Genomic DNA, 248367 nt, shown 5'->3' with positions numbered 1-248367 from the left:
GACGTCTAATCGACAGTCATCCAATTGGACTGCACACACCCGCTCGAAAGCGTGGGAAAACGCAACAGTCGTCTGGCAAGGTTATGGCGTCTGTATTTTGGGATGCGCATGGAATAATTTTCATTGACTACCTTGAAAAAGGAAGGACCATCAATAGCGACTATTACATAGCGTTATTGGACCGTTTGAAGGACGAAATAGCCAAAAAACGGCCGCATTTAAAAAAAGCGCTGCTTCACCAAGACAATGCATGAATTGGTCTTCAAATTATTTCCTCATCCACCGTATTCTCCAGATCTGGCCCCCAGCGACTATTTCCTGTTCACAGATCTCACAAGAATGCTCGCTGAGAAGAAATTTTCGTCGAATGAAGAGGTGATCTACAAAACCGAGGCCTATTTTGAAGTAAAGGACAAATCCTACTACAAAAATGGTATCGAAAAGTTGTAGGGTCGCTATAATCAGTGTATCACCCATGAAGGAAATTATGTTGAATAAGAAAAAAACTAATTTTGCCAAAAAAATGTGTTTTACTATGGTAGACTAGGGACATTTCAATTGACCTGTTACACCAGAGGTTAAGATAGGGATGATGACTCCTCCTAGATATATACCGATATAGATTTAAGTAAAAAATTGTAGGTTAGCCGGCAAGTATCAGTGACAATGTAATAAATGCCTAAAAAAATTATAATCTATAGTTGTTCCGCGAAAACGTCAACGCAAAACAAACTCAAACCGCGGCCTACTTTGTATCGTCACATTCAATCTTCCTCCTCCCGTTTTTTCCGTCTCCTCCTTCGGCGTTTCGGATGTCAAACGGATCGGATCGACCCGGTGCCGGGCTGCTCGCGCGCCCGTCGATATTTCATTCTGAAAGGGGCCCGGCGAATGACGCAAACATGACGTCATTGCCGCTGCTCCTGCTAACCGGAGGACGAACTGGGTCGGGCAGGGTGCGTTGGCCCGGTTGCCGCGATCGCCGCCCGAAGATCCGCCGAACTCATTCTGGCTTTTCGGGCGAATGACGCTGCAAAGTATCGGGAGGGAGGCTGGGGACGGTCCCCGGACACCATTCATGATTAGATTCCTGTCCTGAAGAAGACCGCGGCGACGAGGATGCTCCGGATCAAAAAATGGTCAAGGTTTTCGAGACAACACACTCAATATAGGTGTTCGGCAATATATTAAAATCATTCATGTATAGCTAGGACTGTGGTTCAATTCTTCCCTCATTTGTACTTAAATTAGTTAACTGTCTTTCTTCATCAATGCTCGATCCAACCTAAAAACTGAAAAGGGTAATATTGGAAATTAAAAACAAAACGTAGAAGCTGAAAATTCGATGATTGTATTAGTCGCGCCGAAAGACCTTACCAAAGTTATTAAAACTGACATTAACCACAGGAAATCACCAGGCTACGGTTAAATAACAGGAGAATTACTGCAAAAACTACCAAGAAAGTGAATTATAAAACTCATCAACTTGATCAATAGAGCATTTAGATTAAAACGTCCCAGGGATTTAGAAGATGGCGGAAATAATGATCCCAAAATCTGGGAAGTCACCAAACGAAATAAAAGCCTTTAGACCTATATCGCTGCTGCCACTAATATCTAAGGTTTTTGAAAACTCCTGTTGAAAAGAATAAAACCGATAATAGAGAGAAAAACCTAATACCAACACACCAGTTTGGGTTTATTAAGCATTCAACAATTGACCAGGTCCACAGAATAACAGTAAATATGTATGTTCAGCTATATTCTTAGATGTAGCACAAAACTTCGATAAGGTTTGGCATGAAGGTCTTGTTCATAAAATACAGAAAATGTTACCAAAACAGCACACCGAACAACTAAAATCGTACATTACAACCAAAATGTTTAGAGTCAAACAAGAAGAAGCTTACTCTACAATAAAAGAAGCTAAAGCAGGTGTACCACAAGGAGATGTACTGGGACCAATACTTTATCTATTCTACACTTGTGATATACCACAAATGGAGAATATTACGATGGCTACATTTGCTGATGATAGTGTGATTATAGCTGTAGGAGACAATAGAGAAGAAGCCTCACGAAAATTACAACATGCAAGTGACAATATAAATAATTGAACAAAAAATTGGAAAAAAAATTAATGAAAGTAAATCTGTGCATGTGCAGTTTACTAAATATCTCGGAATGAATCTTGATGCAAAACTTCGCTGGAAGGAACAAGGAAAAGAAAAGAACTGGTATTGAAATATAGGAAAATGTACTGGCTAATTGGAAGAAAATCACAATTATCAGTACATAATAAATTGCTGTTATATAAGCAAATGCTGAAACCTATATGGACATACGGAGTTTAATTATGGGGATGTTCTGCAAAGAGTAACATAAATAAAATACAAATTATTAAGAACAAAGTCCTGAGAGGTATTGTGGGCGCACCCAAATACTATAGGACTGATTACTTACATCAAGACCTTCAGATACCCACAGTCAGTCAAGAAATCAAAAGAATTGCAAGGGGACATGAGGAAAGACTCCATTCTTATGAGAATATTGAAGTATTGCAGCTTTTGGATGCCACCAGAAAGGGACACAGACTCAAAAGAATCAAACCATCTGATCTTATGTAGTGTTGTATTGTGAGGTGCATATAATAAAAATACAGCAGTGACATATATATACATTATTTCACTGAAATAGGGCCGATGGGCTCTCCTAGTTAATATATATGTATATATTAAGACAAATTAAAAGTTAGTCGGAAACGACTAGTAATAATGTAATAATTAAATAATACAAAAAAAGCTCCATCCAAAAGCATCAGTTACAATTGATCAGTTGCATTAGAGCTTTGAGCTCATAGTCCACTAATCTATTGGTTCAAAACTATCATATCTTACCAAACACTTTCTATTTTATGAATGCATTATACACACAGAAATTTTCTAAGAACAAGAAGTCGTTGGTTGAAAAGATAAACATAGCTTCTCATTCAAAGCTCGATCAAAAAGCACCAGTTACAGCTGATCAGTCACATCAAGCTTTGACTTCATAGTCGTCAAATCTATTAGTTCAAAATTATCATATACTGTTAAGTAAGTTAAATATTGTCAAGAACTAAATACATCACAACAATAAATAAATTAAGAACACACAATATAAGACCAATAATGCAAGGAGCAATAGGAATATCATTGACATATATTAAAAACACTGTAAATATTAATCTTATTAATCATATTAATAAAAAAAAGAAGAAATAATTAAGAAGAAATTCTAATATGGACTAGGAATTAGCGGAGAACGATGTAATCTGATATAGTAAGTAAAATAAAGTAGAGAATAAAATATAATGAAATAATGAATAATAATAAAAACAACAAAATGAAAAATCGTTACCTACAAGAGAGGCCAAAATAAATCTGATTTATTGAAGACGGTAACCGTAGAGGTCAATCAATAAGTAAAAGGAATAACAGATCTAGACAGATCTAGAAAAAATATCTAGACAAATTCTTTAAAGAAGTGTTAAACTATCATAAAAGTAATAATTAATTCTCCTATTAATTATATTTATTTAGTAAGTATTTGGTAAAAGCCAAGAGATTAAATAAAAAAGAGAAATTCATAAGAAAAACAACTATATATTAATTACATCAATATGACATTACAAATTAATATTAGGAATCTAAAGCTATAACTGAAATGCACACAAAAATATTATTCTAAATAAGAATTAATTATAATTATAGTTCGTATTAAATTTTTGTTGCTATAAATATAGCTCTAAAAACTACGAAAAGGACCAGACCAAAGAGCATCGTAAGAGAATCTGCAAATAATATAGTAAGGAAATACTGCAGAAGCAAGGAAAAACGTCAGTTAAGGCAACATAACTGAACAAACCTAAAAAAATGGTCGGAATTTGAACATGGAACAGGAGAAAACAGACACCAAATATAGTAGGACTATTCCTCAAAGGAGGTTTTGACTTTATTAAATAACCAGAGACCCAGCTGTGTGGAAAAACAAGTGAAAAACTTAAACAGAAAAAAACAGAATATTAAAATAATATTTCTTGTTGACAGTTTGTTCTAAAGAAAGAAAGGAAATAACAAAATACCTCAATACTGAATCAGTGAAAGAAGGAATAGATAGAACAACTTATTTGGTGGGGACACTTATAGCGTATGGATGATACAAAACAGATAAAGAGAGTCTACTAAGCAAGGACGAAAAGGACCAGACCAAAGAGCATCGTAAGAGAATCTGCAAATAATATAGTAAGGAAATACTGCAGAAGCAAGGAAAAACGTCAGTTAAGGCAACATAACTGAATAAAACTAAAAAAATGGTCGGAATTTGAACATGGAACAGGAGAGAACATGGAAAACAGACATCAAATATAGAAGGACTACTCCTCAGAGTAAGTTTTGACTTTATTAAATAACCAGAGGCCAAGCTGTGTGGAAAAACAAGTGAAAAATTTAAACAGAAAAAAACAGAATATTAAAATAATATTTCTTGTTGACAGTTTGTTCTAAAGAAAGAAAGGAATAGATAGAACAACTTATTTGGTGGGGACACTTATAGCGTATGGATGATACAAAACAGATAAAGAGAGTCTACTAAGCAAGGACGAAAAGGACCAGACCAAAGAGCATCGTAAGAGAATCTGCAAATAATATAGTAAGGAAATACTGCAGAAGCAAGGAAAAACGTCAGTTAAGGCAGCATAACTGAACAAAACTAAAAAAATGGTCGGAATTTGAACATGGAACAGGAGAAACAGACACCAAATATAGAAGTAGGACTACTCCTCAGAGTAGGTTTTGACTTTATTAAATAACCAGAGACCCAGCTGTGTGGAAAAACAAGTGAAAAACTTAAACAGAAAAAAACAGAATATTAAAATAATATTTCTTGTTGACAGTTTGTTCTAAAGAAAGAAAGGAATAGATAGAACAACTTATTTGGTGGGGACACTTATAGCGTATGGATGATACAAAACAGATAAAGAGAGTCTACTAAGCAAGGACGAAAAGGACCAGACCAAAGAGCATCGTAAGAGAATCTGCAAATAATATAGTAAGAAAATACTGCAAAAGCAAGGAAAAACGTCAGTTAAGGCAACATAACTGAACAAAACTAAAAAAATGGTCGGAATTTGAACATGGAACAGGAGAGAACATGGAAAACAGACACCAAATATAGAAGGACTACTCCTCAGAGTAAGTTTTGACTTTATTAAATAACCAGAGGCCAAGCTGTGTGGAAAAAACAAGTGAAAAACTTAAAAAAAAAGAGGGAATATTAAAATAATATTGCTTGTTGACAGTTTGTTCTAAAGAAAGAAAGGAATAGATAGAACAACTTATTTGGTGGGGACACTTATAGCGTATGGATGATACAAAACAGATAAAGAGAGTCTACTAAGCAAGGACGAAAAGGACCAGACCAAAGAGCATCGTAAGAGAACCTGCAAATATTACAGTAAGAAAATACTGCAGAAGAAAGGAAAAACGTCAGTTAAGGCAATATAACTGAACAAAGACCAAAAAATGGTCCGGGTATGACCATTAAACAAAAGAAACAGACACCAAATATAGTAGGATTATTCCTCGGAGTAGGATTTTGACTTTATTAAATAGCCAGAGGCCCAGATGTGTGGAAAAATAAGTGAATAACAACTCACATATTTTTAGATTTTTTGCTTTTCTATCAATAAGATAATTTAGTTAATAATAATTATTATTATTATATACATTTATATAATATATACATAGATGAATATACCTGAACCGAAATTTTTTATACAAAAATTTAATTTGAACTTAGACAACCTGTACGTAAAACGAAAAAAAAAACAGTGGCTTCAACTCATAGAGCGGATCCAATTGAATTGCAATTTCGGGCAACAATTCTCACCGAGCGAGGTCGTAGAACTTTCAACTCTATCCCCACCGCTGACCCAATTTCCCGTTGACACATTTTGCAACAAGTATTGACGCACCGTCCTACCCCCCAGGCGCCGAATGACGTCATTAGAGTAGTTTCCTCTTACCCCACGCCGCCTCGCAAAAAATCTCGTCCCCCCCCGCCGGCTCCTGGAATATACCCATTAATGCATGCTCCAAGCACCGGATACAGTAATATATTTTAATTATATATCTGATATGATGGCCCTTTTATTGAATGAGATATTTTAATGAAATTATAAACTAAAATTTTAAAAAAGTATTTCTAAAACCATTTTAATAAAAGTGTACAACTAGGTCCAATGTTATAATATTAAATATATTTTACCCAAACCACCCATAACTTCATATGAATATGATCCAACTTTAGCTAAATTAAATGTAAAAAACTTAATTTTTCAAATGAGGGAAATCCAAATTCAAACAATCTGAATTTATAATGAATATAACAATAGTATATCTGAATCTTAGAAAACCTGAATTTACAATGAATATATCTATCCAATATCTGAAACTTAGAAACCTAATTCATAATTTTAATGTATATGAGAGACCTTTTAATGAACGCGATATTTTAATAATATTAAGATGCATTAAGATTTCAAATGTACAACTATGCTCAATCTGCAATATATATGTCGGATTATTTTATCAACTCATGAACTCTATAACGTATAACCAATAATACTCTTGCATCGTTATCTTTAACTTTTTAATGAGAACAATCAATAAATAGTTATAAATACATCTAAATTTTGCAAATCTTATAAAATTTAAATCCTTTGCTAAATTAAATGTATATTGTCATTAATTTGATGTTTAAATATATATATATATATATATATATATATATATATATACACAATATAGGATTAGAGTACATCTATCATAATTTCATAATATATGATACCCATTTACTAAAATATTTCATATAAAAGAGAACTTTACTATTAGAGAAAATGAATGAAAATTTTCAAATTAATTTATTAATACTGTTTAGATGTACTTGCATCAATACACTAGCAAGTCAAGTTAATAATAATCACATGCATATTTAATTTATAATTTAAATTTGTTTAATTAACTCATTGTTTGCCTATGCTTCGGATTATTTTCTTTAATTTAAACTAAATAAAGTAATCAATGCTATTTTATGACATCTTCAAACATTTTTATTACATTAATATAAATACTTTAAGTTACTATCTACATTAGCTTTTTATTCTGAAACTTTATTCAGGCAAATTGGTATAACTTCGTACTGATACATACAAACTGATACTTCGAATAAAATACATTCGCAGTATCGTTTATCATTAGTTACTACTTTCTTTCATCTCTCCAGCTATATTTATGTTCTGCAGTAAAAATGTTTTGCGTCTTTTGACGGATTCTATTGAGTTGTTGATAAATATAGCCACTTAATAAATGTATTTTCCAAATGGGCAGAAATCACTCCTGTCTAATTAGGCGAAAAGATTGTGAAATTTTTTGTACTAACAATATATGGAGATTTATAAAAGAAAAGTACTAGTTTCTTTTTATATGTTAAAGTATACTTTTTACAAACAAGGATTTTTCTGGACTGTACCAACTGTTTAACGTGGACTCCGAACCACGGTCCTCGGCATTAAGCCTACCGAGTGGCGAGTGACCAACTTAGAAATTATCCCTGTAGACATCCGGTCTTACCCAGCCTGGTTACTGGCGTGACTGGGATCAGTTTCCTTGTCGAATTTTGCACTCTTGTCTAGGACAATCATAAATATTAAACAATCACAAACATAAATTGATGACCATGTCCCAGCAGGGACTCGCGACTATCGCCTTTACCACCAACTTTACGCCAAACAAGCCCGCAAAAAATTCATTAGTATTCATAAAAATACTTCTTTCATAATTAAATATTTTGAAGTTGTGAACAATGTGTGTAGCAGCAGAGCCTCTATGCAACCAAAAAAGTTATTTGAAATTATATATTTCTCAAAAAGAGTCAAAAAAAAGAAGAATTTACAGCATATTAAAAGATCAATAATGATTTATACAGTAAAGTCATTTACAAAGCAAAATGAATAATAAGTAAATGTACTAAAAATAGAATAATAATAATAATAATGATACTAAGAATAAATATGAATAGGTGAGAGATGAGAAAAAAACATAAATATATATTGTAAGAAAATGAAACAAGAGAAATTAAAATTAGCATGATGTATATTGAAGGTGACTAGAGAGGTCCAAATACAATAGCAAAGAAAAGAACGAATACACATAAGAAAACAAAAAATTGGCGAAAGAAAACATAATTTATTGGAAATTGAAATAAGAAATGGTGAAATAGCGAAACTAGAAAGTGTAGAGTAAAATAGAAATTGTCAATGAGCAAAATGAAAATAAGGCATGGGCTAATTCTCTACAGAGGTTCTATAATGCCTCTCTTAAGATCACTTCATTTAGATCTTAATCATTAATTTAATTGTTTAATATCATTTTACAGTAGTTCTTTCGTATGTACATATTATATTATGATTAAAATAAATTCACCTTGTTCATAATTTCACAGCACGTGAAAATATTTTCTTTAATTTTTTAAATATTAATTGGTCATTTTATGTCATGGGTTTTATTTTAAATATTAAAATGCATTAATGAAAATTGGTAATTCATGACATAAATATATATCATAATGTTATGACACACCAAACACGATTTTATAGCTTTACTGCTTCGAAAGCTGCATTACAGCACTTGATTGCTATATAGGTTAAACAAATCGCCGAATTCCATGGATCATCAGACATTTCTCTCAAAACTGCGTAATCTTATAGCTTTTTCACATTTATTTACACACACACACAGTCCTAACGTGCACGTCGTTCTAAAAATAGTCGCTTTGCCGGACTATCAAATCGTCCCTGACACCCCTTCCCCGGCGCTATCCCCATCCTATATAGAGGGGTATCGCATCCAGCCTCTCCCCCTTCCCGTCGCCGACTAACACCCCCCTTGCCGCCGCCATCCTTCCAGAGGGCAGTTACCTGCAAACATTATGAATCTGTAAAGCACGTGAGAATTTAACAATCAATGTGATGACGTCATTCGTCGCCGACCAATCGGCGCGCTCCTCCATTCAGTTTAACCGACTAGCCTTGTTTGAGATTCATCTCGACAGTCGGGCGAAGTAACTTCGGTTCAGTTCTGTGTCGTGAATTGCAGCTGCAACTGCTCGACCAGCAGCACATCAACGTCCTGTTCTGATGGATAGGTCAGTAATTGCATCCGGGATGGGTCATGGGTCATCATCGGGGTGTCCATCAATGGGTAAGTGTGGGGTTTAAGGATAGGGTTTAGGTTCTGGGAGGTTATAACGCGCTGGTTCCGGTCCTAAAGTGTTTTTCTGTGGCCCGTGGCGCTTAATGTTTATATTTTACCGATGATACTGACCTGCACCAACTCAGTTCGTGTTAAGGTTCATGGTACATGCGCTCGGAAATATTGTGTAGGTGTACCATCTGTGTTTTGAAGTAGAGAAACACGTTTCGTCTGGCACCTGATAAACAATACAAAGGAAAATAAACTAAAACTGAGAAATACTTCTGAAAATATATCAATAAAAATTTACAGTCCCATGAAACTTAAAACTCATAAAGATCCTAATAATATTTAGTATACTTTAATCAGATCTCTCGAAATTCCACCATAAATTTAGATAATTAAATGTGAAAAAGTTAATATTTTTATTTAAATTTTATCTGAAGCCTAGAAACATAATTCATAATTTTATGGTGTATGATGGGCCTTTTGTTTAATAAGATGTTATCAAATTTATAAATTTCGTAATAATCTTTAAGATATTGCTGAAATATTTCAGTACAAAAGTATGTTCCAAAATACATTAAATGTATAAAATAACAATATAAGCAATATAACTTCTCATAGTTTAATAGCTTAAATGGTTAACTTTCTACTAAATCAAATATTCTATGTATAACTAATAATAGTTATGCTTCTGCTAACTTTAGCTTTTAGCCAATTGACAATTATCAATAAATAGTGATAATTACACCTAAATTTTACTATTATTATTAATATTCTCAAAATACTGAATTATTTTCTATCTTAAATGTTTTTCTTGTAAAATTTATGCTTAAAATTATTATGTAAAAATATAACTTTACGTATTAACTATATTTAATAACAAATCAGAGAAAATAGATTTATTAAAGTTCACCAATTTATTCAGACTACACTTACAATTGGATTTTATAACTGCCATTTTGCCAATACTTCTATTTTGTTTTCGTTGCTACTTTATATATCTTAAAACATTTTACCATATTAATATTAGTACTTTAATATGCAACCACTTAAATTATCTTGATATTAAAATGTTAAATTAACGAAGAATTTAATAACAATCATATGTTTAAGAATATTTATATTTTAAATATTTTATTAGTTCGTATAATATTTAACAAAAATGTTTTCCCAATATTTTCTAATACAGGTTAGAGTTTGCTTTATGAATAAAATAGAATTATAGTCTATTCAATAAAACAATCAATTTACGTCATCAAAATTCTCTGACGTCAGCACGTCGCAGTGTTGTCATATCAAATTGGACTTTTGGTTTACAACATTTGTAGGTTTATAACCTCTAATTATTATCACTAACATTTTCAGAAATGCAGGTCATTATCAACTAGGAAAAATCAGTTCCGAATTTAAAACGACAATTTTATAAACTGTATATGACAGTATCATTGACGTCATCTATGTCATGCATTGGCTATTCTATTGGAAAGTCTACAGCTAATTCATCTTGGATTAATGAAATATTATTTCTCATAATAATTTTTTATAATAATAATAAAAGATTATTTTGGTTGTTTATAGAAATTTTGATCGTGTAATTGTGATTAAATTATAAATTATCATTGAAAATTTTTTTTCGTCTCATAATAAAACAAGATACAATTGTCAAGTTGTTTTAGGAATATGATTAATACTTTTTATGTAAAATAGGTTTATAAAAATTGCTTCTTCGTCATAACTTGAGGGTCTACGGATCATCCGTTTTAGAATCCGTTTTGTCGTTCGCATTTCGGCGCCCCAACGCCAAAGACAGTCCGGAAAATGTCTATACGCAATGCTGCTTTTCGGGCCCACCGTCTAGATATCTAGGTCACGGATGACGTCATCGACTCGCGCAGGGTCCCTCAGTAACCCACATAGCGCTGCTAAAAATAGAGCGGCCATGATCTAATAATAGAGGCTGGCGGATGGGAGGGCCGTTAGCCTCGCGCAAGTTTCTTATTCATAGTTGTTCCTTGCCGTTCACGTCCGAACGCAAGAGTCGGCAGTACAATCGACGGATTATGCGATTAAGGAATTGAATAAGCGTGATCTCGTCCTTCATTAATTAAATAACAAATATTATTAATAAATATGACTGGTCCTTAGTAAACGTTGTCCAAGTTCAACTATGACTTGAGGGGGCGTTCTTGTCTAGAATATTTTTTTATATCTCCGAAAATAATTTAAAGTTTGAAAAATAGTTATAGGGCATGTTCTTAAAGGATTAAGTTTTAAATATATAAAAGAACAATCGATATTTTCAAATTTTTGGACTAAAACACACCCTTGATTCAGATGCGCGGAAGCTATACCGCGTCAGTAAAACACGTATATCTCCAAAAATCATTGATATTTTGAAAAATATTCTTGAGTGTCTATTTTTAAGGGAATAAATAGGTGTAAGACCGTATATTTCGGTTCATTTTTATGTTTATCCAACTAAGAATAAGTTATATTATTTATATATTGAGAACATATTTTATAAGTATTTCAGAGATTATAAATACATTTTCAAAAGTCAAATCACACAATGAAGATATCGGCTGTAGCGTGTTATGAGTCTTCATCCAGGTAGGTGATTTGTGTACATTCTGGAGGTCACAATTTTCATCTGAAACAAATTTTTCAAAAATTTATATAAACGTTTCTTCTATGTGAACTAACGTTAATATTTACAAAACGAAAATTAATATTTTTATACATATATTTTAAAGTCTCCTTTTTACCAACCAGGGTTTATCTGGAATGGACCTACTGTTTAAGGTGGGCTCCGAATCACGGTCATCGGCATCAAGCCTACCGACTGACCAACTTAAAAATCATCCCAGTAAATATCCGGTCCTACCTAGCCTGGTTACTGGCGTGATTGAGCTCATTCTCCTTGTCGGATTTCGCTTCTTTTCGCAAATCTTGCTTAAGAACAGTCACACATGTTAAACAATCACATACATGAATTTACGACCATGCCCCAGGATGATTCGAACTTTTTTGTGGAATGTGAAAATCAAGTTTGATTTTTAACATTTTTTTTACATTTATATATAATTAAAAAATAGTAAAAATATTTTTCTTAAATTTCTAGTTCACAGAGAAAATATAGACATAAAGAAGATATGTGTAAAAATTCTTAACGATTAGTTAAAAACTGGAGATAAAATGTACACAAATTCGAAAAACATATTTTCGAGAAAAACGCATTTGAAAGCTAGAGTAGAAGTAGAGATAAGTTTACAGCAGTAATTAATTAATTTACACAACTTACTAATTAATCAACTATCCCAGCACCATATTGCAGTCCTTCATCAGTTTATATGTGTCATTTTCGGCTTGCAGTTGTTCTTTTCGAACTTTTTGAGCTTCTTTTTTTCCCAGAAAGCTGAGTCGATTTTGTCGGATTATGCGGAATCAAGTTCTTGAATATAATTAAAGCTTCTGTCTGGAAACAGTCGCCAAACTGTTAAATTCTCTAAACATCTCTTGAGTAAATCATTTCTCGATAAATCTCCATTTTATTCATTTCAACTTTTTCCTTCTTTCTTTTTTTTCTCTTCTTTATTTTCTTTTTCCTCTTTCACTTTTTCTTCATCCTTTTCTTTATTTTCGTTACAGTTAGTTGACTGCCGATTTGTATACTGATTTTCGGTGAAACGATATTTTGCGAATTCTAGTACTATGGCTTGAACCACGATGCTCGTTTTTCGGATACGAAGACATTTTTTGTGTAAACACACGCTATGAAAGTTAAGATAGAATGAATTTTAAAATGTGAATGTCCTTGCTGGTAAACAAAAAAAAGGTAATTTTTATTATCCTGTTTGATTCAGAAGAATTCAGAAAAATTTTATTGAAAGTCATCCACAATGGTGGTAAAAATTTTATTTTTGATATGGGTAATTTAAAAAGGATTTGGATTCAGCTAACAAAAAACCTAAAGGGTTCAAAGATAGGAATGGCGACGAAGAAAATAAAGAGATCGTAGAAATTAAACAAAATAAAAAAGTGACATTTTTCTGCACAAATTTTTTTCTTGTTATATAAAGATTTTCGACGTTTTAGTAGTCAGATTTTTTTTTATTTAAATAATTTTTTTTGTTTAATTAATATTTTAGTACTTTTAAGTCATTACAAATGTATTCTAATAACAAAACTCTATATTAATCAAGGTAAAACTTAATATGATTCATCAACTATCCTTATTTAAATTAATATAAGATTGAAGTAGAACAACTTGACATTTTGGTTATATTATATTTTTATGCCCTGGATATTTGCCCAAAATTCAAATAGGTATATAATATACCAGTGCATTTAATGACCAACGATTTTAATAACTATCTTTGGGTTGAAGCCAAAATGTAAAGCTCTGCATTATATTTTAGAAATAAACCCACTTTTATCTATAAAATATTGTTATTGTTACTAATTATTAAAATGGCTATAACAGACACATGTTATAACTATTATTAGTAACTACTATATTATTATTCACGGGAAACAAACAATCATTGATGAAATTAAAGCTATTCCATGCACAATGCTGCCGAATTTTTATTATTATATATTTTTAAATTGTAAAACCATATATTGTGATGTGTGATAAATAATATCAAACAAAATAATTTCATGTATCTATTCTTTTAAAAAACCCAATATATCAAATGTATACGTTTAATACCAAGAGTTAAAATTATTTTTATTTTATTTCCTCCACCATATTGTCGCTACAGATATATTCCGATATATAAGAGTTAAAATTATTTTTATTGAAGTTCCTCCACCATATTGTCGCTACGGATATATTCCAAGCGCATGTAAAAAACATATGTGATAGACATAACGACTATATAAATTACTTGTTAGAAACTACACTTTTAACTTAAATGGCACTTCGTATAAGAATGTCTCATAAAATACCTTCACCATTTCATCATTAATCTTAATATATGAATCAGATAAATATGAATTAATCTTAATATATATATATATATATATATATATATATATATATATATATATATATATATATATATATATACTGACATTGAATGTTACTTATACAGTTAATAGGAGTATCCATTCGTTTTAGACACAGAAAAAAGGGCTAAATATAATTAATCTCATTTGAGGATTATAGAGCACGGTTCAGGTTACCAGTAGCCCCAGCGGCGTGCGGACCATACCAACGAGGGAGCAGCGCCCAGATTGTTCAGAAACGACTCACCTGGGTCAGAAACTGTATTTTTTATCACTAGTTTCTGCCCATGATGGGTTCGTTTCTTTATAATCCATCGACATCTGGAAGAATGCATCACGGCGGAGTAGTATATCGATGGAAAATCAATTATTAATGTTCAGAATATGACGTTAGCAGCAAAATTGTGTTACAAAATTGTTTCTAGGTACATCAGCGGGGAAGGTGAAGTACTTAACATCGTATGGGGTGCAGATATCTGCGCTTAAGATAAGATTGTGCGTTCCTTACGATGTCGAGCATACACCTTGGTCGACCATTGACGACATACGCCACTGGGCGGTTCTACCGCATGGCTTCGCGGTAATTCGGTACGTGTAAAGTTAGCTGCTATTTGTGAGGTTTCTGAAAAAAACGGAAGGAAGATAAGGCCGCTCATGTTTCTTCCGGAAAGGGAACGTTGGTACTGAACTGTCGGTAACATACGGTCCCTGATATGTAAATGATTATTAGGAATGTAAAATATATTGTATTGTGTATTGTTAAAATTGAAATCCTTAAAAATCAGATTAATTGTAAATATGGCAACACATTAAATATTAATGTCATAATATTTTTAAGTTTATATTTTCTTGTTTCAGCAGCGTTTCAAAATGTTGTCCTACTCTCCGTCTAGTAGAGTTACTGAGCCCCAATATTTGCAATATTTAAACAATATAAGACTTATTTTTTGAAAATAATAGATTTTTTTAAAAATATTTAATAAGATCAAGAATGTGTTTGATATATAACATTAATTAAGATAACAAATGTTTGTATATTAAAATATATTAAAAGCTGTCTTAAGAACTAACACCTAACCTTCCTTAAATAGCATTTAATTAAATCGAATTTTCGTTAAGTATCAATAATCAAAAAAGTATTGATAGGCATACATTGCGAAACCACTGAACATTATAACTAAGTATCATAAACAAGTTTATTTTCAGAACTTCAAATATAAGTATACATGATCTTTTTTTACTTTTATGTTATAAACATAAGTATGTATATTAAAGTAATAAGTTATTTTGTACATACGTCATTTAAATTTGTGACACCAAAAGGTCGCAATGTTGCCGCAACAACTCTGAGTTTTGGTTCAATTTGGCATTGACATACATGTTATCAAATATATTTTTTTTGTATATTTTAAAGTTTCAATTTACTAACTAGGGGTTTATCTGGACTGGACCTACAGCTTAACGTCGGCTCCAAACGACGGTCCTCAGTATTAAGCCTACCGGCTGGTGAGAAACCAACTTAGAAATCATCCCAAAAGATATCCGGTCTTACCCAGCCTGGTTACTAGCGTGACTGGGATCATTTTCCGTGTCGGATTTTGCACTCTTGTCTCGGACAAACACAAATATTAAACAATATAAAACATAAATTTACGAACATGCCCCAGTAGGATTCGAAACCGCGACTATCGCAACTGTAGGTGGACCGTCCTGTCGTCTTTACCACTGCGTCACCAAGCCGGCATAATTTATTCTGCTAATTTTTTTTATTAACATTATAGTATATCTAAAAACTACAATTAGTTAGACGGCCACAATAGTTTATGGGTTAGAGTTATAACCTCTTAACACTATTGCTTTCAAAAATGTTTGCAGCATTGTGTCTCTTTTTAACTAGAATAAAATGAGAAGGAAAATATTTTCTGAATATAAAACGAATTTACAAATTGCGACAGGCAATACATTAAATATCTTGATGACGTATGTATAAAAAAAATTGAAAAAACTATAGATAACAATATGTTACGTCTCATCTATTTTTGTTGTTATACGGATTTTACTATTATGGGTACAAATTAATTTATCCTATCAAATTGCTGGTGACTACCTTTCCCATCTTTCTAGTAACTTGCGCAAAGTATATCGGAAGGATGCTGTACCTTTTGGGGTAGCCACGAACCCAACCAATGTTCAATCAGAACGATCATTGTCTAACAAATAAGGCAAATAATGTAGTAAATAGATTTTTTCAAAATATATTCATCGAATTTTAGTTGCAAAATTAGTTTATAGTATTTTTACTTAACTAAAGGCAGTCCTGCAAGTCCTGCATTCGAAATATAACATACAAGATACAGTACTTTAACTATATTTATTTTCGATAGAAAATACAAATTACAAAATACAGTCAGATGTTAGGTTATGTAAGTAGAATACAGCTAATGTAGCCCTGTCTGTCTGTTAATCAGCAGAGGAAGAATTCTCTTTCATAAACACTAGATTTTTCATCAATTTTTCATTATCAGACGAGCACAGCCATTGAACAGCATTGAATAAAACCTGCTAAAGAAAATAACCTTTCTACAGCGCTTAATGATCCTGCCTTGTGTTATATTATAGGAACACATTTTTTATATTTGGATAGCGTTCAGGGATGGTAAAATTTCTGCTTTTATGGTTTAAGAAGGTCCCTGTTTACAAAAACAATAAAATCATTATCTCCTTTACTAGTATTGCTACTACTGTTTACTCTCAAGCATTATTTCATGTTTTCTGTAATTTGCCTCTAAGGCAAGAACTGCAAGATTTTAAATTATTTGCCTTTCATCTATTGTGGTGCTTACTGGCAGCCAACGCATTTTGTAAGTAGGGCTAGGGCAATATGACTCTATTTATTTCAGGCGACAGTTTAAAAAATATATTAAATCATCTTACTAAGCTCTCTTTTATGTATAGTGAAATAATAGTAAAATGCCTCAAATTGTAATCCTGAAATCGATGGAATTGGTTTTTACAGACAATAAAGTAGGCAGAAGTTTGCCATAGTAACAGTTGTTGTCCTAACTACTAAAACAATCATAATAATTAACTTAACTAATACAGAAAAGTTTCTTAAAAATAGCCGTTTAAAAATTAAAATGACAACTGACAAGATACTTGACAATTTGACGTACAGTACAGGTGCAGTGTTGCCAATTTTATAGATTGACATATTTAGTGGCCATTTTGCTTACGAAAGCTATCCAGTGTTATTTCTTTGCAGAAGTAACCCATTAATAAGATTGCTAAATGTATCTATGTTGAAGTTGTAAAGTATTTACACTAATTACAAACTACCCTAGCATTGGGTATTTGAAATACCAATTACAAATTACATTTTTGAAGAAGTAATTGTACTTTAATTACAAATATTTCAAGTTGTGCCTAACTCTTTGTAGGAGAACATGTCCTTCAGTAAAATTGAGTAACCATGAACTTCCGCAAGCAGACAACGTTAAATATCTGGGAATGCATTTCGATCGACGTTTGACATGGAAAAACAAATAGTGACAAAACGCAAACAGCTTGGGGTTAAACTAAACCAATTATCATTAGTTAAGAAGGTTTTCCTGTATAAGTCAATACTTCAATACATCAATAATCGTCGATGCCCCATGTTACGTCTCCAACAAACTGATTCAGCGCGATATCCCCTTAGAACCCATAACGAGTGTGATTCGGAGTGTTAGTGTCAAGTACTCCGAAAGACCATTAGTGTATCCCAAAGCATTCGCCAAACAGTTAAATGTGCACGATGACAGTGTAGTGTAAAGGCTCAAACGCAACTGATTAATAGACACATAGAGTGAAATTTAATAATCTCTAGAATAAGCTAGAATAGTTTTTAGAATAAGTTAAGATAGACTTTAAAATAAGTTAGAATAGTATCTACAATAAGATTTAGATTATAAGTTGTACAGTAGATCACTTACTGAAGTGCTAATCTTCTACATGCCAGGATAGTTATATTATATAAGTGAAATTATATAATAATACTTATTGCCCACGGGCAGATTGTTGACGTTCTAGGAGATTAATAAAAAAAATTACAGCGGTCTCCTGTAGTTACTCATGGCCAATTATTTCACATACTCCAACATTTACTCACTCAAAATTCCAATAAAATAAGAAAAAATGTAATTCCCACAGTAAATAGTGAATATTTAGAGGTTATGTCGGTATGTTGCGACAACCTATTTGTACAGAAACAAGAACCCCAGATTTTGAAACAATATTTAACTAATTATGAATTTCTTGGCAAATTAAAAAGTTTTAAAAAATCATTTGGCAACACTAAAAGTTTTGTTTATTTTTTATTGTAGAAGGGTTTTTAACTATTCGCTTTTAACTAACCAGAATAAATAACTATGTTTTTTCATTATTTCATTATAATTTAATTAAATTCATCCAATGTATAATAATTTATTTATTAATAATTCAGATCAATACATGGTACATAGTTTTGTCAATATTGGAACATTGTTGGTGTTAACTAAAATTACCAGAAAAAAAACTGAAGCAGAGTTGAATTGTTGCTATAGAAGTTCCATACATATCCAAGAAAACCAACAAATATCGAATAATATATAGATAACAGCCTACTAGAAAAAACCGCTCCCAAATTATATTAAATATAAATATATCATCTTAATGAATGATTTTACAGTAACCTAAAGAACTATGTTTTTTGATTACTTCATTATAATTTAATTAAATTCATCTAATGTATAATTATTTATTTATTAATAATTCAGATCAATACATGGGACATAGTTTAGTCAATATTGGAACATTGTTGGTGTTGACTAAAATTACCAGAAAAAAAACTGAAGCAGAATTGAATTATTGCTATAGAAGTTCCATACATATCCAAGAAAACCAACAAATATCGAATAATATATAGATAACAGCCTACTAGAAAAAACCGCTCACAAATTATATCAAATATAGATATATCATCTTAATGAATGATTTCACAGTAACCTAAAGAACTATGTTTTTTCATTACTTCATTATAATTTAATTAAATTCATCTAATGTGTAATTATTTATTTATTATTAATTCGGATCAATACATGGGACATAGTTTAGTCAATATTGGAACATTGTTGGTGTTAACTAAAATTACCAGAAAAAAAAACTGAAGCAGAGTTGAATTATTGCTATAGAAGTTCCATACATATCCAAGAAAACTAACAAATATCGATTAATATATAGATAACAGCCTACTAGAAAAAATCGCTCACAAATTATATCAAATATAAATATATCATCTTAATGAATGATTTTACAGTAAACCTAACCTCATAACAACTATAGCAAGTATTACCACTCTTAATAAAAAATTCCCTAATCAATATTAATGCCCATAATTCTCCCTATTGATTCAAAAGAGTTCTAAATTAATAATTAGCATCTGTTACTTATAAGAAAAACCTCAAATTTCGATGATTTTCTGTGTTACGAATTATTTCTTTTTAAATTTCGCACCCTTTCACTTACGTAACGGCATAATTTTTAGAAAATTATGTTGGTTATAATTTGATTAAAACAAAACAGTTGTCAATAAATACAAGGTGAATGCAATATTGGCTTTAGTATCATAAACCGGATAAGGGTGGGGGTATTACTTATATAGGGGATGAAACCTGATAAAAACATTAGTTATATTTCCGTCACGCTGTAAGTAGATGTGTTAAAGTCACAGTCTCGTGTCGTGAAACAACAAAATGGTAAATATTTTTTATTGTTTTTCATTGGCATTCGACAATTTTTATTTGTCGATTGTTTTAATATTCCATATTTTAATTGTATCAATAACAACTATTTGTGGTCAATAGAAGAACTTTTGATAGATCATAGCAAGCGATAAGGTAGCTGTCAAAATTTGATTCCTTAATTTAAATTTATTTCAATATTAACACTTTACATAGTGACATTGAACAAATCAATAAAATCGAATATTTTAAATAATGAATAATTGACACATAATCTATAAAGATAAGTTGCGAATAGAAGTGTTTTTTCATTAAAGCAAAAACTATCCTATAGCACTATAGTAATATGTAAGAAAAAACCTTGTATAATTTACAAACATAAATAACAAAAACCAAAGTTATAATAAATAAAGAAAATAAATAAACACCTAAGAAATTGAAACATTTGTCACTGTCACTGTCACTCTCAATATATTTAACACTTTTTAACATGAGTTAGTAAATAATTATGTAGTATATGTCAATAAATTATTAAAATATTTTTTTAAAACATCGACATATATTGTAATTCTGTGGTATTAAAACGTTTGTCACTGTCACTGTCAAAAACATCTAACGTCAACGTAATTTTGCATTAAAATATTCTGAATACAGTTTTGGGACAATTTACAGACGCGCTTATTTCATAACCTCAACGTTTTTGTTGACAAACCCATAGAGTAATACATACCCTATGGACAAACCTTAGACATTATTTCATATGAAAAATGTATGTAAAATATAAATTAATACTTTACTGTACGGTATGGTAAATTTAAGTTATCAATTAAAATAGATCGAACAAAACACGCTGTCGATTAAAATCAACCTGCTAGGATGAACTTCAACAAAAAGTTAAACAACTTAAATATTTTATACATCAGATAAATCGATACGACTCTTACCTATTACAGATGACCCACAAATTGAATTTTTGCCATAATTATAACGTCGGCTCGGCTGAATGGGGACGGGCAGATGTTTTACTCTCTTTAAATATTTAAAATAACCGGTGGTCGATCTATTTCTTCTTATATAATATTTATGCGACGTAAAGGATCGGTTCTCGATATTCAAAAAACTTTTTTCTATGCCGTGACGAACGCTCGTGTCATTGCATTGGATTTTGACATTCGGAGGGTGTAATTTTCAGACGTTAATATTACTTCGGAAATATTAATAATTATTTCCCAATACAACGAGGGTTCCGAAAAGTTTTTTCCTAGATGGTAATTTCATAAATCGTTGTTTACCTAAATATTAATTCATTTTCGATAAATACGATATTTGAACTTGTAACAATTTATTATAAATATTTTCAAATGATGTTTTTTAAATTTCTTCTATACTATTCGTAATATGCAGCCGGAAATACTTCAAAATTTAAAAGGAAAGAATTTCAAGTACATTTGTTTCAAATAAAAATAAAACAGTAAAATATCAACTGGTAACTTTAAATTTTTTTAAGAATAGAATTTCTCATTTTGGTTGATAATCGTTGGTGCTTATGCAACTTACAATATATTTGCATTCCTTATTCAAATTTATTATGTTAAAATAGAAAATAAATTACATAAAGGATGTACTAAGTTTTTCATTTTTCTCAGATCCCTAATGCAGAATTTTTTTTTACTTTTGGCCTATTTTGAACACAATTCATAACAGTTTTTAATAATTAGTAATTTACATAATTTGATAAATTCGCATCAAAATAGAATATACACTATATAATTTTAATTTTTTGAAATTAGTATTTAATAAATAAACCCTTAAGGATATTAATATATTATTTTCTTTGCCCTCTCAAACTTAACTGTGAGCTTTTGTGTAAGATGAGTGGAGAAATATAATTGCCAATATATGTAATATGGAAAATAAATTTCCTTTCATATTTTTCATAAGTGTTTATTATTTAATTCTAATCTTGATATTTTGTATTAAAGTAATCACTGTATTCACATTCTTGAATTATTTTATGATTTAAAAACATCGTATTTCCCAAAATATTTAATTTTGATCACACGTTTATTTAGTACATGTAGATAAGAGTCTATTAAATAATGTTTTATATATCTATAAGATTTGATAAAAAGAAAAGGAATTCCCCATACATCTTGAGAAGTAAATTTACTTGCGTTCTAAGTATTGATAATAAAATTGGAGGTATCTTGTTAAACAAACGTCTTGTTAACTTACTACTTTAATAGTATCGATGAAAACTTAGTGAATATAGCATTAAACAAACTAATTCCATCTAGGTATCTTTTAGTTCTGGTTGAGTACTAAGAGGAAGCATATTAGGAATAAAGTTAGAAATCAACATACCACACATCAATGCATATTAAATCTGTTTTAGACTAATCAGCAGACAAACCTTCAGAAATTTGAAACCCACTACAGCTGCTGGACGCTGCACAAGAGAGATTTCGAAAACTCTTGTGCGTGTGACAGCGGCTATTGTGGGAATTCTTATACGTCGATATAGAATACGTGACAACAAAATAAAACTCCAACCATAATTTCAAATAATTATTATTCTATAAAACACATAGGAAAAATAGAGGTAATTTATATTTTAGAGTAGAAACAGGAAATCGCACATTAATTATGGAATATATCACGGCTTTAATATTCAAGATAATTGTGAAAAGAGCGTCAAATGTTGCCAATCTTCGTTATGATAGTTCGATGGCCGAACTCGTCCTCAAACAGCAGCTTACACAGCACCGCCTTCAGTCTTATTCTGGCTGGGTCGAACTTGTCGTCGATCTGGAGACTCGCTCTGAGGAAAGGGACTGCATGTTCATAAGCATTCTAAGAGAAAATAATATGTACATCCGTTCCTGCTAAAACGACGAACAGACTTACCACTTTAATATAAATATCACCAACCCTAAAATGATTCCAGACGGCGTTGGAGTTCACGCTTAATGCCAGATTAGCGACATCCAACGCGTCTTTATGTAGACCTAAGCTATCAAAATAATATTTACATTATTATCTCATTAAATCAGTGTTTACAGCCTACTAGTACCAACTGTTCCAAATGTAGTATGAATACACACTCCAAGAAGATTGTTTACATAGTAATAAAATATAAAATACATAGTAGAGTGTAATAGTATATGTTGACCACAGGGAAATTACAAATATAATAACAGTACCAATATAATACAATACTAAGAAAAATTCTGGCAATTTTTGACAAAAAAAAAAAACAACCGTAATCATGCCCTAGCCTCCACATTCGCCAGACATAGAACGTGTGACCGCGCTGGTAACAGTGTAAGTGAAACAACATATAGATAAATAAATAAAATTATCTTTATCAAGCCTATAAATTAATTTTAAACAATTCTCAACAGATGATGTCACTAAGGCATCGGGTAGACTTGTAACCAACTTCATATTGATGCCTTACTTTTCAGTATCATTTGGTCGAAATGTGAACAAAAAATGCTTTCAGTTGTTAAAAATGTATGAATTTGATGAAATTGAAAGAAAAAGCTCCATCGATTTCAACATGTAACATGTATTTTTGACGTTTTAAAAATGATTTTAGCGCTGCAAACAAAGAGCATTCTGGGGAGTCAGAAAATTTTGAAGACGCGCATTTGAAGGCATAACTCGATGAGATCATCAATGGGAGTCGCTATCTAGATACAACAATGTTATTCTTCCTCACAATAACGCCCGACCATATGTTGCAAAACCGATGGACCTGTCTGAGTAGCTCTTCGCTTCTTATGAAGTTTTGCAAAAAAACGATTACCTCAAAAGATACACCGTTGTTTCGAGATGAAATTCGTAAATTACCTGTAAAATGGGAGAAGTCGCGGCTATCGACTGACAATATATTGAATAAAATACATTAAAACTAATAATTAAAAAAAAAACTAAAACTTATTTATAGGTACATCTAAAAAAAATGTAGTAAGAAAATAACGTAATAAGTAAAAACCAAGATCCAGACGGTTGCATGAAATAAACCATGATTTGTTGATGGTATTAAAAGTAGGAGGCCATGGAGAAATGTATAACTAATTAAGTGTGATAATACTAATTAAGTATAATATAACTAATTAAGTGTGATAGTTTTTAGATATAATATAATATAAAAATGAATTATGAATTATATTGATAACGTATGTATGAGTTGATGACGTATGTACAAAATAACTTTGAATAGACTATAGGTAAAATATTTGTATGAAAAATACAGCTTAAAGTTCACGTGAAACCTTTGGATAGTATCATCAAAGAAATGATATTACAAAGAAAAAAGGTTGAATATTTCAGAGAATAAGTACTATTTAACACAGACTATTTCATGTGAACCTTACAAACAGTACTTTATATAAAAAATTATTGCTTTTTGATAGTAACCTCACTTACTTCCATAACAAGTGACTCAGAAAGGACACAGGTATATCTAACTGAGAAAGAGGAACCTTGGTGATGGCACCTCTTAAACACACTATAGCCTGCTCCGTATTCCCATAAATAATCCAGTAAATCGCCGAAGCTGTTAATAATTCCCAGTTGGTCTCATCCTGCAATCAACACGTTAACGACAACTAACGCAAGAAGTAAAAAGATCTCACCACCGATAAAGCTTTGGCGATCTTAATACCCAACTCCCTAACGGTCAGCTTCTGATTGCCACTGATTAGTTGCAACAGCTCAGTCAACTCCTTATCCGGTACATCCGCCAACTTTAAATCCAGTACCTTCAAAGTGAGTTCATTTAAACCATATGGCATGTAGGGATTGAGAACTTGCATACATAAAGGCTTGAAATCCTTCGGGTTATCGATTACTTGGTTCTTTATAAACGGACTGATGCTAAAAAGGTACGGAGATATATCCATAGGTCTTATTTGGGGATGGTATTAATTAAACTCACTCCAAAGTGTTATCTTTCAATGAACTCCACAACTGGGAATACTGGAAGGGTGTTAGTAAATTAGAATATTGGCACACTTTGGTGGAGAGCTTGTAACTACCATATTTATCAACAATATGCAGTCTTTGTTCCTCAGTTGGACTCTCACTCACATCTAGTGATACTAAAATGTATTCAGGTTACTTTTCAAACTCTGAATGATGCTCAAATAATTAATGCAGGAGATATGGTCACGAAAATTATGAGAACAATGCAGCGAGACTTCAGTCTTTGTAAAAATAGGTAAGCAGAACTTTTGAATAAGTACTACGTAAATCTTTAGAAAGAACTTTTATAGAGGCGGTATTACGGAGGAAAATATTTCAGTAAGTACTACCTAATACAGGCTCTACTTCACATGAACCCTATCAACAGTCAATAGAAATAGTGAGCGAGGCATCAAACATTTTGTAAAATATGAGTAAACAAAGTGGAAAATGAGTAGGTTAACAAAGGTATTCGCAATATAATAAACAAATCTTGCCACATATTAAAAATGATTAGAAAGTTTCAAATAACTATTCTGTTTATCACATTTTAACTCAAGTTCAAGATAAATCCCAATATTTTAATACCTCAATTTTAATACTTGGTGAACTATGAATGGTTGCGGTTATGATCTGAAAGTCAACACATACTACCACAGCCACTATGTCACAAAAAGCGCAGTAATTTCAAAAAGTTGACAACTTCACGAAGTCCAAAATTAGCACACGAAAACATTAAAGTGGTTACTCACATCATAGGTGTAAACTGAACTACAGCAGAAATACAAACACCAGTCAAAGAAGAAATAAAAACCAGAAGAAGGTGCCAATATACTACAGCTATCTTATCACTTTGGAGTACAATCGACAGGATCAAGGACATAGATCCTTCCTATAAGAGGCAGCAGTACGTCATGGTTCAGTAATTATTAGCTGAATATATTCTCAATTAAGGTTCGACGAATCATGCCCATAATTAATTATAACTTAAAATCCAAAAATATCAAAACAGTTACCTCAAAAGAATTAATCAAGAAAATAGGACTAAACAAATAACAATAGAAGCGGAGAAATGTTAAAATAACTGTCTAGAAAAGTAATAATAAAGCTTCTTTTGAGACTAAAATGTGGAATCTTCGCAGTGAAGAAAGGCTGAAGTGATTAAGATGCCAAACCCTGGTACATATTTTTCTATTAACAATTGTCTCAAAACCTTCTGAAAAAAAATTAATAAACAACCAAATAAAACTTAACAACCCAATTTTGGAATATCCATTCTGGATTAAGACTTGAAAATTGGTCCATATAAAACAGGTCTATAGAATAACAGGTATGATGCCTTTTCTTTAGAAAAAATAAACTCTGAAGTTTTTCTAGATGCCTTTTGCCGCAAGCTTTGGGCAAAGTTTAGCACATACAGCTTGATAGATAAACTAACTAAAATTTTTAATTAATTAAAAGGTACTATAAAGGTTAAGGTCTGTTTACTATAAAAAAAAACAGAATTAATATTCTGCATTAAAATAAACGTAAGCAGAAGCTCTTCGTCACAGACAGCGTCTTCCATCTGCTCTATGCTACTGGCATACCTAAACTGGAGAGAATTATTAATAGCTACCTTTGCTGATGAGAGAGCACTTTTAACAGCGGATAAGAACCAAAAAGTAGCGGCAAGAAGCACCTTCATCAGGGATAAAATAATAACCTGGACCAAACAATGACGAATAAAACTAGATGGGCTCCAAACTATAAACTTCACCAACAAAATAAAAATTCGCCAGGTAACAGGAAACGAGTCTACATCACCATGAAAACAAAGAAGTTCTTCAGCTACCAGATGGATATGATAGCATCTAGAGATTGAAGCGATTCACGTGATAGCGACCTGGTAAAAATGATGTAATTGGGAAAACTGAATTACAATTTATCATTAGATGAACCATAGCATGGTTGTTCATGGTTGATCTAAAACCAGTTTTAATACTGAACCGAGTATAAAATATATACAATGTACACGCAGCCAATATTTCTTCTTGCACTACAATAATATTCTTTGAAAATAAGAACCACTTTTGAAAGTGATTCGAATCAAGTAACAATAAAAAACAGTTTTGTAATATATGCATACACTTTAAGTGATATAAAAAATTTTAATTAAATAGGAATCCACCAACCACAGAACTTTTTATCTACTCATAATAAACTTCTACATTTAATTTTTATTGGAGCGTCGACTCGATTTCACCTTCCATTATTAACTAGCTTTAAATTGGACTAATCAAAATAATCGGCGAGTCTACAATAAAATACATGTTACAGCTGTGAATGCCACATAATTTGATAGAAGTGATATGATCATAGTAAATACTTTGTTAGAAATAATGTTATGTAGATACTTACTGATATGAGGAAGAATGAAAAGTTAATGAGGGCGAGGAAGAGATGAGAATATTGTACAATGCTTGTATTTTATTGATAAACAAAAGGGAAAGAAGAGAGGCAGGTAAGTAAACGAAAAAGATAATAAAACTATTACCATAAAAATTTCCGACGTTTGAATACTCTTTTAGTGGATGTTCCGCCCCTAGAGACAAACCCATACGGACGCGATGACGTATATGCGGATAATGAAACACGTCCATTGTAGTCTGAAAATTCTCCAGCTTGGACCTTAGCTCTGCAATTAGATCGGAACTTTCCGCGGCCATCAAGGACGCCATGATTTGATGCCCTGCCAGCATAAACTCTATTAACGCAAACTCCTTAACCCTAACTAAATTCCAAAACACCTAAATTGGTAGATTCGAGTTTATCTAGGGACGCGTCCCGTTCTCCCTCCTTCCCCGCGTTCTCAAAACTCGTTTGGTCTTTCTTCTTGCACTGGAAGGTCTGGCCCGTCTCGCAGGTCAAGTCGTCCGGGTTGCAGTTCAGGTTCTCGATCGGTTGGTCGTCCGCGTACAGGGACAATTTCGGATCCGGCATCTGTTTCAGCACCCAGGCTTTGCTCGGTACCACACCGATCTTGATCCTGCACGCCCAGATTTTCAGCAGTTTCTCTGCCAGGCCGTCGTAGAATTCGGGCTCGACTCTGAGAGCGTTCTTCATGTAGTACATTGAGAGCAGAGAATTGTTGTTCTCGTAATGTAATAGAGCCAGTAGGAAATTAGTACTGGGTTCGATGTAATTTATCTTGAATGCTAAAGTGGCGTATTTCAGGGCTTGTTCCTGAAACAAAATACTATAATTAATGGAGGATGAGGTAAAAAAGCGACTGAAAAAGTTATCCGCGCTTTTTCTTTTAATTTCAACGAGACTCAATTTATAACACATGGCGTGAAAAGTCCCGGACCTAACACATAGAGGGTGCTAATTTTATGGCATTCACCGCTTTTTCAATTAGTACTAACCTTAAAAAGAAAGCTGTTAAAATTTCATGATATTCTAATCATACATTTCTGAGTTATTGTGCTGAGAGTGACACTATATATATTTCGAAAAGGAACGAGATAATGGATGCCCCCTTTTGCCTATAATTTCCGTTAGAGAGGTGATATTAAATAATATCCCTACTATCCTATGATACTAAATAATATCCCCTAAATAAGTCCCTACAATTTTATTGAAAATGTATTTTAGCGGGTTGCTACCGCGCTAAGTATTAGTGTGGATAATGTGAATAACATCGCTTATAAAATGAAGAAATAATACGTTATATTCACCCAAGAAAACCCGTCTACATACAAAGTGGGTGACGAATTTTTACCATCTTGATATTGGCTCTATTCGAGACCAAATATACGAAATGTATAAGGACAGTAAGTATATAAACTATTTTATCGATATAAACATAATTTAATAAAATTATTTTATAGAAAATTGGCTGTCTGGAAAATATACATAAGAGTTAGGGACATGCAGCTTTTTGATGGATGTAAGACATACTTTCATACACTCTTACAAAAAATATTAAGAACCACATTGGGTCAACTGGACGTACTGAAATTGTACAGAATAAGAATAAATTATGAAAGAAGAGAAATATAACTAGATATAATACAAAATAAAATAAATAAAAGTGGCGCCGGCTTCGTGGCGCAGTAGTTAAGGTTCGAATCTTTGTGGGGTATGAACGTACTTCATGTTTGTGATTATAATTGTAAATGTCTTTATAAGCAACAGTGGAAAATCCAAAAAAGAATAACCATCCCAGTCACGCCAGTAATCAAGCTGGGTAAGACCGGATCTCTTCTGGGATATTCTCCTAGTTGGTCACTGGCCGGTAGGTCGGCTTAATGCCAGAGACCGCGGTTCGAAGCCCACATTAAACCGTAAGTCCCTCCCAGATAAATCCTTGTAAAAGGAGACTTGAGTGTGGAAAACAAAAAGTAGAACAGGTTAACTAGTTTAAATACATTAATAAAAATAAATAGTTTCTTAGTTTAAAGAAATTATGAAATAGAAGAGATATATAAGTTAAGTAGGTATATTAAAAAGAAAATAATTATAAGTGGCCAGAGATAAATTGCACATATAATATATTTAAAATGCGAAAAAATCAAGATCGAGATAAGGATAAGAAAGGATGAAATAAGGTAGAAAGTTGAAGACATTAAGAACCAAAAAAAAAACAAATTACCTAGAAAGCGTCTTTAAAATGGTGATATTTCTCCATGGGGTGTTAGAGAAAATAGAAAGGGTGATGTTTTTGTCCATCATTTGCTCCTCATTCTAGTTTTCTACTTCCTTCGCGCTCTATTTCTACTCTCTTAGTACCTAATCCATAGCCATTATATAATTTTAATTTCAGCTCCATAACGCTGCTTCCTTCATTATACATTTATATACATTCGAAGTTTAAGAAGTTTTGTAAATTGTTCTCCACTACTTTCTCCGATTTTTCAACTAGTGTATGAATCCTGCAGTAAAAAGCTGGTCATCTATTGAAACTGCGAGGGAACTGCTGTACCAGGCCGTATGCCATTGGGTAAAACAAGTAACACAAGGGGTCACATCTGAAGAATATGTAGAGTGGAGGTTTCAATATATATATTTTTCTTATGTTGCAAAATCACTTGTTCGAGCTTCTGTTTCTACCATACCCATTTATTTTCATTGCGCCAGTTAAACTTACCAATAGCAATAGCAACCTCTAATAATGGTTTCGTTCAGATTAATTTTCTAATCGTACACCCTCGGCCATTTGCTACATACTCCGCTTCAGCGGTGGGAGGGAGGATAGGAGGATTCAGTTTTTTGGAGAATATGAGGTTAAATGTTGAAAAAAAGGATGTTTTCATTGGTTTTAAAGATAAACTTTTAAATAGTGTTGATCATTATTGAATAAAAGTTATTTCGAAGAAACTTTAAATACTTTAAGCGTTTAAATGTTAAAAACGTAGATTACTTTTTCAGCGACCTAATACTAAGAAATCTTACTTTAAATCCTAGTTGATACATCACCGAACTCAAAGAGGTAAGAACCACATCGGTTTGGTCCTTGGGAGCCATCTGGAATGCCATATCCAAACAATCGAGAGTCCTTCTAACATTTCCTCTAACACGCCAGTACAAACTGGCCAAAGTAGCCAAAATCCATTTGGGTGCTGTTTTCTGAAAAATCAAAACCAAGTAATGATATTTTAAAGTTGTCGGAACATTGAGTGCTAACTTTGGCCATTGCACTAATAATCCTTTGTCCGATTTCATGCTCATCGGCCTTCCCGTCATTCACATATTTCAGCAATTCCTTCTTGAGATAATCGCTCTTCTCGAATTCAATGTCCAAGATATTCTTGTCGCTCGCAGGGACGAATTTCTCTCCGCTGACATCTTGTCCCTCGCAAATCGGAGGATACCACGGAAGATCGTGCTGGGAACCCTCAGGTAAGTCGAGGAAATCCGACAGTGACTGCTTTAATCTGAAGATGAGATAGTTAGAAAGGCGTCTAATTAATCAGAGGTATTACTGACTGGTATCCTTTGTTCTCTGGCGCTAAAAACACGGGTAAGTTAAAATTTTCGTTCTCATCCAAAGGCAAATTCCATTTTAAACAATCTTCTTTTTTAGGCCACCCGGTGACGTCGAAATATTGATTGTCTGAAATAAAGGACCGTTTGATTCTCATAAGAATCTAGTAGCCACAATTAAAAAAGTACCGTCACTTGTTTTTTTATGCCTTAAATAAAATTAAAGTAGTAACATTTGAATACCTTTAGTAGACATTGTGATTGGAAATTTAGGAAACACCGCGTCATTTTTCTCGGCATCGAACCCATCGATATTGTGAAGATTTAACCGGCCCTTCAGGTTTAACTTATGCTTTTCGTTCTCGACCATCTGATACAGACTTTGCAAGTTCAAGCTTCCCAAGTCCGGCGACTGGTCGTCGAAATCACATGATATGATCGGTTTTCCGCCATTCGGTTTTTTCACGTTGCATCTCTGCACTTTCTTGGGAGTGTCCAGAACCAGCGGTTGCATGGTGTCGTAATATAAATCAAACGAAGTCGCGTGCTCCCACATCAGGCGCTCTTGCAGACGAAGCCACTGTTGTTGCATGCTGTGGTAGTCATGTAAATCAGACAAAATGCTTTGGAGATCGCTGCAACATCTTTATTTATATACACACGTCGTATAAGAACCGGTACTCTTACTTATGAAATGAGATGAGGGCCCGTTCTAATTTGTGATGGCACAACACGGCATGTCTATTATTTGTAGCTTCCTTGTGATTCGGTTCAAACTCCAAAACTATTTCATAAAATTCTACAGACTTGTTGAAGTCCATCAGTGCCGCATGTATATTACCCATGGCAAGATAGTGATTATATTCCTTTGGTGCTAACTGAATGGCGCTATTCAATATCTGAATAGCTTCTTTGGAGTGGCGTGACTGATGCAAAATGCCAGCCAAATTATGTAACGGAATATCTTGAAAGTTCCTACAAGTCAAAACAACCCTTAGTACCGTCATCATGATCTCCACTAGTTCGGTGTTGTGTTGTACTTACCCTGTGACAAATTGAATTGCCAGCTTTAAACAGTCTATTGCTCTGTCACCCTCTCCTTTAATTCTCCAATAGAATGAAGCTAAATTATAATGAACCCAAGATGTAGAATTTTCACGTAAAGCGGATACTATATAATTTCCAAAATGATCCAGGGACTTCACCGGTACAAAAGACTTCTTCAATGCCTCCTCGGGTTTAATAACTATATTTGTTTTGTTAACTAAAGTTTCAAATTTTTTTATGTCTGTAAAGTTCATACACAGTGGCAAAACACTCTTTGTACAATTATCAGTATCGATATCTGGGGCTGAATTATCTTCTTCAGGGATTGTTATCGAAATACCTCTCTCTGATCCATTAGTTGCTATATTGTTATACAAATCCAAATCTGAAAACCATGTATCAGCAGCAAGGCAGTCAGCATCCTCTGAAGTAACTTTAAGTCCGATGTTTGAATTCTCCTTAATGTCGATTAACTTTTTCTGGATGGTCAATCTCCGGTTATTCATTTCCTCGTAGAGATTAGTTATGTCATTATGTCGAGTTTCTTGATCCAATAAAGCCAAAAGGTCATAAGGTTTTCTCAGATCAAATGGAGATTCAAGCTGTAACAAAAATTGAATGTGATTATTATGATTATTACAGTAATTATAGTGTGTAGGTATAAAATATTTATTATAATATGCAATTTTACATTATATATATAAATGATTTCTGAGTATTTTTTATTTGTATACAAAATTATAACCTAAAAGAAAGCGAATAAATATTGTTTTTCTTACGTAAGCCTCTATTTTTCCAGTTTGAGTGACGATCCAGTGATTAACAGCGGTTAGACGCGCAAAACCATTGAAGAGAATATAAAAAAATATTACAATTTGCATTATTTACGACATAAAATATCTCACAACATCGGAACAACTTGTCATAACTTGGGATATAAATCAATATTAGTAAACAATTTTTTAGTCGATAGGCAACCCAATATAAATTTCAACCCTTTGAATACTTTTAAGGGTTGTTTTTTTTATTTACAGTTAAACTAAAATGTTGAAAACTTTTTGAGTAATACAAGTAAAATATTGTAGCTTAATGAATAATATGATTGCTTTATGGATAACTGTTCTGTTTGTATTGTTAATATTTCTAAAGCAAGATGAGTGACATCAGACGTGGGCCAAAATAAATTCTCATGCTGCGGTGAGAATGCCCGGATTCGGAAATTCATACTACCCTCATATTTCCTTTTCGATGTTTTTGATAAAATCGGGTGTTCATTGTTTGTCTTACCCCTATATGACTATTTTAAAAGTCACAAAGGAATTGTAATGATTTTAGTGAACTTTCGAAATAATTTTTCTGCAATATGAGAGAGACTATCTTTATATAATGTATTTTATTTATACTAATTTGTTCATATTACATAGTATTAGTGAGAAATGAACAAGATAACCTTTTAAGTGGTCGCTGTCAAGAATATTTTAATTTATCAATTATTATTTGGTCTTATTTTGTGTTATAATGTAATGCAAATGAAGTGAAAGCATAACAAATATTTAATATTTAAAGGCCACTTTTGAACTTAAGTTATATGTGATGTGACCCATGTTAAATAAGTGTTGGGTCAAAATTATTGTAAAGATTTAACTAGTTATTGCCCTATTAATAGTCTATTTTAATAACCGTAGAAGCGTAGAAAATAATTTAAGTTACCCTTATGCCAGGTGGTAGGTTCCTGTAGTACCAATCGCGCACGCGCGCGCTTATTAACCGTCTTATAAAATCAACTGTCACCCTTAAACTCTACTCAGTATTCCTCTGTGTGTCGAGTGAAACGTGTAGAATAGTCATGGATCTATCGTGCGCCGAAACGTCAAACAAATGCATACGAGCCATCAGAGATAGGGCTATTTTTAACGACGAGAGGGTGATGAACAACCTGTTGAACGATGAAGTTTTTTACATTCCGAATTGTGATTACTTCGCCGAGGTACAGAACGATATTCAGCCTTTCATGCGGAAGGTTGTCACTACTTGGATGCTCGAGGTAAGTCCACATTCCACAGGTTACTTTGACAGAAACGACGGTTAAGGTTTTTGAACATTTAACAAGTGAAAACTTCGATTGTTTCTCATTTGTTGTTATTGTTAGGTGGTGGTGTATGTACGGACATAGTTTTCGCTAATATTGTCATGTCGACAACCTTTTCCTTTTGTTATTATCCAACGAAATAACACAATGTTGTTGTGTGTCGTCGTTTGTCAACAGTTAAAGTAGGTCTCGTTAAAATATTATCTCTTCCCTGAGCTTTTTGTATTTTAATGGCGTTGATGGACCGCTATCGGAGCACCCCCCCGGCCTACTATTTATTTTCTTCGTTTTCGGCTTTTTGTCTGTTTACTCGACGATTCTCAAAAGTGATCTTTTTTAAAGCACCGCCGACAAGTTAAACATTGTGACAATCTTGGGCAGGCTTCCGGCCATATGATATTTCATTCATAATTTTTCGATGTACGAGGGAGGCCCGAGAAGTACCGATTTGTGCTTTCGTGTATTTTACGGTGGTTATGGTGGATTGATTTATTTCAGTCTTTTGTGATTATTATTGAACCGAATCATAGTGTTTTTATTTTTATTAAAGGTCTGCGAAGAACAAGTGTGCGAGGAACAGATACTACCACTAGCCGTAAATTTCATGGATCGCTTCTTGTGTGCGTGTAGAATAAAACGGCAGCATCTGCAACTTTTGGGGGCTACTTGTCTACTGATAGCATCCAAACTGCGAAGTACGAATTACCTTCCCATCGACTTGTTATGTGCCTACACAGATTACAGTGTTACCTACGAATTAGTTGCGGTAAGTACTCGTTTTCCGTAGACATCGCAGAATCTACCTGTTGCCTTTAACTGTCGCGGCTATCGCCAACAATCGAATTGTTTTGATCTATTTATAGTCTTTGACATATCTACTTAAGATAACCCGATACAAAAACGGTCAGCTTGTTGTAAAAATAACCACGCTTCATACCCAAATCACCGATATGTTAGGACCTTGGTATTTTGACGATTTTCGGGCAATTAATGCGTGAAGTTGTGTTACGAGTGCGGTTGAAACACGCGTTTCGGGATGCAGTTGATGGTTTTGTTTTAAAATGGACATGTTAATTGCTCCAAATTTCTGGACTTCAATTGAATTTAGGTTTATTGGTGTATTCTTACATTCTAGAACATCAGTTTAATAGAAAATAACGCCGAGAATGGTGATCTATTATCTTAACAGGCGACATCCCTCGAGCCTCCTCGCTCTTGATCGGAGGGGATGATGGTGGTTCGAAGTCGTCCATTGGAAATCCGGTGATATCATCGCCTTCTTCGGATCGTGAAGTCTATTAAGGTCACGTTAATTGAGGATATGGTGGTTTTGTGAGAACACGAAGGAACCAAAATGTAGATAAAGGGCGTTTCCTGCTTACTGGTGGGGGTGTATCATCGAACAGGATTATTTATTTTATTTTATGTGTCATTTCAGATTACATCAGAAATTAATTTCTTTCATGTGTCAGACCTCAGATGTCTGATAATATTGGGGTTTAAGTTTTACCTTATTTTCGTAGCTGTCTTTCACTCATAACTGACAGTGATAGTATTTACATAAAGAAAACGTTTATCTTTGAATGTTGTTTTAAATTATACATCATCGCCAACTTTGTTCTAAGGAATTTTAGATAAAATTTATTGTGTAGGGTGTTTTAGACCAATTATTCTTAGTAGTCGTTTTGTGTTAACATTTCTGATCAGTAGTCACTGTAAAACGATTAAGATTAAGGTCACAAACTTACCAAATATTGATTGAAAATAATTTAAATTAAAAATTCTATTGCGTCAAAGCTACCACCACGTACTTCGTCACCACCATTGAAATCAGTGGATGCAAATTTCAAACTATTACCCCGATAGATAACTGATGACCGTCATTGTATCGCCGTGATTCTCTATTATGTAATGACACAAATGGTTGGTAACTATAGTTGAGATCATGCCGCAGGTGTGGCCGTTGTTTCTTTTCCTTCTAGTCTACCGTATCGGTAAAAATTCCCACACTTTCGGGATCGAAGCTGCTTTTATATTCGGCGTTGTGACAGCTTCGGGAAGTGTATTGTGCCCTGAACTGAAAAAGTTCTTGCCAATGGTTTTCGCTCAAAGTTGAATAATCTCTTTTTTTGCGATGAATTTTACGGTTCATCGATCTCTGGGAGTTGAATTTAGGAAAAATTACTGGCCGACTCTAACTATGGTGCTCCCTCTCGTTATGAGCTCGTTGGATTCATTTGTTTTGTTTGGCTCTCAAGTTTATTTTAATTTTTATTTTGTGAAGTCTCGTTGGACTTAATGAATTTTGGATTAATTTAATTAATATCGCTTTTTTACCTGACGGATGTAGTGGCGATTTGTGCTCTATAAGGCAAAAAGTTATCATTAAATATTACCGTATAATAATAGATACTTAATTTCAAGTTTGGTTTAAGTTTTTCGTTTTTCGAGCTCGTTGGACAACGAGTTTTTTTAATCATCTGAATGTTAATTTTCGCTGGCTGATTGCAGTCGTGGTCTATGTTTTGCATAATGAAAAGCGTCATCGCCATTCACTTTTAACAAATGCCCGCCGTTTTGTTTTATTTTTAATAATCCCGAATTGCCGGTTACATTCTTGTTGTTTTTTAGTTGAGCTCGTTGGTCCGAGAATTATATCATTTTGTCCTTCTATGTTCGGAATGGGAGCATTGAAATTAACATTAACATACAGGTATCGATGCTATTAGCTTTGTGGATTTACCCAGTCTTCTGTGTATAAATATTAACGATATTTGTTACCAGTTTCAAGGATTTTCGTTTTGTTTTACGAACTCGTTGAACAGATAACTATTGGTTCGTTAAAACTGCTTGTTTTGAAGTTTTCTATACCCGGTATTCGGCGCATAAAAGCTTGATATTTGATTATTTATCTAATATGTGCAGTTGCAGTAAAAAATATTGTATTGCATGAACTCCTTGGTTCAGAAATTACACTTAAATTATTTTTTTCATGTTATATGCAGTTTGGAATCCCGAGATTGGTATAGATACTTTGCTGTTGATTAGTTAGAAATGTTACGCAGTAAAATTTTTTTGTGTTAACATAAGCTCGTTAAACACAAATCTAGAGTTCGTATTGTGTAATTTTTAAAATCGTGAGTATTAACGTTTTACGGAATCGTTCGTTGTTTTGTTGTATCGAAAGACGCAACGGACCTTGTTGGCCCCATTATATCCCGTCGAAATAGTTTTTTCTTGGGGGTTCGTCGTTCCCATCGACCCAAAATGAGAAAACTGGTACGTTAGCGACCTGATCAATTTCTTTCGTTCCCTATTGTGTCCTCGCTGTTCCGGTTTCTTGTAATGGGACCTTTCCTTCGGCCACCCTCTCCCTATACCGGTAAGGATGGGAAAAAAACGGTTAGGGGATGATTTCGGGGGGTTCATAGAGGTGAGCAGTAAAGGGCCCGTTAGGGAATCGGATTCTATTTTTCTCACACCGGATTTTTTCGATGGCGAGGGTCTGTTGCATCAACAATGCACATGCTAATAATGTTTTACTTTTCCTTTTCGTCGAACCCGAAAAAACGGAGAAAATGTCCAGTCGACGGCGGAAATGCTTCCTCTGTCGTCCAAGACAATACTTCCGTGTAATTGCCGCCAGTTATCTTTAACAGGTCACATCCTGTGACCCTTGCGAGTTTCTGGGACCGGTCACTGCTCGAGATTCGTCAATTTTCGGAGACCAAATCGCCGTTAAAATGCAAATCCGCCAGAGTTTTTGATATCGGTCGTTGGTTATCGGAACGACGCCGACCCGAGGGCGTGTGAACCAGTGAACCGTTTCGGGAAACCAGAAATTTGAATTCGGATAGTTCGGGAAATAACAAAAGCGAGTTAAAAAAGGCAGGTAGGCCGCCGAGGTTTTGACGTAGGTAGCTGTTCAAACAGTCGATTCCCAGTGACGAGCAAGACCCAGACTTTTCGATGTTGGGTATTAACACATTTTACTGGTGTAAACAGTGGGTACCCTGATGGGTGGCGTCTGTTCCAAGGGTTGTTTTGAAACGATGGCATAAATATCATTAATAATAAGTGGGCTAGTAAGTGGGAACTGTGCTCAGTAAATACCCAGGCTTGTAAAACAAAATTACTGCCATGTTTTGGTTTTAAAATGCCTGTGTTCATCGCAATAAAATGAGGTCATCCATTACAAGATGTGTTCTGTTTTTTGTTCACTCTAAAAACACTTATTGAAATCATTTTCTACAACTTTTTCTTCCCATTTCTCAGGTAATATGGCGATGTTTTGTTAGACCGATGTTTGGTTTGACCTCGATCATTTTTCGCATTGTTTGAACATTTAGAGATCTTTTGAAATACTATATATACTGAATAATCAAAGGGCGGAGAATATACTGGGTGCTGCAGAACTCTTGCAACATATGACCGTGATCTATTGCATGTAGCTGATTTTAAACTGTTATATTTTCAAAAAAGTAACTGAATCCCATTAGAAAAAGGCTTTTCTGTTATTTAAAAACACCTAAATGTTTATTTCTAGGCAGATTAGATGCACAACAATGAGAACGACTCTATTGAATGAGCCCTTGTTTATAACTAACAGTTTCTTTTTGAGGAATTTATATTTGGATGTCCACCATATCCAATGTTTATAAATTATACACTTAAATTATGTTTTTGTTACCGTGTGTTATATGTGTTGAAATATGATGTTGTTATAAATTATATCATATCAGGATATTATAAATGATAAAAATAAGGTATAAATACAGTAATATTTCAAATGAGACCAAAGAAGAAGAAAAAACAAGCTATAATCTTTTCTTTTCTCAACATTAGCTCAGAGAGCCTATAAAACATAAAATATGGCATACCAATGAACAAAAGATAAGCTATTCAACACCGAAATATCAGTACCATCCTCTCTTTGTCCCATATCTCGATTCCATATTAAAATGTGTAAATCAAAACTACATAGTAGAAGAGCTCAAGCAAGTCCAGGTTGGTTAGCTTTGTTTTTGAGGGAAAGTATTGCAAACCACAGCTGTTAACTAAAGTATCCCTTTAAACAAAAATCTAACGTGATTTTGTTCTTGAACTGTAACACATTAATGCAATAATTAAAATCCTATTGTTAGTATTGTTATTTATTTTTGGCGAACTGAAGTAGATAGAGATGAAAAAAAAAATTTTCCTGATAAAACTTTTATAGCCAACGAAAATTGTTCATTTTCATAGATCAAAAATTATTAGAACAATTATTAGGTATGAACTCTGATCATTCAAAATACTACTGTTATAATGTTGTTTATTTTTGCCGAACTGAAGTAGATAGAGATAAAAAAAATTTCCTGATAAAACTTTTATAGCCAACTAAAATTGTTCATTTTCATAGATCAAAAATTATTAGAACAATTATTAGGTATGAACTCTGATCATTCAAAATCCTACTGTTATAATGTTGTTTATTTTTGCCGAACTGAAGTAGATAGAGATAAAAAAAAATTTCCTGATAAAACTTTTATAGCCAACTAAAATTGTTCATTTTCATAGATCAAAAATTATTAGAACAATTATTAGGTATGAACTCTGATCATTCAAAATCCTACTGTTATAATGTTGTTTATTTTTGCCGAACTGAAGTAGATAGAGATAAAAAAAATTTCCTGATAAAACTTTTATAGCCAACTAAAATTGTTCATTTTCATAGATCAAAAATTATTAGAACAATTATTAGGTATGAACTCTGATCATTCAAAATCCTACTGTTATAATGTTGTTTATTTTTGCCGAACTGAAGTAGATAGAGATGAAAAAAAATTTCCTGATAAAACTTTTATAGCCAACTAAAATTGTTCATTTTCATAGATCAAAAATTATTAGAACAATTATTAGGTATGAACTCTGATCATTCTAAATCCTACTGTTATAATGTTGTTTATTTTTGCCGAACTGAAGTAGATAGAGATAAAAAAAAATTTCCTGATAAAACTTTTATAGCCAACTAAAATTGTTCATTTTCATAGATCAAAAATTATTAGAACAATTATTAGGTATGAACTCTGATCATTCTAAATCCTACTGCTAATAATGTTATTTATTTTTGCCGAACTGAAGCAGATAAAGAGATGAACAATGATTAGGTATGACCTACGATTATTTCTTCATTTTTAAAAAAGTATTTTTTTCTGAAAAAAACTTGTGAAAGCCTTCAATGAGGAAGGAACCCCGTCGACGGTACCCGCGCTAATTTTCCTAATCGACCGTTGTAACTATAAAACGTGCTAACTAACCGAATGACACTTCGGCATTCCGACCGAACGACGTCCGCTCTACGAACTCGGCCTATTAAGAAGAAGATTCCTCAACCTAACCCCGCTACGAATTAAGTCGTCGCCGACGTTCTTCGGCCCTTTTGCGGCACCCGACTAACCTCAAAATGGTTAGTTATTACCTTATAAAACGTGCGCGGCGACAGGAGGCAGGGACGGAGATGTTGTATCGACGAGCCGTCGATGGAGGAGAGGAGAATTTTCCGTTGATTCCGACCGGTTTTTGTCTATTTAACGTATTTCGTGTTTCCGGAATTATTTCGCTCGTCGAATTTCAGCGGAACGACCGAGAGGCTTACGGGAATCGTTATTGCATCGCATAGTTCCAACTTGTCGGTTGCCGGTGAACCCAGTTCGTCATTTCGTCTTACCAGGCTCGCGAATAAAGTTTAATTATTTCGTAATTGCTCCGGTAGGCGTATGTTTACGACTGCCTTGCATTCTATGCGTTTACGGTGCATTATCTCATTTACTACAAATGTTTCCGAGTTTATCGTTGGGAACATTTTCATAGATCAAAGTTTATTAGAACAATTATTTGGCTGAAAAAAATTGGTTATATTAACATATTTTCCATCATTTTCGACAATTATTTCCTGATAATAACAACTTTGATCATGTTTTCACTCAAAACAAGTATTAATTGTAAAAAGTTGGTCATATAAACATATTTTGCATTATTTCCTACAACATTTTTGTGATAATAACAATTATTAAGACATATCCTGGGAAAATTCAGGTATATCAAAAGGTCATCAGCATATTTTTCTGTATACACTGAATAAGTCAGTAATACTAAAGGATCTGATCAATAAATATCGCTGATTAAGATACCGACCAACAAGTTTCTGCTTTCATTCGTATGCTCAATTAAAAAATTACCATCAAAATACCAATTAGCCTTAGTTTTATAATTTTCATATTATTTTTCAGTTTGGTGGAAATTCGTTTTTCGGTATTGACACCCTTGTCAACTTTCAAAATACAAATAATATAGCTGTTTGAAGACCATAAATAATGGTTAGAAAACGTTACGTCAATATGCCGTGGGATTGATTGATTAACCAATAAAAATTGGGTGCCTTTGAAGAAGACTGTCATATTCAGTTATATTGTGAGAACGGCAGAAAGATATAAAACAATCAATCGTATTTACTGTGCTGTATTAGTAAGATCCTACAAAACGTGTATAGTAGACTCTTTGATCCGTAAAAACAGGATACTCATTAATAAAAAGAGACATTGTAATACCCGAATCTTCGATTTCCTATTCATTCAACCTTACCCACACTTGGACAGTTTACCAGTTTCTACTCTGCCCCAAGTTTGAGCTGAAAGTAGAAGATGAAGTTAGTGTAGTAGAGAATCATAATTGAGATCTTAATTTGCACATGGGAATGTGGAACTTCCATGGTCAAGGGCTAGAAAGAGGCCAAAATAATATTCGATACCTTGTAGATCCAACCACCTAATGAGTGTTATTTTTCGACAATTTAAAATGTAAATGTCATTAAAAAAGAAAACAATTGTACTTGTATACTTATATTGAGTTTCTAGAGAATATACCAATATAAGTAATATCTAATATATAATTTCACAAGTTAAAAGTGAAAAAGAACATAATTTCTCAAAGTTGATAATAAAAGAAAAGTTATGCGTGTTAAAACCGAGTAATTTTTCTTAATTTTTCCTACTACTGAACTGATAATAGGGCAATACTTACTACCTGAAAAAATAGTTAAAAAGTGTAGTTTAACAGACCAGATATTATAAAAACCAAATGTATAAAATTACTATTAAAGAAAACGAAATAATTTTTCAAAAATATGATAAAACAACTCAAACTGCTTCGCAGAAGAGTTATTATAAAAACCAGATGTGTAGATCCACTATTCCTTACTTAACAATAGGAAAGGTCTTACTACAAACAGAAGTCCTGGATTTATTGTTAAAAAAACGCGGTATTTTGTTAGTTTTGACATATAATGCAGATGGTCCAACTTGATAAATGGTTTAAGAAATTATCATAAAGTTGAAGATGTCCTTTCCCTGTTAACTGCGATGTTGATAAATCTTCTTATAACATAGTATGTCACCTTTAATAAAATTGATGGTTAGAATCATTATTAAGAATGCTTAATTCGTTCAATTAATTTTTTTGTTTTATTGTGCTCATTACTAAAAATGTTTACTCATTAATAGTTAGGTTTTACCTCTTAGTCAAAGATTAAAAAATTATAGTTTTTTTCATCATGAACATTCCTACATTTTAACAGTAATGTTTATATCATCAAACATTCCAAATACATTGAAAGTGCTTTATATTTATGTGACAGTTTACGGTCATATTGGTAATTCCTCCTGAATTATGATGTTTACTTCATTTTTATTTTTTCTAATAGTTTTTGAATCTTGAAGTGGCTCCGAAGTACATGGTCTATTCAAAGTTATTTTGTACATACGTCATAAAGATGTTTAATGTATTGCCTGTCCCAATTTGTAAATTCGTTTTAGAATCGGACAATATTTTCCTTCTTATTTTATTCTAGTTAAACAGAAACAGAAACACGTAAACGAATGAGCCTGTCAAAGTCGTCCGGTTGTCAGACGTATGCAAAATTCTTGAAAGCAATAGTGATAGGAGGTTATAACTCTAACCTTTAAACTATCGTGGCTGTATAACTGTAGTTTTTAGATGTACTATAATGTTAAAATAAGTTATATTTAATAACATTTTTGATAAATTATTTTATTTAGGTTAGAATTTTGTTCTATGTCAAATCCAAACTAAACCAAAACTCGGAGTTGATGCGGCAACATTGCGACGTTTTGACGTCACAAATTTAGATGACGTATGTACAAAATAACTTTGAATAGGCTACAATTTATATAAAATGCTTTTCGGTACTATACTTTTTCGAGAATAACGAGGTCATATTGATTGCTTACCTGCTTACATTTTAATAATTTTATTTACCTCACTGTTTGCCAGGTACCTGGCCATAATGTCAGGTACGCCAACCTCCTGGTATTGACGCTGTGGGGCCGATGAATGTAAACGTAATTGAATGGCGAGGATGCCGATTGATGAGTACCTGGGTCTGAACAAGGAAAATCTATTTTATTTTTCAATAGGAATTGATATATTCATATTTTTACCCAAATTTTTCAGGTTACTAAACTTTAATGGTTAATGGTTAATTAAAAATATGGATTTTTTTTTAAATATTTAACGGTTTTTACTATTGACTGTTTCAGTCGTGTACTTTCAGTTACTATTTTCAAACCTACTAGTATCATTTGACTTATCCGCGACCTTGCAAATAACGCCGAATACATACTTACATAGATGTATATGTCATAACAAATCAATTGAAAAGTCCCCGTCCTACCATAGTAAAACACATTTTTTTGGCAAAATTAGTTTTTTTTTCAACATAATTCCCTTCAAGGGTGATACACTGATTATAACGACCCTCCAACTTTTCAATACCATTCTTGTAGTACGATTTGTCCTTTGCTTCAAAATAGGCCTCAGTTTCGGCGATCATTTCTTCATTCGACGAACATTTCCCAGTGAGCATTCTTTGGAAATCTGAGGACAGGAAATAGTCGCTGGGGGCCAGATTTGGAGAATACGGTGGATGAGGAAACAATTCGAAGCCCAATTCATGGATTTTGCCATCATTTTCACTGACTTGTGATACGGTGCATTGTCTGCATATATATATATATATACAATCTGCCCATGGGCAATAAGTATTATTATATGATTTCTGTTATGTAATATAACCATCCTGACATGTAGTAGAACACTTCAGTAAGTGATCTGCTGTACAGCTTATAATCTAAATCTTATTCCAGATACTATTCTAACTTATTTTAAAGTCTATACTAACTTATTTTAAAGACTGTTCTAACTTCTTCTGGATTTTATTAAATCTCACTCGGTGTGTATTAATCAGTTCGTATGGTAGTTTACGTTTGAGCCTATGCACTATACTGTCATCGATCACATTTAACTGTTTGGAGAGTGCATTGGGATGCACTAATAGTCTTTCAGAGTACTTCGAATCACACTCGTTATGGGTTCTAAGGGGAGATTAGTTTGTTGGACACGTAATATGAGGTATCGATGATGACTCGCATCACTTTATTTTGGAACCTCTGGAGGATATCTATGTTAGATTTGCTAGTAGTACCCCACAGTACCATAAGTAAAAAGGGGTCTAAGTATTGATTTATACAGCAAAACCTTGTTATCTAATGATAATTTAGATTTACGCCGCATCAGCCAATACATTTCGTTTAGTTTAAACCTAAGCTGTTTGCGTTTTGTCACAATATGTTTTTTTTTTCATGTTAAACGTCGATAAAACTGCATTCCCAGATATTTAACCTTGTCTGCTTGCGGACGTTCATGATTATTCAATTTTGTAGAGTATGATGGGTAGATTTTGTCTCATTTGCTTTAATCTAGATATTTAAATTAGGTACGAAAAAAGGTGAAAAAAAAATTCGAAATATTACAAGCTGATGAAAGCAACCTTTCTACTAATCCGAATCCAGAAAAAGGTTTTTGTTAAATTACGGCTCTTTGAAAAAACGATACATTTTTTATCGGTCTTTTTAAAAATATTTCTGAATTTTTTAAAAATGACAATTCAAATTTTGATCTGTCTTTCTACGATAGAAGAATGTATAGAGGAGGCTCGCGCCTTATTTCAAGAAAATCGGTTCTATGGAACTTGAGATGCCATATCAACCGTCTCGAAAAAAGTATTTTCGAGAAAAACGCGTATAATTTAAACGCGCTATAATTTTATTTATATATACAGGGTGGACATACAAGAAGGAACATTTGCTTCTATAAAAATGAACCCATATATAGGACCGATACGGTTTAACTATAACGTTTCTGCTGTTGAAAATGACAGATATCCAGTCATCCTCATTAATTATACATTACCCGAAAAATATCGTTACGTAACCATTGATACGGTCTCAGACCAACTCCCGAACCATCTGTTGCGTCCAAGTTCGGCGTCTTGGCGCCCAAAAGAAAACGAACTCGCCACCTTTCCGTTGTTTCCCCCGGATGATCGCCCCACGGAAAGTCACCCGACCTGAACCAAGGGTTGTGCGAGGCAAAAAATCAATTGGCCCCTTCCTTACGCGGAAGTGTCTCTAACGACCGGGCTCAATACGCTTTTTTCTTCAGTTTCAGATACTCCTATTGTTAATAGTTATATAGGCCGTATGGTTGAATAATAATACGGTGGTTGAGGATGCGGAGAAATGCTACTACATTTCGATATCCTGGTGATGTTTAGTGACCATAGGCAAGAAAGTTCTTCATTTTATTTATGTATGATGTTCTCATTTTTAATAGGCGTCTACTTTGGGAAGTAAAATTAGTTTAAAATAATTCATAACAATGCCATTATAAATAGTGGAATTGACAGCTGAAAATAATTCGAAATAAAATCACACTTGTATCAATATATACTTTGTTGCTCAAATGTATTAATATACATCTTTTCTTCACTAAATAATTTAAAATAATATAAATCAAGACTAACTGAGCCATTGAAAAGAGTAATAAAAAAGAGAACAACAGAGTTGACGTCAAATATCATATATTTTATTATTAAAGTAACAGCATCAACTCAATTTATCGTCTCGGTTTCGTTATAGTTTGTTTATTTCTTCGATTACCAATAAAATATAGCGTCCTGTTACTTTTTTATAGCGTTGGGAACTATCGACTGAAAACAATCGAAACAGTCGCGAACTAGCGACTAAAAATGGTAAGCACTATTTTCAGTCAAACGCACGGTTCGACTGTTTTTTTTGGATTCGTGATGTCAGACGAAGATGTACGAATCCTTTCCTGTATAAATTAGGAGGTAGGAAAGGACGGAGATAATTGCTTGGAGTAGTTAATTTTATATGTTATTAAATTTTCCAACGGTAGTATATGCGAGACCGAGATGTACATATTCCTTCACGTACTAACTTTAAAAGAGAAAAGGAAAAAATAATTATTGGATAGTATTAGCATGCAATTAATAATTTCATTTTAAACGAAGTAGAGTTACATTTATATTTGAATGTTCTGTGGATCTGTAAGAAGGAATGGAATTTTTCTATGAAATGGAATAATTCCCCATAAATATTTTATCGTAATTTAATTTAATTAAATAATATACTATAATAAATATAGAAAATACAATAGAGCTTGAACAAAACCTAAAAACTAAGGATGTACATTAACATATACTAACATATACCTAATCATAGAAAAAAACGAATCAATGACATAACTAAAATGATCGCACAATAACCACTAGAGCTTTTTTAAATAAAGTAAATGTTTTATTTATTATTGGGGAAATATTTTAAAGATAAATCGAGGGAGTAATCGAAATATTACCTATTATTGCCATAAAAACAGTTAAAGGTATTTTACTATTTATCATTCCCAATTTTAATCTTTTTGTATAATTACATTAATAATCTTGAAAAATATCGTTCTAATATGCTGCTATATTAATATACAATATATTATTTACAAGCAAACTACCAATAAAATCATAAAACTCTATATATTACATATACACCTATGTAAGCTTAAATTGTATACTATTTGTCAAGGTCGCGGCTAGGACGGCAGAGCTGGAACGTTAAAAATCAATCGAATGGAACTAGTAAAACCGAAAATAGTAACTAAGATTATACGACTGAAACGATAGTAAATAATAACAAAATCAGTCGGACCGAAAATAGTGACTGAAATAGTCGATAGTTCCCAACGCTACTTTTTTATGAATTTCATGAAATTTGCACGATTACATATAGGAAATTAATAAGTAGGTGAAAATATAAACCTAGTAATAAACATAATCATAACCAGTCATATTCAACGTCTTGTTCACTTCCTTACGGTCTGATGTTTAATAGGCAATTCATCATAAATCGTTACAAAACATTGGATTCAGCCTTCATTGGTTCTCGTGCCAATCTAGACCATATATTTTGGCGTTTAATATTAATATACATTCAGGCGATTATCGAATTTTGGCCACGTAAACCGATTTTCCTCTTCTAGACACGAGCAGAATTTGCGAATGGTTAACAAAGCTTGATAGTCAAGGTTTCTTTTGGTCAATGATGCCGAATAAAATTAAATATCCTTGCAAGCTGACCAATATCTCGACTTATTTCTCAACTTTGTAAGACTGAAAATGTGTAGATAACAGGTAAATTGAAAAGTCTCTGGCCTGACACATTGATAGCGCTACTAGAATTAAATCCATATGTTTTTTAGTTAGCCCTAACCCTCAAAAGATGCGTGTATAAATTTGATAGCTGTCGGATCATTAGTGTGAATTAAGCATTTTGAGTGAAGCAACTTTTGTTATTGTGAAAAAAACCGGATAAAAAGGAATTTCGCGTGTTGATAAAATTTCTTTTTGAAAATATTGCTTTTTGAAAGGAAAACATACAGTTGAAGCAAAAACTTGGCTATTTGCCGAGTTTCCGGACACTGTCCCAGGAAAATCAACCATCAAGGATTGGTTTACTAAGTTTAGACGTGGTGACATGAGCACCGAAGACGGTGAACGCTGTGCACCAAAAGAGGTTGTTAAAAGAGGTTCAAAAGAGGTTGTTAAAAGAGGTTGCCCAAAAGAGGTTGTTACCGATGAAAACATTAAAAAAATCCACAAAATGATTTTGAATGACCGTAAATTGAAATTGAATCAAATAGCAGATACCCTAAAGATATCAACTAAACCTGTACATCATATCATTCACGAATATTTGGGTATGACGACTTTGTGCAAAGTGGGTGCCGCGCGAGCTCACTTTTGACCAAAAAGAACGACGAGTTTATGATTCGGAGCAATGTTTGAAGATGATCAAGCGTAATAAACCCGAGTTTTTGCGTCGATATGTGACAATGAATGATACATGGCTCCATCATTTCATTCCGAAGTCCAATCGACAATCATCCGAGTGGACTGCACACGATGAACCCGCCCCAAAGCGTGGGAAAAGGCAACAGTCGGCTGGCAAGGTTATGGCGTCTGTATTTTGGGATGCTTATGGAATAATTTTCAATGACTACCTTGAAAAAGGAAGGACCATCAACAGCGACTATTATATAGCGTTATTTGATCATTTGAAGGATGAAATCACCGAAAAACGGCCGCATTTGAAGAAAAAGAAAGTGCTGTTTCACCAAGACAATTCACAGTGTCACAAGTCAATGAAAACGATGGCGAAAATCCATGAATTGGGCTTCGAATTGCTTCCTCATCCACCGTATTCCCCAGCGACTATTTCCTGTTCTCAGATCTCAAAAGAATGCTCGCTGGGAAGAAATATTTGTCGAATGAAGAGGTGATATAATCAGTGTATCACACTCGAAGGGAATTATGTTGAAAAAAAAACTAATTTTGCCAAAAAAGTGTGGTTTACTATGGTAGGCCGGGGATTTTTCAATTTACCTGTTAGATTAAGCCAAAAACATTATACCAGACCACTGTATTTGAACCAATATAGCAACCTGTATACAAAAGGTACATTAAGTGTATTTTTGTATTTGTGTATGCGTGTACGGTGACATATTGACATAGTGCTCATCGTTTTACTTTGAAACTTTTCTAGTATTAGATTAACTGTTAATAAAAGAAAAATCGTTTATGATGAAATATGACACCTAATATCGAACTTAACGCCTTTCCCTGGTAAATACTTACGGAACCATTATAGGGGATCAGTTTCACACCACTTCATCTAGAAAAAAACGTATTTATTTTAATTTGTGGTCTCACTCATAATTGCTGAGAGAATACTATGTGACAGTGTATTTTTGTTGACATCACGCTGCCTCGACTTGGGAACCGTGTTTCATTTGTTTTGATATAATAATGAAAATTAATATTAATTGTTGGGGGCAGTTCGTATGTTTATTCTTTGTACTTGAATGTACGTCCATTATTCTTAAATTAATGAAATATCTCCTTCTTAGACATATTTTCGTAGTAAATCATTTTCTTTTATTTTTTTGTAGTTTAACAGTATAAATCGATGTGTCACATGTTTTATTAACAAAATTTGTTCTTGTATATTCTTAGTTTTTAGTGTTAACATGGGAGTTGAGACTTTCCTCTATCCTCAATAAATTATTATTCCTCAATAAAGGTTATTAAATATGTTAATATTATATGTTATAACAGAATACTGTTTCGTCTTCATTTATAGATTATGTTTTGTCCAATTTATTTTTTCCAATGTCCTTTCTTCTGCCAGTCATTTTTTTTTTCATCTTACAGTATTACTAGTTTTACTAGAAGTTTATTTAATATATTTTTATTTATGAATTAACTCAAAATTGAGTGATATTTATTGAGGGTATATTGGGAGTGATTCTAACCTCACACCTTCTGATTGATTCTTTCTTGTTTTCGGTTATATTTTCATGTTTAAACCCAAATTTCAGTCATACTGTGGTACAATTGATTTATAAAAGCCGTTTGAAAATCATATTAATATTTATTTTCATTTTTAAGAAATTAGTGTCTTAGATACGAAAGAAGATACTTACTTCTTAAAATATCAACTACGCTCGAATAAAAAGCCATAATTTCTCAATAAAAATAATTAAATATGATAATATTATGTGTTATAACAGAATACTGTTTCGTCTTCATTTATAGATTACTGAGGTTATTATATCCCCTATTATAGTTTGTCGGAAATATTTTTTCCAATGTCCTTTCTTCTGCCAGTCATTCTTTTTTTTTTTCATCTTATACTTTTGCTATAAGAAAGTTTTTTGAATATATTTGTATTTATGAATGAATAACTCAAAATTGAGTAAGAAACATATGTTTTCTCGATTTCACAATTCTACTAAAATGTCTGATAACTTAATTCGAATAAACTGTAATGAAGTTCGTGTGACAAATGCTTATGCCTTACGGTTGTCTATCGAAATAAATCCGCTACTGTAAGGGATAAACGTTGTAAATTTACTGGCATAATCTTAATGGGTTTTAAAACAGTTGATCCCTAATAAATTAAACAAATTACGTCTCCACAGGAGGGACCTGGTGGTTTCTAGTTGCCTCAAGTACGTGCTTGAGAACTCACCACCACGTAAACACCAGTTCGCGGCCAATTCACCCCGGTGTCGTTAGGATTCGCGAAGGACTGGGACTAGTCCACCCAGCGGTGGGATTTTGTTATTTCATTCTTCGATTTCCCCATTAATATGCTAATTTCTATTTTCGCCATAGCGGCGGTTTCTATTATTTTACTACGATTCCTAGCCGTCTCGTTACTAGTAGCTTTTTTCCTATTGTCCCGTTCCCCGCCATAACAAACAGTCACTTTATGAATATGTAATTTGCTACAGTTATTTTCGAGCACCGCTCTCTCGAAAAGGGTCAATTAATTTTTGGGGTAAGTTACGCTCTCGCCTCAGGGGGTCAGGGAATGAGGTCCGGGTTTGTCGTCTGGTCGAGTCTAATTTTAATTGAAATAAATATCCTTAAATTATTTCGGTTGAGTTCTTAATATCTCTATTTTTTCTGGGAGTTGGGGTGAAGGTGGTTGAGGCCTTGAAATAAAAAAAATGAATCATTAGGTGTGTTACTGTTGAAAATAAAATTGGTTCTTTGGTACTACCATATCATGAAAGATCATGTACTCAGTTTGATGCGGATTCTAAAAGAGATAGGTTTTTCTGGGATCATTGAAATTGGTCTAAGAAAATACCAAGAGAGTTTGCATGAACATAAAAATGTTGAAGTACTTCAATTGCTGGACAACGATGGACTTATATGGAGGTACAAGAGACGTTCCTTTGAATTAGTATAGTCCAGCTATGTGTGAAGACTTGTGAAGACCATATTTTAAACCTATGTGCTAATTAACACTAATTAAGTTTGGGTCTGGAATCTTAGATCTGCCAAGAACAATATAAGGAAAAATTACAGATAATGAATAACTAATAGTAATTAATATGTATGCAAGGGATTTTGACTCTGAAGAAAAATACATCGGAAAACAAAAGTATTGATATATAGGCTCAAAAACATCAATATTATCTAAACATTTTAAAATGTGGAGATATTTTAATAAACCTGGTATAATTAAGTACCGGATACGCACTACATTTTTGGTATTTAATTCTACTGATTTATTATAAATATCGAAAAGTGTTACTCAACAAAACTATATAGCCAAAAAAGTTCTTAATTTTTTTTCCCAAAAATCCAACATTGTTTAAATTAAAACAAAAAACTAAAGTTAAAACAGTTTTCAAAAACTTATTTATTATTTATAACCTAGAAGTACTGATTTATTGTGAATAGAGGCAAAACTAAAATAGTAAATACCTCGAAAGGAATATGCCAGACAGTTTTTTTAATACAAAGGAAGCCGCGTTTAATAAGCTATCGTTTGTTTTGTCTATTGGATGATTATCTCCAGTGAATGAAGGCAGTCTGAAAATATAGAAAGAAATATGGATTGCACTAATTCACTACCACATATAAATATTTATTGTAGATATATTGGGAGTATTTTACTGTAATTTAAGACCTTCTGATTGATTGTTTCTTGTTTTCGGTTATAGTTTTATGCTGAAAGTCATATTTCATATACATTTTCTTTTAAAAAGCCATAAATGTAAGAAATACTTTTATTTTTTGGTAAATAATGTTTAGCAAAACATTATATTGGTCACTATCTTGATAATATAGGTAATTACAACGGCGATTACAATAACGTTCGGCTATCAATTACGTCAACAAGATACTCTTCGAAACTATATAATTTCTAGTCAAGGCGCCGACCGTTATATCCAAAAGTGTACATCTCAGCATTCCCGTCGCCCGGTCCCGATACCACGCCCGCCGCGATTAAACGAATGAGTAATCGCGTGCCCTTTACGTAATTCCCCAACAATACCGTTCTATATTTTCTTACATAAAATGAATGTAAATTGGATTTGCTTTGAATAACTTCATATATTCATCGCAATTCACTTGGCAGAAGATTGGACAAGAATTATTCCTGGGGTCTCATAAGCGTTTGTCTATTAACATAAATGTTAATAGTCGGAGTCGGAAGTATTCAGTCGCATCCTCGATATTAAATCTTTGGGGCTAGGGATGTCGAAAAAATATCGATATTATTTTGAACCGATATTTTTTAATATTATTTCCAAAAAGGGTACATTGCAGTAACCCTTTTAATATATAATAATAGTATATATTGCAAAAGAATATTGATATTTTTTAAAATATCGACATATTTAAATATAAATATCAATATTTGGTGGTGGTGGCCGACACCCCTCTCCATCTGACCTATACTGTCTGTATCACAACAATTCAAGAAACAGTACTTAGAACATTTGCTGACGACATATCTATTATGACACTAGACATTTCTCAGCTTGGACCTATGGAAAGATCCACAGGTGGACTAATTATTGGAAAAATAAAGCTTCATAGCTCGAAATCTGCCCGTGCCAATTTTATGTTGCTATGAAAAGACCTAATCACTTGAAGTATATCCGGTTTCTCAAGCAGAATCAGCGAAATACCTGGATGTCCATTTAGATTAAATTAAGATATGTTACTAGTGGCTTAAGCTTTCAGTCTAATTTAATTTTGATGTCCATTTAGATTATGTGTCACACAAAAACTAGGACTTGAAGTCCACTTTTCTGAAGTTCACATCCTTCTGCTGAAGTCTGATTTTATGTTGGGACTAAAAGGTTTTCAAATCGTTGTAAAATATTAGAGATGTTATAACATACAAGTATTTTCCTATCTTTGAAGAGTTTTTTGGCGTTTACCAAATGTCCAGAAACCTGACGGAGCTAAATCTTGCGAATAGGACGTTTACGGAACGATATCTGTGTACTTTTTGGTTCGTTTTCTCGATGTTATCAGAAATCTTACGTATTTCGCCTGGTGTAGATACTCGCAAAACATTTTACATATGAAAAGGTCCCGTTCGCTTGTTTTAGCGAATGACAATGTTGTTAATCAAGTTGGCGAGGCGATACCGATTCGCGACGCGGTTCGGCTAGACAGGGTTAGAGCGGATCAGACCGCAACCTTTGCCCTTCTGCATTCCCATAGACGAGACGCATTGTATTCGGGGGCCCTTATTTGTGCGATACCCTTTTCTTAACGGCGTCGCGACAGTGGCGTATATCAGTCTGAAATAAAACCGTGCCGATGAATCATTTAATAGCCCGTTAAATGGCTCGTTTAGCGAATTGAATGATGTAAGAACTCATGGCGAAAATAGGGCATTTAAACGTTAAATTCCCACCACTTAAACCGAGTTTATTTTTGCGAAATTACACTAGAAGATAATTAAATGTAAGTCGAGTATTTCGGTTTCAAGTTTAAGTCAACATTCTATCGATATCAGCATCCAAACAGAAATGAAAATTCCACGAGATATCAGTTGTTATGATACTAGTTTGTTCTATGTTTGCGGATCAAATATATTCCACACCATTTTAATATTTCAACTTCTACAAGAACATAACCGAAGTGTCATTGTTAAATTTAATATTTTTTTAAATTAACTACATCTTGCATTAGATATGCTTGGTATAATCTTAACTTACAAATTACTTATTATTATTATTTCAGGCTTCAGGGCAAAATCTTGGATAACTTCGTAAATGCATTTGATTTCGAGGTCATCGTACAGTTCTTCGTTGGTTATGAAGCATCGGTAATTAATTATGGAACTTCGTTTTTTTAGTGTAAAGTTTTAGTGCAAAAGTTTGTTCATGTTTTATCTCCAGATTGGTAAAACAATAATTTAAATTATTATTGTAATATTTTGGACAACATCCAGCTTATTTTTCAGATTTAACTATCTTTGATCTCCCTTAGTATTTCGAACTAGCGATATAACGAATAATTTTGATAATAATTGGCAAATATAGGCATATTTTATGACGTCGAAGAGAAAATTTGAATAAAACATCCAATTCTTCTGATTCTTATTATAAAACTTTTATGCTTTTATCATAACCTAACATAGTCTTTCAATTGTATTCATTACTAGCGACCCGCCCCGGCTTCGCACGGGTGCAATGCTGATACTAAATTAAATACACTACCGAAAAAATATGAACGTTGTATATAAAAACATAGCGGCCCGCTCCGACTTTGCACGGGCATAAAATATATATGCCTATGTCACTCAATGAAAACATGATTAAAATCGATCCAGTATTTTTGGTTCATTCATTACTGCCCTTGGCCTGCACGCATTAAATTTGGAGTAAAACAATTCCTCTTCCACTATACTTACTATGACGATTTCCTGCTATCTTTGGAATATCTAAATTCATACAATTTTTATTACATTACACATTTTTAAACGCAAATTTTAAAGTTGTAATATCTCCGAAAATATTTGTTTAATTTACATGCTGTAAGGAACCATATTGATCTATATTAATTGCACACTGTATTTAAGGTACTTAATTCGATAAGGATTAATGCCGTATTGCTTAAAATAGCTTCGTAAATAAGCCATTTTCTCACGTAAAAAGTAAACAATAAAAATGGTTAATGTGGGTTATCCCTAAAAGATAAACATATACCATCGCGGACTTTTTTGTAGACCTTTTTATGGTGTACAATACTGTAGTACATTAATTTGACCTAACTCGTAGGGTTAGGCTGCGTTTTTGCTAATTGCTAAATAAGCCTAAAAAATAGGTTAATTTACGACATCACGTTAGAAACCTCTAAAATTAGCAATGTTGCCTTAGTATATTATGCATGTATTATACATATAAACCTTCCTCTTGAATCACTCTATCTATTGAAAAAAACCGCATCAAAATCCGTTGCGTAGTTTTAAAGATTTAAGCGCACATAGGGATATAGGGACAGGACTTTGTTTTATACTATGTAGTGATAATCAACAATATCAGAGTAATTTTTTAATATGTCCCGTGTATATTAGAAACTCAAAGCAAAATATATGTAATATTTTACATAAATTAACATATAAAAACATATTATTTTCTTTATGTAAATCCTTTATTTTTAACCTGACATAATGACTTTCCTTAAATTTAACATAGAAAGGTTTATAACATCTAGAATCTTTCATAACGTTTTAAAAGAAGAAAAATGTAGAAGTGGAATTATAGCCTAGTGTCTGTGTGACATATAATCATAATCATTACATTTTTATTGTATTAAGCCATAAATATCCCAGAATCATATGTTCAGGGAAATTTTACTGAAAATTAAAGTAAATTAACGTTACTAATTTTGAAAAACTGTTGAGTCATATATAAGTATAAGTAATGCAAATATCTACTGTTATTTCTAACAACAACTTAAGGTTTTCGTTAAATAAGATCGTCAATGACACGTGATTATAATATTGTATTCTAGGGTATAAGTTATTTAACCGTATTCTAATCTAGAAACATGCATTTTAAGAATTTTACAATATTTTTATTATCCATTTTGTACTAGATATTTATTTTTTAAAAATGGCGGACCCACACTGGACGGTTGCAATTGTCCTAGTTAATTGAAATAAAAAATAAAAGAACATTCTTAATCTAGACCAGTGCTATCTACTAAAGTAAAATAAACAATTTTTTTCATTACATTACGGCCGCTCGAAAAATGTATTTTCTACTTTTTGCACCAATATCTTTCGTCAGATAAAAACAGTATTTTTCTCAAATTCATAAATTTTTTTTTGTTCACTTAATTTTCGTTGTATATGACACGCCACTGGATGTTTATTCCCGGTTTTCCTTATCCTATTATTCTATTAGTATCGGGTTCGAGTTAACCGGGATAGGTTTCTCATTCCGCTACATAAATATGGTGGTGACCATCGAATTTGTCACGGATAGGGTTAGAACAGACGTCGCGGTAATTAGAAATGCGGTGGCCGGTGCGTTTTTTTTTTTTTCATTTCGTGGCGGTCGTAGGGATTCTGTCCGATGAAGCCACCACAAGTATCGATAATGATCAAATTGCATGAGCGTATTGGACATTCCCATGCAGGTTTTCGGGTAATTTGTCGTTTAATTGCCGGACGGCCGTGTTGAAAATGGTTGTCGACTATCGATGGGGTTATGATGGATGTCACATGGTCACTTTTCACATGTGATGCGCTGTTCTTGTCTGCTAAATACATGTAGGGTTATCGATAGGTACTGGTCACTATTGACGTATAATATACCTTCATTTTTTTTTGTGTAATTTATGAGATCATTAGTCATTTTTGTAAGTTCTTTCGGAAAAATACGACTCCAGTGATTGGCAATAACCTCCTCCTGCTGTGGATTAGTCTCATGAATCCACACTGGTTCAAACGCTTGCGAGTAGAAATATCCGCCATGGAGAAAAATGTCGATAAAGTAATATTTAAAAAAATATCGATATTTCTTTTTAACCATATCGACATTTCTTTGTAACAACCCTAATTTCTAAGGCAGGAGCTTAAATTATAAAAAATATCTACATTTATTGTACTCTATACTCTTACCTGCGAGACGTCCAGGAATATTATTATATGTCCCACAAAAACTAGAATGTTAGTCCATTGTTCTGAAATCCACATTCATCTGTCGAAGTTTGACTTTATGTTGGTTCCAAAATGTTCTTAAATCGTTTTAAAATATTACACATGTTATATAAAAATGTACATAACCCTTTCTGTGTTAATTTTAAAGAAATTTATCATTTTAGGTTAAAAATAAAGGATTTATAAAGAAATAACATACACAAGTATTTCCCTATCTTTGAAGCGGTTTTTTAGTTACAGTTAAATCAGGCCAATAGGGCTTTTACTTAAAATCTTATTTATTTTCTTTGGTTCAAATATTCTCAAAACATTTTATTTATATCAATCATAACATTATCTTTATTTTTTCGGCATAATTACCTGCGAGATGTCCAGGAATATTGCAGGGTAGTATTTCTTTTCCCCAAGAACTTATGCTTTAGACATATCTTAGAACTTATATAAAGTGTATACCTTTAGTGTAAACTTTAGATTAAGTTGTTATAATTGAGGAATACATCTTGATGTATTTTCTCGCACTCGTCTTGCTTGTGAATTAATCCAACTACAAATGAAATGTAGTAATAAATCATTTTATAAGATTGTACTAATCGTATCTAATGTATATTATATTAAAGATGTTATCAAAAAAAAATATTCCAAAGTGCAAAAAATATAGTTGCAAGCCAGTGAGGCAAAGCCAAAACATGGTTCTGTCTTCGATTAATTTTAAATTCTCTAAACTTAACGCCTATAATGACCAAAACCTTGGAAAGAAAAATATTTTTTCGCAGAATAACGATGATTAATAAAATATTTCTCTGTTTTTTGACTCTACAGTTACCCTTCGAGACACTCTAAGAAACTATCATACGTTCACATCAACTATATCATCTTTAGTCTTTATGTTCCAGTTCATCTCCGTCACTAAGCATCACTTTCGTTCACTGATCTGATTTGTCCTTCAAACTTCTGCATCAATTTTCACTTATCTAGTTTCTTAGAGTCTCTCTAAGGGTACTTGTTGACGTAGTTGGTAGACGAATGTTATTGTAATCACCGTTGTAATTACCTATATTATCAAGATAATGACCAGTATAATGTTTTGTTGAACATTTATATTTTATTTACTAAGAAATAAAAGTATTTCTTACAAAAGAGGATCTACCATGCCAAACTTAAGCGCATAATGCCATGGGTTAGACCTCATCGACACATTGGCGAGATATAGGCCATAAAATCTTATGACTGTACATATGGTGAGACCAGCAAGATGTATTGTATGACGAGCAGCTAAAACCGAATGAAACTATTCTTCCATATGACCACCGCCGTCGACTGAACAAAAACAAACAAAAAAAAACGACGGATTGTTACAAAAAAGGATCAGCGGTACCGAGTGATAACCTAATATATCAATACGGTAAATAGGCGACGGATTTTAACGGCTAACTATAGTGAATTGCATAAATTCCTTGTCCATCTCGACGACCTGGTCTAGAATAGCAAGCGACCCGTCGTTCTTCGTTCCCCCTTTTTTCGGCGAAGGAAAGCGAATCCGATAATGCGTACGTAACAGATATACTCTACTCCGCAAATAATAACATTCACACGAATCTTTGGCCGGTGACATCATTCGTTTAACGTTGCTGCGTATCTCGAGGAAACAAAAGCCGACCGTTTCTTGAATGGAGCCGGCGAAATCTCATTAACCTCATATGAGATCGGCGGGGATTTCTCGGAAACGCGACGACATATCGACATACTAGCACCAGCACCAGCACGAACCTTGGAAATACGTCGACGAAGGCCTTCTACAGGGTATAGACAAAATAACATGAACGCCACGCGATATATGTCTATCCAATAAAACAGTGAACTCACGTTAGCTAAATTTTGACTTTAACTCTAATCTAAAACAAAACTGTTATAAAATATAATTTATTTTAACATTATAGTACATCTAATGCATATATTATCGATGGACTTAAAGTACAATTAATTAAATATCCACAATAGTTTGTTGGTTAGAGTTGTGGTACTATATTTATATAACTCATATCCAAAACACCTATGGGATCTCCTGGAGACCTAAGTAATATATTTATTACTTTCATTTGAGAGCATAGTTGCCTTTTTATTTTTTGCTGTGTTTTCTTGTCAAGTTGTCCTAATATCACTGTGTTTCTTCTGTTACCACTTGTGTACATTTTTCTTCATAAAAGTAGAAACACATACTGCATTCTCCCTAAAGCATTTACCATGTCTGTAAAACAGTTAATAATCATTCTTTCCGCATGCATTTTAACCTAATGCTCAGGTATATTCTAAACAATTACACGTCAAATATATTACATTCCTATCAATGCACATACATATTTCACATTCTGTAATACGATTTTCCACTGATATACTATAGTTTCCACTTTCATCACCCTTTTTTGGTGACAGTTGCCGAGCATTGAACCATAATCCTACATTCAGAAAGTCTTATTTAGGCGTTGTCACTGTTTAAGCTACTATGCAAGTCATTGACTTAGCTGTTAATTTCCAATCTAACGCTAGTTCACAATTCCACCATTTTTCAATTTCTTCTGTGTGTCTGATGGTGTTATTGTAAACAATCCACTTTCCACAAATCTTTGCACATATCCGAACAGTTCTTACCTGTATATCTTTCAGGACCTGCATGTCCATTGTAGTAATTCTTTACCCCATTTCATAAAAATTCGATTTGATTGAATATTCAGTGATATGGAGGAAGATGTTACACTCTTGCCATATTTTTCAGTCACCTGATCTACTGTGTAACTTTTTTCAGGCTCATTCTTAAAAATAAATTACATAAAACACAATTAAATAATTCATTTATATTTATCAAGTAACAATTTGAAATACGTCACTCTTTAACATGGTATCTTCAAAATGTATTTTATATTTTGCAAACCATTTATTAATTGCTTGTCCTTAGGCTTTGTCCGGCCACTTGTTGGGATCTTTTCCACTAGTGTACTATAGTAACAGGTCAATTGAAAAGTCCCCGACCTGACACATAGATGACGTTACTAGAATTAAATCCATGGGGTTTTTAGTTAGTCCTAACCCTCAAAAGATGCGCGTATAATTTTGACAGCTGTCGGATCATTAGTTTGTGAATTATAAGATTTTAAGTGAAGCAACTTTTGTTATTGTGAAAAAAATTCTTAAAAAGGAATTTCGCGTGTTGATAAAATATTGCTTTGTGAAAGGAAAAAATACAGTTGAAGCAAAAACTTGGCTTGATGCCGAGTTTCCGGACACTGCCCCAGGAAAATCAACCATTAAGGATTGGTATGCTAAGTTTAGGCGGCTTGAAATGAGCACCGAAGACGGTGAACGAAGTGGACGCCCAAAAGAGGTTGTTACCGATGAAAACATCCACACAACCGCAAAATGATTTTGAGTCACCGTGTTTGAATATGATTAAGCGTAATAAGCCCGAGTTTTTGCGTTGATATATGACAATGGATGAAACATGGCTCCGTCATTTCACTCCGAAGTTCAATCGACAGTGATCCGAGTGGACTGCACACCATGAACCCGCCCCAAAGTGTGCGTAAACGCAACAGTCGGCTGGCAAGTATTTTGAGATGCATGCATGGAATAATTTTCATTGGTTACCTTGAAAAAGGAAGGACCATCAACAGCGACTATTACATAGCGTTATTGGACCGTTTGAGGACGAAATCGCCGAAAAACGGCCACAATCCACCGTGTCACAAGTCAGTGAAAAGGATGGCAAAAATCCATGAATTGGGCTTCGAATTGCTTCCTCATCGTATTCACCAGATCTGTCCCCCAGCGACTATTTCCTGTTCTCAGACCTCAAAAGAATGCCCGCTGGGAAGAAATTTTCGTCGAATGAAAAGGTAATCGCCGAAACTGAGGCCTATCTTGAAGCAAAGGACAAATCGTACTACAAAAACGGTATCGAAAAATCCGCATAATCAGTGTATCACCCATGAAGGGAATTATGTTGAATAAAAAAAGTAATTTTACCAAAAAAGTGTGTTTTTTTTTACTATTGTAGGTCGGGGATATCTCAATTGACCTGTTATATGTCAGATGTTTGTATTATTTTATTCATCCCCTGTATGCTGTCGGTCGTACTAACGTAATTGTTTTTCTCCTTTTGTTTTACAGAATTGGGAGCAATTGGTGTTGTCCAAGTTGCAGTACAACCTATCGGCCGTAACGGGCTTCGACTACATCGATCAAGTGATAGAGAGGTGCTCCTGGGGAAGCGATAGTCATCTGTTACGAAGACACGCGCACACCCTCATCTCGATCTGTTCGACTGGTAAGTTTCTTCGATTATTTCCTGACGGGACAGATTCTTTTTATAAAAACTGCCGGAAATTTACTATCAGCTTTCTCCGGTTTAGTCTTCGGGTCTTTCCACGAATTTTATCTTATAGTTTCGCTTATTTTGATTAGCAGATCGGCGGTTTCAATATATCGCGAATAGAAGCTAATCACACGGTGCCGGGTCCGCTGATAATGTAGCCTAAGGTTGAATCATGACAATCAGCCATAATTTCCGGTATTATCTCGAGGTTTTCACCTTTCCCAGGCATCAGCGTATTATTAATAAGTGCCACATCTGTCGTTATAGATTCTGTCAAAGAATACTGGGAATTGGCCAATAGGAATGACACAACGTAGGGTTTAAAAACTATTTTAATCATAAATATAATAAATTTAACTATTCCTCGTGTTTTCATAGGAACCTTATAGCTTTTATACATTTTTAATAATTTTGTTTGTATTGTCTTTTTGCTGTGCTCCTTCCAACGAACTTTTGGTTTGATCAGTTCAATATGCACTGATCTACCCTCTTTAACATAAATAATATTGATGAGAGATAGTATAAAATCAACTAACATTATTTTGAAGGTTTAATTATTTATCTGTAGTTTTATTTGAAATAAGTGTTCTGAAGGTCTGTAATAATTAAGTCACCATCATATCGACCGTTTAGATAAAACCAAAATTACGGTCGACCCGATGCGGTAAGATGAAGTACTTTTTTATACTCCTATTTTCCTCTCTCTTTCTCTCTCGAGCGGTGTTGCCAATGCCATCTTGTCAAATTCTCCAAATTGAGGAGAAACATTCGCTGATTTCCCATAAATTCCCCTCAAAATTATTTTTTAGAACGAAACAAGGAAACGTTGAAAGCACTTGGGTAGAGGTCATATTATCGCACCCGCCATACTCTCGAGACCTTGCCCTGTCTGACTAAGAATACGTTACTCCAAACCCGAAGATGTTGTGGAATAACATATTCTGTCCGGCTATCAACTTCGCAACAATGGCTGAATGAATGGTTTTGCTCAAAGGACAAATAGTTTGTTTTTTTGGCGTATAGAATCAAAGGGCAACCATAAATTGATATCCATAACTGATCAATACGAGATTAGGAAATTTCCCACGAGTTGGCAACGCTGCTCTCGGGATATCTAATTTCTGCAGGTACCGGCCGCGAAAGGGGGCGTCAGAAACAATTTTCGGCGATCGTCATCCCGACTAACTCATGATGGTGGTAATTAATTTTAATTCCAGGGGGGTTACGATGTCTCGCGTCACCGTCGTCGCTCCAGACCCCGTGATAAGGAAAAAATAAGTCCCGACGGCCGGCACGAAACCATTTCGAACCGTTAGAAATCCGATACCTTGAGCTGTTGGCCGTCCCGTGTTTTTTTTTTCCGACGGATTTCGCTTTTTTTTCAACCATCGCGGGATTCGAAATGGACGGCTTGGTAGCCGGCGCCCGCTGCGTCCGTTAAATGGCGCTTGATATCGAAAAAAACGGGTCTCCTAAGTGAGAGGTGTCATTTTATCAATGCATTCTCGTAAAATTAACTGTTAATTATCCTCTGTGAGTGCTTGTAATTATGTGTAACACCAGTTGAGCATATAAATAATCGATTAGTATCAAATAGTAAAAATATATCAGTTACTGCTTGTGATGTCATTACTATATATACTATGAAACTTGTAGCATTTAAATCAAATCCTTAAAATTATTTTATATTTACGAACAGAAGTTAAAGACTCTTAATTTGTACGAAACCCTTAATTTTAAGCACTGGTTTGTATCCTTATAACATCACCCTCCTGGTAAAACGACCAAAGAGATATATATGGTAGTTGTCCCGTCTTAATAGCTTATAGTTGTAGTAAAATTATCAGACCGCAGACCAACAGGTAAATTGAAAAGTTTCCGACCTGACACATAGATGGCGCTACTAGAATTAAATCCATATGTTTTAGTTATCCCTAACCCTCAAAAGATGGGTGTATAAAGTTCACAGTTGTCGGATCATTAGTTTGTTAATTACAGTATTTTAAGTGAAGCAACTTTTGTTATTGTGAAAAAAATGGATAAAAAGGAATTGCTTTTTGAAGGGACAAAATACAGTTGAAGCAAAAACTTGGCTTGATGCCGAGTTTCCGGACACTGCCCCAGAAAAATCAACTATCAAGGATAGGTATGCGTATGAAGTTTAGACGTGGTGAAATGAGCACCGAAGACGGTGAACGCAGTGGACGCCCAAAAGAGGTTGTTACCGACGAAAACATTACACGAAAAAAAATACACAAAATTATTTTGAATGATCATAAATTGAAATTGAATGAAATAGTAGACACTCTAAAGATATTCTATAACTGAACGTGTACATCATATCATTCACGAATATTTGGGTATGAGAAAGCTCTGTGCAAAATGGGTGCCGCGGGAGTTCACTTTTGACCAAAAACAACGACGAGTTAATAATTTGAAATAGTGTTTGAAGATGATTAAGCGTAATAATCCCGAGTTTTTGCGTCGATATGCGACAATGGATGAAACATGGCTTCATCATTTCACTACGAAGTCCAATCGACAGCCATCCGAGTGGACTTCACACGATGAACCTGCTCCAAAGCCGAATTTGAAGAAAAGGAAAGTGCTGCTTCACCAAGCATAATGCACCGTGTCACAAGTCAGTGAAAACGATGGCTAAAATCCATGAATTGGGCTTCGGATCGCTTCCACATCCGTCGTATTCTCCAGATCTGGCCTCCAGCGACTATTTCCTGTTCTCAGATCTCAAAAGAATGCTCGCTGGGAAGAAATTTTTGTCGAATGAAGAGGTGATCGTCGAAACTGAGGCCTATTTTGAAGCAAGGGCCAAATCGTACTACAAAAATGGTATTGGTAACTTGGAGGGTCGCTATAATAACTGTAGGGAATTATGTTGAATATAAAAAAGTTGGTAGGCCGGGGATTTTTCAATTGAATTTTTTTATATCAGCCTCTTTTTGACGAACACAATGAATACAATCTGCTACAAAAAAACAATCTTTCTACAGATCCTGATGAGCGCAAACTTGCTCGTTGTATCTGTTATATCGTATGAACTACAGTTTTTATACTTGTATAGCGTTCAATGATGATATTTGACACAAATAGCGTAAATGATGTTCAACTGGTTTCAATAGTTCAATAAATCTCTTACCCAACTTCAAAATCAAATGTCATTTTATTTAGATTTATTTCTTATAAGATTTGGACTGAATAGTAAATGTATTTTGTTTAAATGTACTTAAAGTACTACTTAAATGTACTACTGAAGCCCTAGGTATTTGAAAAATTCAACACCAATCTGTCTTTTTTCTTGATATAATATCTGTGTTCGTTATAGCAGAAAGAGAAAAGAGAGCAGTTCTTTTTTTCTCTGAAATCCTACCGACTAGCCATTTGACACATATCTTCGTTGAAGTGTTCCTCTAATTCGTCTCCACCAAACTTAATTTATTAATTAAGTCGTCATGTTCGACGCGTTTGCTTAACATAATATTCACTAGGAATTCACACGAAAATTTTTATATAAAATCATTTTGTTTCACCGTTAAAATAGCGAAGAAATAACTGTCCATAAAACTTTGTCACAAAATCCTACACATTTATTACAATACTGAAATGGGAATAACCATGATGCTTGGACAGCTATATGATCAGAATCTAATTGTGTCGCTAGACAGTAAAAGTAACGTCAGATGTGCCGCTGATCTGTCAGTATATAGTTTTTACTTCATTCTTTACAACCGGATTTCAGTGTATACGGATTCTTTCAGCAACTTTTTAAAGTTTTATTAAGATATTTAGGGATATTAATTTTTTCATCATTATGATTTTGTATGATCGGTATGATGTTGAATGTTGTGACAGATCAGCTCACAATTTATTTTGGCTTGGCATCTATAAAACCAATATATAACTCGTAAACCTTCACTCAGATTATTTCAGTTAATACAGGCAACTTTTCGGTACTCTTTCAAGCATTGTTCGTCAACAGAATATGAATTTTACAAGTTAGTTTTTGTAATATTCATCAGTAGCTTAAAGTTTGGATCTGCACAGATTCTTTGACGTTCAGTATAGAATTTTTACTTCAGTTTTTACAACCTGATTTCAATGTATATGGCTTCAGTTCATTCAGCAATTGTTTAAAGTTTTATTAATACATCTAGTGATATTATTTTTTCATCATTATGATTTTGAATGTTCGGTATGATGTTGAAGGTTATGTCAGTTTAGGCCACAATAATAGGAGTTAGTTTGAAGTTCAGAATCAGAAGAAGAAGTTTTATCTCAAATACATTTCTATTTCAATTCTTCAATTAAATAAAAGTTATTAACCGTGATTACAAACATTGACTCTGTAGTTCATATATAGACTCAGATAATGCGTTTGTATGATAAATAAATAAGAAAATAATAGAGTTCAACATAAATAACCCACTGAAAACATCGAGAATAGTTAATTCTACTATTGTTATCATGATATATTGCAATTTTAAATCATATATGAGTTTTGTGCACCTCTATATTGAATTTTTCACGCGTTTTTAAGTTACGGTGAGGGAAAAATCATCCACCCACCCCTATAATACGGGTGGATAGGACATGCCAACGGTACAGAGGGCAAAGGATTGTTATTTTAGCCCCTGTGGTCAATGATGATTGATTGATTGTACCACTACTGGTCCTGGAAGTTGTAATAATACAAGCCTTCGTTTTCACTAATTATTACTTCAGTATAAACGCACATAACTCCACACGAGCGACAGGAATAAGTCTGGATTATAATGAAGCTGAACAAACGAACAAAAATACGGGGCGAGGGACTAGTTTGGTTAGACGTCCGATAGTAGTAATATAATGTCGCTATATTGTAATACTAGAAGGGTTGTACAAAACTTCGGTCAAGGTGCTGCGCTATTTTTTTAAAGTTTGACCCCTTTAGGGTTAAACGCAGCAGGATTAGACGAATAATGAGGTTCACGTTACGTAAAACACGTGCTAGTTAAGCTAGAAATGGAAACGTACAAATACTGTCAAGGTTTACTAGTTAAAATACTGCATAGCATGCTATCACGTGTTTGTTTATCTATATAGAATATATGAGTGCGCATTTTCGACTATTTTGAAAATAAATCAGTATCAATATCAATATAACCGTGTTTTTTTTTTAATGGTTTTATTGCAGTACTACGTTTCAAAACTGTTTATTTTTCGATGAAATATGTGATCGAATATAATACGGGAATATTTATCTTATTTATTTAATTATTGGGGTCTTGGATAAGTCGTTTTTTTTATGAAAATTAGTTCTGTTCAATAATACATACATTTTTAAACATTCTGATTTGCCACACAATTATTTTATTTAGGAAAATCCTCAAGTTCCATTTCAGGACTTCTTCGTCTATTTTGAGCCAAGAACATCGCAGGTTCAAATCCTGCTCTGAGCATAGATGTTTGTTTTTGAGGTAATATTCTCTTTGCTTACGCGCTAACTGATATGTTTCAAGAACTATCAAATTGACCCTGATGATTCGTTGGTTTGTAGGTTATTCGTCGGTATAACAGGTCAATTGAAAAGCCCCCGGCTTATCATAGTAAAACACATTTTTTTACGATTTGTCCTATGCGTCAAAATAGGCGTCAGTTTCGGCGATCACCTCTTCATTCGACGAAAATTTCTTCCCAGCGAGCATTCTTTTGAGATCTGAGAATAGGAAATAGTCGCTGGGGGCCAGATCTGGAGAATACAGTGGATGAGGAAGCAATTGGAAGTCCAATTCATGGATTTTTGCCATTGTTTTCACTGACTTGTAACACGGTGCATTGTCTTGGTGAAACAGCACTTTCTTTTTCTTCAAATGCAGCCGTTTTTCGGCGATTTCGCCCTTCAAACGGTCCAATAACGCTATGTAATAGTCGCTGTTGATGGTTCTTCCTTTTTCAAGGTAGTCAATGAAAATTATTCCATGCGCATCCCAAAATACAGACGTCATAACCTTGCCAGGCGACTGTTGCGTTTTCCCACGCTTTCGAGCGGGTTCATCGGTGCAGTCCATTACAGATGACTGTCGATTGGACTTCGGAGTGAAATGATGGAGCCACGTTTCATTCATTGTCACATATCGACGCAAAAACTCGGGTTTATTACACTTGATCATCTTCAAACACTGCTCCGAATCATTGTCATCAATCCGAGTCATTGTTTTTGGTCAAAAGTGAGCTCGCGAGGCACCCCCTTTGCACAGAGCTTTTCAATACCTAAATATTCGTGAATGATATGATGATGTAATGTTTTTGTCGGTAACAGCCTCTTTTGGGCGTCCACTGCATTCACCATCTTCGGTGTTCATTTCACCGCGTCTAAACTTAGCATACCAATCTTTGATGGTTGATTTTCCTGGGGCAATGTCCGGAAACTTGGCATCAAGTATTTTTTCCCCTCAAAAAGCAATATTTTATCAACACGCAAAATTTCTTTTTATCCATTTTTTTCACTTTAACAAAAGTTGCTTCACTCAGTTGACAGCTGTCAAGTGATACACGCATCTTATGAAGGTTAGGGCTAACTAAAACCATGGATTTAATTCTAGTAGCGCCATCTATGTGTCAGGCTGGGGACTTTTCAATTGACCTGTTCGACAAATCAAGTTAACTTTAAAATCAGTAACAATAACATCAATATGATACAAATTCGTCCGTTTTGGTTCACTTCATTCTTGATTCGCTTCCGCGTTGCTGTGATTTAGTTATCCTATTTCATAGATGCAATCTTGTATAAATTCGCAGATTCATTTGTTTTCGAAGCCATCGTGTAATTATTCGCTGATTATATAGCGACAAACATTGATAATTAGTCGAAAAACTTTTGTCGTGGCAGTGTTGGATTGTTAGTTGGTTTGATGTTTTAGTACAAGCTTGTATTTGTTCTCCATAAGTCCAACTGGGCTTCAAGATTGGCTGATAAAGGAACCTCTTTGATCTTAAGTCTAGTTGGAGGTGTCTTCCGACTAACCACAACACAGTTCTTTAATTTTAAGTCTAATCTGTTCTGCATCTTATCTAAAATATTGTTAAAAACTCTTGAAATATTGTTCATATGTTTCTGCAATTGTTATTGTAATAAACTTGGAAATTATCAATTAAGTATAGATAGCAGAACACAAAAATATTCTTTGTCTATAGAAAAATGTTAAATACCAAAAAAACAAAGGATGTAATGACAAAAGGAACAAAAAAATACTGAAGCACGTTTCACAATCATATAAATGTATAATTTTATATAAGCTACGGACAACAACCCTCTTATTTTAACACAAAAAACGACCACCGGTGTAAAGTAATGCCACCCCTTCGGTGCGGCACGACCCCGCGTCACCTAGATCCTGTTAGAGCGTCCCGCAGGACCAGTTTCGGGGGCAGGACCGGGGACCAGGTCGCGCGAGGCAGATGGCCGCGGCTCGCGTTGCATTGTTATTGTTCTCCGCTTCTCCAGGTGTAGAACGCGTCGTTGCACATGGTCGATGCGGCGTTTTTATTGACGCCGTATATAAACCGGCAGGAATGGAGATACGGCACGTGCCAGCGCAGCAGCAGCAGCAGGGACCTCCCGATGTCCGTCCACCAGGTGTATGTACGTAGGGGTATGCCAGATAAAAAACAAGCTGAACAAATCCGAGCAGAAAAAGCCGGAGAATACAATGACACATTTCATATTTATTATTACTACACCTTGACGACTGCCACCACCCCTCGTTCTTTTAAGATATCGCACGGATTCCTCGAATTTGTCGGGGGTACGTCTCTCACAACAATGGCATCAAGAAACTACGCAAGAAATTCAATAGATCCGATTTCTTCGGGATCCTTTTCTTCTTATAGCTTCGAGTCATCACGTGTCTCCTCGGCTAGTAACTTTGTTCGCCTATTTATACGAAATTCCGTCAGGCAGAGCAAATAAAAAACCGTCCTATTCGGCTCGTTTTCCTGACCATCTGCCCGAAGGACACCTAATAAAAGATAAGAAAAATTAAGTCGGTTTTTTCACTGTGGAAGGAATCGCCGATCAACAGATGTTCTAGTTTCTTATCGCTTCGTTCATTACGAACGAAACAGAAGGTGGTGTTTGTAATCATTGTTCAAACATGTCTATCAATCGATGTAATTTCCTTGTTGGAATTTATGTTTGCACTATGGTTTTTTTAAAACTTATATGAAATAGCTGTATGCTGATCGATATTTGATGTTAATTATTGGGTACTTGCATGTATTCTGTTTTTTTTTTCATTTTAAATATACATTTATTGTTTATTGGCTTTCCGTCTAACAGATCAATTGAAAAGTCCCCGGCCTACCATAGTAAAACAGATTTTTTGGCATAATTATTTTTTTTTATTCAACATAATTCTCTTCAAGGGTGATACACTTATTATAGCGACCCTCCAACTTTTGGATACCAATTTTGTAGCACGATTTGTCCTTTGCTTCAAAATAGGCCTCAGTTTCGGCAATCACCTCTTCATTCGACGAACATTTTTTCCTAGCGAGCTTTCTTTTGAGATCTGAGAACAGGAAATAGTCGCTGGGGGCCAGATCTCAAGAATACGGTGGATGAGGAAGCAATTCGCAGACCAATTCATGGATTTTTTGACACGGTGCATTGCCTTGGTGAAACAGCACTTTCCTTCAGGTGCGGCCGTTTTTCGGCGATTTCGTCCTTCAAACGGTCCAATAACGCTATGTAATAGTCACTGTTGATGGTCCTTCCTTTTTCAAGGCAGTCAATGAAAATTATTCTATGCGCCTCCCAAAATACAGACGCCATAACCTTGCCGGCCGACTGTTGCGTTTTCCCACGCTTTGGAGCGGGTTCATCGTGTGCAGTCCACTCGGATGACTGTCGATTGGACTTCGGAGGGAAATGATGGAGCCATGTTTCATCCATTGTCACATATCGACGCAAAAAGTCGGATTTATTACGCTTGATCATCTTCAAACACAGCTCCGGATTATCAACACGTCGTTGTTTTTGGTCAAAAGTGAGCTCGCGCGGCACTCACTTTACACAGATCTTTCTAATACCCAAATATTCATGAATAATATGATGTACACGTTCAGTTTATATCTTTAGAGTGTCTGTGATTTCATTCAGTTTCAATTTACGGTGATTCAAAATCATTTTGTGGATTTTTTGAATGTTTTCGTCGGTAACAACCTCTTGGACGTCCACTGCGTGCACCGTCTTCGGTGCTCATTTCACCACATCTAAACTTAGCATACTAATCTTTGATTGTTGATTTTCCTTGGAAATTCGGCATCAAGCCAACTGTATTTTTTTCCTTCAAAAAGCAATATTTTATCAACACGCGAAACTCCTTTTATGCATTTTTTTTCACAATAATAAAGTTGCTTCACTCAGAATGCTATAATTCACAAACTAACGATCCGACAGCTGTCAAATTTATACACACATCTTTTGAGGGTTAGGTCTAATTAAAAAACATATGGATTTAATTTTAGTAGCGCCATCTATGCGTCAGGCTGGGGACTGTTCAATTGATCTGTTACATACTCATTTCATTTTTTACAAGGAAGCAGCGTTGCCAACAAGATATACTATATTACATGGTCATATTATTTTGTCGATCCCCTATATATGTATACATTCTGTATAATAAACAGACTTAATAAAGATCAATAGGATCATAAAATATCGTCCAAAATCACCAACTGAACCCAATATTACGCAAAGACTGTCGTCTCCGATGACGTCTCACGGTACCACCCCAACCAATCATGTGTTCATCGCGGTCGATCCCCGACCAGAAACACCCTGTGCAACGGTACAATCACGGTCAAGGTGCGATAAAAATGGCACGTGTCCGCGACGGCTATAACCTACCCCAGACCCCATTGTTCGCGCGCGGCCTTAAGATCCGCATTGTGAGGACTCGAGGAGGTCCCGAGGAAGTAAGAAGAGAGAGGTTCGGCGCACAAAGACGTTCGCCGAGTGACAGCTGGTGACCCTGAATAGTTTGTCGCTTTTCACGGATTTCTTCGATCGATTACATAGTAACGAAGGCATTGTTAGGATCGTTTAGCAAATACGGACGAGAATTGTCCGACGTTCCTCACCTTGATTTTCGTCTTCTTAAGGTGTTCGGTGTTCGTTGGTAATTCATTAACAGGTTAAAAATAAAACATTTAAGAAAAAATTGAACCGACTTCAAAAAAATAAGGAACTCACCAAAACATTAAAAATATTCAAACTTAGATTTTTAGCACAAAAACACGTTTTAAAATAAAATATGTGCGTCTAATTTAAATTAAATATGTTTTTTTTCAATTAGTGGTCAGGCGAAGATGTACGAATCCTTTCCTGTATAAATTGTGAGAGAGGAAAGGACGGAGATAATTTCTTGGACCACTTAATTTTATATGTGCTTATATTTTCCAACAGTAGTATACGCCAGCCGGAGATGTACATATTCCTTCACGTACTAAATTTAATTGAATACTGTTAGCATACAATTATTAATTTCATTTTAAAGGAAGTAGAATTTATATTTGAATGTTCTGTGGGGCTGTAAAAATGAATGGAATTTTTCTATGGAATGGAATAATACCCCACAAATGTTTTATCGTATTTTAGTATGTTATTTTTAAATAATATACTATAATAAATATAGATAATAACACTTAAACAAAACCTAAAAACTAAAGATGTACAATAACCATAAATACCGAATAAAAATTAAACATATACCTAATCATAAAAAAAACTAATCCATGACATAATCACACAATAACTACTAGACCTTTTTTCAAATAAAGCTGTAAAATGCTTTATTTATTATTGAACAGAAATATTTTTCAACAAAACTCGAGAGAGTAATCGAAATATTACCTATTATTGCCATAAAAACAGTCAAAAATATTTTACTATTCATCATTCACAATTTTAATATTTTTACTCTATTACATTTACAAGCAAACTACCAAAAAGAAATTATAAAACTATATAGTACATATAAATCTATATAATAATAAATTGGGTACATTTTTGTCAAGGTCGCGGCTAGGACGCCAGAACGTTAAAAATCAATCGAATGAAACTAGTAGAACCAAAAATAACAAGTAAAAGGACACGGCTGAAACAGTCGACAGTAAATAATAATAAAATTGGTCGGACCGAAAATAGCGACTGAAAGCAGTCGATAGTAAAATGTAGTCAATTACTAAACAGTCGATAGTCAATTTCAGTGGAAAGTTCCCAACGCTACTAATACCTACCTAAACCTATTTATCTATTTACAATATTAGTTTAACTACTATCAACTGATTAATTTGAAGTCCGTACAATCAACAAATTAAATTTGTTTTGTTCCTAATTTAATTTTGTACATTTGACACAAAATTACATTATTTTTGTATTGTCTGGGCTCGCCACCGACTTCAAACGAGATACGTCGTTTTGTAGTGAAATAGACTCTGTAAAATAAAAGTTCAAAACAATTGAGTAAATGTGAGACCTCAGTGGCTGTATTGATTTATGAAATCGTTGCGTAAAACATATAAAAAACAAATAAGTTACTAGTAGAATTATTGTTAATTACAAGAATGTGTTATTGTTGTGTAAATGTGATATCTGTTACTTATTTTTAATCAATTTTTTGGTTCTCATCATCGTTTTCAAAACGTTTAAACCACAACCGACAATTGGGATATGCTTCTCCGTGTATCATTAGCAGTTTCTAGAAGTGTTTGGATAGACCGACAGTAATAAAAGTAAAAATTACAGTTTTTTAATATATTGTTCTCTATTGAAATATAAATACAGAAAATAATTGAATAAATATGAAACCTCAACAAATATAAGAAATGTTCAACGTCTCCTACATGATGGTGGGCATTTAAGAAGAACGAAAGTTTTACACAGAGCATCTTTAATTGAAAAACATAAGAAAGAACACTTATAATTTGCCGAAGAACATATCTATATAAAGTAATCATCATGGACAAATTAGATGGACCTGATGGGTATAAGAAAATATCAGATGATTTTAAGTCGAGCTTATAAGTTGGACTGCTTATAAATAAAATTAATTTTAGGGAAAATTATCAGTATATATCACAATTTAACAATGGCGAACAACTAGAAAATGCTATCCAGTGAATCCAATGGAAAAAGTTAGATCAAGATTATGTTAAAAACCATATGAAATGCTGTCGAAAATATTACGAGATTGTACTCATTACTAAAATAAAGATCAAAAATACTGATCAGGTTTTTTATTAAGTGTGCTATAGTTTTGTCGTGACCTTCGAACTGCAAATCTATTATTTATGTATAGGTTCCGCGTAAAGAACTTATAAGTTTGCATGAATACCATGACTAACCAACCGTCTTCAATCGTAGAATCTAAAAATTTGTTTTTATTAGGAGTCGTAATGGGAAAAGTGTAGTGTGCTAAAGTTTTGTCGTTCAGTAATAGGTTCTTGTGCCTGTTATTAAGATTCTTTTTATTGTTTTTTCGTGATAGAAATATAATACTAGAAGGTATTTAATCAATCCAAATATCAGTTGAACCATAACCTTCCTAAACTCCCCACGGCCTGTCTGTCTCTTTCTCCCTCCTTCTTGGCTCGGGTTTATTGTCGTCACCGTAATCTTAAACGGCGTCCCCTCCATCTTCCCTTCGCCGGACCGTCAGCCTCGTCGCCCCGACGGCTAAATCAGACGGAGCACCAGGTGTTTTTTTTCTCCATGTGCACTCGGGCGACCCGGGGCTCTCTATTGTGTCTCCGAAAACTAATCCGTATCGGGATTTCCAACCGAAGAACGTCCGTTGGTTGTTGCATCGATACTTTTTTTTCTCGCGGCAAGGAGGCGTCGCTGAGGGGGTTGGCCAGACGTCTGCGAAATATCCGTGAAGTGGGCGCGAAAGGGTGTTAGGGAATTCAAGTGACGGTCGCTTGTCCGGAAGTCTCGTCGAGTCTAGGAAGAAATGTTACGATTATTAATTAACCTTTTATTTTACCCTAACAACTGACGAAGCCCCATGATGTAACACTTCACGTCTGAAGATGACCAGCTACAGTCAGGGTTGGGCAGTATTTGAATTATTTGTAACTTAAGTACTACCGCTGAAAACTATCGACTGTTTAGTAATTAACTACTTTTTACTAACCACTGTTTCAGTCGTTATTTTCGGTCCGATTGATTTTAATACTTTCTACTATCGACTGTTTCAGTCCTGTACTTTCAGTCGTGCCTACCATAGCAAAACACATTTTTTGGCAAAATTAGTTTTTTTTATTCAACATAATTCCCTCCAAGGGTGATACACTGATTATAGCGCCCCAACTTTTCGATACCATTTTTGTAATACGATTTGTCCTTTGCTTCAAAATAGGCTTCAGTTTCGGCGACCTCTTCTTCATTCGACGAAAATTTCTTCCCAGCGAGCATTCTTTTGAGATCTGAGAACAGGAAATAGTCGCTGGGGGCCAGATCTCGAGAATACGGTGGATGAGGAAACAATTCGAAGCCCAATTGTCTTAGTGAAGCAACACTTTCTTTTTCTTCAAATGCAGCCATTTTTCGACGAAAATATATATATATATATATATATATATATATATATATATATATATATATATATATATATATATAATGCTATGAAATAGTGGCTGTTGATGGTCCTTCCTCTTTTGCAAGGTAGTCAATGAAAATTGTTCCATGTGCATTCCAAAATACAAACGCCACAATCTTGCCAGCCGACTGTTGCGTTTTCCCACGCTTTGGAGTAATTTGCAATTTTGTATCCCGAATAATAACCCGGAATTCAAATACTATTCAGAAAGATGAAATAAATTAGTAGCTAGTAATGGATAATGCTTTTAAAAATGACAATATACGCAGTTTTTCATAGTAAGGTCTTGAAAACAACAAAATAACCTTAAAAAATGACTTTGCTGCGTTTTTTAAATGATGAGATTGATCTAAGTCGGAGATGTTATAGTCTTGGGCTATCTAGACACTGAAGTAATCACTGTCATTATACCCAGCCACCAACATCATCAGCATCAACGGTAACATCCTCAATTTGTTGAAAATAACGATTCCATCGAACGTGTTCATTTTTCGGCAACTTAACGATTTGGCTTTTTGGTTCGTGGGTTTGTTTTGTTTTAACACGGTTCAGGTGAGCGGGTGTCTACCATGCACGGCCATCTGGATCCGGGGTGGCGTAATTTTTCGGTCGTAAAGTGTAAGGTCGATTAGGGGTCAGCCCAACACCACCTGACCAACATTTTAATGCATTTCGGACATTACTTTACACCCGTCATCGGCCCTAAATATAGGGTGCGGGGTGTATTGGAACGTGATCGACGTGGTTGCGTTTTTTTATACAGCTTTCCTGGCGCCATATTGCACGCCGAAAGTTCACTGAACATACAATGAAAAATTATCGAAGAAAACTGAAATTGTCGATGTCGGTGGTACTTTTTTCGACTTCAAAAGTCATTTATCGAGAAAAATTAACACAATGTATATTAATCAAACGCAACTCAACCCTTTAACCAACCTTTATTGAAAGAACAATGTTGGTTTGACAGCGGTCCAATTTTCCGCACTTCTTCAGCATTTCGAAACAGTATCATCTCAGTCAATCCATGTAACATCAATCAACCTGAACCAGTAGGGGGATCAGAACGCGCTATGTCTGGTGAGGATGCGGGTCCGATATGCCGGTGGGCTGTAAAAATAATCTGTGTTTTGGGTCAACACTGAAAAAAATATCAATATTTAAAAAAAATATCGGTATATCGGAGAAAAAAGATATAAAAATATATAAAAAATATTTTACAAAAAAAATATCGATATTTTTAAGAAAAAATAAAAATAGTGAAATATTAGTCATAAAAATATATATATCTCTAAAATTTCTTCCAATTTTAGCAATTATATTTAATTTATTCTGAAAAATATCGTCAAATATCGATATTTTTTTCAGAAAATATCGATGTATCGATATTTTTTTCAGAAAATATCGATGTATCGATATTTTTTCTGCATCCCTAGTACTGACACAACGATGCCCTACTTCAGAATCAAACTAATAACGGGAAAAAGGCGATGTAATGAGGACGATATATCAGATATTAGGTTTCAAGATAATTGAGAAAAAAATGTTATTAATTTAATGGCAGCAAAGGTGCAGATCCGGCACTAATTCAATAATATTGAATGTAAAACTATTTATGTAGAGAACTGTCAAACCATGGAGTTTGAACAGTTACATGGACTGTTATCAGTTGTTTACATTGATACATCGCATTTCACGAATATATGTCGATGAATAAAATACATGCAACCACCTAATATAACCTGTATAGATACTGGTGAGGATTCTTCGATTCAAGCGTTAATACAGATGTACCCATTGGAGATTTGATACGTCAGAGGAATGAATTTTAGTTATTTTTTGACAAGTGAAATGAAAAAAAAAACAATAAAAAAAGTGCCGGCTTGGTTGGCGCAGTGGTAAGGCTAGAGGGCGGTCCACCTACTGTTGCGATAGTCGCGGATTCGAATCCTGCTGGGGCATGGTGGTAAATGAATGTTTCTGATTGTTTCACATATGTGATTGTCCCTGTGGTTCGAAGCCTACGTTAAACAGTAGGTTCGGGCCAAATAAACCCTAGTTGGTAAAAAGGACATTCTACAATATATAATAAAAAAGGTGAAAAAATGTAAAATCCATAAACGTACCGGCTGTTGAAGTGAGGCCACTATACTATGCTATCGTACAAAATAAATCATTGGTGGCGCAGTGGTAAAGACGATAGGACGGTCCTCCGACTGTTGCGATAGCCGCGGGTTCGAATCCTGCTGGGGTGTGGTCGTAAATTTATATTTATGGTTGTTTAAAATTTGAGATTGTCCTAGGCAAGCGTCTAAAATCCGACAAGGGAAATGAGCCCAGTCACGCCAGTAACCAGGCTGGGTAAGACTGGATCTCTTCTGGGATGATTTCTAAAGTTGGTCACTCACCAGTCGGTAGGCTTAATGCCGAGGACCGTGGTTCGGAGCCCACGTTAAACTGCGGGTCCAGTCCAGATAAACCCATAATTGGTTAAAGGAGACTTTAAAATATATTTAAAAGAATAATTTTTTCGTCCTTTTGAAAAACAAGATATTTTTTACATTTTCGAATTTTTTCAAAAATGATAAAAATAAAAATTTGTGATATAGTTTTACTTCTTACGATAGAAGAATGTATAGAGAAGTCTCACATCATTTCAAGTAATTCGGTTTAGTAGAACTGGAGATATCATGTCAACCCTCTCGAAAAAAGTAATTTTGAGAAAATTTTGTTTCAGATACCGTGTCACTAAAACAGCTATATCTCCGAAAATAATTAAAATTTTGAAATATTCACTTAAGAACATATTCTAACTTTGAAAACATTAAGAAAAAGTAGATTTTTAAAAATGTCTGCATTAGTATACGATTAGTATAAGTTTGGATTAATTACAACCCGGTTTAGATATCGCGTCACACAACTATATCTCCGAAAATAATTTAAATATTGAAAAATCCTGTTAAAGGCGTATTTTTGAAGGGTTAATCTTGGAAAATATAAAGAAAAAATCGATTTTTTCAAGTTTTTTGACTAAAATACCATATACCCATAACGCATATACACATATACCAATGGGAATAATACTCAGTTCATGCTGTTTCCCTTATTAAAATCGAATTGCTACATTCTGCATGCACTATCAATCAACCTAACTCTACTTATAAACGCCATTGAATTCGAAGGTCTTTTGTATCCAAACTGTTGCTTCCCAATTAACATAATTTTTCGTTTTTACCCTCTGCGAAGCGCGTACACGACATAAAATCGTAATCCAAACAAATCGACCAAATTATAACGTCGTAAACTTTTTACCGTTACTCGATTTACATCTCATTATGCCCGGGCCCGACGGAAAAAAGGGCGCGGGTCGATTTTTCCGGGACCCAGGGCTAAAAAACCGAAGGGGCAGCGATTCAAAGATGCGTTTGGTCTCGCGAGGGGATCCGGACGCGTACAATGGCGGCGAGGAACCGAGGAGACGGTCGAGAGAACGTCGCCGGAGCTTCGAAGGGAACGCACGACGTCTGGGTGATGGCACACCTGCCCTTTTCGAGACCAATGCACCCGAACATAAACACGTTCTACGGGGGAGGCGAGAAACCGACGGTTTTTTTTTTCGTCTTCTGTTCGGATTTTTCTGTCGAGCTTCTTATACGGTTGTGGTCTTCGCCGTAGGAATCTTAGTAGGCCATAGACGAAATATCATCGTATTCTTCCCTGACTTTTTTCGATCTGTTGTATATTCAATCCAATGTGTTGTGTGTTAATTGTCAAACCTTTTTAATTGAACTTGCAACATTGATATTAAGGAACTATAGTTATTTAATATTTTAAGTTAACAAATTAACTTATGTTCATTATTGCAATAACAATTGAATAGCCCATCTTAAAACAAATCAAGTTGACCGTATTGATTTTTAATCACAAAACCCCTAGGAACAATCATTATATATGAGAGATCATTTCTGCTTGTTGATTCGGATCAAATTAGTACAGATATTATTATTTTTTAAATATCTGGAAACCAAATCATTAACCCAGTTCGTTAAATCACGTCAAATTAGCACCATTCTTATTATTTTTATCATGCAGAAACCAAAACAGTAAGCAATATATTTTTATTAATCTCTTAGAACGCCAACAATCTGCCCGTGGGCAATAAGTATTATTACATGGTTTCAGTTATATAATATGACTATCCTGACATATAGTAGATCACTTCAGTAAGTTATCTGCTGTACAACTTATAATCTAAATATTATTTTAGATACTATTTTAACCTATTTTAGAGCCTATCCTAACTTATTCTAAAGACTATTCTAACTTATTCTAGAAATTATTAAATTTCACTCTATGTGTCTATTAATCAGTTCGTATGTTAGTTTGCGTTTGAGCCTACGCACTTCACTGTCATCACGCACATTTAACTGTTTGGCGAGTGCATTGGGATGCACTAATAGTCTTTCAGATTACTACGCACTAACATTTCGAATAACACTCGTTATAGTTCTAAGGGGATATCGCGCTGAATCAGTTTGTTGGACACGTAATATGGGGCATCGCCGATGACTCGCAACACTTTATTCTGGAACCTCTGGAGGATATCTATGTTAGATTTGCTAGTAGTACCCCACAGTTCAATACCATGGGTCCAAATGGGCCTAAGTATTGACGTATACAGCAAAGCCTTGTTATCTAATGATAATTTAGATCTATGCCTTATTAGCCAAAACATTTGGTTTAGTTTAAGCCCAAGTTGTTTGCGTTTTGTCAATATATGTTCTTTCCAGTCAAACGTCGATCAAAATGCATTCCCAGATATTTAACATTGTCTGCTTGCGGAAGTTTCATTTATTTCATTCTACTGAAGGACAAGTTCTTCTACAAAGGGTGAATATCACATGGATTGATTTTGTCTCATTTTCTTTGATATGCCACGTTTTCAACCACAATTCGACTTAAAGATGAGGTTAGAGGTTTCTTGTGGCTGATATTGGATCCTCGTGTGATGATAAAACCGCTGTGTCGTCAGCATATGTTCCAACAGTAGTGTTTCTTGAGGTTGGTAGGTCAGCTGTATACAATTAATATAACAATGGGCCAAGAACACTACCCTACGGAACACCCGAATATATTGGGTGTAGGTCAGTGTATTCGTCACCCTGTTTGACAATAAAATATCTGACTGTAAGGTATGATTCCAGCAGTTGGGGCAAAAGCTTTTTCAATTTAACATGTAGTCCAGTGTGCCACACCTTGTCGAAGGCCTGAGAAATATCGAGAAACGCAGTGGAGCAATATTTTTTATCGTTTAATTTTTTGTTAATTTGGTTGACTAATCTATGCATTCGTTTCTGCTGTTCTGTGTTTATTATATACGGAAGCCAAATTGATGTCTTAATTGTCTTAATGTATACTTTTTCGAAAAGTTTAAGAGATCACAGGTAACGTGCTTATAAGACGATAAGAGGAGAACTAAGAAATATCAAATTAACTTTTATTTTATTGATATTTGTTCATAAAAACACCAGAAACATTCATTGATTGTTGAAAGATCATTTCTTTTAATTAAATCAAGTCAAATTAACACAGTTCTTATTATTTATTTTCTTGTCCAGGGACCAAAACATCACAATAATCAAACCGAGTTGGCTAGTTTTATTGATTTCTAGCTATAGCAGTATCAGCATTTCTTGGAATTGTTCATTATTCACCACGAGATTATTATGCTGGTTAAATCCAGTCAATTTGACACAATTCTTAAGCATTCTTTATTGTATTGAAATGAAAATATTAATATTTAATTTTTATGATTTGTTATTAAGTCATATAATGGTAAAATCCAGTCAGATCAACGAAATTATTACAAATAATTGTGAAAAAGAGGAATACAAATCGTACAACGAATAATGTGACATCAGACGGATTAATAAAAAAAAATAATCGCGTTATCCTTGAAAAAATTGCTTGACCCTCCCGCAATATGTTAATTCGGATACATTTCACATAACCCAAGTGGAAATTCTTAAAAATCCGACGTGAACGTTTTATATCATCGTCCACGTGCCTCCTAGTCGCGGCGAAGATCGGACCAGCGCCCGCAAGGACACACGCACTCGCAAAAATTCGTCCATTGAGGGGCACGTCGTTTTCACTATTTCATTCAGCGGTTTTTTTTCCTGTCGCCAACGTACGAAAGTGATATTTTCGTCGTTTCTCACGCTCGTGTTAAATATTCGGCCGATTTTTCATTCATCGATCGGACGAGAATCTGTATCTAATCAGACGGGGGGGCCAGTTAGTCATCGCTTATTCCAACTCGAGACCTCGCGATGATCTAATTGATATTACACTTTTTTGGTGGTCGAGATTATCGGCATTTTGGCGAATGCGTAAGACGATAGTGATGTAATTCAATATACCAGAAGAAAAGGGTCCGGATATACCACGACACTTGATTGTAATTATCGGGATGCATACGTTTGAGGACCTTCTGTTCCCTTTTTGTTTCTTTTACGCGCTGGTGGTTTTCTTTTCGTCGGTATAGCCGCACGGCATTTGGGATCACGGTGAGTCCGCCAGATGGCAAATGTCGCGAGGATATTGAATTTGATTAATTAATCCGTCATTATAGTTTTTTTCTGTTTAAAAGCACCTTCCGAATGGCTTCGATCGATCGAACGATGCCTGAAAACGATCGAGTGCTCAATAGGAGAAATCAAGAGTGCTTAGGGAGTTCGACCAACTCCTTCAGGAATTCTCGAGGCGCTTTGTCTTTGACCTCGGGCGTACCAGGTGGAACGTAACGTTTCCACCGCCCCTATATTCAGTTCCTTGTTTGCCCCGTTGGAAATTCCTTCAAACTCGATGCAAGGGTCATCGATAACTAAGACCTTTTGCTTTTGTTTACCTCGTTCTTAATTCTGACGTGACGGTGGCCGTTACGTTTCGGGATCAGAGTCTAGTTCTGGAGAATCCCCGCACGCGTACAAGGGTTTGAATTTGCAACGTTGCCAGTTGTTACTATGCTTCAACACTTGTAACGTTCCTTTTACGTTTTGTACCTGTCGAATTCAAATTGCCACTACTTAAATTAGCTCAGTTTTCATCCAACATAGCATCCATTGGAATTTTAGCAGATGGTTTGACTGCAATTATATTTTTATGTGTTTTAATAACTCTCATCTCCAGCCCTCTGATATATTCCTGATGCTCGAATTTAGAAGTGGTAATATTTTTACTAAAATAGAAATCTCCAGCCTTGAAAATCTTCAAACGAGCCTACTTCTACAACTTCTTCCTTCTTCGAGAACTTCTTCAATGTTTCTTGTTCAATTTTAACACCGTGAACTGACTATATGATCAACTAGCTGTAATTTTGATGAGATATACTCACATAAAGGACATCGAGTCATATTTATCTTTATTTTTACCTGCATGGTCAACTATACTTAAATATAATAAATTTGGTCTAAAGTCGAATCCAGTCTGCAAAACAAAAATAAAAATTGAATGGATAAGCACCTGGATGGAATGTCCTCATATGTTTGTTCAGATTAAAAGTGGTATAGTAGATTCTTTAACAATATTTATAGATGATTTACCCTAGTGCCTACCATTTATAATCTAAATATGAACAGTACAAAAAAAACTATTAACAACATTTTTAACCTTACAAAACATGGCTCCCACCAATGCATGGGTCAAATCCAAAATGGCTGTTGTAGTTCGTTGGATTCTACTTCTCAATCACTTGTAAATGTCAACCTCGCAGAGTTAGGGGGAAACTACCGAAGTTTACCGTTTAGAATTCTCCAGAAATAGCCCCTACTCATTTCGGACGGGAAGGTGCCCGATAAAACCGACAACATCGGAATTTCGACCGAATGACGATTCTTAACCTCATTTTTTTCATCCCCCGGTCGGCGAAACGACAGATGCCCGCCGGTCATCATCCGTCCGTCCATCCACCTTTCTCCCGTCGTTAATCGACGTCAGATCTCGCGAGTGTGACGACGCAAGGTGCACGCATCGCACCGGACGCGGTACCGCGCCTCTATCACCACGTGGTACTACCTGCCTTATGTCCGCCACCTGCCTGTAGGGTAATTGCCGATCAAGATGTCCCGGTTAAATTGCTCCGCGACATGAACGAACCCCCCGATCGGTTGATCGCCACCTTCGATGCGACGCCGATGCTCTTTTGTTTTCGTTACTTGTCTTTCCTCCTTTTCGTCTTGACCGGTTGAAATCGGCCGAATCTTGGTTAATTACGTTGCGAGATTAGACGAGCGAAGTTTATCCTATAGGCTATTGGACTTTTTGGCTCTAGGAATCGATCTACTAAGCTCTTTATCTTTGAATGCATTCATGGTTCTATTAAAATAAAAAGTACCTCTACCTAGTAGTGCTCTACCTGTGGCGCTTCTTTTGGGAATAGGTGAATTATCCGATACCATTAATCGAGTAATATATAGTCTGTTCAATAAAACAGTGAACTTGCGTCATCTAAATTTATGACGTCAAAAGGTCGCGATGTCGCATCAACTTTGAATTTTAGTTCATTATGGCTTTGTCTTATAACAAAATACTAATCAAAATTAAATAATGAAATAAAAATAATGCTACCAAATATAATTTACAAAAACAAAACAAGCAAATTAGCACTTTCCAACAGTATTTACAACGATTTATAACCTGTAATTATTAACACTAATGTTTTGAGAAGTTTTGCAGACGGTCGGCTCGAACTTTTGCTCGAACGTGTCAAGCAGCATTGTATCTCTTTTTAACTAGAACAAAATTAGGAGGAAAATATTGTCTGATTTTAATCTATAGTCAATAGTCTATCCAATGAAACAGCCAACGTACGCCATCAAAATGTATGACGTCAGCAAATCGCTAGGTTGGCGCATCAACTTTGATTGTTGGTTTACGTTTGCCGATGTATAACCTAATATTGTCACTAATGTTTTAAAGAATTTCGAAGACATTCGACTGCAGGCTTAACTAGTACCAGTACAGATCGAATTTTATAGACTGGTTCAGTGGCATGTACCGACGCATCAGATGCTATTTTGTCTCTTTTTAATAAAATTTTAATAAATTTTTGTCTCCGAGTTTAAAACGAACTTTACATTTTTACAAACCGCATTTGGCAGTACATTTGACGTCATCTATGACTTTTTTCGCAAACTAGAGTGACACGATACTCAAACACACATTCGCAGAACCAGTATTGACCATCTATCGCCAAGTGAGCGAGTGCTAAATTCTACTCTACTAATTTTTTTTTAATAAAATCGAGTACTTCTTTATAAAATCGAATGTCAAGTTGTTAAAGCTGTTTTTTGCTATCTTCTTGAAGCATTTAGATTGTCTAAATTGTCTCCATAGAATATTAAGAATCTTATTTTTAAAAATCTAGCATTCTTAACTTTTCCAATTTATATATAAAAAGCTATATATAATTTCGAATGGTCTGAGTTTCTGAGTCTCTGTCTCCCGGATACTGAAACAAATTTCACAGTAATGACCTAAACCAACACTTAAATATAGGACAATTCGCAAGAGTCTAGAGATTTAAATAATTTTGCAAACCGTGAGAAATAAATGGTAATCAGATGATGTCAGGTCAGGGTTGTATGTGGGATGCGACATCGATTCCAAACCGAGATTTAATTATTTAATTTATCTATGTAATGTTTTGCAATGTATTGATGAATTGTGGTGGAAATGTCATGGTGGAACACGATCACGATGATGATGTCATCTGAAAGCGCACAACAGTCTTTCAAATCCGTTGAACTGATCTTGAGAGATATCATGAGTTCCCGAGCTCAATAAATTAATGATGTTCATTATGCAGATATATCAGTAGATATTGATGATATTTGATACAATTTCATCGATTTACACTATGATCAACCACATTCAATTTTCGATGATATACTGGCAACGATAAATTGAAAACTATGACCCAAACATCTCGTTTCAAATAAACAATCAGTCTCGTAACCGGATAAACGAAACCCAACTGAAAACTATTGAGTCAAAATGTAAAGGGATGTAGGAATATTTTTTTTAATCCTCATATTATTTTATAATGAATTTTTGATTTATAAACCATTAATATGTCTTTGACCAATACTAGACATTTGTAGGTCGTAAAATATCTCCGCCTTATCGTTGACGAATGTCTCAACCAAAAAAACTGTGTCCCCTCCCCCCAGGTTCACCCAACATCCACCTGCGCCATATAAAATGCACCCCTTGATCGCCAGTTGGTCAAAAAGCCGATCCGAACGATTTCTATATTATTTTTTTATCTAATATCCGTACTTCACCCATTTCTATCCACCTGTTGCTCGCTAACGCCCTTATGCACCTTCTGTCTTTCGTTTTCCTCGACCGTCGACGGTGCTAGGACGGTACCTTCGGGTTCGTACGTCATTAACCTCGCGGACAGATGCTTCGTCTTGCTGTTCCTTCCGTGTTCTTTTATTTTCTTCTCGTTACGCACCACTGTTTACAAATATACTACTGGTCTTGTTTATATCACGAGATTTTATTAATTATACATTTTTTGTTCCAGAACCCACCCTTATCAGAACACCGCCCTCTGTGATAGCAGCCGCCTGTCTCAGCTCGGCCATCAGAGGCCTGAAGCTACCCTGCCAAATAGTCGCGGTGAAGGACATCTGCCAGATGTTGAACGTCAACGTGGAAACCATCGAGACTCTAATCAACGTCGTGGATAACGTGGTGGAGAAAGTCGCCAGTCCCAGCGGCAGCGAACCTCCGTCCCTGGAACAACCAGGCGCCAAGCACGAACCCGCCGGTTACGAGAGTCCCGGTTACGGACAACCAGAGACCCCCACCGAGGTGGAGAGCGTTTATTTCTGATGGCAGAAGTCCTAGCTATAAATCAAAGGCCGCCTTTAATCCTTTCGTTGTTGACTGTACGTTTATTTGGCCCCTGACGTGTTGAGCTCGTCGATGGCGTCCAAGTCCTGTACAGTTATGTTGTTGATGGGCATTAGAAACATTTATCGGGTACAGCGGGAACACCTTCGACGAGCTCAGCGTTTGTTGATCACTGCCAAGGGTGTAAATCGATGCATGATTCCAAGCATGTGTTTTAAAAGTTTTTTCTTTGAAATAATGTTTTAGCCTGCTTTACACCCGATATTTCGTTATTAATTACAATGTTGTTAGCGTTAAAATAATTAAAAAATTTATTTTTATATGAATATTACTTGTACATACATTTATACGGTTCCTTTTCGAACCACAGTGTGCTATGTACTAAGTGTAAGACGACGATTTTTTACGTTTAGTTTAAGCCAACTTTGATCTCTCGTATGTCGTACGTATATAATGATATATATTTAAGCCATTTAGCTATAATGTCCGTGAATGGTGGATTAATCGATCTCCAGAATAAATAAGTAAACAAAGTAGCGGTAGTTAATATCAAGTATTCCTTGAAATGTTATGAAAGCTGGTTCTGAATACGAAATTAGTGTTTTAACAACCACCGTACAAAGTATAATAATTATCGACCAGTTCATCCATCCCGAAATGCGTCTACTGTGATTTAACTTAAATTTTATGTAAGGAAAAGAAGCGCTCAAAAACCGTCAAAATTCTCATTCCGCACCTCTCCAATTTTTATTTTTCGTTTTGGTTCGAAACATTTTCTAGAATTTAGTTTTTGGTTATTGAATGGTTTTTGTTATCTAGTCTTTAGTATTGTATTTTTTTTGTATATTTTTATGATATATTTAACCTTAAGGTGTGTTACTTAACTTAGATTATTATTGATAAACAATTGTTTATTCTATAATAGTTTATGTTTGCAAGCAAACATAGAAAACCAAAGTTTTTGTATGAATATGTAACAGTATTTATTTGAAGTATAGTGTGTATAATATGTAAAGTTTTCATAATAAACGTTTGATAAAATTTATGCCTTTTAATAGGGGACTATTTTATTTTGGATGGGAAAATGCTTTATTTTTAATCTCTACTACGATATGTAAAACAAAAGACACTTATGACTAAGTTCTGAATTATTTATCCATAGATAACATACTAAAATCAACATATTCTCAAATCAAATGAACCCAACATATTTTATATATAGAAATATATTCTAATACTCCCCGTAAATTATTACTTGGTTCTTTATTAAAAATTCAACTAAGATAAATCAAAATATCATTGAAATAAAAAAGAATATTGCTTTTGTAACTGACATAATCATTGAAATGCCTTGTCTTGTTGCTTAAATATTGTCTCCTTGTAAATATAAAATTCATTTTCATTTCAATTTGAAACTGATGTACATCTTGTGCCTGTTTAAAGTTTCTTTTAGATGTTAACGTTTTTATTAGGGGTTAATTTAAACTGCATAAAACTATTAACTGTAATAAATCTTTCTGGTCCAAGTTCTTTCAAGATGGCAAGTTGTTCCCAGAATCATATATGTTAAATTCCAGAAAAACAAGAAATGTTATTTTGTTAATGTCAGTAAGAAATTTTGTACTTCATATCAGTCCATATCTTCATATCCAGTTATTAACTTTCATAATAACGTTCATTAAAAATATTTTCTAAGTAAATTTTTTTAATTCTATTTCGGTTATATTATTACGCATTCAATTTCTTATAAAGTTTTGTTATCTAACATAAACTAAATTAAAACATTATTTGATCAATATAATAAAAATAAAAAATTTATTTAATGGTATGCAACTATATAAACACTATGGGTATATGGTAGAAAAATAAAATTCCCTAGAAGAACAAAACATTTCGATGACAGTTGCGCCGTTTTGACTTTTGTTGTGGAAATAACGAGTGAAAGTGCAACGATGTTTAGCAACTAATCAATGAAACTGTATTTAATTCATATCTTGAACGACTGAAAATTTATCAATATCGATATGGGTGAGTTAACATTTTTTTTTGCAAATTACTATCTAATCTCAAGGTGTGGCTTATCTACTGGTTATCTGTAATTGTGGTGATTAACCTTTTATTGTTGTGTTATTTGCGGATGCGTCAGGTGCAACAAGTCTTATTAATATATTTGTTACATCGTGCGGGTTAAATATGACTTATCGTAGTAACTACCGGTTGCAACCAGTATTGGAGACTAATCTGGATTCAGTGTTTAGTGAATCTAGAGAAAGTCTTCAGTCAGTGCAAACATATTTAGAATCTATCGATGATCAGAGAGGTATCAAGCATGGGATTCATATACTTTCCCATTCGAATTCGGCAAGTGCAAAATGTTTTTGAAATGTTGTTTTTCAGGTTGTTGCGAAAAATGCGTTACGCGCATTCCTTATGCCACTTTGATCGCTACCATTATGTGTGCCTTAGGTGTTACAATTTTTTGTAGCACTATGTACAGAGGTTCAACACTGACACTTTCAATGTTCAACGAGGTATTCAGCATACAATTGTCATGGTAAACGTTCATGTGTAGGTGTATAGACATATGGCCTAATTAATTTCTTTCAGGATAAATACAGTGAACTTGATATTTGTGTTGATAGGGGCCTGTATGGGAGCACTTGGCCTTATGGTATTAACTGTTGGATTTTTAGCAACTGGAGCTACAAGACATAAGGTTTACAGGGGATGGGGATCAAGAGTAACAGGAAGAATTAGTTGTGCAATAGTATGTATATTTTGTGTTATCACATAGTGTTCATTTTTCAACAATACCCTTTCAGTTTATGGGAATTACATATATTTTACAAATCATATGGTTGCTTATGTTTTGTTTCCTGGTGATAGTTACATTTGTTTTTACTGTCTTCTGGAATATGTGTGAGAATCCAAGAGTCGCCTCACTTCAGGATGATATTGATTTAACACAATTTTGTGAGTGATTTTGTATTTTGTTAGTTTGACTTCAATGCAATGACGAAAATCCATTTTAGATTTCTTGTTTCCAACTGGTACCAGACAAGAGCACATGAAAGTTTCTGGAGAGAGTAGTATTAAGGCTTTCTGTAAAGATTACGTTGAAAAAGTGGAGATTATGTTTATATTAGCTTCTGTATCTGCAGTACTGATTATTTTAAGCTTGGTAAGTACTTTTTTTAATGTCACCATTAAGAGGCTACACTAGTGACTTTTCAGGTTCATTATTTAATGTGTCTATCAGCCAATTATGCACATATCAGAAATCAGGAGAAATTCCTTCAGTTCCAGGACATGCAAATGTTGGGCGATGCCGACCTACTGGCGGGCAAAGATAAGTTCTAGGATACAGCCCAGGAAATTCATATGGCCGAGAGATACTTGTTTGACCAGAACGACTTGTCAGTTGCTCAATAGTAAAATTTAATCTATACAAAACAATAAATAAAGTGATTCAATAGATATATCGGATGTATGAATTTCCTGGATATATTTTTGTATATAGATAAATATTAGTTTTATACAGACAATTGTTATAACAGTGGCACAAATTCACTTTGGTTAATTTTGGAATCGGAATGGAACCTGATTCATTATGGAAATTATGGTTTTTGTACAATTCTGAATTGTACGTAGAAAATAATGTATTCTTCCCATGCCAAACAAGAAAAAAAAGTATATAATACTTGTGATGTAATGGAAATAGCCTAGTTGCTAACGGTATAGATGTGATCTATACAAATTATTTATATTTTTTTACTTGTATGTTTATTATAACAAAGTAAATAGAAGGAAATGATTCCCGGTGATTTTCTCGCGATCATTTAGGTTTAGTTCTGCATTCTCCGTCCAGTACATTTAAACAAACATTCCTAACGTAAATTCTCACACATTCACGTACCTTTAACTAACAATTCGTACCTTTAAACACGTCGAAGTTTAATTTAGTTTTAAATCTCGTTATAACTAACTATAGTTTGTTTATATTTTTAATTAGTGTTAGGATTCGAGCACGCACCTTTAATATGTTATATCCACAGGTATTTAATGTATGCTTCGATTATCTAGTATGTTGAAACAAATGAGTCATGTTATTGGACAGTCCAGCTATTTCGAACCACTCGGTTGTTGTCATTCCGTATTTCTCGTTTATATTCTTGTATATTTTATCGGGGAACCTTTTCGAGACCGAATACTGCCAAGACCTGGTATAGTTATAGTTGGACCATTTCCGTGGTTATGTGGTAGCTGGTTTGTATACTTTTGTAAACTTTGATAATAAAATATTTATAGAAAATGGTGTGTGTTTTCATTGTTTTTACCCGTCCATCATCCGAGTCCCCGTTTATCGTGATAACGCATTATCAGGATCGACCTAAAAATATCCACAATCTCGAGAAAAACCCTGTTGAATTCGATTGTTTTTAAATTAAAAGGCTCGTGTAATACATGGACTGAAACGTCCCGGGCCTAACACATAGATGGCGCTAGTTTTATTGCATTCATCGCTTCTTCAGTTTTAGTACTAACTTCAAAAAAGAGCTGTTAAAATTTCATGATATTCTAATCATAAGTTTGTGAGTTACTGTGCAAGACTGACACTACATGTTTTAATTTTACACCGTTTTTTAATGGGAAAAATGCCGTTCGGGTGAAGCAGTGGCTTGAAAAGTGTTATAACGACTCTGCTCGATCAGAAACAACAATAAAATGTTGATTTGCTGACTTCAAATGTCGCCGTAGAGACAACGATGATGCAGAACGCAGTGGGCGTCTAAATGAGGTGGTAGCACCAGAAAACATCCACAAAATCGTTTTGAATGATCGTGGAGTTTCGTGAGTTACCTAATATCGTAAAGATATCAAAAGAACGTGTTGGTTTTATATTGCATGAACATTTGACTATGAGAAAGCTCTGTTCGAAAAATCCGCACCAAATAGTAATTTTTGTGGGTGCATTGCTACCTATCGGGCCTTGTGTAGGTTCTTGTCGTTTCATTTCAAAATAGTATAGATCAATAGAGTTTTTCTGATGTATCATACTGAATAACTGAATCTATTGACTCGCCATTACTGAAAATCCCTGTACGTTAACTCTTCCTGATGTTACTGATTTGTGCATTCAGTTATCTTAACGTCTCGGATCTACTATTCAGTCAATAGAAATATTAATTTCACTCAGTTTTGTAACAAAAAAACATTCAATTTATAGGTGCTGACAAGACGTTATATATGTTATATCTCGCGAATTTGTTAAGACTAAATGGTGGTGATGAGACATAGGTAGTTTGGTTTATGTTCTAATAGACTTAAATCCCCAGTGTCGTTTTGTATCGCCTTTCAAAAGTTCTTTCTTTAAAATTGTATTTTGAAGTAAATTAATGGTTTCACATTTCGTACCTTCTATAGTATTAAAAATCGATGCTAAACCTTTATGTTACATGTTTTACTACTTAAGACACTACGAATATTACATGCGGAATAAAATATTTCGATGATATTACCAGATATCATCAGCAATTTTTTTTATTATTGGCAATATACTACGAATTTAAAAATAATAAAAATGTAGATGAAAGATAATTGGATTTTATTTACGTTTCTAGAAACTGAGCTTAAATTTGGCTGTGACGTGTTGGCTATAAGGCAAAACACTATGAACTTCATTTAAAAAGTGGACAAATGGACAAAATACTACATTAAGAAACCAATTAAATCTACTGGACAACGGATAGAGCCTTGTAAACATGTTAAAAATGTGTTTTGTTTCTCCATGATTATATATAATGGCAGGTATATCGAAAGAGTTGTAAAAACATACAAATTTTAACCGTGAGTTTTTCTGCACCCACCTTATAGTCCAGTTTTTTCTCCGTGCGATTATTATTTATTTTTGCCTAACTTTTTGACGAATTGGAGATCAAAACTGAGAATAATCTTTTCTTCGATTGCGAGGACCAACATTTTTATTGTAGAGCGCTAATTTGTTGATTGGGTAAAGTTGTTTTTTGTTATGGTAATTCATGGTCATTAATGGTTGTTCGTATTCCAGCCGTTTTTCGTGCAGTGTTGAGCTCAAACACATCAATTGTAGTCGATAGCGATCCCCATTGATGATCTTGAAATGTCCAGAACACTCTGTGTCTTCGGTCTCAAAATCACGATTTTTAAAATGATGAAACCAGTATTCACGTGTTGAAATCGATGGAGCATGTAAGCTTCACGTAGCATTCGATGACTTTCAGCTTGCCTTTTTTAAATTGAACTAAAAAAGCAAAACATCCCACGAATGCGATTTACTCTTGTAAATTCTTTTTTTTTTCTTGCACCAGATTGACCAGCTAGAACCAAATGGCCTTCGGCTGATTTCGCTTCGGGTTCGGGGTATGGTTGTTTTGCGGGTGACAGAGACCCTGGGTTACGACTGGGACTGTGGAGTATTTTTATGAAATTTTTCACAAATGGGATGCCTGATTGGAGGTGTGTATTGACGTTCCTCATAAACCATGGGGCATTGAGTAACGCGCGAACTTTTTTGGATTGGGACACTTGTAGTTCAAGTTGTCTCTCAGAGACATACCTGTACCACACCTGTGCTCCGTTGAGACAGGCTGGACGGACTAGCATTTTATACAGCGTCGCTTTTTGTGGGATTGGAAGTTTACTTTTTCTGTAGAGTAGTCGAAATAGTATGCTGTACAACGCCATTTTCTTTGCAAATGGCATGCTGTATTTGGGCTGACCATTAAAATCTGCGGTCGAACTGGTGACCGAGGTATGAAACTTTCTGGAGCAATGGGATAGGGACTTTATCGATTTCCTGTAAATTCAACACGTAGTTGGTTATAAATATACCCACTGCTGTCTAATATACAGTAACACCATCTGTTGTAAATCTTTTAAAATTAATTTATAGGCCTGATAATAAACAACTTTCAGGCAAAATTTCCTCTTTCTTCAAAATTTTTACTTTCCTTCAGCAGCTACACGTTCGGTCCGGAGTTGCTCCTAAATTTTCAGTACCTTTTTTGTAGAATGATTTGTCTTACGGCCGGATTTTGTTATTGTAAAATTTATGGTAGGGTAACGCATAAAAATAAACAATCGAACGTCATTCATCATTTTATATTAAAGTACTTATAATTAAGAATTATTAAAAACAATAATTTAAAATATTTGTTCTTTACTATACAAAATTTGATTTATATATGTACAAGAGGTGGGGGAAGGGGGTAGAACGGGGGACTCTTCACCTAGTTTTTATCGTTTTACTTTTTTTTATCCTAAAACAATTATAATGATAAATTGACACGTAACGATTTCCGACAATCACCACCCGTCGAATCGCTGTCTCAGGTGGACGGGTGGAGAGGGAGGCAATGTACAAATGCAAATATAATATACATACATTTTCGATCATAAATTATATAAAAATATAACGACGATAAAACGGTACAACTATTGCACACAGTGAGAACTCTGTTGGGTCAAAGTAAGCCGTGCGAGAGAAAACAAAAATCATTTGTACATCACTGTTATAATAAAATTATACAACATGATATTTTTCCAGGGTGGCCGTGTAAAAATAACAACAGAACAATTGGCAGCTGGAACAGCTTATAAAATTCGAATTCCAAACGGCCCCAATTCAAATTTGCTAGCGTAAATTCGTATTCTATACGAAATCTACCACTCGTTTCGAACCCGAAAATGTTTATGTCATCGCACACCGCGATGCGTTAAAATAAAAAACACTTTGTCACTTGTTCTCGACTGTCATCATGCTTTGTATGTGGTCTTCCAGCATCTTGGCGAGCTGTTGTCTCTTGAACCGTAAACTCTCCTTAATGACCAGTTTCACTATCTCGACCTGCGCGTCCACATCACCTTTCAGCGTCTTCAGACCGTCGAAGAGTTCCGTGAAGTTTTTACCCGGCTTGCGCACTAAACGGTTCAGGTTTTTCCTAATCTCGAAGTTCTGATTGTCTATCTCCTCCTTGTTGACTTCGTTCTTGATTATCTGAAAAGAATAAAGGGCGATGTTGAGACGTAATTACGTTTATTTTCACTTGCGAAAATTGTTTAATTTCGAGTTTACGAAAATTGTAATGTCTTTTCTTTTGTATAGAAAAACTGAATTGGCAAAATAATTAGAATTCAAGAACTAAGAACGGAACATCAGAATTTGCAACAGCATTACAACTAAAGAGTTACGAACCAAGATCAGAAACAGTAAAATGACAGCAAAAGAAACAGTCAAGATAGTCAAGATTTAATCAAAATTAAGAAGGAAGAAAAAGTATCAAGAATCAATAACAGTAGAATTCTTATATGTCGTGTGTATAATCATCAGTCGGGCCTGATGATGGAATAAATATTGGCTAAACCAGACAAACAATTTTGTAAATCATTTCCATCCAATTCATAATTCTTTCACCACTACGTATCGATTTAACATCTGTAATTCTATAAATTTTTATATTATTCGTTTAAATAAAGAAACTCATCTTTGTACATTAATCTACGCAAAGAAGAGAGGAAATAAATTGTATTTCATTTGCGACATTGTTTTCTCTCCTAACAACTCAACAGGCCAACAATTGATTTTTTTATGAAATGAAGTTGTAATAATTGGTTGGGTGTAATAATCAAGAATATTTTTATATTATGTAAAAATGAAAAGTATGTATATACAAAATAAAGTAGGATACGTTCTTATAAAGCATGCTTGCTAATCTAACTGAGATTAGTCTTATGACTTCTTACGTCAGCTGTGTCAATTTTGATAAAAATATATAGTCAATAGTGATTAAACAGGTAACAGAAAAGTGTTTTTGAATGTTGAAATATGAACTCTCCAATGCTGACGGTACCACTATTTTTAATTATACAAGTAAAGTCGAAATCGAATGTCAAACATTTATAGATGCTGTTCCATGATGTTTATACCAGTGATCCAAAACTGGAGGTTTTGCTGCAAATATCAAAGAAGGCCCGCGTAGCTAAATAAGTTCCAAGATTACGAATTCGAAACATTAAGGTGTATCATTTTAGCTCAAACGCATAAAGAATTAGCGAATGAGTTGCGAGTTAATGAATCAACAGTTGGTCAATGACAATATGGCTTTTTTTAGATGCACTGAAAAAACAATTGAAAATTGATTCACTAGCGTTTTTTTTTTGCTTAAAAGCAAGCAGAATAGTTTTCTGACAATTCACAACAAAAGAAAACCTGGGCTAGCTAAACCTAATTAATATGGAATAGTTACAAACTGTCGTGTGGAAGATATTAAGTAAATTCTTACATATCCACGAGACTTGGTTCCTTTTGATTATTATCATTTGCTCAGATTGACTTCGCTGATATACGACATATTGTATATTCAAAGTAGCAGTGAACTCACGTCATCTCAAGTTATGACGTTAAAACACCGCAATGTTGCCGCATTTAAATTTGACATTTTTACGTATTTTAGTTTATTTAACATAATGTGTTTTCTGTTTCTGACTGACTATTTATTTGGTCTCGGCATTTTCAAATAGAGTAATCACAAATGTTAAGCAGCAATTTGAAATCTATCAAAACAAATAAAGCGTCAATACAACGTTAGCCGGTTTATAACCTGTAGTTATGTCTTGATGAATTTTGCAGACATTTGACAACCGAATGACTTTTGCACACTAACTAGGTTACATGTTCGAACGTATCAGACAACATTGTGTCTCTTTAACTAGAATAAAATGAGAAAGAAAATATTGTCTGATATTAAAACATTATACATCTTGATGATGTGAGTTCACTGCTACTTTGAATAGGCTATAGCTAATGTTTCATTAATATTTCTTGCGAAACGATGAGATGTCTCAATTATACTATCCCTAATTAAACACCAAAAGAAATTTAACACGTTCTTACCTCTGGTTTCTTCTCTTCTTTCTCCACGAAATTATTGGTCGGTTCCGTCGTGGAGTTCGAGACGTGGTTGTAATTGGTCTCCTTCAATATCTGTGATATCTCCTTATTGGTATTCTCTATCGAAGACTGGACGTTGTAATAATCGTTATACGGATTTAAGGTTATGTTGTCGTTATGAGTATTGCCTGAAAACCAAAGAGAAAGTTGTTGATTCGACGACGGGTATGGGTCAGGGGTGAACCGTGTTACCTGCCGTAGAATAACTGATGTTATTTCTGATAGGGAGTATGCTATTCGACGCGCTAGAATTGGAGTAGTTCAGATCGAACGAGGGCAGTTCGAGAGTGGGTGACGGAGACCGTGATCTTTCGCTAGACGACGGACTGTCGAGGCCGTTGGTGATTATGTTCGGTTGTTCTTCGAACCGGGGCAGTTCCTTCTCGTTCGTGGTTAAACTCAACCTGCAAGAACATATATTAGTCCAACCGTTTCTTGGATTACTTTGGTACAACGGTGCAACTATTGATAAAATGTGGCTTTTGACCGTAGACAACTTATCGTGGTAATACAAAATATAATACGCAACTCAGATTTTAATATAGATTCTTCTGATTTATCATGCTCTGACTATTAATGATTACACTGTGTGACACAAGTTTTCTAACATAAGTAAAATGTCTAAAACACTGTCTATTGATATGGTTGTCTAACACGTCACGTTGCTTAATAATAGTGTGAATTCTATATACGCTTAAAAGTTTTTAAGCGTATATAGTACAGCTGTATTACTTCACAATGGCAGCCGATATCCTTCCGTGCCTATTGCATATTCAGTGATTTTAAAATAAACGTATGAAAACATGAAACATGAGAATTTTAGACTTAATCAAATACAAATTATACAACTGGAAAGTTCGTGCTGATTTAAAAGTTGTTGACCAAAAAGAACTGACTTTGTTTGGTAAATATAAGCCTCTTTTCAGAAGAAAATGTGTTCTTCCACCCTTATATATAAAACTCGGTTTAATGAAAAAATGTTGTCAAGGCCATGGATAAAAATAGTTTCTTCTTGAGATCTGAAGGATTCTTGTATTTGGAAACTGTTTTCTCTAAATTAAGTGATGCTAAATTAAAAGAAGGCCTTTTTGTTGGCCGACAAATAAGAAAACTTACAAAAAAACGATGAATTCGATGAAAATATTATCGCGAAAAAGTTATCGGCTTGGTTATCTCTAAAGATAGTAATTTATAAATGCTTAAACGATCTTAAAGATGAAAATGCTGAAATTTTTCTCTCTCACATTACACCCATTTCAATTTTTGTTCCCAAATTTTGGAATGGCGAGTGACGAGCAAAATGAACTCTTTCACCAGGATATAACAGATAGTAGAGCATTATCAAGGAATATGCATTGCTAAAATGTTAGCTGGTTTGTAATGAAGAATGATTCTACTGTTCACAAGAGGAATAGTTAATATTTCGTCATTTTGTTTCAGAATATATGACTCATTTATTCTATTGATCACATAAACCTGACTTATTTTGATTCGCTGTCTATTTGTAAATATATATTACTTTTTTGAAATAAAATTAATAACACAAATCTTCGTTTTTATTAATAGTACTTTAATTTATCATAACTTTAAAATGGTACGTGTTACAAAAAATCGTTATCGTTTAAGTTTTTGTATTCAACAGATACAATTTGACAAAAAAAACCGATTTATTTAATGTTATAGAACAAAAAAATATGTGAGGCAGTGTTATTATTATGGTGTTGAGTTCTTTGTTGACGAATAAACTTCCGAGACTGATCATGTGGTCAACCTTACCAGGGGCGAAGATGTCTTTCAATTCTGCTTTGATTAGGCTGATATAAAACACATGAGTGCATTTTTTTTGTAATATGAAATCTAAAAATATGTATATGCGTTATTCCACTTAATCGCATGCATTAAATTGACGACGGTATGATGTTATTAAGCTTCAATAACACTAAAATCCTATCGTGTTGGGAGAGACATAATATAGTATACAGGGTGAGCTATCTGCTGGAGAGTGTAAAAGACCCCATAGTTTGTGGAAATCAAAGCTTTCAATATTCCCTAAAGTTGTTCAAGAGTAAAATAGAAATAAAAGGCAGTTGGAAAGTGAAACAACACATGATTACAGATCCAAGCCAGAATTCTCTTGGACAATAAATAACTTTGTTTAATATTTGATGATTATTCGTTTGATGGTTTAAGTTGTATTACTTTGTTGTTGTATTGCGCATCTTACTAAATAGGTGCCAAAATTACCATCCCATTTTTTGGTGTAATAAGTCCATGTAAAAAAGAGAATATCAGAAACATATGCTCTCCAACATATAATGTCTTATAAACAGACAACCTCTTATGAGGTCGATGTTCCAGAACTACACTGTTAGTACTCTTAAGTGCTTGCATGTATTTGGTCAGCAATTGTTAGATACATTTGTCATATCCCATCTGTTGGTTTGACGAATGAATTGCAAGACTTATTGGACAAAAAACTAGCTCAAACTCTTAACATTCAGACTGTAAAGCTATTATAGCAAAAAGGCAGCAACTCCCTTGATCAGATCGGACACATAACTTTGAAATGCTGAAAAATTGCCAAAAAAGGATCGATTATTAGATCACTGCCAAACCAACATCGTCGGCGGAAAGATGAAAGAAAGTTGTAGAAAATGGTAGGAAATATTTTAATCAACATGTATTGTACCAGTCTTCTTCGATTAATTAATTTTTAAAGTGAAAAAATGATCAGAACACATGCAAGCACCTAATTCATATAGAATTTCATTTTATCAACTCTAAAAAAACAGAAGAGGTTAAGTGGTAGATATTTATCAAGAACGTAATCGACACTACCGTGGTCTAACTATTTAAGTTGTATCATGACCATCCTCTTGAAACATAGCTTTGATTTGACCTTCAATCATCTTTAAATTAAACATTTTTAGCATCAAATTTTTATTAGACATTTTCCGAAACGAAAAAACGAATATATTCTAGTCAAACTTACCACGGTATAGGCGAAGGTTGCGGGGAGACCGGGGGACTTGGCAAGGGCGTGATGTCAGACATGCTCGGCCTCCGAACGCTGAAGTTCTTCGGCAGAGGACCTGGTTTCCGTTTAGCCGGCAACCGACTTCCTACGTCCGAGTTGGGATTCGGCCTTTTGTTGTTTCTGTTGGTCCCCGACGGGGATCCCACCAGATCGATGTCGGCCTCGTCGACCTGAAACCGCAACACTTGCGTCAGTTTACCGGCTACCACCAAGCGACAGGAATAATCACCATCATCCTCTTATCTATCTTGAACGGATTGCCGAACATGTGTTGACGCACGGGTGCCGATTCGATCTCTCTAAGCTGCGGCGTCTGCTTCTTGAGATACTCCTGATAGTTACCCATCTGGGAGATGGGCAGGGAATGAGCGCTATCTAGATCCTGAGATATCCAATCCGGTTGCAGGAAATTATTCCGCATTCTGACTACCTGAAAGGAGGAATATCGTCAGACAGATAGCGAAGCGTGGCGCGTTTGGGACTATCAATCACCTGTTGAATCAGACGATTCCTCGGTATATCGAAGGGGTTTTTAAAGCTAACCGTTTGCCGTTCCTTATCTAAGGTGCTAACGAAAATATTGCTTTGTTCTAGTATTTGGTCCCGTTGCGCCTGGAATCGGTCCTGGAGGAGGGGGTGACTGATCAGGTCTTTCCTTAAGATCACCTTGGGCAAGACCCTGATCTGTTCTGGGGCGTTGAAGTTCGTTTTCATTCCGTTCGCCTGTTAAAACAAAGGAAATGAAACAGTATAAACACAGAACGGGGTACCTCGACACTCACGTTCGCTTGTCGCTGTATGATCTCGCTGCACAGCTTATCGTGCTCGATTTTCGCCTGGTTCTTCACCCGCTTTAGGTAATTTTGTACTGAGTAGCTTAGGCTGTTCTCCGAGTTTTCCGGTATGAGGGTCTGTGCCAAGGCCAGCGGCGTACCTGCGACGACATAACAATGAAACAAAATAACAATCGCGGAGCAGATGATTGATCGTACCCATTCTGGTGAGGGCTCGCTTCAAAGGTACTGCATAATAAGCGGGCAACGTCCTGGTGTAGTTCTGGAACGCCGTCCTCCATTCGTTTGTCGGCTTCCACCTGTGAATCTAATGAAAGCCTGTTGTGTAATACTACTGCAAATAATACTATCAATACATTTTTTGGATATTACGATTAAGCTTGTTTTGTTACCATTTTTTTTTTCAAATAATAATTGCATACACAATCATTTCATCAAGTTTATTTGACGAGTTTAAAAACTAGGTAGTTTAAAAGGAAGCGTAACTCTAACTCGTAACTCGTGTAGCTGTAACTCTCCTAGGTTTTAGTTTCATCGAACCCAAATGTGGTAATGAATATTTGCAAGATGGACTGTAGAATATGTGAAGAGTGTTAATCAGTTTCTATTCGGAAATATGCAGATGCTTTACATGTGCAAATAACAGGTGGGGCAAAAGTCCCGCTGCTTGTGTTGTGTAGACATCCAAATTTTATTATGGATAAATATACGCCACAAGAACGAACAGAAATAGTGACAATATTTATTGAAAATAATCGTTCCATTATTGCCACTTAGCGGAAATTTTGTCAAAGATATCCTAATCTTCCAATGCCTCACAAAACCACAATTTATCGTTAACACGAGAATTTTCAACGGTACGACAGTAGACATACTTCGTTCTGGAAGACAACGCATGTCTCGTAACACCGAAAATGTGGCTCTGGTGCGCGATAGTATTGCAGGGTCTTCAGAAACATCAGTTGGGAGACGTGGTTCCCAATTACATATTTCTGCACGCAGTTAAACGCGAATTTTGAAAACTGATTTGAAAATGTCTCCGTAAAAAATTCAGTTAGTCCAAAAATCACTACCGATAGATCCTCATCAACGAGTTGAGTACAGTAACGCAATCCTAGGGCTGTCTGTTGAAATGGAAGAGCAAGGACTAAAGGACATACGGTTTCAGCATGATGGGGCCACAGCACACACAGTTCATTCAACAATTCAATAATTGAATGACGTTTTTCCACGAAGACGAACTTCGCGAAGGGTTATTAAAATCAAAAGTTTATGTGAATAAGCTCCAAACGATTGAACATCTTAAAGACAATATTCGTCACGAAATTGAAGAAATTCAGCCTCAGATGTTGCAGGAGGTCATGAAAAATGCCTTAAAAAGAGCCGAAAGTTGCATAGCGAATCGCGGTCACCATTTAGCCAATATAATTGTTCAATCATAACGAAAAAGAAAAAAAATGTAAAGACCAAATAAACATTTTATGAAAACCAAACTTACTTATCTTTTCTTTGAGCAAAGTTATAGGCAATCAAAATGGTAGCGGAACGTTTGCCTCATGTATCATCATTACAATCAAAAGCATAACCTAATTGATGCAAGAATCACCGTCCCATGATGCCATTCAGATACTTAAACCAGACAATGGTACATTCAGTGCTTCATTATCACCTTCAAAAAGAAGATGAAAAAGCATGTGCAATTACGGTGGATTCTGAATAATTCTTGGTGCCAACGTCTTCACCACAAGTTCGTGAAATTTTTGATCTCCACGAGAGGTGACAAATTGGCCTCCAAACAATCCTGATTTAATCCCTACGGGGCTATGTCAAATCTAAAGTGTACGCCAATTGACTTCATTTACGCAATGGAAAGAAAATCGCTAAATGGCGGAGTCTACATTTGCAGACCTTATAAAGAAATGTAACTGTTTCATTAAATAAACGCCGAGTATGCGTAGATTTACATTTGGACCATTAAAAGAAATATTCCTAAATTATGTACTTAGTAATTATGCACCTTATAACTATGAGTTTTTTGATTAGTATATTAATCCATAATTTTTTAAACTAAATCATTAAAATAATGAAATGTTCATTCGGGAAATAAATACGCCTTCATCATATAGTCAACATATGTTTTCATGTGTTTGTTGCCCTTTCGCTGAATAAGCGACTCAATTCCGAAGAAGTCAATTTCTTTTCTATGGAAGAAGTCAATTTCTTTTCTATGGGTAATATAGACGCAAATGTGTTCCCTTTAATGGTGATTATTTTGTTTTATAAAAGTTATTTCGATGAAATTTATATTTAACGCGAAAAAGTGACGTGGACTACTTTTTCACACACTTAATAATATATACACTGAACGGGTGATCATTATACTTACTTTGAATAGTTCGTCCAATAGCGGAAGCAGCACGGGATAATTATATGGCATTACAAATAGATTCACACAACTTAAGTTTGTACTAGCTTTCAGGTATCCAAAAGGATGACCCACATCAGAATTTTTGTAACTATTGGTGACGAAAACCTAAAAAATAACGCGCCTCATAATCACAACTAACGCCCGTAAATCAGAACAAACCTGCCAACAGGTCTTTGGTTGTTTCCTTGATAAAATATATTGTGTTAATGGCGAAGGTTCCAGTTCATATTTATCGAATGGTAGATTTTCTATGACCAGCGGCTCTGAATTTGTACAAGTGAATTTAACGTTTGGATGCGCCGATCTCGGTGGTAACACGCTGGCAGTGACTTCGGGCCAGAAAGATTCCGGTATTGGCCAAAAACCTTAAATTAATATAGAACACAGTAAGACAAAAGAAAAAAGTAAAAGAGCAAAACTCACCAACACAGTATTTATTGTTTTTAGGGACATAGATCATTTTTCTACAGTTATGCCATAATGTATTTTGAGGAACATTGGCTTGGTTTCTGTCATTTTCCCCTATATCAAAATTATCATCCTTAGCCTCATCTTTATCAAACTGGGGAGGAGGGGGATCAGGTCCAATCTTTTCAAAGTTGATTACAACTCCATTTTGTACTTTTTGTACTAAACTATCTATACACTGATTTAACATTCTGTGAGATGTAATGCAATATGATCGCCCACCAGTGACTTCACACATTGCATCAATTGGACTACTGTCACTAGGAACTAAACCAGTATCCCTCTCTACAGCTGGTGTCCCTAAAAACATTAATCAGTCATTACATGTTTAAAAACAGGACACTACTTCTCATACCTGACAATCTTAACACTAAAGCAAAAAGTCTTTGGTCCCACCTAAAAGGTTCTCTAGTCATTTCATAGCCGGGAATGGGAGAAGTCATAGGTAAATTGAATTCTTCCTGAACCCCATTAACTATAAGTATTTATTAGCTTTATCTCTTTATTCACTTCATATTCAACCATTTACCTGTAGTTAATTTACCACCATCTGTAATTAAAACAATGACAGCTGTTTCTAAGAAAAAAGGGCATCTTCCCTGGCCATAAGTATCTATCCCAGAAGTCATCCTATTAATATTTAATACATCAAATGCTTGTTTCACTGCTACTCCCATAGTGGTCATGGAATAACACTGAAGGTTTTTAAGTTCATTCATAAAGGTAGCTAAATTCTCTTTCCATCCTAGAATGTTGGATATTTTAAACTGACATCACTTTACATTACATTTCACTATTACCTGCTTTGATATTGTTAGGACTTTCTTCAAATGTTAATAACATATATCTATCTATTCTACTATCAATACTCCTTTGCCTTATTTTCACGAAGGTTTCAACTGCTGATTTAGCTACGTCTAATAAAGTAGTGCGGCCACCGATATAAGTCCTAATAAAATTTCCAAAAAATTTAAATGTAAACAAATACCGGGATATACGTCCATGTACGTCTGCCGTATCTTTAACCATTTACCAACGCATATGTCAACATAACCTCATTTTATGTTTTTCAAATATTAAAAACCTTACCTCTGAAACATCGAAGCTGATGTATCGATTAGGAATACTATTATAGTCATTTTGTATCTTTCATGAGCAATAAATGATATACATATAAATATAAATAGACGACATTCCTTGCTTGATTACTTTATTTCAACTGACAACAAAAAAACGGAACTTAGGAAATGTCAGGCAAAGTTTCTTGTGTTGCCAAGTGTTACAATTTAAACTTGATTCTAAAAAAAATGCGAAATGTCTTATTACCTTTTCACCCATGCTTAGGCTATTTAGTAGATTACATTTATACAATAATTATCAATTTTATGATAATATACTAGAAATAGTGAAAAGAATTAATTGTAAGAATAACTTTTGAAGATATTTAGTTGTTGATTATGGTAAGGTCCATTTGGCAATAGCCTGTTTCCCCTTGCACCATCTATTGTTGCAATTAAGAAACAGCAGTCATTGTAGACAGAAAACTGTATTGTAATTTAGGTTTTAAAATTAAAACAAATTCATTCATATGCACTTTAGTTTATTATTCAGAAAATTTAACATTACAAGGTCTCTTTATGGTAAACAAATTAAATGCTGGTAATTCCAAGCTGAAACAATAAAATATCGGTTAAATATGATATGACATAAATTCCTTAAATATAATAATTACTTTTGTGCCTTCCTCTTTAGCACATTTTGCGGCATTTAATGCTGTCTCACATGGATCAGAGTCTAATTCAACTGTCAAAACAAAAGAATGTATTGTAATACATAATTTAGATATATTGTTTTACATACTCTTTCCACATGTGACCTGGACACTTAGTAGTTTATTCATGAATTCCGGATCGTCGGCTTTGGCTCTTTCGATCCAGTCTAAATCGCCGGGACCGAAGGATCCATCCTCTTTCATCTAAAATATTTTCATTGTCAGTAAAATTATTTGAAGAAAGCCCTGGGATCTCGTAGCTATTAGTAAGTTTATTGTATTATATTATATACATTCCGCGGAGGCGCTAGGAGTACATATAATACACCGCCGCATTCGTCATATTAACGAAAAAATAACGAAGGTGCTGGCAATTTTAATATGACGAATGCGCAAGTGATTGGTATTTTTTCCATAATTAGATGATTATTTGATTTGAGAGATTAATAGAATAATACAGGGCCGTACCAAATCGAATTTTTTCATCGTACAGAAAATGGTGCACTTTCCGCCATGGGTGACTGGTGCTTGTTTTTTAAGCAGGGCTTGAATATCCTCTGAAATGTATTAATTGGTCAGGTATTAAATAATATATTATTATATGCATATATTACCTTCTGTCGCCTTCTCCTGTTGAGCACATTCCAAACCAAATGTTTGAACCTTCTCTTTCATTTCATCAATTAAACTTTCGCTGAGCTGGAATATAAAAATCATTGTGTATTGATAATGATATTGGGGTTCCGATTTTTTGGTTAGATGTTTGGTGAAGTTATAATATTATGTTGTTTATCTAGATATAGAACAGTTTTGATTGAATATGAATTCATAACTTTTATAAATAGTAAACATTATAGTATAAGAAAACATTCTTTACCCCATTAACAGCTACTAGCACCAAAGCGAAGACCACTAAATGCTTCATGTTGTAATGCAGCAAACTTGATATGTAACAATACTGTTGAATGAACGATTGTGACTCGATTGATGGATTTTCTCACAGAGCCAGGCCATTTTATACATAAAAATGCAGAGCCTGCCGAAGGTCACCGAATTTCCATCTGAATACGAACGAATTAAAGTAAAATAATAGGTTTTTACCTATGTAGATTCGGGTGCAGTATCTAATTTTGCGCATCGCTGTACATCTGATTCGTTTTTAATTGAGATGTTGGGGAGAAGTCTTGGACCACCGTGAATTATAAGTAAATCAAATAAAGCTAATGATAGGTGTTAGGGTTGGAGCCGGATTTGGCCTGTGTAATTTTGGTGGAAAACTGGAAACAATATCGCCTCGACTGTAAATCATTTTTAGTGTTTTTCGAGTAAAATACTGTTGATTGTGACAGCGACATAAACGATTGGGGAAACAGTTGAATATCAGACCAAAGGTATAATTATTTTTTGTAAAGTTTCGTTAGTTTATTGTATCTATCGCCTTAGTTATGAGGGTACTTTTTTAGTAGAGAATGTTGACTGGAAATACCAAAATTTTGTCGGATGATCGAAAATTTTTTAATCTTTTATTTTTCTATTCGTTAAAATATACTTATTTTTGCACTTTTATAGTATTTTGGAAATCTATATTAGTCGGGTTATTTGAATAGATGATAATCAGACGACGTTAAGTCAGGAGGGTACGGTGAGTACGCGAGGGAAACTTTATATCTATTACTAGCTGTTGTTGGTTATTGATTACTTCTTTATTTTGTTAATTTATTAATTCTTTAAATGAATCCCTTCAAAATAATTAAGTTTTTTAATAGAAATTTGGGCATTCCCCAAACATTTAAATTTTAAGTACCAATTTTAAAGGTTTATTAAAAATTCTATTTAATTTATTCTGAAAAATATCGATATTTTTTCTGTATAATTACTCTAGATATTAGTCTATGACTTAATTTAACAAATTACAAAACAGTTCAGTTGGACATTTAAACCTGATAACCAGAAAATCACGGATGAATAAATGATTCTATAATATAAAGTGAGGGTTTTGTTAACTTATTTGAAATTATTGACTGTGACTGGATCAAAATAGACTTAGATTATATAAATAAACAGTGTCTTTATCATCGATATTATAATAGTGTACAATAATCACAACAATTGCAATGAAATGGATATTGCTTGACATTTATTTCGTCATCGGCATCAAAACCATCAGTTATATAAATTGTTGAAATTAAACTCGTCAATTAATTTCAGCTGGAACATTCATCGTAAGCTAGTTATAATAACTTTCCACAAATGTTGACAGTTGTGACACAAAATATTGATAAGAATAAATGACCAAACGGTCGAATTTGACATTGATAAAAGTAAAATTACTGACAATGAAGATCAATGGTAATAATTAAACCCTGATCTTAACATTTTTACTGGTATCAAGCAGCTAAAAAATCTAGACACTGTGGTGATGGTTGATTGGATGGTAGTTATACGATTTTTTCTTTTACACGCAGCAGCCTTAACTTGAAGTTTTTCAATATAGAATAAAGAAACTTGGGAGCGCATCTCCTATGTTAAAATTGGTTCTAAGTTACGCTCGGAATCCCCGTGTGAGGGCGCTTACGCATGCGCCGTATGACAGTTAGTTACGGCGGGAATTTAAAAATGTATGGTAAAAAATGTTAGCGAGAAATAAAAAAAAACCTTTTAATTTTACTGGGAAAATAAAAAAATAAATATATTTTATTGATATATCACAATTACATTAATTTTCCTTGACCATAAAGACATTGATATAATCACAGAGATATCTCCACTACCCAAAACACGTAATCCACTAATATTATCTTCTCTCTAATATTTAAAACAAACCTAAAACAAACATTAAAATAAGATAATACAACTATTAATGGTTCAGTTGTATTATTTTTTAGAATCAACTAAATTAACAACCTAACTAAATTGAGGTACATTTTATCAAATATGACAACTGCAGTTCGGTCTATACAGTCAAGTTTCTGAACTAACGACCAAAATTAGAGGTTACTACTCCAGCAGCAAAAAGGAACCTTATTCAGTATCTGCATTAATGTTCTTCTAGAAGGCAAGCAGAATATCTTCGATAACAGTTTATATCCTCTGCCACTGCATTTCAATAAGGATAAAGCCATGAGTTTTTCATCCAACCTGAAATGAAACTGATGAAACGGGCTGTGTTAACTGTAAATGAACATGTAAATTTCAAGTTAGAACCTCCATTCTCTAATAATAAACATAAGTTTCTTATTATATACTTACTTCCGGGTCTTGTTGGAGTAGAACAATCTCCTATATATCTATCAGCCTCAAAAAACTTATGTGATTTAATATTGCCATTGGGGGCATATATTCCTAGTCTTGTAGTAAAGGTAAAGAATCCCAGTAAATATTGCTTAATTATTTCAATGCAATAAATCATTATTATTTAACGAAATACTTACTATTTAAATTACTAGTAGGAACTACATCTTGTTTCAGCCATGGCTTTCCATATTTTGGTCTATAGTCTTCATCTTTAAATTTTTTTTTTATAACATCTTTATTAGATACGCTTAGTACAATCTTAATTATTATTATTATTACAATTAATTTATTAATACTTTTCCTATGTGCTCGGATTAATTAACAAGCAAGATGAGTGTGAGAAAATACATCAGTATGTATTCCTCAATTATAAAATTATAATTATTTATTAATTATTAACTTATAGCTATAGTTTACACTAATAATACACACTAAATGTTCACACAAGTTCGTATGGTTTTGTTCGTTTCAATCTCCTGACATCCTGCGCGCTATCCAGCATTTGTATTGCTTCCACGTTGGTATGATTTAGTAACCTTCTTTCGTGTTTCAAGGCGAAATCCTGCACAACTTCGCTAATCCATTTGATTTCCAGGTCATCGTGCAGTTCTTCATTGGTTACATAGCGATAGGCATTGGTAATCAATCGAAGAACCTTGTTTTGACAGCGCTGTATGACTAACTGATTTGAATTTTTAGTGCAACCCCATATTTGCACCCCATAGGTCCAAATTGGCTTTATAATTGTATTATAGATCAACCTCTTTGATTTTAGATCCAGTTGAGAGTATCTTCCAGTATAGTTGCTTTATTTTGGTTCTAATGTGTTTTGTTTTTTGTCTAACGTGATGCTTCCAATTTAATCTACCGTCAAGATAGATTCCAAGGTATTTTGCTGATTCTGCTTGAGGAATCGGGCATCCATTGAGTGATATAATTAAGTTTTTATTATTTCGCCTTAATGCAAAATTAACGTGGACAGATTTGGAGCTATTAAGTTGAATTTTCCAATCTTTTGTCCATTTGTTGACTGCCACGTGCACTTTTTCTATTGCCCTAGGCAGAGATATATCTTTTGCCATAATAACTGTGTCATCAGCAAAGATTCCAAGAAGTGTTTCTTTTGTTGTTGGAATGTCAGCAGTGTAGAGTAGATACAGGAGAGGTCCTAAGACGCTACCTTGTGGAACTCCAGCCGAAATAGTTTTAAATGCCGAGAACGCCATTTCGTGCGATACTCTAAATTTTCTTCCAAATAAATATGACTCCAGCAATTGACAATAGTTACGCGGTAACAGTTTGCTCATCTTACAGATTAATCCCAAATGCCAAAAGCTTGTGAGACATCCAGGAATATTGCAGGGCAGTATTACTTTTCTTCAAATGCTCTTTCAATAGCCGCAGTTACTCTGTGCACTTGATCGATAGTTGATGGTTGATAGTTGGTGATTTCGAAAACCAAACTGGAAATCTGGTATTGTTACCAAATGTTTAACACGTTTAAATATCAGTTTCTCAAATAGTTTTGATATTGCAGGTAGTAGCGAAATAGGCCTGTAAGATTCGACTTGTTCTGCAGGTATGTCAGGTTTTTTGAGCATAATTATTTGTGCAACTTTAAAGCATTCCGGGACATGCTTCAGCCTTAAACAGGCATTAAATATATATGTCAACATGATGATTGCTTTTCGTGGCAGTTCTTTCAATAATCCAGGTGAAATGTCATCTATACCAGGTGCCTTTTTAGGATTGAGGTTATCAATTTCAGTGGCAACTTCCAGTGGAGAAATTATATTTAGATCTACATCGGGTTGATAAATAGGAGATGTATCCATGGTAGATTCTATATCATTAGGCCGAAAAATGTTAGCTAAGTATTGTGCGAACAATTCAGCTTTTTCATTGTCGCGTCGAACCCATTCATTTCGATCATTTTTAATTGGCGGTACTCGTATAATTGGTCTTTTAAATCGTCGAGTTGTTTTCCGTGGCGAATAATATTTGTCTGCTTGTGGGCTTAATTCACTTAAATACTTTTGAAAGCAATTCTGTTTATATTCTTTGATCTTTTGATTCGTCTGATTACTAATTCTATTAAACATAGTTTTGTCAGCAACATCTTTAAAATGATTACAAACTTTCTTGGACCTACATAGGAGATCATAAGAGATCCCCTTAAGGTTTTCTTTTTATTACACTAATAGATTAAAATATATAGAATAATCTAAAGTAATTCTCAAATACATATAAAAACACATACCGAAAAACTTGACGTATATAAACAATACAAATTATATCACCTAAAAATGGCCGTTAACTGCTTAGGTTAGAATTATTAATACCGAGGCCGAACGAGAGAGAAACACACATATAGCTGTTGCATTTTTCATTTACATTTGGCCGCGTAACGGGGATTCCGAAAAGCTTAAACATGGGTCCCGATTTTTCCATATAACTTTCACTTCTAAATTTCTTTATTCTTTGTTTTTCCCTGCGAGGTATAGAACTGATCTGATTATATCTAATATAGGTTTTTCTTTGATTTTTATTTCAGTTAATTAGTCTAGTATTTTAACTTCTAATGTCTAATGGCTTTGCTACGTTTCTTTATGTTAAAATTACTTCTATCTTCACATTCAAACATTTCTCTCCGCATATTTTGTTTTCAATATTATGACAAGCGACATTTCAAAATGACGGATGTTCGCTAAGAACCTAATTTCTATATAATATAAGCTTTTTATTAACTTATTTGAAGATATTATATCAAAATAATAAGTCAAGTGAAAAGTCCCCGGCCTATCATTCTATATATCGTAGTAAAACACATCTTTTTGGCAAAATTGGTTTTTTTTTTATTCAACATTATTCCTTTCAAGGCTGATACACTGATTATGGCGACCCTCCAACTTTTCGATACTATTTTTGTAGTACGATTCGTTCTTTGCTTCAAAATTAGCCTCAGTTTCGCCGATCACCTCTTCATTGGACGAACATTTCTTCCCAGCGAGCATTCTTTTGAGATCTGAGAATAGGAAATAGTCGCTGGGGGACAGACTTGAAGAATACGGTGGATCAGGAAGCAATTCGAAGCCCAATTCATGGATTCTTGACACGCTGCATTGTCCTAGTGAAGCATCACTTCCTTTTTCTTCAAATGGGCCATTTTTTTCAAGGTAGTCAATGAAAATTATTCCTTGCGCATCCCATTGTTGCGTTTTCCCACGCTTTGGAGCGAGTTCATCCTATGCACTCCACTCGGATGACTGTCGATTGGACATCGGAGTGAAATGATGGAGCCATGTTTCATCCATTGTCACACATTGACGCAAAATCTTCAAACACTATCCTGAATCATCAACTCGTCGTTGTTTTTAGTCAAAAGAAAGCTCGTGCGGCACCCACTTCGCACGGAGCTTTCTCATACAAAAATATTCGTGAATGATATGATGTACACGTTCAGTTGATATCTTTAGATTGTCTGCTATTTCATTCAGTTTCAATTTACGGTCATTCAAAATCATTTTGTGGATTTTCTTAACGTTTTCGGTAACAACCTCTTTTGGGCATCCACTGCGTTCACCATCTTCGGTACTCATTTCACCAGGTCTAAACTTAGCATACTAATCCTTTTTATCCAATTTATACGCGCATCTATTGTCAGGTCGGGGGCTTTTCAATTGACCTGTTATTAACTAAATAATCTCTTTAGTGTCAGATATTATAACGGTATATAACAACCTCATTGAACAATAAGAACAATAATTATATCGGAACGTAGGCTGCTTTTCATATTATGTTAATAGAAATCGGGTAAATTTTGATCAAAAGGATTTTTAACCGAGTTGAGCCATTTTTATACATAATTAATTACTGAAATATACTTGGACACGTCCTGCCAACTCAGCAAATTCCCTAAGGACCTCTTTCGGAAACAGGGGCAACAGCCAAAGCAGAAACAAAATCCGACCGTCTTAGTATGTCTCAAGCAATTGTTTTTTTTTAATAACGTTTTTCTAGTCGGGTTATTCATATTGTTTCTGTCTACTCAAAACAATAAGGTGTTTCATAACCTCCTACGATTTTTTATATATATATATTTTCGTTCTAATTGTTGTCGTTGTTATATGTTATGATTAAAAATATATCTATCGGAAAATGTAACACTTTTTTTTCCCGTGAATTTTAAAATATTTGCAATTGTTCAGAAATATTTACATTAAAAGATTAGATCGTTGTAAAAGCACTTTAAATACCAATATTTTTTCTGATAATTTGCGTGTTGTTTGCTTAAAAAAATAAACAATAACGTCCCACAAATCACTAACAAAGACGGATGTAGATATTTGAGGCTTGAGCTAAAATAATAGTTTTAACAGTTACAAGAATGCATGACGAGTAGAGAAATTCCTCTTTATTAATTCATATTAGGTGTATAAATACTTACGTCCTCCACTAGCCTTATTTAACCGTTTTATTTCAGATCTGTCGAGAAAAGAGCACATTGACGTCGCGTTTTACGCTGATGACATAGTTTTCTTCACGGTCTCCAGGCTTAATGTAACTATCCAAGAACGTTTACAGAAGCAGCTCGATCATGCGACCAAGTGGTTCAAATTCAGGAGGTTGCAAATCAAAACCTGAAAACCCAGGTCATCGCGTTACGCACTGCGCGTCTATACTGCCATGGCAATAATAATTCCATGGCTGGATGACGTTACGTATATAGATTTCGACTTCGGCCGACGGTTCGGTTGGCATTCCCAAATCCAGAAAGGTTCGGGGATAGCAAACCTACTATCTTCTCTGATCTGCCCTTCTAATAGACTTCCCGTTTCCATCTAATGCTTATTTTACAAGATGTTAATTCGGTCCGTACTCGTAGAGGAGTAATAAGGATCTAATGTCTACTTCAAGTTTGTTACACCCGACCAGGTGAAACGACTTCAAGTTTTTCAAAATAAGCCCCTCAGGAGAATCGTAAACGCTCCATGGTTTACCAGAAATAAAAAAATTCATAGCGAAACTAACACTCCAGAAATCAAGCATCAAGTTCTCCTAAAGCCGAGCTTGTTCGCGAGCTGGTGAACTTAGCACCGCGTCACCGCGAACCTCCCCTTTTGCAGGCTGAAACGACCTCATCCGTCGCTACAATCATAACTTTTGCCCGACTTTTTTTTTGCTTTTGCAAGTTCGCGAATCTATAGTTAATTTCACTATCCTTCTTTCCGCCGGGTCCTCGTGCCCAATAACGGCTGCACGGTTAGCAAAAAAAAACAAAAAATTTCCGTCCAAAAGAGAGAGCTCCACTAGTTAAGCAAAATAAAATTGACTGAAAACGTCAAATCGTAAAATTGGAAAAATAACCTTCAATTCTGTGTTTTGTTTTTGACAAAACTAGTTTAGTTCCCGATATAGAAAAGAATATTTTGGAAAGAATAAAAGTTTTAACTGAAAATTTTGACAAATTACAGTTCAAGTGCAATTGTCATTGTCAGAATGCCAAAGTTGCATGCCATACATTTAGGAGGATATTTAATAAATATTAAGATAAATGATAATTGATATAATATTTGACGTAACTATTATGATAAAGAAGAAAACTGTAATTTTAGCAATAAATATTTGCAATAAAAATATAATTTGGGACATAAAATCCCTATATTGTTACGTCACAATAATTTGAAATGTATGTAAATACATTTATTTATTAACCTTAAATATATTTTAGATCCCAATGAAGGCATTATATAGTCTGTTCAAGGTTATTTTGTACATACGTCATTTAAATTTGTGACATCAGAACGTCGCAATGTTGCCGCATCAACTCTGAGTTTTAGTTCAATTTGGCTATGACATACAACAAAATTCCAATCTAAATAAAATAATTGAACAAAAATATTAACAAATATAATTTATTTTAACATTATCGCACATCTAAAAACTACAGTTCATTAATAGCCACAATAGTTTATATATTGTTGATTGCTTTCAAGAATTTTGCAAACGTCTGACAACAGGACGACTTTGACAGGCTCATTCGTTTACGTGTTCGAACTAATCAGACAACACTGTGTCTCTTTTTAACGAGAATAAAATGAGAAGGAAAATATTGTCTGATTCTAAAATAAATTTACATATTGCGGCAGCAAATACATTAAACATCTTGATGACGTATGTACAAAAAAACTTAGAATAGACCATAAAAATCGAGCAAGTAGCTACACAACATATATCATCATAATCATTAATAAATAATAAAAACGAAATTTTGCACAAATTTTACTATTCATAATCGATAAATTATACCTATAAATTACTTTGAACGTAATTCGTGGCCCTTTAATATTCATCTTCTGTATTAAGACCCTTATTTTTGCCCTGTTTAGGCGATGATGACTCTTGAAGTGTACCGAAGATTTAAGGGTGGAATCAACGAGTTCTGAATATTAGAGATCATTATTTTTAATGTACATAACGATACTGTGGTAGCTAGACAACCGTAACCTTAAAATTTAATAAATGTCATTTCGGGTTTTGAGAACGAATCTCAATAAAGTATAGTTTTCGATTAATTTTAGGAAATAGTTTTGGTTAAATTATTGATATGACTGGCCTAGTTCTAATCTATTCCCTTAACTCAATTTTCGAGTATATAACTGATTATTGGAGGTTATAGCTGGATGCATATTGCGTAATCTCATTTAACTCTAAATTGGTTTTATTCGAAATGATAATTTTATAAGCATAATATCATATCATATATCATAAATAATATTTTGATGTTTTATAACATGCCACTTATTGCAGAGGAGGTCAATGTCAAAAAGTATTAAATTAAAAAATAAACCAACTAATTATCACCGTATATAACAACGAAACGTAACTCGTCCAATAAAACAGTCAATATGTCACAATGTTGCCGCATCACATTTGACTTTTGGTCTACAACATTTGTCGGTTTATAACCTTTAATTATTATCATCAACGTTTTTATAAATTTTGCAGACATTTGGCAACATGGTCTGTCAGTAACAATTCAAATCGAATTTAAGTTATTTAAAGTTATTTAATAAATATAAAGATAAACGTGATAGTTACTATTAATTTTCAATATTACTGTTTTGATAGAAAAAAAAACTGTATAGTTACCAATAAAGATATTAGAAAATATTCTTTTTAATATTCAGTCATACGCATTTGTACAAGTGTAATTAGTTGTTAGAAATAGAATTCGATCCGTTTTAACAACATTTAACAATAGCTTCTTGTCAATGTCAATAGCTCTGTCAACATTGTACGTGCACAACATACACTATTTAACAGGTTATACCGTAAAAACCGTTTTAATTTCCGACAATACTGTTACGATAAAGAAGAAAATTGCATTTTCTGAGAAATATTTTTAGTAATCGGTTTTTAGAAGTGTGGTAGTAGTTGTTAAATATATTTAACAAGATTTTCAAATTCATAATCATATTCATTTCTCCACCATAAAATTTTACAAATGACAGCTGCTTGTCAATGTCAAAGATTCAACACAGGTAACAGGTTTAATTTCGACATAACTGATAAAGAAGAAAACTGTATATAATCCTTCCAATAAAACAGCCAATTGCACGTCATCAAAATGTATAACTCTGTAAACAAAAATAACGTTATAAAATATAATTTATTTTAATATCATAGTACATCTAATGCAGTTAAAACAGTTAATTAAACAGCCACAATAGTTTGTAGGTTAGAGTTGTTTTATTATATTTATATATACTTTTTTATATATTTTAAAATCTCCTTTTACGAACTATGGGTTTATCTGGACTGGACCTAAAGTTTAACGTGGGCTCCGAACCACGGTCGTCAGCATTAATCCTACCGACTGGCGAGTGACCAACTTTAGAAATCATCCCAGAAGACATCCGGTCTTACCTAGCCTGGTTACTGGCGTGACTGGATCATTTTCCTTGTCGGATTTAACACTCTTGCCTAGAACAATCACAAACAGAAATTTACGACCATGTCCCAGCAGGATTCGAACCCGCGGCTATCGCAACAGTAGGAGGACCGTCCTATCGCCTTTACCACTGCGCCACCAAGCCGGCTATATTTATATTGACATATGGCAACGGTATTTACCAGTACCAGCACATATTGAATTTTATAGGCCGATTTAGTTACATGTTCGGACGCATCAGACTTCATTCAGTCTCTTTGTAACTAGAGTAATGCTAATTAGTAAAATGAGGTAAAAAAATGCTAAAGGGATTTTACGTTTTAAAATTGAAAACTGAAATAAAAAATTGAATATCTGAATTGCAATATGTTGACTATCACTATTTAATAGGTTATACAGCAACTATAAAGGTAAATTATATTGTAATTGTTGATATTAATTTTCGACAATATTGTTACGAAAAAGACAGAAACTATATGGTTCCTAATACAGATTTTCAATAAAGACTTTTTGCAAGAATTATTAGCAGTCGTTAATATGTTTAAAGAGATTTGTAATATTCATAAAACTTTCAATCATAAAATTTGACAAATGACAGGTGCTTGTCAATGTCAAATACTCACACTGGCACGTAATAGGTTTAATTTCGACGTAACCGTTATGATAAAGAAGGAAACTGTACAGTTGTCACTAAAGATTGTCAATGTCAAAATCTCAAGTTTTTTTAAATTTACTTAAATTAATATAATGATAAATTATATTACAAATTAGGATATTATTATCAAAAAGAGTTTCCAGTAATGACTCTTTCTCTCCAATATTCTCAATCGACTCGAAGAAGTGCATGGAAAATACATTGTCAGCGGTTAACCGATTTTACTCCAGTTTCCATTCTTGAGCGTTATTTAGTGACGTCCACTGGTCCGGTGCCTTCGAGTTCTTTATTAAAATTCAGTACGGCACAGTGGCGAGGGAGGGTTAAACGTCAATGAGTGTGAAATGAACGGAACTCTATTAAATATCAGATTTTGTTTGATGTTCATATTCTGTTATCGTTGTCATGGAGACACCATATCGTAAGTGGCGACGTTGATTTTAATAGTGCATGTGAACATTGTTCGATTTTTGAGAACAAGTTATTTTAGATTTCATAGCCTGCTCTGATCCTTACGAAACATCATTACGTCCAATTAACTTACGTCGGTTACGATGCAGTTTAATTCGCTTGAATTTTTCTGTTACTATGCTAGCACCTTTTTATTGTGTGGGTTCAAACAAAAAGTATCCGGCCGATGATGATTAATTGATATTGAGGCCTTAATTATCCCGCATTGGATACAGATTATTGTTCGATTTTGTTAATAGTTTTACGGAACTGATGCACAAATTGGTTTGTTTTTTATATGTAATTGAGAAAAATCGATTTTTAAAATTGTTTTCTTGTAACTGATATAATCATGTCATATTAATGATTAGTTTCACTTTGGTACCTTCACCATTTAATTATGCGATTATAATTATATTTTGACACTAAATTGGTATTTGTAAAATAATCAAGTTGGCGGGAGTTTAGCTGACCCCATAAAACGACATATTCTGATTTCTTTAAACAATAAAAAAAAGATGAATGCGAAAAAACGACGGCCAAGGCCGCCCTTGACTTGTACCGCAATACAATTGAACGCCGCTTTTGTGTTGAGGGTAGTTCGAGGGTGATTTCCGACGATTTAGATTCTTTTTGAGGACCCATCCCATCTCTTTATGGTTAGGCGAGTCGAGAGCAGTGGCATGGGGGTGATTTAAACGTTCTTTTGTTTGTCGGTGAACTTAGAGTAACTAAAACTTTTTATATTGATTTACTATTATGAAAAACAATGAGCCAGCAGATTTTTTTCGATAACATCTTTATTAGATACGCTTAGTACAATCTTATTTATAAATTAATTTATTACTACATTTCATTGGTACTTTTTCATGTAAAGTCTTGGATAACTTCGCAAATCCATTTGATTTCCAGGTCATCGTTGGTTACGTGGCGATAGGCATTGGTAATCAATCGAAGAACCTTGTTTTGACAGCGAGCTGATAAATAACTCTTTTATTGGGCCTAAAAATGGGATTTAAAGGTTTAAAAAAATTTTTGTAGCTTTATTGTGAAAAACCGGTACAATATATTTTATTCAAAGTATTGTACATCGATAGTCGCTACTCTCTCCTTCAGGCAATTTGCGGATTTCACCTCGAAGTAACGATGTACCTTTTGAGGGTATCCATGTATTCACGTATCTTTTGACGGTATTCACGTATCTTCATAAGAGGTAAAGCCCTGCTCAGATAGGTCACGACTCATGTCGGAACAAGTAGTAATCACAAGGAGCAAGGTCTGGAAAATACGGCAGGTGGGATAGCTGTTCCCAATTTAATGATTCCAAGTATGTTTTCACCGATTTTGCAATATTGGTCGAGCGTTGTCATGCTGAATGAAAACAGTGTTGGTTCCATCGAATAATGGTGTCAAAATCACTACTTTTAAAACGTCGAAATCAATATTCACATGTTGAAATAGACGTTTGACATGAATTTCACACATAATTCGATGACCTTCAGTCGTGTTTTTCATCAAATCGAGGCAAAAAGTAAAATTTCGCGCAAATGTGATTTACTCAAACAAATTCAGGCATTTTCAACGCGTTTAAAAACATTTTTGTTCACACTTCGACAAAATGACACATATTGAAAATAAAGCCTGTAAATGGGGTTTCAACATGAAGTTGTCTACGAATGTTTACGATGCGATAGAATGCACAGTAACACCATCTGTTGTAAATTCCTTAAAATTAATTTATAGACCTGTTACATTGTTCTGAACATATAAATAGAAATCTGATATCAACATTAACATGTTTTTTGAAATTACAAAACAACTTTTAGGTCAAATGTTTAGGTTTTAGGTCAAATTCCTAAAATTCGAGACAAAAAATTGCTGACTCAGCGCAAAGTCTCAACCGCTTAAATAATATTTGTTTTATCCTTTCATAATATGTAATAATTACACTTTATTTGTGTATATTTTAATTTTTTTTATATTTCAAAGTCTCCTTTTTACCAACGAGGGTTTATCTGGACTAGATCTGTTTAACGTGGGCTCTGAACCGACCGACTGTCGAGTGACCCATTTAGAAATCATCCCAGAAGACAATTGGTCTTACCCAGTATGGTTACTGGCGTGACTGGGATCATTTTCCTTGTCGGATTTTATACTCTTGTCGCCTAGGACAATCACAAACATAAATTTACGACCATGCCCCAGAAGGATTCGAACCCACGGCTATCGCAACAGTAGGAGGACCTGTCCTGTTGCCTTTACCACTGCGCCACCTAAGCCAGCAATAACGCTATGTAATAGTCGCTGTTGATGGTCCTTCCTTTTTCAAGGTAGTTAATGAAAATTATTCCATGCGCATCCCAAAATACGGACGCCATAACCTTGCCAGCCGACTGTTGCGTTTTGCCACGCTTTGTTGTGGGTTCATCGTGTGCAGGCCACTCGGATGACTGTCGATTGGACTTCGGAGTGAAATGATGGAGCCATGTTTCATCCCTTGTCACATATCGACGCAAAAACTAGAGTATATTACGCTTCATCATCTTCAAACACTGCTCTGAATTACCAACTCGTCGTTGTTTTTGGTCAAAGGTGAGCTCGCGCGGCACCCACTTTGCACAGAGCTTTCTTATACCCAAATATTCGTGAATGATATGGTGTACACGTTCAGTTGATATCGTTAGAGTGTCTGCTATTTCATTCAGTTTCAATTTACGGTCATTCAAAATCATTTTGCGGATATTTTAAATATTTTCGTCGGTAACAGCCTCTTTTGAGCGTCCAGTACGTTCACCGTCTTCGGTGCTCATTTCACCACGTCTAAACTTAGCATTCCAATCCTTGATGGTTGATTTTCCTGGGGCAGTGCCCAGAAACTCGGCACCAAGTCAAGTTTTTGTTTCAATTGTATTTTTTCCCGTCAAAATGCAATATTTTAGCAAAACGTGAAATTCCCTTTTATCCATTTTTTTTTCAGAATAACAATAAAAGTTGCTTCACTCAAAATGCTATAATTCACAAACTAATGATCCGACAGCTGTCAAATTTATACACGCATCTTTTGAGGCTTAGGGCTAATTAAAAAACATATGGAATTAATTCTAATAACGCCATCTATGTGTCAGGCCGCGGATAATTGACCTGTTATATAGTCAATCCACAGCATAAAATCGAACAAGAAACACTGTTTGGCTCGTTTGAAGATTCTTCCGTTTGGTGGTCCATATTTTGGTAAAAGTATTACCAATTCTAAATTTGAACGTAATCAATCAGGAATTCATAAGAGTTTATCAAAAAGTGAGAAGTGTGAGTTATTTAAAAACAGATAAATATATGATTACAGTCAAACTAGCTGTTAAAATTCGAATGCATGCTATATATAGGATGAAACTCGAGCTAATTTAGGCAGTGGCAATTTGAAAACACTGGATATTGACTCAAAGGTTTATATAAATTTCAGTAAACAAACACATTCCACAGATACAAAATATAAGTGACGCTAGTGTTGAAGTATGGATAAATGAGGTCAAAATTACAGGATGTGTGTTATATATCACAAGTCACAATCTTAGTTTCTGGGTCGAAAGAAGATTGTATGTTAATCATAATAAATGAAGGACAATATGGAATATTAAAAGAATGAAAATGTTAAAAGAATTCCTTGCTGTTTTTGCATATTGAAGAGGTTCGATGGGGAAACAATGAAGGTATTTTAGTGCTATGCAAGATATATTCTTGAGTAATTTTAAAGATAAATTGATTCCTGTCTTTTTATATATTGTTAAATAAATTATATATGTTACCTTACATGTATACTTTAAATGTACGAATAATTTGAAAGAACTGCAACTTTGGTTGCTTATTGTAATATTTATATATTGATAAATAATTACATATTGTATTATTTTTTTATTTGTGAATTCAATATAATTCTATTTATGTTATATTCTTTAGATGTATGTATGCATTGCAAGAATTGGCAACGCTGCAAATCTAAATCTTTTTGCGTATGCTATTATTCTCCAGAATTAGATTCTTATTTGTTTATTTCGCATTTTCATCAGTCGATATTGCTGATCAAGATACAAGCAAACACCCAATAAAAAGGCCTTTGTTTTGACGGATTTGAAATATCTGACGTAACCTATATCATAACGGACACCTCTGTAATTTACTTTATACATGTGATAGCTCTGTTATTCTGCTTTATATAGATAGAGCTCATTATTTCATAATAGTTTGACTTTTTGTGCATTTTGCAGCTTGTGCCCCATAGAGTATTATCATGAACAGTTCTCGGAACATAGGATGGAGCATGATACTGAAGAAATCGCGTAGGTACACCACGAGGGAGAGAGAACAACACTGTTCGGCAAATATCAAAACCGTGGTGTTATTTCCTCCTCAGGTCATGCGTAGATATTCGTGATAACGATGACCATTGTTCAAAATAATCAATCTAGCGTCGAAATTTTTGGTCTTTTATGGCATATTGATTATATTGAGCAATGACTCAGTAGCAGAGTATAAAAATTCGTTCTTTTAGTACCGGTCTGACAATCAAAGACATTCTTCCTGAAGATCCGAGCAAGTACGACAAAATGAGACCGCCCAAGAAGGACGGTCAACCGACCAAAGTGTTTTTTCACGTGACGGTGATGGGTTTGGACAGTATCGACGAAAACTCCATGGTAAGAAACGAGAACTGAGCTATAAGTATCATGGCAGGCACCATTTTCCAGACCTATGCCGCGGACATCTTCTTCGCGCAAACATGGAAGGACTTTCGGCTCAGGTTACCCGAGAATATGACGACCGAGTATCGGTTGTTGGAGGTGGACTGGTTGAAGAACATGTGGAGGCCAGATTCTTTTTTCAAAAACGCCAAGAGTGTCACATTTCAAACGATGACCATACCGAATCACTACATGTGGTTATACAAAGACAAGACAATCTTGTATATGGTCAAGTAAGTATTGATACTTAAGGAAACAAACAAGAAATACTATATGATTGATGAAAATAATATTTCAATTTAGTTTAATTATAATGACGTTTTTATTTTAGTAAATAGAAGTAAATTTTGTAGACATAGGTCAATTGAAAAGTCCCCGGCCTACCATAGTAAAACACATTTTTTTGGCAAAAGTTATTTTCTTTATTCAACATAATTCCCTTCAAGGATGATACACTGATTATAGCGACCCTCTAATTTTTCGATACCATTTTTTTAGTAGGATTTGTCCTTTGCTTCAAAATAGGCCTCAGTTTCGGCGATCACCTCGTCATTCTATGAAAATTTCTTCCCAGCGAGCATTCTTTTGAGATCTGAGAACAGGAAATGATCGCCAGATCTGGAGATTTTTGCCATCGTTTTTACTGACTTGTGACACGGTGCATTGCCTTGGTGAAGCAGCACTTTATTTTTCTTCAAATTCGGCGATTTCGTCCTTCAAACGGTCCAATAACGTTATGTAACAGTCGCTGCTGATGGTCCTTCCTTTATCAAGGTAGTCAATGAAAGTTGTTCCATGCGCATCTCAAAATACAGATGCCATAAACTTGCCAGCCGACTGTTGCGTTTTCCCACGCTTTGGAGCAGGTTCATCGTGTGCAGTCCACTCGGATGTGTGTCGATTGCCCTTCTGAGTGAAATGATGGAGCCATGTTTCATCCATTGTCACATATCGACGCAAAACTCGGGTTTTGCTTAGTTCATTAGGTTTGATCATCTTCAAATACTGCTCCGAATCATCAAGTCGTCGTTGTTTTTGGTCAAAAGTGAGCTCGCGCGGCACCCACTTCGCACAGAGCTTGTTTCAGTTGATATCTTTAGAGTGTTTGCTATTTCATTCAATTTCAATTTACGGTTATTAAAAATCATTTTGTGGATTTTTTAAATGTTCTCATCGGTAAAAACTTCTTTTGGGCGTCCACCGCGTTCATCGTCTTCATTGCTCATTTCACCACGTCTAAACTTAGCATACCAATCCTTGATGGTTGATTTTCCTGGGGCAGTATCCGATGGTCTAGATATTTCTGTCTATAAAATAAGATTTACATTTACCATAACACACTTCATAGGCTTTTGCTGTCTTTTGAAGCTTAGTACTCGCTGAAAAAGCGCAGGGAAAGGAACTTTTCAGCCCATGTGTTATAGATATATGTATTAACTGTGAAACTACCTAACCTAACTATTGCATTCGATAGTCTAGATATTTCTGTACATAAAATAAGATTTCCATTTACCACAACACACTTCATAGGCTTTTGCTGTCTTTTGAAGCTTAGTACTAACTGAAAAAGCTCAGGGAAAGGAACTTTTCAGCCCATGTGTTATAGATATATGTATTAACTGTCAAACAACCTAACCTAACTATTGCATTCGATGGTCTAGACATTTCTGTACATAAAATAAGATTTCCATTTACCCCAACACACTTCATAGGCTTTTGCTGTCTTTTGAAGCTTAGTACTAACTGAAAAAGCTCAAGGAAAGGAACTTTTCAGCCCATGTCTTATAGATATATGTATTAACTGTCAAACAACCTAACCTAACTATTGCATTCGATGGTCTAGATATTTCTGTACATAAAATAAGATTTCCATTTACCACAACACACTTCATAGGCTTTTGCTGTCTTTTGAAGCTTAGTACTAACTGAAAAAGCTCAGGGAAAGGGACTTTTCAGCCCATGTGTTATAGATGTATGTATTAACTGTCAAACAACCTAACCAAACTATTGCATTCGATGGTCTAGATATTTCTGTACATAAAATAAGATTTCCATTTACCACAACACACTTCATAGGCTTTTAGTTCTTTAGAAGTGAATTCTATTTCAACTTCGGATATGACATCTTTACAATAAAACATATTTAGCTTCAAACTGAATTTACGTTACTTCAAAAAAAAAACTTGTCACCTAATTAGATGAAAAAATACGAATACGAAAATTATGAAGATCCGACTGAAAAATAAGACATGCATCAGTTCACAGCCTACTTGTTTGGTATTACTAACACTTATTTAATTATACCTAACAATACCGTAATTACATATCGAACACACAATTAACATCATCCCGGGAATGGGTATAGTTATAATTGGCTAATGGTTCTGTTGATTTTTACAAGACATTATATAATGTGATGTGTGTTAGATTTAATGAGTTTTTTTTTGTTGGTTTTCGTAACCGCACAGACGAAAATTGTTATCCGATTTCAAGAAAGTTATGTTTTGTACCTACAGACTGACCTTGAGACTCTCCTGCGCCATGAACTTCATGATATATCCGCATGACACCCAAGAATGCAAACTTCAGATGGAAAGTTGTAAGTAAGAACGGTCACGACGCGATTATCTCGATTGTTTTATTTGATTTAACTCGCTTTTAGTGTCTCACACCACCGATGACATGGTTTTCCAATGGGATCCTGATGTCCCTTTGGTGGTGGACGAGAACATCGAGCTACCCCAGCTGGCGCTGGTGAAGAATTATACGGCAGACTGTACACAAGTGTATTCTACAGGTAAAAATAAAATTTCAATAACTATCACCATGTACCGGCAATGTCGGTAATAACTTTCCGGTTGTTGCCACAGATCTCACTAGTTATGAGTATTTACTGATATTAACATCAAAACTAGATAAATTCACACATTCCACCGAAATAGCGGCTTTATCTGTATAAAAATTAACATCTGAATCGATTTGGCTAATTTTATTTTGTCAAATGAAAAGTCCTCAGCCGGACACATAGATGGCGCTACTAAAATTAAATCCATATGTTTTTTTTAATATATTTTAAAGTCTCCTTTTACCGACTATGGGTTTATCTGGATTGGGCCTAAAGTTTAACGTGGGTTCCGAATCACGGTCCTCAGCATTAAGCCTACCGACTGGCGAGTGACCAACTTTAGAAATCATCCCAGAAGACATCCGGTCTTACCCAGCCTGGCTACTGGCGTGACTGGGATCATTTTCCTTGTCGTATTTTACACTCTTGTCTAGAACACTCACGAATTTTAAACAATCACAAACATAAATTTACGACCATGCCCCAGCAGGATTCGAACCCGCGGCTATCGCAACAGTAGGAGGACCGTCCCATCGCCTTTACCACTGCGCCACTACGTCGGCTCCGTATGTTTTTTAGTTAGCCCTAATCCTCAAAAGATGCCCGTATAAATTTGACAGCTGTCGGATCATTAGTTTGTGAATTATAGCATTTTGAGTGATGCAACTTTTGTTATTGTGAAAATAATGGATGAAAAGGAATTTCGCATGTTGATAAAATATTGCTTTTTGAAGGGAAAAAGTACAGTTGTGGCAAAAACTTGGCTTGATGCCGTGTTTCCGGACACTGCCCCAGGAAAATCAATCGTCAAGGATTGGTATGCTAAATTTAGACGTGGTGAAATGAGCACTGAAGACGGTGAACGCAGTGGATGCCCAAAAGAGGTTGTTACCGACGAGAACATTAAAAAATCCACAAAATGATTTTGAATTACGGTAAAATGAAATTGAATAAAATAGCAGACACTCTAAAGATATCAACTGAACGTGTACATCATATCATTCACGAATATTTGGGTATGAGAAAGCTCTGTGCAAAATGGGTACCACGCGAGCTCATTTTTGACATCATAATATCACTTGTAACATCATCCGATCTGGTTATACGACATATATATACTTTAGAATAACATTTAGAACAGGGCTAGCTAATTAAGATAATATTTTAGATAGAACATCGTTTAAATATAGTGATGTTCTACATGTTACATATATATTATAACATATATATAAGAGATGCTTACTGAGGAGATATATAAATTAAATGTTATAATTAAAATAAACACTAAAAGTAATAAATTTCGAAAACGTAAATAACGTATTCAAATAACTGTAGTGAAAAGATAGTTGAACGCAAAATGACAGTTATCGTTTGTTTCAGGAAACTTCACTTGTTTAGAGGTTATATTCCAACTAAAACGACGGCTTGGATATTATCTATTTCACACCTACATTCCAACCTGCTTGATCGTAATCATGTCGGTAAGTGATGAGCACGTGAGGTGAGTGAAAAAGTAATCCGTGTTTTTGACAAAAAACCATACATCTTCGGAATCGATTGAAAAACCTTATTTGCTCTAGTGGGTTTCCTTCTGGATCAAACCGGAAGCTGCTCCGGCCCGAGTCACCCTGGGCGTGACGTCGTTATTGACGTTATCGACGCAACACGCAAAGAGCCAGGCCGCCCTTCCTCCCGTATCCTACCTGAAGGCAGTGGACGCCTTCATGTCCGCCTGCACAGTGTGAGTATAATTTAATTAAAAATACGCCACCTGTTGTGTGTCTACGGAGGTCCAATCTATGATTATTGAGAAAAGTTTAGTAGGCCTTGCAAAACAAAAGCACAACGCAAAGTTTGATTTGCGCCATTTGATTCTATACAACTCCTATCTTTCAGGGAAGTTATGGACGCTTAATATTGTTTGTCTTCGAAGCGCTGCACTGCAAGCGCGTATCCCATTGATCTGAAAAGTTGACAGTCGGACGGGGCAAGGTCTGGGAGGTATGGCGGGTGCGATGATATGTCCCATTCAAGTGCTTTCAACGCCTTCTTGACTGGTTTTACTTTATGAGACGACGCGTTATCGTGCTGTTATATCACTTTACTGTGTCTTCGGGCCCATTGTGTCCCCTGTCTCTCATTTCTTGTCTGTTGCGATCACTATTAACTGTTTCACTAGGTTTCAACAGTTCGTAATACAACACGTCACTCTGGTGTCACCAAACACAGAGCATTGCCTTGCGATCGATCGGCCGACTTAGCCAGGTGATAGCCATGATTTTTTGTTCTTGTGGGTTTCAGAAAACGATAATTTCGCGTGACTTATTCCTTTTGATTAATTAAGTAAAGTAATGCGTGCTGCAAATGTATATTTTCAGGCACGAAACTAGACATTTTTAAAGAGCTATAAATCTATGACGGCACAAAATATGACATGTATAGCTTTGAAGCTCTTTAAAGAGCTTTTCAAATAAACCAAATATCGCCTAACCGCAGTCTAATATGGAAACCAAAAACAAAGCAGAAGATATCCCAATGGCACAATCAACTCCACACAACCTCTTTACACGGGAACGATATTGAAAGTGCAACGACAAGAACAATCAATGAATCACTAAAAATCCAAATCAAACAACTCAATGATAAAGTTATACGGAAAAACGGAAGGATAAAAGCCCTCCAAGAGATGAACAAGGAAGTTCCGGAGCTACGCGCACTAATACAGCAAATACAGGCCCGTAGCGATGATATCACGTGACAAAACGAATTATTAAAAGATCAAATCAAGAAAATTGAAAAGGAAAAATAAACACAGGATAAAATAAGACAAGAAACAGAAAACTTTCCACAAGTATCACAGAAAAGGAAAGGGAGGTAAACTCTATTCCCTCATGTAGTGAAGAGGACCTGGAAAAATACCCAGGCCAACCCAAAACCACAAAAAAGAAGGAAGATTCCCACCGATAGTACTCTGGGACATAACTAAATATAATTAAAAACAATACAATCAAAATTCGGCAACACGAGGACAAGCCCCGAGGGAGTGGTATCCTACCCCAAAACCGCTGACGACCACGTACTGGCAACCAAGATCCTGAACCTCATTAATAACAGACGACCAAGTTAGAGAAGCACTTCAAGAAAAGGGATTCAATTCATCCCTCGTAATGGCGGACAAAAGCCGGAGTCGCCATTGCACTCACCCCGGTCACAATGAGTCGTCTCTGGGCATTAGAGCACCACAAATACATAAACCATAAACCTAAGAATTGAATACAAAAGTTATGGAACATCATTATTCGACACATATGGCAACGTCGCAACGGAAGAATAAATTATAGAGAGGAGAAATAATATTTAAAATAGAAATTTTGAAAATGTACATCAAGCTACTATTACCACAGACATTTGGAAGATGGCCGAAATTATAATGATCCCAAAACCTGGGAAGTCACCAAACGAAATAAAATCCTATAGACCTATATCACTAAAGCCGATCATAGAGAGAAAAACCCTAATGCCACACACCAGTTTAGGTTTATTAACAAGCATTCAACAATTGACCAGGTCCACAGAATAACAGATGTTTTTGAAAAAGCCTACGAAAGTAAAAAAGTATGCTCAGCTATATTCTTAGATGTGGCACAAGCCTTCAATAAGGTTTGGAATGAATAAGATTTGGCCTTGTTCATAAACTACAGAAAATGCTACAAAAACAACCAGAATGTTCAGAGTCTAGTAACAAGAAGCTTACTCTACAATAAAAGAAACTAAAGCAGGTGTACCACAAGGAAGTGTACTGAGACCAATGCTTTATCTACTTTACACTTGTGATATACCACAAATTGAAAATATCACGATAGCTACTTTTGCTGATGATACCGCAATTATAGCTGTCGGAGACAATAGTGAAGAAGCCTCACGAAAATTACAACAGGCAAGTGACAATATAAATAATTGGACACAAGCTTGGAAAATAAGAATTAATGAAAGTAAATCTGTACATGTGCAGTTCACCTATAAACAGACCGTACAAGCACCAATAACATTAAATAACACTATCATTCCATATAGCAACAACGCTAAATATCTCGGAATGAATCTCGATGCAAAACTTCGCTGGAAGGAACATATAAAGAAGAAAAGAAAAGAACTGGAATTGAAATATAGGAAAATGTACTGGCTAATTGAAGAAAATCACAATTATCAGTACATAATACATTGCTATTATATAAGCAAATATTGAAACCTATATGGACATACGGAGTTCAATTATGGAGATGTTCTGCAAAAAGTAACATTAATAAAATACAAATTTTTCAGAACAAAGTCCTGAGAGGTATTGTGGATGCACCCAAATACTATAGGACTGATTACTTACATCGAGATCTTCAGATACCCACACTCAGTCAAGAAATCAAGAGAATTGCAAGGGGGCATGAGGAAAGACTCCATTCTCATACTAATATTGAAATATTGCAACTTTTGGATACCACCAGAACAGGATACAGACTCAAAAGAATCAAACCATCTGATCTTGTGTAATGTTGTGTAGTGAGGTGCATATATTAAAAAATTCAGCAGTGACATGTATAAACATTATTTCACCAGATACTGAGTTAGGGCCGATGGGTTATATACCTAGATTTAAGTTAGCATAAAGACAAATTGTAGGTTAGACGGAAACGACTAGTAACAATATATTAATTAAATAATAAAAAAAGCTTCATATAAAACTACTACATTAATGATTTTCTATAATCAAAATCGTTTCAGATTCGTTTTTATGGCATTGATGGAATATTGTCTGGTGAACATAGTACTGGGCGATTCGGACCTACCGAAACCGCCGGCCGAAAAAAGAAAATCGACCTCAATATTCGGGGCGCCTCCACCAAAACCCGATCCCCCCGTTATAATATCTGCCCCTGCGGGACCACCACCCGCCATCACGCCTGCGCAAAGAGCTCGAAATCGGGCCATCAACATCGACAGGTTTTCCCGCGTTTTCTTCCCGCTCTTATTCACGATGCTTAATTTAACTTATTGGATAATGTTCGCCGAATATATTTAAAAACATTTTTTGTCGCTCATTTTAATACATTTAATAATCAGGTGTTCACATATTACGAAAATCATTCACTTGTTATCTTTATATACATCACTTGACATATTTCTGTTTGTTACTTTATGTATAGGTTATCGAACCATTTGCTGCAAGTGAATTAATTTTATACAAAAGCGAAATATTTGAATTTTACTGCTGTTAGTTTTATGATGTAGTGTAAATTAACATTTGTGTAGATTAGAAAAATGTTTCGTAAAACTATCAAATATATTTGTTGAAAGAAAACATCTTTTGTTTTATCTGTCATCTAATTTATTAAGTCGTTTGGGTGTATTCAGTCACTTGTACCCTATCACATTATTATTAAGAGTAGTTTTTTTGCTTAAAAAAATCAAATACTTATACATCATTGACTTAAACCTCGTAGCGTAATTTATTGACTTTAATTGATAATAAATAACAGTGATATTAACTATATTATCATCATGTCTAATAATTCCCATAATCTCTAACTTTTTTTTGACGCTCTAATTGTCAAGGAACTTGTGTTTGAAATTAAAATTTTTAAGACATTTTTTCAAGTAAAACAATATAAAATCTTTATACTTTGAATTTCACAACAGTGTATAAAATCACTCACACAGATTTTGTAACATTTTCTTGTAGCGGCTTTTTCTTAGTTATGTTAGAATATAGTATATGTTTGGTTTTCACTGTGGACGACTGAACTAACTATTGAAGGAAAATATCTTTTGTTTCTTATCTGTCATTTAATTTACTAATTCTATTTTATGAGTATTAAATCACTTGTTATCTATAGAATTATTATTATTACTTATTAGTTTATTAATTTTTTTTATATAAAAAATTAAATATATTATTACTGACTTACATTTCTAATATATTGACTTTAATTGAAAGTAAATGTTATACTGAAAATAGTAATTATTTTGTTCAATTATTGACATTAAAGTTGTCAGTTTCCATGGCCATTCATATTTTGTTGATTATTTTCTTATAACTAAAATAAAGTATTTCAAGAAAACAATATAAAATCATTATATTCTGAATATCACAATAGAAAAAATCACAAGTTAGCGCACGCAGCGACATTTGAGTCGGGTAGAATCCAGAATACAACTGAATAGGGCAACATTGTAACTTCTTTGGTGTTTTTCAGTACTTTTGGTTTGAATACGGGTAGTGACTGATTTTTTCCTAGTGAAATTATGTCACCGTTGAGTCGAACACGTCTAAAATGTTCTAGATTTAGAGCGGGTGGTTGTTATTGATGAGACTTACTGAGAATACAAAGACTGGTCTCCTGTGAATTCGTACACATAAATTTCCTTTTCGGTTTTCACTTCATCTATCGTTATGGTGACTTTCTGACTATTAATATTGATGCCGAATACTTGAAAAGATGATGTTAGTATTTATGATTAGTGTTTGGAACTGTTTCCCACCTATTACCGGTGCCTTAGTATTGGGCCAGAAACTGTGCTTTTTGGCGCAGTGAGTGTACAGTCTTACTCGTTCATTACCAGCTGTTTTGGTCGCCAACACATATCGACTAACGAATTTATTATAAGCCACACTGATCCACCAATCCTATAATTTAATCAGAAATCATCCGGTTTAAGATCAGTGTTCCTACTTACTGGATTTGGTTCATAATTGTTGTCGATCAGCGCGTAGTATCCTTTAAAAATGCTCTGTCTCACCAGCAGATCTATACCCATTTTCGCGCTTAATCCCAGCTTATCCATCCAGATAAAGGTTCCAATAAACCTATTGGATAGATTTGGTGCCCCACTATGCCAAGCCGATGAAGTCTCTCCTAAAATAATAGAACCGGTAACCAGGAGCTCTGTTTTGTATGGGTATCGTCACAATACCTAACCAAATTGGTTTATCAACCAAATCTAGCTCGTTAACCACAGATTTCACTATATTGATATGATATTCCAGATAATTATAGACATCGGGATTGAGAAACTCAACAGAAGTTGCGTTCTCACCGCTAAAATAGTAACTGAAAACAAAAGCACTGTTTTATTCAAGGAATCTCGCAGGTGAGGAGATTTTACTGATGGAAAGTTATGGCGCTAACCGCACCAGCTCCCACCGTGAGAAAATCACGGAAATACCGCTCCACTTCTTCGTCTCTTAGTCTAGTTGTTGAGGGTCCGATCAAATAGGAGTTTTTATATAACTGGGTCTTATTTAACACGTCCCTCAATGTTATGTAATCGAATCCTAGCTGTGTTGCATTGACATACTTATTAAATTTATGACGGTATGAATTTGGCTCTGAAATTTTATACTGATGTACTCGTAAAAACGTCAGTAATTATTATTTACCGTTGCCCAGTTCCCAATCCACTTTAAGATTATTTTTTTCCGAAAACTCAATCATCTCTATCGCATTTTGATAATCCCAGGTACCGTTTTCAAACCTCAATAATGCGTTCAGATCATAGATAATACTGATGTTTGCATTTTGTGAGAGAGCGTATAATTGCAGCCAATCGTCCCCTTAATTAAAAACAATCTATCCTTAAAGAACACACTCTCTATAGATCAATACTTAATTACCTGATAAAGTGTAATTTCTGAATATTTCTCCACTTGTATTGATTACAGGTCCTTCTGAGAAAACAATTTGATCCGCTTGATTGCCACCTATCCTCAAGTAGGCTGGTGATAAATGTTGTATCATTTTAATAAGCACAGGGTCGCTAAAATCCGATTTTATTTTTATTTACCGAATTCTCTTGCTGCCGCAACTGATATACAATACCTCATGTTAAAATCACTGAAACCACTTGTTATAACACTACTGTCCAAGCCTAAACTCAAAAACTTTTCATTTAGAATGTGCACTGGCTCGCCCTGTGTGTCGATAGATATTGTATACGTTAATTTATTTGCGTTCTTTAGTTTTAATACCACTGGGATTACAATAAGAAATATACAACATAGGACGGTCAGAAAACACAGAAATGAGAGAAGAGCCGAGTGTTTTATTTTCTTGCCTTAAATAAAAGTAATTTATCATAAAATGGTTTAATACGTATACTTTGATTTATCAATTCACCTATCACTATCACAATTTTGCATATTTTTATTTTCAGTTTGTGGATACTCATCATTGACACGGTTTCAAAACAAAACTTATTGTGTGATACTGATTTTTTTCAAAATGTACATAAATTTAAAAGGAGCCGCACAATCTAATTGATAAGATATTCGTATCAAAATTCATATTCATGCACTGATCACTAATTGAATACTATTTACATTCTACTAAAACACCCACTTTTTTCATAAATAATTAAAACTGTAGATACTAAGCTATATATAAAAAGATTGGTTATGAATATAAACGAATGTTCGGTTGCCTAAATCTTAAGTAACTTTCCAAACCACCTTCGATTAATAAACGATAATCATCTTGATCTGTAATATTTCTACTTAAATAAAAAACCTTTTTTCTAAGTTCTAAAAAATTATTTTATTCCATATTCATGTCTGATTACATCTGAAATGCATTCTATGGTTTTCAGGGTATAATAATCACTTATTCTTGCTTTTGACCGGTAATTTGAGTGGCCCCCAATCTGGAGGGATCCTGGCTCGGGTAGTGTACCGTCGGTTTAGCGGCAACTACGCTGGCGTCACCCAGTGCCGCTGGTGCTGCTGTAGCACTAGGTGCACTGCTAACTGTGGGAGCGGTGAAGGGAGGCATCTGTGGTGGCCCGTGGTTGAAAAAGAAGGGTGGTAGTGGAGGAGGGCCAAACATTGGAGGTACCATCAGAGAAGGAGGGGGAGGCATACTAGGTAAAGGAATGTGCCCTGGTTCCAGGTTGAAAAAGTTGTTAGTTAGTTCTGGTAAAGCACCAGGAAGTCCAGGAACAGCTGGATACGCTTCTTCGGGTTGTTGGTGTGATGGCCCCGTACGACCTATAAAAAGTTGTTTTAAATATACTGCATCACCAGAATCATGCTCTATGGTACCTTGAGATCTTCCCCATTTAATAGTTAATCTCCTTCCACCCAATATTAATTTGTTGAAGGTTTTTTCAGCAGCAGTTTCAGCTGCTGACCTGGTTGTGAACTGTACAAATGCACATTGCTGTTTTGCTACTAAACTTATCGACCTGATTTCACCATATTGGTAAAAATGATCCCTATAAAATATTGTCATATTGTAACACTATGTGACGTCAGAAATTAACTATTTACCTTATATCTTGTTCTGTTAATGTGCCTAAATTTCCAATATAAAGAGTGGTGATCGTTTTATCATCTGGTGGTTCCAGTGTGGGCATTGCTGCAGCCCTTTTTAATAACTTATCAGCTACTGGATCATTAACACCATAATATCTATCTTTAATGTTCTGATCAGCCAAAGGATCATCAGGATCAGTGGGTTTTTCATGTCTATAAGGACACTCTTCTCCTACAAAAACAATAAAATATGTAATTCAAACAATTAACATTATCATTATAATAAATTACCTCTCCTACATTCCCCTTTCACCCAAAATGAACATACATGTGGTCTATTTCGTTTGTAATAAGGTGCAGTCCTAGCTAAACGAATGAGTAGGTCATTTGGTTCACCCAGTTTCGAATGTAGAGAGCCAGAATCTGGCTGAGCAAGCTAAAATTAGTTGAAAACAATAGAATATGAACTATTTCCATTTAACAAAACTTACATCTTTCTCAATATTCTGGATATAGTATTCCTTATTGACATCACTCTTGGGTAGATCATCTTTGAGTTTCAGGGCTGCGTCACGTACTTGAATTGGCAGTCCATATTCTAAATCTAACAGGCAGGTTTGACATACATTTTTTAATTTGCTGCATGTCTGACAAACTTCCGTCTTCTTAAAACGCATTCGCGCACCTAAAACATTATTTATTATATCAGCGACACAGATTTATTGTCAATAAAATACCTGGACACCATCGAAAAACGGTAAAGGGTCTCGAACAGATTTTGCACTCCTTCCCGTATTTTTCCTTGGTCATGCGAATATAAGGGTTATCACCTAGGCATGTTTGACAAAGAATCGGGAAATCCTAAACATAAAACAACTGAATTATTAAACGACTATGAGGTATATAATAAACTTACCGAATCTTCCCAATTCTGTCGATTATAAGTGTTTGTAGTTTTCGAAGTTGCCATAATATGGAAATTATTTGCTTACGTTCGATATTTAATGAATCTTATTTATTAAAAAAATTATCCGATTAACAAACAAAAAATTAAACTATCACAAACTTCTCTAACCTTCACTCTATAACGTTATAAATGACAGTTAATGACAGCATAGACTAGTAAACTTCGAATGACAGTTGCAGAATACTAATAAATAAAATATATAAATAGAATAGATAGCCAATCATACTAATTTTATAGCGCCATCTAATGCTGCTAAAATATTTTTGATTAATTACATTTTATTTTATTTAATTAATTCACTAAATTTAATTTTAATAATTACAGAAATCCTATAATTTGCCTATACCGCTATCCATCCATATTTGCAGTAATATCTATAATATTTGTCCTGATTCATTTTCATTACTAGAGAAAGGTTTACAGACAAGCCGCTAGATGGCTTGTTTGCCGTCTAAAACTTAGTTACACACGGTGACAGATACTTTCTGTATTCTGTGATCATAGAATAAAGAAATTCCTAAAAAAGGTTCTTTATTCTATGTCTGTGATGTCGGCTTGTATTTGTAATAAGACAATTATTGATATAGTGATGCTAGAATTATCGTAATATGTTAATATCGATATTTTTTTTACGATGCTTCTTTGACCGATATTCTTGTTCAAAAAAATTAAATTATTTTTTCGACATCATCAAAATCTCGCAATTATTCCTAAAAAAACTGTAGAGTATAGTATTTACTTCTAAAGATTTATTAAAGCATCGATATTTTTCTTTCGTAGTTACAAAAATATTATAAATATTTTGTGACAAACATTTTATAGATTTAGATATATCCATAGAGTTTCTTTGTGAATTTTTGTTTAACTTGTAACAATAAGAGTAGAATGGAAAATAAATATGGAATAATAAATAACAGCAACAAGAAAAATGAATGTATAATTAGTTGCGCGTTACAAATAAATTACATTACGGGTACAAATATACAGTTGCATAATTGGTTGCACCGTGAATCATTATAATATAACCATATAAATAAGTTTACGAGATTCCTCGTGATATTAATGTTGTTGTTCAATACATTTGTGTATATAGGATCTTAATAAAAATAATGATAATAATATTTTTCAGTAAGGTTTACAAGGTATATAGTCAAGTTTATCCATATTAACAAGAAGAACCTTAGGCCCGGGTAGCTCAGTCGGTAGAGCATTGGACTTTTAATCCAAGGGTCCAGGGTTCAAGTCCCTGCTCGGGCGACACTTTTTTAAAAATTTTATACCTATAATTTATAAAAGTCCTATATTCCTTTATAAATCGGCATCTGGTAACAAGCCTATTATACTTTTAACCGACTTCAAAGGAGGAGGTCCTATGTTCGACTGTATAGTTTTTTCTATGTACGTTCACCGATTTCTCCGTTAATTCTGGACCGATTTTCAAAATTCTTTTTTTATTCGAAAGAGTGCACTTCCAGGTTTATTAAAAATAATTAAACAATTTCTATAATGTCTCAGAAAAACATTTTAAAAAATAATATATCAGCCAAAAACATATTTTTTCGGCATCACTAGTTAGAGCGTTCGGTTTACACGCGGAGGTCGCGGGTTCGATTCCCGGCGGGGTAACGATTTTTTGTTGTTCTAGTTTGGTTAGAACATTTGTCAAATCATCTCTAATCGTTCTTTATTTGCAATAATTGTTTCTTTATTTCAATTTTTTCTCAGACGGGCTGCACGTTTACTTAGCCTACACATTGTAATATTTCATAAAATAATTACATAATTTATTGAGTAAATATCTGACACTAAAAGGAGAAAAATAAGATATTTTTAACAAAAAATTGAACCGACTTCAAAAAATAAATAAGGACTCTCTAAAAGGTAAAATATAATCAAATTCAGATTTTTAATACAAAAAAGTGATCAGTTGGTAGAAGTTAAAATATTATTGTAAATAGATAAATAGGTCTAGGTAGGTGTTAAGCTAAATTGTGTGTATGTGAGCATCGATCCTGCATCAGAACAAATTGCGATAAGAACAATCTGAATTGGTCATCACTAAAAGTGAAAACAGCTAATAATCGCCCTCAGTCAAGGACACGAGGATGGAAGGCCGAGTAGATACGTCGGTCTTAGGTTCCACCGTAAGTTCCAATGGTCAGCTCAGATCCAGCACGCTATTTGCATAGGCAAAGGCGTATACAGCCTATTATTTCCACTAATCTGCAGAAAAAGCAAACTACCAATCCCCCAGAAAGCGACCCTGTCAGCTGACCATAAATAACTCCGTTAGTTACCTACGTTACTTCACCTACGTGGTCATTCTCAATTCTCATATCAGAGGTGGGAATCAAGATGGTTATTCGAATGGTAATTCTAAAAGTGTAAAATGCAAGTGAAAAATGAGGAAAGTGCCGAAAATTAAGAAAAGAGGAAGATAGAAGTCTGAAGAAACAATCAACCAACATGACTGGAAGAAATAACTGAAGATTAACAGAACAAATTGATGTATTCAGACCGTATAAATTGCACCCAAGTACACTCTGTTCATTTTTAAAAAAGAAACAATAACCGTATATAAATTCAACTCAATAATTAGAGAAGATATTAAAATTCCTGTTTAACTTGTTAAATACATGACTTGTCTCCATACAAGAGCCAGTACAGAAAGGAGGAAGAAAAGTTAGTAGAGGGCGCTGTGACTTGTATCGAGTGGGTATAAATTACCAGGGATCAAAATAAAGTTTCTCTGTTGTTCCAAGGCCATAACTGGTGTATTAATTCCGTCCCATCCCGTCCCGTACCATAAGTGATTCGTAAAATAACTGACCTATCTAACACCAAATTTTCATGTTAAATTTGATGCGATAAAAATGCAAGGTTTCAAAATACAATTAAGTATTTTAATCATGTAAGCATGTAATTATAATTAAAATATAATAAGTTCACAAATGTTTTCACTTGTCAAATAAATATTATAGTTTGAATTAATTTTTTCTTTTACCAATTATGGGTTTATCTGGACTGGACCTACAGTTTAACGTGGGCTCCGAACCACGGTCCTCAGCATTAAGCCCACCGACTGGCGAGTGACCAACTTTAGAAATCATCCCAGAAGACATCCAGTCTTACCCAGCATGGTTACTGGCGTGACTGCGATCATTTTCCCTATCTGACTACACTTTTGCCTAGAACATTCACGAATATTAAACAATCACAAACATAAATTTACGCCCATGCCCCAGCAGGATTCAAACCCGCGGCTATCGCAACTTTAGGAAGACACCAAGCCGGCTTTATTTCTGTTTAAATCTAGATATAATATTCTTGATTCTATTAAACCTTGTCATAAAATAATGTTCATAGTAGGTAACAGTTATGTATTATGTTACTTGTTTTCAACTTAGTGATACATTAAATAACAATAATTCTTCGCTTAATTACTCTTGAAAGATAAATTTAGCAATTCAGTAATAGTAACTATAAACATATAACTAGGTTATTATGGTTCTTAGATAAGTCAAAGCAGTATCGAGCAAAGAAAATTAGTTTATAGTGCCCGGAAAAACATATTTATTGCTTAATGATCATCTTAAGAATATCAAGATGTAAATAATTATCAATATATAACCTACTAAGTCATCATAAAAAGGGGTTAAAATAATAAAATAGGGTTGTTCGGTGAAAAAGATTCAGGCAGAAATTAAGCAAATTCCACAAATAATAAAATTTCTAACACTGGACATTCTTAAAAATTGCTTTTACCGCTGCAATAAAAGTATTGCAAAAAACCTCATCAAGTCAGTCAAAATATGTTAGTTGTCTGAGGTTTAGAATTACCAATGTAAAGTCCTCACTTTTATTCTTTAACATCGTGTATCAGAACAAATAGCGCTAAGAATAATCTGAATGGGACAAAAGGTTTTTATAGAATTATAGAATTCTTAACATTAAAAGAGAAAACATCCAAGTCCGTAAACGTACTTATCAATTTACAATATTATTTTAACTATACAGATAAATAGGTTTAGGTAGGTATTAAGTTAAATTGTGTGTATATAGTATTAAATAAAATACCTGTAGTAGATAGGTTAAATAAGGTTTTTGTTTATTTTTATTTAATTATTACAACGATTATTATGCACATATTTATTTTAAAACGTTTTTCGTGTTAAAAATCTAAGTATATTTATTTTTCGAAGTCGGTTTTTTGTTAAAAATATTTTATTTCTCTCTTTTTAGTGTTAAATATTTACTCAATAAATTACACAGTTATTTAATTAAGTATTGCAATGGGTAGACCATAATAAAGAAACAATGATCGAAAATAAGGAACGCTTCAGGCCACCGCGTTCTGCTACCTTGCATAGGTGATTTGACAAATGTTCTAACCAAACTAGAACAACAACAAAATGTCGGTCCCCCCGAAGGTACTTGAACCCACGACCTTCGCCAAACATTCTAATCGGGTCACTACACCACAGAAGCAGTTGCCTGCAATATTTCTACGGCTTCTCATATGATATGGTTAGAGCTTAAAACTTGTCGGCCTTTACACCGAACGACTTCTGGTCTTCCATTGCATCAGTCCAGCAATAACATTATACACAAATATATGAATATTTTAGATAAAAAAATATGTGAAAACTTTGTACGTGCCTCTGAAATTTGAGGTTTTCTCTCGGTTTCTCCAGATTCTGCCATCAGATCCTGAATTGGTTCCAATGGGATCACCTTGGAAGTGAACTCTTTCTAATAAAAAAAGAAATTTGAAAATCGGTTCATAATTGACGAAGAAATCAGCGAACATACATTAAAAACATATATACACAGGCAAATATAGAACCTCTTCCTTTTTTGAAATCAGTTAAAAAATACGTGTAGTAGATACGTTAAATAAAGCTTTTGTTTATATTCATTTACCAGGTCAATTGAAAAGTCCCCGGCCTGACACAGAGATTTTGCTATTATTACTAAATGCATTTGTTTTTTAATTAGCCCTAACTCTCAGAAGATACGTGTATAAATTTGACAGCTGTCGGATCATTAGTTTGTGAATTATAGCATTTTGAGTGAAGCAATTTTGTTATTGTGAAAAAAATGGATAAAAAGGAATTTCGAGTGTTGATAAAATATTGCTTTTTGAAGGGAAAAAATACAGTTAAAGCAAAAACTTGACTTGATGCCGAGTTTCCAGATATTGCCCCAGGAAAATCAACTATTAAGGATTGGTATGCTAAGTTTAGACGTGGTGAAATGAGCACCGAAGACGGTGAACGCAGTGGATGCCCAAAAGTGATTGTTACCGACGAAAACATTTAAAAAATCCACAAAATGATTTTGAATGACCGTAAATTGAAACTGAATGAAATAAAAAACAATCTGAAGATATCAACTGAACGTGTACATCATATCATTTACGAATATTTGGGTACGAGAAAGCTCTGTGCAAAGTGGGTGCCGCACGATCTCACTCTTGACCAAAAACAACGAAGAGTTGATCATTCGGAGCAGTGTTTGAAGATGATCAAGCGTAATAAACCCTAGTTTTTGCGTCGATATGTGACAATGGATGAAACATGGCTCCATCATTTCACTGCGAAGTCCAATCGACAGTCATCGAGTGGACAGCACACGATGAACTCGCTCCAAAGCGTGGGGAAAAGCAAAAGGCGGCTGTCAAGGGTATGGCGTCGGAATTTGGGTTGCGCATGTAAGAATTTTCATTGACTACCTTGAAAAAAGAAGGACCATCAACAGCGACTATTATATAGCGTTATTGGACCGTTTGAAGCACGAAATCGCCCGAAAAACGGCCGCATTTGAAGATGGAGAAAGTGCTGCTTCACCAAGGCAATGCACCCTGTCACAAGTCAGTAAAAACGATGGCAAAAATCCATGAATTGTTCTTTGAATTGCTTCCTCATCCACCGTATTCTCCAGATCTGGCCCCCAGCGACAATTTCCTGTTCTCAGATCTCAAAAGAATGCTCGTTGGGAAGAAATTTTCGTCCGAATGTAGAGGTGATCGTCACCCTAAATAGTCCAAGAGGCTGACGGGTTAAATAAATAAATAAAAAAATGTTAAAGCAAGAATTCAGTTTATGCAAAAACAATTTCAATTGAGATGTCACTCACTTAATAGTGTTTTCAATGGTCCTGGTGGCATATTTAATAATGGAAGTGAGACTTTCCGTGATGCGCAGCAAAAACCGCCTTATTCACTTGTGCCCTTAAATACATGACAATATTTACATCTTCTCCAGATTGCCGATGGCAACTTGTGCATGTAGCGAATAGTCAATTTCGGCGTAATATTCATAGGTGACGTATGCGTCTCATATCAATCTATTAGCTCGAAGACTTGTGTTGCTATCGACTTTTATTTGTACGTTAGTTTGCAACCTGGTTTCTTAAATTTTCATTACCCGTGAAGTATTCTTCTATGTCCTGTAACTGATAACTAGGGGCTATTTTTGCATTATACGTATGTTGATCAATATTTCCTCTTCGTCCTCGAAGGCGTGATATTTTGTTTTGTTTATGATCGTACTACAAAAATGGTATCGAAAAGTTGGAGGGTCGCTATGATCAGTGTATCACCCTTGAAGGGAATTATGTTGAATAGAAAAAAACTAATTTTGCCAACAAAATGTGTTTTACTATGGTAGGCCGGGGACTTTTCAATTGATCTTTATTACAACAAAGACTATTATGTACATATTTTATTTCAAAGCGTTTTTTTTTCGTTAAAAATCTAAGTTTGATTATTTTTTTCATTATAGGGAGTTTATTATTCATATTTTGAAATCTGTTCAATAAAAAAAATATTGAGATTATCAACGGTATATTAATAGCGTATTTTCGCACTGATATCGACGAACGTAATCGGGTGGTTCGCGATAAGGCCCGGGTTTCACTGCGAAAGGACAGCCTTAATGAGGAACCCACAAAGACATGTTTTAATAGCTCCGTCGGACAAACAAGGCTTTATTTAAATACGTTGCCCTCTGAACCTGGTCGTGCCGATAGGCTTCGGGTAGATAACGTTCCTCGAGAAAAAATTCAGTTTATGGCCGTACGATGGTGGCCGTTGGTATTGTCGAAGTTCCGACAGCTTGAGTGTGACCCGAGACGAAGATCGAAGAGGAGTAACGTGACATAGTGGCGATTACGTGACTATAGAGCAATGCACGCGAAAGTTTTGTGTTTACTTTCGTCGTTTTTGGCGATATGCCATGGATTGCCTTTAAATCTGCTCTACGACACGGACGTGGAAGGTATTCGGTACCTGCAGAAAACGAACGATGTATCCAGTAATGAAATTACATTGAAAGTACCGGTGGTGTTCTATGGCGTCAAGTACGATACCATTTTTGTAAGTATTAATACATGTCCCCATGCTCTGTGCACGTTATATCATAAATTATTTACTGGGAATCGATTGGGATATTTACATGCTTATATCCTAAATAATCTGGATCAAGTTTTTTTTATACAAGGGGACCTTGAAAAAACAAACCAACATCGACGTTTTGATTCGTTTATTGTTGTTCGGATACCTCTGCTACTTTTTCATGTTTAATATGTGGAATCGACTCTAAAAAATTTTATCAATTCAACTCTCAAATCTAAATCACAACAGGTTTTTTTTATTAATTTTTCCCATTTATTTATTCACCAGTTCAATAATGCAAGGCGGCTTCGGAACAAAGGAATATCGAGATAGTGTTATTACATTACAGCTTGGATCAATTGTTTTTCCCTGTATGCTGGCTAGATTTAATATTTTAATGGCGGTTTTCTTGTTATTTAATGTCTATTTTCACCAGTAATAAATAGTTCTATTTTAAAAATGATAATAAGCTATTTTTTCATTCACATTTCCAAATAAACGTATCACAATACTATTAGTTAATACTCGTCCGTTTTATCTGACCTAGTTGTTTAAAGTTGGTCAAAAAGTCAGAGGTTACGACAATTCGGAAAATATGGGTTGTTTAATCAAAGGATTATCGTGTTATTTCTGTTAGATGTCGATAAATCGTTTATACGATGACATAATTAATTTCCTATAACCGATCATAGAATTACAGCAATTTATGGTGGACGTATTGGTTGGAGATAAAAGAATTCGATCCTCGATCAACATTGTTAGTAGTGATGGGAACTATCGACTGTTTAGTAGTTGACTACTTTCTACTATCGCCTGTTTCGGTCGCTATTTTTGGTTCAACTAATTTGACTACTTGTTACCAGTGACTTCTTCAGTCTATTTTCGGCCCGACTGATTTTGTTACCATTTACTATCGACTGTTTCAGTCGTGTACTTTTAGTTTCTAATTTTGGTTCTACTAGTTTCATTCGACTGATTATTAAGTCGAAACAGTCGATAGTCAAAAACTAGCGACTGAAAATAGTAGTTACAATTTTCAATCAAATGCACGGTTCAACTGTTTTTTTTTCAATTCGTGATATCAGACGAAGATCTACAAATCCTTTCCTGTATAGATTGCGAGAGAGGAAAGGATGGAGATAATTGCTGGGCTAGTTAATTGGTAGTATGTGATTATATTTTCGGATGGTAGTACAAGAGAGACGGAGGTGTATAAAGTCCTTAACGAACTAACTTTAAAAACTTGTATATTTGAATGTTCTGTGGACCTGTAAAAAGGAATGGAGTTTTTCTATAGAATGGAATAATACCCCACAAATGTTTTATTGTATTTTAATATGTTAATTACTATTTTTAAATAATATACTATAATATTATACTATATATATATATATATATATATATATATATATATAATATACGAAGACAGTGAACGCATTGGACGCCCAAAAGACTTTGTTATCGAGGAAAACATTAAAAAATACACAAAATGATTTTGACTGACTGTAAATTGAAATTGAATGAAATAGCAGACACTTTAAGGGTATCAATTGAACGTGTACATCATATTATTCACGAATATTTGGGTATGAGGAAGCTCTGTGCTCACTTTTGACCAAATGACGAGTTGATGATTCGGAGCAGTGTTTGAAAATGATCAAGCGTAATAAACCGGAGTTTTTTCATCGATATGTGTCAATGGATGAAACATGATTCCATCATTTCACTCCGAAGTCCAATCGACAATCATCCGAGTGGACTGCATACGATGAACCCGCTCCAAAGCGTGGAAAAGCGCAACAGTCGGCTGGCTAGGTTTTGGCGTCTGTATTTAGGGATGCGCATGGAATAATTTTCATTCATTAAGTTAAAAAAGGAAGGACCATCAACAGCGACTATTACATAGCGTTATTGGACCGTTTGAAGGACGAAATCGCCGAAAAACGGCCGCATTTGAAGAAAAAGATAGTGCTGCTTCACCAAGACAATGCACCGTGTTACAAGTCAGTGAAAACGATGGCAAAAATCCATGAATTGGGCTTCGAATTGCTTCCTCATCTACCGTATTCTTCAGGTCTGGTCCCAGCACTGTTTTCTGTTCTCAGATCTCACCGAAACAGAGGCCTATGAAAATTATTCATTGCATGTTAATAGAATTCAGTAATAATTTTTTTCCTTTCTTTTTTTAAAGTTAATGCGTGAAGGAATATGCACATATCCGTCTGGGTTATATTACCGCTGGAAAATATAAGCACATATAAAATTAACTGCCCCAAGCAGTTATCTCCGTCCTTTCCTCTCTAACAATTTATACAGGAAGGGGTTCGTACATCTTCGTCTGACATTACGACGTACATTTATTTCATATTGATACAATTTTCAGTCGCTGGTTTTTTGACTATCGACTGTTTCGACTGTTTTGCGACTATTGACTATTTCGACTGTTTTCAGTCGATAGTTCGCAACGCTAATTGTTAGATAGGATCAATATCCGTATATGATTGTATTATTTGATACGTTTTCCAGGTAAATGACAATGGCCTCGTATCGTTCCAATTGGATTTGCCGCAATTCATCAACATGGAATTCCCTCTGGATTATCCCATTATAGCTCCGTTTTATTCCAACGTCGACATAACCGAAGCAGGTACCATTTCCTTCTATGAAACCCAGAATGAGCAACAGCTGCAAAGAGCTACGGAGAATATTCGCGAGAGCTTTCTCTCGTCATACGATTTTGAAGCCAGCAGCATTTTCGTGGTTACTTGGAGTGGTAAGTTTCCAGATTTCCTCGAATAATCAATACAAATACGTCACAATTTATTAGAATCAAATAAATACCACACCATCCATCAAAATCATCCATATCCATTTAAAATGGAAAATATATAAAATCACTAGTTTTTTTGTTCTTGACATAACTTATTTAAAAAAAGATTAACCTAATTTTCAGTTCAATTGTTAATACACCACTCGATGGTCTCTGAAATTAAAGTAAACAAAAGCTTTGGAGCCATCCTATTTGTGGCGCCGGTAACACTGATATCTGCTTAGGTTTACTTACAAAAAGTTAAATAATTCATCAAAAGGAAAGTAAATAAGTAATATAATTCAGCTGGGGAAATATTTGTATAAAAATACAAGTAAATTTATTTTTCTGGTTAAAATTTCCACATAAATATTTGTATGATATTATCTGTGGTATTTTCTATATCAACTTGTCTAGATAATATTGTCTATTTGTTTAGATTTTTATAATAAAAAATGCATTGTTGAAAACTTCATTTATTATAGTGTGAGTTGAATCAAAGTGGTTGTAAAATATGGTGAATGCGCCGTAGATAGTGACTGCGATTTTATGTATTATAACAGTGGATGTTCACATTCATGTATAAGAGAAGGCTTAAAATCAATTAACAACGGAATGCATAATTCTCAACTGCTTGCCCGTATTGATTTAATTTATATTAAATATTGTCAATATTGTCTTGTAAATATTTACAATATGACGAGGATTTGCATCAATTGATCCTATGAAGCTATTAGATTTGTCGAAAGAAAACCGACTAAATATCTTTAGATAAATGTTTATTTTATTTGAATTGATATCATGTTTATGAATGTACATCAAGTTGTCTGAGAGTTTGAAGACACTTTGTAGAAAATCAAAATAAGGTGAATACGAGTGCATAGTGAAGCAACTAACTATAAAATATAAAGACATATTTATAAAAATAAGCAAAAATATTTTTCTCATTAATTTAATAATAATTTTAATGTTTCCACAAAAACGTCAGTTATTCCATTTCAATTGGTGCAAATAAATCAGGTTAACCAACATTACAAGGATTTTATAGAGATCTCATAAAGAAAACAAAAAAGAGGAGTACTAGAAGAAACAATGACCTAAAAATTATAAAATTGTGAAATGGCGAATGCGCGCCATATGGCAAATGCGCCTATTATATCGTATAAATTAAATTTACTCAATTGAAAATATCAACGATGATGCACGAAATAATCTGAACGATAGAAGCCAAGATATAATTAAATGAAGCAAGAATGGAACTTATACTTATTTTTTAGGATTTTGCAAAAAAAACGTGATGATTGGTATTATATACAAAACTACATTTAAAAGAAACGTATTTACAATTCTAGATGTTGGATACTATAAGCAAGGATCCGATAAACTGAACACCTATCAGGTGGTGCTGATAACAAACGGTATGGAGACTTATGTCGAGTTTCTTTACCCCGAAAATGGAATCCAGTGGATACAAGTGAGTATTCTGAATTAGTTATTTCTCAAGCAATGTTAAATTGTTAATTAAAAGATATTTGAGAGAAAATGTTAAAACAATAGTAACACAAAATATGTTGATAACGATCTTGACCCTATAAACTTTTATATTTTTACTGTAGCTGGTAAAATTCACCAATTTAATTACAATGTAACAATAGAGAAGATGACTAAGAAGCCTAAGTATTTATTAAGTGCTTGCATGTATTTTGATCTGCAGTATGTCTCTGCAGAATTGCTGTTGAATTTGATGACTATGATATTACTGTTTATAAGATAACAGTTTTTCATTTATCGTTATTAAATTCTTCAGTGTATAAAGCGGTTAACCCTGAAATGCTCAAAATTACATTATCGACATTCATTATTGAAGAAATCTCCTGCCAACGCATATCATACACTTTTAGAAACTTATGGTGATGCTGCTCCATCATATCTAATTGTCGGTTTTGGTCTGGTTTAAAATGGTTCTTTTGATGTCAATGAGAAGGGACAGTCTATAGAACCAAAAACGTTCGAAGACATTGAACTGCAGGGCTTATTGGACGAAAACTCATGTCATATTCTCAAAGAATTTTCAGACAGCTTAGTAGTTGATGAATAAACTCTTTTCAAAAGATCATTTGATTTATTTTGTTTTTTGCATAATACTCTAATTTCTTCGTTTATTATGTGCTTGCATGTATTTTAATCAGCAATATCTCTCAGTAGAATTACTGTTAAATTCGATGACTTCGATATTACTGTATATAAAATAACAGTTTTCCATTTATTGTTATTAAATTCTTCAGTATATACAGGGGTTAATCATGAAATGCTCAAAATTACATTATCGACATTCATTATTGAAGAAATCTCCTGCCAACGCATATCATACACTTTTAGAAACTTATGGTGATGCTGCTCCATCATATCTAATTGTCGGTTTTGGTCTGGTTTAAAATGGTTCTTTTGATGTCAATGAGAAGGGACAGTCTATAGAACCAAAAACGTTCGAAGACATTGAACTGCAGGGCTTATTGGACGAAAACTCATGTCAAATTCTCAAAGAATTTTCAGACAGCTTAGTAGTTGATGAATAAACTCTTTTCAAAAGATCATTTGATTTATTTTATTTTTTGCATAATACTCTAATTTCTTCGTTTATTATGTGCTTGCATGTATTTTAATCAGCAATATCTCTCAGTAGAATTACTGTTAAATTCGATGACTTTGATATTACTGTTTATAAGATAACAGTTTTCCATTTATTGTTATTAAATTCTTCAGTATATACAGGGGTTAATCATGAAATGCTCAAAATTACATTATCGACATTCATTATTGAAGAAATCTCCTGCCAACGCATATCATACACTTTTAGAAACTTATGGTGATGCTGCTCCATCATATCTAATTGTCGGTTTTGGTCTGGTTTAAAATGGTTCTTTTCATGTCAATGAGAAGGGACAGTCTGGAGAACCAAAAACGTTCGAAGACATTGAACTGCAGGACCTATTGGACGAAAACTCATCTCAAGTTTTCAAAGAACTTTCAGACACCTTAGTAGTTGATGAATAAACTCTTTTCAAAAGATCATTTGATTTATTTTATTTTTTGCATAATACTCTAATTTCTTCTTTTATTAAGCGCTTGCACTTATTTTGATTAGCAATTAGGCTGATGCTGATCCATCGTATCTAATTGTCGGTTTTGGTTTTAACGGTCTAAAATAGTTCTTTTCTCAACTTCTCAAAGAACTTTCAGACAACTTAGTAGTGGATGAATAAACTGTATTCAAGAGATCTAAAAGTAGGAAAAATGGCTACCACAAGAATTTTCTGAACAGGCCATTCCCTATCCTTTTAAATATAGTGGTTTTCATTGATTGTTGAGTAACAAAGGAGAGTTTTCTGCAGCGTGTTCTGAACGACGATGACAAGTGAATCTACTATCACAATCCCAAACACAGCAAATCATGGGTTACTCCAGGAACAGCCGTCTACATCGACACTGAAGCTTAATATTCATGGTTTTGTTGTGAATATTGTGGGATCAGCAAGGTATAGTGTGTTACGAGTTGTTAAAACCGATTTAAAATATAACAGCAGACTCCTACTGATATCAACTGAACAAATTTAATGACGTGTTATTGTAAAAAAAACAAAAAAATCGAGTAACAGACATTTGCATAACAACGCTAGCCAACAAGTTGTAAAAGTTATGAGGGATAAAATGTTACATCCAGCGTACTTACCAGATATAATGCCGTTTTATTACCACTTTTTCAGAAAGAATCTAATATACTCAATATTAACATATCATTGAGACATGAATTAAAAAAATATTTCTATATTTATATTGGCAAGAAATACTTCTAAGTGATAAATAAAATGTTAATGAATCGATAACGAGTAATGCTATGTTGATAGGGTATAGGCGATGAATCCGGTCTGCCCGATGCCAGAGCACAAGTGGGATTGTTATCTGGACAAGAAGAATCGTTCATCCTCCCTGGTAGTGGAACGGAACAAGTGAAAAATCTGGAAAGGTTTTATAAGAATATAATTGTTGTATATCCATTAGTAAAATATGGTGATGTAGGTGGACGAATATTGAGTTGAATGGTCAGTTTCTATACCGGGTTGATGGCAAGAAGGTCCAGGAACCGGATGGATACACTTATGGTAAGCTGAGAGTTTTTTCCTTATTTTACATATACTAGGGTGACTATTTACATTTCGGGAATTGGCAACACTGTTGTCATGTGAGTCCATCTGACGGTTCTATCGTAAAGTTTAATAATTTTGACGATATACGTACTCAGAATATTTTGTCGCACGGACACTATTTGTATATTTTATACTTTGTTGAAAGTCGCGTCTCCGCAAAAAAAAGAAACTGAATCGTGAACATTTTCGTACGATGATTTTTTACGATTTTCGACGTGGATCACCACAACAAGAGTACATCAATCAACTTAATTTGACTTTTGGCGATGAAGCTCCATCGTAAAGTTCGCTGTCCGACGAGTTTCGTGAAGGTCGTCCAAAATCGGCTATTGTGAAAGAAAACATCGATCCTGTGCGCGAAATAATTAAGTAAGATCGTCATGTCTCCTATTGTGATATTGAGGCATCCCGAAGCATTAGTTTCACCACCATATATGCGATTTGACATGAAGACTTAGCTGTGCGATAGTTATATTCGCGTTGGATCCCACACAATTTAACAATCCCTCAAAAAAAGGCTTGTGTCGATCGGTGCAAAGAAGTGCTTAAGAAATTAGATCGCGGTGCTTTAAAAGACGTGTAACAGGTGACGAATTATGGATATATTCGTATGAGCCCGAAAGTAAGCAGCTGTATGGGTGTTCCAAGACTCACCAAATCCAAAAAAAGTTGTTCGCGCACGAAGCACTTCAAAGAAAATGGTGGTCATTTTCTTCGAGAAAACTGGTCATATTGCAACAGTGCCTCTAGAGGTAAATTCTGATTGGTACACAACCATTTGTTTGCCAGAAGTCTTCGGTGAAATAAGGAAAACAAATCAGAGACGCCGGATTGTTCTTCATTATGACAATGCGAGCTCTCACACATCGGCTCAAACAAGAGAATATTTCAGCACTCAAAACATCGAATTGATGGGTCATCCGTCGTAAAGTCCTGATTTGGCATCCAATGACATCTTTTTGTTCGCATCCGTCAAGAATAAATTGTGTCGTCAACGATTTTCATCGGCCGAAGAAGCTATTGAAGCGTTGAAAAATCATGTTTTGAAGATACCTCATTCGGAATAGAATAAATGCTTAATATGGGACATCGACGATGACTCGCAACACTTTATTCTGGAACCTCTTGAGGATAGCTATGTTAGATATGCTAGTTGTACCCACAGATAAATACGATAGGTCCAAATGAGCCTAAGTATTGACTTATACAGCAAAATCTTGTTATCTAAGGATAATTTAGATTTAGGCCCTATCATCTAATACGTTTTGTTTAGTTTAAGCCCAAGCTCTTTGCGTTTTGTCATTATATGTTTTTTCTATCTCAAAAGTCGATCAAAATGCATTCCCAGATATTTAACTTTATCTGCTTGCGGAAGTTCAGGATTATTCAATTTTACTAAGGGACTTTACTAAGTTCTGCTCTAAGTTAATGTGTGAATGCCACATGGGTAGATTTTGTCTCATTTGCTCTCATAGGCCATGTTTTCAACCAAAATTCGACTTTGTTAAGATGAAGTTGGAGGTTTCTTGTGGCTGATATTGGATCCTCGTGTGTTGATAAAACCGCTGTATCATCAGCATATATTGCAACAGTAGTGTTTCTTGAGGTTGGTAGGTCAGCTGTATACACTGCCCTGCAGAACACCCGAATATGGTGAATCTAGGTCAGTCTATTGCTCACACTGTTTGACAAGAAAATGTTTGTGAGGTACGACTCCAGCAGTTGAAAGTGCATATGGGGCAAAAGCTTTTTTAATTTAACATGCAGTCCAGTGTGCCACACCTTGTCGAAGACCTGTGATATATCGAGAATTCTTAACTCGAACACATCTGAAGTAGTTCGGTTTTATTTTAATTTAGACAATACATACTGATGTATTAATCCCGTACACGCCATGCTTGTCTTTCTTGCAATAAACATATCTAATGTAAGACGCAATTAATGAAAGAACAATTATTTGTCGACAGCATCGAGTGCAGAGCAGCATAACACCTGTTCAAGTACCCCAACCGCTTGTCACAGCCATGCGCGATGTCGCGACTACGAAGAAGGCTTCTGCTGTCAGTGTAAAGAAGGTTTCTATGGAAACGGAAAATATTGCGTCAAAGACGGTGAAGATCTAGTAAGAAAACGCTCGGCTCTTATGAACCTCTTGATTTATCTGCAGATGCTCCGATCAGAGTGGCTGGAAAAGTGAATGGGAAACTCAACGGCGAGATACTGGAAAGTCTGGATCTTCAGGCGTACGTCGTGTTGAACGATGGTCGCGCTTACACTGCAATATCGAAAATACCGAAATCCATTAGTGACGATGCGAAAACTCTACAGATATTGGGCGGTTTCATTGGGTACCTTTTTGCTAAACCAGTACGAGGAGCTTTAAATGGGTACGTATTCAAATCAAGTCAATTTAGTAAGTTCAATTTTTTCTGACATAACAGCTCCAAACTCTCAGAAAGATACCATTTGTAAAGGAAACTGTATTGAATTATATAGTTAACCCATGGGCTGAAAGACCTCGGACATAAAAAAAACGCGGTTTTGTTTTGTTCAAAATTTACTTTATTCATCAACGTAATCTCGATCAAGAGCTACACAATCATTCCAGCGCCGTTCTAACATTTCAATATTACTTTTGTAGAACGATTTATTTTTTTGCCTCAAAATATGTCTGTCACCAGTTGCTGTTCACTCAGATTACGATGGTTTTGATTCCTGAGTGAAGTGATGGATCCATGTTTCACCCGTTGTTACATATCGACGCAAAAATTCCAGTTTGTTACGTTTAAACATGATCAAACACTGCTCAGAATCATCAACAGGTTCTTGTTTTTGGTTAACAGTAAGCAAACGCGGCATTCACTTTGATCAGAGCTTTCTCATAGTAAAATGTTCATGCAATATAAAACCAACACGTTCTCTTGATATCTTCACGATGTTAGCTAATTCACGCAACTTTTCCATCATTCAAAATGTGGTTGTGGAATGTCGATTTTATGGATTTTTTAAATGTTTTCTGGTGGTACCACGTCCACTGCGTTCTGCATCATCAGTGTCTCTACGACCACGGTTAAAGTCAGCCAACCAACGTTTTGCTGTTGTTTTTTTGATTGAGCTGAGTCTTTATAACACTTTTCAAGCCATTGCTTCGCTTGAACGGTATGTTTCCCATTAAGAAACAGTAAAAATTAAAACACGAAATTGATTTTGATCCATTGTTTTGAAAATAACAGAAGTAGTGTCACTCTTAGCACAATAATTCATAAACTTATGAGTAGAATGTAATAAAATTTTAAAAGATTTTTTTTCAAGGTTAGTACTATATACTGTAGTAGTGACTATTCTCAGTGACGTTAGACCTCGTAAACGTATTTGGTCACGTGGAATACGACTATGCGGTTCTATTAATAACTTCACACCCTCCAAAACATAGTCGAAGCTCCGTATTATGTATGTAATGAAGTAGTACAACGCGATATCCCTCTAGAACCCATATCGCGTGTAATTAAACGTAACAGGTCAATTGAAACGTCGCTGGCCTACCATAGTAAAACACATTTTTTTGGCAAAATCAGTTTTTTTATTCAACATAATTCCCTTCAAGGGTAATACACTGATTATAACGACCTTCCAACGTTTCGATACCATTTTTGTACTACGATTTGTCCTTTGCTTCAAAATAGGCCTCAGTTTCGGTGATCGCCTCTTCATTGGACGAACATTTTTTCCCAGTGAGCATTTTTTTGAGATCTGAGAACAGAAAATAGTCATTAGGTGTGAGATCTGGAGAGTACGGTAGATGAGGAAGCAATTGGAAGTCCAATTCATGGACTGTTGCCATCGTTTTCACTAACTTGTGACACGGTGCATTGTCTTGGTGAAGCAGCACTTTCTTTTTCTTCAAATGCGGCCGTTTTTGGGCGATTTCGTCCTTCAAGCTGCCAATAAAGCTATGTAATAGTCGTTATTGATGGTCCTTCCGTTATTAGGCTCCGAATAATCAACTCGTCGTTGTTTTTGGTTAAAAGTGAGCTCGCGCGGCAGCCACTTTGCACAGAGATTTCTCATACCCAAATATTCGTGAATGATATGATGTACACGTTCAGTTGAGTGTCTGCTATTTCATTCAGTTTCAATTTATGGTAATTCAAAATCATTTTGTGGATTTTTTAAATGCTTTCGTCGGTAACAATCTCTTTTGGGCGTCCACTGTGTTCACCGTCTTCGGTGCTCATTTCACCACGTCTAAACTTAGCATACCAATTCTTGATGGTTGATTTTCCTTGGGCAGCATCCGGCAACTCGGCATGAAGCCAAGTTTTGGCTTCAACTGAATTTTTTCCCTTCAGAAACAATATTTCATCAACACGCGAAATTCCTTTTTATGAATTTTTTTCTTCACAATGACAAAAGTTGCTTCACTCAAAATGCTATAATTCACAAACTAATGATTCGACAGCTGTCAAATTTATACACGTATCTTTTGAGGGTTGGGGCTAATTTAATTCTGATAGCGCCATCTATGTGCCAGGCCGGGGACTATTCAATTGACCTGCTATTCGTGTTGAGTACTTCAAAAGAGTCTTATTGCATCTCAGTGTGCTCGCTATCAGCTAAATATGTGACCTGATAGTGAAGTGAATACATTAAAACATTTAACACCATCTGGTTATAGGACATATAAATATTTTAGAATAAGACCAACTAATTAAGATCATATTTTAAACAGGAGAATACTTAATCAACTGATTTTTTACATGTCATGTATATATTATAATTATAAGAATTGTTTATTGCCCACTAAGACTAGTGTTTTTTCTAGTTTTCAGCTAACTGGTGGTCATTGCAACCATTCATCCATCATTACGTACCCGCACACCAATCAGGTAGTGAAAATCAACCAGGAGTATGAGGGATTGGACGTATACGACCAGCTGAGAGTGAATATCCACATCGATGGGTCGATTCCGACCATACCAGCTGGTGCTAAGGTAAACGAATGAATGTTTCGTATCAAGAATTACTATCATATATTGTTCTCGTAACTTTAGGTCGATATTGATGAATATAGCGAGCAGTATACCCACACAGCCGAGGGAGTGTTGCAGATGTCTTCAGAGCGTTTTTATGTAGTCACCATAGAGAATAGTACTCCAGTCACGTACTCATTCAAGCTGGAGCAATCCGTTAGGTTCGATTACTGTCCGTACAAGAACAACACGGTCGGTGAGAGTTGGACGCTGAAAGTGGGCAGGCATTTCATCAACTATGAAGATCGCGAGCAAATAGTCAGATTCGGACAGACCAATAAGGTGACTCCTATCGGAGGTAAGCGCTAACATCTTATTTAAACCCATAACAATACACAATACCTTGCGTTTGTGTTCTAGAGTATGATCCGTGCGAAGAAGGAAGATCGAAATGCGGACCCAACAGTTCTTGTGTCGTCGAAGACAAGACGTACGAGTGCCTTTGCAATCCGGGATATCAGAGAATTTATTCTGGAACCGAAGAATATTGTGCCGATATCAACGAATGTCAGACCGGACTGCACACCTGCGATTATAACGCTCAGTGTGTCAATGTCGAGGGTGAGTTGTCTGTTTCGAAGTTTGAAGCATTATCGTTTTTTCCCTATGATCATAAAATTAATTTTGATTACTGACTAATTAATTAACACGTGGGCAAAAAAGTCTCGGGCCTAACAAATAAATGGCACTAGATTTATTGCATTCACCGCTTTTTTAAAACTTTTATGCGATGTTCGATTGTACATTTTTTTAAAGTATATTCTCCGATTTCTCCATCAATTATGGGCCGATTTTCAAAACTCTTCTTTTATATGAAAGAGAGCACTTCCTAAGTAGCCACATTGGAACCAAGTTAAGATCTGATGGCGGAATCCGGCGAAATCGAAGGGAAACGTCAAATTTCAAAGGCACGTTCAAAGTTTCCGCATATTTTTTATCTATAATAATCAGATATTGGTGTATAATGTTATTGCTGAACTGATGTGATTAAAAATCGGAAGTAATTCAATATAAAAGTCTGTCAGTTTACTTTTTAAGCAATAACCTTATTATATGAGACGTCGTGGAAACGTTGTAGGCAACTGTTTTTATGGTGTAATGGTTAGAACGTTTAGCTCACACGCGGAGGTCGATGATTCTATTCCCCACAGGGCAGCAGCTTGTTCTAGCTTGATTTGATCATTTGTCAAATCACCTAGACTAGGTAGTGGACGCCGGGGCCTGAAATGTTTCTTATTTTCAATCACTGATTCTTTATTCTTATTTTTCCTCATTTGGGTTATACATTGTAATACTTAATAAAATAAGTGCGTAATTTATTGAGTGAAATCTATCACCAAAAATAGAAAAATAAAATATTTTTAACAAAAAATTGATCCGACTTACATTTGCATTTTTAATTAAAAAAAATACATTTTAAAATAAAATATTTACCTAATAAACGTGAGTTTGACTTCGGTGGCCAAACAAGACAAAAATAATAATATAATTTTGTTGACACAATATTTATTCACGTGATTCAAGTGATCAGTTGGTAGTAATTGAAATAATATTGTAAATAATAGGTCAGTTGAAAAGTCCCCAGCCTGATACATAGATGGCCCCACTAGAATTAAATTTATATGTTTTTTCGTTAGCCCTAACCCTCAAAAAATGCGTGTATAAATTTGACAGCTGTCGGATCATTAGTTTATGAATTATTGCATTTTGAGTGAAGCAACTTTTGTTATTGTGAAAAAAAAATGGAAAATAAAAATTTTGCGTGTTGATAAAATATTGCTTTTTGAAGGAAAAAAATTCGGTTCAAGTAAAAACTTGGCTTCATGCCCAGTTGCCGGATACTGCCCCAGGAAAATCAACCATCAAGGATTAGTATGCTAAGTTTAGACGTGGTGAAATGAGCACCGAAGAATTTGAATGCAGTGGACGCCTAAAAGAGGTTGTTACCGACGAAAACATTTAAAAAGTCCACAAAATAATTTTTATTGACCGTAAATAAAAATTAAATGAAATAGCAGATACTTTAAGAATATCCACTGAACGTGTACATCATATCATTCACGAATATTTGGGTATGAGAAAGCTCCTGACAAAGTGGGTGCTGCGCGAGCTCACTTTTGATTAAAAACAACAAGTTGATGATTAGGAGCAGTGTTTGAAGATGATCAAGCCTAATAAACCCGAGTTTTTGCGTCAATATGTGACAATGGATGAAATATGGTTTCATAATTTCACTCCGAAGTCCAATAGACAGCTTCAAAGCGTTGGAAAACGCAACAGTCGATTGGCAAAGTTATGGGGTCTGTATTTTGAGATGCGCATGGAATAATTTTCATTAACTACCTTGAAAAAGGAAATACCCCCAACAATGACTATTACATAGCGTTATTGGACCGTTTGAAGGATTAGTTTGCCGAAAAACGGCCGCATTTGAAGAAAAATAAAGTGCTGCTTCCCCAAGACAATGCACCGTGTCACAAGTTAGTGAAAACGATGGCAGAAGTTCATGAATTGGACTTCCAATTGCTTCATCATCCACCGTATTCTCCAGACCTGGCCTCCAACGACTATTTCCTGTTCTCAGATCTCAAAAAAATGCTCGCTGTGATTACATCTTCGTCGAATGAAGATATCATCTTCTCAAACGAAACTGATGCCTATTTTGAAGCAAAGGACAAATCGTGTACTACAAAAATGGTATCGAAAAGTTGGAGGGTCGCTATAATCAGTGTATCACCCTTGAAGGGAATTATGTAGAATTAAAAAACTAATGTTGCCAAAACATATGTTTTACTATGGTAGTTCATCATCATTATCAGTCAATAGTTGGCCTCGCAGGCCTTCTTTATCTACCCGTCTGTCTAGCCTATACTCTGGTCTCGGACAACATTAGTCGATTGCTTTTAAGATTGTTACGAATCGACCAATTTTTGGTATCTTCATAAGAAAAGGAGTGTTGTTCAGACCTATTACGATTCATATATCGGAACAAGTAGTAATCAGAAGGAGTAAGGCCTGGAGACTATGGCGTGTGGGGTAATACTTCCGATTTTAATGTTTTAAGTATGTTTTCACCGGTTTTGTAACATGTGGTCGAGCGTTGTCATTCTGAAGAATAACATTGTTGTGCTTTTGTTCGTATTTCGGCCACTTTTCGCGCAATATTCGCTGTGCCGAAATATATATTCAGAGGTTGAAATAGATAGAGTATGGTTTCCATAAACTTCACACATCATTCGATGACCTTTAGTGTTTTTTGTAACTTTAATGTGTGGAAGCCAGCAAGAACTAGTAATTCTTTATTAGTTAACCACATACATTTTTATTATTTTTGTATTTTTTTTCAGGTAGTTATCGGTGCGAATGTAATCCTGGTTTCGAAGGCAATGGTGAACAATGCCTCCCTGCTAAATCCTGCGAAAATGTAACCTGTTCGGAAAATGCTGAATGTGTCGCAAATAACGATATAGCCGCCTGCAAATGCCTGCCAGGGTTCACAGGTACCATCATCGATGATAATGAATTATCATAATTAATATCGTGGTTGCAGGCAATGGATTTAGTTGTTCTCCATTCACAAATCAGGGATGCAATGTTAACAACAACTGTTCTCCATACGGTATATGCAGCGTGGACGCTGCTACCAATCGGTACCAATGTACCTGCATGCCTGGATTTGATGGTGATGGATACAATTGCTTTCAAACAACAAGTACAGTCAGTCCTGTCCCAACCGGGCCATATCACAATGAAACTGAAGAAGTAATAGGTAAATATTAATTGAAATGTGTCACGTATTACTTATCTTTAACCACGATTTTTTGCTCTTAGGGTTTTCAAAATAAATCACCTTTTCATCACCCGTCACTGCAAAAATGATTTCCGATCATACCTTTGAAGCGATATTTCACAGACGATTTTTCGATTTTTCATTTACCTGTCATTCAGTTGATGTGACAGCCATCATCCTATCTTTTGGATTTTCCCTATTGTTCGTAATCGGTTCGTTAATCATTTCTTGGGCCGCATTTAACGCTTCCGCCAATTGTTTTTGAGTTTCGGTAAAGTCTTCAGCCAATAAATCTTACAGTTTCGCATAGCGTTCTTTGACTAGCACATCGAAATCACCACTTTTGCTATTATTAATCGATGATAATTGGGAGAAGAGGAATAAGGAGGAAAGAGGTTTTTAGTTAGGAAACATTTCAATTATAAACCTCTCAAACGGTTATAAATATATGAAGGTGTTACTTTCGTAAAATATAACATGTAAAGATGTGAAGCTTGATGTCAGTAACAGGTGGGGCAAAAGCCCCGCTACCATTTTGGTCGTGCACCATCTTGGTTATGCGATGTTCAGCACTATTTCGCTTAACCATTGTGTTGTGCAGACGTCCAAATATTATTATGGATAATTATACGCCACAAAAATAAGCAGAATTAAGCAGAAACCGTTCCATTATTGCCACTAGTACCTCACAAAACCGCAATTTATCGATTACATGCGAATTTCCAACAGTACGGTACGACAGCCATCGATATCGTCATCAGGCCTCGTCTTGGAAGACAATGGACGTATAGTAACGCTGAAAATGTGGCTCTGGTGCGCGATAGTATTGCAGTGTCACCAGAAACATCAATTCGGAGATATGGTTCTCAGTTACACATTTCTGTACGCGATTTAAGGCGAATTTTGAAAACTGATTTGAAAATGTTGCCGTACAAAATTCAATTAGTCCAAAAATTGCTACCGAGAGATCATGATCAACGAGTTGAGTACAGTAATGCAATCCTAAGGATGTCTGATGAAATTGAAGATTGTTCGTCTAAATTGATATTGAGCGATGAAGCATATTTTGTTCTCGGTGCACACGTCAATGAACATAACAGTCGGTTTTGGGGAAGACAGAATCCTCAATTAATTCATGAAACATCATTGTAATCTCTAATAATAACTGTATGGTGTAGTATTCATGCTGGAAACATTATTGGTCCCTATTTTTTTGAAAATAGTCAAGGTGTTGCAGTTACTGTTACTGTTGAACGGTACCAAGACGTGATTCGAAATTTTCTTGTGCCTGAAATGGTAGAACAAAGATTAGAGGACATATGGTTTCAGCAAGATGGGGCCACAGCAAACATAGCTCGTTCAATAATTCAATTATTGAATTATGTTTTTCTACGAGACTAATATCGCGAAGTGGCGATTTAGCATGGCCGGCCAGATCTACGGATTTAACAGCACCGGACTTTTTCTTATGGGTTTTTTTAAATGAACAATGTATATAAATAAACCCCAAACGATTCAACGTATTAAAGATAATATTCGTCACGAATTTGAAGAAATTCAGCCTCTGTTGCAGGATGTCATGCAAAATGCCTTAAGAAGAGCCGAAAGTAGCATAGCGAATCGCGGTCACCATTTAGCCGATATAATTTTTTAATCATAACGAAAAAAATATATAGAAACCAAATGAAAACCAAACTTACTTATCTTTTTTTTGGGCACAGTTATAGGCAATCAAAATGGTAGGGGGCTTTTGCCCCACGTTGTAGAATAAAATGACTTATGTGTAAAATCACAACATTGCATACTTAAGCCTAGCGAAATGTGTTGGAAAAACTGGTAATGACTGTCCGGTGCACTTGATACTATTTTTTTTATTACTCTTCTCCCTATTGGCAATAAGTATTTCTTATGTCTATATTATATATACATGGCATGTAGAAAATCACTTCATTAAGGAATCTTCTGTGTAAAATATTATCTTAATTAATTAGTCTTATTCTAAAGCTTATTCTAAAGTTTACATATGTTCAGTAATCAGATCAGGTGGTGTTAAACGTTTTAGTCTACACACTTCACTATCACGTCGCATATTTAGCTGATTAGCGAGTACATTGGGATGCACCGACACTCTTTCGAAGTACCTCACACAAACACGTTGAATTACGCTCGTTATAGGCTCTAGAGGATTATCGCGTTGTATCACTTTATTTGAAATATAGTACGGAGCATCAACATTGGCACGCAACACCTTATTTTGGAACCTTTGAATGATGGATATATTAGATTTGCTAGTGGTTGATACTATTAATAATTCTCAAATTTTAGTACTAAATGAGTTAGACGCCCCCGAAGTTCAATGTTACAACGAAACTATATGTTTTTGCCCCAGGTTTTATAATTACGATCCCGACGACCAATCTTGTCGGCCTAAAAGTGTCTATGGCGAAAACAATTACGAAACTAAAGGTCCTAGCAATATCACTCGTAATAGAAGGGAATATGTTACTTTGAAAACAATGTTAAAACAACGTTCCATCTTTCAGATGACTGTAGGACATTGTCTAACTGTGATTACAACGCTCAGTGTGAATTCAGCGATGATCTTCAAGGTTATGTGTGTAATTGCAACGAAGGCTACGAGGGTGAGAGCCCAAAATTTTGCTTTCGTTGATATAGTACTGAAATATTTATTTATTTTTGTTAGGAGATGGATATCATTGCTACGAATTAACGCAGTCCTGTACTACTGCAGATAATTGCGATCCCCATGCCACCTGTACGTATGATGAGCATCTAGGCAGATCCAGGTGTATTTGTAACACCAAATATGCCGGTGATGGTTATAACTGTAGTTTAATTGGTAAGTAGTTCGTGAAATTAGATGACCCCATGAACTGCAAAGAATCTTGCAAATTTTCTCCGATAATAAAAATAGTCACCAGTTTAGTCGATTGTTGATGAATTAAATAACGTATCTTGACCGAAGATACCTTGTCAGGCGACGATATTATGATTGTCAGATGTCATCCAGTTCGATTTTATTTAAAACATCTTCACTAAATCGTTGTTCTGATTTTTTAAATTCAATCTCTTAACATGCCACAATCTGTCCAATGATAATAAGTATTTGATGAGATTGTGTTATACAATGACATGTAGTAGATCATCAATAAGTGATCTCATGAACAAGCTTATACTTAGGCTTTATTAGTACATGTTTCTGCCAATTTAAGCATCTATCCTGATTCATTCCCATATATTATTATCTGCTTGGGGAGTTCATGATTACTAAGATATATTGGAGGACAAATCCCTCTACGCAGGGTGAAAGTCAGGTGAGTTGATGGTTTTTCCCATTCGCCTTGATACGCCATGTTTTCAATCACAAATGAATTTTGTTGAGATGGAGTTAGATATTCCTTGTAGTTGGAATTATCGACATATATTGCCAGAATAGTGGTGTTTGAGGTTTATATACAGATGTCAGGTGTATACAGCAGATATAACAATTGGTTAAGGACACTGCTCTATGGAACTGAATGTAGTTCAGTGTATTCGGCACCCTGTTTCACAATAAAATGTCTGTTTGTGAGATATGACTTTAGTAGTTGAAAGTTCAGATTGGGCAGAGGATTTTTCCGTTTGACTTAAATCCCAGTGGGCCACGCCTTATCAAAAGCTTGAGATATATTAAGGAATGTACAACTGCGAACATGCTGTATTATTACTTGTTTGTTACGGGAACCAAACTGATGTTTTGGATTAATATTTCTTTCTTCTGTGATTATTTTGAGCCTTTTGGTGTACAGTTCCTCGAAAAGCTTGAATATCACAGGCAAAAGGCTAGGAAAATAGGTGCAGACGTCTTCCGATTTTTTTTCTGGTTAGAGGGTCATAATGATTTGGGCTACTTTCCAAGTGCTAAGGAAGCAGTTTAGATGTAACGATGGCATTAAATATAATTGTTGCTAAGTTGAAGCACTTTTCGGATAATATTCTTCTAGTTATTGTTTCTAGTTATTTTTAGTTCATGGTTTTAGTTCTTCATTTTGGCGAATGACCACCTAATCAGCATGCCAAATATTACTTGGTGTGTGAATTGGAACATAATCAATAATTAATAAGACCATTTTACAATTTCGACGTATATGGAAAAACAGAACCTAAAATGTAAAATTTCGTTAGCCTATATCACGGAAAATATAAGAGATAATTCATTTTGACGAATGGCCACGTAATCAGCATCTCGAGTATTACTTAGTATGTGAATTGTCACCAAATTCATAATTCATAAGAGAATTTAACAATTTTGGCAGCTGTTACAGTTATGTGCAGTTGAAAGGGATCAGTTGGTAGTAGTTAAAAAAATATTGTAAATAGTTGAACACGTTTTGGTAGCTATTAAGCAAAATTGTATGTATGTTATATAATCACTACATAGTATAAAACAAAGTCGCCTTTTCTGTCCCTATATCCCTATGTGCGCTTAAATCTTTAAAACTACGCAACGGATTTTGATGCGGTTTTTTTCAATAGATAGAGTGATTCAAGAGGAAGGTTTATATGTATAATACATGCATAATATACTAAGGCAACATTGCTAATTTTAGAGGTTTCTAACGTGATGTCGTAAATTAACCTATTTTTTAAGGCTTATTTAGCAATTAGCAAAAACGCTGCCTAACCCTACGAGTTAGATCAAATTAATGTACTACAGTATTGTACACCATAAAAAGGTCTACAAAAAAGTCCGCGATGGTATATGTTTATCTTTTAGGGATAACCCACATTAACCATTTTTATTGTTTACTTTTTACGTGAGAAAATGGCTTAAAATTTTAACCAATACGGCATTAACCCTTATCGAATTAAGTACCTTAAATACAGTGTGCAATTAATATAGATCAATATGGTTCCTTACAGCATGTAAATTAAACAAATATTTTCGGAGATATTACAAATTTAAAATTTGCGTTTAAAAATGTGTAATGTAATAAAAATTGTATGAATTTAGATATTCCAAAGATAGCAGGAAATCTTCATAGTAAGTATAGGGGAAGAGGAATTGTTTTACTCCAAATTTAATGCGTGCAGGCCAAGGGCAGTAATGAATGAACCAAAAATACTGGATCGATTTTAATCATGTTTTCATTGAGTGACATAGGCATATATATTTTATGCCCGTGCAAAGTCGGAGCGGGCCGCTATGTTTTTATATACAACGTTCATATTTTTTCTGTAGTGTATTTAATTTAGTATCAGCATTGCACCCGTGCGAAGCCGGGACGGGTCACTAGTAGAATATAAAATACGTGTAGGAGACAGTTTGAATAAATTTTTTGTTGATTTTTATTTAGTTATTATAACGATTATTATGTACATATTTTATTTTTGTGATAAAATCTAAGCTTTATTATTTTTAATTTTTAGTGAGTTCCTTATTTATTTTTTAAATTCGGTTCAAGCTTTTTGTTAAAAATATTTTATTATATCATTTTAATTGAATTTCAGCTACCTGTACATCTCAACAAGATTGTGCTCCGACCGAAGAATGCGCATTCAGTAACGGCCGCTATGAGTGTGTCTGTAAAACTGGATTTGTTCGTGATTCTTTGAACGTGTGTGTGTTAAATATACCAACTTGCGGGGGTGCGTATTTCTAAATATGAGGCAGATGATTTTTCTTATATTGCTTTTTCTTTTTTCTTATATTCTTCAGGTGGTACATGCGTGGAGAACGCCGAATGTGTATACGACGAAAACTATGGTACACACTACTGTGCCTGTCTTCCTGGATTTATCGGTGATGGTGAGTTAAATTCGCGTCAGTTTACGTCATGTTCAGATTGTAATTTTTGATGCTATTCTAGGGATCATAGAGTGTAAGGAGAAGCCCATTGGTTGTGACACTCTCAATAATTGTGGGTACAGGGCTACCTGTCAGTACGACGAGGATTCCATGGTGTACGTTTGTCGCTGTAATCCAGGATTCTTCGGTGATGGTTACACCTGTTTCGCAGAGAGAAATTGCCACGTTGATCCGTCGATGTGCGATGCAAATGCTCAGTGCTACTCTGGTATATATTGGTATTTTCTCAATATATAATGGGCTTGAAATTTTCTCATCAAATTTAGAAATCATGATAATCATTATTGAGTCACCATGGAATAGAATAAGATTGAACACCATGCAATAATGGAATAATACTCCAGAAATGTTCTATCGTATTTTAATAAAATCTTAATTGCTATTAAAATTTAAATAATGTACTCTAATAAATATAGACAATGCAACAGAACTTAAACAAAACCTAAAAACTAAAGATATACAATAACCATAAATACTAAACAAAAATTAAACCTATACCTAATCATACAAAAAAAAAATCCATGACATAATTAAAAATGGTCGGACAATAACTACTAGAGCTTTTTTAAATAAAATAAATGCTTTATTTATTATTGAACGCAAATATTTTTTAACAAAAATCGAGAGAGTAATCGAAATATCTTAATTAATTACCATAAAAACAGTCAAAATATTTTACTATTAATCATTCACAATTTTAATCTTTTTACCCTATTACATTCACAATCTTGAATTAATATGCAATATACAGTTTTATAAGTATATATATTAAATGTAAATCTATGTAAGCAAAAATTCGGTATACTTTTGTGAAGGTCGCGGCTAGGACGACAGAGCCAGAATGTTAAAAATCAGTCGAATGAAACTAGTAGAACCAAGAATAGTAACTAAAAGTACACTGAAATAGTCACTGGTAAAAAGTAGAAAAATCAGTCGAATAAAAAATAGCGACTGAAACAGTCGATAGTCTATTTCAGTCGATAGTTCCCAGCTCTAGATCAGACTCAATTTTGATGGTCTATCAGTCTACAACTTAAGATATAGGATGTACTGTATGTAGGATTGCTTGATAAGAAGGATATATTCGAAATCCAGGTCCTAGAATTCAGGATTCTGGATTCATTATCAAGAATTTCACTTAATTTCTCAATTTTATGCTTTTCATATCATTATGTTTGTTGTATTAGATGCTGAAAGGAACTACATCTGTCAATGTAATTCTGGTTATGTCGGCAATGGTACTGTCTGCAAAATGATAGCGAAGAGTGAGGGAAACTTCTTGTTGGTCAACCAAGGTATTTTTGAGGTATTTTTAATATTTCTAGTACTATCTTTAGCGAAACGTTATAGGTATGGCCACCTTAAGATTACCAATTGATCAAAACAGTCGACAAGTTGGCAGACCCATCCAGATCAGGCCATATCAAACCGCTGTCGGTCTGGATATTGATTGTCTGGAAGGCCGTGTCTTCTGGAGTGACGTCAGCGGTAAAGCCATCAGGAGCTCCTTCTACAATGGTAGCAGTAAAGAAGACTTTATCGCTAACAGTATCGGATCCGCCGAAGGTTTGGCGGTCGACTACGTCTCCAGGAACATCTACTGGACCGACTCTATGTCCGACACAATCGAAGTGGCCAATCTGGACTCTAGGAGAAGGCGGAAATTATTCAGCACCGATCTAGTGAATCCAAGAGGTACGTTAATGTGTTGATAGGTCCGGAAAAGATATTGCAGTCTTCTACATCTTAAATCGTGTTAAATATATATTTAGAGTTTTAATATGAATATTAGAGTGTTCTACTTGATCTAATATAATGGCTAATTAATTGTAGGGTATTTATAATAAATTGCTGATTTTCAAAGTATTGTCCATTAGTAATCATTACAATAGACGCTGGATAATATAAACACGGATAACGGAAATATCGTGTTAATGTAAACACAGAATTAGTACCATAAGATCAAATGGAACATGCAGTAACATGAGCGATCTCTACGCTCGATAATTTAAACAGTTTGAATCTTCGATCTACTTTTCATGTTCTGCAAGCTGCTATAAAGTGAACTACTTTTTTTTTTTTCATAACGAATCTCGGTCACCATTTAGCCCATAGAATTTTTTAATCATAACGTAAAAAAAATGTAAAGATCAAGTAAACTTTTATGGAAACCAAACTTACTTATCATTGCTTTAAGCAAAGTTATAGGCAATCAAAGTGGTAGCGGGACTTTTGCCCCACGTTGTACAAACAGAAAAACTCTAAAAAGTAATGACGTCTCAAATGGAGAATTCCCTTTATAAGCGTTTAAAGAAAAAGAAGAAAGCATGTGCTAACCACCAGCGAAGTACTGAAAGAGACTTTTAAACTGCTAAATGAAAATCTGAAAAAGGCTGAAAGTTTCGTAGCTAGTGACGGCTGACAGGAGTAACTTAAAACAAGATATTTAATTCGACTGCTGTTTGAAGCACATCCAGAATTGTCGCAACCATCCAAAGAAATATTTATGAAAACAATCAACGAGATAGCCTTAAGAATGGAACAATTTATAAATTGAACGCCGATGAAAGTAGCTTTCATTGGAAATTTTACCAGAAAAAACATATGTCTCATTTGAAAAATCTGCTGCAGATAGGAAACCAGAAAATCAACGAATAACGTTTCTAAATTGTGATCCTAATGATTCACACAAAATAAAGCCGTTGGTAATGAAAAAAGTGAACAATTCGAGCTTATTTGAAAAATTTAATATGCCCATTGATTATGATTGTTCAACAATCGCTTGGATTGCATGTAGTATATTCCTGAAGTGGTTGTTTGTCCCTCGGGCATAACCATGAAGTTGGAATATAAAATATTCTATTTATAATTTAAAGATACGTAGGTATTTAATTTCTAGGTAAAAGGTTTTGTAATAAAACAGAACTTTCAAATAAAAACGTTGTTATTGTTAGATAATGTACATAATTATCCACCAGAATAACTATAGAGTGAGTATGGGTCAGTTTTTTTCATGTATCTGCCACTGAACATCATTCTATTGGTCTAACCTATAGGTCAGAACATACTGAGGCTATTACATAGTGAGTACTAACGTCCGATAGTACGTTTTTACTTTCATCAATCCTATCAAAGATTCCAGAAAATATATCTGAGTCTTTGAAACAGGTTTAATGTCACCTGTCAGCTGTTTTAAATATGCATATGACCTCGAATATTCTTAATCGAGAATCTCTCTTGTGCCAGTCTCGCTTGAACTGATAATTAAATCAAAGAAACTTGAACTTCAACTGTAAATAAGATCATATATTTTAAGTATTTCAAAATCAATTTACAATTCCAGTATATGTCAGTTCGTATAGTCACTATATGTTTGTTAATACAATTAATGAACTAGGACATAAAAAGACTTACTACCCCAACGAAAGTGTTTACTTTCATCTGTCATATCAAAGATTCTAGAAAACATATCTGAGTCTTTGAAACACTTGACACACATGTTCTTAATCAGGAATCTCCTTTGTATCGATCATGAAGTATCTCAAAATCAATTTACAATTCCAGTATATGACGATGTTCCCTTAAGTGTTCTTTCATTTGTTATATCAAAGATTTTAGAAAACATATCTGAGTTTTTGAAACAGCATATTCTTAATCAGGAATCTCCTTTGTATCGTCAGTTGGTACAGTAATCAAATTAGTTTTATTAACTGTTAAAATACTGCAACTGCATTTTAAGTTCGACTATTATTTGGACTCTAAAAGACTGAGATTTTTCTGTAGGTATTGCTGTTCATCCGCAAAGAGGGAAGATCTTCTGGAGCGACTGGAACAGGCTTCATCCCAAAATCGAATGGGCCAATGCTGATGGAACGGACAGGAGGATTTTCTTCGAGGGACCGGATGTGTCGCTACCCAATTCCCTGGCGATCGATTTCGACACGGAGCAACTCTGCTACACGGACGCAGGAACCAAGAAAATCGAATGCATTCAAATCGATTCCAAACAGAAGCTAACCATCGCTGTCAATTGTACATATCCGTTTGGAATTGCCATTACTCATAATCATATCTATTGGTCCGACTGGATATCGTAAGTTATGATGCTTGATGATTTGTACGTATGTGTAATGTTTAAGGCTTTCGGTAGCAGTTTTCTTGGAAATGAGAATGGAAAGGAAATCTATATGATCTTTCAATTGGTCATATTCAATCATTACCTGATTAGATAATCTTTCTCTATGTCTTCGAGACATGGATTGTGTTACAGTTTGGTCTTTCAAAGCTTGAGGTCTTTTGATTGCTATGCTTAACGCACAGCATCACTCACGAAGGACTCAGTGAAAAACTGCGAAAAAGACATTGATTTTTCTTTCTTTTTCTTCTTATCAAACCTATATTGTCTATTTTCTTACTCTGTCAAATACATTCTCCAAGACAATGAATTACTAGGTATATCTGTTCCTTGTTGTGTTGAAATTTATTTATATTTAATACTAGTAAGCTTGACAGATGTTATCCTGTGCAAACGTTTCATTGCAATCGCTTGGATCGTTTTGATGAAACTATATATAATACCTGACGTCATCATACCTATAGTTATCACAACTTCGGCTATCAACTGAGTATGAGTATATCTGTATCCTATATGCTTAAAAGTGTTATATAGAAACTTAAATCTGTTTTAATTCACACCAGCATAGAAAAAGCTCATGTCATTTTCATAACAGGTAATATTCAATCTGTTAACATTAATTGAAAGTCTTTCCAGAAAAATTATATATCACTAATTTTTCTTACTATAAATTAAATTATAATTCCTTTACTTGTACTCATGTTTTTTAATTTATTTTTTACTATATTGCATTAATCGTTCAATAGAGATCAATATAATTAATAAACAAATGTCAAGGTCAATGTTTTATGTATTATGCAGATTTTAGTTCATTTATTCAATTTTTGTTGATTTCCATATATTGATTATTTCCATAATATTTTTCCAGCCATATTTCAAGGATTCTTATCTGTGATCTGCTTGTATTTTTGGCCTCATTAACTTCGTTATAAATTATATTAATGCTAATAAATGACTACTAATAAAAGTTATACTAAAGTATTCCTTAACCCCCTGCATATTAAAAAAACCGCAAAACATTTCACTTGGAAATTTCCTTCATTTCATTCAAAAAACATTATTAACCCTATTTTTGTGATATATAATAGATGATTTTCGTTTTAAAGGATGTATGTATATTGGTTATATGTGGTAACAACTTGTGATACTGTGGACTTGTTTTCTTTATCCGACAGAATGTATCGACATATTCTAAATATCATTTTAATGATTTTCTGGTGGTAAGGAAAAAGCTATTCGACTATTAGAGTTTTAAATATACAACACAGATCTGCAAAAACATTGTAAGTGCTATTTATCATCTTCAAACACTACTTCGAATCATCAACTAGTCGTTGCTTTTGGTCAAAAGTGAGCTCGCGCGGCACCCACTTTGCACGGAGCTTTCTCATACCTAAATATTCGTGAATTTAGAGTATCTGCTATTTCATTAAATTTTAATTTACGGTCATTCAAAATCATTTTATGGATTTTTTTATGTTTTCGTTGGTAACAACCTTTTTTGGGCGTCCACTGCGTTCACCGTCTTCGGTTCTTATTTCAGCACGTTTAAACTTAGCATACCAATCCTTGATGGTTGATTTTCCTGGAGCAAGCAATGTCTTATCAACACGCGAAATTCCTTTTTATCCATACTTTCACAATAACAAAAGTTGCCTCACTCAAAATGCCATAATTCACAAACTAATGATCCGACAGCTGTCAAATTCATACACACATCTTTTGAGGGTTCGAACTGACTAAAAATATATATGAATTTAATTCTAGTAGCGCCATCTATGTGCCAGACCGGGAGTTTTCAATTGATCTGTTACATATTTTAAATTCCAAGCTCGGATCTAGAAGTAATAAGTTTTATTTATATTATGTCTGGCGGGGGGGTCTGTTGTGGCCATCAGCGTATTACATACAATCAGTACATTCAAATTTTAAATTTATCTTCATTCTTTTGTGCTTTGTGATCAAGGCCTTTGTTCACATCAACTCGTTTTTCATATATCAACCATCTCACTAGTAGTTTTTATTTTAGGAAAAAGGTAGAACGGGTCGAGAAAAATACCCTAAATCGTCTACCGCCTCTTCGTATACCTGTTGGTGGTTCCGGAAACAAGATCTTCGGTCTGGTGTCGGTACCGGAGAACTGCAGACAACTGGCCAACCTCTGCCAGTATAGCCGGTGTCCAGAGGAACACATTTGCCTGCCCGATGGGAAAGGCAGCAGGAGCTGCGTCTGTTCCAGGAGCATAGACGATAATAAAGAACCGAACTGCACAATTTGATTAATTTTGTTTTTTTTATATCAAGTATAAATTAGTTAGATGTTAAAAGGTTACTTAATTATTTTAAATAATTTGTGTATGTTTATAAACAATGAAAATATAACATCCTGTAATGTAATGAATGATGCGGTTTAGTAATTTTAATATATACTTAAATATAAATCGTAGTTTTACTCATAGAGTAATAGAGAGAAAACGCACAATGGGTCTCTGGAGAAAAGTTTCGCTACGTTCAATATCGATATAGGGTTATAATCCATCCCCATCACATGATGTTCCTCATAAACCATGAAGCATTGACTACCGCGCGGACTGTTTTGGATTGGAACACTTGGAGTAGTTTAAGTTGTCCCTCAGAGACATAACTGTACCACACCTGTGTTCCGTAGAGTTTATATAGATATACATCATATATATATATATATATATATATATATATATATATATATATATATATATATATATATATATATATACATATACTACTGGGTACTCCCTCTCCATGGCCCTTGGCATGGGTTACAAATGAACGCTTTGGGGACGTCGAGGATACATTCCTCCGTACCATATTATATAGTAAACATCTCTCTTATAATAATAATGTTCTCTTCATATTTACGTGTTTATTGTGTTATTCATTGTCTTACTTCATATATGTCATTGTCCTCGTTTATAATTTTATTATTTAAAGAATTATTATAATATACGTCTTAAACCAACTCGAGAATTTTTTTCCCGATCTATTTATCTAACAATATTGTTATTCTGTCATTAATATGGAAATTTAATAAAACATAATAAACATTATTTTAAGCATTGTATTTTAATGCTTTCGAATGCAAACATGAAATAATTTTGGCACTTTATTATCAATTAAATTTATCCAAGAAAATACAATATAATCATGATTAATTAAAATTAATCTTATATTTATAGCAAACTACAAATTCATAATTTTTTCTATTTATACGTCCATTTCCTTCTCCTTGACTTTCCATTATCTTTGATTTTCATACACAGCAAATACATTTACTTGTTCTATTTGTACATTTTAAATTTGAATACTTATTACTTCTGGCTCTCCCATCACAATGACTATTTTCGTTTTGTTTTTATTCACTATTATCATTCCGTATTCTCAATTGTTGTTAGTACATCATCTGCAAAAGTTTTATACGCATTTTTATATCCTATATCTTATAATTTCTTATTCTATCACTTCAAATTCTATCCACCAGCATTATAAATAGTATTGGGATTAAACTTTCGCGTTGTCCTAGTCCTGCTTGAGCTTTGAATTTGTTTGATTTAATAATGTCTCCAATGACAGTATTGGTATATATTTCTTGAATTATTCTAACAATCTTGTTACTTATTCGTTTTTGTTCTAACATAACCTACAGTATATAAAAAAATCCGGTTTTTATTTTCTATAGATAAAGTATATATCAATTTATAGATGACTGAGCTGATATGGTAAAAATGGACATTATACTATTGTAAAAAAATTCAATACAATTTAAATAATGGTGCCGTAACTATCTCCTATATCTTTACCTCTTTTTTTGTTTAACATAAGAGAGAGTATATTATCTATTTTATGGTCCATAATTTTAACACAAAAAGAGATTGATGTTTTGTTTAAAATCCATTATATAATAGTTACATGTTAGTTGAGAAATAAAGACCCGTTAAATTCGTATAAAAATATATTCGTTATAAAAAGAAACACTCATACGTTACACTTATAATACAATAAATAAAGGAACAAACACATACATATACGAGGGCAACTACAGAAATAGTTTTAGTTGCGATTTATCGCAAATAACCCGAGGGATATGCATAAAAAAACTGACTTTTCTTCGGTTCTACGTAGATGGGATATGATCGCTTCTGCGTAGCGCTCGCAGTGCTGTCTGGAGCTTGTCCGGAGATCGATGACTGGAAGGTCCTTAAGGCGTACGATCCCAGTCTTTGGAATATCGGTCTTGACCGTTGCACCAAATTGTTGACGACAGTCAGAGTTTTAATTGGTATCTTGAAATATCAATGCTAATTAATGAAATTCGTTCCAGTGGGCCTATAAATTAGTTTTTAAGGATTTTTTGTTTATTTGAAGCTTTGTTGCGAAAACTCGGTACAACTGATTTTTTGTATTGTCTTTCGATAGTTGCTACTTTTTCCCATCTTTCAGGCAATTTACTAATTCCATTTCGAAAGAACGATTTATCTTTTGAGACTATCCACGAATCACGATTTTTTTCTTATAGGTTACGGCTCATAGGTTGAGACAAGTAACAATCAGAAGGATCAAGGTCTGGAGAATATCGCGGGTGGAGTAACACTTCACAGTTTAATGTTTTCAAATATGTTTTCACTGATTTTGCAACATGTGGTCGAGCGTTGTCATGTTGAAGATTACGTTGTCGCGTCTTTGCTTATATTCTGGTAATTTTTCATAGGGATCCACATTGATGGTTTCATTAGGTTTTAGCTGCGTATTGTATGGAATACCAAGGTGACCTAGTCAAACCAAAATAACTCACGAGCCTATAAAAATAAAGGCATGGTTGCGCTACTGACCTTGGACATTAAAATCGCTTTCAACCCACCCTGGAGTGGGATAGTCCGGGAACTGAGGAGGAAGAATGTCAGCGGATACTTGGTTGATATCGTACAGTCCTATATAAGTTCAAGATACGTGGCAGCCGAAGCAGTGGGGAGGATAAGGACGTGGAGTGGCGTTCTGCATGGATCTGTGCCCACATTGTGGAATGTCCTGTGCAACCAGGTACTGAGGATCGACTATGCAGACAACCTACCCATAGTGGTGCGAGCTGCAAGAAAAGCCGCCCTGGAGTTCAGATTGGATTTAGCAGCAGACGCAGTGAGCGAGAAATGCAGGAATAAGGGCTCACCTTGGCGCCACAAAAGACCGAGTTAATGATCCTGGTCAGGAGGTGGTTGCTAAAAAAATATCACCGTATAACAAGCCAGGACGACATAAAGTTACATACATAAAGGGCATTTGGTTGGACAGGCGTATGAGGATGACCACGCATATCCGAAAATTGCGGGACAGGACAGACGCATTCAAAAGGAGAATGCTGGTAATCACGCTCCTGTCGACAATTTTATACGCGGCGCCAATCTGGATAGTTGGAGTGAGATACAGACTCCCAGACTCTCAGATAATCCTAGATTAGGTTTTGGCAATACCAAAGGGTTAACAGGCAAGGATCCGAGAAAGACAGGAGTTAGTATCGAAATGGCAGGATCCATGCTACGGATACAACGAATGGGCGAGAAGGTTTGTGGGGAACTTGCGGGACTGGCTGTCGTTGGATGTTCCCATGGACTACTACCTGATAGGACTACTAGGCTCTGACTGGATATGGCGTCTTAAGGTCATACCTGAAAAAGATAGACAAGGCGCAGACGGACGCCTTCTGATAATGCGGGGAAGCAGACACACCCTCACATACTCTGTTTGTGTGCCAGGAATGGATCCGGCTAAGAGAGGAGACTGAGGGAACGGTCGGGGAATGGATCACTGAAAGGAGCGTGGGACGAAGGTAGTATTTGCAATGTTCAGCAAAAATAATAGAGAAGCTCGGCACTTTGGAGTAATGCTTTTAGCGGTTTCAGAAAAAAAGCGATCTTGTCGAATGCAGAGCATTAGCTTGGAGTCATGAATATTCGTTGATATTGCATAACTAGTTGGTCCCTATGACTTTTATCGCTTTGTATTATCGTAATGGATTCATTTTTAATCACCAGCAACAATATGATGCAAAAAAGTTTCAGATTTTACCGCTGAAGCAGTGTTTCACATACGACCTTTCTCCCTTTCAATAACTCGTCTGTCTTAATGCATTTTGTTTTTGGTGTCGAAATCAACACTTTTAAAATGTCGAGATCAGTATTCAAATGTTGAGATGACTGTTAGCTGAGTATTTATTCATTTTGAAGTAAAAAGTAAAATTTCAAGTTATTAAGATACAAATCCAGACATTTTCAAGGCATTGAAAATATTTGTGTTTACATTTCGACTAAACGACGCGTGCTGAAAAGTGAAGCTTCAATATGAAGTTGGTTGTCAACGTACACGATACGATTAAACACGCAGTTATACCATCTGTTGTAAATCCTAAAAAATTAATTTATAGGCCTATTATTTTACTGCGACCAAAACATAATAGGACGTAGAAATCGTGATTTGAATCCAAACGATAAAAGAAAGCTATTTGAGTGTTTACCTCAAAGGTTCAAGACGCATGGTTTCGTAATTACCAATAATTTGCCTCCATCAGATATATGGCCTTTTCTTGAACTAAAAAAACGCTTCGAGGACCATATTTTCAGATGAAGCATCATATGTCTTACTATTTTTTGATCGCAGTAGTATTATTCATTTTTAGTTAGAGTGATGATGTGATATAGACAGATAAGAGATGAAATACCCAGGAAGAATTATTAAAAGAAGATTATTTTATACCGGGACAGTAACATAACCAAAACGTTAGTTCAGATGATGCAGTGATATGACATCTGACCGGTTTAACAACACGGTGTTAGTTCATGGAATAGCTGTTAAAGAGGTATGACGGAGCTCTCCCATTTCCTTCTTGCTACATACCTAAGTCACGTGAATCTATTCGAATCTGTCACTATTCAACACAAATAGGGTTTCGGTAATTTCATTGGTAGCCAGTTGTGATGCAACCTGCCTCTAAACATATCTCCCATGTTTGTTAGGAAGTCAATACTTACGTTGAACAGAGCGTCAATGAACTGGGACCGTTCCGTAGTTGCCTCCATTTCCTTGTTAAGATCATTGATGTTTTGTTGGATGATTTGGTTTCCTGATACGGGTTCCTAAAGCAAACATATATAGTTAAGTTAAAACAGTAGTGACACATGTGATCATTAGTGTTGGGAACTATCGACTGAAATTGACTATCGACTGTTTAGTAATTGACTACTTTTTACTATAGACTGTTTCAGTCGGTATTTTTGGTTCGATTCATTTTACTACTTTTTACCAGCTATTTTCGGCCCGACTGAATTTGTTACTATTTATCGACTTTTTTCAGTCATATAATAACAAATAAAGCATTTTTATCATTTCATTCAGATAATTTTGAATTATTTGGTTTCCTGATACGGGTTCCTAAAGCAAACATATATAGTTAAGTTAAAACAGTAGTGACACATGTGTCTAACTGTTTTACTGATATGGCAAATGCAGTAAGGAGAATACAGTGATTAAATGTAATTTTGCCAAGAAAGATGTATACAGGTATTAATAGGACAAATTAAAGGGAAATATAGTAATATCATAATGACTTTACAAGGATACATTGCATCGAGAGAAACAAGAACTAAGTGTAAAACATAAATATGTTATCTACTCAAAGTAAAATACATTACTCAGATATACAATTTTTAATTAGGTCGATTAGGCCTTCGGGTGATACCACTACATAAAAAGTGCGCCTAGAACCCTACCAATACTAGTCTGGAAAAAATTTCAATGTATATGTAATAAAACAACTCTAACCTATAAATTATTGTGGCTGTATAATTAAATGTAGTTTAAACTTTTTCGTTAATATATGTATTAGATGTACTATAATGTTAAAATAAATTATTATACCTAATATTTTGGTTTCATTATATTATTTTATTTGTTAAGTTTTGTTATATGTCAGAGCCAAAATGTACTAAAACTACTGTCGTGTCACTACTGTTTTGAATAGATTATATATTCAGTTTGTATAAATGTAAAACTAGTTTTAAAATCGGAGAAGATTATTCTCGTTTTACTAATTAGCATTACTCTAGTTAAAAAGAGGAAGAACGCTGCCCGATGAGTGGGAACATGTAATAAAATTATTCTATAATCATAGCTAGCGTTCGGAAAATTTCGGTAGTTTCCGCCTGATTTTGTAACGTTGTCATTTACAAACAATCTACAGGTACAGTCCAACGAACTACAGTGATCATCAGTGTTGGGAACTATCGACTGAAATTGACTATCGACTGTTTAGTAATTGACTACTTTTTACTATCGACTGTTTCAGTCGGTATTTTTGGTTCGATTCATTTTGCTACTTTTTACCAGCTATTTTCGGCCCGACTGAATTTGTTACTATTTATCGACTTTTTTCAGTCATATAATAACAAATAAAGCATTTTTATCATTTCATTCAGATAATTTTGAATTATGTCATGAATTTTTTTTTCTATGTTTAGGTATATGTTTAACTTTTATATAGTATTTATGGTTATTGTAAATCTTTAGTTTTTAGGTTTTATGTAAGTTCTATTGTATTGTTTATGTTTATTATAGTGTATTATTTAAAAATAGTTATTAACATAAACTTAGACGACACGAGCGATGATCAAGGAAATCGGCCACATCAAGTTATAGCAAAAATCGCAAGGAGATACTGAGGATTTTGGGACGAAGGCATGATGGGAGATTCAGCCTGTGTTCATTTCTGATTTACACTTTTTAATTCAATAAATGTCAATAAGACAATGAATTTATTGAGTATTTCAAAAATTAGAACTAACTAAAAAAGGAACACAATTATGTATACTTGTCTAATAATTATACAAAAGTTATTTATAATTAACATTTGTATCAGTGCCAGTACCACTGTTAACATTGTTAATAAAATATAGCTGTTTTATTACATATTTACATATCTGTTAAAGACAGTAATCAACAAGTAGTTCGTATTTATGACCGACAGTTTATTTTTTTGAGGAAAATATCTCTTTGGAAAATAACATCAATAAAATATTAACCTGTATCCCGTTTTTATGACGCAATACCCAACCATTTTTTCAAAATTGGTATTTTTTGAATTCGATAATTTCAATATTCCAAGTTCTAGGTATACAGGTTATTAACTTTAACGATAAAATATTATCACTTCTAATTATATTTAATAAAAGCAGAGAACTAACGATAAACACTTTCAAATTAGTCTTAAGCAGAACAATAGCGAAGTAAACCTTTTTTTAAATAATCGCCAATATTTTACTACATCTTACCCTAGACAATCTTAATTCACAAAAGATAAGAAAGAACGTTGAGAAGAAAGGTTGAAGAAAGGTTGAAGAAAGGTTGAATGCGGTGTACATGCAGTATATATTTCCCAAATTATTATTAAATTAAACTACTTAAGTTATATTGTACAAGTTGATGGGATTTGGTGCGCTTCAATTATCTAGCTTTCTGCGAATCATCCTGTATTGTCTCCATGCTGTCGAGATTTAGTAACCTTATTTCATATTTTATGGCGAAATAACTTGGATAACTTCGTAGATCTATTTAATTTCGAGATCATCGTGCATAGCAATAAATATATATGGTCTATTCAAAATTATTTCGTACATGCATCATCTAAATTGGTAACGTTAAAACTTCGCAATGTTGCCGCATCAACTCTTAGTTTTAGTTCAGTTTAGCTTTGATATACAACAAAATTTTAATCTAAATTAAATAATTGAACAAAAATCTTATCAAGTATAATTTATTTTAACATTATAGTATATCTAAAAACTACAGTTAATTATACAGCCACAATAGTTTATAGGTTAGAGTTATAACCTCTTATCACTATTGGTTTTACGAATTTTGCAAATGTCTGAAAGCCTGCCGACTTTGACAGGCTCATTCGTTTACACGTTCAAACTAATCTGACAGCATTGTACCTCTTTTTAACTAGAATATATTGGGAAGGAACATACTGTCTGATTCTGTAACCACTTTACAAATTTTGGCAGGCAATACATTAAACATCTTGATACATATATATTTATATATAATTATATATATTACATATTTTTGTTTTTGCTTAACTTGATGTATAATTGCTAAGTGAAAACTATAACTTTGACATAAATTTCTTAATGAAGCTAGTATATCTGTTATGAATTAAAATATCACTTAATCTTGAGCATAAATCATTACATAAATAATTATGTTACACAAGGAAAAAATACTCTCTTCTTCTATACTAGAGGAATATTTTCTAAAATAAAGCTTGAACACTGAAGCGTTTCTTGTCCTCATCTATTAGAAGATAAACAACATATAGATCATGAATCGTCATATCCGCAATATATTTTCGCATCTTTTAATCTCATAATTTGGCCTTAGAAACATGGGAGTGTTAATTTACTGAATCAAAATATGTTTTTGAACAGTGCAGATAATTTAACGTCAAGGAATCCAACAAGCTTCTTTACATATGCTTCAAGGAGGTTGATACATTCATGAGAAACTGGTTTATATTGTATATCTTCTAGTTTTTTGATCTCCAAAACTGCGTTAAATGTGGTTAGGTTAAGATTTAATAGTTCCTAAGTCATTCAACAGGTGCTTTTAGCGTTTCAAATATTCTGCTGAAGTCAGCTAACTTTTTGAACTTATTTTCAGATATTATCAAGTTTATTCTGAGATTCTTCTGGATGTTTTCTGGAGGATATATGGAGTTTCTCTATTCCCTCCTATAATCTCTTTCTTGATCTAATAAAGCTTAAGATGTCACCGATAATTCTACGTAGGAAATATGGTAAACCGACAGCAAAAGTTGGGTGTCTGCAATATTCAAATTTTTTGGGGAATTTATACTAGCACATTTTAAAGTACTCATAAAGATATACAGTTCGGATTTCGAAATCACTACACAGTATCGAAATGATCGACCAAATACATAGATTAACAGCGGTTATTGAAAAGGCGTTTGTTGAATATCAATATTTCCCTGCAATGTTCCTGGATGTCCCGCAGGTATTTAACCGGATATGGTATTTGGGACTAATCTACAAGATGAGCTGGAGAGCTGAAGTGGTATCTTTTCGATAAGAAATTAGGTGTTTTTAATGAAGGGCAATTGTCAACATTCAAACCTATTTCGGCACTAGTTTCTCAGGGTAATGTCTTCAGATCAGCCCTGATGAGCTTTGGAATAGCTCAACAAGGAAAGAAAGAGTACTTGAAAGCTTCTCTGACGACACACTCATTATGGCAACAGAGATATTTGTCTAGAACTATAAAAAAGTTACAAGTGGCGGTTATCAAGATATACAAATGGACCAGAGACTAGAAAATATAGCTTAATATCTTCAAATCTGTCAATATTCATTTTGCTTTGCGGTAAAAAGACAGAAACCTAATTATATCACCTAATATATACCGAATTATTCAAGCGAAATCAGGGAAACATCTTGGCATACGTCTTGGGGGCATACCAAACTAGAAACATCACGTTAAACAAAAAGTTGAGCAGATCAGACTCAACATTTAACGATTGTTTTGGTTTTAGTCGAACAAACTTTCAATTAATCTTAATTTAAGATCCAAGAGATTGATTTATCAATAAACACCAATGAATTCTTCTTTAATATACTACATCAATAATATTTGGAATATCATTTTTAGTGAAAAACAACTTTATTATTAATTAATGTGTAGATTTTCATGTATCATCGAAATTCCAGCTAATGCATCATTTAAATTATTACAGTAATGTACTTCTGACTCAAAATTAATATGGTTTGACTCATCGAGTAAACGAAACAATCGAAACATATTTTTTCGTTGTGCAATTATGCTAACTTACATTTAACTTGATATCTACAGAACTGATGGGTGTATCCACTATCCCAGCGATTTGCAGGGCTTGTGTGGCCACTGCAGTAATAATCAGAAACAAAACAATCTTGTCCATAGCGTTCACCATGACCTATAACGAAAATTTTGTTAAAAATTACACTTTCGCTGCTAGCGCTCTTGAATATATACCAAAAGAAATTAGAAAGTTGCACGGTTTAGATATTATAATAACAAATGGTTCTGTAACTAATCACTTTTACCGTTTTTTCCAAAAAAGATGCCTTTTTATCTTATATTGTCTCGATATTAAATTGCATTTCGATTGAACTGGAGACGAGTAAAAGTTAGTAATATAACGTGTTAGAAAATTGGCAAAATGAAAGTGAATTTTGAAGAGTTTTTTATTCAATACAAAGTGTTTTCTAATAGGGATTATAAGGTGGGTCATCTATTGGTATATTTTTGAGACTGTGTTTGACATTGATAACAATACCAGGCGTTACAGTCACCAATAAACTACTGATTTGTAAATGGAAATAAGTAGTTATATTATTATAGTGAATCATTGGGCTATTAGATGATTTAGATTTAGATTAGCTATGATTTTTAAAAAAATACCCAAAATACCATATCAGCGAAATAATAGAATGCTTACTTGTTAGATATGGAAGTGTTTATTGACCCGATTTGGTATCGTTGGATTTTTGATTTATGAATGTTAAGATTTGTTAATACTGCAACAATCCAGACAATGTATTTTAGAAGAATTAAGCTCTTTGTGATTGCAGAGAATAAACAAGTGTCAAGGCAGTCGCAACAAGTATTTAGTTGAAATTTTAAAATATTTATTGGTCTATTATCAACAATATTTGCAAAAGGAAGCTTTTCAAAAGTTATCCCATTCTATATAACGTGGATGTAAGCTGTATTTAGGCACTTCAACATCATAATAATACAAAAGAGTGTACTTTAAAAATTGTAAAGCGTCTGTTATCGCTAATTAATTGTTTGAATCTTTTTAAAATAAAATTTCCGTCTTACCAGACCCATTTCGAACTTCTGTGGTGTCAAGAAACGGAGTAAAAAGTCATGGAATAAACACTTATCACTTTCGTTAGGTTGTTGTAATGTGTTACACCGTAAACGAGTAAATACTGTTTATTATTTCAGATCACCAGTGGCCGGTGATAATCAGACACCTTAAAGTGAAACTCTTGCCACACCATTTCTTCTATATTACGGTGGTCGCTAATTTTTTTAAAGACCCATTAATGGACTCAATGGCGTGCATATATCGTTTTTTATTTACTAAAAATGGGATATAAAATTATGTAACAAATTAAATTTTAGTCGGTTAAGTCATCTTTGTAAAGTTCATCTTATTCTAACAAAGGGCTTGCGAGTTCAAAGAAGCATATAGTCTATTCAAAGTTTTTTTAGTAATGCGTCGTGTATATTTGTGACGTCGAAACATTACAATGTTGCCGCATTAACTCCGAGTTTTAATTCAGTTTGGCTTTGACATACAAAAAAAATCTGATCTAAATAAAATAACTGAACAAAAATGTTACCAAATATAATTTATTTTAACATTATACTGTGTCTAAAAACTACAGTTAATTATACAGCCACAATAATTTATAGGTAAGAGTTAAAACCTCTTATCACAATTGCTTTCAAGAATTTTGCATACGTCTGACAGCTGGTCGCCGTCCGGTTGTCAGATCTACGCTAAATTATTCAAAATATTAGTTATAATTATTACAGATTATAAACCGGCAAACATTATTTTAGCCTTTTGGTTAATTTGATAAATTTTAAGTCGCTCCATCATATGTCATATTACTTTGTTTGAAAATGCCGAAAACAGGAGATATTCAGAGTCACAAATTGATTGCGGTTTTAATAGGTTATTTCGAAAAGGAACGAGATAACGGAGGCCCCCGTTTGCCGGTAAACTTCGTTAGGGAGGTAATTATTGATAATATTAAATAATATAAGTCCCTATAATAATAATAATATACTCTTGGCAAGACAGTAACAAATAAAGTGTAAAGACAATAAAAGTTGATGAAAAAAGGTAAAAGTTATAATAGCATTCAATTGGGTTTTGTTGGTCGTTATATTTATTACTAGTTAATTGTAGATATATTGCTGGTTGAGAAGGATATTTCATCAAAAACTGTTTGGATATGTGGAAGTAAGTATTGTCAACCGTAACACCGTCGGTTTGGATGAACTCGATAAGACATACAAAGAATGTAATTGATAAATGGTGGAATCGTGAACATGTTTTGGACAACTTAGAAATTAACAGTTTAGTGATTGAATTGGACAGTGAGTCGTATAGTGAAAGTGACTGAAGAAAACTTTCAGGATATGTGATAATGCTGTGCAATGCTGGAAATTCCCGAGACAGAGTGATGAGAGTTGAAACAACTAAGGGTATGCAAATAATTAATTGAATATAACTGTAGAAAATGGTAATGTAGGGCGTGAGAGATTTGTGTGCACAGATATGATTGTAATTGTTCAATTAAACATGAGCATTAGGTTAGAACGTATGAGGAGATAATGAATACTAACTGTTTTGTAGATATGGTAAATGCACAGGCAGAACTCAGTGATTAATTTTCTCAAGAATGGTGTATATAGGCAGTAGCAGAAGAAATAAAACTACAGTGATACCAAGATGACTTGCCAAGTAAACACACCATCGAAGGAAACAAGAACTAAACGTAAAAAGTAAATATGCTCTCGAATAAAAGTAAAATACGTGTCTGATATACAATTGTTAATTAGGTGGTAACGTATCGTTTAATTTAACTCCTAATAAAATGACAACTCTCTATTTAATATTTTTAGGTTATTCACTCTGTACAGATAGTAATCATAGAATGCTCATAATCGATTGTCAATTTTATTTTCTATGGTATAAAGGACCAAGAATATTCATAGAGAATGAATTGCAAGATTTGTTACGCGAAAACCTATCTCAAATTCTCAAAGTTTATCTGTTGATGTGAAGATTGGACTGTAATAAAGAATCATAAAAATATTGATTTACAATAATAATATACCCTAATGAGATTGTTAAAAACACATTTTTAATATTAGAAGTGGGGTTACTAAGATAGTACCAGAAATTAAAACACACGTTTTTGAAATTCGTCGTGATAAGAACCACCTATCGGAAGTGCTACGAAACACTGACGTCAAATGACTGTTTTCTAACCATTATGCCTTCCAACATTTGAACATTTTAGCACGCTACGATTTTATTTGGATTATTTACATTATATTTCACAGTGTTAAAAATTAATATTGTGCAACAAAAGAAAAAAAGATCAATGAAAAATTGAACTGATATTTATTAATTTAATTTAGCCCACAATCCTTTCGTCGATAATGACTGTACTGTAATGATGAAACACTTGACAAGAAAATTAATAAATGGAAGTAACTCTAAAGAGTACCCAATAATAACACAATCGCTATTTGGGAATTCTGAGTAAGGAGTAGTATTAAAATCAAGTGCCCTATATTTGCTAAGATAAACCAAAATTGTAGCGATGGCAAACCTACTGAAAAATTTGATGATGATAATTTGAAGATACTGATGCAAAAATATTTGAAAAGGTTACGAAAATATTAATTTTACATAGTTGATAGTAACTACAACACAAAAAAGGTTTAAATTATATATATTTGATGACGGATATTTGATTTTTATAAATTTTTAGCAGCTCTGTCTTGTATTAAATTACCTTGTAATATTACAAGTACTTAACAAAATCTGTGTTTAGACAAGTTTTAACATACCACTTTCTCCTATGAATTCATAAACTAGATCTCTGCTTAGTTTCTTTTGGTTTACTTGACTTGACAACATACAAGTGTAACCCATGGAACTATTTGATGTATGGAACTATTTGCTTGCATTTTTCTTTGCATTTTGGGAATTCAGCGAGTTCAGTTAGAAACCCATTTTCTTCTGTGATTTGAATTGTTGGTATTCGAATCTTATTTGGTAACTGAAAATAGAACAAAATTATTAGGAACTCATATACAAAATAAACAAATAAATGAGGCCTAATTTTTTATAACGTTTAATTTAATATAATAAATGGACACAAAATAATGCACGACACTGGACGCTGTAATTTCCCTTTCTTCGCTGAGCGCCGATGCTGGATACTTTCACATTTCTTCTTTAGTGGGCGATAGCACAATATTTACGTTCTTTACGCTGTTATCAACAGGCGGAAAATCAAATATCAGCCGGACTATTAACGTAACAGTTTGGAACTTTATAGTTCTAACCTGCATATCTTTAGAAGCCCGTTAAAACTTATGTAACGGTGACAGTAAATGCAGTACCTGCAATTATTATATCGTTAAATGAACGTATTGTAGTATGTGGTTAATATTTCGTGTTATTTTGTAGAAATCTCTTTGTATGTCACTAAAAGGAACATCATATTTGAAAGGATTTGAGAATATAAAAAATAGTTGATATTTTGAAAGTATAACATAACATATATATATATATATATATATATATATATATATATATATATATATATATATATATATATATTAGTAATTCATTGTTATTTATCAGACTACGGTTGATCATTAGCTACTACTTTCCCATATTTCTGATACTTTCTGTTTAATAAGAGACAGAGCATTGTCATGCTGCTGAAGAACTTTCTTGTATTTTTGTTTGTTTCTTTCAATATTCGACTAAATGGCTAGTTAAAAGCGATCTATTATTATACTATTTCTTTCCTATTGAGCTTGCAATTATTCACCCTCAACATTATTCATTTGCTCGACATATTTTTGACTGTGATATCAAAATTATTACTTTTACAACGTCTAAACCATTATTTACAGGTCATTTTCGATGGAGTATGTTTGTTATTAAATTTACAACAGTTTTTGAATAGTTCCAACATTGCTTTTCTTTATTAATTAAATATAAAAAGAAACTTAGCCAAATATAAAAAACCAAGATATTTGATAAAAACAAACGTGCATATATAAAGAAACTTAAAATAGACTAGATCTGAGCTATACACCAATAGAATGGACGAAATAATGACGAATGAAACTAAATGAGCTCAAATCTTCTTATATTAGCTTTACCAACAAAATATTGTACAATCTATTGATTTTGAGCTTAAATGACATTGCTAGAGATTAGTGCTAAATATTTAGGTATTATGTTGTAGCTTATGTAATTATACTAAACTATAATTAATGGTTGATCTAAATAGACCAATTTTAATTTAAAATTAGATTTAAAAAAACATCTACATCATGGTGATGAATGGTTCTATTATTTTCGTCTAATAGTTATAAAACTAATGTTTAGGCTTACTCATATCTGTTTGAATCATTAATTATGTTTGACTCTGTCATTTTATAAGTGTTTACAAAATATTAGAAGTATATGCAGGGTTATAATATCATTTTTATATAATATATTAGTAATAGTTCTGAATGATTGATCTAATGGAATATACCAATGAATTTAAAGCATAAATGTTATTAAAAATAGATACGGCGTACGTAAAAATCAGTCGTAAATGGTGTATGGTGATGGGTCACGATAACTTCTTGGATTTTTTTAGTGATTAGATATATTGCTTTATGGGGCTACCATATACGTTTCTACTGTCCAATTTAGAAGCCACTCCAGTAGGTGTCTGTGTTGTCTAGTCTGGTTACTGGAATCAGTGAGACGATTTCACTATTAAATAAAATATGGATAATATAATAATAAATAACATACTCTTGTATGTTTTTGTCAGTACTGATGTAAGCAAAATATGGTGTTTATTATAGAATTGTTGGTATATTGCCCAAGGACAATTAGATGAAAATGTAAATACATTCATATATAAAGATGATATGATTAATCGAATGATAATTATAGCAGAGGATGAATTTTCGAAATAGAATATGAGCAACATGGTGCTAGAGTTTGTTTTGACTTCTATTTGATACAACTACTTAATTCACATCGTCATTAATTGCCCTGCTGTTAAAATGTAATGTATCAGTTGTAAGATATCGTTTTAATGCCATTAAATAATTGCACTGAATTAAAGATTTAATTAATTTAAGAGATATTTTTTCTAAACTCAATGCAGTTCATTAATAATTTCGAAATAAACCAAACCACACGGTGAGATAAGATGTCTTGTTTCAAGCACTAAGAGTTCTAAAACATAGATTTTATGTTTTTTTGATATCTATTAGTGAAAACGTGACGTATTCTACACGTAAATACCTAAATATATTTATCTATTTACAATGTTACAGAAATTAAGAGTATAACTAATGGAATTAATTATCCAAAAGAAGTGTAGAAAATGGTAGCTGAAAAACGTAAGTTATGAAAAAAATGGCAACAAAATATAACACCTGAAAACAAAAGCAGTTTAAAAAATATAACCCAAACACTTAGAACTTCTCTGCAAAGAGTAACATAAATAAAATACAAATTTTTCAGAACAAAGTCCTGGGAGGTATTGTGGGTGCACCCAAATACTATAGGACTAGGATTACCCATATCGAGACCTTCAGATACCCACAGTCAGTCAAGAAATCAAGAGAATTGCAAGACTCCATTCTCATGAGAATATTGAAATATTGCAGCTTTTGGATACCACCAGAACAGGACACAGACTCAAAAGGATTAAACCATCTGATCTTGTGTAGTGTTATGTTGTGAGGTGCATATAATAAAAAATACAGCAGTGACATGTATAAACATTATTTAACCAGAGACTGATATAGGGCTGATGGGTATATACCTAGATTTAAGTTATCATAAAGACAAATTGTAGGTTAAACGGAAACGACTAGTAACAATGTAATAATTAAATAATAAAAAAAAGAAATTACAATATTATTTTAACTACTACCAACTCGTCTGTTGGAAGTTAGTGAGCCTAAACTATACAAAAATAATAATATAATTTTGTGACATATACACAAAATTAAATTACGAACAAAATTATTGATCATCAGTTGGTAATAGTTAAAATGATATTGTTAATAGATAAATAAGTTTAGGTAGGGATTAAGCTAAATGGTGTGTATATAGTAGAATATAGAATACGTGTAGTAGATAGGTTAAATAAATTTTTTGTTTATTTTTATTTAGTTATTACAATGATTATGTACATATTTTCTTTAAAACGTTATTTGGTGTTAAGAATCTAAGTTTAATTATTTTTTACTTTTTAGTCAGTTCCATATTAATTTATTGAAGTCGGTTCAATTTTTTTGTTAAAAATATTTTATAGAAACTTATGGTTATGCTTCTTCTTATCTCCATCATATCTCATTTGTTGGTTTTCGTGTCGACAATTTAAGTGTGAAGCCAATAAATTGAAAAATTCTGATACATTAATCGAATACTGTAGGTAATAAATATGTTAATTTGTGAATAAAGAATTGAAATTAGTGTTTCGAAGAATGTTAACAATTATAAAATAGCTTCACGGACTTTTAATTCCTAATTTATTGGTTTACTATTAGTTCCCAAGTGGGACAAGATAAAATCTTTCTACTTTACAGAAATCTGCTTTACAGCCTGCTGTTATTTATTATTTCTGCAATATATATTTTAGAAAAAGATGCAGATTATATGAATACATAAATGAAGTAATGATTATATGCAGGATTCAAAACGAAACTAACTACATAATTTGTATACATGGAACACATAGGAAAAATTGAAGAAATTATGAATAACTAACAGTAAATTTCTAAACATTTTAAAACAGTAATAAGACATTTCACTATTCGAATTTTACATCAATTATTTTGATTATTACTTTATAGACCTAAGTTTTGGAAGATCAATAGTTAATTTAATGATTGTAAATACATTCCTTTCTAAATTGTAGAAAATAAATTACCTAATTTTGTTCATTATTATTTTAATATATATGCTAAAGTCGAATATAAATAATATACATACAGTATAAATAATAACATGTATTATTTGATTTATTATTCCAGTAACCAGATTGTATAACGCAGACACCAAATCATGAATACTTATATATGATACTCTAAAGTTGTTACAGTTCTGAAAATAATCTTACTGATGATACTTTGTTATAATGTACAGTGATGTAGTAATTAAACTTTCCAATACCTTGTTGATTATTAATTATATGCCTTTTAAAAAGGGCTAGTGAGTGCTAGTTCTTGAGATGTTTTTTTATTAATGGTTATTGAGAATTATTGAGATTTTGTTTATTATGATAATTAATTTTATATTGAGAATAATTATTGAAAATACAAATTATAGTAACATATCACTTATTCCCTTTACTTTGCTATAAGAGGAATACGATTAACCTAATAAATTGTGGACAAATTTTGACTAAATGTTAATCACAAGTTTTTGCAGATTTACAATAATAATAAGTATGTATAAAAATGTCAGTTTTGTTTACAATTAAACATAAAAATTAGTTGATTATACTGAAGACTTATTGAATGATGCGTATCAATAATATCAATAATTATCAATAAATATCAAGAATAATTATTGAAAATACAAATTATAGTAACATATCACTTATTCCCTTTACTTTGCTATAAGAGGAATACGATTAACTTAATAAATTGTGGACAAATTTTGACTAAATGTTAATCACAAGTTTTTGCAGATTTACAATAATAATAAGTATGTATAAAAATGTCAGTTTTGTTTACAATTAAACATAAAAATTAGTTGATTATATTGAAGACTTTTTGAATGATGCGTATAAATAATATCAATAATTATCAATAAATATCAAGAATACTTATTGAGAAAACAAATTTTAGTAACATATCACTTATTCCCTTTACTTTGCTATAAGAGGAATACGATTAACTTAATAAATTGTGGACAAATTTTGACTAAATGTTAATCACAAGTTTTTGCAGATTTACAATAATAATAAGTATGTATAAAAATGTCAGTATTGTTTACAATTATACACAAAAATTAGTTGATTATATTGAAGACTTTTTAAATGATGCGTATAAATAATATCAATAATTATCAATAAATATCAAGAATACTTATTGAGAAAACAAATTTTAGTAACATATCACTTATTCCCTTTACTTTGCTATAAGAGGAATACGATTAACTTAATAAATTGTGGACAAATTTTGACTAAATGTTAATCACAAGTTTTTGCAGATTTACAATAATAATAAGTATGTATAAAAATGTCAGTATTGTTTACAATTATACACAAAAATTAGTTGATTATATTGAAGACTTTTTGAATGATGCGTATAAATAATATCAATAATTATCAATAAATATCAAGAATAATTATTGAAAATACAAATTATAGTAACATATCACTTATTCCCTTTACTTTGCTATAAGAGGAATACGATTAACTTAATAAATTGTGGACAAATTTTGACTAAATGTTAATCACAAGTTTTTGCAGATTTACAATAATAATAAGTATGTATAAAAATGTCAGTATTGTTTACAATTATACACAAAAGTTAGTTGATTATATTGAAGACTTTTTGAATGATGCGTATAAATAATATCAATAATTATCAATAAATATCAAGAATTCTTATTGAAAATACAAATTATAGTAACATATCACTTATTCCCTTTACTTTGCTATAAGAGGAATACGATTAACTTAATAAATTGTGGACAAATTTTGACTAAATGTTAATCACAAGTTTTTGCAGATTTACAATAATAATAAGTATGTATAAAAATGTCAGTTTTGTTTACAATTAAACATAAAAATTAGTTGATTATACTGAAGACTTATTGAATGATGCGTATCAATAATATCAATAATTAAATTACCATAAAAATGTCATTTAACATTAATATATGAATAGCCTTGTTCAGAAGTAGTAATGTACGTGTAACCATACAAGTATTATGGAATATATTAATTACACTATTATTTAATACGATGATTATAAACGACGTTCTGTCGAAAGAGCCTTACTGCTTGGCTGTATTCATATTTTCCGGTATTTCTAGTGCGGAACGTAGTCAGGCCTCATACTGTTCATACGCTTTCATTAAAAGGTTATTAGAATTTAGAATTATAAATTTAGTTTTAGATAAACAGTGTTGTGAGTAGGATTTTCAGAAATATAATTGAATCAAAAGGTAAGTTAACAGTCTGTATTCCACAATAAAGTGCTTGTTACATCATTTGAGCTTCTTTTTACGTGTTGACCCCATTATTATTTTTTCATTGTTCGATAGAATTTACTGAATTTAGTATAAAATGGCTAGATAATTGTTAATGATAAAATGGATATTTTACACCAGACTGGTTAAAATATTGTTTTTTGTGGTCAGAGAGTCAAAAAGGTTGATGGCGTGGGTTTACTTTTGTTCGATGATTGTGGTTAAAGTTCTTTGTTTTATATATAGAGGCTAGACGACATAAATTTTTTTGAAAGGGTTTCGTAATAATATTGTCAAGCCACCAAAAACTCAATGACTCGAAAATGAAAAACCTTAATATTCTTGAAGCAATGCCACTGTATACTAAAGTTCATTAAACAATTAATATTTTGACACTAAATACAGCAAGTTATTTGATAGAGATTGTGATTATTTTCTGGTCTAAAGAAGTAACTAAGGCCGTATACTGTTCATACGCTTTCATTAAAGGGTTATTAGAAATTCGAATTATAAATTTAGTTTTAGATAAACAGTGTTGTGAGTAGGATTTTCAGAAATATAACTGAATCAAAAGGTAAGTTAACAGTCTGTATTCCACAATAAAGTTCTTGTTACATCATTTGAGCTTCTTTTTACGTGTTGACCCCATTATTATTTATTCATCGTTCGATAGAATTTACTGAATTTAGTATAAATTGCCTAGATAATTGTTAATGATAAAATGGATATTTTACACTAGACTGGTTAAAATATTGTTCTTTTGTGGTCAGAGAGTCAAAAAGGTTGATGGCCTGGGTTTACTTTTGTTCGATGATTGTGGTTAAAGTTCTTTGTTTTATATATAGAGGCTAGACGACATAAATTTTTTTGAAAGGGTTTCGTAATAATATTGTCAAGCCACCAAAAACTCAATGACTCGAAAATGAAAAACCTTAATATTCTTGAAGCAATGCCACTGTATACTAAAGTTCATTAAACAATTAATATTTTGACACTAAATACAGCAAGTTATTTGATAGAGATTGTGATTATTTTCTGGTCTAAAGAAGTAACTAAGGCCGTATACTGTTCATACGCTTTCATTAAAGGGTTATTAGAAATTCGAATTATAAATTTAGTTTTAGATAAACAGTGTTGTGAGTAGGATTTTCAGAAATATAATTGAATCAAAAGGTAAGTTAACAGTCTGTATTCCACAATAAAGTGCTTGTTACATCATTTGAGCTTCTTTTTACGTGTTGACCCCATTATTATTTTTTCATTGTTCGATAGAATTTACTGAATTTAGTATAAAATGGCTAGATAATTGTTAATGATAAAATGGATATTTTACACCAGACTGGTTAAAATATTGTTCTTTTGTGGTCAGAGAGTCAAAAAGGTTGATGGCCTGGGTTTACTTTTGTTCGATGATTGTGGTTAAAGTTCTTTGTTTTATATTTAGGGGCTAGACCACATAATTTTTTTGAAAGGGTTTCGTAATAATATTGTCAAGCCACCAAAAACTCAATGACTCGAAAGTGAAAAACTTTGATATTCTTGAAACAATGCCACTGTATACTAAAGTTCATTAAACAATTAATATTTTAACACTAAATACACCAAGTTATTTGATAGAGCTTGTGATTATTTTCTAATCTAAAAAGTAACTAAGGCCGCATACTGTTCATACGCTTTCATTAAAAGGTTATTAGAAATTCGAATTATAAATTTAGTTTTAGATAAACAGTGTTGTGAGTAGGATTTTCAGAATTATAATTGAATCAAAAGGTAAGTTAACAGTCTGTTTTCCACAATAAAGTTCTTGTTACATCATTTGAGCTTCTGTTTACGTGTTGACCCCATTATTATTTATTCATCGTTCGATAGAATTTACTGAATTTAGTATAAATTGCCTAGATAATTGTTAATGATAAAATGGATATTTTACACTAGACTGGTTAAAATATTGTTCTTTTTTGGTCTGAGAGTCAAAAAGGTTGATGACCTGGGTTTACTTTTGTTCGATCATTGTGGTTAAAGTTCTTTATTTTATATATAGGGGCTACACCACATAATTTTTTTTGAAAGGGTTTCGTAATAATATTGTCAAGCCACCAAAAACTCAATGACTCGAAAGTGAAAAACCTTGATATTATTGAAGCAATTCCACTGTATATTAAGGTTCATTAAACAATTAATATTTTAACACTAAATACACCAAGTAATTTGATAGAGCTTGTGATTATTTTCTAGTGTAAAGAAGAAACATATAAAGAAAAACATACTAAAGATGAGGTCATTGCTGAAACCATTTTTCTGAAGGTTCGGAATAAAGTTAAATAAAATATGTCAAACTAAAAGGTGGTTACGAAATCTAAAATATATTTAACTATACACATTTTTTCTTGAGAAATCTAGGAATTTATCATTTAACCATTGTATCTCGGTTATTTTTCTTGAATAGAAAGTGTTTGACAGTTTTATAGAAATCGTTGTTTGTATTAAAATGAATCTCTCACAATTTCACACATTATTTATCATTATTCTTTAAGAAGAAGTATGATCAAAATATAAGAAAACTTTTGCAATAACATGAAAATATTCATTCAGTTATTTTCTACGTTTATTTTGTTAAGTCACGTTTTTAGTGATGCATGCGTTTCTTTCGTTACATCTCGTTAAGAATGCTTTCTCTACCTTATAGGTGTGTTATATTTAGTATATATTCTACGTTGATTCCCTGTATATATCCCTTCTTCTGTTTCTACTTATATTTCTTGCTTTGTCCGGGATTTTTCTTCTACTTCCGGCTCTCATTATTTTTGATTTCTAACCAATTATATATATATATATATATATATATATATATATATATATATATATATATATATATATATATATTATAACCTATATTATAACCTCTTTATCTTTCAAATACCTTCCCTAAATCTGTTTTTTTCCAGATAAACTTCTTCCACTATATGTCTTCTTATACTATAATATAATATAAATTATATATCGTCTTATATACATCTTCGCTTCCGAAATTCACACTGCAATTCTGTTCGCGTTTTATCTCCTACTGAGTTTAGACGATTTTCTATATTTTAATTATATAGGTGATATATTATAGTACTAATATTACACTGTCTATGGAGTGAGTTGTGATCTTAAGTGTTTCCATCTGTTGTGAATAGTGTTACGAGTGAGATATTTAAAAATAGACGTGGGGACGATTTCTACCTCTTTTTATCATCAGTGTCGCTTTGTATCCTTCCTCAATCAGTCGCATCTTCTTTCCCTTAAATAAAATAGTTTTTATATTTACAACCTTTACATATTTTTTGACTGGTGCAGTCGGTTTTTTTTCCGGGAAGGTTATAAGGCGGTTCTCTTTTCAGTTCATTCAATTAACCGGGATAGAATTAATTATCATAGAAAGAAGACGGGTTGACGTTGGATTGGCAGTTACGCGAAACATTCGTTGGTGTAGGTAAGTTCAGGCAAAAGTACCGTAGTTGAAGCTGTAAGGTTACAAAAGGTTATTTGAAATTGCTCAAAGTGTCCTAGCCGTAAACTATTCCGACTAAGAAACTTTCAAGCTTTAGAAAACACCTTCAGTCGGTGGATTCTCGCCACATGCATCAGTGTTCAAGGTGTAAGGCCACCAAAGGCGGTAATCTTGTAGTTCAAGGTAAACAGTTACTAAAAGCGATTCTTAATCGTATACTATTGGAATCTGGAGTCTCCAAAACTTGGAAGACTTTCGAATTTCGAAGATCTTCAAAGGCAAACTAGCGAGCTAAGGTACAGGCGATAGTTAAACATAATTTTATTAGAACTATAAGGTGTCCAGACGGGATAATAACCACGTCCGTCCCTATGGCCATTTCATTAACAGGGAGGTGTTATATTATACGACTAGTACTGCATTGGCTACGGATTACACTTTTGAGGAGATTTCAGATGTTTTGAACGATGTTACGAGTAACATATCTCCATATAGACATCAGGATGATATCTACATGTTTTCAGTGTCAACTTTATATCTTTGTTCAATCAGCCGTCTCTTCTTTAAGTGTTCAATCTTCTTCTTCTTTAACCGTTGCACATTTCTCGCACACTAAGTCTTTACTAAGAAAAGGAAAGTAATAGCTCAAATAATCACTATTTAATGGTTAAAATTGAGTTTTAATATATATATTTCTTACCATTATTGTTAATTAACATTACCAACTTATACCATCTTAATCTAGAAGAACTCGATTATGTTTACCCAGTAAATTTTATTACATCTCGTCTGGTGATGTATACGATGAACATTGAACTTCAATATGGTGTTTTTACGTTGTTTTTGTCGGCGTAATATTTTTACGTTCGGTAATGTTAATAAGCATCAATTACCTTGGGACGTAGAACCAGTCCTCATCGAAGATTTTTTCGTCTGCTGGCGAGAGGAACTTTACCAAATGCTGTTGAGACCAACCGTATGTAAATGCACAACAGGAATTTCCAGCCATCCTTCTTGTTTGAGATGGATTTGCGTTCTTCGACTGAGTGAAAAAAACGAGTTGTTAATACGTTAGTAGTTCTGCTTACGCCAAAGGCATATGAATTTAATGACAAACGGCGACGTAAATGGGACAACATTAACTTGTCGATGGTTAGTTTGGTGGCTATGTGTGTTGTGAACGGTTCAGTATAGTTCCAAGATTATAGATCAGGTAAACAGTTATTAATTATGTAAAAATTATTCTTAAGATTTTATTGATTTTTACTAGAAATTGAGAAACTATACATACATTGATACTATATATAAGTAATAAGAATTAAGGTTGAGGGCTTTTAAAATCCATTCGAACGTATTGATTATTCTTGTTTTTCCTCATTGCTTTATCAGCATTTGCACATCATTCAGCTGTTGTTAATTTAGTGTATTATTGGTATGGTTTAATCACCCAGTCCAAAATTGATTGATATAAGTATCAACTTTTTGCTAGGTTTGGTCCTGTTCACGTGTTAATATTAATCTTCTACGGCTTGCGCGGTTTTTGCTTCGTTTACCCTTCAACAATTTTTTAAGAATTTTATTTATTGCGTTGTTATTGGTCGTTAGCGATTAATCTAAATTTTATCTTTACAATAACGTACATTTAGATATAGTGTTATCCAAAAGTTGTATTACATCGATATTGACACTATAATTGAGTCTGTTCTCATGTGTTCTTGATATTCTATTTCCTGGGAGACAGTCGGTATCTGAATGTCTCGGTGTATATAATCAGTCTGGGTACATCTACAATACTTCTCAGCACTTTATTCTAGAAAACTTGTACTTAAATTACTTTTTGTGGAACATCCCCGTAATTGTATGTCATATGTCCACATAGGTCTCCATATTTGCTTATATAGTAGCAATTTTTTATGTACTGATAATTGTGCTCTTCTTCCAATTGATCAATACATATTCCTATATTTTAACAGATGTTTCCTTTACTTTTTTACATGTTCCTTCCAGTGAAGTTTTCCATCAAGATATATTCTAAGATACATTTTAACCAAATACTTATGTATATTCTGAACAATTACTCATATATCTAATGGAAATATATCGGCATAAATAATTTAGTTGTTTCCACTCTCATAACCCTGTCTTGGAAATAATCAGCATTGAATCATAATCCCATATTCAGAAAGTTTCACCCAAATTAATAACTAAGCTAATTTCCAATATATTGAACGATTGTTCACGATTCCGCCATTTCTCAATTTCTTATTCAATGTGTCTAATCGAAGTCATCCAAACCTAGGGTGTTATTAGCCTTTCGTGCTTCCAGCATGAAGCACAATATATCTGCAATGAATTATTAATAAATGTTATGACTAATAAAACTTAATCAATTGTTATTCTAACGTTTACCTTCTTCTATCAACTTTATTTGTGTTAAAACTATTTTTATTTCATTTTGCCATGAGTGACCTATTCGATACTTTTCAGAAAGTTTTCTCTGAAGTAAATGTATTATTTTTTGTCTATATTGACAAAATTACTCACTGTTTTTCTATATTTCATATATTTGATTTCTGATAGTGCTAACATCAAGCTGATCTTGATTTGTCACCCGCTTCATACCAGGACGGATTCTTTTAGGTGAATCCATGATTAGGTTGTTCATTTTTTAAGATATTTCACTGACCGTGTCAATACTAATATTCAGTGCACCTGCAACATGCTGAAAATATTTTCAATAAAAACCTCAGGAGGTCTCCATATTTGCTTATATAGTAGCAATTTGTTATGTACTGATAATTGTAATTTTCTTCCAATTAATCAATAGATATACCTATATTTTAATAAATTTTTCCTTTACTTTTTGACAACTTCCTTCTAGCGAAGTTTTCCATCAAGATACATTGTAAGATATTTTGCATTGCGTTGCTTTGCGATGCGATGTTGCTATGTGAAATGATTATTTATAATTATTGATGCTTGTGCGATCTGATGGTGCTGAAATGAACTTACGCAGAACATAATTTTCCAGGTTTGGTTCTAATTATTTATGTTGTCACTTGCCTATCAAATGTAGACATTGTGGTATACCACACGTGTATAGTTGGTTACAATACACTTCCTTGTAGCACACCTGCTTTAGCTTACATTATTCGAAATATTGATATATATATATATATATATCAGTTTAAGTAAGATAAAACCATTTGCTAACTATTGCACAATTTGATAAACTTCGGTTTTTCCAAGGATATTTTTAAAGCACCATATATCATGAAGCAGCAGTTTATATCAGCATAAAAAGTTTATATAGTTTTAATATGCCATAATGCTTTGAGGTTGCGGTTTAACTGCACCGCACTTGTTTCATTTTCTCCATGTGATCAGAATGTGATTCCAAATATGCGCAATATATTTTATTATTATTCATTACATCAATATAGCAAATTACCACTAATAAGATATTTGTTTTTACTTTAGTTTACTTCGGTTTTAAAATTTCAAGGTACTTATTCTACGATAAATATTTTTATCTTAACATCTATGTTTTTAATGTGTACTGATTTTACTAATAACTTTACTGAACTAGATCAAATGGCTTTACTTTCTTTAACCTTCAGACTAAGTCATCATTATCTAGAAGCTGGAGAACGTCAACATTGATGTGCTGATGCAGCTTCAGTTCATATCTTTGGGCATTTTCCGTAATAAATCTATCAACAGTTTTGGTCATTGATCCTTGTGCAGATTATCGTTACTAATATATACCATTGAGCATCAACAATACCTCGCTGTACCATGTTAAGAATCTCTTATATTTCTAATGCTTTGCTTGGTGCAACTCCAAAGTTAAACATCATAAATTCTGAGTGGTTTGAAGACTTGAATAGCCAGAACATTTTTTAATACTTATTTTAGAGTTCTTCACATTTTTGTTAACATATAGCTTTCAGCGGTTTTTACAATTAAGGGTCATACCGAGACATTTGTTTGTATTTCTATACGGGACTATTTGCTGTTTTATATATACTGGCTTGTGCTTGATTCTTTTGTTCGCGAAATCAATATGCACTGATTTATTTTAATTAATTTTTTTTTAACGAAGCACTTATTATGTTGATAGTTGGAAATTCTTTTAATAATTTCATGGTAATAAGGTCAAAACTAGGAGCTTTTTGCGCTAATACAATTATTTTGACTTAATTTTTAATGAATAGAATAGAATAGAATTTTTATTCTTTCCTATGCAATGGCGCATATATGTGAAATATGAAATAGCGAATAGTACAATGAATTCAGCTTGTCCAGTCTTTATGTCCTGGTCCGAAGAAGTAAAAAGCACGCCCTCATTAATATGTCTTTATTTATTCATGTTGTTCAGTTTAGTTTAAGCAGCAATTTCTTATTTTCGTCTACATTATATACCAATTAACTCCATTAAATCATTTCCCCTATTTATAATAATTGTTGTTAACTAGGGAATTATTAGGAGAAACTTGGAAGGAGTTACTAAAAGCAATTTATCTTTGCAAATCTATTTCCTAGACACATTATAGCAAATTATCGCGATTTAACTAGCTACCTTTCAGTTTAATATCAAATATTCGCGAGTATTTACTATCCAAACACTGAACAGAACAAAACATTAGGATATTAATTAACATCTTCGTTATATAAGATTAGCGTCAAATGACATTGGAGGTAATAAAAAAAGCTGTAAAAAATATATTAAAATCTGATTACTATCTGAATTATTCATGGACCACCAGATGACAGACCTTGGTACTGGCGTTGGTATATAAATAGTGGAGATGGTACGACCAGAACAGTCTCTTATCGTTTTTTTTATTGGTAGTGACGATTAAAATAGATCATAGCCACTTGAAGATATGTTATATTCGATTTAATATGTTAATAAAACCGTTAGAATGTCTCATCAAAGCTTTATTTAGTCCAAAATATGTTCGATAATAATTTGAATCTTGATTGTGAAATATCGGTACAATGTATTTTATTCAAATCATTGTCCGTAGATGGTGGCCACTATTTGCCATCTTTGATGCAATTCACGGGTTCCATCCCAAAAGATATATCTTTTGAGGATATCCACGAATGGGTCGTTATTTTTTACAGGTAACGACTCATATGTAGGAACAAGTAATAATCAGAAGGAACAAGGTCCGGAGAATACCACGGGTGGGCTATCACTTCCCATTTTGACGTTTTCAATTACGTTTTCACCGCTTTTGTGACACGCTGTCGAGTGTTATCATGCTGAAGAACACCATTGTTGCGTCTTTGATCGTATTCCGCGTGTTTTTGGCACAATACTGGCCTCAAACGTATAAATTGTTGTCGATAGTGATCCCCATTGATGGTTTCATCGAGTAATGCTTTTAAATCCTCCACAGCTGATGTGAACATACGTCATCTAAATTTCTGACGTCAAAACATCGCAATGTTGCCGTTTGGACTCTGAGTTTTAGTTCAGTTTCTAAATAAAATAATGAATCAAAAATGTTATCAAATATATATAGTTTATTTTAACATTATGATACATCTAATGCATCTAATATCGAATAATTTAAACTATGGTTAATTATACAACCACAATAATTTATTGGTTAGAATTGTTTTATTATATTTTCATTGAACTCTTTTACACACCACCCATAAGGTAGAGTTCTAGGCGCATTTGTGTATGTAGTGGTATCACCCTGGAGGCCCAATCTATTTAATTAACAATTGTATATCCAAGTAATGTATTTTACTCTCATTAGAGGGCATATTTACCTTTTATATTTAGCTCTTGTTTTCTTCGACAGTGTGTTTCTTTGTCAAGTCATTTTGGTATCACTGTATTTTTTATCTCTTCTTCTTCTACCTCTGTACACCATTCTTGATAAAATCAATCACTGAATTCTCCCCAACGCATTAAGCATATCTGGAAAACAGTTGGTAATTTTTCTTTCCTCGCACATTTTAACCAAATGAATATTCTGAACAATTACACATATATCTAATGGACATAAATCGGCATAAATAATTTAGTTCTTTCCACTCTCATCACCCTGTCTTGGAAATAATCAGCATTGAACCGTAATCCCATATTTAGAAAGTTTCACACAAATGAATAACTAAGCTAATTTCCAATATATTGAACGATTGTTCACGATTCCCTCATTTCTCAATTTCTTCTTTAGCTTTGCTATTAGTCTTTCCTGCTTCCAACATGAAGCACAATATATCTACAATGAATTATTAATAAATGTTATGACTAATAAAACATAATCAATATCAACTTTAGTTGTCTTAACACTATTTTTATTTCATCTTGCCATGAGTGACCTATTCGATACTTTTCAGACAGTTCTCTCTGAAGTAAATGTATTAATTTCTGTTTATATTGAAAAAACTACTGACTGTTTTTCTACATTTTATATACTTGATCTCTGATAGTGCTAACATCAAGCTGATCTTGATTCGTCACTCGCTTGGTACGAGGACGGACACTTTTCGGTGAATCCATGATTATGTTTTTCATTTTTAAGATATTTCAGTGACCGTGTCCATCCTAATATTCAGTGCAGCTGCAACACGCTAAAAATAATTTCAATAAAAACTCTAGCAAATTAATATTTAACAGTAAAAATGCTTACCTTTCTAACAAATTTTACTGGCAAGAGGCATCTATTATCTAGTTCCTGTTCGAAATAACTGATTAGAGAGGCAATCTGTTCTGTTTGGCGTCGGAATTTTTAATAAGAGTAATAATAAGCAGCTATTTGAAATTTATCAAAACAAGCAAAGCGTTAAGACAACGTATGTCGGTTTATAACCTCTTATCACTATCCTTTCGAAGAATTTTGCATACGTTTAACAACCGGACGACTTTGACAGGCTGGTTCGTTTACGTATATCGCGGATATATTGTGTTTGTAAATAAAATCGAAGTAATTTTTGGTTTATTACACCGGTATTGTGTATTAGGTTATGTGTATGATTCACTCATTCATTAATCCAATTGGTTAATTATATGCGATTATTTCTATTACTGAAACACGTAGATATTATATAGTATGTCCAACACTATTGATGATGAGGTTATTAAGTAATGTTGCTTATATATTGATGTTATTATATGTTAGAAGAAGACAGGTATTAATTAAAACATTTCCTCATTCTCTCCAGTTAATTTTGTTCTTTCATTATCTACTTCTTTTTTCATTTCTTATTATTTTCGTTATTGAGCCCATCTACTGTTAATCTTATGGTAAAATGATTTGTCTATAAGGACGTTTTGTAAGTTTCACGATTTTTTCGAAAGATTTTAATCAAAGCTGATTCAGATCAATCATTTGAGCTAAATAGAACATTGATTTCGAGTTCCTCATTTTACAACTTTTTCTCTGTATATTAATATATTGTTTGTCAACTATTTTGGAAAAAGACGTTTCCAACATCCCTAGTGGATTTCATTTCATAGATATTTAGAAGCTTTTATTGATAATATTAAGTTTTTAACAATAAACGATGATTTAGTACCTGATAGAATCATACTTGGGTGGTAGATACTGTCAAATGAGGATCGGCGACGCAGTCTCCTCTCGTAAACAGATTTCCGCAGGACTCCCGCAAGGTGCTCCACTAACCTCAGTCCTGTTCAACCATTTTATGCAGATGATAGAGCTTTTTTCACAACCGGTTATAGTCTCGACTCTATTCGCAGCAGAATTCATGACCGGCTGAACCAGGCAATTACGTGGTACAAATTCTGGCGGCTGCAGATAAACCCGAGCAAAACTCAAGCTATTCTGTTCCATCGCAAGAAGGAGTTCAGCGCTCAGCCCAGGGTCTCTGTCGCCTGCAAAACACTTCTCTATCCCGAGCCCGAAGCGACATCAGCAAAAGACCATTTGGTTCTCGCTGGTCATCATGGAATGAGAAACAAAAAAAAGATTTTAGCACAATTTTACATCTTTGGACCTGAAAAAATGTATTATAACCTCTTAAAAATTAATTGAAAATAGTTTTCATATTTTACAAGCCTTCACAATACAACTCATTTTCCAATATTATGTTTATATAATATATCTTTCTTTCCAACTTTGTTAAGTTATTGGTTAAAATATCTGTAGTCATAATTTATTATAGAAAAAAGGCATGTCTTATATATTTTGAAATAATGTGATGTAGAATTGTGATAAATTCTGTACAAGGATGTAATAAAGCATTTTTCAACAGTTAATCATTTCGATCTTCTTCGTCATTTTACCACTTCACAATTAATAAAACATACAAGAAAAATAAAAAGCAAATACCAAAACTATCTTCCTTCTTCGTCATTATTCTAACTGTTCTGGGTACCAGCATTTTAATGCCAAAGTCCAAGAGTTATTAATAAAATAGCGGATAATATTTGTACGCTTGTATGGGAAGGTTATTTTTCCTAATTTAATATCTAACGGTTACCATAACTACGGATTTTATGATTAATTTAAACTTTACACATTTATTAAAAAGTTATCATAGGAAATTCTAGAACGTCTTGAATTTTTCTTTAATGAACTTATTTATTGACGCTTTTCACATATATTCATGGAAAAAAAGTGCCCTCTGGTGAATACATTTTTGTTAGAAGCTTGCATGTATTTTGATCAGCGATATTTGTTAAATTCAATGTATTTTATGTTTCTCTACATAAATATATACATACTTTTATTGTTTGCTTTAAAGAAATCTGCTGCAGAAGATCCAGTTTCCATTTATTTATTAACAGTTCATATATGTCATGAAGTAGTTTTCCTTATAAATTTGGTTCGGGATGAACAAGTATTTATTTTTATTAAAGTTAATTTCCTTCAGTCCCTTTTAAATAAGCTAGTACTTATATTTCCAAAGTTCCTGAGACTGTTCCACTATTTCATGCTCTGGAAATATAAAAGTACATACTCAGACCCATAATTTAACATTTAACAAGCAACTTTGTTGAGTAGCGACATTAAGAAAGAAAGCCATCTACATCGACACCAAAGCGAAATCTTCAGTTCTTGCTGTGCATATGATGGTATCAGTAAGGTGTAGTGTATTATGTTAAAACTAAAATAAGCTGGTACTGGGGATGTTTACCTATGTCAAGTGAACAAAATGAATGAGGTATTGTTGTAATAAAGACCAGTAACAGCGAGTAATATACGCAAAGTAATCCTCTAGCATGAAAACGGTTGTAAGAGTTATGAAGGATTTAGTGTTGTAGCTCAAATAAGAATTTATGTGGCATACCACTTAATCATGAATGAGATCGATGCAATATTGATTTGTTAGCACACATGTTGGAAGTTCTGAAGTGGAGAAATGGATCCATGATTTGCCAGAAAGATGAGAAATATGTTGCAAAATTACTTTGTTGTGTATAACAGTACTTTTTTAAATTCTCTCCCATTATGGTTTGGTTTGAGTTTCCTATATTTCATTCTAGAAATATATTATGTGACCTGAATGTTCGTTGTCAACAGCATCAAAATCATTAATGCAAAATGTCGAAAACATTACGCACACATTTTTATCGATGCCTGATACATCATATATATTTAGAAGTTTTTTTTTTGAATTAAACATGAGAAGTCAAATATTCCATAGATAGAAAATTTAATGATAAAAACATGTTTTCTTCCTCCCACTTATAATTATTATTCGATATATAATATGAATAGTTTCAATTGATTGATGTATATTATACAAACTTGTTATTATAAATACTTTTTAAAAAGAAAAAATGGTCAGAATAACTTAACATTTTACCAAATCACTTCATCGCGTACAATAGCTATTTCTCTTTTGTTATTATTCTTCATTCTTGAAATTTATTATAGTGACCTGGATGAATGAACCAAAATGAACCTCTTAATAAATATATTTTTTATTCTGGAACTCTCCTAGAACGTCAACAATCTGCCCGTGGGCAATAAGTATTATTATAGATTGATTTCAGTTATATAATATAACCAACCTGACACGTAGAATATCACTTCAGTAAGTGATCTGCTGTACAACTTATAATCTAAATCTTATTCTAGATACTATTCTAATTTATTTTAAAGTCTATCCTAACTTATTCTAGAAACTATTCTAGCTTATTCTAGAGAGTATTAAATCTCACTCTATGTGTCTATTAATTAGTTCGTATGACAGTTTGCGTTTGACTTACACTATACTATCATCATGCACATTTAACTGTTTGGCGAGTGAAGTGGGATGCACTAATAGTCTTTCAGAATACTTCACACTAATACTTCGAATCACACTCGTTATGGGATTTATGGGGATATCGCGCTGAATCAGTTTGTTGGACACGTAATCTGGGGCATCGACGATGACTCGCTAACAGTTTATTCTGGAACCTCTGGGGGATATCTACGTTAGATGTGTTAGTAGTACCCATAGTTCAATACCATAGTTCCAAATGGGCCTAAGTATTGCCTAGCCTATCAGCCAGTACATTTGGTTTAGTTTAAGCCCAAACTACTTGCGTTTTTTCACTATATGTTTTTTTCCATATCAAACGTCTATCGAAATGCATTCCCAGATATTTAGCGTTATCTGTTTGCGGATGTTCATGATTATTCAATTTTACTGAGGGATATGTTCTTCTATAAAGGGTGAATGTTACATGGGTAGATTTTGTCTCATTTGCTTTGATATGCCACATTTTCAACCACAATTCGACTTTGTTAAGATGAAGTTAAATGTTTCTTGTGGCTGATATTCGATCATTGTGTGGTGATAAAATCGCTGTATCGTCAGCATATATTGTAACAGTAGTGTTTCTTGAGGTCAGTAGCTGAGCTGTATACAATAGATATCATAATGGGCCAAGAATACTGCTCTGTGGAATACCCGAATATATTGGGTGTCGGTCAGTGTATTTGTCACCCTGTTTGACAATAATATGTCTATCTGCGAGGTACGATTTCAGCAGTTGAAAGAGCATATGGGGCAAATTATTAAATATGAAGCTGTTATTCCACAAGAAAATCTGATTCTTCTACGCTTATCTATAAAATTTGGTTTAATGAAATATTTTGTCAAGGCCATGGATAAAAATGGTAAAGTATTTTTGTAATTGCAAACTATTTTCTCTTAATTAAGTGATGGTAAATTTAGAAAAATGCATTTTTCTTGAAAATTTTACCACGCAAGAGTTAGAGAGTGGACTATCTCTAAAGAAAGTCATTCATGGATTTTTAGGCTATATCTTATATCTGAAAATGCTGACTCTTTAGTGAATGAATTGGTACACAAAATTTAAAACGGTGGGGTGCAGAATGTCTTTAAAAATACATTTCTTGTATTCCCATATCAATTTTCTCACCTAATATTGGAATGGAGAGTGACGAACAAGGTGAACGCTTTCACCAGAATATAAAACAGATAGAAGAGCGTTGTCAAGGAAGATGGAATGCTGAAATGATGTCAAATTACTGCTGGTTTGTAATGACAGAGGATTCTACTGTTCACAAGAGAAAAAGTTAATATTGCTTCATTTTCTTTTAAAATATATGGCTCATTTTTATTATAGGCCACTTAAACTTGAGCTATTTTCATTCACTGTCTATTTGTTAATATATTTCATTATTTTTTATAATATTAATAGTACAAATAAATTAATATTTTTTTTATTAACTAAATCTTATATTAGATATGCTTAGTACAATCTTAATTTACAATTTAATTTATTACTACTCTTTTATTGTACTTCCATTAATACACAAGGAAGGGGAGTACGGGATTAATACATCAGTACGTATTTGCTACATTAAAATAAAACTAATCTACTTAAGCTAAAGTCAAGAATACACTTATACAATAAACAAGTTCGTGTGATTTTGTTCCCTTCAAGCATTTGATTTCCTGCGTGTTATCCAGTAGCGGTATTGCTTCCACATTGCTGTGATTTAGCAACTTTATTACATGTTTTAAGGGGCAATCTTTGGCCACTTAAAATAAAAATGATTTAAAATTTTCGTACTGTCTTTGTATTTTTATAGTACTTTAATTTATCCTAACTTTGAAATGTTACGTTTTACAAAAAATCTGTTTAAGTTTTTGATGCTCAGCAGGCATAATTTGACAAAAAAAGCCATTTGATTTAGTGTAATAAAACAAAAGAAAAATTGGTCACCCAGTGTTATTATTCGACAGATAATTTGAATAATATTAGACTAGTTTCCTTGAGTAGTTTCAACAGCGTAATTATAACTGTAACAACTGCATAACTATTAAGAATAATATAAACAGGTTTCCTCTTTGTTGTAAAATCGTCCTTCAGCAGTCGACCGGTATCAAAGTCCGTAACAGCAATTATAGCAAAAAACGCGTCAGAATTTCATCGAACCCAGAGAAAAAAACGTTCGTGTGAACTTTGAAATACGGGAATTTTAACATTTTCAGCATCGTACCTCGTCCGAAATCCCAAATGTCGTCTTCGATTACTAAGAACGCCCATCGGAGTTTCGGAACTCGTCTGGGTCCACTTTTTGAAGCGGAAAAAGCGCTCACGCGGACCTTGGAACGGATTATAATGACGCTTTTGTCCGATGATGATTGCTCCGTTCATAAATCAGTCGATGTTATCATTATTAATAATCGCTGTCGCGGTTAGGTTGGTCTGGAAGTTCGGAAAATTTGCTTTCTATTGACGGTATAAATTTGCTGCAAGTTGGTCGAATTGCACAGTTCAAGTTTGATAGTGCGATAACAATAAGGTCGGTCTTGCTGTGGCTTCGTCTTTGCGTTAACCGTGTTTCTTTGTGTCGTTATTGGACTGACAAGAAAATAATTTCGTTTTATTTTGGGTGAAAATGTATTAGGTGGAAAAAAACGAAAATACTTTCTTGTCAGCCAATAGTGTTTTTGGTGGTTATTTTCCAAATGCTGTTTAAACCAAATAATAGTGGTGTTAAGCCATACTTCATCCAGTGTTATTAATTGTAGTTTCTAAAGTATATATGCATTAAAATTGCATGTTTTCTACTTATTACAAATATTTTTAATTGTGTGAATTGTTCTTCTTATCAATTTCGATCCGGTTTTCATTTAACAAAGATTTTTTATTATTAACATTAGTATTAACAAAGTATTAATCATCATTTTACCACCAAGTTGTTGAATAAACTCTGTGAACGTACATATACCGGATTCATACTAATTAAATTAATTTATTCTTCAAAATAACTTCCTTCAACTTTAGTACAGTTATTTTAACGAATAGAAAGGATAATATAGGAAGTCACTATATAGGAAAATCGTATTCAGAGAAAGAATATTTGAGGTATGACAAGAATCAGATATCAGAGGGGGCAAGATGTGGTGAATAACCTGGATATTAATATATTTTATTTATTTTAACGATATCTTTAGTCTTCATCCATAGAAAATAAACACAGGACATTTTTTCGTAAAGTCAATTATGATATCCATTTGGTTCAGAGGGTTTCTATAATAATCTCAGTTTATTGTTTCAAATTTTAAAATCGCAGCCAAGTGTTATTTGGTTTCATTAATCACGAAATATTGGCAATATTTTAATGAAAGATGCAGGATGAATGGTAATATCATAGAAATTAAAATGCCCTTTATGTTGAGAGTGTCTCTTTGTGATAATATTGGACAGGCAAGAAAGTAGTTTAGTTTTATATTGGGTGAAAATTTAGTAGGTGAAAAAAAAATAGTTTCTTGCCAACTGTATTTGAATACTGTATTCGGCGGTTGTTTTCTCAAATTATAGCATTTAAATAAAGCAATAACAATACAGTGTAAATCAAATAATAGTGGTGTTAAGCCATACTTCATCTAGTGTTACTAATTATAGTTTCTAAAGTATTTTGCATTAAAATTGCATGGTTTCTACTTATTAAAAATATTTTTAATTGTGTGAATTATTCCTCTTATTATTTTCGATCCGGTTTTCATTTAACAATGATATTTTAAAAGTATTAATTATCATTTTGCCACCAAGTTGTTGAATAAACTCTTTAAAGGTAAATGTATCCGATTCATAATAATTAAATCACTTTAGTCTTCAAGATAACTTCCTTCAACTTTAGTACAGTTATTTTAACGAATAGAAAGGATAATATAGGAAGTCACTATATAGGGAAATCGTATTCAGAGAAAGAATATTTGAGGTATGAGAAGAATCAGATATCAGAGGGGGCAAGATATGATGAATATACTGGATATTAAAATATTTTATTTATTTTAACGATATCTTTAGTCTTCATCCATAGATAATAAACACATGATATTTTTTCGTAAAGTCAATTATGATATCCATTTGGTTCAGAGAGTTTCTATAATAATCTCGGTTTATTGTTTCAAATTTTAAAATCGCAGCCAAGTGTTATTTGGTTTCATTAATCACGAAATATTGGCAATATTTTAATGAAAGATGCAGGATGAATGGTAATATCATAGAAATTAAAATGCCCTTTATGTTGAGAGTGTCTCTTTGTGATAATATTGGACAGGCAAGAAAGTAGTTTAGTTTTATATTGGGTGAAAATTTAGTAGGTGAAAAAAAAATAGTTTCTTGCCAACTGTATTCGAATACTGTATTCGGCGGTTGTTTTCTTAAATTATAGCATTTAAATAAAGCAATAACAATACAGTGTAAATCAAATAATAGTGGTGTTAAGCCATACTTCATCTAGTGTTACTAATTATAGTTTCTAAAGTATTTTGCATTAAAATTGCATGGTTTCTACTTATTAAAAATATTTTTAATTGTGTGAATTATTCCCCTTATTATTTTCGATCTGGTTTTCATTTAACAATGATATTTTAAAAGTATTAATTATCATTTTGCCACCAAGTTGTTGAATAAACTCTTTAAAGGTAAATGTATCCGATTCATAATAATTAAATCACTTTAGTCTTCAAGATAACTTCCTTCAACTTTAGTACAGTTATTTTAACGAATAGAAAGGATAATATAGGAAGTCACTATATAGGGAAATCGTGTTCGGAGAAAGAATATTTGAGGTATGAGAAGAATCAGATATCATAGGGCGCAAAATATGATGAATATACTGGATATTAAAATATTTTATTGGTTTTAACGATATCTTTAGTCTTCATCCATAGAAAATAAACACATGATATTTTTTCGTCAAGTCAATTATGATATCCGTTTGGTTCAGAGGGTTTCTATAATAATCTCGGTTTATTGTTTCAAATTTTAAAATCGCAGCCAAGTGTTATTTGGTTTCATTAATCACGAAATATTGGCAATATTTTAATGAAAGATGCAGGATGAATGGTAATATCATAGAAATTAAAATGCCCTTTATGTTGAGAGTGTCTCTTTGTGATAATATTGGACAGGCAAGAAAGTAGTTTAGTTTTATATTGGGTGAAAATTTAGTAGGTGAAAAAAAAATAGTTTCTTGCCAACTGTATTCGAATACTGTATTCGGCGGTTGTTTTCTTAAATTATAGCATTTAAATAAAGCAATAACAATACAGTGTAAATCAAATAATAGTGGTGTTAAGCCATACTTCATCTAGTGTTACTAATTATAGTTTCTAAAGTATTTTGCATTAAAATTGCATGGTTTCTACTTATTAAAAATATTTTTAATTGTGTGAATTATTCCTCTTATTATTTTCGATCCGGTTTTCATTTAACAATGATATTTTAAAAGTATTAATTATCATTTTGCCACCAAGTTGTTGAATAAACTCTTTAAAGGTAAATGTATCCGATTCATAATAATTAAATCACTTTAGTCTTCAAGATCCTTCAACTTTAGTACAGTTATTTTAACGAATAGAAAGGATAATATAGGAAGTCACTATATAGAGAAATCGTGTTCAGAGAAAGAATATTTGAGGTATGACAAGAATCAGATATCAGAGGGGATAAGATATGGTGAATAAACTGGATATTAATATATTTTATTGGTTTTAACGATATCTTTAGTCTTCATCCATAGAAAATAAACACAGGACATTTTTTCGTCAAGTCAATTATGATATCCGTTTGGTTCAGAGGGTTTCTATAATAATCTCGACTTATTGTTTCAAATTTTAAAATCACAGCTAAGTGTTGTTTGGTATCATTTTTAGGAAAGATGCAGGATGATTATTAATATCATAGAAATTAAAGTGCTCTTTGTGTCTCTTTGTGATAAATCTCATAAAGTTATTTCCATAAATGTCATGTGTTTATTAAACATTTAATTTTTATTTATGCGAATTCTTGCTCTTGTTCTCAATCACCATTTTGATACTAAATTGTTGAGTATACAAACGAAAATGTAATGCATTCATAATCATTAAATTACTTTATTTTTCAATATAATTTCCTTCATCTTCAGTATGGTTGCACAATACAGTAGAAAATGATGGCAGAGGGGGTTAAATTAACCATTTTTTAGCCTTATATCGACAGAAAATTATTTATGTCTTCTTAACATTGGTTCCTTTTTCACCAATTTTGTATCAGCTTGGTTCAGAGGGTTAATATAATAATTTTAGTTTGTTTTTTCACATTTTTGGTGGTAATACATGAACAAGAATCCTTGTGGATCGTTTTAAAATAAATCCTTTTTTATGAGAGATGGTGGTGGTGCCCAAACTAATTGAAAGAAGTAGTACATGCTGATGATATTATTGAAATTAGTAGTCAATATTTTTAGATTGTTATTACTACAGTAAACTGTCGACTAATTGTTGCTTAAATAATGTTACTATTTTAAATTATATATCGAATTCTCTTATTTATTAGATTGAAAATTAACAACAGACAAAAACAAAAAATGTCCACCATTCCTGTATTTCTGGTACTTCTAAATGTGATGGTACAAATCTTTGGAGCACCCAGTCCGGACGTCCAAGGTCAAGGTACCATTTCCGGATCGGTACTTATACATTCACTAACAATCAATCAACAGATGGAGAAATGTTCTTTTATTTTAGATTCCTCCACTTCTAACCTTTAAAGACGGCAATATCGGAGTGAATTTTCTCGGGTTCAAAGCATCTGCTGGTCTTGGTGGCCTATTAAACGGAGACTCAACTCAAGGAGGTTTACATGCTGAAGCCGAAACGCCTTTCGGACAAAAAGCCGGTGCTGGGTTGGGCGGCAGAGTGGGCGCTAATGGTACTCAAGATCCCGAGATTTAAAAAAAAATTAATTTAACATATTATTACTCTTTCAGGAAGATCCATCGGTGGATTGTACGCTGGAGCCACCGCGGGAGGTGGTATTGGCGCGGAGGCAGGACTTGGAGGTTCAGTTGACGAGAACGGAGCTAGAGGAGGCTCGTTCACTTCATCATCGGGAGGACGCACTTTCAAAACTGTTCTTAAAGAGCGTTATAGTGGTGCTGCACCTGTGGGAGGTAGCAATGATTTCTATTTTCCTTGTATCATGTTTAAAATTTGCTAATACTCCCAATGATGTCCTCTGGGTCTCCATACACATAACATCATAATTAAGTAGTTCCTAACTGTTAAAACATGTAAATTGTTTAAAATATTTTATACCATTTCAGCAAAACTTAAATTTACATCAAACTAATGCTTTATAACATCAAAAAAATGTAAAACTGATGTTGTTGGTGGTTGGTTGTGCTAATATGGTGTGCTGTAATTCTAACCTCAACACTCATTAATAAAATTTGTTTTTTCTTCTAGCTAGTTACCAAATATAGTGAGAAATTTTCATAACAGTTGAAGAATCACCACAATAACAATAAGTACCGGACATTCTTATGTTATTTCTGATTGTAATGTCAAGAATAAATAATAACAATGTAAACAATAATTGTGCTGTATTTAATTCAGTTTCTTTCAATAAAATAAAGACAACAGTATTAAAATTTAGACAGTATTTAGTTGTTTATAAATTCTGTGTATAAGTATCAGGAATAAAAAGCAAAAATAAATGTTTTCATGGAATATTATCTTATTTCCTTTAAATGATGCTTCATGGAATCCTTCATGGAAAGAAGAGGAATCCTCTATACATTTTTATCGGTTATTTTTAACTATTTAAGTAATGTTTGCTTTGGTGATAAGAAAAAGACATATATATCTATATTAAGTAAGTATACAAGGCTTGGTTGGTCAAATTTTCTGAGTCTTTATCAGTTATTCATTCACTAAACTATGGTGTTTTGATCTCAGTTCTCAGTTATCAGTCATAATGTGTTAACAAAACTCTTATATTATATGTGTTCTTGAATCAATTTTCTGAATTTATTTGACAATTTTCGGGTGTCAGTAACTTATTAATATTATGATGATGATTTCATAGCTCTTGGTAGCTAAAAGTTAGTCATTTTACCATTTTTATGAGTGAGTTTCTGATATGTACGAATAGCCATATTAGTCCGCAAAATGTTTGGTGATTTGGTAGATAAAATCTCCTTTGAATTATATACTTCGAAGTGTACTCTAGAAGAGTCTTTGCAACTTAAAAATTACCTTTAATTGTCTGAAATATTGAGAAATTCCAGATAATTATACACAGAATATTTAATAAAAATAGCTAAATAATATATTTTAACATTAATGCAATAACATCAAATAAAAATATAAAGTAATGATATATTAAATGATTCTGTAGGTAGATAATCTGTATCAAGTCTAGTTACATTTCAAATAATTTACTATTTACGATGATATGCATTTGAAGTTTAATCACTACAGAATAGTGCTGTATAATTGTTCTCGTCTGCATTGATTAATTTTGGTTTTAAAATTACCATTTATTTTAACGTGCATATAAATGCCACATTAGCTATTTATACTAGTTTCTTTAACACATTTATGGGACACCATCTATTTGCAGACAGTATAAAAACATAATGAAAATTTCAAGGAAATTTGTTTTATCACTATGAATAAGCATTGGATCCGTCATCATCATCATTATCCAATATGAAGAGGAGATTCTAAGAAGTGGTGCGAACTTCAGTCTTTGGTTCTGAAGTTATTTCATAGACAAAGAAAGTGGTTTAAAATTTTTAAAACGAATTTTCTTCGCGATTTATCTTCAAGCTATTTAAAAGATGACCTCAGATTATAATTGTAACCTTTGGGAGCAATTTTATGTAAATATTCGTGGTAATCAATCATACTCGAAAGAAATCGCAAAAATCATTGTACCAAAGCATAAACTGTTTCAACAGCTAGTGGATTTAATTCCCTCTCACTTGCTCTGAGTTCTTGTCATACTTCAAAAAATGACAGAGTAGGTAATTGATGCCGTAGAAAGGAAACTACAGCAGTGGGTCTTTTAGTTCAGAGGATTAATGAGGTTGAAATTATATTGTACAAGTACAATGATACAACACAAGCAATTCATGAATTTATTGAACTACAATAATAAATTATCTATATTTTTATATCAATTAATTTCCTACCTGCAAACAATTACTACTGATACTTCTTTGGATTTTAGTGTTTGTAAATAGCATTATTGGCTTCTAGGTATTTAAACCTTTCCATATCCATTTAGTTTTACCTCTAGAATATTATTATATAGAATATTTTCTTTTAGCTTCTATTTCTGGTTCTCTTCACGTTCATAAAGAAGTTGCGCCAGCCGTGACAGAAGTCGAGGTTACCAAAGAAGAAGTACCTCTTCCTCCGCCAAAGAAGACTTACGTCGAAAGAACTGTCATACCAAATTATGTCGAGAAAACCATTCACGTTCCTTCCTACGTGGAGAAGACTATCCGCGTACCCACGGTTATCGAGAAGAGAATCAAAGTACCGGCACCACCAACTGTTATCGAGAAGGAAATTGAGGTCCCCCAGCCTGTGGTTACAGCCACGTAAGTCATAAGTGCTTACAGGGATTTAGTTGGTTATTTACTAGTTTATATTGCAGGAAAGTGGTTCAAAAAGATGTGGTTCCTGAGGGAGTTGTAGTTACCAAGACTAAAACTAAATTGCGACGAAGACCTGGATGGCACTTTGCCAAATATATGTACGTATAAAAGGACGTTTTATATATTCGGATTTAAGCGTTTGAAGTTTGCTGTTATTTGGACTGATGGTTTAAATAAAATAATATTTAATGTCATTATCATGTTTTTAAGTTACTCCAGAGTCAATATTTCCAGGGTTCCAACGTTATTGGACTTATAAAACATTGAAAAGAAATAAATTAAAATATGGTTATATTTAACAAGTTAATCAAGTACGATAAAATGTTGTAAAATATACGAACTCTTCTATAAATTTGGCGAATAAAACGTTGGTTTAAAAGATGAATCTCTACAATTTATGTACGCTGTAGTGATAATAACTTTACATGGTTATTTATTGAATCTTTTGAAGTTTGAATTATAGCTCTATATTATCAATCTTTTCTATAATGGCTGGCCAATCTGGGATGTATTTTTTAATATTAGAATTAATTATAAGTAGCAATCGTAGTTTTGTTGGAATATTATTTATATTGGTATTGTTATATAACAAGATCTTCCAAAGGATGTATGATCCAAAAAATATATTATATATTTTATTTATCCCACCAATTAGTCAAGAAATAACACATATTTAAGTTTAATTGGGTGTTAACAGTATCATATATGGAGAGCCTTTAAAATAATGTAAATTTGTATAATCGAATATATATAGCTAATATTTTATGTAGACGAACGTATTTAGTAGAGGATGAGAATGGATTTTATTTCATGGACAGATAAACATCTTCCAAAACATCTAAGTACAATGTTTCCTCCATGATCTTCAAAATATGACTGTGTAATTAGGATTGAATCCTTTTAGTAAGCACGTTCGAGCCTAGTTCCTTGCCTATTTTTCCTGGATTCTCAGTTTTGATCATTGACCATTCTCCTCCTTTTACAGAGAAGTGAAAATCCGAACTCTGTTTTGTCCGAAGCCTTATCTTTTGTATGACTTTGAGACTTGGACACTGTTATAGTCCGAAATCTGCAAGCATGAGGTGCTGCCTGTGTCTCTCTGAAATCATACTAAAAATAAAGTTACTTATTTAAGAAGCGACAATCAGTGTACAATTTAAGAACAAATTCAGAGACGTAGATTACATTGATTTGGACTTGTCTATCGAATGAAAAATGAACGAATTTCGCAGATGCTTCTGTGGCGATCTAGCGAGTTTAATGAGGTTTCTTTTTATTAAGATCATGTGATCAGTGGAAATAATTGTTCCCCTATAGTTTTCAGGTTTCGATTGCACTGTAATTCTTTGCAATTAATATTTTAACTAAATTCATTTACTTGGCAATTATTCTCGCATTTAGTTGTCTATACAAATTTTAAAAATATATATAAAATTATAAAAAACAATTTTATATATAAGCTACCAAAATATTAATTAATTTCTTCTGAGTTATATATAGTCTATTCAAAGTTTTTTTAGTAATGCGTAACGGATATTTGTGTCGTCGAAACATTGCAATGTTGCCGCATCAACTTTGAGTTTTAGTTCAGATTGGCTTTGGCATAGAACAACATTCTAATCTAAATAAAATAATTGAACAAAAATGTTATCAAATATAATTTATTTTAACATTATAGTACATCTAATACTATCGAATGATATATCGATAATATATCTATATTATCGAATGACTTGAACTTTTCTGTACCATCCATGGGGTCTAGGTGTGTTTTTTATATAGTGGTATCCTCCTGGGGGCCTAGTCCATCTAATCAACAATTGTATATCTGAGAAACGTATTTTACTTTCATTCGAGAGCATATTTACCTTTTTTTTGTTCTTGTTTCCTTCAATGATGTGTTTACTTGTCAAGTTATCTTAGTACTACTCTTTATTTTATTTTTTCTGCTACTATGTGTGTATACCATTCTTCTTAAAATCGACCACTGAATTCTGTCTAATGTATATCTAAACCATATCTACAAAACAGTTAGTATTCATTCTGTCCTCATACGTTCTAACCTAAAGTTCATGCTCAATTTTGAATAATTACAAACATATCTGCGCACACATTCTTAACGCCCTATAATACCATTTCTTACAGTTATATTCAATTAATTATGTGCATACCTTTAGTAGTTTCTACTCTCATCATTCCGTCTCAGGAATTTTCAGCATTGCACAGCATTATCATATATACTGAAAGTTTCCTTTAGTCACTTTCACTTTTCGACACACTGTCCAATTCAATCACTAAACTGTTAATTTCTAATCTGTCTAAGACATGTTCACGATTCCACCATTTATCAATTACTTCCTCTGTATGTCTAATCAAGTTCATCTAAACCGATGGTGTTATGTTTGACAATGCTTCCTTCCATATATCCAAACAGTTTTTAATGGAATATCCTTTTCGACCAGCAATATATCTGCAATTAATATTAATAAATATAATGACCAACAAAACCTGATCGAATGCTATCGTTTGAATGATTGAGTGTTCAACTTTTACTTTTTTCCATCAATTTTTGTTGTCTTTACACTTTTTATGCTACTGTCTTGCCAAGACAGCCACAATGAATCAATTTAAAATATTCAAGTTTCATCAAGATACACAAATTCATATAGTTTATCTTCCTTGGTCTTATTGTATGCCTTTAATTGAATTCTTTTTAATGCAATGTCTGGAAGTTCCATTAAACCTCTCTTTACATCATTTAAACCTTATGTGCTGTAAGAGTGTAGGAAAGGATGTTTTATATCCATCAAAAAGCTGCATGTCCCTAACTCTTTTATGTATACTTTCCAGACAGACAATTTTTTCTAGAATAATTTTATTAAATTATGTTTATATCGATAAACTAGTTCGTGTACTTACTGTTCTTATACATTTCGTATATTTGGTTATTCGAGACCACTATCAAGGTGGTCAAGATTCGTCACCCACTTTGTATGTAGACAGGTTTTCTTGGGTGAATCTAACGTATCGTTCTTCGTTTTGTAAGCGATCTTACTCACAGTATCCATACTAAAATTTAGCGCGGCAGCAACCCGCTAAAAACATTGTCAATAAAATTGTAGGGATTTATTATATATAATATAATAATAATACATCTCTAACGGAATTTACCGGCAAAAGGGGGTCCCCATTATCTCGTTCGTTTTCGAAATTACCTATTAAAGGCGCTATCAATTTGTGACCCTGAATATCTATTGTTTTCAGTATTTTGAAACAATGTATATGTTATATAGAGCTTTAATTGAAATGCTATTTAGATTTAGTAAAGTTAAGCTCTTCATATATAATTGCTACTGTATGTGAGTACTTCATTAACGCATTTAATACTTTTATCTTCTTTCAGCAATGTCAACAGCGGTGAGGTTCCTTACTACGGTGGTGCAGGACACTATGCTGCCGCTTATGGGGGTCACTTCGATGGCGGTAATTTTATACGTAATATTTTTAATGTGAGTAGACTAGAAGAGTGGTAACTTATCGCACATGGTTCATTATAAATCACTATAATTAACAAGGGTGGTACTAGTTTTTTGTTTTCTTATTTGTCGGTTAGTTTTAGTTTAACATGACAGATGACTACTTTATAATTATACCGTATTTATTTTATCGTATTATGTACGTAATTATACCGTATTATGTTTAATATATTAGCAAGCTTGTGTTTTTTAATTTATTGTACTTAATTACTGATATGATGCTAGTAATTCTATAGAAAATAACAGTTTTGATAGCATTGCATATATATATATATATATATATATATATATATATATAAAGGTATATAAATAAAGGTTTCCGATTACATTGAAATTATGTTCAAAGTTATTTTGTAAATAAGTCATTTAAATTTGTGACATCAAAACGTCATACTGTTGCCGCATCAACTATGAGTTTTAGTTCAGTTTGGCTTTGATATCCAACAAAATTCTAATCTAATAAAAGAATTGAACAAAAATGTTATCAAATATAATTTATTTTAACAATATAGTGCATCTAAAAACTACAGTTTATTATACAGCCACAATAGTTTATAGGTTGGTATTTCTTATCACTATTTTTATAACCTCTTATCACTTTCTTATAACACCTTTATTAGGTACGCTTAGTACAATCTTAATTATAAATTAATTTATTACTACATTTCATTTGTACTTGGATTAATTCACAAGCAAGACGAGTACGAGAAAATACATCAATTCCTCATTTTTAAAATTATAATAACTTATACCTAAAGTTTATATAAAAACGAATTTACAAATTGCGACAGGCAATACATTAAACATCTTGATGACGTACGTACAAACAAACTTTGAATAGACTATATATTAACTTGATTACTGTGGAGTTTTAATTTGGTCCAAGCAACTACCACAGTTTTTTTCAGTCCCATACAAAGTTCTTTTCGGTTCCTTTACAATGCTCTTTCTACTTGAGCTTTGCATCCAGGGCCATGTACAAGTATCAAGCTGTGTTTGTATATGGAGTTACTCTAGAACCAATTATCATCGACAGTTGTGGATAATTAGTTCACTGAGTAATATTATTAATAGCTTATACTCTATATACTATTGTTCATTAATGATATTAAGAAGAAAGATGGTTTTGACGGTGGGACCAACAAATAAACCAATGAGCTTTACACATTATTATTAGTTAGTATTTGAAATATTTCATATACCTATGTTATTTTTAGATTCCAATTGCAACACTGGGGGCTGTCAGTAACTTAGTCAGTGGGGTGGCTGGTGGTGGATCCTTTGCGGTGTCCAAGTCAGTATCGATATAATTTTAAGTTTAGTACATTATTCTACAAACATACACCTAGTTAAACCTTAACGACTTGTATATTATATTTTTGTATTGTATATCATTGATATTTATGAATGAGATAATAAAGTAATGCTATTTATAATATGTTGTTTATTTTATATGATGTCTGATGGATAATTTATGTGTGATATGATAAAACAGCGAAGCTTTTTGAAATTCTTTTTGTTTGTGTTAATATCAGCAATTATACATATTTTCATTACGTTTTAAACGGATTATTAACAAGCAATACCTCAAGTATTCCTCGTCTTTGATTTTTTTTACATTCGTCAAGCTCCTTATCTTCGGTGTTAAAATCACCACTTTTAGACCCTTGAAACCGGCATGCACATGTTCAACTCGATGGAGCATGGTTGTCATAAGCTTTACACAATATTCGATGACCTTCAAATGACCTTCACCTTCTTCAACTTTAGGTAAAGGTAAAACTTCCCGCAAATGCGATGGACATTTTCAACGGACGTTTGATGAAATGGTACATACTGTAACGTGCAGTATTTGAGGATTCGATACGAAGTTGGTTACAAATACCCGATGTTACCTAATACACAGTGACACCATCTGTTGTAAATCCTTTAAAATTAATTTATTGGTATATATTTTCTAATAATTTTTTTACATTCTGTAAATGATGAAAGTCACCCCATTCTACAGTATCAATGTCTACGAATGGGTTATTTAACTTTCATCAGCTTTGCCTCTATAACTACTAACAACTTCTCCTATAAAAAAATAAATTGTTACTAAAATATATCGTGATTGAATTATAGATATTTTTATCAGTTACCGCAATTTTTTCTATGGTACCCTAGTAATGATTAGACTACTGAACTGATTATCTTTTAATTGACGTATTGTACATTTATTAACCTAAAAAATGGATGGTTAATTACCACAAATTGTGCATAAAAGTTATAATTTTCTTTAATATTACTTCTAGTACAATTGTATATTATTTGTCTCATACCCTTCGCAACGTTTTTATTTCAACAAACAGAATAATTGTCTTCTTTGCTTCATGTTATCGTTTTGAAATCTGTAGCTATATCGGGGTGAAATGTTGGCATATGTTGACTTCTGCTGGATGTCCAAAATGTTTTGTTACAAGTTTGGCGCTTAATATTCTCTCTACAAACATGGAATGGAAATGGAAACAAAAAATTGAAGCTGTTTGGATATTTTAACATTATAAAACTTAACTTAACATTCCGTACACATAAAATATAAAATTTTAATCCAATATTTTTTTTTAAATCTACATATTGTAGGTTATTTGTTTTTAGTATTTTTTTTGGGCCTGATTTACCAGCTGAAAAGGTTTCCTTGTTGATGTTAACTCAATTTATAAGAGATGATTGCCCGTGTAGGCGCATTATTTTGGGGTATGAGAACCTTTGGCGGTATGAAGAACCGCTTTTGGGGGGATAGTCTTCGGGGTTACCTGATTGGGAACGCCTCTGTCAGGGATCTGATGTGGGAATTGTTGGATAGAGCTGAGGTTGCATGGAATTTTTTGTATAAGGAGAAAACGAACCGTTTTATTTCCGGTGTATCAGTTTCCCGATGAATTTGGGTATTTCTGACAAACCATGGCGCGTTCAGAGTTTGCCTGAGAAGTTTATTTTGCATTACCTGAAGCCTTTCCACTAGTTCCGGCCTGATAAACCAACGGTTACTTTTAAAATGGCTGCTTATACACTGTGGTGGGGAAAGGATGAGCGCAAATGTTTAGCGCATGCGCACAATATTCCGTCATTAACTGTGGTTTAGCGTAGTCTGTCGAATGCAGACACGGACGAAAGAACAAGGGCCAGAAACCTGTACGGTTGGGCGGTGGGTGTCCTACCAATTTGGAGATCCACAAGGGAATAATAACAGTTCCGATATAGACCTGATCAATAACTGGGCGGGGGCAGTAATTAGGAACGCCGACACTCAGGCAGATAGATCAGACACGGGAAGTGTCGCTAGAGGCATAAACAATGAACGCGATCAAGTAGAGCTTGGGTATCTGGACCTTTCTTGGTAAATAATGTTGGCATAAATACACAGACAAATTGTAACAACCAACTGTCCATGGCCATTATTCGGTAATTAAGGAGGGTAAAAAGAAATAAACAAATTGACGGACAGTGAGCGACTGAAAAGTGACAGGATCCCGACAGAATTTAGGTAGCTGGACCAAGTCCAAAGCGTGAAAAGTATCAATGTGTAACATATACATATTTAAGGACTCATCCAGTTTTGATACTTCAATATTATACTCTAAATCTAACGGTATATGAGCGTTCTACGAAAGTACTTCTCTCGCTTGATTTTATTTTCAGTTCCTGCTAAAAATTAAGCAATTTTACACCCATCGTACCATCCGATAACACACAAAATAAAATGGAAAAACCCAATACAACACGATAGCAGTTATCATCCGATAAGGCACACGCCTGGTACTCGTTAAGAGCCTATAAAATATCAACAGCTTTTTCAGCCGTAACTGCATAGCAGGTCAGTGAAAAACCTATCGGAGGCCTAGCGAGAAAAAGAAACGACCGACCGTTTCATGCTCGATTGGGGTAGGAGTAATTCGGTCACCGTTCCTGCAGATCTCTTTGCCGCGCCTGCAGTGCCTGTAGTACCGAAACCAGCACCACTACCTTTCGATTGTCGGTTATTGTTCGTTCGATTTGATCAACTTAAACTACCGGTAAGTAAAGTTATTTTTATGGTAACACAAAATCCGACTAACAAACGGCTACCGTTATTTCTATATATATATATATATATAATTTTTCCTGTAATTTTAATGAATTTTCATTCATAATTAATGTATTTATGATGATACATTCGTCTTTGTTGACGTTGCTGCGTATGCGTGTATTGATAGCTGATCTGAATATAAACGACGGTAATTTTTTTTCATTTGAACCAACGTCGACTTGATTTAATTTATGCAAATGAATCTCGAATATCCTACGGCACATACAAAGCAAAGTATATCATTCTCGTCCTTAACTAGAGATCGAACAATCTATTTAATGCGTTTTGCCTTGAATTAATCGAGTATTTTTCATTTTCTCTTAGGCTAAGCCTACTATAAATGAGTTACTATGGAATACCGGAGCATTCGTGTTTTATTGCCGTTGAGATGACGTTGCATTCGCGACGTCGTAAAGGAAAATAAGTTGAAACGGGCAATTTTTTCGTTCTCGCTCACGATGGAACCAAGAACCAAATAATTATCGGTGATAATTACGTAAAACTACTTTCTAAAATTGTTTTCATAGCGTTTTAAAAAAGTGCATTGTGTTTTTCATATGTAGGTTGATTGAACAACTGGTTTTATTGCTGAGAATATATCGAAAATGCAGTTGAACTTTAATTTAGTGTTTTTCAAAACGAATTTATTCTTCGAACAGTAATTAATTCTATACAGGGAATGGACAAAATAATATGAATACCTGACACATAGACAATATTTATTGGTTAATAAAGTTGTGAGAATAGATTCGTACGGAGCCTGAGTACTTTCCAACGGAATCTTTTCTCGTTCTTGTACCAAAATATACGCTAATTAATTCAGTGAAGTTGGAGATGAAATTCTACTCCTCATTCTCTGCTCTAAAATTCCCTATAACGGTTGGATTATGTGGAGCTCTGGCGATTATACTGGCCAGGAAAGATGTTTGATGATATTTTGTTGTTCTTTAAACCAAGACTGAATACTTTTGACTGGCGCGTTATCATCTTGAAAACATTTGGCAGCAAGATGTTTGTAATGGTAAGAACGCTATCATTGAAGATATTGAGATATTAGTTCGCAAAAATCCGGCTAGTAGTGTGATTTTTTTATAACGTCTTTATTAGATACGCCTAGTACAATCTTAATTATACATTAACTTATTACTACTTTTTATTTGTACTTGGATTAATTCACAAGCAAGACGAGTGCCAGAAAATATCTGAATATGTATTCCTCAATTATAAAATTATAATAACTTAAGCTATAGTTTACACTAAAGGCATACACTTTATATATTCGTATGATTTGGTTCGCTTCAATCTCCTGACATCCTGTGCGCAGTCCTGCAGTTGTCTTGCTTTCACGCAAATCCATTTGATTTCCAGATCATTGTGCAGTTTTTCGTTGGTTACGTAGCGATAGGCATTGATAATCAATCGAAGAACTTTTTTTGACAGCGTTGGATGACTAGTTGATTTGAATTTTGAGTGCAACCCCATATTTGCACTCCATAGGTCCAAATTGGCTTTATATTTGTCTTATAAATCAACCTCTTTGATTTTAGATCAAGTTGAGAGTATCTTCCGACTAACCAGTATAGTTGTTTTATTTTGGCTCTAATGTGTTTTGCTTTTTGTCTAACATGATGTTAGTAGTGTGAACGAGAGGACGATATATCTGTGTACTACGATATTTCCGCCCATATAATAAAGGAACCCCCTCCATACTTGAGTGCAGGAAGCATACAGTCCAGATGATAGACTTCATTTAGAGTTCTTCATATATAAACCCGGCTGGTTTTAGGAAACAACATAAACGATGATCTATCAACTGTTCAAGTTTTAAGATAATTGCACTACTTTTTTCGCCGGCTTAGAGTTGGGTTCCGCTATAAAGGGATTCAAAATGGAAGCCTTTCCATGAATGTTAGATTTGTGAAGCTCGTACCGTACTGTTTTTTTGTTGAGATCGACTGTTACTTTTGCCGTGGTAGTTTTTTCTGTCTGGTCACAATCCTTTTTAATGTTTAATTGTTAAATGCAAAATTGTGTCCACTATTTCTATTCATTAATGATGTTTTACCATCTTTTGTGTATGCCCTCATTACCCTGGATAATGTTGCTCGTAAAATGTTAGATTGTTCAGTGGTTTTTATCAGAAATGCTTCCGCTACCTTTCACCGGATACTTGTTTTAACTGTCGCAGAACAATGCGTATAATATATTTTGATATGTAAAATGAATACCACATATGCGATGCATAATTTAGAGGGATAGAGGGTGATGCCAACATGAAACAAGATGTATTATATCATATGTTATTTTTTTTCTATCCCCTTTACTTGTTCCATCAATATATCTATGAAATAATAGTTTTATCACGTGTTTAAAAATGCATTTACTTATAAAAGTTAAACACTAATCGGTGATATATGTGCCCTTTTAAACGAAGACCTCTTGCCACCCTTCTGGTAAATGCTTAATTCTGTTACTATATGACTTCTGGTAGTTCTAATAAATACTAACGTTCACAGGCTCTTTTTGTTGATAACCATATTACATGGAGTAATTTTGAAGAGATCGCAAGAAGTGTTAGTCAGATGGGGCCAGGTCCGGGCTGTACGATACATCAACATCTAATAGTTAATCTCTCTGAATTTTTACCGAATCCCTAAATATGTGTATATTTAGATTAAGTTCTTATTGATCAATTATGGTGGTTATTTTGTAATTTCTTGTTTTAATAATTAGTTGTTGGTAGTAGAGAGTCGAATTAATAGCTTCACCAGGTTCCACCAGCTCATGATGAACAATTCCTTTCCAGTTACAGCCAATACTTTTAATCGCCTTTCTTGGCGTAAATATGGGCTCTGAAACAGTTTGTGAAGCTTGCCCAGGTTTCTGAAAACCTTAGGTACCCTCATTTCTCTTTAAATGATTCTATATCGGTAAAATGTATTTATGTCAACAAGTATTGTTGAATTGGTTTTCTTTGTACATTCGCATTTATAATCTTCTTTAGTTTGATCCTAAACATAAGTCCATAAACATAAAATGGCAACACCTCATCAATCTATCATTAACCAAGTCAATAGCATTTGATGAATGTTCTTCACGTATAATTTAATTGTTTAGTTCTATTGTTGAGCATTTGTAGTACTTCGGCGTTTTAATGATAATGTAATATCTCTTGATGTTGGTGATGGCCATAGGTACCTTTAGATCTTTGTGGATGTCCTCATATCTAACATACAATTTATTAAGTTATTTATGTTTCTATAATTAAGAGACTAATTTAAACATATGTTACTTAAATATGCTTTTACGGTATCCACATTATAATATCAGAAATGCATTTGATATATAACATTAATTAATATAATAACTGCCTGTTTGTTAAAATATAGTTTCAAGATAGACAATGAAAATTATTCCATGCGCATCTCAAAATACAGACGCCATAACCTTGCCAGCCGACTGTTGCGTTTTCGCACGTTTTGGAGCGGGTTCATCCTGTGAAGTCTACTCGGATGACTGTCGATTGAACTTCGGAGTGAAATGATGGAGCCATATTTCATCCATTGTCACATAGCGACGCAAAAACTTGGGTTTATTACGCCTGATCATCTTCAAACACTGCTCCGAATCATTAACTCGTCATTTTTTTTGGTTAAAAGTGATCTCGCGCGGCACCCACTTTGCACAGAGCTTTCTCATACCCATATAATCGGGAATGATATGGTGTACGCGTTCAGTTGTTATCTTTAGAGTGTCTGCTATTTCATTCAATTTCAATTTACGGTAATTCAAAATCATTTTGTGGATTTTTTAAATGTTTTCGTCGGTAACAACCGTTTTTGGGCGTCCACTGCGTTCACCGTTTTCGGTGCTTATTTCACCGCGTCTAAACTTAGTTAACCAATCCTTAATGGTTGATTTTTCTGGGACAGTGTCCGGAAATTCGGCATCAAGCCAAGTTTTTGCTTCAACTGTATATTTTTTCTTCAAGCTGAAATATTTTATCAACACGCGAAATTCCATTTTATCCATTTTTTTGCACAATAACAAAAGTTTCTTCACTGGAACGGCTATAATTCACAAACTAATGATCCAATGGCTGTCAAATTTATACACGCATCTTTTGAGGGTTAGGGCTAACTAAAATATGGATTTAATTCTAGTAGCGCCATCTATGTGTCATGACGGGGACTTTTCAATTGATCTTTTATACAATTTAGAAATGTTTATTAAATTTAAAATTTTAAATTAATTTTTCAAAATCTAGATTTATAAAATAGATAATCAAAATAATTGATAGGTTCAAGGATAGATTCTCATATGTCACATATCTTATTGCGATAGCCTTAATCATTAGTAATGCTTTAAAATGTTTATACATTTACTGTCTATGAGTTCCATTAATGCAAATTATGTGGTTGGTTTCATTTTAACTGCCACGTATTTTCATTACTTCATTTATGTATCCGTACAGTGTATACTATGTCTCCAGAACCACAGTAATTACTAATTGTCCTTAAGTAAGAGCAATTCTTCTCAGCTGTTCTCTGCTCACCAGACATCAGCTTAAATTAAAAGCTGATTTTGAGAAATCTGAATATCTATGTTCTTTCTAGTACAGCGGACACTTCAAGTTATTTTCTCTACAAAAATATAAAATGCAACTATACGTGATTATTCTATTCTTAATAGTTTTTTATTCAAACTTGCATAAACTCTGTAATAGCTCTAACATTACGGAAACCGAAAATTACACAAAATCAAAATGAAATGACTACGTTTAATAACGTTTCAACTTTTTTTTTGTTTTAATATGGTTTCAATTTGATCTCCGCCAGATTTATTTTAAAAAGTACGCCCTCCGTGATTGATTTGCGTACAAAAAAAACGGCGAATAATCTACCGTATAAGAGTTGGAGCTGGAAGCACTTAAAATATTCATTTATATATTTTGTCGCCCATCTGACTACTATTCCTGGTTGCTTGATTTGGGCGTGTTTCATTTTATTGGAATACACTTATCTGTAGCGCATATTATATAAACATTTTAGACCTAACAATTCTTCCTCTATATAAGCTTTAACCCTGCCGAATTTCACACTTCCAGGTACCATTGTTTTCCTCAAAAAGTGAGACAAAATTTTCGCTAAGCCGATTAATATTGTCGGATTGTCGCCCAAGCACATGACAATTTTCTTGAGCTTCATGCCCAGCTCTGCTCATTTCCTTTTAACATGCTTTATTAAGAAAAAGTAGTTTCTTTATTAAATTAATGATACTATCTAGAAATAGCTATTAAATCTTTATATATTACAATTATTCTTAAAAAATATATTCTAAACAAGGAATCAATAATATTATAAAACATCAAGCCATCGAATGAAAAAACAAAAACATGTTATAGATAAATTATAGATTCGTCATAAAGACTGGAAACTAAATCAACATTTTACAGACATATACAAATATTAATGCGACTACTGCGCTTAAAATAACCGTGGAATAAAAGGTGCATTGGCCATTTTGAATTTTCTCAGTTTTGAAACGTCGAAATCAATGTGGTTTTGCAATTATCATATTTAGTGCAATAACCAGAAAAGTGAGTTATGTTGTTTTTTTTCGGCTACCAACCGAAAATACCTTACATGCGAGGAAACATTTTCAGGAAGAGTGCAAATGTCTACCACATGAATTGCCTGAAAATTCCATTTCGATCCATTTAAACATCGCGGTTTCATTGCTTACCAGGAAAAAACTACCAAAACAAGAAGAGTTCCTTTATAGTGTATGACTGGTGATGAAAAGTTGATCTATTATGACAATACCAATCATAGAGAGTCATGGGTTAGTCCAGGAGGAGGAGGAATATTCATGACCGAAAGTTTTTGCTGTGTAGTTGGTGGGATCAGCAACCTGTAGTGTTTTACGAGCTCTTTAAACCGAATGAAACTGTTACAGAACATGTCTACGAACGTCGACTGAACACACTGAATAACGTATTGTTGCAAAAAAAAAACGCCAGCAATAGTGAATAACAGATGGATAGTCATCATCTTGCATTCAACGCTTGATTATATGGTGCAAGAATTGGGGAAATATGAGGGTTGACCATTTTAAAATATATTCTAAACAAAGAATCAATAATATTATAAAACATCAAGTAATCGAACGAAAAAAACAAAAAACAAAAACATGTTATAGATAAATTATTAATTCGTCATAAAGACTGGAAAGTAAATCAACATTTTACAGACATATACAAATATTAATGCAACTATTGCGCTGAAAATAACCGTGGAATAAAAGGTGCATTGGCCATGATGAATTTTGCCAATTTTGAAAAGTCGAAATCAATGTCGTTTTGCAATTATCATATTTGGTATAATAACCAGAAATGTAAGTTATGTTGTTTTTTTCAGCTACTAAACGAAAATACCTTACATGCGAGGAAAAATTTTCAGGAAGAGTGAAAACGTCTACCACATGAATTGCCTGAAAATTCCATTTCGATCCATTTAAACATCGCGGTTTCATTGCTTACCAGAAAAAAACTACCAAAAAAAAGAAGAGTCTTTTTTATAGTGTATTGTGACTGGTGATGAAAAGTTGATCTATTATGGCAATATAATCATAGAAAGTCATGAGTTAGTCCAGGAGGAGGAGGAATATTCATGACCGAAAGTTTTTGCTGTGTAGTTGGTGAGATCAGCAACCTGTAGTGTTTTACGAGCTCTTTAAACCGAATGAAACTGTTACAGAACATGTCTACGGACGTCGACTGAACACATTGAATAACGTATTGTTGCAAAAAAACGCCAGCAATAGTGAATAACAGATGGATAGTCATCATCTTGCATTCAACGCTTGATTATATGGTGCAAGAATTGGGGAAATATGAGGGTTGACCATTTTAAAATATATTATAAATAAAGAATCAATAATATTATAAAACATCAAGCAATCGAACGAAAAAAACAAAAAACAAAAACATGTTATAGATAAATTATAAATTCGTCATAAAGACTGGAAACTAAATCAACATTTTGCAGACATATACAAATATTAATGCAACTATTGCGCTGAAAATAACCGTGGAATAAAAGGTGCATTGGCCATGATGAATTTTACCAATTTTGAAACGTCGAAATCAATGTCGTTTTGCAATTATCATATTTGGTGCAATAACCAGAAATGTGAGTTATGTTGTTTTTTTCCGGCTACTGAACGCCAGACGTTATGACCAATGTCAATGTCGGGTTGCATCAAAGCTTCGTCGAAAAAACGCGGAAATCACAAGGCTAAAGGAATTTTGAAGAGTGAGATAGACCGAGGTGGTTGAGAAACGGTACACCAGAATGGGTTGACCTAGAAGGCGGTTGGTTTGTCAATATTATCAAGTTTGCGGGAGATTTTCTATTGTTTATTATAAGCGTGGATATCGACCGATTAGTGTTAGGAAATCTGTTGAGATTTCTTAAGATGTTTTTTCTTGTTGTTGATTGGAAGCTGTTGTACGGCATACCATGTCTTTAGTGTGAAAAATTACTAACAGGTCAATTGTAAAGTCCCCGGCGTACCATAGTAAAACACATTTTTTTGGCAAAATTAGTTTGTTTTATTCAACATAATTCCCTTCGAGTGTTACACACTGATTATAACGACCCTCCAACTTTTCGATACCATTTTTGTAGTACGATTTGTCCTTTGCTTCAAAATAGGTCTCAATTTCGTCGATCACCTCTTCATTCGACGAACATTTCTTGCCAGCGAGAATTCTTTTGAGATCTGAGAACAGGAAATAGTCGATGGGGGCCGGATCTGGAGAATACGGTGGATGAGGAAGCAATTCGATGGATTTTTGCCATTGTTTTCACTGACTTGTGACACGGTGCATTTTATTGGTGAAGCAGCACTTTCTTTTTTTTAAGTGCGGTCGTTTTTCGGCGATTTCATCCTTCAAACGATCGAATAACGCTACGTAATAGTCTCTGTTGATGGTCCTTCCTTTTTCAAGGTAGTCAATGAATATTATTCTATGTTCATCAAGTGGAGACGCCATAACCTTGCCAGTCGAGTGTTTTTTTTCCACTCTTTGAAGCTGGTTCATTGTGTGCAGTCCACTCGAATAACTGTCGATTGGACTTCGGAGTGCAAAATCTCGGATTTATTGTGCTTGATTATTTTCAAACACTGTTCCGAATTATCAATTTGTCCTTGTTTTGGTCAAAAGTGAGGTCGCACGGCACCCACGTTGCATATAGCTTTCTCATACCCAAATATTCGTGAATGATATGATGTATACCTTCAGTTGATATCTTTAGAGTGTCTGCTATTTCATTCGGTTTCAATTTACGGTTATTCAAAATTATTTTGTGGCTTTGTTAATGTTTTCGTCGGTAATAACCTCTTTTGTATGTCCACTGCGTTCACTGTCTTCGGTACTCATTTCACCACGTCTGGAGTTACCAATCATTGTCAAGTTTTTGTTTCAACTGTATTTTGTCCCTTCAAAAAGCAATATTTTATCAATACGTGAAATTCTTTTTTAACCATTTTTTTCACAATAACAAAAGTTGCTTCACTCAAAATGCTATAATTTACAAACTAATGGTCCGACAGCAGTCAAATTTATGCACGCTTCTTTGAGAGTTAGGGCTAATTAAAAATATATATGCTTTTAAGTTACATACATACATAGATGGGGCTACTAGAACCCCATCTATGTGTCAGGCCCAGGACTTTTTATATTGAACTTTTCCAATAAATCGGAAATAATGTGAACAAATTATTAAAGTACATGTAAATGCCTAATATTTATATTTTATATCTTTCATGTTTTGTAAAACATAACACCAATAATAGAAAATGAAATTTGCAAATGTTATTTCATGATGTTCATGATAAAATTGTCTAAATCTCATGTTTTAATTGAATGATTGCTATTCAATTTTCACATTCAAATTGATTTACGAAAATTCTGTCAATTGTTATTATTGATATAGTCAATATACTGATATAAATATGAAACGATCAAAATTAATCATAAATAACATATTGAAAGAAATAATTATCCACAGAGAGTTAAACTATAAGGTCATGTATTAGTATCGGCTGTTTTGATGGAATTTGGACATTAAGTCTTTATAATCCATCATAGATCACTTTGAATTGGTCAAGGTTGTGCTAAAATTTGTGTGTACTTATGTGAGGTTTTAGTTTTCTGTTTTAAACGAACATAACGGAAGTATGATAAAACTGAATGCCTCTAAAAGCTTATGATTACAGCTTTGTAGGTAAGACTTGTTCTTTCTGGCAGTCAAAAAAAATTCGGAGTCACCGAATTGGTGAAATAACTGCAGATGGACCAACAATAACTGTTAATAAACACGATAAATTACTAGTATTTAATAAAATTATGTTTTATCACACCTACCGTACTTATGGTTTTAGATTAATTTTGTTCTACCCATTTTTTGTATTTTATTTTATATAACAACCAAAACCGTAACCATACGACAATCTATATCAAAGTTTAAAGTTGGATATAGCGTTTTTTTCGATGTATATTTTACTTATTGACTTTTATATAACCCTGTTGCAGGTAGAATGATGAAATTCGTGACAGTAGTAGGTTTTTGCTTGATCGGGATCACCATAGCCATGCCCGCCAGTAACGAGCAATTAGATAAGGTAAGTAAAAGCTGTTTTTAGGCCGGAATGTGTTTCGTGAGACGGAACTTAAGTGAAGTAACATGTAGACTGTTTGGTACTAGTTGAGTTTCGATGGTATTTTATCAATATTTATAGCGTACCTGTCAGTAATGATATTAATTACATTTAGTTACTACTGATGATCAACATTTAGTTACTAATTACAACTTTCTAAGACCATTAATTATTGCAGGTCAACGTGAAATTTGACTGAGCTAGGGATTATGAAAAGTTAAATGGATTTGGAGAAAGTATATATATATATATATATATATATATATATATATATATATATATATATATATATATATATATATATACCAAATAGATAAATGTGCGCGAACTACAATACGAACTGATTAATAGACACATAAAGTGAAATTTAATAATCTCTAGAATAAGTTAGAACAGTATCTAGGGTAACATTTGTATTATAAGTTGTACAGCAGATCACTTACTGACTTACTGATCTTCTACATGTCAGGATAGTTATATCATATAACGGAAATAATATAATAACACTTGTTGCTCACGGACTACACTAAAGGTATATCGCGCTGAATCAGTTTGTAGGAGACGTAATATGGGGCATCAACGATGACTCAAAATACAATTCCGTAACTTCTGGAGGTTAGCTATGTTAGATTTGCTAGTTGTGCCCCACAGTACAATACCATAGGTCCAAGTGGGACTAAGTATTGACTAGTGTTTACGCCCTATCAGACAATATATTTGGTTTAATTTAATCCCAAGCTGTTTCTTAAGTTCATGATTATTCAATTTTACTAAGGGACATGTTCTTCTACAAAGAGTGAATGTCACATTGGTATTTTCTGTCTCATTTGCTTTGATACGCCATGTTTTCAACTACAATTCGACTTTTTTAAGATGAAGTTGAAGGTTTCTTGTGGTTGATATTGGACCCTCGTGTGATGAAAAAACCACTGTATTGTCGGCATATGTTCCAACAGTAGTGATTCTTGAGATCGGTGGGTCAGCTCTACACAATAGATATAACCATGATCCAAGAACACTGCCCTGCGGAACACCTGAAAAGATTGGGTGTAGGTCAGTGTATTCGTCACCCTGTTTGACAATAAAACGTCTGTCTGTGAGGTAGGATTTCAGTAGTTGAAAGTGCGTATGGCGCAAAACATTTTTCAATTTAACATGCAGGTCAGTGTGCCACATCTTGTCGAAGGTCTGAGAAATATCGAGGAATGCAGCGGAGCAATATTTTTTATCGTTTAAGTTTTTGTTAATTTCGTTGACTAATCTATGTATTCCAACTTTATAAAGTGAAGATTGGATTTTCCGGTTTTAGCTCTTTGCTGTCTCTGTTACTTACTCTCTGTTATTACCATACCATCAGCAAATGTAGTAGCTGTGCTATATAATCTTGTCGGAAGGATTACTGGTCAACAGAATTTTTGACTGAGATCGGAAATTGTAAAAAATTAGACGGATTTATCGATAATTAGGCGAATATATAGTTTGAGGGAATTTACTTTAGTATCTGGAAGACCGGTTGATCAATTTATTTAAATGTTAAAAAAATTAATATATTTTTTTTTACTAATATATGAGAATATATATAACATACCAACGCATAATTTTTTATGTTAATTGCTAACATATACATGGTGAGGAAGTACTTCGAATTTTTATCCGTATTTGGTCCTTAGAAGAAAATTAAATTAATATCATTAATTTCTATTATCATATCAAATTTTCAAAATAGCGGAAATAGTTTAAAGCTGAACGCTATTATATTTTTTCTGTCATGTTTATAAATAATTTATCTTATTGATCCCCAAATTCAGTTCTTTATCATATTTTCCCTGTTTTTGGTTGTAATAACATTGTTTTTTAGTCAATAATATCTTGATGGCAACATCCTGATTGTTCATTTTAGTGCTCACTCATGTTGTTTTTACCCTACGCCCGAATTGACCTAAATGATCATAGAGCAAATGTAATTTCAGACGTACTTTGCATCCCATAGTTCTAAAGTCATCTAACAAGCTATCAAGTAGTTCTTCACAATATACAACTTTGTTATTCCCTAAAAATTCAGATACATTTTTTTTAATGTAAATGTTTAAACCTTTCATCTAGCTCTAAATTTGTTGAGCAAATTCTATTGCTTCAAACTGGAATCCAAATCTGTATCTTACTCTTCGAAAAATTATAATCACTTATTAAGTCCTTAAAACCTTTCTGAGAAAAGAAAATGCAGTTTTAGTGACAGTGCCAATTCTTCATTTTCGATATTTTAATATGAACTCTGAGATTTGCTTGATTGAAACGATTTTTAGAAGGTTCAGATACTGGATTTTGTATGTGAGATTGGAGTAGAATTTTATTTTACGTCTTCTAGCAGGATTATCTACGCAAAAATAACAGTAATCGACATGGTCTTTCAGCTTTCACCAAATTCTCGGTAATGCGAGTTTCATTTTCCGTTTCTCACCTCAATTTTAATCTTAAAATGGTAATACATAGGATAAAAATAAACATTTGTTGTGATAACACTAACCTTTATAGCTTTTACGAAGCTTTTTACTAAATAAAATGTCATATCTCGCACTTTAATAAGTATATGATATAAATAAAAAGAAGCATTGACATCATATTTACACTTTCTAGGTGGCATCTTAATCATTTTATGTTTTCTATAAAACAGTTAGTAGATCTTATAATAAATATTTTATTTATTTTATTACTTAAGCGTCATCTTTAGATACTCTCAACCTCTTTATTTTTTTCTATATGTTAGGAATACCAGAACTATTTAATACTTTGTGTTATATACGATAATAAAAAATAGTATTACTATCCTAACTACCACAAAAATTAAACATTCTATGTAACATGAATAGTTTTCCTTTATTTTGGGGCATAGTGAATAGAAAAATCATAAAGTCGTTGCAATATGAGTTGTGTAATTAATATTTACGCACTAATATTTGGTAACAGAATACATGATATAACTGCTGATTAACAATTTATTTTAGTTATTAAACTTTAATTATATAATTTAGTTCCAATTTTAATTTATTATATAATATATAAAGTACAAATTTGTGGAGTACAAATACATTTTGCTAGTTATGTATACATAGTGTTAGTTATGTAGTATTGTTAATTTCCTCCTTATTTATAAGAATAAGGTGGAAATGTTTTGCCTGTTAATCTTTTGCCATGTGAGAATAATATATCGTATATTAATAATCAAAGCAAGTAGTAATCAGAAGGGCTAATGTTTGGTGAATAATGTGTATAGGATGGTGTTTCCACTATTTAATAATTTTTTATTTTATACCTGATTCAAATGCATCATCTGCAATCTATGAAGTTTATGCGTCGAATTTCATACATTTTGGTCCTATTTTTATGTCCATTGTTATGATTTGATCAAATTTAAGTTTCCTGGGCACTTGGAAAGTAGTAATGGCAATTTATCTCACAAATTAAAGAGAGTTCTCTTAATTGGATGCTTATTGAGATCAAAACTTTAAATAAACAAAGAAAATATATAAGGCATCAATATAAAATCATTAATATTTCAAGGTTATGTAACTGACACTTGTTGAAATGTTTTGCCTGTTAATCTATTGCCATGTGAGAATAATATATCGTATATCAATAATCAAAGCAAGTAGTAATCAGAAGGGCTAATGTTTGGTGAATAATGTGTATAGGATGGTGTTTCCACTATTTAATAATTTTTTATTTTATACCTGATTCAAATGCATCATCTGCAATCTATGAAGTTTATGCGTCGAATTTCATACATTTTGGTCCTATTTTTATGTCCATTGTTATGATTTGATCAAATTTAAGTTTCCTGGGCACTTGGAAAGTAGTAATGGCAATTTATCTCACAAATTAAAGAGAGTTCTCTTAATTGGATGCTTATTGAGATCAAAACTCTAAATAAACAAAGAAAATATATAAGGCATCAATATAGAATCACTAATATTTCAAGGTTATGTAACTGACATATCTCCCGCCTTACCACATGTTGTCTACTGTCGATTTATATATACAATCAGGGGTGTGCAACTCCAATGGTAAGTAGTGGGGCAAAGTTTTGTTTAGTTCAATCATTGGCGGCGCTGACAACGTGAGTTTGATTGGTTAGTTCAAAATAGTTATGTAGACACCTGTAAGGAAAATACTTTGCTTTTATTGGTCTGCCATTTCGCCTGATTACTTTGTGACGTCACATTTATTGGCCAATAGTATTTAAATGAAAATCAAATTTAATTTTTAAAATTAATTTATTAAAATAAAATCCTATACAAATATACATAAGTGTAAATAATATAAATGTATTTAAAAAAAAGTAAAAAAAAACAATTATGAACTCTATTCTAGGCAAAATTAAAATATCTATAGTTCTTTTATAACGCCGTCCCATATCTGTTTAGTGTCATCAATTTTATGGGATCTGTTAGAGTTCTAACTTATCTTGATATATTGAAGGTACACTTTAAATCCTTCCCTGTTGATACTGCATTAACTTCATTAAACGAAAAATACAATCACACCTGATAATAACTTTTAAAATTTGGTCTTGAAAATCATTATGGATTGGACAGTTGAAACACTAAAAATTTATGTGTTTTTAAACATATTTAGATTTTAGAGTATTTAATCTTTGCAACTACTTAATATAGAATGTAGACAAATATTGCATGTTGTCTCTTTTTCAGAAGTTTTGTTAAATAGCCTGAAATAAGACTAAAATACAATATTAGACTCTTGTTTTTCTCAGAGCAAAGTTCTCTGGAACTGAAAATATAGACTCAACTGGTGATTTAACAACCTCAAGAGGTACTAGATCTCCCGTTAAAAAAGAATATAAGTTATCCAACATGTTCATCTTCTTCACAATTTTCTCCGGGAGGATGATGTGAAAAAATTGAAGTGATGATGACCTTTTAAAGATTTCTCGAACATACTAGGTGAAGGATGCTGTTTCTACCTCCATGACCTCTAATAGATCCAACAAAATTTTTTAAGCAATTAAGATTTCTTAAACAAATGTAGTTTTTTGTAAATTTAGACGAAATAGATTCCTTTAAGATAATAAATCCCGTAAAAGTAGCAATTAAATTTTTAATTGATGGCACCGTAACAAATATTTTCTTAACAAGGCCATCAATTTTAAATATACAATAGCTCTACTATAAAATTATTGAACACTGATTGTTCTAAAAAGTTAAAGTATTACAAATATTTTAGGGATATTTTACAATTAAAAGTAGTATTTATTACTACTAATTATCCAGTTATCTTAATTATTACCTTCTTGTAAGATCTTCTTTTATGTAGAGACATCACACTGACAGCATACGAACAACTTGGTAGATTAATTGAATTTTATAAGCACTAATATCTTCATAAGTAGGTTTTGATTTTCTGTAAACAAACAATATATAAACAGACACGTAGTAGATAGATAATTTTATATGTACCCGATAAAAACAATGTTGGATATGCATTTACCCTAATACCTGTTCGTGAAGGAAGGGTAAATCTAAATTTTTCACTAAAATTTACGTGACGGACACCATGACGTTGATATATTTGCATTGTGGTTTATCCAGATAACTTACTACTATCTATTTGATCAACCCATTTTTGGAAAGGAACGAGATCATTCCTTAGGAAACGATGTTTAACTTTTAATTTAATCGACCAATCACGTTGCATGTTAGTGGCGGCACCAGGAATTTAAACTAGCCAATCACAATTTGCGATCGCAGCGCTACCATTGATTGAACTAAACAAAACATTTCCCCAAGGTCGCCTATGCCGTGAAATTTCAATTTTTTCTATGTGCACAATATAATTAATAATTTGACATAATATTAATAAACTTTCATTACTTGCAGACACACGAGAGATGGATGAAATCATAATATAGTTTGGTTTTACTTTATATTAAGCTTTTTAAAGATGAGTTTCACGATGTGTTAAACTGATTTACATGCAATTTTTTTTTACAAAGTTTAAAACAAAATCTTTTATTTTACTTGTAAACTATTTTTTAATTTTGATAGGAAGAAGTGGCGACTTGTTTGAACAACTTTATAGACAATACTATTGATCCAAACCTATTTTAACATAATATAAAAGAAAAACTTAGTAAGACTAAACACATCATTTTAATAGTGGTAATTAAAATTAATTTGCATTAATGTATCTATAGCTTTCTCATTTATATTTTAAATAAATTAAATTAATTTCTATTGCTATGTTGAAAAATATAATCGTTTCAACATGAATATTTATAATAATGAGCTAATATATTTTAATTAGTTTCAGAAAATAATATTAATTATCTTTAACCAGCTTACAATTAGTTTTAAAGAATTTTTTTTTTTTGAAATGGAACATAGAAAGGTCACAACGCTGTCGAATACACAGAAACAAGCGAGGTTCACAAAAGATCATACTCCCAAGATATTGATAGTGTTATTTATAACCTAGAAGAGAACGTAGTAAGTAATTCCTGTCAAAATTTCGATCACCATCACAGCTTTCTGTAGATATTGAACGCTATATATCCACGATCTTTATGTATCACACCTAAAAACTATACACTTCGCTGTCGCTTATTTTATGTAACCAAGAATAATTAGAATATTCCTGGTAACACAACTCTTTCAAAGAATCGCCTATATTAATAATATCATTTCACCGTTGGCTTTCACTTTACTTTCGTCAAACTTTTAACGACTTTCTTCAAAGAAAAAACATTTTTGGTGAAAGATATTTATTTCTTGGGTTTGTTATGTCATATTTGTAAATATACATTAATTTATTCTTGACAGTTAAACCGACGCAATGCTAATAAACGCTCATAATGTGCATGGAACAATAAAAGTGAGGTTACATTATCATTCGCAGTCAGGATGGCCGAGCGGTCTAAGGCGCTGCGTTCAGGTCGCAGTCCACTCTGTGGGCGTGGGTTCGAATCCCACTTCTGACATATTTTTTTTTAAATTACTAAAGTTGTACTTAACGTATATTTGTGGTTAAAATATACTGTTGCTGTTATATACTGAAATGACTTTTTTGATATAATTTATGAATTATTTTTCTATGTATTTGTTGTATTGTTATATAATTTTATGCGGTTATTAATGGTTCATATATCTGACACTTCCTGAGATTTATTATTGGTTGTATAACATGCACTGATTTTTTAATTTATATGTTGAGTAATTATTTCTGCACAATACGTAATATAATAATTAGTATTGTCATCGTCAACTTGAATATTTGAAAAAGTATTTTAAATAATTTTTCATCCTTTAAATAGAAAAAGAAGAATTAGGGTTAGGAATTCTTTACTTCTAGTTTTTCAAGTAATTTCAATTTTTTTTGCATATAAGCATAGCAATTAGTTAATTTTATGCCTTTAAAAACCTATAAAATATTTTTTAAATGAAACAAGTCGATTACAGCGGCAATCCGAGTAAATAACCGGCCTGCAGACTTTCTAAAAAAACAAGGCTGATCTCCATGATCTCAGTATGTCCGACCTGTATTAAACGACGTTCTAATCTGAATGAAGTCTTGCTGATATTAATTTTGTTCCGATGCATTTAAACGAAAGCCTTTTCGTCTAACAGATGTGGCGAATTTATGTTATATAATTTACGAGTAACACCTTGATTAGGTAGAAAGTAAATGCATTCTAGCAAATTATATAAAGATATGCAGGTTATGCAACCAGCGGGCATATCACGTGTGAAGTTACCGATAGTACTAGGAAAACGTTTTCATCTAGCGACCTGCGCTTTTGTTATATCGCTAATGGTGTCGCAATTTTGTTTCAGGCCACCGTTAATGACGTATCGGTGAACTCAGTTTCGGAAGAGAAGAAAGGCGACCCCGCACAACAGCAATCCGAAAAACAGGAGGTAATACCGTCCACCGTGGAAATCAGCGGGATTACCACGGGCGTCAATCCCGTTCCCGCTAATCCTGCTGCGCCTACAAACACGTCCAAACCTCAAAGAAGCGGTTCTATGTTTGCCCGATTTATTGACGACATATTTCAAGTATGTAACGCCCAGATACAGGCAACCAAATGAACACCGCATCGACATTTTCAACTTTGTTTCACATTTTGTTACAGATCCCAATCACTGTTCTCCAGAACGTGGCCAAACTTATCACCAATCCGTTTACTCAATCGAAGAAAGAGGCTGGTAGATAAGACACCATGTTAATAATATACTAGAGATCTTTAGTTATCTAAGATTTATTTTATTGTAAATATTTTATTTTTGTAATGTTTTTTTAAATAAAGATATGTATATATAACGAGGCTTCTTTGAACCAGTCCTCATAGGTTGTTTCATATTTATAAACTGTATTTAATGAAACGTTTTTTGATGATATTAATTCTTTTGATTTGAATTGAAAAATCATTTGTTTATTTATCTGTTATATACTGTAAACTAAAAAATAGTAATGTTTAAAAAAACATTTTGAAGATAGTATACATTTATTGTATTACTGGTTGTATACATTAACATGTATTGTTATTTGACACATAACATACATAAAGACCAATTTGTTTCACCTTTTAGTTAATTACTGTTTATTTCACTGTACTATGATTCTTTAATTAACAAGTTCTAGTTTATATATGTTAATTTGGAAAACAGTTTATTCTACAAGCATTTCTATGCGGTTCATATATGTTGGATATTTTATTGACAGTTTCCTCTGTATTACTGGTCATCGAACCTTTAATATATTAAATAATGTCGATTAAATATGAATAATTTTTCTAGTATGTATGTAACATTCTTTAGTTTAACTTCAAGTATACCCCAACGTGAGGTAATTGTTAAATAAATACGAATTCTTGTATCCCAGTTGTGGGACGGTTCATTGACATTTTTTCGAACATCAAATATTTGCAATACTACTTCAGTTTAATGTGATAATTAAGCGTAGATTTTAACAACCAAATTGATGTAATGCGTATATAAATCGACTGAATGTATTATAATTAACATATCATGAATTTCGACGAGACCTCACAGGTTTTAACGTTTTGAATAGGGCATACACGTTAAAAGAAGACGAAAATTTATGTCAAGTGATTTAGCAAAAAAAAAAAATGATTGTAAATAATCGTTTTAGAATAAATATTTATTATGTAACTATAGTATGTAATAAATATTATTTGTTTTGGTAGGTATTTGCCTGAATATATAATATATTTTTTAAAGGTTACATTTTTTAACAAAATATCTTGAAAGATGTTTCGCAATTTCTCTTAACTACCTGCATAATTTTGGATTATAGTTATGTATTTATGCATCTATGTCTATTATATTTGATATTAATTCCATTTTTATACGTCATCATATATTTTTGTTATTTTTAGTCGATCTAATAATAGATATTTATGAGGCTTATATATAAATTAATTTATATTAGTTTTCAATTTTATTACCGCTAACTTAATATTATTTATAAATATTAATGGTTCATTTTAAAAGGTAGTAGAACTGGTAGGTAGATTTCCTTGCAAGTACAGTCCACACAACAATAATCATGTGCATCTTTTGGTGGGTAAAATTTGTTATGTTATAAGATAATTTTGATTTCTTTTGAGCATTCGATTATTGACTTGATTCTATAAAATTCACAGTAGAAGCTTCAAATTCTACCTAATTTGATTTATACTTTATATACCCATAAAATGTGCAAAAACAGCTTGTGTCTGATATGTAGATTGTTTTGATGGTGGTTTCCATTTAAAGAATGGTTGGCTGTCTTCAACTGGTTACAATATAACGAATATTTGGGTATGAGAAAACTATATGCAGAGTGGGTTCCGCGCGAGCTCACTTTTAACCAAAAACAACGATGAGTTGATGAATCGGAGCAGTGTTTGAAGATGATCAAGCTTGATAAACCAGAGTTTTTGCGTCGATATGTGACAATTAATTAAACATGACTCCTTCATTTCTCCGAAGTCCGATCGACGGTCATCCGAGTGGACTGTACACGATGAACCCGCTCCAAAGCATGGGGAAACGCAACAGTCGGCTGGCAAGGTTATGGCGTCTGTATTTTGGGATGCGCAAGGAATAATTTTCGTTGATTATTTAGAAAAAGGAAGGACCATCAACAGCGACTATTACATAGCGTTATTGGACCGTTTAAAGGACAAAATCGCCGCAAGACGGCCGCATTTGAAGAAAAATAAAGAGTTGCTTCACCAAGACAATGAACCGTGTCACTAGTCAGTGAAAACGATGGCAAAAATCCATGAATTGGGCGTCGACCTGCTTTCTCATCCACCGTATTCTCCAGATCTGGCTCCAGCGACTATTTTCTGTTCTCAGATCTCAAAAGTATGCTCGCTAGGAAGAAATTTTCGTCAAATGAAGAGGCGGTCGCCGAAACTGATGCCTATTTTGAAGCAAAGGACACATCGTACTACAAAAATGGTATCGAAAAGTTGGAGGGTTGGTGAAAAAAAAAACTAATTGTGCCAAAAAAAATGTGTTTTACTATGGTAGGCCGAGGACTTTTCTATTTACCTGTTACCAATGCGCATTCAGAATATACTTCGGTACCTGATTTTGGAACGTCTGGATCACTTGGACGTTGAAGTAACTGGCGCAACCCCACTGTTGAATTCCATAGGTCCACACTGTCTCAGTATCTGTTGATGTACAATGAGCTTGTTGTAAGTTGATAGGTCGGAGTTTTGGGCAAGCAATAAATACATTTTTTGAACTTTATACTGAGTCATCGCTCTTCTTTTTTTATATGCTCCTTCAATCTGAGCTTGGTATCCAGGATCATGTCAAGGTAATTTATTGTCTAGGTATATGGAATTTGCATGCTGTTAATAAAGACCCGCTGAGGCGTGATCCTCTTATTTATGAATTCAATGTGTGTAGATTTGGACTCGTTTAATTTGATTCAACATTCCCTAGTCCAGATAGCAATTTTATTAAAAGAATATTGGAGTTTCCGGTTGGGCTCCCTACAGTCTCTGCTATTGCTAATATTGTCGTATCATCGGTAAATGTAGCAGTTGTGCTAAATAATGTTGTGGCGAGAGCTGATGATGTAAAGGAGATAAAACCCTGGTCCAACACACTTCCCTGAGGTACGCCAGGTCTTATTGGTTTGAAATCAAATTATGTTCTTTTTCGTTCAAATTTTGTTTCATTTATGTTCAGAAGAACGCACCTTTATTTTTTAGAGATGGTATCAGCTTTCTTTGATCGAGAATAGGTTTGAGGCGTTTTACAATCAATTTTTCGAAGAGTTATACTGGCAATAGGAACTAGGGCGCTATAATTCAACCTCACTTTGTTTTTTTTTAAGTTTTGCTATCGTATGACTAGTAATTTTCGATGCATCTGGTACTTAGTTTAAACAAATTAAAAAACAAACCAAACAAACATTAAACAGGTTGGTTAATTTAACTATGAACTTTCTTTGGAGTCTTTTAAGCATCTCTCCCATAAAATGGTCATAGTCTGGTGTTTTTTTTAAATTAAAGTGGTGTTTTATTTCATCCGAAACTACTCTAGAAGTAGTCATCTTCTCAGAGCAATTATTCGGATTGTGGCATGGTAGAACATTATCCCCTTGTTTTGGATGGAATATTTCTTCCAGAAATATATTCTGAATTCTAATTTTAATTAATATTATAAAAGGGCATTATGTAGTACTGTTAGGTAAAGTTAACAGTTTCATTTATATCAAAAGATGACTTGGCAGTGTTATTTGAAGTCATTGTAACAAGTCGTCACATTGTTTTGTTAGTTTAAAGTAAAATAGTTTTAAAGTATATTCAGCTAGGATTCCTGGAATATTATAAGGCTGTTCTCTTTTAATTTTTTTTTGAATCAGATTAATTATCTAGAAAAGAAGACAGGCTGACATTGGATTAGCAATCATTCCGCAGATACTAGAAACATTTCTTGTCGTAGTTATGTTGAGTTCAGGCAAAAGTATCGTAGTCGAAGCTGTAAGTTCACAAAAGGTGGATTGAAGATGCTCAAAACTCTCAAACCATAGGCTGTTCCAAATAAATACCAAGTGTAAGGTCACCAAAGGCGTTATCTGAAGTTGTTTCTTTCGCCTCACGGTCGCAAACTTGTGTTAACACACGACTGGATGGATGCTGTCGTATGGAAGCAAAAATTATTACTGCAGCGACGGATGAGGTAATTGCAGCCTGGAAAAAGGGATGTTAGCGGTGACGTGGTGCTAAGCTCCCAGTATGTCCATCAGTGTTTTCAAAAGAACTTGAGCTGAGTTGTTGTTTGTGGAAGGATTGAGATATTAAGTGCTTGATTTCTGGAGGGTAAGTTTCCCTGTCAATTTGATGATTTCTGACAAACCATGGAGTGTTTAAGATTCTCCCGAGGAGCATATTTTGGAAAATTTGAGCCGTTTCATCTGGTTGGGTGTAATAAATTTTAATTAGACTTTATATTCATAGGGAAGTACGGACCGATTTAACACCTTGTAAAATAAGCGATTGATGGAGATGGGAAGTCATATTGGAAGGGCAGATCAGAGAAGATAGAAGGTTTGCTATCCCCTAAACTTTCTGGATTTGGGAATGCCAACCGAACCGTCGATCGATGTGGAGACCTAGGTACGTGACGTTATCCAGCTGTCGTTATCATTGCGTTATCCATGGAATTGTTGCGGTATCGATCTTAAGTTGCGAGACGCGTAGTGCGTAACACTTCTTATGGAAAATGATGGCCTGGGTTTGCAGGGGGTTGATTTGCAACCTCCAGAATTTGAACCACTTGACCGCATGATCGAGCTGCTTCTGTATACATTATTGAATGGTAACCCCTAACCTGAAGGCCGTGAAGAAAGCAGTGTCGTCAGCGTACAACGCGGAGGTAATGTGCTCTTTTATCAGCAGATCTGAAATAAAGAGTTTAAATAAGGTTGGGGCCGGTGGGGAACTGATGGGAACTGATGTTGATGTCTACATATTCTATTGTAGTTCATTTTTAAACCCTACGTATATCATAAATTATATATATATGTATAGTTGTTAGTTCTCAGAAGTTATTTTTATCGATAATCATCATCAACATCTTTGTTTACAAATTTTCGATTTTTTCAGTTTTTATAAATATTCAGTGTTTGAACTTTTTTCGGAATTTTGCATAGATCAAGTTAAAAGTAGTTTTGGTAAATATCAAGTCGTACACATTTAAAAAACAAAACCGCCAGTACATCCGCTATTATCGAATCAATGTTTATATATCTCTCAATTATGATAAAATATGACGAGCACATATATTGAGGTGTATAACGAATTGTTTAATGTTCTAGAACGCGTTGTTCATGATGGTTTTATAATTATCAGTGGACGATTTAAATGTAATTAGTTACCTGATGTCGAGTATTTTCATGTCCGTAATTTGAAGAGATTAGTTTTTGATATAAAAATTAATTTTAATATTTAAATATGATTATAATTTATTAATATATAATGTGTGATAGGTAATCAATATTTGGTATGCCAGAAGTTTGTATATATCTTGAAGGATTTATTGTATATTGTATATATATTTGTATATATATATATATTTGTATATGTATATTGTATATTTTCCATCATTTAAATACTTTTTTCTCTCCTTCTGCTATATGGAGATATTATGTCCAAATGACGATGTTGGTTTGACAGCGATTCAAAATCTTGATTTGACAGGTAGATTTCAGTTGGTTATTTTCTTTTGATGAACATCGATATAACTTCCAAGATTTACTCAAATTCTGTCAGCTGGAAACCACAATCATAGAGTAATAGAGACAGAGCTCAGTAGGCTTCCCTGGAGAAAAAAATCGCTACGTCCAATGTCCAGATGGTGCTGTGATCGACATTCTACTAACCATGACATCACGTGACTAATATCCCTGACGTCAAATTATATTTATAGATCAAATGGAAATAACAAAATATTTTTAAAAAAGTGAACCGACTGCAAATAACTAATAAGATGCTCACTAAAAATTAAAATTATCACAAAAAAACATTTTCAAATAAAATATGTACATAGTAATCGTTGTAATAACTAAATAAAAATAATTAAAAACCTTATTTAACTTATCTACTATACGTATTTTATATTCTTATTTATTTTTTTGACAAAGGTTCAATGTTTTTTATTAAGAATATTTTTTAATTGAGGAAGGGAAAATATTGGCCATCTTATATGTTCAAATGGCCAAATATATGAAAGAGAAGCTTGATGTCGCCACCATCAATTAGTTGTTACCGACGAAAACATTTAAAAAATCCACAAAATGATTTTGAATGAGCGCAAATTGAAATTAAATTAAATAACAGACAAGACACTTTTGACCAAAAACAACGACTAGTTGATGATTCAGAGCAGTGTTTGAATGTGTAATAAGCATAATAAGTTTGATTAAGCATAATAAACCTGAGTTTTTGCGTCGATATGTGACAATGGATGAAACATGGCTCCATCATTTCACTCCGAGGTCCAATCGACAGTCATTCGAGTGGACTGCACTCGATGAACCCGCTCCAAAGCGTGGGAAAACGAATCAGTCGGCTGGCAAGGTTATGGTGTCTGTATTTTGGGATGCGCATGAAATAATTTTCATTCACTACCTTGAAAAAAATAGGCGATCAATAGCGACTATTACATAGCGTTGTTGGACCGTTTGAAGGACGAAGTCGTCGACAAACGGCCGCATTTGAAGAAAAAGAAAGTGCTGTTTCACCAAGACAATGCACCCTGTCAGAAGTCAGTAAAAACGATGGAAAAAATCTATGAATTGGGCTTCGAATTGCTTCCTAATCCACCGTATTTTCCAGATCTGATCTCCAGCGACTATTTCCTGTTTTCAGATCTCAAAGTAATACTCCCTGAGAAGAAATTGAAAAGTTGGAGGGTCGTTATAATCATTGTATCACCCTTGAAAGGGTGATACCCTAGGCCGGGGACTTTTCAATTGACTTGTTACGTAGAGAAATATGTACAGTTTGATAAGATTGTTTACGTGGATACTTCAAAATTTTAACAAGAAATATCGCTGATTGATGTATATGCAAGCATCTAACCCGACCCAAAAGCAGAGATTGTTAAATATTCATGATGGCATCACATTTACAGTCTCTTATGCAATAACATAATATATTTGTTGTTCCTCTCAATAGTATAACATTTAACATGTGAAATGTCGAAATTGTAGTAGGCGTTGATCATTAATAATTTTTTCAAGAAATCAAATATCAGGTGGACGACAACCGACTTGGAATCACTTTCATTTACTGACCCGAAAAATCGCAATCGTCAAGTATCATTTAGTATCTACTGATTAAAATCGGTAATAAAATAAAGCTGACGCTGTTTTGGCATTTAGTCTTTTCGAAATTGTTATGGCTGATAGCAGCTGACTATGACTAGTTCTGATGGTCATCAATGAAGAAATGGCAAATAATATTTGGCAACAGCAACTCATTTTTATGTGTGTTAAAACAAAAGCAATAAAATCCGTTCGAAATCGGAATTAATCAAGATCTGCCAACCTTAATTAAAGTTTTCAATCAGGATCTAAAGTGAAATTAGCACAAATCGAAGAGTTTTCTGGGAATTACACAATTACTAAAACCATTACACTAAGTGATAGATTAATTACAGGACTCATCTTATGAGTCTATTACGGATATGGCCAGAGTTTCATTCAAATTCATTCTGTAGTTGCTCCAAGCTTTCTTTGACCAAAGGAAGTTCCCTAGGGTATATAAGAAAACTGCCAAAACAGCATACTTCTTTCAGAAAATGATGGATGATATTTTATATCAACTAGTGATTGCCTTGTGGCAAATTAATGATATTTTTCCCATAATAGAGTAAAAGGACTAATTTGAAAATGACATGTTACTTAAACTTGTTTCCACATACATAGTATTAATTAAAATAATAAAATATTAAAACATTGAAATAAATACAAACTGTCTCAAGAATTAATACTCACTATCATTTTTAGATATTAATTTTTACATTTAATTAAATCAAATTTCCATTAACTTTCAATAATCAACAAAGTACTAATAAATGTAAATTATTACGCCAGTGAACATAATAACAAAGTTTCACAAGAATATTGTTTTCAGAACTGTAACTTCAGAGCATCAAATATAAGTATACATGATATTTTTAAATTTTATGTTAGAAACATAATCATGGAATAATACATGTTTGTTGTTAAAACAGAGAATATATGAATAAAAGAATTTATTCTCCTCGCTCTTCCGAACTCCCCGCTCATTATATCATTACTTTAGTTCTTATCTTTTATACATATTTTTTACGTAAAATATATAAAAGAACAATAAATATATCAAGCTGGTTAAAACAATAATTTATTTACCTAATTTTTTAAATAAATTTTATTTAAAAAAATATTGAGTAAACCCAAATAATAAAAATAATTTCTATATGCCTTTATATTTTTTATAAAAACACCGTATTTAAATTAATTTACATATTTGAACAATTAACAATATCTCCAAGAACCATATAAGTAAACATTGTCAAAAAAAGACCATAATCATTTAGATTGAACCCAGCCAATATAGTTAAAACTAAATGAAAAAGCTACCACTATAAAAGTTGTGAAATTCTCCAAAAATCTTCAAATATAATCAACTATGATCGCTACTATTCTTGATCCATAAACCCCATTAATGAATTGACTACCTCGAGCTTTCGATTGATATTTACTAACCGAAAATGAGTTGATTATCGTACTTTTAAGCAAGAAATCTCAGTCAATACATCATTACTTTTACAAAACAATAATTTATTTACTTATACTCTTATATAATAATGTATTTTCCTTGTCGTTATACCATTACGGTGTCGTTAATAGTTTTATATTTTGTTTATTTAATCTAGGTCTACTTTTGTTAGCGAATTTAATTGTTTCATAGTATGTACTGTACTCACTGTACACTGTTCTTACAGCTTAGCAAAATACTGTCTAATTTTTGTTCTCTGAATTTCACATTGTTCAACTTCAACTTTAAACAAATTCTAGCTACATCTTAGCTATAAAATAAAATTTAAATCATTACTAAAATATATTATGTTTACAATAAACGTCTAATTATTATTAGCAGTTATTACAATTTTTGCTAGTATTCTTGATGGTCAAACCTCATTAATGCCTTGACTACTTCCAACACAACATGAATCATTTCTTATATCTTCTCAGTTCTTGCTATCATTACTACATCACTTATTATTACTATATTACTTATATCATTACAGTATAAATATAATTGATGCTGTTTGGATTTTATAACTTTTAAAAATATAACCTTACATTCTGCACTTACCCTCGTTCTCCAATATTCTAAAACCAATGTATGTCAAACCACCAAGAATAAAAAAACAATTTAATTATTATTACTATAGAATTATA

The 248367-nt window shown here is 33.5% G+C and overlaps 12 protein-coding genes, 4 long non-coding RNA genes and 2 other non-coding genes across 29 annotated transcripts; 10 read left to right on the top strand and 8 right to left on the bottom strand.

Annotated features, from left to right (window-relative positions):
• Window positions 1-22617: 22617 nt before the first annotated feature.
• Window positions 22618-32996, bottom strand: LOC143204962 (tetratricopeptide repeat protein 17). Of its 2 annotated transcripts, none has more exons than XM_076417917.1 (14): window positions 32827-32996; window positions 32045-32649; window positions 31688-31975; window positions 31244-31635; window positions 31004-31130; window positions 30702-30951; window positions 30470-30643; window positions 27823-28258; window positions 27570-27764; window positions 25008-25170; window positions 24706-24946; window positions 24497-24654; window positions 22970-23075; window positions 22618-22915 (listed from the first exon to the last, which is right to left on the bottom strand). In XM_076417917.1, exons 1-14 carry the CDS (start codon window positions 32926-32928, stop codon window positions 22757-22759), a joined length of 3396 nt encoding a protein of 1131 aa, XP_076274032.1. In that variant the 5' UTR covers window positions 32929-32996; the 3' UTR covers window positions 22618-22756. The 2 variants fall into 2 exon arrangements, with proteins under 2 accessions (XP_076274032.1, XP_076274033.1); XM_076417918.1 differs by having other exon boundaries at window positions 24709-24946.
• Window positions 32997-33846: 850 nt separating this feature from the next.
• LOC143205275 (G1/S-specific cyclin-D2) lies at window positions 33847-86171 on the top strand. Its single transcript, XM_076418472.1, has 4 exons — window positions 33847-34091; window positions 34687-34902; window positions 61259-61415; window positions 85716-86171. Exons 1-4 carry the CDS (start codon window positions 33894-33896, stop codon window positions 86024-86026), a joined length of 882 nt encoding a protein of 293 aa, XP_076274587.1. The 5' UTR covers window positions 33847-33893; the 3' UTR covers window positions 86027-86171.
• Window positions 86172-87936: 1765 nt separating this feature from the next.
• M6 (neuronal membrane glycoprotein M6) lies at window positions 87937-90359 on the top strand. Of its 2 annotated transcripts, none has more exons than XM_076417896.1 (6): window positions 87937-88075; window positions 88445-88601; window positions 88655-88814; window positions 88870-89020; window positions 89080-89228; window positions 89282-90359. In XM_076417896.1, exons 1-6 carry the CDS (start codon window positions 88072-88074, stop codon window positions 89405-89407), a joined length of 747 nt encoding a protein of 248 aa, XP_076274011.1. In that variant the 5' UTR covers window positions 87937-88071; the 3' UTR covers window positions 89408-90359. The 2 variants fall into 2 exon arrangements, with proteins under 2 accessions (XP_076274011.1, XP_076274010.1); XM_076417895.1 differs by lacking the exon at window positions 87937-88075 and adding an exon at window positions 88165-88367.
• A 2813-nt stretch (window positions 90360-93172) lies between these two features.
• Window positions 93173-104000, bottom strand: IntS6 (integrator complex subunit 6). The gene is made up of 15 exons (XM_076417889.1): window positions 103852-104000; window positions 103563-103711; window positions 103292-103507; window positions 103118-103237; window positions 102718-103062; window positions 102454-102659; window positions 102253-102399; window positions 100065-100173; window positions 99855-100006; window positions 99565-99795; window positions 99302-99502; window positions 99028-99242; window positions 96228-96439; window positions 95979-96163; window positions 93173-94082 (listed from the first exon to the last, which is right to left on the bottom strand). The coding sequence occupies exons 1-15, from the start codon at window positions 103899-103901 to the stop codon at window positions 93822-93824; spliced, it is 2799 nt and encodes a 932-aa protein (XP_076274004.1). The 5' UTR covers window positions 103902-104000; the 3' UTR covers window positions 93173-93821.
• A 345-nt stretch (window positions 104001-104345) lies between these two features.
• On the bottom strand, window positions 104346-105560 carry LOC143204936 (general odorant-binding protein 28a). The gene is made up of 6 exons (XM_076417897.1): window positions 105411-105560; window positions 105148-105232; window positions 105002-105090; window positions 104623-104737; window positions 104495-104565; window positions 104346-104432 (listed from the first exon to the last, which is right to left on the bottom strand). The coding sequence occupies exons 1-6, from the start codon at window positions 105456-105458 to the stop codon at window positions 104412-104414; spliced, it is 429 nt and encodes a 142-aa protein (XP_076274012.1). The 5' UTR covers window positions 105459-105560; the 3' UTR covers window positions 104346-104411.
• Window positions 105561-105829: 269 nt separating this feature from the next.
• Window positions 105830-129679, top strand: ort (histamine-gated chloride channel). 3 transcript variants are annotated; one of them, XM_076417894.1, is made up of 9 exons: window positions 105830-105924; window positions 121149-121220; window positions 121433-121577; window positions 121629-121855; window positions 124139-124221; window positions 124285-124419; window positions 125848-125948; window positions 126048-126208; window positions 129244-129679. In XM_076417894.1, exons 2-9 carry the CDS (start codon window positions 121195-121197, stop codon window positions 129539-129541), a joined length of 1176 nt encoding a protein of 391 aa, XP_076274009.1. In that variant the 5' UTR covers window positions 105830-105924; window positions 121149-121194; the 3' UTR covers window positions 129542-129679. The 3 variants fall into 3 exon arrangements, with proteins under 3 accessions (XP_076274009.1, XP_076274007.1, XP_076274008.1); XM_076417892.1 differs by lacking the exon at window positions 105830-105924 and adding an exon at window positions 116766-116857; XM_076417893.1 differs by lacking the exons at window positions 105830-105924; window positions 121149-121220 and adding an exon at window positions 116766-116857.
• LOC143204756 (uncharacterized) lies at window positions 107218-108096 on the bottom strand. The gene is made up of 3 exons (XR_013007669.1): window positions 107965-108096; window positions 107783-107915; window positions 107218-107704 (listed from the first exon to the last, which is right to left on the bottom strand). It is a non-coding gene; the product is annotated as an uncharacterized LOC143204756 (long non-coding RNA).
• Window positions 129680-130418: 739 nt separating the features above from the next.
• LOC143204932 (heparanase) lies at window positions 130419-132919 on the bottom strand. Of its 2 annotated transcripts, XM_076417891.1 has the most exons (11): window positions 132636-132919; window positions 132339-132573; window positions 132134-132276; window positions 131900-132073; window positions 131626-131848; window positions 131434-131570; window positions 131197-131375; window positions 131002-131146; window positions 130838-130949; window positions 130612-130788; window positions 130419-130556 (listed from the first exon to the last, which is right to left on the bottom strand). In XM_076417891.1, the coding sequence occupies exons 1-10, from the start codon at window positions 132688-132690 to the stop codon at window positions 130623-130625; spliced, it is 1569 nt and encodes a 522-aa protein (XP_076274006.1). In that variant the 5' UTR covers window positions 132691-132919; the 3' UTR covers window positions 130419-130556; window positions 130612-130622. The 2 variants fall into 2 exon arrangements, with proteins under 2 accessions (XP_076274006.1, XP_076274005.1); XM_076417890.1 differs by lacking the exon at window positions 130419-130556 and having other exon boundaries at window positions 130579-130788.
• A 107-nt stretch (window positions 132920-133026) lies between these two features.
• Window positions 133027-134875, bottom strand: LOC143205119 (pre-mRNA-splicing factor RBM22). The gene is made up of 7 exons (XM_076418202.1): window positions 134685-134875; window positions 134506-134629; window positions 134260-134453; window positions 134060-134204; window positions 133784-134000; window positions 133556-133728; window positions 133027-133501 (listed from the first exon to the last, which is right to left on the bottom strand). The coding sequence occupies exons 1-7, from the start codon at window positions 134736-134738 to the stop codon at window positions 133119-133121; spliced, it is 1290 nt and encodes a 429-aa protein (XP_076274317.1). The 5' UTR covers window positions 134739-134875; the 3' UTR covers window positions 133027-133118.
• A 1044-nt stretch (window positions 134876-135919) lies between these two features.
• TRNAK-UUU (transfer RNA lysine (anticodon UUU)) lies at window positions 135920-135992 on the top strand. Its single transcript has one exon. It is a non-coding gene; the product is annotated as a tRNA-Lys (tRNA).
• Window positions 135993-141612: 5620 nt separating this feature from the next.
• Ndg (Nidogen) lies at window positions 141613-170410 on the top strand. The gene is made up of 21 exons (XM_076418454.1): window positions 141613-142113; window positions 144658-144904; window positions 146293-146414; window positions 148846-148964; window positions 149018-149100; window positions 151113-151256; window positions 151313-151532; window positions 153968-154136; window positions 154197-154473; window positions 154536-154736; window positions 157523-157675; window positions 157726-157944; window positions 160509-160607; window positions 160670-160825; window positions 163477-163614; window positions 163685-163774; window positions 163836-164042; window positions 165022-165129; window positions 165185-165529; window positions 167618-167927; window positions 169999-170410. Exons 1-21 carry the CDS (start codon window positions 141925-141927, stop codon window positions 170246-170248), a joined length of 3846 nt encoding a protein of 1281 aa, XP_076274569.1. The 5' UTR covers window positions 141613-141924; the 3' UTR covers window positions 170249-170410.
• A 1738-nt stretch (window positions 170411-172148) lies between these two features.
• On the bottom strand, window positions 172149-181068 carry LOC143205273 (uncharacterized). The gene is made up of 4 exons (XM_076418471.1): window positions 180930-181068; window positions 179896-180018; window positions 174891-175129; window positions 172149-172288 (listed from the first exon to the last, which is right to left on the bottom strand). Exons 1-3 carry the CDS (start codon window positions 180936-180938, stop codon window positions 174926-174928), a joined length of 336 nt encoding a protein of 111 aa, XP_076274586.1. The 5' UTR covers window positions 180939-181068; the 3' UTR covers window positions 172149-172288; window positions 174891-174925.
• A 2738-nt stretch (window positions 181069-183806) lies between these two features.
• On the bottom strand, window positions 183807-194631 carry LOC143205274 (uncharacterized). Its single transcript, XR_013007789.1, has 2 exons — window positions 194491-194631; window positions 183807-183922 (listed from the first exon to the last, which is right to left on the bottom strand). It is a non-coding gene; the product is annotated as an uncharacterized LOC143205274 (long non-coding RNA).
• On the top strand, window positions 189992-218473 carry LOC143205270 (uncharacterized). 7 transcript variants are annotated; one of them, XM_076418464.1, is made up of 8 exons: window positions 189992-190080; window positions 210387-210519; window positions 210578-210761; window positions 210820-211002; window positions 213168-213444; window positions 213501-213599; window positions 216905-217010; window positions 218255-218473. In XM_076418464.1, the coding sequence occupies exons 2-8, from the start codon at window positions 210418-210420 to the stop codon at window positions 218345-218347; spliced, it is 1044 nt and encodes a 347-aa protein (XP_076274579.1). In that variant the 5' UTR covers window positions 189992-190080; window positions 210387-210417; the 3' UTR covers window positions 218348-218473. The 7 variants fall into 7 exon arrangements, 6 of the variants coding, with proteins under 6 accessions (XP_076274579.1, XP_076274577.1, XP_076274578.1 ...); XM_076418462.1 differs by lacking the exon at window positions 189992-190080 and adding an exon at window positions 191157-191277; XM_076418463.1 differs by lacking the exon at window positions 189992-190080 and adding an exon at window positions 191751-191874.
• A 2480-nt stretch (window positions 218474-220953) lies between these two features.
• LOC143205272 (uncharacterized) lies at window positions 220954-239205 on the top strand. Its single transcript, XM_076418470.1, has 4 exons — window positions 220954-221092; window positions 230747-230835; window positions 238716-238940; window positions 239018-239205. Exons 2-4 carry the CDS (start codon window positions 230752-230754, stop codon window positions 239096-239098), a joined length of 390 nt encoding a protein of 129 aa, XP_076274585.1. The 5' UTR covers window positions 220954-221092; window positions 230747-230751; the 3' UTR covers window positions 239099-239205.
• LOC143205361 (uncharacterized) lies at window positions 226795-227254 on the top strand. The gene is made up of 2 exons (XR_013007800.1): window positions 226795-227044; window positions 227104-227254. It is a non-coding gene; the product is annotated as an uncharacterized LOC143205361 (long non-coding RNA).
• Window positions 227360-230460, top strand: LOC143205360 (uncharacterized). Its single transcript, XR_013007799.1, has 3 exons — window positions 227360-227541; window positions 227607-227844; window positions 227904-230460. It is a non-coding gene; the product is annotated as an uncharacterized LOC143205360 (long non-coding RNA).
• TRNAL-CAG (transfer RNA leucine (anticodon CAG)) lies at window positions 237780-237862 on the top strand. Its single transcript has one exon. It is a non-coding gene; the product is annotated as a tRNA-Leu (tRNA).
• Window positions 239206-248367: the final 9162 nt, after the last annotated feature.

Source organism: Rhynchophorus ferrugineus, unplaced genomic scaffold, assembly GCF_030347505.1.
Source record: "Rhynchophorus ferrugineus isolate W39M unplaced genomic scaffold, kcgeb_rfMv2 rfM11, whole genome shotgun sequence".
NCBI lineage: Eukaryota > Metazoa > Arthropoda > Insecta > Coleoptera > Curculionidae > Rhynchophorus > Rhynchophorus ferrugineus.
The sequence above is the reverse complement of the archived record's forward strand: the minus strand, read 5'-3'. Positions and strand labels throughout refer to the sequence as shown.

Excerpts from the sequence above, each read along its gene's own strand:
- Ndg (XM_076418454.1), top strand. The coding sequence starts at position 141,925 with ATGCACGCGAAAGTTTTGTGTTTACTTTCGTCGTTTTTGGCGATATGC. Across the intron at positions 146,415-148,845 it reads ATGGAATCCAGTGGATACAA|GGTATAGGCGATGAATCCGG; the intron begins GTGAGTATTCTG and ends CTATGTTGATAG. Across the intron at positions 154,474-154,535 it reads TAAGGTGACTCCTATCGGAG|AGTATGATCCGTGCGAAGAA; the intron begins GTAAGCGCTAAC and ends TTTGTGTTCTAG.
- LOC143205275 (XM_076418472.1), top strand. The coding sequence starts at position 33,894 with ATGGATCTATCGTGCGCCGAAACGTCAAACAAATGCATACGAGCCATC. Across the intron at positions 34,092-34,686 it reads TCACTACTTGGATGCTCGAG|GTCTGCGAAGAACAAGTGTG; the intron begins GTAAGTCCACAT and ends TTTTTATTAAAG. Across the intron at positions 61,416-85,715 it reads CATCTCGATCTGTTCGACTG|AACCCACCCTTATCAGAACA; the intron begins GTAAGTTTCTTC and ends TTTTTGTTCCAG.
- LOC143204936 (XM_076417897.1), bottom strand. The coding sequence starts at position 105,458 with ATGAAGCATTTAGTGGTCTTCGCTTTGGTGCTAGTAGCTGTTAATGGG. Across the intron at positions 105,091-105,147 it reads ACAGGAGAAGGCGACAGAAG|AGGATATTCAAGCCCTGCTT; the intron begins GTAATATATGCA and ends AATACATTTCAG. Across the intron at positions 104,738-105,001 it reads CGATGAAAAAATTCGATTTG|ATGAAAGAGGATGGATCCTT; the intron begins GTACGGCCCTGT and ends AAAATATTTTAG.
- IntS6 (XM_076417889.1), bottom strand. The coding sequence starts at position 103,901 with ATGACTATAATAGTATTCCTAATCGATACATCAGCTTCGATGTTTCAG. Across the intron at positions 100,174-102,252 it reads TATTGGACGAACTATTCAAA|ATTCACAGGTGGAAGCCGAC; the intron begins GTAAGTATAATG and ends GGCTTTCATTAG. Across the intron at positions 94,083-95,978 it reads AAGAAGAGAAGAAACCAGAG|ATAATCAAGAACGAAGTCAA; the intron begins GTAAGAACGTGT and ends TATTCTTTTCAG.
- LOC143205270 (XM_076418464.1), top strand. The coding sequence starts at position 210,418 with ATGTCCACCATTCCTGTATTTCTGGTACTTCTAAATGTGATGGTACAA. Across the intron at positions 213,600-216,904 it reads TGGCACTTTGCCAAATATAT|CAATGTCAACAGCGGTGAGG; the intron begins GTACGTATAAAA and ends ATCTTCTTTCAG. Across the intron at positions 217,011-218,254 it reads TTATACGTAATATTTTTAAT|ATTCCAATTGCAACACTGGG; the intron begins GTGAGTAGACTA and ends TGTTATTTTTAG.
- LOC143204932 (XM_076417891.1), bottom strand. The coding sequence starts at position 132,690 with ATGATGAGTATCCACAAACTGAAAATAAAAATATGCAAAATTGTGATA. Across the intron at positions 131,849-131,899 it reads GGATTGGGAACTGGGCAACG|AGCCAAATTCATACCGTCAT; the intron begins GTAAATAATAAT and ends ATAAAATTTCAG. Across the intron at positions 131,571-131,625 it reads AGCGCCATAACTTTCCATCA|TTACTATTTTAGCGGTGAGA; the intron begins GTAAAATCTCCT and ends TTTTGTTTTCAG.
- LOC143205119 (XM_076418202.1), bottom strand. The coding sequence starts at position 134,738 with ATGGCAACTTCGAAAACTACAAACACTTATAATCGACAGAATTGGGAA. Across the intron at positions 134,630-134,684 it reads GACAGAATTGGGAAGATTCG|GATTTCCCGATTCTTTGTCA; the intron begins GTAAGTTTATTA and ends TTTTATGTTTAG. Across the intron at positions 134,001-134,059 it reads GAAAGGGGAATGTAGGAGAG|GAGAAGAGTGTCCTTATAGA; the intron begins GTAATTTATTAT and ends TTGTTTTTGTAG.
- M6 (XM_076417895.1), top strand. The coding sequence starts at position 88,241 with ATGACTTATCGTAGTAACTACCGGTTGCAACCAGTATTGGAGACTAAT. Across the intron at positions 89,021-89,079 it reads TATTGATTTAACACAATTTT|ATTTCTTGTTTCCAACTGGT; the intron begins GTGAGTGATTTT and ends AATCCATTTTAG. Across the intron at positions 89,229-89,281 it reads TACTGATTATTTTAAGCTTG|GTTCATTATTTAATGTGTCT; the intron begins GTAAGTACTTTT and ends GTGACTTTTCAG.
- LOC143205273 (XM_076418471.1), bottom strand. Across the intron at positions 175,130-179,895 it reads CTGTAGATATCAAGTTAAAT|GAACCCGTATCAGGAAACCA; the intron begins GTAAGTTAGCAT and ends TGTTTGCTTTAG.
- ort (XM_076417892.1), top strand. The coding sequence starts at position 116,781 with ATGAACGGAACTCTATTAAATATCAGATTTTGTTTGATGTTCATATTC. Across the intron at positions 121,578-121,628 it reads GTATCGACGAAAACTCCATG|ACCTATGCCGCGGACATCTT; the intron begins GTAAGAAACGAG and ends ACCATTTTCCAG. Across the intron at positions 124,222-124,284 it reads CAAACTTCAGATGGAAAGTT|TGTCTCACACCACCGATGAC; the intron begins GTAAGTAAGAAC and ends ACTCGCTTTTAG.
- LOC143204962 (XM_076417917.1), bottom strand. The coding sequence starts at position 32,928 with ATGCAAATTGTAATATTTTTTTATATTCTCTTCAATGGTTTTGCGCGT. Across the intron at positions 32,650-32,826 it reads CTGGAAAAATAGAGGCTTAC|CTTGAATCTCCATTTGATCT; the intron begins GTAAGAAAAACA and ends TTTTTGTTACAG. Across the intron at positions 23,076-24,496 it reads CTGAGTCACTTGTTATGGAA|CTTAGGTCTACATAAAGACG; the intron begins GTAAGTGAGGTT and ends TTATTTTGATAG.
- LOC143205272 (XM_076418470.1), top strand. The coding sequence starts at position 230,752 with ATGATGAAATTCGTGACAGTAGTAGGTTTTTGCTTGATCGGGATCACC. Across the intron at positions 230,836-238,715 it reads GTAACGAGCAATTAGATAAG|GCCACCGTTAATGACGTATC; the intron begins GTAAGTAAAAGC and ends ATTTTGTTTCAG. Across the intron at positions 238,941-239,017 it reads TTATTGACGACATATTTCAA|ATCCCAATCACTGTTCTCCA; the intron begins GTATGTAACGCC and ends ATTTTGTTACAG.